The following is a 248,686-nucleotide window of genomic DNA, read 5'->3' on the forward strand; positions in this document are numbered from 1 at the left end:
ACGTGCCGGTTAGGCGCATTGGTCAAATTCTCCCCTAGTGTACTCGAACAGGCGCCTGAGTGTGGCAACTGGGGGATAAACTTTAGGAGTTTAATAGCTCTTTTCAAAATGGAGGTACAGACAGTCACCCTGGCACCTGTGTGTTTACTTACACCTTGTCAGATTATCTCAAAAAACATTCATTAAAATGCAAGTCCAAGGCTGCCCACTGAATCTTCTCTAAAGTGTGAAGACCCTTTAGCTTCTGAAAAAACTGGAGACAGGAAGCAGCAAGAACTCTGTCAAAAACCACTGAGTCATCTCCGATTGACCCTCGGAAGGGCTAACTGAGTTAATTAAAACAGCTTGGATTAAAAATCTCAATAAAGTGTTGCATTGTGAGTTCGTGTCGATTACAATTTTTGGTTTCCGAACAAGAGACGTAAAGATCACCCATGTTCTGCTGCATGTTTCCCAAGTCCCCCAAAGGTCATTTCAGTGGTATTATTGCTAGACTATTAATCCAGAAACTCAGCTAATGTTCTGGGGACCCGGGTTTGATCCTACCACGGCAGAAGGTGCAATTTGAATTCAGTAAAAAAAAAAGTGGAATTAAGAATCTTCCGATGGCTATGAAACCGTTATCAATTGTTGGAAAAACCCATCTGGTTCACTGATGTCCTTTAGGGAAGGAAATCTGCTGTCTTTACCTGGTCTGGCCTACATGTGACTCCAGGGCCACAACAATGTGGTTGACTCTCAACTGCCCTTGGGCACTAGGGAAGGGCAATAAATGCTTGCCAGCCAGCGATGAATATGTCCCACAAATTAATTTTTTTAAAAACACTGTTTTACTCTTTCAGCTGCTATGGCTTCTGGAGCAGCAACACCTCAATTGCAAAATGCTTATGTTGAAATCCCTCCAAGCCTCTTTCTCTCTCTCTTTAACCTCCTCCACGCTACAACTCTCATGCTTTCCTCGGATTCTGTTGTTACACAAGCCCCGATCAGCAGCCCGGCATTCAACTCCCCAAGAATCAGGAGCTGCAATTTTCTCCCTAAACCACTTCCACATTAAAACCAGCTGCCGACTCGGCTCTTCGATTGCCCTGGTGAGTGTACCAGGGAACTCATGTTTTTGTTTAGTTTAGAAAGATGCACTGTTCCCTTTACTCACAGGAGACAGGTCCCTGCATACTTAACCAATCACACAGCAAAAGTTGCTGCTCCCTTTGAAATTTGCTATTCTCGCACCAGTCCTGATGAGTGCAGAACAAGAAGCTTCGACAACATGTCTTTTTTTCCAGCATTACTCAAATTCTGTATTACCAAGTGACTATAGAGTATGATGTGTTGTTATGTGCTAAAAGCAAAGATCTCAGTATTATTCCTGGAGTTGTGTATATCGCAATACTATCATACAATGAAAACTACCCAGTATGTATGTGAGCAGATGTGATACGGATATGTAAGGTCCTCACAGGTCACTGGGATTGGACAGATTGTGACAGTGCCTGCCCTGGGTGGTGGCAACTTAATACCGTGAAAACAAACTGCTGTGCATGTTGAATAGAAAAGCTACAAGACCATGTGGGACATACACCCTGGACAAGCCCCTACCCCACGTCTCCATAACCAGGCTGGGAAGGGCCGGTGATCAAACACTAAGCTTGTCTGAACCTGGCAGCTTTCGAGATTCCGGTTACGAGGTGTCACATATACAATGCAGCCAGGGCATGTACGGGTCCTCACCTGTCCAAAGGCAGCACGTGCCTGCTCAAATCCCTCCACCTGCAGTCTCTTCTTGAGGAGGTCGAGGGGGTAGGTCAGTGTTTTACTGATGACTCCTGCAGAGCTGCCGCACACCAGATTCTCTATATTACCTGGAAAGAGAACAGATTAAGAATGTGGTTTGCTGGAAACATTCTCACGCCTTCGATCTGAGCACAAACTCCAAGCCAACATTACCAGTGCAGTAATACAGTGCCATTTTTCAGGTCTGATGCTCAGGTCATCGCAGTCATAGACTCAGAATTATATAACGCTGAGAAGGCCCTTCGGCTCATCGAGTCTACATCAACAATCACTACACTAAAGTTGCACTAATCCCAGTTTCCTGCACTTGTCCCGTATCCTTGAATTTTATGATATTTCAAGTGCTCATCCAAATACTTTTTAAAGGGTTGTAAGGTTTCCAGCCTCCACTACCTTCCCAGGCAGTGCATTCCAGATTCCCACCACCCTCAGTGATTTTTTTTCTCAAATCCCCTACTCCTCACCCTAAATCTATGTCCCCTCAACTGAGGGGAACAGCTGCTGCCTATTCACCCTGTCCATACACCTCAATCATGTTCTTCCTCAGCCTTCTCTGCACTAAAGAAAACAATCCAAGTCTCTCCTTATAGCTCAAATGCACGGTAGCACAGTGGTTAGCACTGCTGTTTCACAGCTCCAGGGACCTGGGTTCGAATCCCGGCTCGTTGTCTGTGTGGAGTTTGCACATTCTCCCTGTGTCTGTGTGGGTTTCCTCCGGGTGCTCCAGTTTCCTTCCACAGTCCAAAGATGTGCGGGTTGGGTTGATTGGCCATTCTAAATTGCCCCTTAGTGTTCCGGGATGCATAGGTAGAGGGGTTAGTGGGTAAATATGTAGAGATATGTGGATAGGGCCTGGGTGGGATTGTGGTTGGTGCAGACTTGATGGGCTGAATGGCCTCTTTTTGCACTGTAGGATTCTCTGATTCTATAACCCAGGCAACACCCTGGTGAACCTCCTCTGTACCCCCTCTAGTGCAATCACATCCTTACTACAGTGAGGTGACCAGAACTGCACACAGTACTCCAGCTGTGGCCTAACCAACACTCTGTACAAGTCCAACATTACCTCCATGCTCTTGTACTCTATATCACAATTGATAAAAGTATCCCAAGGTGGACGTAAAAAGATCCCACGGCACTGTGTGAAGTATTGAAGTGATATCCCCGGGTCCCTAACCAACATCTAAAACAGATGATCTGCTTATTGCTATTTGTGACAGTTTACTGTGTACAAATTGGCTGGTGCATTTCCTGCAGTACAATAGTGACATTTTGAAAGTACAAAGTGCTTTGGTCCTGCAAGGCACTATATAAATGTAGATTCTCAATTTTACAGTCACCAATCTTTATCTTTTTTATTCATTCGTGGGACATGGACGTTGCAGGCTGGCCAACATTATTGTCCATCCCTAGTTCCCCTTGACACGGAGTAGCTTGCTAGGCCATTTCAGAGGGCAGTTGAGTCAACCACATTGCTATGTGTCTGGAGTCACACATGTAGGCCAGACCAGGTAAGGACTGCAGATTTCCTTCCCTAAAGGAACCAGATGGATTTTACGACAACCAACAATGGTTTCATGATCATCGGTAGATTCTTAATTCCAGATATTTTTTATTGAATTCAAATTCCACCGTCTGTTGTGGCGGGATTCAAACCCAGGTTCCCAGAACTCTGGATTAATAGTCTAGCGATAATACCACAAGGCCATCACTTCCCCATCATCTCTCCTCTAGAACACAGTGACACGTCAGAAACACTGCCCCTCCAAGCTGGGCAAGGGTGGAGATGCTGGAACAGGATGAGAATTTCTCCATGGGAAACTCCTAACCTCAGTCTGTCCACACAAATACCACGTGGCTGCTGATAAGGAGCTCAAGAGGAAAAGTGGAACAACAACAGCTCTGCCACAGGCAACCTGGCTACGATATGGGGCAATATATAAAAATAAAAGCTCTGACATGTTACCACTCAAAGAGACTGCTGCGTGGAGAAAATACTAGATCAGCAACATAGCCCAGTGGAATGTGAAACGCAGGAGCAATTCACCCTGTTGCCAGTGGATAGGGAGATACTTTGAAAGGAGCTAAGTGCCGGGGACAGGTTTGAGCATGGAACAGGAACAATAAGAGAAGCAGTTACTTGGCAATGCAACACCTGGTTCACCAGCTAAGCAACCAGCATGTTTACACAGCAATCTCATCTTTGATTAACTATTCAATACATTTAGCCTCTTGACTGTTTTACAACGTCCCTGCCTGCCAAAATCTCACCGAGAAAATTTGCAGATGGAGGCCATTCGATCTATTGTGCCTGTACTAGCTTTTCAGCTGGAGTGTTTGAGTTTGCTTGTGGTAAAATATTCTAGAGACCAGATTCTGTTGTCTGGAACAATAAACAGCTTTTAATTACCCGCTCTCTGTTCCTCCACTGATAATCCTCAATCTGTGTCCCACCGTTGCAGATTCTCCAGCCAGAGGCAACCAGCTTTCATTGTTTACTCTGCAAAATCTTTTACAATTTTAAAACACTCTAAAGAAGAGCCCAATTTTTGAGCCTCTCTTCCTTACAAGGCTATCAGGGGGACCCAGCCCTACGTTCGTAGCTCCAACGTCTCATCTACATGAGGGTGCAGGAGCAGCACACATTGTCATAAATGTTGGGGTAGTGTGGGAAGGTGGAAATGAGGATCAGCTGTGATCTTGCTGAATAACAAAGCCGGCACACAGAATCGCGAGGCCTACCCCAGTGTGGATGGAGAAAGAACGGCTACAACAATGGCAATAGTGGCTTTAAAATGGCTGTTCTGGCTGAGAGCCAAGCATGCTGGGAATTTTGGTCAACTTATAGATTAAAACCAGGTGCAGGTCGTAAATAGGTTCTGATCTGGGAGCTGTGATCTGAAGCTTCCCTTGTTGGTCCAATCAGGGAAGTTGTTAGCATGAACTGAGACAGCATGGCTCCAATCTTTATGGTTGCTATGTATGGGACATGCAAAATGAACAAAGCGTCACGGTGTCGTTCAAAAGTCATTTCACTGGATGTTTGAGCCATGTGATCGATTTCTGGTTACACAGTTGGCTGGATGACAGAGAATCTTCCGGAAGCAAGTGGAGAATTGTGGATAAAGACAGGAGTCCTTTGTTTGGCAGCGATAACTCGGAAGAGACCAACCATCGCAACAAAGGGCGGCACGGTAGCGCAGTGGTTAGCACTGCTGCTTCACAGCTCCAGGGTCCTGGGTTCGATTCCCGGCTCGGGTCACTGTCTGTGTGGAGTTTACACGTTCTCCTCGTGTCTGCGTGGGTTTCCTCCGGGTGCTCCGGTTTCCTCCCACAGTCCAAAGATGTGCGGGTTAGGTTGATTGGCCAGGTTAAAAATTGCCCCTTAGAATCCTAAAATGCGTAGGTTAGAGGGATTAGCGGGTAAATATGTGGGGGTAGGGCCTGGGTGGGATTGTGGTCGGTGCAGACTCGATGGGCCGAATGGCCTCCTTCTGCATTGTAGGGTTTCTATGGTTTCTATGAAAGCTCGTACCCTGTAGAATGCTTCAGAGAAGAAAATTGATTCTACAGCGAGGATATTTGTTGGTTTTCCTAAACTCAGTAGTATCTATTTTCAGTAAATAGTTAAAATTGATGTTCAGTTAAAGTACAATTGAAGAGTTAAAGTTCAGTAAAGAGTTGATGAGTTGCAACTGTTTATGTTTGAGTTGGCACTAAAAGTGTTAAATAAAGAAATAATTGAAATACTGTCCTTGTTTGTCTCATTAAACTGGAATGCCTGGAAGGTGTTTAAATTAAAGCTGTGTAACACCAGCTCCTAATTATTATGCTTTTTACAATGAGGAACATCCTCAGCGGCTGCAGTGGGGTGACTGAATGTTGAGAGCTGATGTTGCAGAGGAATGAAGGGGACCAGGCCACAGTGCGTGGCAGGAGTATCCGGATACAAGGATTTGGAAGGTGTTCAGGATTGGGGAGACAGTGAAATAGCAGTGATGGGTGAGTGGGACAGGGTTTGGGAAAGGGGGCAGGAGGAGTGGAATGGACAGTGAGTGGGGAGCTGGAGTGAGTGAGTTCTGGAGGATAGAGGTCCCGAGGTAATGAGCACAGAGGAAGGTTCAGAGGCAGGGTACTGTTTAGTGCAGGCAGTCAGTTTTTTAAAAATTCATTCATGGGATGTGGCCGTTATTGACTGGGCCAGCATTTACTGCCCATCCCTCACTGCCCTCCATTTTAGAGCATTGAAGAGTCAATGTGTCTGGATAGTCAGAAGCTTTTTTGGATAGACAGAAGCTTTTTTCCAGGGTGGAAGAGTCAATTACTAGGGGGCATAGTTTTAAGGTGTGAGGGGCAAGGTTTAAAGGAGATGTACAAGGCAAGTATTTTAAAAAAACACAGGTGGTGGGTGCGTGGAACTCGCTGCCAAGGGAGACAGTGGAAGCAGATAAGATAGTGACTTTTAAGAGGCGTCTCGACAAATACATGAATAGGATGGGCATGGAGGGATATGGTCTCCGGAAGATATGGGGATTTTAGTTCAGTCGGGCAGCATGGTCGGTGCAGACTTGGAGGGACAAGGGGTCTGTTCCTGTGCTGTAATTTTCTTTGTTCAACAACATTGCTGTGGCTCTGGAGTCACATGTGGGCCAGACCAGGTAAGGAGGGCAGATTTCCTTCCCTAAAAGACATTAGTGAACCATGCTCTTGCTGATTCCGAGATGGAAGTTCTGAAGTTTAACTCGAGGTCAAAAAGGACACTGACAATGCAGCTCATTGTGTCTAACAAAGCAGGGTGGGGTGGATGGAGGAAAGACTGAGCTAAGGGAACAGGACAGGATGTTTGGCAGGAGCTGATCAGGCTGGCTTCAAACTCAGCAATATCAAGTTGCACAAAGTTCTGGCCCCATTATCACAACGTGCCCCCCCACCCTCCAACTACAACCCCCCTTGCCAAGTGCCCAGGGCCAAGGCCTTGCTATGAAATCACAACACCCCACTCCATAGAAGCTCTCTTGTCTCGCTGGGCTAATGCTGCCTTCAATACACTCACTCTTCCTGGTCTGTCCTGGTGTCACAGCCCATTCAGCGATACTGTGAAAGACGTTGTAGAAGGCAAACTGGAACCCAGCGTAGGGAAAGACAGCTAAGATAGAGGGAGTGAGGCCCCGATAGAATGACAGGGGTCCTTCCTTTCTGTACATGGTGACCACTGCGTGCCAGAGACTCTTATAAACCTGCAAAAACAATGATATATTATTCTCATCACAGTCCAGGGCTGATCAGTATTCTAAAGCAGCGCGCACACCATTTTAACAGCGAGAAAAAGTTTCATTCCCCTCCCCCCCCACAGCCATCCCTCACACTCAGTCAGATATGATCAGCCTCTCACCCAACAGGGGAGGGGCTTTACTTATCTCCCAAATCTGTTTACCCACACACACTTGCTGCATTACAGAGGAATATAGGACTGTAAACGCAATAGAAAACATAAACAGAGGTAACTACTGGACAAGGCAACATAGGTGACCCGAGAAACAGTGACTTCAGAACAGATGTCAGGACGCTTCCTTCAGATCCAATGATCAATACACAGATTGAAAGCAGGAACTGGAGGGTGATCAGGGGCAGCGACACTGGTCAGGCCCCATTTCACCAGCCCCAGGTCATAGAGGCGGACATCCTGCACAGACAGCAATGAATGACCTTCCTCATCGAAACACCTGAAATTCTAAGCCCTGGAACCCAAACAAGTCCCCAGCATCCCAGAAACAAAGAGTGCAGAAAATAAAGATTCCTTTAACATTAGTTCTGTGTAAATATTTAAACACCAATTCGGCCGTCATTAACTATTGCTCATTTTAGATGATATGAAGTTAAATACAGTGGATGTCATAGAGCATTGGTTCCCAAAGGGTGCGGCGCGCCACACTGGTGCAGCGAGAGAGGATGGCAAGTGTGGCGGGAAGATTCAAGGACAATCAAAGAAACATTTAAACATGGTTTAAACAAGGATTGTTTTATACTTTCTGGATGTCCCATGATCATACTATAAAGTAGTTGTGTTCTATGTTATGAATCAAGCACTGCTAGGAGTTGTTTTTTTTTGTTTTTGAATGTCTTATTAATAAAAAATTCGGTGTGGCGCGAGCAAATTTTTATTCCAAAAGTGCGGCCCAGTGAAAAAAGTTTGGGAACCACTGTTCTAGAGGTTTACAGCATGGAAACAGGCCCTTCGGCCCAACTTGTCCATGCCGCCCTTTTTTTTTTAAAACCCCGAAGCCAATTGCCCACATTTGGCCCATATCCCTCTGTACCCATCTTACCCATGTAACTGTCTAAATGCTTTTTAAAAGACAAAATTGTACCCGCCTCTACTACTACCTCTGGCAGCTTGTTCCAGACACTCACCACCCTCTGTGAAAAAATTGCCCCTCTGAACACTTTTGTATCTCTCCCCTCTCACCTTAAACCTATGCCCTCTAGTTCCAGACTCCCCTACCTTTGGGAAAAGATATTGACTATCTAGCTGATCTGTGCCCCTCATTATTTTATAGACCTCTATAAGGTCACCCCTCAGCCTCCTACGCTCCAGAGAAAAAAGTCCCAGTCTATCCAGCCTCTCCTTATACCTCAATCCATCAAGTCCCAGTAGCATCCTAGTAAATACTTTCTGTACTCTTTCTAGTTTAATAATATCCTTTCTATAATAGGGTGACCAGAATTGCACACAGTATTCCATTATGGCCTTACCAATGACTTGTACAACTTCAACAAGACATTCCAACTCCTGTATTCAATGTTCTGACCGATGAAACCAAGCATGCCGAATGCCTTCTTCACCACTCTGTCCACCTGTGACTCCACTTTCAAGGAGCTATGAACATGTACCCCTAGATCTCTTTGTTCTGTAACTCTCCCCAACGCCCTACCATGAACTGAGTAAATCCTGCTCTAGTTCAATCTACCAAAATCCATCACCTCGCATTTGTCTAAATTAAACTCCATCTGCCATTCGTCAGCCCACTGGCCCAATGGATCAAGATCCCGTTGCAATTGGAGATAACTTTCTTCACTGTCCACTATGCCACCAATCGCTCTGTCATCTGCAAACTTACTAACCATGCCCCCTATATTCTCATCCAAATCATTAATAAAAATGACAAATAACAGTGGACCCAGCACTGATCCCTGAGGCACACCGCTGATCACAGGATACAAAATTGGCTTCTTGACAGAAGCCAGAGGGTGGTTGTAGAGAGCAGTTTGAAAAACAACTCTCTACAACCACCCTCTGGCTTCTGTCAAGAAGCCAATTTTGTATCCAGTTAGATACCTCACCCTGGATCCCGTGAGATTTAACTTTATGCAACAACCTACCATGCGGTACCTTGTCAAAGGCCTTGCTAAAGTCCATGTAGACAACATCAACTGCACTGCCCTCATCTACCTTCTTGGTTACCCCTTCAAAAAACTCAATCAAATTTGTGAGACATGATTTTCCACTCACAAAGCCATGCTGACTGTCCCTAATCAGTCCTTGCATCTCTAAATGCCTGTAGATCCTGTCTCTCAAAATACCTTCCAACAATTTACCCACCACAGATGTGAGGCTCACTGGCCTGTAGTTCCCAGGCTTTTCCCTGCAGCCCTTTTTAAACAAAGGCACAACATTTGCCACTCTCCAGTCTTCAGGCACCTCACCCGTGACAATCGATGATTCAAATATCTCGGCTAGGGGACCCGCAATTACCTCCCTAGCTTCCCACAATGTCCTAAGATACACTTCATCAGGTCCCAGGGATTTATCTACCTTGATGCGCTTTAAGACTTCCAGTACCTCCTTCTCTGTAATATGCACACTCCTCAGGACATCACTGTTTATTTCCCCAAGTTCCCTAACATCCATGCTTTTCTCAACAGTAAATACTGATGAGAAGTATTCATTTAGGATCTCGCCCATCTCTTGTGGATCCGCACATAGATGACCTTGTTGATCCTTAAGAGACCCTACTCTCTCCCTAGTTACTTTTTTGCCCTTTATGTATTTGTAGAAGCTCTTTGGATTCTCCTTTGCCTTATCTGCCAAAACAATCTTGTGTTCCCTTTTTACCCTCCTGATTTCTCTCTTAACTCTTTTCCTACATCCCCTATACTCTTCAAGGGATTCACTTGATCCCAGCTGCCTGTGCATGTCATGTGCCTCTTTCTTCTTCTTGACCAGGGCCTCAATATCCCGAGTCACTCAGGGTTCCCTACTTCTGCCAGCCTTGCCCTTCACTATAAGAGGAATGTGTTTACCCTGAACCCTGGTTAACACACTTTTGAAAGCGTGCCACTTACCAGACGTCCCTTTGCCTTCCCACAGACTCCCCCAATTAACTTTTGAAAGTTCCTGCCTGATGCCATCAAAATTGGCCTTGCCCCAATTTAGAATTTTAACTTTTGGGCCAGACCTATCATTCTCCATAGCTATCTTAAAACCAATAGAATTATGGTCACTGGTCCCAAAGTGATCCCTCACTAACTCCTCTGTCACCTGCCCTTCCTTATTTCCCAAGAGGAGGTCACGTTTTGCCCCCTCTCTAGTCGGGCCATCCACATACTGAATGAGAAATTCCTCCTGAATACACTCAACAAATTTCTCTCCATCCAACCCTCTAATACTATGGCTGTCCCAGTCAATGTTGGGAAAGTTAAAATCTCCAACTATCACCGCCCTATTTTTCTTGGAGCTATCTGTAATCTCCTTACACATTTGCTCCTCAATTTCCCGCTGACTATTTGGGGGCCTATAGTACAACCACCCCTATCAAAGTGATTTCCTCCTTCTTATTTCTCAGTTCTACTCATATAGACTCAGTGGCCGAACCCTCGGATATATCCCCTCTCAGAACGGCCGTAATGCTTTCCCTAATCAAAAGTGCAACTCCCCCTCCTCTCTTACTTCCTGTTTTATCTTTCCTATAGCATCTGTACCCTGGAACATTGAGCTGCCAGTCCTGTCCCTCCCTTAGCCATGTTTCAGTAATTGCTATAATATCCCAGTCCCATGTACCCATCCATGCCCTGAGTTCATCTGCCTTGCCCGTCAGGCCTCTTGCATCGAAATAAATACAGTTTAAATGTCTGAAGAGACTTGGGGATTCAGGTGCATAGATCTTTAAAATGCCACGAACAGGTACAGAAAACAAACAAGAATGCTAATGGAATGCTGGCCTTTATATCGAGAGAACTGGAGTATAAAGGTAAAAAAAATCTGGTTAGACCCCACTTGGAGGTACTCAGCAGATCTGGGCACCACACCTTAGGAAGGATATATTGGCCTTGGAAGGAGTGCAGTGGAGGTTTACAAGAATGATACCTGGACATCAGTGATTTAATTACGAGGAGAGATTATACAAACTAGATTTGCTTTCTCTAGAATTTAGATGGTTGAATACAAGAACATAAGGAGGGGTGATTGATCAAAATCTTCAAAACACTAACAGAAAAAGACAGGGTAGATAAAAATAAACTACCTCCACTGCTTGGAAATTCTAGATGTGGAGATGCCGGCGTTGGACTGGGGTAAACACAGTAAGAAGTTTAACAACATCAAGTTAAAGTCCAACAGGTTTATTTGGTAGCAAAAGCCACACAAGCTGCCAAGTAAACCTGTTGGACTTTAACCTGGTGCTGTTAAACTTCTTACGGGAAATTCTAGAACAAGGGAGCATAGTCTAGAAATTAGGGCTAGACCGTTCAGGAGAGATGTTAGGAAGCACTTCTACACAAAGGGTGGGAGAGGTTTGGAACCCTCTTCCACAAATAGAATATAAATGTTTGTTAAGCAAAGGTATTAACAGATATGGGCCAAAAGGAGGTATCTGGAGTTAGGCCACAGATTAACCATATCATTGAATAGCAGAACATGCTTGAAGGGCTGAATGGCCTGCTCCAATCTCCCCACCCCCACATTATTCATCCCTCCTCCTGCTAGTGTTCCCCATCCATCATTTCCAAGATACAAGTGCCTTTAACCCCTACCCTCCACCACCACAATTATCCCTACCCCATCACATTTCTGTTCCCCCAAGCCCTATCTCCTCACCTTGGGCTCTCCCTGTGCCACGAATCTGGTGCGGAGTGTGTCGACTGGCTGCACAGTAACCGTTGCCGAACATGCTGCCAGGCCCCCGCACACGAAGTGCGTTGTGGGATTTCTCGAGTCATACAGCATGGCATTGTGGACAAACTTTGTTAGAAATTCAAAACTCATAAACTGGAAGATGAAGAAAAAAATAGCCATGTGACAACAAAGACGCAATCACACCAGAAAGGACATGCATTTAAATCTAGTGCCTTGCAGCCAAAGAATTGAATGTGAATTTGAACTGTTGGAATGTAATGCAGGAAGCAAGACAGCCAATTTGCACACAGCAAACTCCAAAAACAGCAACAGGAAAATGACCGGATAATCTGCTTTGTGATGTTGAATGAGGGATAAACATTGGCCAGGACAGCAGAGCAAGAGTCAAACCCAAAATCTTCTTGAAATAGCGCTGAGGGATCTTCAACATGTCCTGGTTAGGGCACTTGGTTTAACATTTCTTCTGAAAAGCACTGCAACTTCTTAGTACAAAGTGTTAATCTGGAGTATGCTTTCAGGGCCTGGAATGAGGTTGCAACCTGTGACCTCCTGATGGGGAGTTGAGAGTGCGATCACTTAACACCAGAAAATGTTCTATTTAAAAATCGAGTGACTGAAAGCTGCCATGATGGGATTTGAACTTCCATCTGTGGATGACTGATTCAGTAATATAACTATTGCACTGCAAGGGCCCCATTCCATTCTCAAACACTTATCTTAAACTCAGGAAGCAGAAAAATTCACACGCAAACTAAGTGTGAAAATAACACAAAGTAAAGAAAGTGATACTTTGCCACGTTAAGTTGCTCTTAATGGTTCTGGGAGTGAGATGAAAATCTGCGTCGCACCTGGACTGCTCCATAGGAGATGGAGAGCAGCTGAGCTGGGATATGGCCTTTCCAGAATGCCTGTAGACCCTCCTCTTGGAATATTGTCTTGGTCGCTTGCGCAATGCCATGATACTTAGCTGCTGGCTCCGATAGTGACAACCGCTCAATCTGAAGCTGGGAAAACAAAAATCAGAGCAGTAGGTATGAAAACAGCCCTGAAATTAGCAGCCGCAGTTACATAAAGAGGATGGTGAGGTAGGGGGAAGGGATGCAGGCTGGGTTCCAAACAGAAATGGAGCCATCACCCTGTAATCCCTGGCAGATACCAACCTCTCCAAATGGCAAACTCATTCCCAGGAAATCAGTGGACCAAAACCAAAACTATTGGTCCAGGAGTTATTCCAGACTGCTGGATATTTAACTGCACCTCTGTATAATAGCCCACTACTCCACACTCAACCTACCGTGCACTTAGCCAAATTGCCCTGTGTCGGTCTCGACGCTCCAGACAGGACCACTCCCCGCCTCTTCACATCACAGATGCTCCCCACCCGCGTCCCTGCGCATCCACCGGGCATTTACCGGGACCTCTTCTCGTTCTTTACCTGGAAGCGGATTTTGATGACATCCAGCGGGTTGATGAGGACTCTGGTCAGGAATCCCGACATGGATCCGGCTGCCGCCGCCTCCCCGGGACTCGGAGCCCGGCAGCCCTCCCGGGCCCGCGGGTCAAAGCCAACCATGACACCGATGCCGGTCCAAGGAACACACTGACCTTCCGCTGTTTCCGCTTCCGGGCGCCCACTGCACTGCACTGGACTGGACTGGACAGGACCGGCCCCGGCCCCGCCCCCGGACGTGACGATATTTACATGACAGCGGAACAGTCCAATAACAAGAGCGCTCCAGCCTCGATTGAAGGTTCCTTTATCCAATCAGACCCCAGGTTTCCAACGATCACCCAATCAGAAGTGCGATGGGGCGGGAGGATGTGTCGGCACCGCGCGGAATGAAGCGGTGAATGTTTCCATAATGTCTGAGGCTTTGTGGAGATAGAATCCCTTAAAATATTCAGCTAATAATTATTCTTTCAAATTATACAGAGTTATTACTTTGTTTCCGTTTATGCCAGCGCTGCCTGGCGCCCTTTCTCACAGTGCACCCACCCATCCCGAGTACAGGCGGTGCTGCTGCACACATGCATCCCGGGCACAGGGGGCGCTGCTGCACCCACCCTTCCCGGGCACAGGGGGCGCAGCAGCACCCACCCCTCCCAGGCACAGGGGGCGCTGCTGCACCCACCCTTCCTGGGCACAGGGAGCGCTGCTGCACCCACTCCTCCCGGGCACAGGGGGCGCTGCTGCACACACCCCTCCCGGGCACAGGGGGCGCTGCTGCATCCACCCTTCCCGGGCACAGGGGGCGCTTCTGCACCCACTCCTCCCAGACACAGGGGGCGCTGCTGCACCCACTCCTCGCAGGCACGGGGGGTGCTGCTGCACCCACCCCTCCCGGGCACAGGGGGAGCTGCTGCACCCACTCCTCCCGGGCACAGAGGGCGCTGCTGCACCCAACCTTCCCGGGCACAGGGAGCGTGCTGCACCCACTCCTCCCAGACACAAGGGGCGCTGCTGCACCCACCCCTCCCGGGCACAGGGGACGGTGCTGCACCCATCCCTCCCGTCACAGGGGATGGTGCTGCACCCACCCCTCCCGGGTACAGGAGACGCTGCTGCACCCACCCCTCCCGGGCACAGGGAACGGTGCTGCACCCACCCCTCCCGGGCACAGGGGACGCTGCTGCACCCACCCCTCCCGGGCACAGGGAACGGTGCTGCACCCACCCCTCCCGGGCACAGGGGACGCTGCTGCACCCACCCCTCCCGGGCACAGGGGACGGTGCTGCACCCACCCCTCCCGGGCACAGGAGACGCTGCTGCACCCACCCCTCCCGGGTACAGGGGGCGCTGTTGCACCCACCGCTCCCAGGCACAGGGGACGCTGCTGCACCCACTCCTCCCAGGCACCAGGGGCGTTGCTGCACCCACCCCTCCCGGGCACAGGGGGTGCTGCTGCACCCACCCCTTCCGGGCACAGGGGGTGCTGCTGCACCCACTCCTCCCGGGCACAGGGGACGCTGCTGCACCCATCCCTCCCGGGCACAGGGGACGGTGCTGCACCCACCCCTCCTGGGTACAGGGGGCGCTGCTGCACCCACCCCTCCCGGGCACAGAGGATGGTGCTGCACCCACCCCTCCCGGGAACGGGGGGCGCTGCTGCACCCATCCCTCCTGGGCACAGGGGACGCTGCTGCACCCACCCCTCCCGGGTACAGGGCGCACTGCTGCACCCACCCCTCCCGGGCACAGGGAACGCTGTTGCACCCACCCCTCCCGGGCACAGGAGACGCTGCTGCACCCACCCCTCCCGGGTACAGGGGGCGCTGTTGCACCCACCCCTCCCAGGCACAGGGGACGCTGCTGCACCCACTCCTCCCAGGCACCAGGGGCGCTGCTGCACCCCCACTCCGCCCAGACACAAGGGGTGCTGCTGCACCCACCCCTCCCGGGCACAGGGGACGGTGCTGCACCCACCCCTCCCGGGTACAGGGGGCGCTGCTGCACCCACCCCTCCTGGGTACAGGGGGCACTGCTGCACCCACCCCTCCCGGGCACAGGGGGCGCTGCTGCACCCACCCCTCCCGGGTACAGGGGGCGTTGCTGCACCCACCCCTCCCGGGCACAGGTGGTGCTGCTGCACCCACTCCTCCCGGGCACAGGGGATGCTGCTGCACCCATCCCTCCCGGGCACAGGGGGCGCTGCTGCACCCCCACTCCTCCCAGACACAAGGGGCGCTGCTGCACCCACCCCTCCCGGGCACAGGGGCGCTGCTGCACCCACCCTTCCCGGGCACAGGGAGCGCTGCTGCACCCACTCCTCCCGGGCACAGGGGGCGCTGCTGCACACACCCCTCCCGGGCACAGGGGGCGCTGCTGCATCCACCCTTCCCGGGCACAGGGGGCGCTGCTGCACCCACTCCTCCCAGACACAGGGGGCGCTGCTGCACCCACTCCTCCCAGGCACCGGGGGTGCTGCTGCACCCACCCCTCCCGGGCACAGGGGGAGCTGCTGCACCCACTCCTCCCGGGCACAGAGGGCGCTGCTGCACCCAACCTTCCCGGGCACAGGGAGCGTGCTGCACCCACTCCTCCCAGACACAAGGGGCGCTGCTGCACCCACCCCTCCCGGGCACAGGGGACGGTGCTGCACCCATCCCTCCCGTCACAGGGGATGGTGCTGCACCCACCCCTCCCGGGTACAGGAGACGCTGCTGCACCCACCCCTCCCGGGCACAGGGAACGGTGCTGCACCCACCCCTCCCGGGTACAGGAGACGCTGCTGCACCCACCCCTCCCGGGCACAGGGAACGGTGCTGCACCCACCCCTCCCGGGCACAGGGGACGCTGCTGAACCCACCCCTCCCGGGCACAGGGGACGGTGCTGCACCCACCCCTCCCGGGCACAGGGGACGCTGCTGCACCCACCCCTCCCGGGTACAGGGGGCGCTGTTGCACCCACCCCTCCCAGGCACAGGGGACGCTGCTGCACCCACCCCTCCCGGGTACAGGGGGCGCTGTTGCACCCACCGCTCCCAGGCACAGGGGACGCTGCTGCACCCACTCCTCCCAGGCACCAGGGGCGTTGCTGCACCCACCCCTCCCGGGCACAGGGGGTGCTGCTGCACCCACCCCTTCCGGGCACAGGGGGTGCTGCTGCACCCACTCCTCCCGGGCACAGGGGACGCTGCTGCACCCATCCCTCCCGGGCACAGGGGACGGTGCTGCACCCACCCCTCCTGGGTACAGGGGGCGCTGCTGCACCCACCCCTCCCGGGCACAGAGGATGCTGCTGCACCCACCCCTCCCGGGTACAGGGGGCGCTGCTGCACCCACCCCTCCCGGGCACAGGGGACGCTGCTGCACCCACCCCTCCCGGGTACAGGGGGCGTTGCTGCACCCACCCCTCCCGGGCACAGGTGGTGCTGCTGCACCCACTCCTCCCGGGCACAGGGGACGCTGCTGCACCCATCCCTCCCGGGCACAGGGGGCGCTGCTGCACCCCCACTCCTCCCAGACACAAGGGGCGCTGTTGCACCCACCCCTCCCGGGCACAGGGGACGGTGCTGCACCCACCCCTCCCGGGTACGGGGGGCGCTGCTGCACCCATCCCTCCTGGGCACAGGGGACGCTGCTGCACCCACCCCTCCCGGGTACAGGGGGCACTGCTGCACCCACCCCTCCCGGGCACAGGGGATGCTGCTGCACCCATCCCTCCCGGGCACAGGGGGCGCTGCTGCACCCCCACTCCTCCCAGACACAAGGGGTGCTGCTGCACCCACCCCTCCCGGGCACAGGGGACGGTGCTGCACCCACCCCTCCCGGGTACAGGGGGCGCTGCTGCACCCATCCCTCCTGGGCACAGCGGACGCTGCTGCACCCACCCCTCCCGGGTACAGGGGGCACTGCTGCACCCACCCCTCCCGGGCACAGGGGGCGCTGCTGCACCTATCCCTCCCTGGCGTCGGGGGCATTGCTGCACCCACCCCTCCTGGGCACAGGGGGCACTGCTGCACCCACTCCTCCCAGGCACAGGGGACGCTGCTGCACCCATCCCTCCCAGGCACAGGGGGCGCTGCTGCACCCTCCACTCCTCCCGGGCACAGGGGGCGCTGCTGCACCCACCCCTCCCGGGCACAGGGGGCGCTGCTGCACCCACCCCTCCCGGGCACAGGGGGCGCTGCTGCACCCATTCCTCCCGGGCACAGGGGACCATGGTGCATCGACTTTGGGGCTAGGATTGGCTCCAGAATCACCCGAATGTCAGAATGCAGAAAGAGGCCATTCAGCCCATTATTTCTGCACTGCTTCTCCAAATTCTCCCGTCTTCTCCCTGAAATGTTCTTCCTTTTCAGATGACAGTCTAATTCCTTTTCAATTGCTTCCATTGACTCTGTCTCCACCATCTCTAAGAAAGTGCCTTCCAAACACTAATTTCAAAAAAAGTTTCTCCTTGTAGTATTTGTGCTTCTTTTACCAATCACGATTTATGATTTACTAATCATGTATCGACATACAGTGGAAAGTATTGTTTCTTGCGCGCTATACAGACAAAGCATACCATTCATAGAGAAGGAAAGTAGAGAGTGCAGAATGTAGTGCTACAGTCTTGATAGTGTGTAAAGAAAGATCAACTTAATGCAAGGTAGGTCCATTCAAAAGTCTGATGGCAGCAGGGAAGAAGCTGTTTCTGAGCCAGTTGGTATGTGTCCTCAGACCTTTGTATCTTTTGCCCGACGGAAGAAGGTGGAAGAGAGAATGTCCGGGGTGCATGGGGTCCTTGATTGTGCTGGCTGCTTTTCCGAGGCAGTGGGAAGTGTAGACAGTGTCAACGCATGTGAGGCTGGTTTGCGTGATGGATTGGGCATTGTCCAGGTCCCTTTGTCGTTTCTTGCGGTCTTGGACAGAGCAGCAGCCATACCAAGCTGTGATACAACCTTTCTATGGTGCATCTGTGAGAGTTGTCGCGGACATGATAAATTTCCTTCATCTCCTGAGAAAGTAGAGGCATTGGTGGGCTTTCTTAACTATAACGTCCGCAGGGAGGGACCAGGACAGGTTGTTGGTGATCTGGACACCTAAAAACTTGAAGCTCTGGACCATTTCTACTTCGTCCCCATTGATGTAGACAGGGGCATGTTCTCCATTATGCTTCCTGAAGTTGATGACTATCTCCTTTGTTTTAGAACCATAGAACCATAGAAAATTACAGCTCAGAAACAGGCCTTTTGGCCCTTCTTGTCTGTGCCGAACCATTTTATGCCTAGTCCCACTGACCTGCACTTGGACCATATCCCTCCACACCCCTCTCATCCATGAACCCGTCCAAGTTTTTCTTAAATGTTAAAAGTGACCCCGCATTTACCACTTTATCCGGCAGCTCATTCCACACTCCCCCCACTCTCTGTGTGAAGAAGCCCCCCCTAATATTCCCTTTAAACTTTTCTCCTTTCACCCTTAACCCATGCCCTCTGGTTTTTTTCTCCGCTAGCCTGTTTTGTTGACATTGAGAGATTATTGTCGTCGCACCCGTTCACCAGATCCTCTATCTCTTTCCTGTATTCTGTCTCATCAAGGCTAGTCAGGGCACAAATCAATTCCAGCCTCCTAGACTACCTGGATCCACTACAGTTTGCCTATCACCGCAACAAGTCCACTGCAGACGCTGGCCCTGGCCCTGCACTCAACCCTGGAACACCTAGATAACAAGGACACCTATGTCAAACTCCTATTTATTGAATACAGCTCAGCCTTCAACACCATTATTCCCACAAAACCCATCTCCAAACTCTGTGGCCTGGGCCTCGGCACCTCCCTCTGCGACTGGATCCTGAACTTCCTAACCCACGAACCACAATCAGTAAGGATAGGCAACAACACTTCCTCCACGATCATCCTCAACCACGGTACTCCACAAGGCTGTGTTCTCAGCCCCCTACTATACTTATACATCTATGACTGTGTGGCCAAATTCCTCTCCAATTCGATTTTCAAGACGACACGACTGTCGTGGGTCGGATCTCAAACAATGACAAGACAGAGTACAGGAATGGGATAGAGAATTTGGTGAACTGGTGCGGCAACAATAATCTCTCCCTCAATGTCAACAAAATGAAGGAGATTGTCATCGACTTCAGGAAGCGTAAAGGAGAACATGCCCCTGTCTACATCAACAGATATGAAGTAGAAATCGTCGAGAGCTTCAAGTTTTTAGGTGTCCAGATCACCAACAACCCGTCCTGGTCCCCCATGCCGACACTATAGTTAAGAAAGCCCACCAACTGAGAAAGCCTCTACTTTCTCAGAAGACTAAGGAAATTTGGCATGTCAGTTATGACTCTCACCAACCTTTACAGATGCACCATAGAAAGCATTCTTTCTGGTTGTATCACAGCTTGGTATGGCTCCTGCTCTGCCCAAGATCGCAAGGAACTACGAAAGGTCGTGAATGTAGCCCAATCCATCACGCAAACCAGCCTCTCATCCATTGACTCTGTCTACACTTCCCGCTGCCTCGGCAAAGCAGCCAACATAATTAAGGACCCCACGCACCCTGGATGTTCTCTCTTCCACCTTCTTCCGTCGGAAAAAAGATACAAAAGTCGGAGGTCACGTACCAACTGACTCAAGGACAGCTTCTTCCCTGCTGCTGTCAGACTTTTGAATGGACTTACCTTGCATTAAGTTGATCTTTCTCTACACCCTAGCTATCACTGTAACATTACATTCTGCACTCTCTTATTTCCTTCTCTATGAACAGTATGCTTTGTCTGCATAGCGCGCAAGAAACAATACTTTTCACTGTATGTTAATACATGTGACAATAATAAATCAAATCAAAACAAAGCATTGTTTGAAATCCAACCCACTGTCTGTGTGGAGTTTGCACATTCTCCCCGTGTCTGCATGGGTTTCCTCCGGGTGCTCCAGTTTCCTCCCAGTCTGAAAGGCGTGCTGATTAGGTGCATTGACCCGAACAGGCACCGAAGTGTGGCAACTAGGAGAATTTCACAGTAACTTCATCGTAGTGTTAATGTAAGCCTTACTTGTAACTAATAAATAAACATTAAAACTTTACTTTTTAATGGTGGTGTCATCGGCAAACTTGAAAATCGAGTTAGGGGGGAATTTGGCCACACAGTCATAGGTGTATAAGGAGTATAGTAAGGGGCTGAGGACAGAGCCTTGTGGGGCACCGGTGTTGAGGATGATCGTGGAGGAGGATTTGGAGGAAGGAACTGAAGGCACTGTTGCTAAGTTTGCAGATGATACAAAGATATGTAGAGGTACAGGTCGTATTGAGAAAGCAGGGGGGCTGCAGAAGGAGTTGGACAGATTACTAGAGTGGGCAAAGAAGTGGCAGATGGAATACAATGTGGACAAGTGTGAGGTTATGCACTTTGGAAGGAGGAATGGAGGCATAGACTATTTTCTAAATGGGAAAATGCTTCGGAATCAGAAACACAAAGGGACTTGGGAGTCATTGTCCAAGATTCTCTTAAGGTTAACATGCAGGTTCAATTGGCAGTTAAGAAGGCAAATGCAATGTTAGCATTCATGTCAAGAGGGCTAGAATACAAGAGCAGGGATGTACTTCTGAGGCTGTATAAGGCTCTGGTCAGATCCCATTTGGAGTATTGTGAGCAGTTTTGGGCCCTGTATCTAAGGAAGGATGTGCTGGCCTTGGAAAGGGTCCAGAGGAGGTTCACAAGAATGATCCCTGGAATGAAGAACTTGTCGTATGAGGAACGGTTGAGGACTCTGGGTCTGTACTTGTTGGGGTTTAGAAGGATGAGGGGGGATCTTATTGAAACTTACAGGATATTGCGAGGCTTGGATAGAGTGGATGTGGAGAGGATGTTTCCACTAGTAGGAAAACTGGAACCAGAGGGCACAACCTCAGGCTATAGGGACGATATTTTAAAACAGAGATGAGGAGGAATTTCTTCAGCCAGAGAGTGGTGAATTTGGGGTACTTTTGAAGAAGGGGAAGGGTTAATGTTTTTTTTGTACTCAATGTATTTTGTACCTAAAAGGTTGAACTTTGTACCTGGAATGTATCACAAACATAACCCTTCCTTATGGCTAGTCTCCCCTTTGTTTATATTGCACCTGGTAGTAGTATAAGCCATTTGTTCATGGTTCCCTTGCTTGTTTATATCATTCTGATAAAACAGACAGTTAAATGTAAATGTTGGGTGGTAAGTCTTACGTTTCCCGTAGGCTTGTCTATGATTTAAACAAAGGAAGCAGCTACCAAATGGTAGAGTGTGAGAATGGCCGTTTGAAGGAGGACTCCCACTGGGACAGCTGCAATCGCACACAGTCACTTCAAAGGAAAAGCCGTGGGAAGAGCAGGGGGACCAGAGGTTGCATCTTGACTACAACTACCAGGAGAATTGTGCTTTATGACCCAAGGATACCAGATAGTCTCTAACCATAAACCAGAGTGTATCAAAAGCTGTTAAAGGAACTATAATTTATGATCAAGGACTGTTAACTGGACTTTGCTTCATGACTTGTATTGGGAACCCTGATGTATAAATGTCCACGCTTCTTGTGTTCAGAGAGAACTTTGGCTTCCGCTTTCAAGGGGTCAAGTTCTCCCACAGGCTTGTGAGAATAAAGCCTACTCTATTTTGACTCATACCAGCCTCAAGAGGTATTTTTACCGACTTCATTTGGTGCCGAAACCCGGGAGACACTCCGGGATCTGTTTGCGGGGACTCTGTTTGCGGGCTCAGGTTGAATGGCCACAACCTGGGTACTGGAATAGAGTTCTGAATCTAATAGGGTGAGTCAAACTACAGTGGGCTGATCATATGTGATGAGAGAGTGTGAGAGTGAAAGACGTCTGAACTAAACATATACGGACAAGGAGGCATTTGTCTTTAATACTCAAGTGAGTGTAAAGACTGGAGAAAAAGGTGCCTGAGGTGTAATGTTCAGACGTGAGTGAGAAAGAAACTGTCTGAGTGATCACCGGAGTAGAAGTAAGCTTAATAGTGTAAGCTTAATAGTGTAAGCTTAATAGTGTAAGCGGTGGTACGGAGGGATTTGATCACCCCTGACAGGTAACACCGGACTCCGATAAGAGCAGCCTAGGAGTGGGAGAGCGAGAAGGGAGAATAGAAGGGTCCAGGTGGTGAGTATAAAACTTATCTGTATTATGGCGGGATCACAAGCACAAAGACAGTGGGGACCTCCGGAATCCCTGATAAATGAGTGTATGACTAAGAGGAACAAATTAATTAAACAGATGAGAAAAGGGGGGTGGAACGTATCCTGCCCTCTGGGCCAACAGCATAAGTGGTTGGATAAAGAAAAGAGAAACATGACAAAGAAAATAGGAGTATTGTTAATATATCAGTTAGCTGGACTAATTGAGCAAGTAGTCGCCTCTACTAAGAAGTGGAGTGAGGATAAAGAAAGGATTAGGGAGTTAGAATGCAGAATAAGGGAACTGGAGAAACAAAACCAAGTAGTAGAAGAAAAGCTATGGAGAGGGGAAACCATTCCTCTACCTCCTTATGAGTCCACACAACAGGGACTAACCGCTCTTCCAGAGGAATGGGAAGCCCTAGAACACAACTTAGTGCGAGTAACCCAAGGGGGAACAGATGCACAGCCAAAAGTAAATTATAAACCCTTCACCCCAGGTGAGAGGCAGCAGATAATGGCTTCCCTGGGTAAATTACAACCTAGAAGCGCAAACACTAAATTCTGGGAAGAATTAGACACAATCTGGGTGGGACACCTATTACACCTGAGAGACGGACACCAGCTGGTCAGGGCAGCCTGTCCAGCGGTTCAGTGGAGGCAGGTAGCAGGTGGACCCGCCGCTCCTCAAGCACAGGACTATAGTGGGGGACGGTGGACACATGCAGTCGCCCTAACATCAGAAATAGATGCCCAACAGACACCCTTCGCCCAGTTTAAGGTAGAAATTCTGAGAGTATTAGGGAATGCTCCCACTAACTGGAGCAGAATGACCACAATGAAACAGCTAAAAGGGGAAGGAGCTTCTGAATGTGGAGGATGGCTGTTCCAGGTACATCAGGAGTGCTCTGGACAAGGAAACCCAGGTCAAGGAGATCGAGCGTTCATCCAGGCTTTTAAGGATGAATTCTTTAGTGTTCACCAAAAAATCCTTAAAATGGGAATTCTCAGTACCCTGAACTATGATGAGTTGGTAGAATGGGCTAATGGCATTCCTGGAGGTGGATAGGAGAGATCTTAGTTTTTGTATTTCAGTGTGTTCGTGTGATCTGGTTTCTAGTCGAATGTAGGTGGTTGTTGTATTAAATTGAGAGCAGGAATTGTTGAAGCCTTTGTTTGTTCTTGTGGAGTGTTTATTGCGGGTAATAAATGACCTTAGTTTAGCCTCAGGAGAGCTGGGGAGGTGTTAAGACTGTTAAAGATTAAAGTGATAAGATTTCTTGAATTTACTTCTGTTTTGAGTTTTAATTACAGTTTGGAAGAAAGAAGAATAAAAGTGATTGTCTTAATCCAAGTTCTGTATTCTTTTAAATGTTTTACTTACATCTCAGTTTAAGATGTTAAGTTTGAATGAGTGGTGGAAGCTTCCATGTGTGTCTGTGTGTGTTTAACAGAGTTGTTTGTTTTGATGTGATTTTACAACAGTGGGTTTGATACAGAGTTTAGATAAAATTAGAAGGTAAATTGAAATTTCAAAATCGAAGTACATAATTTGAAGTTGGAAATAGCCAATTTGAATTTTGATTAAACCTGTGTTTGAATTTTGTTAAGAAAGGATTTAAACCTTGGAGGGAACCATGTGCTCGCTTCTTTATCTTAAAATGAAGATTATGAGAGAGTTTGTTGAGAAATTGGGAGAAGAAATTAAGTAATTTTATGGAAAAGTAGATAAGCAAGAACAAAAGAATGAGGTAAATGTACTGTCTATGAGTCAGTTTAAAATATTTTAAGTTAAGTGAAATGAATTGTAATTCTGCTTATTTCAAGTTCCAGCAGGAGATTAATCAATTAAATCTTAGTTGCTAATTCAAATTGCCCTTACAAATGTCTGATAGTTTAATGTTCTGTAACTGATTAAAATTATGTACTGCCGTTGGAATTTTATGTGCTATCTATTGTTCAAAGTTTGCCAAATATTGAGCACTGTCAAGCTTAAAATCTAGCCAGTTAAAATCAAACCAAAATGTTACTGATTAATTAACTAGTATGTATTGTACCTACTTTGGTTTTGATTTGGCGCCGGTTGTTTTCCTCGAGTGCGGGGGGGTTTTGATCTGGAGCTCAGTTTAAAATTGGAAACGGATTGGATTAAAGGGGTTTGGATATCACAGGTGTGTAAAGTGTGATACAACTGCCGCTTGATTATTTTTATTATACAGTATAGCACTGCTATATCGACCCGGAAATAAAATAAAATCCTGAAAAGCCTTTACCAATTTTGTATAATATAGTTATATATTATATGTTGTGTATTGATAAACATAATTCTGTAGGAGCTTCCTGTTTTCCTCGCCATACAAATGATTAAACTAGAGATAATGTCGGGGTACATTATATAAAGATTGGAGCTGTATGGGTGTGATTTAATGGGGAATGCGATGTTTTTTGATGAGATTATATACAAATGAATGGATGTCCAACTGCAGCCAAAAACCAGTGTAAAGTGTTATTTAATTCACACTACGCTTTCTATGGAAGGGGGGTGTGCAGTTAAATGTATAATGTACTAGCTAAAGCCATACAGATATCGGGAAATTGTGGACAGAGATATTGCCCACTATACTGATGAGATTAAGAATTACCACAAACCGGACAACCGGATTAACCCCTTATGAATTAATGACAGAATGGGCGATGATGTAGATTCACTAAAAGATGAATTCAGGAGATATGTTTTGGAACTAAGCACCCAACTAAAAGGGATGTGCAAATTGGTAAAAGACAATCCGGAACAAAGAGACACAGAGAGAGAGAGAGCTTGCAATGCTCCCTGACGGGCGGGAAGTTGCGTCCTAGTAAAAGCACTACTTGACAAACCTGGGTTTGCCCCTAAATGGAAGGGCCCCTATAAGGTTAAAATTGTGTAGTGTGCTTAATTCACAGATATGTGACCCCCAAGCAAGCTGAACGGGTTTGCGGGCAGTGGCGCGCGGGCGGTATAGCCTTTGGACCATTGTATAACGGTCGCGCAGGTTATTAGTTAAGTGATAGAATGATTTTCTTGCTGCTTCTCACGACCCTTGCCCTGCTAGTTACGGAGGGGAAGTATAGATGGAATTGTGTAGACTTGAGGATAGAGCATCGCAAGCATGTAACGATGGCTCTGTCTATTGTAACCTTCTGACACATGGAATAAGTCCCTGGGAGGTTACCCGTAGGGACCGCTGCTTGGGATTCCTTAACCATGCCATGTTGCCAACTCTGTTTAAGGGCGAGGTGATTGGGGTCTCCCATGCATGTAACGTGGTGTAACTGGAAATTTTGGTGTTTAGCTGAGGGACCGGGATGGATCTGTACCCGGCGACAGCAGAGGGCTCGGGAGGATATGTACATCAACACGAGATTTGGTCGATCCAAGCAATCATTGTACCAATCCTCTAACATCCGACCCTATCACATGAACACTTTCATGTATATGTCTCACTTGTATGTATTGCAGTCAAAATTTTGAGCAAGTGCTGGGTCTGCTTACATATTCCCATGCACGAAGGAAAGGGGGGGGAAGTTCTTTATTCCCTATCCCTTTGTCAACTCCGGGAATGGTAGAGGGGATTTTGAATCAGAATGGAACCCACGATGGGACAAGGAAAGTGACATTTAAAAAACCCCATCAGGCATGTTGTGAAAACCCAACAAGGGGGATCTATCTGCTTGGTAAGAAACGGAACCATACCTGTGGGCCTCAGCTACTGTACCCAGCAGATTAATGTCACCAGTGGTGCCTGGGCTTTTGTGCAACAGATTACAATCCATTGCCCCACTGCTGATGTCCTGGTCAGCCTCTCCTCTACTTATATGAGCAGCATGACTGCATATAATGGTACCTGTTGTGTGTGTGGAAACAATGCCTACCCATGGCTTCCTTGGGTTTGGGTAGGATCGTGTTATTTAGTATATGTGGTACCCTATATTCACCATTAGTGAGACAGAATGGTTCTTCATGATAGCTTTCCCACTTTAAGGGACAGCAAAAGCAGCTCAGGAACTTATACATAAGGCCTCGAATTGCAAATGAAACTAGAGACGTGTTCGAGGAGGTGAGCACAGCCATCTCTGAAGTATCAGCCGAGGTTGTAGCTATCCGGACTGTTGCTTTGCAGAGCTGATTGACACTTGATTATGTGTTGGCTTTCCAGGGAGGAACGTGCGCTAGAATCGAATCTGAATGCTGCACGTATATCCCAGATGTTTCGGAAAATATAACTCGTTTGGCAGATCATATCAAACGAGTGCCGATGACAATACAAGGTAAAGGGAACCAATATCATAATTATAACCCTCCGGGATGGCTGGGGCAATGGTTCAGGTCGTGGGGATCATACCTGAAGCACGGGTTAATTGTATTAATTGTCATTGTTATTGCTTGTTGTATTTATATGACATTATTGAACGAACAGCCCGAATTATGCCGAGTGCAAGTGTACAGGCAGAAGGGGCAGACTTCCTGATGAAGGAGGTAGGCCCATATATATTGGTAACATTTGGCTCTGAATTGGTCATGGGGCCATGTTTGCACTTGGCCTCTGACTAAAAGGGGGGATTGAAGAAGGGAAAGGGTTAAGTTTTTTTTGTACTCAATGTATTTTGTACCTAAAAGGTTGAACTTTGTACCTGGAATGTATCACAAACATAACCCTTCCTTATGGCTAGTCTCCCCTTTGTTATTGCACCTGGTAGTAGTGTAAGCCATTTGTTCATGGCTCCCTTGCTTGTTTATATCATTCTGATAAAACAGACAGTTAAATGTAAATGTTGGGTGGTAAGTCTTACGTTTCCCGTAGGCTTGTGTATGATTTAAACAAAGGAAGCAGCTACCAAATGGTAGAGTGTGAGAATGGCCGTTTGAAGGAGGACTCCCACTGGGACAGCTGCAATCGCACACAGTCACTTCAAAGGAAAAGCCGTGGGAAGAGCAGGGGGACCAGAGGTTGCATCTTGACTACAACTACCAGGAGAATTGTGCTTTATGACCCAAGGATACCAGATAGTCTCTAACCATAAACCAGAGTGTATCAGAAGCTGTTCAAGGAACTATAATTTATGATCAAGGACTGTTAACTGGACTTTGCTTTATGGCTTGTATTGGGAACCCTGATGTATAAAGGTCCACGCTTCTTGTGTTCAGAGAGAACTTTGGCTTCCGCTTTCAAGGGGTCAAGTTCTCCCACAGGCTTGTGAGAATAAAGCCTACTCTATTTTGACTCATACCAGCCTCAAGAGGTATTTTTACCGACTTCATTCTTTTCTGCAGAAAGCTGTGGAGTCCAGGTCACTGAGTGTCTTTCAGACAGAGATAGATAGGTTCTTGATTAAAAAGGGGATCAGGGTTATGGGGAAAGGCAGCAGAATGGGGATGAGAAAAAAATCAGCCATGATTGAATGGTGGAGCAGACTTGATGGGCCGAGGTGGCCTAATTCTGCTCCTATGTCTCATGGTCTTATGGAGGAGGTGTTGTTGCCTATGTGGTCTGTGGGTTAGGATCCTGTCGCAGAGGGAGGAGCTGAGGCCCAGGCCACGGAATTCTTAGGAATAATGGTGTTAAAGGCTGAGCTTTAGTCTATGATTAGAAGTCTGACATAGGTGTCTTTGTTATCTGGGTGTTCCAGGGTTGAGTGCAGGGCCAGTGAGATGGCGTCTGCTGTGGACCTGTTGCAGCGGCAGGCGAACTGTAGTGGATCCAGGCAGTCCGGGAGGCAGGAATTGATTCGTGCCATGACTAACCTTTCAAAGCACTTCATAATGATGGATATCATTAGGCACGCTGCTTGGCTTTTCTTTGGTACAGGGATGATGGTCATCTTCTTGAAGCAGGTAGGGACCTTAGATTGGTGTAAAGAAAGGTTGAAGATATCTGCGAATACTCCCACCAGCTGATCCGCGCAGGATCTGAGTGCTCTTCCAGGTACCCCATCCGGGCCAGTTGCTTTCCATGGATTGACTTTTGAGAAGGATGCTCTGACATCAGCAATGGTGACCTTGGATATAGATTCATCTGAGGCCTCCGGGATGGAGGGCATGCTCTTGCTGACCTCTTGCTCAAATTGGAAATAGAATGCGTCGAGTTCATCAGGGAGGGGTGCGTTGGAGCTGGCGATTTTCCATGCCTTCATCTTGTAGCCTGTTATGTCTTGCAGACCTTGCCATAGTCGGCGGGGGTCGGTGTGGCTAGCCTGGGACTCTAGCTTGGTTTGATACTGTCTTATGGCATCTTTGATGGATCTCCTTAGATTGTACCTTGCTTTCTTGTATAGGTCAGTGTTGCCTGACTTGAACGCCTCAGACCTGGACTTCAGCAAGCAGTGGATATCTCTGTTCATCCATGGTTTCTGGTTGGGAAACATGTGGATTTGCTTCTTTGGCGCACAGTCTTCCACACACTTATGAATGGAGTCAGTTACTGTAGTGGCGTCCTTGTTCAGGCTGGTCGCAAAGTTTTTAAATACTGACCAGTCCACTGACTCCAAGCAGCTCTGTAGGAGATCATCGGATTCCTCAGACCAACATTGCACGACTTTCTTTGATGGATTCTCCTGCTTCAGTTTTTGCTTGTAAGCCGGGAGCAGGAGCACAGCCTCGTGGTCTGATTTACCAAAGTGTGGGCGGGCGATAGAACGGTAGGCATGTTTGATATTTGTGTAGCAGTTGTGTAGGATGTTTGGGCCTCTGGTGGAACAGAAGATGTGTTGGTGGTATCTTGGTAGAACGCACTTGATCTTGGCCTGGTTAAAGTCCCCAGCCACGATGAACAAGGCCTCGGGATGTTTTGTCTCGAGGCTATTTGTAGTGGTGTACATTTCGTCCAGTGTGATCTTCACATCCATGTGGGGTTGGATGTAAACTGCCATCAGGATAACGGAAGTGAACTCTCATGGAAGGTAGTAGGGGCGGCATTTTAGCGTCAGGTATTCTAGGTACAGGGAGCAGATACTCGCCAGTGTTGCTGTGTCTAGGCACCACGAGGTGTTGATTAGAAGGCAGACCCTACCTCCCCTAGCCTTGCCTGAGGCTGCTGTGTGATCCATTCTTGAAAACATGCAATGTGTTGGCCTCAACTGCTTTCTGTGGTAGTCATTCCACAGGCTGACCACTGTCTGGGTGAAGAAATTTCTCATCTCAGTCCCAAAATGATCACCCAGTGTCCTTAGACTGTGACCCGTGGTTCTGGATACCTCCACCATCGAGAGCATCCTTCCTGCATCTATCCTGTCTAGTCCTGTTAGAATTGTATAGGCCTTTATGGAGATACCCCTCATTCTTGTAAACTCCAGTGAATATAATCCTAACCGATTCAATCTCTCCTCATACGTCAGTCCTGCCATCCCAGGAACAAATCTCCCTTCAGTAATATTTTCTTCAAGGAAAACACACCCACCTTTTCGAATATATCTTCGTAACTGAGGTTTCCCATCCCTGGGACCATTCTTTGTGAATCTTTCTCCACTCTTTCCAATGACTTCACATTCTTCCCATAGTGCAGTGCCCAGAATGGGACACAATACTCCAACTGAGGCTGAACTATAAATTCAACATAACATCCTTGCTCTTGTACCTATTTTTAATTCTTTCATGGGACATGGGTGCTGCTGGCTACTCCAGCATTTATTCCCCTTCCCTAATTGCTCTTGAGAAGGTGGTGGTGAGCTGCCTTCTTGAACCACTGCAGTCCATGTGGCTTAGGTACAGCCACAATACTGTCAGGGAGAGAGTTCCAGAATGGGGCGGCACAGTGGTTAGCACTGCTGCCTCACAGCTCCAGGTATCTGGGTTCAATTCCCGGCTTGGGTCACTATCTGTGTGGAGTTTGCACATTCTCCCTGTGTCTGTGCAGGTTTCCTCCGGGTGCTCCAGTTTCATTGGTGGTGCTAAATTGCCCCTTAGAGTCCTGGGATGTGTAGCTTAGAAGGGTTAATATGTGGGGTTATGGGGAAAAGGCCTCGGTGGGATTGTTGTCAGTGTGGAGTCGACGTTGCTCTGTAAGGTTTCTGTGATTCTATGATTGCTAAGATTTTGACCCAATCACAGTGAAGGAACAGCGATTTATTTCCAAGTCAGGGTGGTGAGTTGTTTGGAGTGAACTTGAAGGTGGCAATGTTCTCAGGTATCTGCTGCCCTTGTCTTTCCAGAAGGTAGAGGTGGCTGAATTGGATGGTCCTGTGCAACAAAGCTTAGGTAGGTTAATGCAGAGCACTCTTGCCACTGTGGTGGAACGTGCGTCAATCAAGTGAGGCTGCTTTGTCCTAAATGGTGTTGAGCTGCTTGAATGTTGTTAGAGCTGCACTCACCCAGGCAAATGGAGAGTATTCCAGTACATTCCTGACTTGTGCCTTGTCGACTGTGTACAGGCTTTGGGGAGTCAGGTGGTGAGTTACTTGCCACAGAATTCCCAGCCTCTGACCTCTTCTTATAGCCACAGTATTTATATGTCTGTTCCAGTTCAGTTTCTGGCAATTATCCAGAATGTTGATCGTGGGAGAGAGGGCAATGGTAATTGTGATGATATGTGCCTGTATGCTTTATAATGTAAAGGTGCTCAGCAGAGAAAGGGTTAGTGTGGGATTGGGGAATGGCACCACCCAATGTGCTGAATGTAGTCACATGGTCAGAGATCAGTCTAGCCTGTATGATGGAAGCAAGACCAGACTTGGAACTGTAAATAGTTACAGTTTACCAATAAGCATACAGATCTCAAGATCTCTTCAATCGGCTAGTACCATAGCAGCATCAAGAACCCACATTATGACAGTAATGCCATTCACCGTTAAGGGGCAATGATTAGATTCTGTCTTGTTTCATCAGTCAGAACATTGAATACAGGAGTTGGGACGTCTTGTTGAAGTTGTACAAGACATTGGTAAGGCCACACTTTGAATACTGTGTGCAGTTCTGGTCACTATTATAGAAAGGATATTATTAAACTAGAAAGAGTACAGAAAAGATTTACTTGGATGCTACCGGGACTTGATGGTTTGAGTTATAAGGAGAGGCTGGATAGACTGGGACTTTTTTCTCTGGAGCATAGGAGGCTGAGGGGTGATCTTATAGAGAGGTGGTCCTAAATAATGAGGGGCACAAATCAGCTAGATAGTCAATATCTTTTCCCAAAGGTAGGGGAGTCTAAAACTAGAGGGCATAGGTTTAAGGTGAGAGGGGAGAGATACAAAAGTGTCCGGAGGGGCAATTTCTTCACACAGAGGGTGGTGAGTGTCTGGAACAAGCTGCCAGAGGTTGTAGTAGAGGCGGGTACAATTTTATCTTTTAAAAAGCATTTAGATAGTTACATGGGTAAGATGGGTACAGAGGGATATGGGCCAAATGCGGGCAATTGGGATTAGCATGGGTTTAAAAAAAAAGGGCGGCATGGACAAGTTGGGCCGAAGGGCCTGTTTCTATGCTGTAAACTTCTATGACTCTATGATCATTGCCCTGCACTTGTGTGGCACGAATGTTACTTCTCACTTGCCAGCCCAAGCCTGGATATTGTCCAGATCTTGCTGCATTTGGACATGGACTGCTTCAGTGTGTGAGGACTCACGTAATAATTTTAATTTTCCACATATAGATTGGGACTCGCATACTGTTAAAGGTTTAGACGGGGTAGAGTTTGTAAAATGTGTTCAGGAGAATTTTCTACATCAGTATATAGAGGTGCCAACTAGAGAGGATGCGATATTGGATCTCCTATTGGGAAATGAGTTAGGGCAGGTGATGGATGTGAGTGTGAGGGAACACTTTGGATCCAGTGATCATAATGCCATTAGTTTCAACCTGATCGTGGATAAGGATAGATCTGGTCCTCGGGTTGAAGTTCTGAACTGGAAAAAGGCCAAATTTGATTAAATGAGAAGGGATCTGGGAAGTGTGGATTGGCACAGGCTGTTCTCTGGTAAGGATGTAAATGGAAAGTGGGAGGCCTTCAAAGGAGAAATTTTGAGAGTGCAGAGTTTGTATGTTCCTGTCAGGATTAAAGGCAAAGTAAATAGGAATAAGGAACCTTGGTTCTCGAGGGAGATTGTAACACTGATTAAGAGGAAGAGAGAGTTGTATGAAATGTACAGGCAGCAAGGAACACATCAGATGCTCGAGGAGTATAAAAAGTGCAAGAAGCTACTTAAGAGGGAAATCAGGAGGGCTAAAAGAAGACATGAGGTTGCTTTGGCAGACAGAGTGAAGGAAAATCCAAAGAGCTTCTATAGGTATGTTAGGAGCAAAAGGATAGTGAGGGATAAAATTGGTCCTCTTGAAGACCAGAGTGGTAGACTGTGTATGGAACCAAAAGAGATGGGGGAGATACTAAATGGTTTTTTTGCATCCGTATTTACTGAGGAAACGGGCATGGAGTCTACGGAAATAGGGCAAACTGGTAGGGAGGCCAAGGAACCTTTACAGATTAAAGGGGAGGAGGTGCTCGCTATCTTGAGGCAAATCAGAGTGGATAAATCCCCAGGACCGGACAGGGTATTCCCACGGACCTTGAGGGAAGCTAGTGTTGAACTTGCAGGGGCCCTGGCAGACATATTTAAAATGTCAGTATTCACGGGGGAGGTGCCGGATGATTGGAGGGTGGCTCATGTTGTTCCGTTGTTTAAAAAAGGTTCCAAAAGAAATCCGGGAAATTATCGGCCAGTAAGTTTGACGTCGGTGGTGGGCAAGTTATTGGAAGGTGTGATAACGGATAGGATCTACAAATATTTGGATAGACAGGGACTTATTAGGGAGAGTCAACATGGCTTTGTGCGTGGTAGGTCATGTTTGACCAATCTATTAGAGTTTTTCGAGGAGGTTACCAGGAAAGTGGATGAAGGGAAGGCGGTGGATGTTGTCTACCTGGATTTCAGCAAGGCCTTTGACAAGGTCCCTCATGGGAGGTTAGTTAGGAAGGTTCAGTCGCTAGGTATACATGGGGAGGTAGTAAATTGGATAAGACACTGGCTCAATGGAAGAAGCCAGAGAGTGGTTGTGGAGGATTGCTTCTCTGAGTGGAGGCCTGTGACTAGTGGTGTGCCGCAGGGATCGGTGTTGGGTCCATTGTTGTTTGTCATCTATATCAATGATCTGGATGATAATGTGGTAAATTGGATCAGCAAGTTTGCTGATGATACAAAGATTGGAGGTGTAGTGGACAGTGAGGAAGGTTTTCAAAGCTTGCAGAGGGATTTGGACCAACTAGAAAAATGGGCTGAAAAATGGCAAATGGAATTTAACGCAGACAAGTGTGAGATATTGCACTTTGGAAGGACAAACCAAAGAAGAACGTACAGGGTAAATGGTAGGACTCTGAAGAGTGCAGTTGAACAGAGGGATCTGGGAATACAGGTACAGAATTCCCTAAAAGTGACATCACAGGTGGATAGGGTCGTAAAGAGTGCCTTTGGTACATTGGCCTTTATAAATCGGAGTATCGAGTATAAAAGTTGGAGTGTTATGGTAAGGTTATATAAGGCATTGGTGAGGCCAAATTTGGAGTATTGTGTACAGTTTTGGTCACCTAGTTACAGGAAGGATGTAAATAAGATTGAAAGAGTGCAGAGAAGGTTCACAAGGATGTTGCCGGGACTTGAGAAGCTGAGTTACAGAGAGAGATTGAATAGGTTGGGACTTTATTCCCTGGAGCGTAGAAGATTGAGGGGAGATTTGATAGAGGTGTATAAGATTTTGATGGGTATAGATAGAGTGAATGCAAGCAGGCTTTTTCCGCTGAGGCTAGGGGAGAAAAAAAACCAGAGGGCATGGGTTAAGGGTGAAAGGAGAAAAGTTTAAAGGGAATATTAGGGGGGGCTTCTTCACGCAGAGAGTGGTGGGAGTGTGGAATGAGCTGCCGGATAAAGTGGTAAATGCGGGGTCACTTTTAACATTTAAGAAAAACTTGGACGGGTTCATGGATGAGAGGGGTGTGGAGAGATATGGTCCAAGTGCAGGTCAGTGGGACTAGGCATAAAATGGTTCGGCACAGACAAGAAGGGCCAAAAGGCCTGTTTCTGAGCTGTAATTTTCTATGGTTCTATGGTTCTATGGTATGGTGCTGAGCATCGAAAATCTCCACATCTGACCTTATAGTGAAGGGGAGGTCATTGATGAAGCAGCTGAAAATGGTTGGGCCTAGGACACAGCTCTGAGGAACGCCTGCAGTGATATCCAGAAGCTGAGATGACTGACCTCCAACTACCACAACCATCTTCCTTTGTCCCAGGTATGACCCCAACCAGCAGAGAGTGTTCCCTGATTCCCATTGACTCCAGTTTTGCAAGGGCTCCTTGACACCACAGTCAAATGTTGCTTTGATGTCAAGGGCAGTTGTTCTTAAGTTCAGCTCTTTTGTCTATGTTTGGATCAAGGTTGTAATGAGGTTAGGAGTTGAGTGGCCACAGTGGTTAGCACTGCTGCCTCTCAGTGCCAGGACCCCAGGTTTGATTTTGGCCTTGGGTCACTGTCTGTGTGGAGTTTGCACGTTCTCCCGTGTCTGCGAGAGTTTCCTCCCAGAATCCAAAGATGTGCAGGTTAGGTGAATTGGCTATGCTAAATATGTGGGGTTACAGGGATAGGGTGGAATGCTCTTTTGGAGAAAAGAAATTCTGGATGTCCCTGGAGCAGGTGTGCTGCTGTCTGAAAACAACACTCAGAGAAAATTGCAATGAAAAATAAAATGGAGGTGGAGGAGGAATGGGGGGGGGGGGGGGGGGGGGGGCGGGGGGAGGGGGGGTGAGGTGACCAGAGCTTAGAGTTTGAAATTGTCAAAGGATGAGATGCTGTCCTCAAGTTTACACCAAGCTTCATCAGAACAGGGCATCAGAGATATCAACGTGACAACAAGCTGGAGAATGAGCATAACAGGCCACACGAAGCTCAATGGAAGCATTCCACAAATTGGCCACACTGTGAGCAGACAAAATGGAAAGGAGGACACAAACCGCTGCTTCACCTTGAGAGTGTTCAGGGTCTTGGATGGTGAAGAGAGTGGATGCTACACCTGTTTTTGTATCGAAAGGTGTTGAGGGTTCCTGGAGACTCGGGTATTGTTGTATTTCTATGTTTGCTTAATATAAACCTACCATTCTTGCACAGTCCTGTTAAACTAAACTCTTCAGTTTATTTTAAGATTTAGGACAGGATTGCTCAGCAGACAAATCTATTATAAAGATTCAACAGTTATTGTTAACAGAAAATAAAGCTGCAACACTTCTGGTCGCCTCATTACAGGAAGGATGTGGAAAAGATTGAAAGGGTGCAGAGGCAATTTACAAGGATGTTGCCTGGATTGAGTGGCATGCCTTATGAGGATAGGCTGAGGGAGCTCGGTCTTTTCTCCTTGGAGAGACGTAGGATGAGAGGAGACCTAATAGAGGTATATAAGATGTTGAGAGGCATAGATCGGGTGGACTCTGAGGCTTTTTCCCAGGGTGGAAATGGCTGCTACAAGGACACAGGTTTAAGGTGCTGGGGGGTAGGTACAGGGGAAATGTTCGGGGGAAGTTTTTCACACAAAGGGTGGTGGGCGAGTGGAATCGGTTGCCGTCAGTGGTGGTGGAGGCAAACTCAATAGGGTCTTTTAAGAGACTCCTGGATGAGTACATGGGACTTAATAGGATGGAGGGTTATAGGTCGGCCTAAAAGGCAGGGATATGTTCGGCACAACTTGTGGGGCCGAAGGACCAGTTTTGTGCTGTAGTTTTTCTATGTTTCTAACTCATTCATGCCATACTGCTAGCTAAACTGAAAGCTACTCTGAACAATGTCAGCTGGTTACATCCTGGCTACTTCCTCAGTAGGCAAGAGTGTTCTCTTCCTGTTGGGGAACACTTCAGCGGTCATGGGCATTTGGCCTCTGATCTTCGGGTAAGCGTTCTCCAAGGCGGCCTTCACCACACACAACACAGAATCGCCGAGCAGAAACTGATAGTCAAGTTCCGCACACATGAGGACGGCCTCAACTGGGATCTTGGGTTCATGTCACACTATCTGTAACCCCCACGACTTGCCTGGGCTTGCAAAATCTCACTAACTGTCCTGTCTGGAGCAATACACATCTCTTTAACCTGTGCTCAACGCTCTCTCCACTCACATTGTCTGTACCTTTAAGACTTGATTACCTGTAAAGACTCGCATTCCAACCATTATTTTGTAAATTGAGTTTGTGTCTTTATATGCCCTGTTTGTGAACAGAACTCCCACTTCCCTGATGAAGGAGCAGCGCTCTGAAAGCTAGTGGCTTGTGCTACCAAATAAACGTGTTGGACTTTAACCTGGTGTTGAGAGACTTCTTACTGTGCTTGCTCAGTAGCATATTCTCTTTAAACACTGTACCATGTGGGGCTGTCATTGTGTATATTTCAGGCTGAGATAGACAGATTTTAGATCAGTAAGGGAATCAAGGGTTACGGGGAAAGGGCAGGAAAGTGGACATGAGGAATGTCGGATCAGCCATGATCCTATTGAATGGCAGAGCAGACTCGAGGGGCTGAATGGCCTACTCCTGTTCCTATTTATGATCCAAGAAGGGGAATGGCTCCTCGAGAATGCTGGAAGGTATGAGGAGCAGAAGATGTGTTTGGTGGTGGCATCACACTAGAGGTGGTGTAAACAGAAAAAAATAATTAATAGAGAGTCATCATTGTAGTGGGTAATCATCAGCCAAAAGGAGAAGACATTTCAGAAATGCTGGTGTGGAGGGTTGGATCATTGAAAAGAAGCGATGGAGTCAGAGGGAGTGGGAGAATGGAATGGAATGATCTTACAGGGTGTTGGGTACGAGAAAGTACAATCGAGGTTGCTGTGGGAGTGGTTGGTTTGTAATAACAGCCTAGAGACAGAAATGAAGGAAGGGAAGAAAAGACAGATCATGTGAAACTGAGAAGGGTGAAACTTGGAAGCAAAGTTGATGAATTAAGAGTAGGACAAGGCACAGAGTGTGATCAATGTACCTGAAAAAGAGATGAGGGAAGGGACCCCGAGGAAGACTGGATCAAGAAATGTTCCATATACCCTATCATAAAAAGGCAAACCAAGTCTTAGCACAGCTTTAATTTGGAGGAAGTCAGGAGAATTAAAGAACATTTTCAATGCGAAAACAGGTTCAGCCAGGCAGGAGAGTGCTGGTTAATGGAAACTCATTGGGCCTCTGATTAAGGAAGATGTGGAGAGCATGCAAATTATACTGGTTGGCTGGTGCAGAGAGATGGGAGAGAGTGGATAAGGGGAGAAAAAAGGGAGTTAGGAGAGGAAAACAACAGTTCAGTGGGATAGGAACAGGCTGAAATGACAGGTCTAGCAGGTCAGGTGACACTGGGTAAGATGCTCTTTTGTAGAGTTGGTGCAGACTTGATAGGCTGAGTGGCCTCCTCCTGCACTGTAGGGATTATATGATCTGTTCTCAATTATCAGCAAAGTGATGGAAGATGCTATTCATAGTGCTATCAAGCAGCACTAACTCAGCAATAACCTTTTCAATTCAGGTTCCACCAGGGCCATTCAATTCCTGACCTCATTACAACTTGGTTAAACCACAAAGGAGCCGAGTTCCAAAGGCAAAATTGACTGCCTCCGACAACAAGGAGCTCCAGTGAAAGTGAAGTCCAACGGGGGTTGGGAAAGAACTGTACTGGTTGAAGTTATACTTAGCACAGAGAAAGATGTTCATGATTGTTGGAGGTCGATCATCTCAACCCCAATATATTGCTGGAGTTACTCTGGGAATGTCCTAATTCCAATTACCTTCAGTTGCTTCATCAATGATTTTCTCTTCAAGTTAAGTTTGCAAGTGGGGATGGGTTAGATAATAACTCTTTGTATATCATTGTCTCACAATGAGAAATTTGATAGAGGTATTTGAAATAATGAGGGTTGTGGACAGAGCAGACAGGGAGAATCTGTCCCCATTGGTGGAAGGGTTGAGAACCAGAGGAAGGTATTTGACAAAAGCAGCAATGGTGACAGGAGAAACTTTGCCATGCAAATTGCTAGGATTTGGAATGCAGTGCCTCAGTGTGTCAGAGGCAGGTTAAATTGAAGGGGGGGAGGGGGGGGAATTGGATCATCTGAACAGGAGGAATGTGCAGGGTTACAGAGGCGGAGTGACTCGGTGAACATTGCTCCTTCAGAGAACAAGCACAGACACTATGCTACCTTCTGTGCTATAACCGATTCTACTTTCTGACACTAAACGTTGAATATAATGGAAAGAAAAGTTAGCTTTCACAGTTAAACTAAATTAGAGGGATAAACAGTCAATTGGTTAAATTAACCAAACTAAGGTTTACAAAAAAAGTCAACATTTGTACACCAGAAAGGTTAAGAATAGGTTTAAATGTGTAGGCTAAAAATGTCAGTATCCTTTCTCAGCAACACCACATCAAAAACAGTTGAAACCCACTGCCTTTTATCTGTACTACTTCCTCTTCACAACTAGTTCAATTTCTGATGTTGAGGTTTTCAGCTGAATATTGAACACAGAGAGGATGGTAATGGCACAGAATGCAGGGGGATGGAGAACAGTGAATGCACATTGCTGTTTCAACCCAAAAATATCTCAAATGCATTTCCACTCATCACCCTATTGAAAATTGTTCTAACTGCTTGATGAAAATCTGGCAAGTTGTAAATAACTCTCGAGGCCAGAGATCCCCTCACTGAAGGCACGTCTGTGTCCAGCACAAATGGTCATCCTCGACGTTCAAAGTCTCTCTAAACCCTCACCTAGCTTTTCATTCTGCCATGTCTGGATCTTGTTCTCTTGTTCAAAGTTGGTAGCAGTCAGAAGACTTCCTTGCCCACCTGAGATTAAGTCAGTATCTTTAAATTTTTCTGTGGCACATCCACACTAAGCTCCCTTTCCTGAATGTGCCAACTGTTAAAGGGACTGGAACCAAAAGAGAAAATGCTGGAAAATCTCAGGAGGTCTGGCAGCATCTGTAAGGATAGAAAAGAGCTGACATCGAGTCCAGATGACCCTTTGTCAAAGCTAAAAGGCAGAGAAAGTGAGAGATATTTATACTGCAGGGGGAGGGAATGAAAGATGAGTCATAGCAACAGAAACCAGGGGAAAAGGCTCCTAATTGCAGTCCATAGAGTGAATAAAGAGTGTGAATGGCCAAATGGCAGAGAAGCTGTAAACTGTGACAGATGAAGATGTTGGCGGGGAGGCAGTGGAGGAGAATGGACAGAGGTAGTAAGTAGAAAAGGGGAGAGAAAAGGGAAGGGAAGGGAGGTAAAGTAGGGGGAAAGAGTGGGGGGGGGGGGGAGGAAGAAAAGTGAAGACAATAAAGAAATGAAAGGTAGAGAACAGTAAAAACTTAAATAAAATAGAATGAAAACAAAGGGGACCGAGGTGGGGTAGCGGTGGGTTGAATCCGCTTTCAGAGCGCTGCTCCTTCATCAGGTGAGTGGAGAGTTGGGTCCACAAACACGGCATATATAGACAAAGACACAATTGCAAGATAATGGTTGGAATGTGAGTCTTTTCAGGTAATCAAGTCTTTACAGGTACAGACAGTGCGATTGGGGAGAGGGATAATCGCAGGTAAAGAGATGTGAATTGTCTCAAGCCAGGACAGTTAGTAGGACTTTGCAAGCTTAGGCCAAATGGTGGGGATTACAGACAGTGTAACATGAACCCAAGATTCCGGTTGAGGCCGTCCTAATGCGTGCGGAACTTGGCTATCAGTTTCTGCTCAACGATTCTGCAATGTTGTATGTCTTGAAGGCTGCCTTGGAGAACGCTTACCCAAAAATTGGAGGCTGAATGCCCTTGACTGCTGAAGTGTTCCCCGACTGGAAGGGAACACTCCTGCCTGGTGATTGTCGCGAGGTGCCCATTCATCCATTGTCGTAGCATCTGCATGGTCTCGCTGATGTACTATACCTTGGGACATCCTTTCCTGTAGGGTATGAGGTAGACAATGTTGGCTGAGTCGCATGAGTATGTACCGTAGACCTGGTGGATGGTGTTCACACGTGAGATGATGGCATCTGTGTTGATGATCTGGCACATCTTGCAGAGGTTGCTGTGGCAGGGTTGTGTGGTGTCGTGATCACTGTTCTCCTGAAGGCTGGGTAGTTTGCTGCGTACAATGGCCTGTTTGAGGTTGCGCAGTTGTTTGAAGGCAAGTAGTGGGGGTGTGGGGATGGCCTTGGCGAGATGTTGGTCTTCATTAATGACATATTGAAGGCTCCGGAGAAGATGTCGTAGCTTCTCCGCTCCGAGGAAGTACTGGATGACAAAGGGTACTCTGTCTGCTGTTTGTCTTCTAAGGTGGTCTGTGCGGTTTTTCACTGTGGCACATCAGAACTGTCGATCGATGAGTTGAGCGCCATATCCTGTTCTTACGAGGGCTTCTTTCAGCGTCTGTAGGTGTCTGTTGCGTTGGCCTTGTGTATCTTCGGGAGGCAGTAGAGATATCCAACGCAGGGAGTGTGTGGGATGAGAGCACGGATCCGTCTGTTGACTTGGCGGGTGTGTTCTTTGGTCAGATCTGCAGGTAACTGTCAGTAGTGTCCCTGGTTGTTCAGTTGTTGGTACACTTCTTTGCAGTAATCCATTCTGTTCAGTATGACGGTGGCCCTTCCTTTGCCGGTTTGATGACTGTTGAGGTTGGTCTTGAGTGCATGGATGGCGTTGCGTTGTGCTTGGGTGATCTTCGGGGCTTGCAAAATCTTACTAACTGTCCTGGCTTGAGACAATTCACATCACTTTAACCTGTGATTATCCCTCTCTCCACATTGTTTGTACCTGTAAAGACTCGCATTCCAACCATTATCTTGCAATTGTGCCTTTACCTGTATATGCCGTGTTTGTGAAACTTACCCCTCCACTCACCTGAAGAAGAAGCAGCGCTCTGAAAGCTAATGATTCCAAATAAACCTGGTGTTGAGACTTCCTACTGTGCCCACCCCAGTCCAACGCCGGCATCTCCTCATCATTAATGCTAACATCCACAATATATATTGCAGGGAAGTTTAGATTCAGCAGTGGGTAAATAGGCTTACTTTGTTTACTTATTGACAGTAATCAAACAAAACATTTAACAACACCTCCAGCATACCTCTGCAAGTTTACCAGGGAATTCAAGCATCCGCTAGTTGAGCACAAAATTTAGCAGACTAATCGGACAGTCGCAAATTTAGAGGTCTCACCTCAGACACCTATTTTATATAAAAGCAAATTACTGCCAGTTCTGGAATCTGAAACAAAAACAGAATGCTGGGCAGGTCTGACAGCGTCAGTGGAGAGAGAATAAAGATAATGTATTGAGTCTGGATGACCCTTCAAAGACTCGAAACATTGGCTCTGTTTTCTCTCCATATTTGCTGTCAGATTTCCAGCATTTTCTGTTTTTGCACCTATTTTGTATTCCTTTTGCAAGCATATTACAGAATTCCTTTTCTATGTCCCTCTACAATATCTTATTTTAGTTTCGAGTACAATTACCCCAACTTTGTTGTACGTTCCTTTGTTTGGATTGTCGATCAAATCATTAAAATCATTGTTCATTAAAGACTCTTTGCTTGCCCACATTCCTTACAGAAATATGGGGCCCGATTCTCCCAAAAAAATCCTAAGTGCTAAATTGGCGGGAAAAATGGTGTAAATCATGGTTGCTTTTTCAGTGGTAGTTAAGACTCAATCTCTGTGACTGTGCACTGCAGACGACACAATCGTGAATATCATTTAAAAAAGCTCAGGGGGCAGGGCCTATTCACACCAGAGTCTGGTGGCCCCGATCTGTCAGCCTCCCATTTGCTGGCCAGCGCCTGGGACCCCTGCACTGCTGCCCCTCGTGGCCCACACAAGCATTCCTGGGCTAGCCCCCCCTCCTAATCCCAGAGCACCACAATCTCTAGCGCCCCCCCCCATCCCGGAACACCACAATCTCTAGCCTCCCCCACCCCTAGCAGTGAAAACACCCCCCACTTGCCTCCCCAGCAGACCACCTGCCCCCCTCCCCAATCACTGGCCTCCCTCCAGTTATATGAGGCTCAAAGCTAACATTGTGTCCCTATCCTGAGGCGCAAAGAAACAAAATAAACCAATTTACACATTGCTGAATCTCTTACCAAAAGTTCCCTAGCTTTCTTTAGCAGGCACAATTCTAATACCGTCTAGCTGGACTGGAACGTTGCTCAAACTCATTGATCCAAAAATCAGACAAACCTGTCTCAATCATATCAACATTCAGATAGGAATTCATTAACAGGCCAACATATTACAATACTGAGTCCAACAGTTTAATGACCATTTTCCTTTCTGAAGACAGTGTAGAAAGACGGAGGCACAAATTTTATTTTATTTGTTCTTGGGTGTCAAAACCAGCATTTATTGCCTATCCCTCAATGCCGTTGCATTGCCGTCTCCGAATGCTGCAGTGGATATGGTGTCAGTACTCCCACCATGCTGTTGGGGAGTTCCAGGATTTTGACAGCGACATTGAAGGATTGGTGATAAAATTCAAAGTCAGAAAGGCATGTGATTGGAAGAAAAATTGAAGGTGGTAGTGTTCCCAAGTGTCTGCTGTCTTTGTCCTTCTTGATATAGTTTTGAAAGATGATGAAGAAGCTTTAGCAAGTTGCTGTGGTGCATCTGTAGATGGTGCACACTGCTTGCCACTGCATACTAGTAATGGCCGAAGTGAATCTTTGTGGTCGAAGGTGGTGATGAAGAGGGGAGTAAAAATACCAACAAAAGAGTCACATCACTTCATGAAGAATACACGGCATTTTATTATTCACAGTTAATGTCTACCTACCAAATGCATTGAGAATCAAGGGATAAGTACACAGGCCTTTCCATTTTAACATTGATTTTTAATATATACATGAAATGTCTGCAAGGCTTATGATATACACCAATTCAAAAAAGTAAACAATCAAATGGTCCAGGTGCCAAACGCTCTTCCACACAGTTCAATAGATTAGGTGACAGTGTGCAGAGGAAAGCTCAAACTCGCTCATCTCATCATTTCTAAGCATTTTCTCTGTGTAAGGCAGAACTTAAACAAAAGAAAACTGGACTCCAAGAACCAAAACACCATTTCTGAACAAACTGCAGTGCAGTCAAACCTCCTGGCAGCCAGTACTGCCTGAACCCTGACACCAAAGGATGGCTGGCTCCCCAGCCAGTGATCAGATGTCTGACTAGTTGGTAGGGCAGCTCCAAGCATTCACCCTCCTTCCCATACACAGTTCTCCAGTGCGGCAATCAGTCAACCGTCTGTATCTGCTGCTCTGTAACCCGAACTTTTCCCACTCCACAAACTGTGACCGGCAGTAAGAGTATCTTACCAAATGTTGCGAGAATCTATCACTATATAACACTGGGATACAGTATTGGTGGGCACACCGGGGAATACAGCCAATTTGCTGGTGCTTGAAGGATTTGAAGGGAAGAGTTTAGATCACACAAAGTGCTTTATGCAATATTGAAGTATATTGACTGATGAGCAATTTCCCTTCTCCCTGGATATTTGTAGCAGACTCCACTAACCAAGACCAGATTGTTGAATGTTGCGTTGGACAAAGTTCAGGCAGCTAAAAAATTAAATATTCACATGCACAGAACTCTGTTTAACATCAGTGTTTGTATTTCCACCATTGGTTAGAATGCTTGGTAAAACCCATTTCAAGTTACAGGCTGGGGAACAGAACTCTTGCTATTATAGACACACAGTGCCGGCATTAATCACTCTCAGATAGCCATATCAGATGCAGCATTGGATTGTGAGGACGTTTTATGGATAATTTTCTGTATCAAGTCACATTGCCCAAAGTCTGTTGCGACTTTGCATCCTTTCAGGATCAGTTTCAGGACAATCTGAACCCAATTCCCCAAAGTGAAAAGACAGAATAATAGACCCACTCCATGGATTTAATGCACAGCTGTTATTAGTCAGGTCCAAGCGTATCACAACACTGGCGCTCAGACTGAATCACCCAGGACTCGACCAGTGGTTTCAGTCCCACTCACCACTACTGGGACTCGACCTATAAACAATGCCAACTGTTGTGTGTGCTTCCACACATTATGTTTGAGAAGCGGTATCATGTCCACTCCCAATTCCCTGCTGAATGGTACAGCAATCGCCACCTCCCTTCAAGAACAAACAATATGCTGACCACATGAAGGTGCACGTGCAAGAGACCAGGCTGGTGCTCAGCCAGGTGTCTTCTTGCCCATGCATGCTGTTTCTAGCTGGGCACATCAGCAAAACTGAACAGAAATTGAACTGCAATAAACAGACAATCTGCAATTCATTACATACCAATGTCAATGAACGACATTGTTTACAGGGGTGGCAAGCAACATATACAACAGTTAACCACACAGGAACCCACGTTATATTGTACCAGGACATGGATGGGAAGTTGGCTTTCGTTACCACCAATCTTGCTTTGAGGTCAGTATCAATGAGCATCCAGCCCTCACTGTCTTTGGTGAATTCTGTTAGCCTCTTGGCACTGTGAATTGTTAACCATCTGCAGAAGGTTCTGAGGAATCTGTCTCCATCATTAGCTTCTTGATCTGAAGACTTCAGATATCAATCATCACCCTGTGTCAGCGTGGAGATGCATTTACCATTAATAATCCTATCTGGATGGGCTGAAGAGCCATAGCCGTACCCTGTAGGTACTAACTTCCACCTGTTTCTTATTCACAGTGGATATTGACAGCAGTGGTGCCAGGCTTGTACTGAGACACAACTCTGGCCAATGCTTTTTCTCTGGGCTGGAACATTCTGGTACTGATCTATCCTACAATCCTGACCTTTCTATCCACATTTCTTGCACATGTTCATGTTGAAAGCTTGACACCAGTTCCTGTGATCCATTGCCAACACAGGCATTTGGCTGAAACATGTTAAACGACTGAATTGCCCATTTCTCCTGGCCATCACCCCACCACGGCAAGATACTCCTCTGCTGCCAGGCATTCACCCAGTTGGCAATTGCGAGGCTGCCAGAATCAGATGCTGGATGGTTGCTGGCATCCTGAATCTATGGTCACTGGTGTGGTGAAGCTTGGACACCACACTACCTGGACGGAGGAAGTGAATTGTGCAGACAGTCAAGAACATCCAAGGCCCCAGAACAGCACAATTGCAAATCACGATGCTTTTGGCAAAGTGTAACTGGGTTGGGGTCACCAATGCAAGCAGTGGTAAAAGACATCGTATCCATGGAACTACAGCAACTGACCAGGCCTGAACAGCAACAACTTGTCACTGTGGTTCAGTTCCAACTATAACCTGCATGATCCATCAGAGAGGCATGGGCCCACTTTCACTTAAAGCAAATAAGCCAAAGAAATTGATTAATTATTAGAGTGCTCAGCTGTGATAGAAACCAGCAACATAGGCTGGGGAGTTTAGGAAAAGCAGTGGATTGCCTTAAACATGTTTCACTAATTAGAATATCTCAGTTACGTCATCAGATAATGTTCAGTTCAAAATAAAAATCAAACTCCCATAGTCCAGGATGTGCAGGGTGAAACAGCGCACGTAACAGCATCTCACTGCTGCTTCATATCAATACATATCTGGCTGGACTGAGTAAAAAAAAACTGCTAGAACGTGACTGATAATGGAGAAAAGAGTACTGGTCACCGGGCCTCAGCGTCGCAAACATGTCCACAGCGAGGACACACAACAGGAATTCCGTGAGAGGCTGAGGAGTCATCCCCATTGCTGCCTTCAGAATGCACTTACACAGCCCTGTTCCAGTGCTACCAAGGATCTGACTCACCAGCACATCCCTGACACAACAGAGTTAATCCACAAGAGCGGTTCTGTCACTCAATCAGAGCCCTAATTTGCAATAGGAAACAAAGAGGACAGAGGGCCGCCTGGCGGCAAACGAGCACAGAATACAAAAACCAGCTCTGGATTCTCCTTGTCCAATCTGACATTCAAATCCTATCACCCAGCATGGGATAGATGTCCAGTGGTTCCTCAGTGTGAATGCCCATCTCTGAACTAACCACAGCTCACATCTAGCGAGGTGAATTGGAGATAAGTTACCAGCCAGGGTCTGCATTGGTATCGAACAAAAACAAACAGAAAATTAAAAGGCACTATGAAGAGAAAATTCAGAAAGTGCTCAGCCACACACCTTTTAGACCATAAGAAGCCCAACCTTCAGTATAAGCTCCTAGAACATGCTGTTGATAAAAGCCCTCAAGTTATTCTGTAAAATTACAAGTCATCTTGACAATTTATACATGATTCCGATAGCTGCTAGCTGCTAAAGGAAACTTTAGGTTTATTTCCAAGGACAAGCTAAATTAACATAATTTATACAAAAACAAGAGAGGAGAAAAATAAAGCAGGAATTCTGAGTCCGAAACACACAAGGCCGAGAATGATTTTTTTTCCTTTTAAAAAGACCCAAGGCAAGGACTGTTACTAATCTCTAGTCTGTGTTACATCTCTGATAAGATTATCCAATATTTGCATAGAAAAAAAATCATTTAAATTCTACAACAGGATAAAAGGAATGGAATTATAACCCATGCACAGACTGACAGGGGGAGAAGAAGAAGAGGGGTTGGGTTGGGAGAAGCAGCTGCAGAAACCGAGTGGTAAAACCACTCATTTTCTGTTCCCCTTCCCATAGAATTGGTTTTGGCGCTCTAGTTTGAAGTTCCATACAGACTGCGGAGTTCACGGAGGAGCCGCGACTGCTTTCAGGTGTTAACACTGCTGTCCATCAGATGTTCCTGTTGACTGGGGTGACGTAATTGCGAGGAAACATGCCCGACTGCCCGTGGCAACTGCCCTTCCACCAGTTGGGGTCTGAGTTGTCGAGAACCTGGATGAAGTCACCGCGACGGAATCCGAGTTCACCTTCCTCCTGGGGGTCAAAGTCGAAGAGTGCCTGCACGTACGTGGGTTGCTGTTAGAAACAGAGACACAGTTAACCAGACGGGCAGGATGTGTTTCAGCCCAGACAGCTATCTCAGGTATGTTGAGAAGGAAAGGTTGTGCCTGAGAGTTACTCTTGCACCCAACTCTGTGATTTGAGATCCCCACTTCTCTTGTGGGCCACTGGGACCCACAGTGAAGGAAGTCAAAGGGGCCAAACTTCTGTCAAGCCAAGAGCCTGGCGGATACCAGGCTCTACCACTCTCTAGCACACAATACACTATACCTCCAAACCCTTCCAGAACAACCACTCCTGTTGAAGCCAGCAGCTTTCAGTTGGTAGTTACTGGGGAGAGAAAAGCAGCTCCAAATCCTTGGAGTCACTTGAGAAAGGAATTCTTTTTCACAATGCATTATTGTGTTCAAAATAATGAGAGATGTTAGCAATGAATACTTCCAGGGTAGGCACAGCATGGATTAGATGCAGAGTAAAGCTCCTTCTACAAATTCCATTCAACAATTCTGGGGCCGGTACAACACTGATTGGCTATAAAGTTCCCTCCATACTACCCAATCAAACACTCCACATTGACAATGTTAGGTCAAACACTTGCAGCGCAGGAAGAGCTCCCTGTATAAACTGTTCCATCAAATGCTCTCAGGTACAGCAAGGAGTTCCCTGGTGCTTTAGAAGTACTCAGAAGCACGCTCCCTACTGGGCCAATGTAACATTTTGCATTTCTCACCAGTTATCCCTTGTGCACTGATGGCTGGAACTGAACTGGGAGTGCCAAAACCAATTACATGTAGTACTCAAAGTCCGGACTGGATCTAAAGCCAGGTACCAGAGGTGAAAATTGTCTTAATGGAGAAAGGGACACAGACAAAGTGGTTTAGGGAGGAAATTCCTGAGCTTTGGGCCCAGTCAGCTGAATGCTTGGCTGCCAATGGTGAAAGATTAAAATAGGGGATTGTCCAAGAGGTCAGAACCGGGGGAGATCGCGGGGGATTTGAGATCTGGAGGAGCTGATAGTTAGGGATGGATTTGAACACAAGAATGAAATGTTAAAATAATTGCATTACATTTCCTCATCCTCCTCTCTAAGTCAGACATATCCTAAATCTCACTTCAAAATCCTTGTTTCAACTATCCCAGGAACAGAAGCTAGCGTACAAGTGTTCAGGATTTCACTTCACCCTCCATTCAGGATTTCACTTCACCCTCCATTCAGTACACTCTGAGGGTATGATAATCTCCACTTTGGTACAAATTCCTCACATTTTACTCCTTTCCCTCTGAAAGGTAAAACGCTACAATTTTCTTGGGTGGATTGGCCATGTACCTTAGAAATATTTTTGTTACAACTGTGAGGACAGCAGGAAAGCTCATTAGATGGGCAAGTGATGCTTTGTGGTTGCAAATGTCGCTCAGAGCCCACTATTGCTGTGGTTATTGTTTGTAGGCCGTAATTGTGAGCCATCACGAGGGTTCTTATGACTGAGCCGCATGCCTGACCTCAAAGTCTGATGTACTCCTCCTCCATCTTAGCTTCTTAATTCCCAGCTTCATAATGCTCAGCCTTTGGGACAGTCTGACCCGAGGAGCCAAAAGTCCACACTAGGCAATTGAAGACACAGTTGACCATCTCACCAGCTTAACCAAAGAGCCCATTCCATTGTCAATATTGACAAACTGCTGAAGCTAGGGGCAGGACTGGGGGGGGGGGGGGGGGGGGGAACGACAGAATTAAATTGATGAAGCTGAAAGGCAGTGCAGTTGTCTTCTCACCTGTGGAACCTGTTCAATATCACGCAGGAAGATCTGTTGGTTTCGTGACACAGATGTGGATCTGTGATAGTCCACCAGTTCATTCAGAGAGTTAAACTTTACTACCCACAGGAAGTACTTCCCTGCTCCATCACGCAGTACTTTAAAATGCTGCACATCATTCCCAAACCTGCAACAAACATAGAAAAGGCATTTAACACAGTAATTTCACAATTCAAACCACATTCAGATCTTTAGTCCTTTTCTGCTCCTCTCTCAAAGGTACAGCTGCATCCAGGTGGACTGGCCACCCTTCAGCACCAGGCCAAGTGGCAAAGCTTCACACAGGAGATGGCAGCTGCAAGGCTATTTAACCATGGGGAGCATCACAACTGTCCTCACCTGGTCTGTAGGCACTCCACTCCCTAGAAGTTGCTGGGTTTGATCAGCCCTTAGCCAAGGAGCACTGAGCCCAATGTAGCTCCTTTCACTGCTGTTCCAGCTTGTGTTTCATTGTTCAATCCCCTTAGTATTGGGGCTTTTATCTCAGATAAATTCTGCACTTAAACATTTTCATGTAGGCCATACAGCTGCCAGTACTGTTCTCACAGTTAGGGGGCAGCAGTGAGCTGCAGTTAGAAACTACAGGCCTAATATTCAAACCTACATGCCCAGATTTGTCTGCAGAAATAAGAGGTTAAAATTCCTCCAATTTGTGTAGTCAGCTTGCAGATTTGAGACTGCAATGCTCCTGATTCTGCAGGTTGTCGAAGGGGAGTCACAATGAAGCAGGCTGTAAGAGGAGCTCCATTTTAGCCGCAGAATACTATGAATGATTCAAACGCTCAAATTTGGGGGGAGGGGGAGTTTGGTTCGGAAGAGACACCTTCAGCTTTTTAAAATGAAATGAAAGACAAAACACCAGGACAACTGTATTTATAGAACATAGAAAGCCACAGCACAAACAGGCCCTTCGGCCCACAGGTTGCGCCGATCACATCCCCACCTCTAGGCCTATCTATAGCCCTCAATCCCATTAAATCCCATGTACTCATCCAGAAGTCTCTTAAAAGACCCCAACGAGTTTGCCTCCACCACCACCGACGTCAGCCGATTCCACTCACCCACCACCCTCTGAGTGAAAAACTTACCCCTGACATCTCCTCTGTACCTACCCCCCAGCACCTTAAACCTGTGTCCTCTCGTAGCAACCATTTCAGCCCTTGGAAATAGCCTCTGAGAGTCTACCCTATCCAGACCTCTCAACATCTTGTAAACCTCTATCAGGTCACCTCTCATCCTTCGTCTCTCCAGGGAGAAGAGACCAAGCTCCCTCAACCTATCCTCATAAGGCATGCCCCCCAATCCAGGCAACATCCTTGTAAATCTCCTCTGCACCCTTTCAATGGCTTCAACATCTTTCCTGTAATGAGGTGACCAGAACTGCGCGCAGTACTCCAAGTGGGGTCTAACCAGGGTCCTATAAAGCTGCAGCATTATCTCCCGACTCCTAAACTCAATCCCTCGATTAATGAAGGCCAGTATGCCGTACGCCTTCTTGACCGCATCCTCCACCTGCGAGGCCGATTTAAGAGTCCTATGGACCCGGACCCCAAGGTCCTTCTGATCCTCTACACTGCTAAGAATGGTACCCTTCATATTATATTGCTGCTTCATCCCATTGGATCTGCCAAAATGGATCACCACACACTTATCCGGGTTGAAGTCCATCTGCCACTTCTCCGCCCAGTCTTGCATTCTATCTATGTCTCGCTGCAACTTCTGACATCCCTCCAAACTATCCACAACACCACCTACCTTGGTGTCGTCAGCAAACTTACCAACCCATCCCTCCACTTCCTCATCCAGGTCATTTATGAAAATGACAAACAGCAAGGGTCCCAGAACAGATCCCTGGGGCACTCCACTGGTCACTGACCGCCATGCAGAGAAAGACCCCTCCACAGCCACTCTCTGCCTTCTGCAGGCAAGCCAGTTCTGGATCCACAAGGCAACAGCCCCTTGGATCCCATGCCCTCTCACTTTCTCAAGAAGTCTTGCATGGGGGACTTTATCGAACGCCTTGCTGAAGTCCATATAGACCACATCCACCGCTCTTCCTTCGTCAATGTGTTTGGTCACATTTTCAAAGAACTCAACCAGGCTCGTAAGGCACGATCTGCCCTTGACAAAGCCGTGCTGACTACTTTTGATCATACTAAACTTCTCTAGATGATCATAAATCCTGTCTCTCAGGATCCTCTCCATCAACTTACCAACCACTGAGGTTAGACTCACCGGTCGGTAATTTCCCGGGCTGTCCCTGTTCCCTTTCTTGAATATAGGGACCACATCTGCAATCCTCCGGAACCTCTCCCGTCTCCATCGACGATGCAAAGATCATCGCCAAAGGCTCCGCAATCTCCTCCCTCGCCTCCCACAGTAACCTGGGGTACATCCCATCCGGTCCCGGCGACTTACCAACCTTGATGCCATTCAATAGTTCCAACACATCCTCTTTCTTTATGTCCACATGCTCGATCCTTTCTGTCCACCGCAAACCAGCAGTACAACCACCCAGATCCCTTTCCACCGTGAATACCGAGGTAAAGTATTCATTAAGCAGCTCCGCCATTTCTAACGGTTCCGCACAAACTTTTCCCCCTTCACCTTTTAAGGGTCCTATGCCTTCACATCTCATCCTTTTACTCTTGACATATTTGTAGAAAGCCTTTTTTGCCCCACTTCCGTACACATGAAAAAAAGCTTTGGCCCCAGAAAGCTGGCTCTCTGCACACAGAATCTTGCAGACAGGCTGAGGCCGTCTCATCCATCATGTACCGCTTGCTAATTGACTCCAAAACCATGTCCCTGCGAAAGGCCGAGTGTCCCAGGACTTGATTTGATTTGTCACGTGTATTGGGATACAGTGAAAAGTATTGTTTCTTGCGCGTTATACAGACAAAGCATACCGTACGTAGAGAAGGAAACGAGAGAGTGCAGAATGTAGTGTTACAGTCATAGCTAGGCTGTAGAGAAAGATCAACTTAATGTGAGTTAAGTCCATTCAAAAGTCTGATGGCAACAGGGAAGAAGCTGTTCTCGAGTCGGTTGGCACATGTCCTCAGACTTTTGTAACTTTTTCCCCGATGGTAGAAGGTGGAAGAGGAAATGCCCAGAGTGTGTGGAGTCCTTAATTATGGTGGCTGCTTTGCCGAGGCAGTGGGAAGTGTAGACAGAATCAATGGACGGGAGGCTGGTTTGTGAGATGGATTGGGCTTTGTTTGGCTTGGGCTGCTTCCCAATGCGCGTAAGGAACTGTTACCCACCCTGAGAGTGAAAACCCACAGGGTATATTTAGGAGCTGTAATTAGGAGACTTCACTTCTTTCAAGTGTTGTCACAGAATTGTCCCATACCCAGCTAAACCTAACTGCTTCTGCCAAGCAAATCCAAATTCTCTCTTTAATCAGATAGCTGCATGTGATGAGAGAGCAGAATCCCATTATACCAAATCCAGTCCCACTGAAAATGCTCCAATCCATTTTCACATTTTTATTCAATAAGCACTCAGAATGAGAGCAGCTGCCCCTTTGCACAGCTATGAATTAATGCATAAAAGCCAAGAGGCTGTTTCCCCGGTTGGAGAGTCCAGAACTTGGTTGCATAGTCTAAGGATAAGGGACCTGCCATTTAGGGCTGAGATGGAGAGAGATGTCTTCCCTCAGAATTGTGAATCTCGAACAAAGAGAGTTATCGATGCTCAATCAGTAAATTCAAGATCGAGATCAGGTGACTGGGTTGGATATGGCAGGTAGTTGGCATGGAGATAGATGATCAGATAAAGTGGTATTGAGACACGAAGCAGACACAGGGGCTAAGTGTTTAAGTTGTTAGGAGACATTGTGCAGATGAGTGTGCCTGCGGTGCGGTGTGGGAAGGAGGGGGAAATCTCTTCCTGGACCCTTGCTACCTGCTGGTACTCACTTGACTGAGAGTGAGAAGTCTCCAGGTGCACTTTCACTTTCCCGGATCAGGAAGGCTCCATCGTGCCTCTGCTTGCTGAGTAGCTCCTCTGCTTTTGCTCTGGAGATTTTCCCAAAGAACCATCTGGAAAAAGGAAACAGTGACAAGTTATTTGGTGCCCAGTCCAGTGGTAAATGCCACGCTGGGAGGTGCAGGTACTCGCATGCCTCTCACCAAAATTATCGCAATTAAGTATATTTATACTGCAATCTTAATATAGCAAAACACACCAGGTGCTTCAGAGGCACAACTGAGAGAAAATAATTGGCTAAGAATGGAGACATTGAGATAGGTGGCCAGCAGCTTGAGGTTTTAAAGAACAATTTAAATAGGAAGAGAGGGAAGTAGAGGGATTCAGAGATTCAAATGGAGTACTTAATGTCCAGACAGGTGAAGGCACTGGAAATCCAAGAGGATTACATCTACAGGACACACTACAGCACTCGCCAAGCATCCTTTGACAGCACCTTCCAAATCCACAATCATTACCACCTAGAAGGAAAAGGACAGCAAACACATGGATGTACCATCAAGTTCCCATCACACTCTGCATAATCGCAAAACGTTGGTTTGCAGGTGCAGCAGGTAATTAAGGCGGCAAATGGAATTTTGTCCTTCATTGCTAGAGGGATGGAGTTTAAAAACAGGGAGGATATGATGCAGCTGTATAAAGTGCTGGTGAGGCCACACCGAGTACTGTGTACAGTTTTGGTCTCCTTACTTGAGAAAGGACATATTGGCAGTGGAAGGGTTGCAGAGGAGTTTCACTAGGTTGATTCCAGAGTTGAGAGGGTTGGCTTATGAGGAGAGACTGAGTAGACTGGGACTATACTCATTGGAATTTAGAAGAATGAGGGGAGATCTTATAGAAACATAAAATTATGAAGGGAATAGATAAGATAGAAGCAGGGAGGTTGTTTCCACTGGCGGGTGAAACTAGAACTAGGGGACATAGCCTCAAAATAAGGGGGAGCAGATTTAGGACAGAGTTGAGGAGGAACTTCTTCACCCAAAAGGTTGTGAATCTGTGGAATTCCCTGCCCAGTGAAGCAGTTGAGGCTACCTCACTGAATGTTTTTAAGGCAAAGGTAAGAGGAGGCGATGGCCTCGTGGTCTTATCGCTCGACTATTAATGCAGAAACCCAGATAATGTTCTGGGGACCTGGGTTCGAAACCCACCATGGCAGGTGGTGGAATTTGAATTCAAATAAAAAATACCTGGAACTAAGAGTCTACTGATGACCATGAAACCATTGTCGATTGTCGGAAAAACCCATCTGGTTCACTAATGTCCTTTAGGGAAGAAAATCTGCTGTCCTTACCTGGTCTGGCTACATGTGACTCCAGAGCCACAGCAATGTGGTTGACTCTTAACTGCCCTCTGAAATGGCCCAGCAAGCCACTCAGTTGTAACAATCGCTACAAAGTCTCAACAAAGAAATGAAACAGGACGGACCACTTGGCATTGACCTAGGCACCGGAGAAGACAACGGCAAAACAAACAGCCCTGCCCACCCTGCAAAGTCCCCCTGACTAACATCTGGGGGATAGTGCCAAAATTGGGAGAGCTGTCTCTCAGACTAGTCAAGCAACAGCCTGACATAGTCATTCTCACGGAATCATATCTTACACATAACACTCCAGACACCACCATTACCATCCCTGGATATGTCTTGTCCCACCAGCAGGACAGACCCAGCAGAGGTGGTGGCACAGTGTATACAGTTGGGAGGGAGTTGCCCTAGGAGTCCTTAACATTGACTCCGGACTCCATGAAGTCTCATGGCTTCGGGTTAAACATGGGCAAGGAAACCTCTTACTGGTTACCACGTACCGTCCTCCTTCGGCTGATGAATCAGTATTCCTCCATGTTGAACAACACGGAGGAAGCACTGAGGGTGGCAAGGGCGCAAAATGTACTCTGGGTGGGAGATTTCAATGTCCACCACCAAGAGTGGCTCGGCAGCAGCACTACTGATCAAGCTGGTCGGATCCTAAAGGATATATCTGCTAGACTGGGTCTATAGCAGATGAAGGAACCAACAAGAGGAAAAAATATACTTGACCTCATTCTTACCATTCTGCTGGCTGCAGATGCATCTGTCCATGACAGTATCGCTAAGAGTGACCACCGCACAGTCCTTGTGGAAACAAAGTCCCGCTTTCACATTGAGAATAACCTCCATCGTGTTGTGTGGCACTATAACCGTGCTAAATGGGACAGACTTCGAACCGATCTAGCAACACAAGACTGGGCATCCATGAGGCGCTGTGGTCCATCAACAGCAGCGGAATTGTACTCCAGCACAATCTGCAACCTCATGGCCTGGCATATCCCCCACTCAATCATTACCATCAAGCCAGGGGATCAACCCCGGTTCAATGGAGACTGCAGGAGAGCATGCGAGGAGTAGCACCAGGCATAGCTAAAAATGAGATGCCAACCTGGTGAAGCTACCAAACAGGACTACTTGCATGCCAAACGGCAAAGAAATCAAGCGATAGACAGAGCTAAACGATCCCACAACCGACAGATCAGATCCAAGTTCTGCAGTCCTTCCACATCCAGTCGAGAATGGTGGTGGACAATTAAACTACTCACTGGAGGAGGAGGCTCCACAAATATCCCCATCCTAAATGATAGAGGAGCCCAGCACATCAGTGCAAAAGATAAGACTGAAGTATTCACAGCAATCTTCAGCCAGAAGTGCCAAGTGGATGATCCATCTCAGCCTCCTCCAGTGGTCCCCAGCATCTCAGACGCCAGTCTCCCGCCAATTCGATTCACTGCACGTGACATCAAGAAACGGGTGGAGGCACTGGATTTTGCATAGGCAATGGGCTCCGATAACTTTCCGGCAATAGTACTGAAGACTTGTGCCCCAGAACTTGCCACTTCCCCTAGTCAAGCTCTTTCAGTACAGTTACAACAGTGGCATCTACCCAACAACGTGGAAAATTGCCCAGGTGTGTCCTGTACACAAAATGCAGGACAAATCCAACCCGATCAATTACCGCCCAATCTGTCGACTCTCGATCATCAGTAAATTGATGGAAGGGGTCATCAACAGTGCTATCAAGCAGCACCTGCTCAGCAATAACCTGCTCAGTGACGCCCAGTTTGGGTTTCGCCAGGGTCACTCAGCTCCTGACCTCATTACAGCCTTGGTTCAAACATAGACAAAAGAGCTGAATTCCAGAGGTGAGGTGAGAGTGACAGCCCTTGACTTCAAGGATGTATTCGACTGAGTGTGGCATCAAGCAGCCCGAGCGAAACTGGAATCAATGGGTGTCAGGGACAAACTCTCTGCTCGTTGGAGTCATACCTGGCACATAGGAAGATGGTTGTGGTTGCGGAGGGTCAGTCATCTCAACTCCAGGACATCTCTGCAGGAGTTCCTCAGGGTAGTGTCCTAGACCCAACAATCTTCAGCTGCTTCATCAATGACCTTCCCTCCATCATAAGGTCAGAAGGGGGGACGGGGTCGCTGATAATTGCACAACGTTAAGTATCATTCACGACTCCTCAGATACTGAAGCAGTCCATGTTCAAATGCAACAAGATCTGGACAATATCCAGGCTTGGGCAGACAAGTGGCAAGTAACATTCGCGCCACACAAATGCCAGGCAATGACCATCACCAATAAGAGACACACTAATCACCGCTATTTGACATTCAATGGTGTAACCATCACTGAATCCCCCACTGTCAACATCCTTGGGGTTACCATTGACCAGAAACTCAACTGGACTCACCACATAAACACAGTGGCTACAAGAGCAGGTCAGAGGCTAGGAATACTGCAGCGAGTAACTCACCTTCTGACTCCCCAAAGCCTATCCACCATCTACAAGGCACAAGTCAGGAGTGTGATGGAATACTCCCCACTTGCCTGGATGGGTGCAGCTCCAACAACACTCAAGAAGCTCAACACCATCCAGGACAAAGCAGCCCGCTTGATTGGCACATCTACAAACTTTCAATCCCTCCACCACCGACACTCTAGTAACAGCAGTGTGTGCTATCTACAAGATGCACTGCAGCAATTCACCAAAGATCCTTAGACAGCGCCTTCCAAACCCACGACCACTTCCATCTAGAAGGGCAAAGGCAGCAGATAAATGGGAACACCGCCACCTGCAAGTTCCCCTCCAAGCCACTCACCATCCTGACTTGGAAATATATCGCCGTTCCTTCGCAGTCGCTGGGTCAAAATCCTGGAATTCCCTCCCTAACGGCTTTGTGGATCAACCCACAGAACGTGGACTGCAGCGATTCAAGAAAGCAACTCACCACCACCTTCTCAAGGGCAACTAGGGATAGGCAATAAATGCTGGCCAGCCAGCGACACTCATGTCCCACGAATAAATAAAAAAAAGTTCTAAGTAGTTCACCACTGTCTTCTCAGGGTGATTAGGGATGGGTAACAAAATGCTGACCCAGCAGGGACTGGATTAGAATAGCTAAGTCAAGAGGTAACAAAGGCATTGGATGAGAGTTACAGCAGCAGATGAGCTGAGGCCGTAAAGAAATGTTACTGGACTCAGTCCATCCTACTTTCAGTGCTGACAACCACCTGCTAACTAGACTCCTCAATCCTTCCAGAAACATGTTCGATTATCTCTGGTAGCTGAGTCTGCTTCACTGTTTTAGCTGTTCATTTTCTTCTAAACTCTCACCCTTTGGTTGAAAGAGTTCAATTGAACATTCTTATTTTTAATGTGTGTCCCTGGAATTTGAACCCTTTGTCACAGGGACCATTGTGCCAGGGCTGGTTACGCCAATTCTGCTCAATTTGGAGATCACTTGGTTTTATCTTCTTCACAGTACATCAACACTAACTATTAGAACACTAACGGTTTCGAAGAATGATGGGGGATCTGATAGAAACATACAAGATTGTGAAGGGAATAGATAAGATAGGAGCAGGGAAGTTGTTTCCACTGGCGGGGGAAACTAAAACTAGGGGGCATGGCCTCAAAATGAGGAGCAAATTTAGAACTGAGTTGAGGAGGAACTTCTTCACCCAAATGGTTGTGAATTTGTGGAATTCCCTGCCCAGTGAAGCAGTTGAGGCTACCTCGTTGAATGTTTTTAAGGCAAAGAGAGATTGTTGAACAGTAAAGAAATTAAGGGTTATGATGAGGGGGCAGGTAAGTGGAGCTGAGTCCATGAAAAGATCAGCCATGATCTTATTGAATGGCGGAGCAGGCTCAAGGGGCCAGATGGCCAACTCCAGCTCTTAGTTCTTATGTAACTATACTCAGCCTGCATATAGAGTACAGGAACTGCTGTGTAACTAGCCAACTGGTGCCAAAACATCTTGAAGGGGTAAATGCGTGGGGTTACGGGACCAGGGCCCAAGTGGGATTGTGGTCAGTACAGACTCGATGGGCCAAATGGCCTCTTTCTGTACTGTAGGAATTCTATGAACATCTGACCTCACTATAAAGAGTGGTTGCCTGTCAGTGAGTTTAAGGCAGTACATAAAAAACTAAGGAATAGTTAGACCATTCAGGCCGAGCCCACTCTGCCATCCAATGAGATTGTGGCTGATTTTCCACTTCAACACCATTTTCCTGCACTATCCTTGTATCCCTTAATATTTTTAATATGTAGAAAACTTTCAATCTCAACGACTGAGCTTCTGCAACCCTCTGGGACCGAGAATTCCAAAGATTCACCACCCTCTTCAGTGAAGAAATTCCTCCTCATCTCTGTCCTAAATGACCTGTCCCTTATTCTGAGACTGGGTCCCTTGGCTCTTGACACCCCAGCCAGGGGAAACATCCTTCCTGCATCTACCCTGTGGAGCCCTGTAAGAATTTTATGTTTGAATGAGATCACTTCTCATTCTTCTAAACTCCAGATAATAAAGGCCGAGTCTATTTAATTGTTCCTCATAGGATATCCCTCCATCTCACTGTGCAGTCAATATCTCCCCTACAGGAAGGGAAACCAGAGAGTAAGATCATCCTCAATGCCAACAGTAACTGCTCCAGGGTTAGTCACAGCTCACCTACTTACTCTGGGAGGCCAGCCAGAAGGAAAGTCTTGTCACTGAACTAATCAGTGCAGTATAATTAACATATATTCTTTGTCCACGGAGCATTACGGGTAACACAACTGTGCCACCGAATGATTAACTCCTCAACTGTGAAGCAACTGACATCAAAACAAAGCTAGACTCCTCAATCTTTATGGATGTCCAATAAGAACAGGAACTGCACCAGCTATAACTGAGAGGATCCTCCTGCCTATGACAGCACTGCGGCTAAAAATAAGCACTTTACAACTTGTGAAGAATCCTCTTGTGATGAGTGAAACAAGCTATATTTACTGAGCTGATGAGTTTAATTAGCCGTCACTCTAATTTTCCCCATAGCAAGTTACTGGGAATGAACAAGTGGTGTACACAGCATTCCTAATGTTCTTTTATTGAGAATCATGATTTAAACAAGTGCACACCACTGAAGGAAGATGTTGCATTGATATAGCACCTTTCACCACCACAGGCCATCTCAAATCACTTTACACACTATTAAATAAATTTAAAGTTCAGTCATGGTTGCAATGTTGATGATTTGGCAGCCAATTTATCTACAGCAGGACTGCAATGTGATAAATAGCATTTTCATAGAATCCCTACAGTGCAGAAGGAGACCATTTGGCCCATTCAGCCTGCACCAACAACAATCCCACCCAGGCTCTATCCCCGTAACCCTACATATTTACCCTGCTATTCCCCTGACACTAAGGGGCAAATTAGGATAGCTAGTCAAGCTAACCTAGACATCTTTGGACTGTGGGAGGAAACCGGAACAGCCGGAGGAAACCCACGCAGGCATGGGGAGAACGTGCAAACTCCACACAGTCACCCAAGGCCGGAATTGAACTCAGGTCCCTGGCGCTGTGAAGCAGCAGTGCTAACCACTGTGTCACCGTTTTAGTTTTAAATAATGTTGTTTGAGCAATAAGATACTGGGGAACCCCTGCTCTTTCGATTCCGTGTGCCCAGAGCACTGATAGGAACAGGAGAATAGGGCAGCACGGTAGCACAGTGGTTAGCACTGCTGCTTCACAGCTCCAGGGACCTGGGTTCGATTCCCGGCTTGGGTCACTGTCTGTGTGGAGTTTGCACATTCTCCTCGTGTCTGCGTGGGTTTCCTCCGGGTGCTCCGGTTTCCTCCCACAGTCCAAAGATGTGTGAGTTAGGTTGATTGGCCATGCTAAAATTGCCCCTTAGTGTCCTGGGATGCGTAGATTAGAGGGATTAGCGGGTGAAATGTGTAGGGATATGGGGGTAGGGCCTGGGTGGGATTGTGGTCGGTGCAGACTCGATGGGCCGAATGGCCTCTTTCTGTACTGTAGGGGTTCTATGGTTCCATGAGGAGACATCAATGGGATCTCTTGACTCTGAGAACCAAGTCTACAGTTGATCCAGCTCCAGAATGCACAAGTGATTAATCTCGGCACCCCCTCAGACAGTTTGGATCCTCGATTTAACCCACATTCACATATCTCTGCAAACTCGTGCATAAAAATACGCCGTGCTCATATCTCTGTAACCTTCACTCCTTTAAAACAGCACAAATTAACCCCAAATCAAGTGAATCATTTTCACATGTGAAAAGATTTAACTGCAAAGGAAATACTCTGCTAGGTAGATGAAAGTCGTTTTTCATGACACCTGCAGATCCCTTTTTTTGGGTTTCTAAGTTGCAGGTTCCGATTTCCTCTCGAGTTACTGTACAGATTGGCAGCTGTCAAGCACTGAGGTACAAATCTGTCACAGACACCAGAACAAAGATGATTAGAGGTTTAGATAGGGTGGATAGTGATAGCCTTTTTCCTCTGATGGAGAAATCCAGCACGAGGGGGCATGGCTTTAAATTGAGGGGGGGTAGTTATAGAACCGATGTCAGGGGTAGGTTCTTTACCCAGAGGGTGGTGAGGGATTGGAATGCCCTGCCAGCATCAGTAGTAAATGCGCCTAGTTTGGGGGCGTTTAAGAGATCCGTAGATAGGTTCATGGACGAAAAGAAATTGGTTTAGGTTGGAGGGTCACAGTTTTTTTTTTAACTGGTCGGTGCAACATCGTGGGCCGAAGGGCCTGTTCTGCGCTGTAATGTTCTATGTTCTATGTTCTAAAGAACAAAGAAAATTACAGCACTGGAACAGGCCCTCCAAGCCTGCACCAACCATGCTGCCTGACTGAACTAAAACCCCCTTCCCTTCTAGGGACCATATCCCTCCATTCCCATCCTATTCATGTATTTGTTCAGATGCCCCTTAAAACTCACTATCGTATCTGCTTCCACTCCCTCCCCCGGCAGCGTGTTCCAAACACCCCCACCCTCTGTGTAAAAAAACTTGCTTTGTATATCTCCTTTAAACCTTGCCCCTCGCACCTTAAACCTGTGCCCCCTAGTAATCGACTCTTCCACCCTGGGAAAAAACTTCTGACTATCCACTCTGTCCATGCCTCTCATAATCTTGTAGACTTCCATCAGGTCACCCCTCAAGCTCTGTCGTTCCAGTGAGAACAAACCAAGTTTCTCCAACCTCTCCGCATAGCTAATACCAGGCAACATCCTGGTAAACATTTTCTGTACCCTCTTCAAGTTACTCGACCACTACTGCCAACACTGATTGCAGATTGTGGGCACTGTAGCGTGTGACTGCACACACTTAGTCTAATGCTGTCAGTATTTTGCCGTAGATCATTATCCAGTAGTTTTAATTAGGCAATATAAGCAACTTCCTGATGGAGCGAGTGGAGTAGAATGAGGAAGCAGGGAGATGGCTAATTTCCAGAACAAGAGCCAGTCTGAACTGAGCTGTGGCCTTGGCACGAACGCTGCATGGTCCTGGGCTTGAGAAGGAGTGTGCACAAGCTATGTGCCTCTTGATTGCTACTCAGTGGTCAATTATATCCAGGCATTGGCTGGTTAATTTAACCAGGTTACTGAGCACCTTCTAATTGGATTTGGGGGTCAGGCACATTAATCAATGCATTTACAAAGGGCAGAGGATGGAATCAGGCATACCGAGCCACTCCCACAGTGGAATAATCTACCATTCTCACTATCAGAGGGCTGTGGAACTGTATCAGTGAATAATCTTCATTAGAATCAGGGAGTCAGTAAGAACAATAGAGGGCAGGGCAGGGGGAGAAGTATAATAAAATGAACAATATCTTTCTTTTTAATGCAACCAAAGCTCATTCCATGCACCTGTTACTGAGTGCTCCATGCAGGAATTCAGCTACTGGGACAGTAAAATATTACCTGAAACTTGGGCAACAGAGATCCATGCGATGGAAAAGGTTGGATTTTAAAAAAAATAAACGGTTTAGATGCAAATGTGGCTGAAAAGATGGTGTGAGGGGGTAGGTTTCAGATTCTGGGGCATTGGGACCGGTTCTGGGTTAGAAGATTAGAAGACAGTGGGTGCAGAGTTGGCCTGATAGATTATGAACGATGATGATAGGATAAATGATAGATTGTTTCTGCTGGTCAACAGTAACCTGTTATATTACAACAGGGAATCTACTTTAAAAGTACTTCATTGGCTGGAAAGAGCTTTGATTTCGAGTGGGTGCGTGCAGAAAAGATTTACGAGCATGGTTTGAGAGATGAGGAACTTCAATGACATGAATAAATTGGAGAAGCTGGGGTTGTTCTCCTTAGAGAAAGTTGAGGGGAGATTTGATAGAGGCATTCAAAAATCATAAATGGTCCAGACACAAATCTTTCCCCTTGGCAGAAGGGTCACAAACCAGAGGAATCCAATTTAAGGTGATTGGCAAATGAGCCAATGGCAATAAGAAGAAAAATGTTTTTCAGAGAGAGTTCGGATCTGGAATATACCATCTGAGCCTGGTGGAGGCAGATTCAATAGTTCAATGAGGGATAATCACCTCAAGAAAAAAATTGCAGGGCAATGGGAAAAGGTGGGGAAAGAGGGAGAAGATGAATTGCAGAGAGCTTGACAGACACAATGGGCTGAAAGGCCTCCTTCTGTGCTGTAACCATTCGATGATTCGACAATTCTTTCTTCATGAGAGAACAAAACTTGAGACTGAAGGAGGAGCTAGACCATAGAGCAGGAAGGGAGAATGTGGGATTGTCCACATCCTTGATGGGACAGAGACAATAAGTTGTCTTAAGTGGAAATAGACATTTATTTGAGTGTAATAGTAAGCAGTTTAGGACAGTGGAGAGAGGAAGATTGGGAACATAAGAACAAATCTCCAATTCGATTTTCAAGTTTGCTGACGACACCACCGTAGTGGGTCGGATCTCAAACAATGACGAGACAAAGTACAGGAATGAGATAGAGAATCTGGTGAACTGGTGCGACAACAATAATCTCTCTCTCAATGTCAACAAAACGAAGGAGATTGTCATTGACTTCACGAAGCGTAAAGGAGAACATGCCCCTGTCTACATCAATGGGGATGAAGGAGAAAGGGTCGAGAGCTTCAGGTTTTTAGGTGTCCAGATCACCAACAACCTGTCCTGGTTCCCTCCATGCCAGCACTATTGTTAAGAAAACCCACCAACTATAGGAAGGATGTGGAAGCGCTGGAAGGAGTGCAGAGGAGATTTACCAGGATGCTGCCTGGTTTGGAGGGTAGGTCATATGAGGAAAGGTTGAGGGAGCTAGGGCTATTCTCTCTGGAGCGGAGGAGGCTGAGGGGAGACTTAATAGAGGTGTATAAAATGATGAAGGGGATAGATAGAGTGAACGTTCAAAGACTATTTCCTCGGGTGGATGGAGCTATTACAAGGGGGCATAACTATAGGGTTCGTGGTGGGAGATACAGGACGGATATCAGAGGTAGGTTCTTTACGCAGAGAGTGGTTGGGGTGTGGAATGGACTGCCTGCAGTGATAGTGGAGTCAGACACTTTAGAAACATTTAAGCGGTTATTGGACAGGCACATGGAGCACACCAGGATGATAGGGAGTGGGATAGCTTGATCTTGGTTTCAGATAAAGCTCGGCACAACATCGTGGGCCGAAGGGCCTGTTCTGTGCTGTACTGTTCTATGTTCTATGTTCTAACGCCTCTACTTTCTCAGAAGGAAATTTGGCATGTCAGTTACAACTCTCACCAACTTTTACAGATGCACCATAGGTTCTTTCTGGTTATATCACAGCTTGGTATGGCCCTTGCTCGGCCCAAGACCACAAGGAACTACAAAAGGTCGTGAATGTAGCCTAATCCATCACGCAAACCAGCCTCCCATCCATTGACTCTGTCTATACTTCCCGATGCCTCGACAAAGCAGCCAGCATAATTAAAGATCCCACACACCCTTGACATTCTCTCTTCCACCTTCTTCCGTCGGGACAAAGATACAAAAGTCTGATGTCACCATACCGACCGACTCAAGAACAGCTTCTTCCCTGCTGCTGTCAGACTTTTGAATGGACCTACCTTGCATTAAGTTGATCTTTCTCTACACTCTAGCTATGACTGTAACACTACATTCTGCATTCTCTCGTTTCCTTCTCTATGAACGGTATGCTTTGTCTGTATAGCGCACAAGAAACAATATTTTTCACTGTATGCTAACATGTGACAATAATAAATCAAATCAAGCAAACTGAAGCAGAGGGTAAAGTTTCCAGCCCATTGAGCCTTCTCCAAAATTCAATAAGACCATGTTTGATCTTCTGCCTCATCTCCACTTTCTTGCCTGCTCCCCACAGAGATTGATGCCCCAAGATCAAAAATCTTTCCACAGGCTAATTCTTCAACAACTTGTCTTCTTATAGCACCTTTAACTCTGTAAACATCCCAAAGCACTTCACAGAAGTATTGCAGATCAAATATGACATTGAGTGACATTAAATGTTAGGTCAGATGGTCATAAGCTTGCGCACAGGAATAGGTTTTAAACAGTATCTTAAAGGAGGAGAGGCAGAATGGGTATAGCAAAAGAATTCCAGAGCTCAGGTTGGAACTGGTAACTGACGGCAGCCACCAATTGTGGAGTTAAAACTCAAATTCAAAGGGTAATTAGATGAATGCAGATATCTCAGGGGGTTGGTGGGACTGGAGAAGGTTACAAAGATAGGGAGGGAGAGCTTATGAAGGGATTTGAAAACAACAGTGAGCATTTTAAAATGATGATGATGGGTCAGTGAACAGGGTGATCAGGGAGTGGGGTTTACAAGATGTGAGCAGCAGAGATTTGGACAATGTTTACAGTGGCAGGCTGGCCAGGGATAATCAAGTCTACAAGTAATAAATGTATGAGGAGTTGAGCAGCGGAGCGGGGGACAATTTTACAGAGGTGGAAACAGGCAGTTTTAGTGATGGTGCAAATATGTGGTCACCGAGAGATAAGGTTGCAGAGAGTTAGATTTAGTCTCAGACAGTTGCCAGGGAGAAGAATGGAGTTGGTAGCTGGGGATGGAGATCGGAGCAAGGGCCAAAGACCATGGTTTCTGTGTCTCCAATATTGAATTGGAAAAACATTCTGCTCACCCAGTATAGGATGTCAGATAAGCAGTCTGATAATTTTGCAGCAGTGGTGAGGTAGAGCTGGGTTAGGGTAAATATGATAAATAATGCTATACCTTTGGGTGATGCCAAGATAGATCTCAGGGTAATTAGGGGTTCAAAGTGGCTTTTGGTTTTAAAAAATTGTTTTTGCAAAACTGCTGAGACCAATGAAGGCATTGTGTGAGCGTGAGTGCACCCGGACGTCTGTATGTTTCTGTGCATGTGCTGCGGGATGGGAATTCTCTGGAACAAGTCATTTCATTTCCCTGTTTGATGTATTTTTAAACATCAAGTGCAACCACACTACAACCTCTAACTTAATGCACGTCAGCATCCAGCTCCCTTGGAAACACACAACTTCTCCATACCTTCTACTTACAATCAGGTTCCATCGAGGTATTCAAAAGGGAATTCGATTGCTTTCTGAAAAGAATGAATGTGCAAGGTTACGGGGACAAGGCAAGGCAGTGGGGCAGGTTAAAATGCTCTTTCAAAAGGCCAGTGCAGAAAGAGGTGGGTGAATGGCCTCCATCAGCACTGTAGACATTCTATGATTCAATTAACAGCATCTACTGCACCAGTATGGCGTTTCCAATGTCACGCAGCATCGATTCTCACATCCTAGAGGGGAGGGGATGGGGGGCACCGAAGGGGAGGGAGAGGGACGGGCGGGGGAGGAAGGTGCGCCGAGAGGGGAGAACCTCGAGGGGAGCGGGGGATGGAGGAGCGCCGGGGGTGGGCAGCAGACTGGAGAGGGTGTGTGGGGGCGGCAGACTGGAGAGGGTGTGTGGGGGGCGGCAGACTGGAGAGGGTGTGTGGGGGGCAGACTGGAGAAGGGGTGGGGAAGGGCAGACTGGAGAAGGGGTGGGGGGGGCAGACAGGAGAAGGGGTGGGTATACAGAGGAGAGAGTAGAGAGAATAAGGGGAAAGGAAAGGGGTGAGAGAAGCGAGGTCTTTATAGTATTCATCTTGGCTAAGTACCAACTCAGATCAAAGATGGGTGGTGTTTGTGGACTCAGTGTCCCCGAGACCTTGCAGTTCAAGGCTTCCAATACAGTCACAGCTGAGATCTTAGCCTCTGGCACATGGAACATCCTCGGCATTGAGCTATGCCTCACCCCTTAATGGTACTGACGTGTTTCACGTTGCACACTATGCCCATTGAAATGTTCGCATGCTCGAGCAAAGATCATGTCATAGAATGAAGGTGGAATCTGATGAATGTGAACACAAAGCAGTACAGGATATGACAGGAGTGAAGCTTGGGCTTGGCTCCACTGATGCTGCTGTGCCAGATAGGAAGGAATCATCCACTTCCTATGTTTTCCAGTCATTTTCAGAGTCACACACAGCAGAATGTGACGGCACTGCCCAATAACTACTGCTATTTTACTGCATGTTGCACCTTTATTTGTTGCACCTTTATTTGTTGCACCTTTACTTGTCATAAACCGTCCCAAGGTCCTAACACAGGAAATTTATAAAACCAGCTCAGACACTGAGCCACATTTTAGAGCAGATGAACTTAATGTTATCCAAAGAGGTAGATTTTAATGAGCATCTTAAAGAAAGTGAAGTAGAAAGTCAGAGAGTTGTAGGGAGAGAATTCTAAAGCATTGGCACTGCCCCTCCAATACCTGAGCAATTAGAACTGGGATGCGAGAGACCAGAATTAAATAGAACCATAGAACATTACAGCACAGAAACAGGCCTTTTGGCCCTTCTTGCCTGTGCCGAACCATTTTTGTGCCTCGTCCCACTGACCTGCACCATATCCCTCCACACCCCTCTCATCCATATACCTGTCCAAGTTTTTCTTAAATGTTAAAAGTGAGCATTCACCACCTCATCTGGCAGCTCATTCCAAACTCCCACCACTCTGTGTGAAGCCCCCCCTAATATTACCTTTAAACTTTTCCCCCCCTCACCCTTAACCCATGTCCTCTAGTTATTTTCTCCCCTAGCCTCAGTGGAAAACGCCTGCTTGCATTCACTCTATCTATACCCATCATAATTTTATACACCTCTATCAAATCTCCCCTCATTCTTCTACGCTCCAGGGAATAAAGTCCTAACCTATTCAACCTTTCTCTGTAACTCAGTTTCTCAAGTTCCGGCAACATCCTTGTAAACCTTCTCTGCACTCTTTCAACCTTATTAATATCCTTCCTGTAATTAGTGACCAAAACTGCACACAATACTCTAAATTCGGCCTCACCAATGTCTTATACAACCTCGATGTGGAGATGCCGGCGTTGGACTGGGGTAAACACAGTAAGAAGTTTAACAACACCAGGTTAAAGTCCAACAGGTTTATTTGGTAGCAAAAGCCACACAAGCTTTCGGAGCTCTTAGCCCCTTCTTCAGGTGAGTGGGAATTCTGTTCACAAACAGAGCTTATAAAGACACAGACTCAATTTACATGAATAATGGTTGGAATGCGAATACTTACAACGAATCAAGTCTTTAAGAAACAAAACAATGTGAGTGGAGAGAGCATCAAGACAGGCTAAAAAGATGTGTATTGTCTCCAGACAAGACAGCCAGTGAAACTCTGCAGGTCCACGCAACTGTGGGAGTTACAAATAGTGTGACATGAACCCAATATCCCGGTTGAGGCCGTCCTCGTGTATGCGGAACTTGGCTATCAGTTTCTGCTCAGCGACTCTGCGCTGTCGTGTGTCGCGAAGGCCGCCTTGGAGAACGCTTACTCGAATATCAGAGGCCGAATGCCCGTGACCACTGAAGTGCTCCCCAACAGGAAGAGAACAGTCCTGCCTGGTGATTGTCGAGCGGTGTTCATTCATCCGTTGTCGCAGCGTCTGCATAGTTTCCCCAATGTACCATGCCTCGGGACATCCTTTCTTGCAGCGTATCAGGTAGACAACGTTGGCCGAATTGCAAGAGTATGTACCGTGTACCTGGTGGATGGTGTTCTCACGTGAGATGATGGCATCTGTGTCGATGATCCGGCACGTCTTGCAGAGGTTGCTGTGGCAGGGTTGTGTGGTGTCATGGTCACTGTTCTCCTAAAGGCTGGGTAGTTTGCTGCGGACAATGGTCTGTTTGAGGTTGTGCGGTTGTTTGAAGGCAAGAAGTGGGGGTGTGGGGATGGCCTTGGCGAGATGTTCGTCTTCATCAATGACATGTTGAAGGCTCCGGAGGAGATGCCGCAGCTTCTCTGCTCCGGGGAAGTACTGGACAACGAAGGGTACTCTGTCCACTGTGTCCCGTGTTTGTCTTCTGAGGAGGTCGGTGCGGTTTTTCGCTGTGGCACGTTGCGCCAAGGCCACCCCCACACCCCCACTTCTTGCCTTCAAACAACCGCACAACCTCAAACAGACCATTGTCCGCAGCAAACTACCCAGCCTTCAGGAGAACAGTGACCATGACACCACACAACCCTGCCACAGCAACCTCTGCCAGACGTGCCGGATCATCGACACAGATGCCATCATCTCACGTGAGAACACCATCCACCAGGTACACGGTACATACTCTTGCAATTCGGCCAACGTTGTCTACCTGATACGCTGCAAGAAAGGATGTTCCGAGGCATGGTACATTGGGGAAACTATGCAGACGCTGCGACAACGGATGAATGAACACCGCTCGACAATCACCAGGCAAGACTGTTCTCTTCCTGTTGGGGAGCACTTCAGCGGTCACGGGCATTCGGCCTCTGATATTCGAGTAAGTGTTCTCCAAGGCGGCCTTCGCGACACACGACAGCGCAGAGTCGCTGAGCAGAAACTGATAGCCAAGTTCCGCACACACGAGGACGGCCTCAACCGGGATATTGGGTTCATGTCACACTATTTGTAACTCCCACAGTTGCGTGGACCTGCAGAGTTTCACTGGCTGTCTTGTCTGGAGACAATACACATCTTTTTAGCCTGTCTTGATGCTCTCTCCACTCACATTGTTTTGTTTCTTAAAGACTTGATTAGTTGTAAGTATTCGCATTCCAACCATTATTCATGTAAATTGAGTCTGTATCTTTATAAGCTCTGTTTGTGAACAGAATTCCCACTCACCTGAAGAAGGGGCTAAGAGCTCCGAAAGCTTGTGTGGCTTTTGCTACCAAATAAACCTGTTGGACTTTAACCTGGTGTTGTTAAACTTCTCACTGTGTTATACAACCTCACCATAACATTCCAACTCCTTTACTCAATACTTTGATTTATAAAGGCCAAAGTACCAAAAGCACTCTTTACGACCCTATCTACCTGTGACGCCACTTTTAGGGAATTATATATCTGTATTCCCAGATCCCTCTGTTCTACTGCACTCTTCAGTGTCCTACCATTTACCTTGTATGTTCTACCTTGGTTTGTCCTTCCAAAGTGCAATACCTCACACTTGTCTGCATTAAACTCCATCTGCCATTTTTCAGCCCATTTTTCTAGCTGGTCCAAATCCCCCTGCAAGCTTTGAAAACCTTCCTCACTGTCCACTACACCTCCAATCTTTGTATCATCAGCAAACTTGCTGATCCAATTTACCACATTATCATCCAGATCATTGATATAGATGACAAACAACAATGGACCCAGCACTGATCCCTGTGGCACACCACTAGTCACAGGCCTCCACTCAGAGAAGCAATCCTCCACAACCACTCTCTGGCTTCTTCCATTGAGCCAATTTACTACCTCTCCATGTATACCTAGTAACTGAACCTTCCTAACTAACCTCCCATGCGGGACCTTGTCAAAGGCCTTACTGAAGTCCATGTAGACAACATCCACTGCCTTCCCTTCATCCACTTTCCTGGTAACCTCCTTGAAAAACTCTAATAGATTGGTTAAACATGACCTACCACGCACAAAGCCATGTTGATTCTCCCTGATAAGTCCCTGTCTATCCAAATATTTGTAGATCCTATCTCTTAATAGTCCTTCCTATAATTTACCTACTACTGACGTCAAACTTACCGGCCTATAATTTCCCGCATCACTTTTTGAGCCCTTTTTAAACAACGGAACAACATGAGCTATCTTCCAATCATCCGGCACCTCACCCGTGGATACCGACATTTTAAATATATCTGCCAGGGCCCCTGCAATTTCAACACTAGTCTCCTTCAAGGTCCATGGGAATACCCTGTCCGGTCCTGGGGATTTATCCACTCTGATTTGCCTCAAGACAGCAAGCACCTCCTCCCCTTTAATCTGTATAGGTTCCATGACCTCCCTCCTTGTTTGCCTTATTTCCATAGACTCCATGCCAGTTTCCTTTGTAAATACGGATGCAAAAAACCCATTTAATATCTCCCCCATTTCTTTTGGTTCCATACATAGCTGACCACTCTGATCTTCAAGGGGACCAATTTTATCCCTTGCTATCCTTTTGCTCTTAATATACCTGTAGAAGCTCTTAGGATTATCCTTCACCTTGTCTGCCAAAGCAACCTCATGTCTTCTTTTAGCCCTCCTGATTTCTTTCTTAAGTAGTTTCTTGCACTTTTTATACTTCTCAAGCATCTTATTTGCTCCCTGTTGCCTATACATGTCATACATCTCTCTCTTCTTCTTTATCAGAGTTCCAATATCCCTCGAGAACCAAGGTTCCTTATTATTCACTTTGCCTTTAATCCTGACAGGAACATACAAACTCTGCACTCTCAAAATTTCTCCTTTGAAGGCCTCCCACTTACCATTCACATCCTTGCCAGAGAACAGCCTGTCCCAATCCACGCTTTTTAGATCCTTTCTCATTTCTTCAAATTTAGCCTTTTTCCAGTTTAGAACCTCAACGCAAGGACCAGATCTATCTTTATCCATGATCAAGTTGAAACTAATGGCGTTATGATCACTGGAACCAAAGTGTTCCCCTACACACACTTCCGTCACTTGTCCTAACTCGTTTCCTAATAGGAGATCTAATATTGCATCCTCTCTAGTTGGTACCTCTATATATTGATTTAGAAAATTTTCCTGAACACATTTTACAAACTCTAACCCATCTAGACCTTTAACAGTATGGGAGTCCCAATCTATATGTGGAAAATTAAAATCCCCGATCACAACTTTGTGTTTCCTGCAGTTGTCTGCTATCTCTCTGCAGATTTGCTCCTCCAATTCTCGCTGACTATTGGGTGGTCTATAATACAATGGTTGTTGAAGGTGAAGGCATTCTGGTCCAGGATGAAGCGGATGAGTTGTAAAATTGCATCTGGAAACTGACAGTTGTTGGCGTTGAGTACTAAGGCCGTTGCAGCAATGCCATCCTCGTGGGGGATGCTGGTGTAGAGTGCCGAGACATCCATTGTGACTAGGAGTGCTCCTGCTTCACCTCACGATGCTCCACTTCTCCAGCTTCCACCCTAAACACGTTAAAGAAGCCAACCCCTACGGACAAGCCTTCCGTATACACAGGATCTGCTCGGATGCGGTGGATCGCAACAGACACCTCCAGACGTTGAAAAATGCCCTCATAAGAACAGGATATGGCGCTTGGCTCATCCATCGACGGTTCCGACGCGCCACAGCGAAAAACCGCACCGACCTCCTCAGAAGACAAACATGGGACACGGTGGACAGAATACCCTTCGTCGCCCAGTACTTCCCCGGAGCGGAGAAGCTACGGCATCTCCTCCAGAGCCTTCAACATGTCATTGATGAAGACGAACATCTCGCCAAGGCCATCCCCACACCCCCACTTCTTGCCTTCAAACAACCGCACAACCTCAAACAGACCATTGTCCACAGCAAACTACCCAGCCTTCAGGGGAACAGTGACCACGACACCACACAACCCTGCCACAGCAACCTCTGCAAGATGTGCCGGATCATCGACACGGATGCCATCATCTCACGTGAGCACACCATCTAACAGGTACACGATACCTACTCTTGCAACTCGGCCAACGTTGTCTACCTGATATGCTGCATGAAAGGATGTCCCGAGGCATGGTACATTGGGGAAACCATGCAGACGCTCCGACAACGGATGAATGAACACCGCTCGACAATCACCAGGCAGGACTGTTCTCTTCCTGTGGGGGAACACTTCAGTGGTCACGGGCATTCAGCCTCTGATCTTCAGGTAAGCGTTCTCCAAGGCGCCTTCATGACACACGACAGCGCAGAGTCGCTGAGCAGAAACTGATAGCCAAGTTTCACACACATGAGGACGGCCTCAACCGGGATCTTGGGTTCATGTCACACTATTGGTAACCCCCACAGCTTGCCTCCTGGACTTGCAGAATCTCATTGGCTGTCCTGTCTGGAGACAATATACATTTCTTTAACCTGTGCCTAATGCTCCCTCCACTCTCACTGTCTGTATCTTTAAGACTTGATTCGCATTCTAATCAGTATTCTACATAGAACAGTAGAACATAGAATAGTACAGCACAGAACAGGCCCTTCGGCCCACAATGTTGTGCCGAGCTTTATCTGAAACCAAGATCAAGCTATCCCACTCCCTATCATCCTGATGTGCTCCATTCTGTAACTTTATTTTGTGTCTCTGTGTGCCTTGTTTGTGAGCAGATTTCCACTCCATCTGACGAAGGAGCAGGGCTCCGAAAGCTAATGGCATTTGCTACCAAATAAACCTGCTGGACTTTAACTTGTTGTTAAAAGTCTTACTGTCATTACACATCACCAAATCCAGAATAACCTGTTCCCTAGTAGGCTGTCACAAGCTGCTTCAAAAAACCATCTCTTAGACATTCCACAAATTCCTTTACTTGGGATCCACTACCTACCTGATTTTCCCAGTCCACCTGCATATTGAAGTCCCCCATGATTCTTGTAATATTGGATGGTGCAGCTTATTGCATACCAATAATCTCTGGACAGATCCAACATGGATTTAATGTTCAAATTCCCTGCTTGTCAAATCCTTGACCTTTACGTAATATTGCTACATCAAATTTGCTATATAAATGCACAGAATGTTGCAAGACCTGTTGGAGTAGCAATATTGGAGAAAATGGATCCGGAGTCATTCTAGGAGACATTAGTGTTCTGACCAAAAGCTTGGTTAAAGAGGAGGGTAGGTTTAAAGGAGTATCTCAAAGGAGAGAGAGATTAAGAGGGAATTTGTGAGCTTTGGGTCTGGATGGCTGAGGCAGAGGTGTTTGAGGATGCATCATAGATAAGAATAGTTGGAGTGCCAAGATCTCAGAGGGTTGCCGGGTTACAGGAGCTTGAGGAAGGGTTTAAGAGTGGGGAAAATGCAATCTGATAAATTTAATGCTTCTACTGTTCATCTCTCTGGCCCCCTGTAGATTAAGAATTCTCACAACACCAGATTAAAGTCCAACAGGTTTATTTGTAGCAAACACCACTAGCTTTCGGAACTGGCTGTTCCTTCGTCAGGTGGGTGTGAGTTCTGAACTCCCACCCACGAATTGTGAGAATTCTTACTGTGTTTACCCCAGTCCAACGCCGGCATCTCCACATCATGCCCACTGCAGATAGCCAGCTTTCTTCATGTGGAATGAATGAGGGATCAATACACACCAACATGGCCTGGTCGGAGCTCAAACCCACTACCTCGGATAGTAGCACTGGTCTGACTGGCAATACTTTCACTCAGCACTATCTTCTCCTCATACCTTCACAAAGGAGACAAATACAAGAACAAAAAGACAAACCAACAACAGTGACACAAATGAAATGATGTAAAAATATTATAGGGAGGAAAACAGGATGAAATCAAACAATCTGCTCAAATCCATCACAAGGAGTGATAAATTGCCCAGTTCAAGTCATACAGGAAGCAAAGACTGAGCAACACCTTAGTCAGGGCCAGGCAGCATGGATTCCAAGTGCCCAGTCTCCCTTGACCAAACTTCAAAGAATTCTGTCCAGAAATGAGGAGAAAGAAATTGCAAACATGGTTTTCAGAATGCATTCAAGCATGATGGGAAGGATAATGTTTGAACAGAAATGCAAATCAAGATTACAGAGCAGAGAATGGGGCTACAGTGAAGCTTCACAGGCTGGAAAGATGTGGTAAGCTGTGTTCCATTGAGGTCTGTATTAGGGCGATGTGAAAAGCCATATTACCTCATTTTAAAATTATTCCATTATCACCAGGTGTTCATTTTTACAAAGGTGTTTTTGGGATGTGAATATCACTGGCAAGGCCAGTCAGTGCAGTCCATGGGGTAGATACACCCACACAATGCTTCCTGCAGCAGATTAATCATTCCAGAGTGCAGTTAAAAAATCAACCAAATTGTTGTGGATCTGGAGTCACACTTAGGCCAGGACGGGCAAAGGTGGCAGATTTCCTCCACTGAAGGAGTCCTTCCACCACAGTAAATATCCATTGAATGCTGCTCTGGTTGAAGCTATTAGCAGTCAGTTAATGCAGCCTGTATTTTCATTCAGTGTCACCAGGTTCCATTTCATATTGTTTCCCTCTGGTCTCACGTAGAGCCATGTGAGCAAATGTTTGTCATTTTGGAACGGCCTCTTCTAATCCCCTAACTTGTGGCCTCACTCTACTCCAAAACACTCTCTTTTCAGCGCTTCCCTCTCCTGAGGTGCTGTCTCTATTGTGTAAGTGCGAGATACACTGATGAACGCCAGACTGCGCAGACCCATCTACTGATGCAGGAACTGCAACCAAGGCAACAAATCCTCCATCCGCACACTGACCAGAGCAAAGAATCTCATTGGACACAGCCTTAATATCACATACCACTCTCTGTCTCCCAGGCACGAAAAGACACAAGCACTCCAGGAAGCACGAGAAACGTGTAGGCCTGCAGGAGAGTGTGAAACAACACGGCCCCAAGGCCCCCCTCCCGAGCTTACTGCTTCCTAACGTCCAATCTCTGGAAAACAAGCTAGACGAACTGAAAGCCAGACTCACTTTTCAAATGGAACTGAGAGACTGCTGTGCACTCTGTTTCACGGAGACATGGTTCACTCTTGCTTCACTGAAGTGTGCCCTATAACTGGAGGGTTTCTCAATCCACCAAATTGACCATACAGCGGCCTCAGGCAAGGCGAGTGCAGGTAGGGTCTGCCTTCTAATCAATACCTCTTGGTATCTAGACATAGCTACACTGGTGTGAGTTTCTGCTTCTCATACCCAAAATACCGGACTATAAAATGCCGCCTCTCCTACCTTCCATGAGAGTTCATCTCTGGTATCCTTATCGCAGCTTACATCCAACCCCATGTGAACGTGAAGACTGCACTGGAGAAATGTACACCATTACAAGTAACCTTGAGACAAAACATCCTGAGGCCTTGTTCATCATGGCTGGGGACTTCAAGAGCATTCAACCAAGATGCCAACAACACGTCTCCTGTTCCACCAGAGGCTCAAACATCCTAGACCACTGCTACACAAATATCAGTAAGAGTTTTAACAACACCAGGTTAAAGTCCAACAGGTTTATTTGGGAGCAAACACCATTAGCTTTCGGAGCGCTGCTCCTTCGTCAGATGGAGTGGAAATGTGCTCTCAAACAGGGCACAGAGACACAGAAATCAAGTGTGCCCTGTTTGAGAGCACATTTCCACTCCATCTGACGAAGGAGCAGCGCTCCGAAAGCTAATGGTGTTTGCTACCAAATAAACCTGTTGGACTTTAACCTGGTGTTAAAACTCTTACTGGGTTCACCCCAGTCCAACGCCGGCATCTCCACATCAACACAAATATCAAACATGCCTACCGCTCTATCGCCTGCCCACACTTTGACAAATCAGACCACAAAACTATGCTCCTGCTCCCAGCTTGCAAGCAAAAACTGAAGCGGGAGAATCCATCAGAGAGTTGTGCAATGTTGGTCTGAGGAATCGGATAATCTCCTATGAGACTGCTTAGAGTCAGTATTTACAAACTCTGTTACCAGCCTGAATGAGTATGCCACTACAGTAACTGATTTCATTAGTAAGTGTGTAAAAGACTGTGTGCCAAAGAAGCAAATCTGTGTGTTCCCTAACCGGAAACCATGGGTGAACAGGGATATCCACTGCTTGCTGAAGTCCAGAACTGAGGCGTTCAAGTCAGGCGACCCTGACCTATACAATAAATCTAGATATGATCTACAGAGATCCATCAGAGATGCCAAAAGACAGTACCGGACCAAGCTGTAGAGTCCCAGGCTAGCCACAAGGACTCCCACCAACTATGGCAAGGTCTGCCAGACATATTAATGATTTGGATGAGAATATAGGGGGCATGGTTAGTAAGTTTGCAGATGACACCAAGATTGGTGGCATAGTGGACAGTGAAGAAAGTTATTTCCAATTGCAACGGGATCTTGATGAATTGGGCCAGTGGGCTGACGAATGGGAGATTGAGTTTAATTTAGACAAATGCGAGGTGATGCATTTTGGTAGATTGAACCAGGGCAGGACTTACTCACTTAATGGTAGGGCATTGGGGAGAGTTACAGAACAAAGAGATCTAGGGGTACATGTTCATAGCTCCTTGAAAGTGGAGACACAGGTGGACAGAGTGGTGAAGGCGACATTCGGCATGCTTGGTTTCATCGGTCAGAACATTGAATTCAGGAGTTGGGACGTCTTGTTGAAGTTGTACAAGACATTCGTCAGGCCACACTTGGAATACTGTGTGCAATTCTGGTCCCCCGATTATAGAAAGGATATTATTAAACTAGAAAGAGTGCAAAAACGATTTACTAGGTTGCTACCGGGACTTGATGGATTGAGTTATAAGGAGAAGCTGAATAGACTGGGACTTTTTTTCTCTGGAGCTTAGGAGGCTGAGGGGTGATCTTATAGAGGTCTATAAAATAATGAGGGGCATAGACAAGGTAGATAAGTCAATATCTTTTCCCAAAGGTAGGGCAGTCTAAAACTAGAGGGCATAGGTTTAAGGTGAGAGGGGAGAGATACAAAAGTGTCCAGAGGGGCAATTTTTTCACACAGTGGGTGGTGAGTGTCTGGAACAAGCTGCCAGAGGTTGTAGTAGAGGCAGGTACAATTTTATCTTTTAAAAAGCATTTAGATAGTTACATGGGTAAGATGGGTATAGAGGGATATGGGCCAAATGTGGGCAATTGGGATTAGCTTAGGGGTTTAAAAAAAAAAGGGCAGCATGGACAAGTTGGGCCGAAGGGCCTGTCTCCATGCTGTAAACCTCTATGACTGGCAAAAGATGAAAGCATATAAAATCGCTGGCATCAATGCACCCCTCCCTGATGAGTTCAATGCATTCTATACCCGTTTTGAGCAAGAGGTCAGCGAGAGCACGTCCTCTACTCTGGAAGCCTCGGACGAACCTGCATACGAGCCTTCTCAAAAGTCTACCCACGGAAAGCAGCTGGCCCGGATAGGGTACCCGGACGAACACTCAGATCCTGCGCGGACCAGCTGGCCAGGGTATTCGCAGACGCCTCTATCCTCTCTTTACACCAATCCAAGGTCCCTATTTGCTTCAAGAAGATGACCATCATCCCTGTACCAAAGAAAAGCCAGGCAGAGTGCCTTAATGACTATCATCCGGTAGCTCTGAAATCCATCATTATGAAGTGATTCGAAAGATAAGTCATGGCCCGGATCAATTCCAGCCTCCCAGATTACCTGGATCCATTGCAGTTCACCTACCGCCACAACAGGTCCACAGCAGAAGCCATCTCACTGGCCCTACACCCAACTCTGGAACACCTAGATAACAAAGACACCTATATCAGGCTCCTATTCATTGACTACAGCTCAGTCTTCAACACCATTATTCCTACAAAACCCATCTCAAAACTCCATGGCCTGGGGCTCGGCTCCAACTTCTGTGACTGGATCCTGAACTTCCTAACCCACAGACCACAATCAGTAAGGATAGGCAACAACAGCTCCTCCACGATCATCCTCAACACTGGTGCCCCACAAGTCTGTGTCCTCAGCTCCTTACTATACTCCTTATCTACGACTGTGCGGCTAAATTCCCCTCCAAGTTGATTTTCAAGTTTGCTGACCCACCATAGTGGGTCGGATCTCAAACAACGATGAGACAGTGTACAGGAAACAGAGAATCTGGTGAACTGGTGTGATGACAATAATCTCTCTCTCAATGTCAATAAAACGAAGGAGGTAGTCATCGACTTCAGAAGCATAGTGGAGGGCATGTCCCTGTCTACATCAATGAGGATGAAGTGTAAATGGTCAAATGCTTCAAGTTTCTAGACATCTAGATCGCCAACAACCTGTCCTGGTCCTCCCATGTCGGCACTATAGTTAAGAAAGCCCACCAGCACGTCTACTTTCTCAGGAGACAAAGGAAATTTGGCACATCACCAACTTTTACAGATGCACCATAGAAAGTATTCTCTCTAGTGTATCACTGCTTGGTATGGCTCCTGCTCTGTCCAAGATCACAAGAAACTACAACTCCCGAACGAAGCCCAGTCCATCATGCAAACCAACCTCCCATCCATTGACTCTGTCTACACTTCCCACTGCCTCAAAAGCAGCCAGCATCATTAAGGATCCCAAGCACCCTGGACATTCTCTCTTTCGCCTTCGTCTGTCGGGGAAAAAGATACAAAAGTCTGAGGACATGTACCAACCGACTCAAGAACAGCTTCTTCCCTGCTGTCATCAGACTTTTGAATGGACCTACCTCGCATTAAGTTGATCTTTCTCTACACCCTAGCTACGACTCTAACACTACATTCTGCACTCCTCCTCTATGAATGGTATGCTTTGTCTGTATAGCGCGAGAAACAATACTTTTCACTGTATACTAATACATGCGACAACAATAAATCAAATCAAACGTGCCGAGCTGGGACAGTTATAATCCATGTTATTTTAAAAATGACTGTCAAAACTGTTTCTTGTGCGTCTTGCTTCTCATCCACAGTGAGGGTTCTGGAGGGAAATGTGGCGAACATCAAAAAAACTCTATAATATATCTAACTGGACACTTCTACACCATCAGGACCCTCACTTTAACAATTCCAGAGCTCCAGCTAAGGATCGGATCTGGATCTCGAGTGGGAACTCCAGGGGGGGGGGGGGGGGGGGGGGGGGGACACCAATGTAGGAATTCAGCAATGTAAAACATTTCAACTTAGTGTAGAATGCTTTAATGTACTTTTTCTGATCAAGGTCCTCCATAGAAACTTCACTTGTAAGAAACTTTCATGGGATGTGGGTGTCGCTGGCTGGGCCAGCAGTTGTTGCTCATTCTGAATTGTCCTCAAGAAGATGGTGGTGAGCTGTCCTCTTGAACAGCTGCAGTCCATGTGGTGTAGGTACACCCACAGTGCTGTTAGGAAAGGAGTTCTAGAATTTTACCCAACAACAATGAAAGAACGGCAATGCAGTTTGAAGTCAGGATGGTGAGTGACTTGGAGGGGAACTTGCAGGAGGTCGTGTTCCCAGGTATCTGCTGCCCTTGTCCTTGATCTAGGTAGTAGAGGTTGCGGGTTTGCAAGGTACTGCCAAAGGAGTCTTCATTAGTTGCTGCATTACATCTTGTAAATGGTACACACAGCCGCCACATCGTGTTGGTGGTGGAGGGCGTTGGTTTTAATGGGAAATATGTTTTGCTTACAGTTATTTCACAAAGTCACAATTTTCAGGAACATAACTACAACTTGAAGTGAGGACTTACTGCACAGCCACTTACAGGAAACACTATTATCCTATCTAGTGTGAGCAGAGATTCAAGACATTGGGCCATCAAAGCATGGCTCTACAATTTAGATCCTAACCCGCAGCCCCACCTATTCACACTCACTGGATAAGATCAATAGCATCCTTAGTGATTGCCTGGTCTTGCGGCTGGCCGAGCGAAGATGATGTATTTCCAAAGACAGGACCTTTCATTTATATATCTTTCACTTTTTCAGGGCATCCCAAAGTGCTTTACAATCAATGAGATATTCTTCCCATATCTAGAAGAACTTTACACAGGTAAATTACAAGGACCCATTGAGGTTACAAGCATAGTACTGGAATCTACACCAAAACCCAGTAATGAAAGTTCAACTTTTGTAATAAAATTCAATATCACAAAGAATTCTGCAACACTGGGCCACCTTTGTATCACCTCACTGCTGCTGAAATCCTCACCCATGTTTCTGGAAGTTCCAAACTTGACGATACATTCCAATTTCTTCCCGTTCAGCTCTCTATCCTCTAAACTCTGTAAACTTCAGCTCACCTCAAACTCTGCAGCTTGGATCCTAACTCATATCAACATCCATTTGTCCAAACCTACATTGCCTCCCGATCCAGCAGCGCATTGATTTTAGAATTCTTATCCTCTTGTTCAAATACCTCCACGGATTCATCATTTCTTATCTCGTGCCTCTGACAGACCTGCAATCCTCCAGAAATTATCCAGTTCTGGCCTTTCAGTACTCCCCACTCCCGTTATCCCACCATTACTGGTCGTGCCATTAGATATCTCGGCCTAAGCTCTGGAATTCCCTCACTCAATCTTTCAGCCTCTTTAACCCTCTCTTCACCTTTTAAGATGTTCCTTAAAATCGACCCATCACCAAACTTTTGATCACCTTTAGCTTTCTGATCACCTGCCCTAATGTTGTCCCCTTTCGGTGTCAATGCTGTTGTAATTCTGGTCTGTGAAGATGTGGGCACAGCCTCGTTTCTTTTTTTTTTAAAAAAGGTGCCAATGCAAAAATGTTTATTTCTGAAAAAAAGTCAAGTTGCTTGGTTCAGAAACTCCAGCCCCGGCGCCCCATCGGACTCCAGCCCCGGCGCCCCATCGGACTCCAGCCCCGGCGCCCCATCGGACTCCAGCCCCGACACCCGGCGCCTCATCAGACTGCCAAGAAGATGATGATCACTCTGCAGTTTCGTTTCCAGCAGGTATCAGTGGGTAGCAAGTCTCCCCAAAGGCAGAATTATTCACCATTCAGGTCAAATTATTCAAGCCAGGTCCAGACATGCGAGCAATGCACAACAGAGACCCTTGAATCACAGGAGGGGAAAGGGAATCTGCCCTGGATTGCATTTGAACTTCCTTCATGAAGGCACTCACTTGTATTTCTGCAGAAAAGAGGGATTAGCGGGTAAATTAGCGGGTAAAAAAAAAGGGATTAGCAGGTAGGGCCTGGGTGGGATTGTGGTCGGTGCAGACTCGATGGGCCGAATGGCCTCCTTCTGCACTGTAGGGTTTCTATGAAAACTAAGAGGACAATGGTAGGGTGTTAAATGAATATTTCACATCTGTCTTCACTCAAGAGAATGAGTTATGGAACTCGGGGAGAGAGACTGTGAGGCTTCAGAGAAAAATCATAGGGAGTGACAAGTATTGGAGATATTGGCAGGCTTAAAAGTGGACAAATCTCCAGGTCTGGATGAATTGTGTCCCAGGCTGTTGTGGGAGGCAAGGGAGAAAATTGCAGGGGCTCGGATCCAAATTTTTAATTCCTCCCTGGTCACTGGGGAGGTGCCAGAGGACTGGAGAACAGCTAATGTGGTTCCGCTATTTAAGAAAGGTTGGAGAGACAAGTCAGGGAACTACAGAACAGTGAGTCTCATGTCTGTTTTTGGGAAATTACTGGAGAAGATTCTGAAGGAGAGAATCCATCTCCATTTGGAGAGGCAAGGTTTGATCAGGGATAATCAGCATGATTTTCATGATGTGGAGTTGCCAGCGTTGGACTGGGGTAAACACAGTAAGTAGTCTCACAACACCAGGTTAAAGTCCAACAGGTTTATTTGGTAGCACTGGTAGGACCAAATAAACCTGTTGGACGTTAACCTGCTGTTGTGAGACTACATACTGTCCCAGCATGGTTCTGTCAGAGGGAGGTCATGCCGAACAGATTTGATTGAATTTTTTGAGCATGTAACCAAGTGTGTGAATGAGGGTAGTGCAGTTGATGTAGTTTACATGGATTTTAGCAAAGCCTTTGACAAAGTCCCACATGGGAGACTTATTAAGAAGGCTAATGCACATGGGATATAGGGTGATCTGACAAGGTGGATTCATAATTGGCTTAGCAGTAGGAGACAGAGGGTGGTGACAGACGGCTACTTTAGTGACTGGAGGCCAGTGACCAGTAGCAGACCACAGGGATCTGTGCTGGGCCCCCTATTGTTCATCATTTATATCAATGACGTAGATGACGATGTGTGGGGTAGGATCAGTAAGTTTGCCGATGACACAAAGATTGGTCAGGTGGTTAACAGAGGTGGAGTGTCTTGGGCTACAGGAAGATACAGACGAGATGGTCAAATGGGCAGATAAGTGGCAGATGGAATTTAACCCTGAAAAGTGTGAGGTGATGCACTTTGGAAGGAGTAATTTGACGAGGAAGTATATTATGAAAAGTCTGACACTGGGAAGTTCTGAAGAACAAAGGGACCTTGGCGTATTTGTCCATAGATCTCTGAAGGGGGAAGGCAGGTTAATAGGGTGGTCAAAAAGGTATATGGCACACTCTCCTTTATCAATCAGGGTATAGATTACAAAAACAGAGGGGTCATGAAGGAGTTGTATAGAACTTTGATGAGGCCATAGCTGGAGTACTGTGTGCAGTTCTGGTTGCCACGTAATAGGAAGGACGTGAACGCACTGGAGGGGGTGCAGAGGAGATTTACCAGGATGCCTGGGATGGAACATTTAAGTTAAGAAGAGGTTGGAAAGGCTTGGGTTGTTTTCATTAGAATAGAGAAGACTGAGGGGTGACCTGATTGAGGTGCACAAGATTATGAGCGACATGGGCAGAGTGGATAAGGAGCAGCTGTTCTGCTGAGTTGAAGGGTCAGTTATGAGGGGACACAAGTTAAAAGCGAGGGGTGGGAGGTTTAGGGGGATTTGAGGAAAAACCTTTTTACCCTGAGGTTGGTGACAGTCTGGAATGCGCTGCCTGGGAGGGTAGTGGAGGCAGGATCCCTCACATCCTTTAAAAAGTACCTGGATGAGTAATTGGCATGCCATAACATTCAAGGCTATGTGCCAAGTGCTGGCAAGCGGGATTAGGTGGGCAGGTCAGGGCATTTCGTGTGTCAGTGCAGACTCAATGGGCCTCTTCTGCACTGTAGTATTCTGTGATTCTGTAATAGCCTTGCCCAAGTGATCAGTACTGATGTTAAATTCATGAACCTGAACAGTATCATAGCCCAGGCTGATACTGTCCTCACGCCCCTGATTACACAGCTATACTTTCAAGCAGGAATCAAGTTTAACAATCAAGGACAGTGACCCTGGCTGCGTTCCCACCCCTGTCCAAAATCAACTTCACGACTGAGACTAGTTAACTCAACATATCAGTTTTGCCCACCAACTTTATCCACCAAGCTAATGGCACCAATTAGATTTGATTTTTCTTGTATGTAAGTTTGTCTATAGCATCGAGTTATGTTATCTGCCAAATGGGCCTGAATGCATTGATTTTAGTGGCACTAAACAGCAGATTGAACAGCAATCAGTAATCGCAGCTCAAGTACAATTCAGATCTGTACCTCATCTGATCCAAAAACTGATAAGAACAAAGAATACAGCATAGGAACAGGCCCTTCAGCCCATCAAGTCAGTGCCGACAATATGTGACAGAAGCTATAGTAGAGACTGCATTGCTGCATGCTGCTCTGTTTGTGACCGATTCATGTTTGATGCTGAGGTGATGTTGGATCACTTCCACCATTCTGATGCAACTGAGGAAACTCCTCTTGCGTCACTGGGCTGTGATCCAACAGGCAATCTGACACAGCCGGTCAGTCAGGGCCCCTAATTGCTTCGCTCTATTAGGAAAGAACCTTAAGGAAAGAAGTCTTGTCTTTGGGACCCGTTGCTATTTACAAGGAGGATATTTTCTTGCCTCTACGTGGTCCATGTCCCTCTATTCCCTGCCTATTCATGTATCTATCCAGATGCCTCTTTAACGTTGTTATAGAATCTGCTTCCACCACCTCTTCCGGCAGCGCGTTCCAGGCATTTACCACCGTGTGAAAAACTTATCCCTTGCATCTTTTCCCCCTCTCACTTTCAACCTATGCCCCCGAGTAATTGACCTTTCGACTCTGGGAAAATTGATATGAACTTCCTGATTGATATTCAGTTTCACTCACTGATTAAAAACACCCAAAACACACAAATATCACCCATCCTCCTTGTAAATAGCAAAGGGTCCCAAAGACAAGACTTCTTTCCTTAAGGTTCTTTCCTAATAGAGCGAAGCAATTAGGGGCCCTGACTGACCGGCTGTGTCAGATTGCCCGTTGGATCACAGCCCAGTGACGCAAGAGGAGTTTCCTCAGTTGCATCAGAATGGTGGAAGTGATCCAACATCACCTCAGCATCAAACATGAATCTGTCACAAAGAGCAGCATGCAGCAATGCAGCCTCTACTACAGCCTGTCAGAGCAGCATGCAGCAATGCAGTCTCTACTACAGCTTCTTGTCAGAGCAGCATGCAGCAATGCATTATCTACTATAGCCTGTCACAAAGAGCAGCATGCAGCAATAGTGTCTCCTACAGCTTCTGTCAAAGAGCAGCATGCAGCAATGCAGTCTCTACTACAGCTTCTGTCAGAGCAGCATGCAGTAATGCAGTCTCTACTACAGCCTGTCAGAGCAGCATGCAGCAATGCAGTCTCTACTACAGCCTCTGTCAGAGCAGCATGCAGTAATGCAGTCTCTACTACAGCCTCTGTCAGAGCAGCATGCAGTAATGCAGTCTCTACTACAGCCTCTGTCAGAGCAGCATGCAGCAATGCAGTCTCTACTACAGCCTCTGTCAGAGCAGCATGCAGTAATGCAGTCTCTACTACAGCCTCTGTCAGAGCAGCATGCAGCAATGCAGTCTCTACTACAGCCTCTGTCAGAGCAGCATGCAGTAATGCAGTCTCTACTACAGCCTCTGTCAGAGCAGCATGCAGCAATGCAGTCTCTACTACAGCCTCTGTCAGAGCAGCATGCAGCAATGCAGTCTCTACTACAGCCTCTGTCAGAGCAGCATGCAGCAATGCAGTCTCTACTACAGCCTCTGTCAGAGCAGCATGCAGCAATGCAGTCTCTACTACAGCCTCTGTCAGAGCAGCATGCAGTAATGCAGTCTCTACTACAGCCTCTGTCAGAGCAGCATGCAGCAATGCAGTCTCTACTACAGCCTCTGTCAGAGCAGCATGCAGTAATGCAGTCTCTACTACAGCCTCTGTCAGAGCAGCATGCAGCAATGCAGTCTCTACTATATATTGCACTCCAGGTGCAGACTGTGACCCACCTGCTGAGACAGACATTCTAATACCTCAGTCCAATAATAACATGCTTTTCTCTTTGCCTGCTCTCCAAATGAGGCAATGGTTACTCAAAATCAAAAGGAAAAATCCAGCACTCATGCACTTTCATCCCATCTTCTCACAATTCCATTGCTCCGCTATATTAAAAATTAGTCACCAAGAGTCAGCCCAAATACGACAAAATTATGTAGTTGCTTTATTATATTAACATGTTGCACCTTAACTTTTGATTTCATGTTTGGTAAAACATTTAACTGAGCCACATAAATCATAGGTACAAAAGGAGAGTTGGTGAAGACTGATTGGGTAAATAAGCTAAAATGGTCAAGCCTTATGATAGGCTGAGGGAGCTCGGTCTTTTCTCCTTGGAGAGATGTAGGATGAGAGGAGACCTAATAGAGGTATATAAGATGTTGAGAGGCATAGATCGGGTGGTCTCTCAGAGGCTTTTTCCCAGGGTGGAAATGGCTGCTACGAGAGGACACAGGTTTAAGGTGCTGGGGGGTAGATACAGGGGAAATGTTAGGGGGAAGTTTTTCACAGAGGGTTGTGGGCGAGTGGAATCGGCTGCTGTCAGTGGTGGTGGAGGCAAACTCAACAGGGACTTTTAAGAGACTCCTGGATGAGTACATGGGACTTAATAGGATGGAAGGTTATAGGTAGGCCTAGAAGGTAGGGATATGTTCGGCACAACTTGTGGGGCCGAAGGGCCTGTTTTGTGCTGTAGTTTTTCTATGTTTCTAAATCTCAGAGCGGTTGCAGGACATTCGGAAGGGGGAAGGTGAACAGTCAATGGTCGTCGTACACATTGGTACAAATGACATAAGAGATATGGTCAGGTCCTAAAAGCAGAATATAGGAAGCAAGCTGAAAAGTCAGACCTCAAAGGCATTGATCTCCGGATTACTACCAGTGCCACATGCTAGTCATTAGAAACAGTAGGATATTTCGGATGAGTATGTGGCTGAAGCCATGTGATGCAAGGGGGAATGTTTCAGATTCCTAGGGCATTTGGACCAGTTCTGGAGGAGGTGGGACCTGTAGAAGCTGCATGGGTTACACCTGGGCAGGACCGGGACTCGTACTTGCAGGGGGATGGGGACCTATGTAAGGATTCAGAGCAGGGGAAATCAAGAACAAGAGGCAGAGACAGCAAGGAGAGTAAGAAAAGTGATACAGAAAAATCAAGGGCCAGAGTCAGATAAGGACACAGTAAAAAAAATAGCCAGAAAGGGACAAAAAAATGTTAAAAAAGCCATCTTAAAGTTTTGTACCAGAATGCTTGGAGCATTCGAAACAAAATGGACGAATTAATTGCTCAGATAGATGTAAAGATGTAAAATATAATTGACATTACGGAGCTGTGGCTCCAAGATGAGGGGGGATCTTATGGAGACTTATAAGATAATGCGGGGGCTGGATAGGGTGGAGGCGGAGAGATTCTTTCCACTTAGTAAGGAAGTTAAAACTAGAGGACACAGCCTCAAAATAAAGGGGGGTCGGTTTAAGACAGAGTTGAGGAGGAACTTCTTCTCCCAGAGGGTGGTGAATCTCTGGAATTCTCTGCCCACTGAGGTGGTGGAGGCTACCTCGCTGAGTATGTTTAAAGCGCGGATGGATGGATTCCTGATCGGTAAGGGAATTAAGGGTTATGGGGATCAGGCGGGTAAGTGGTACTGATCCACGTCAGATCAGCCATGATCTTATTGAATGGCGGGGCAGGCTCGAGGGGCTAGATGGCCTACTCCTGCTCCTATTTCTTATGTTCTTATGTTCTTAAGATGACCAGGGATGGGAATTAAACATTAAGGGCTATTCAGTATTTAGAAAGGACAGTCAGAAAGGAAAAGGTGGTGGAGTTGCATTATTGATTAAAGAAGATATTGATACGATATTGAGGAATTAAATTAGCACAATGTGGAATCTGTATAGGTTAAGTTAAGAAACACGGAGGGAAACAAAACATTGGTGGGGGTGGTATACAGACCAAACTGTAGTGGTAATGTTGGAAATAGAATTAGACAGGAAATCAGTTAAAGGAACATCTGCGATAATGGAGGACTTTAATCTGCATATAGATTGGGAGGGGCAAATTAGTCACAGTATAATAGAGGAGGAATTTCTGAAGTGTATACGGGATGGTATTCTGGATCAAAACATTGAGGAACCAACAAGGGAACAGGCCATCTTGGACAGGGTATTGTGCAATGAGAAAGGCAATCTAGTTGAGAGTGAACCCTTGGGGATAAGTGACCATAATATGATAGAGTTCTTTGTCAAGGTGGATAGTGATGTAGTTGATTCAGAGACCAAGGTCCTGGTGGGAGGGTGAGCTGTGAGGACGCAGAAATGCTTGAGTGTGATTTGGACAGACTGACTGAGTGGACATATGTACGGCAGGTGCAGTATAATGTGGATAAATGTGAGATTACCCACTTCGGTAGCAATAATCGGAAAGTAGATTATTTGAATGGATGTAAATTGAGAGGTAGATTCTCAGCGAGACCTTGGTGTGTGTCCTCATGCATCAGTTGCTGAAAGCGCGCAGGTACAGCAAGCAATAAAGAGGGCCAATGGTATGTTGGCCTTCACAACAACAGGACTTGAGTATAGGAATAGAGATGTTTTACTGTAATTGCAGAGGGAATTGGTGAGGCCATACCTGGAGTATTGTGTACAGTTTTAGTGTCCTTATTTGAGGAAGGATGTTATTACTATTGAGGGAGTACAGCGAAGGTTTACCAGGTTGATTCCTGGGATGGCAGGTCTGTCATATCAGGAGAGACCAAATCGATTAGGAGCGCATTCACTGGAGTTTGGGAGAGGGGATCTCAAAGAAACTTAGAAAATTCTAACAGGTTGGGCGGCACGGTAGCACAGTGGTTAGCACTGCAGCTTCACAGCTCCAGGGTCCCGGGTTCGATTCCCGGCTCGGGTCACTGTCTGTGTGGAGTTTGCACATTCTCCTCGTGTCTGCGTGGGTTTCCTCCGGGTGCTCCGGTTTCCTCCCACAGTCCAAAGATGTGTGGGTTAGGTTGATTGGCCAGGTTAAAAATTGCCCCTTAGAATCCTAAAATGCGTAGGTTAGGGGGATTAGCAGGTAAAATATGTGGGGGTAGGGCCTGGGTGGGATTGTGGTCGGTGCAGACTCGATGGGCCGAATGGCCTCCTTCTGCACTGTAGGGTTTCTATGATTCTATGAGGTTAGACAGGGTAGATTCAGAAAGAATGTTCCCAATGGTGGTAGAGTCCAGAACTAGGGGTCAGTTTGAGGATAAGGAATAAACATTTTAGGCCCTCCATCCACCAACAAATCCTCCATCCAACACCGACCTGAGCGAAGAACCTTATTGGACACAAACATACCCTTAATACCGCAAACTACTTTCACCATCTCCCAGGCTCGGGGCAGCAGACACTCCAGGAAGCGTGGAAAACGTGCAGGCCTGCAGGTAAGAGTGAAACGCGGTCCCAAGGACCCCCCACTCATGTCCAATCTCTGGAAAACAAGCTAGACGAATTTAGAGCCAAACTCACTTTCCAAAGAGAACTGAGGGACGGCTGTGTACTCTGTTTTATGGAGACGTGGCTCACTCCTGCTTCACCGGACAGTGCCCTAAAACCAGAGGGCTTCTCAATCCATCAAATGGACCTTACAGCGGCCTCAGTCCCTAGGGGAGGTAGGGTCTGCTTCCTATTCAACACCTCGTCATGCCTAGACGTAGCAACACTGGCAACTTTCTGCTCCCCAGACCTAGAATACCTGATGCTAAAATGCCACCCCTACTACCTTCCGCAGGAGTTCACTTCCATTATCCTGATGGCAGTTTACATCCCACCCTGTGCGGATGTGAAGATCACGCTGAACGAAATATACACAACTATGAATAGCCTTGAGACGAAACATCCCGAGGCCTTGTTCATCGTGGCTGGGGACTTCGATCAGGCCAAGTTCAAGAGCGTACTACCAAGTTACCATCAACACGTCTCCTGTTTCACCAGAGGCCCAAACATCCTAGACCACTGCTACACAAGTATCAAACATGCCTACCGCTCTATCGCCCGCCCACACTTTGGCAAATCAGACCACAAGGCTGTGCTCCGGCTCCTGGTTTACAAGCAAAAACTGAAACGGGAGAATCCATCAAAGAAAGTCGTGCAATGTCGGTCTGAGGAATCGGATGATCTCCTACAGAGCTGCTTGGAGTCAGTGGACTGGTCAGTTTTAAAAACTTTGCAACCAGCCTGAACGAGTCACTACTATAGTAACTGACTTCATTCATAAGTGTGTAGAAGACTGTGTGCCAAAGAAGCAAATCAGTGTGTTCCCCAACTGGAAACCATGGATGAACAGGAATATCCACTGCTTGCTGAAGTCCAGGTCTGAGGCGTTCAAGTCAAGAAAGCCAGATACGATCTAAGGAGATCCATCAAAGATGCCAAAAGACAATACCGGACCAAGCCAGAGTCCCAAGCTAGCCACACCGACCCCCGCCGACTATGGCAAGGTCTGCAAGACATAACAGGCTACAAGATGAAGGCATGGAAAATCGCCAGCTCCAACGCACCCCTTCCTGAGCTCAATGCATTCTACGCCCGTTTTGAGCAAGAGGTCAGCGAGGGCATGCCTTCCACCCTGGATGAACCTGTATCTGGGGTCACTATTGCAGATATCAGAGCAGCTTTCTCAACGATCAACCCACGGAAATCGACTGGCCTGGATGGGGTACCTGGACATGCACTCAGATCCTGCGCAGATCAGCCGACGGGGGTATCCGCAGACATTTTCAACCTCTCTTTACAACAATCGGAGGTCCCTATCTGGTTCAAGATGATCATCCCGGTACCCAAGAAAAACCAAGCAGTATGCGTTAATGACTATCGGTCGGTGGCTCTGACATCCATCATTAAGAAGTGCTGCGAAAGGCTAGTCATGGCATGAATCAATTCCAGCCTCGTGGACTACCTGGATCCACTACAGTTTGCCTACCTCCGCAACAGGTCCACAGCAGACGCCATCTCCCTGGCCCTGCACTCAATCCTGGAACACCTAGATAACAAAGACACCCATGTCAGACTCCTATTTATTGACTCCAAAACTCATCTCCAAACTCCAAAGTCGGTGGTGTGGTAGACAGTGAGGAAGGGTGTCGTAGTCTGCAGGAAGACTTAGACAGGTTGCAAAGTTGGGCCGAGAGGTGGCGGATGGAGTTTAATGCGGAGAAGTGTGAGGTAATTCACTTTGGTAGGAATAACAGTTGTGTTGAGTATAGGGCTAACGGGAGGACTTTGAATAGTGTGGAGGAGCAGAGGGATCTAGGTGTATGTGTGCATAGATCCCTGAAAGTTGGGAATCAAGTAGATAAGGTTGTTAAGAAGGCATATGGTGTCTTGGCGTTTATTGGTAGGGGGATTGAATTTAGGAGTCGTAGCGTTATGTTGCAACTGTACACAACTCTGGTGCGGCCGCACTTGGAGTACTGTGTGCAGTTCTGGTCCCCACATTACAGGAAGGATGTGGAGGCTTTGGAGAGGGTGCAGAGGAGGTTTACCAGGATGTTGCCTGGTATGGAGGGGAGATCCTATGAGGAGAGGCTGAGGGATTTGGGATTGTTTTCGCTGGAAAGGCGGCGGCTAAGAGGGGATCTTATTGAAACATATAAGATGATTAGAGGTTTAGATAGGGTGGATAGTGATAGCCTTTTTCCTCTGATGGAGAAATCCAGCACGAGGGGGCATGGCTTTAAATTGAGGGGGGGTAGTTATAGAACCGATGTCAGGGGTAGGTTCTTTACCCAGAGGGTGGTGAGGGATTGGAATGCCCTGCCAGCATCAGTAGTAAATGCGCCTAGTTTGGGGGCGTTTAAGAGATCCGTAGATAGGTTCATGGACGAAAAGAAATTGGTTTAGGTTGGAGGGTCACAGTTTTTTTTTTTTAACTGGTCGGTGCAACATCGTGGGCCGAAGGGCCTGTTCTGCGCTGTAATGTTCTATGTTCTATGTTCTATGGACTGGATCCTGAACTTCCTAAATCACAGACCACAACCAGTAAGAACATGCAAAAACATCTCCTCCACGATCATCCTCAACACCGGTACCCTACAAGGCTGTGTTCTTAACCCCCTACTAGACTCCTTATACACCTATGACTGTGTGGCCAAATTCCATTCCAATTCGATTTTCAAGTTTGCTGACAACACTACCGTAATGGGCTGGATCTCAAACAATGACAAGACAGAGTACGGGAATGAGATAGAGAATCTGGTGAACTGGTGCAGCAACAATAATCTCTCCCTCAAATGTCAACAAAACTAAGGAGATTGTCATTGACTTCAGGAAGCGTAAATGAGGACATGCCCCTGTCTACATCAACGGGGACGAAGTAGAAAGGGTCGAGCGCTTCAAGTTTTTAGGTGTCCAGATCACCAGTAACCTGTCCTGGTCCCCCCCATGCCGACGCTATAGTTAAGAAAGCCCACCAACACCTCTACTTTCTCAGAAGACTAAGGAAATTTGGCATGTCAGCTACAACTCTCACCAACTTTTACGGATGCACCATGGAAAGCATTCTTTCTGGTTGTATCATAGCTTGGTATGGCTCCTGCTCTGCCCAAGACCATAAGGAACTACAAAAGGTTGTGAATGTAGCCCAATCCATCACGCAAACCAGCCTCCTATCCATTGACTCTGTCTATACTTCCCGCTGCCTCGGCAAAGCAGCCAGCATAATTAAGGACCCCATGCGTCCCGGATATTCTCTCTTCCACTTTCTTCCCTTGGGAAAAAGATACAGAAGTCTGAGGTCACGTACCAACCGACTCAAGTACAGCTTCTTCCCTGCTGCTGTCGGACTTTTGAATGGACCTATCTTGCATTAAGTTGATCTTTCTTTACATCCTAACCAAGACTGTAACACTACATTCTCTCGTTTCCTTCTCTATGAACGGTACGCTTTGTCTGTAGAGCACGGAAGAAACAATACTTTTCACTGTATGTTACTACATGTGACAATAATAAATCAAATCAAGGTCTGAGGTGAGGGGAAATTTCTTCACCCACAGAGTGGTGAATCTGTGGAATTCACTACCAGAGAAAGTTGATGAGGCCAAAGCATTGTGATTTCAAGAAGAAATTAGATATAGCTCTTGGGGCTAAAGGGACCAAGGGATATGGGGGAAGGCAGGATCAGGATATTGAATATGATCAGAACGAATGGCTGGGCAGGCTCAAAGGGCTGAATGGCCCACTCGTCCTCTAGTTTCTTTGTATGGCAGTAAATAAATAGCATGTAACATTTACACAAAGGGTTCAAAATGTTCAACAAAAATAAATTTCATTGAACAAAACTCAGCAAAAGATTTATCCTTAGTTCACTCTGGAAGTTAGCATTGGGTTGAAAGAGGTTTATAATGTTGCAAAGAATAGTAGCAAGCCTGAGGATCGGGGGTTTTAGAAATAAGCGAAGAATGACCAAAATGATGGTAAAAAGGGGGAAAAATTTGAATGAGTGTAAACTAGCCAGAATTATAAAGAGCTTTCACAAGCATTTAAAAAATAGCCAAAATAAACATTGGTTCCTTGGGGGGCAGAGATCAGAGAAGTCACAGGGAATGAGAAAATGGCAGAGATATTGAACAATAGAGGGTACAAATTACAAACCAGAAAGAGGGTAACCAAGGGTTAATATCAGTGAGGAGCTAAAAACACGAGAAACTAATAATTGACAAATCCCCAGGACCTCATGGCTGATATGGGGCCTAAAAGGGATAATAAAGGTAGTGAGTGCACAATTTTCCTAAGTTCCCTAGAAAATGAAACAATATTGTGTAAGAAATGTCAGTGATCCAGGAAATCTGCGGCCAAACACTGATTAGTGTGTCTTGGACCAACATGGTTTCAGGTTGCACACGAAATTCAAACGTCTAAGACAGTTGGTGAACTCAACTCTTGCGTGTCAAGTCAGGTCATAATATCCCTGCCACATCAAAACCAGCTGGATGAGTCCAACTGGACTATTATCGCTCTCAGTGGCAGGATCATATCATCAACTCAGAGGTGCTGAGAGATGGATGAAATGAGTAGGTGGTCATTTGGGCCTTCAACCTCTCTGTACTCTTCAATATCATGAATGATCTAGAATCATCAATCCCTACAGTGCAGGAGGCCATTCGGCCCATCAAATCTGCACCAACTTTCTGAAAGAGCATCTTTCTCCGGCCCAACCCCTGGTCTATCGTGTATCACTGCGCATTTCACGTGGCCAATCCATCTAACCTCTTTACTCTTTCTTGGGTAAGGAGATCAAAGCTGCATACAGTAGCCCAGGTGTGATCTTACTGAAGTCTTATTCTATTCTAATTGCAGTAAGATGTCTTTACTCTTATATCTTTTATAATAAATTCCAACATGTCATAAGTCTGTTTGTGCACTGTCATGCCCATTGGAGACTGACGATGTAGAAACCCTGCATGTTGTAGATTTATCTTTTTCATCTTTAGATTCAACAATTCTAATTCATCTGACAACTTTTCAAACTCATTCAAATCTTCTTTTAACCCAAAAAATAGGTTCCAAGTAAGCCGCATCAAATAATTTCCCACCATTTTGTTTCAGTTAACCAATTTCATCATCTTATTCGTCCCTGCCAAACCACCCCCCCAAATCCATGCCATCCTTGTGATGCCAAATGTGCAAAAATAATCTTTTTTCAACATTACTCAGATTTAAATTTAATACACTTAGCTTCCCCAGCCATGTTGCTGATATAAATTGTTTATTTTTTATTTATTTATATCCTGTTTTCTGACTGAACCAATGCTTCATCCATGAAATCAAATTGCCCCATCCCATGAGCTTGATTTTGTGTAAAATCTCGTGTGTGGAACCTTCCCAAATGCGGTTTGAAAAGCCAAATACATTATAATACAAATAACGATAGGCTTGCTGTGGGTTTCTGTGAACTCAAAAACGTCAAGTGTTCATGGGGAGACAGAAGAAAGGTTTGAAGAGTGTACTGAGGAGCAAACTGAATTGGTGCAGCACTGAACCAAGGCCAAGGATGTCAGATGGCTTTGATATTTGAACTCTGGAATGAAGCATCAAAACACCAGGAAGAGTTAATGCAGAAACAACCAAATAACAAAAACACTGCCAAAAGCCCTACCCATCACTGACTGGATACCACGCCAAGAAAAGGTCCGTAGAGACTCTGTTGCAATTTTCTTGATTGAAGCACTAATGACCATTTGGGGACAGGCTAAAACATTTCCAGGATAAGTGAAGGAAACCACAATGTGCAGCATAAATGTAGATTTAAAAAGCCAGCAGAGTTAAGAGCACAAAACAGATCAACCAGGAGAAAACAGAGTGCAGACTGTACAGCAAATGGTGCCCTTTCTACAGTAAGAGTTTTAACAGCACCAGGTTAAAGTCCAACAGGTTTATTTGGTAGCAAATGCCATTAGCTTTCGGAGCGCTGCTCCTTCGTCAGATGGAGTGGAAATTTCCACTCCATCTGACGAAGGAGCAGCGCTCCGAAAGCTAATGGCATTTGCTACCAAATAAACCTGTTGGACTTTAACCTGGTGTTGTTAAAACTCTTACTGCGTTTACCCCAGTCCAACGCTGGCATCTCCACATCATGAGTGCCCTTTCTACAGGCCAGCATTTACAAACTTTCTCTGAAACCTCCCACTGCCCCAAATCATGGAATGTGCTGGCCAGAGTTGTCAATTCCATTTTGCCCAACCACACACAAGCCCAGATTTGAATCAAATCAACATTGCATCTGCCGGCTTGAGAATAAATTTGGGTCAACACGTGCATGTTTTCAAAATTGCGAAATCCAGCAACAAATCCAGTCAAGTGAAAACATCTCATTTTCACTTGCTTTTTTATTCCTTTTGCTAGTTTCAACCACATCTCACCAGAGATTCTTGTTGAATGCAATTTAAATGGTTCTCCCCCTCTTCACCACCCCTGCCTCCTCAAACTGGCATACCCCCACACCACCAAGCCTGTACCCACACCCTTTGCTTAAAAGCATATTGAACCTTTCATGAGACTGAAATGCCCCAAGGGTCCTTCCCAGCCATCTGTTTTATTACTTTACGGGATGAGAGCATTGCTGGTTAGGACAGTATTTGGTCCACTCTCCTAATTGGCTTTAAGGTGGTGGAGAACTTTGTTTTTGAACTGTTGCAGTCCATCTAGTGCAAGCTTGGCTAACCTTCTCACTCAGTAGGGGGGTTGTTTATCATAGCACTCATTCCACAAGTTAAGAAAAGCAATTAATAAAAATTACCAAGTGAGAGAACGAAGTGTTGGTGTGTGTGGCTCATTCACAGTCGCAGGGTGCTCATTCAGTCACTGTGAATAGGTAAATGTATATAGGTTGGTGTGGGGTGTTGAATGCATGAGAATGCAGAGAATGGAAATAAGGTCCGCAACCACTGCCAGGCATCTGCATGCACTCTTCCTCACTGTCACACACACTCACATGCACTCACTCGCACCTTTGCTTTCACTCAGCAATTTTTCTTTATTTTCTCAATACCTCAAGTTTTATTTTAAATTCAATTTATTGTTGTGCTAAATGTTATCTTTCTGAAATTTGTTCGTTTCCTTGAGTGAGAAAAAAAGGCAAAAGTGTAGGCTTTAATTATAAACTAATATAATTAACACATTGGTGATGGTAGGGCAGCTGATGGTACATTTGACAATTCAACACTCCCTCAGTGCTCCATTAAATATCAGCTTAGACTATATAAAACAGAAAATGCTGCAAACATTCAGGAGGTCTGGCAGCATCTAAGGAAAGAAACAGAATTACCATTTCAGTTTGCGATCTTACAAGCAGTGCAGAGAAGGTTCACTAGGCTGATTCCTGAGTTAAGGTGCTTGTTACAAGAAGCTGAGCAGGTTGGATTTACATTCACTGAAGTTTAGAAGAATGAGAGGTGGGTGATCTCATTGAAATAAGATTCTGAGGGGGCTTAACAGGGTAGATGTTGAGCGGGTGTTTCCTCTCGTTAGGCATCTTGAATTAGGGGCACTATTTAAAAATAAGTGGCCTACATTTTAAAACAGAGATGAGGAGAAATTTATTCTCAGAGGATAGTTGGTGTGTGTTATTCTCTTCCCTAGAAAGCTTTGGAGGCTGGGTCATTCAATATATTCAAGGCCAAATTAGACAGATTTTTGATTAACAAGGGAGTTGAGGGTTTGGGGAGAAGGGGGGTTCAGGCAGGCAAGTGGCGTTAAGGCCACAAGCAGATCAGTCAAGGTCTTATTAAATGGCTGAGCATGCTCAAGAGGCCAAACGGCCTATTCCTCCTCTTAATTCTTCTGTTATGGTGGTGCAGATGAGCAATTTTAGTGATGGAGAGAATATGAGAATTGTGCTCAGAGTCAAATAGGATATCAAGATTGCACGTGGCCTGGTTCAGCCCAAGATACTGGCCAGAGAGGGGTATACCAATGGATAGGGAATAGGGCTGTGACAGCGACTGAACACATTGATTTTCATCTTCCAAAATTAATCTCAACATTCGAGCCCATCGTCAGCGACTCAACACTCCCATCCAAAGTCCAAGTCTTGTCGCCAAATTCACAGAATCACAATTGTTATAGCGCAGGAGGCGCCCATTTGGCCCATCATGTCTGCACCGGTTCTCCAAACGAGCATCATAACTGAGCACCATTCCCCTTCTTTTTCCCCACATTATTTCTATTCAAATAATCATCTAATGTCCTCTTGAATGCCTCTACCACAATCCAGACAGAACATTCCAGACCTGAACCACTCGCTGTGTGAAAAAGCTTTTCTCACATCACATTTGCTTCCTTTGCAAATGACTTTAAATCTGTGCCCTCTCGTTCTTGATCTTTTTATGAGCAGGAACAGTTTCTCCCTATTTACTCTGTCCAGCCCTCTCATGATTTTGAACATCTCTATCAAATTTCCTCTTAGCCTTATTCTCTAAAGAGAACAGTCCCCAACCTCTCCAATCTGTCCTCAAACTGAAGTTTCTCATCCCTGGATCGATTCTTGTAAACCTCTTCTGCACTTTCTTCAATGTGTTCACATCCTTCCTATAGTGTGGCACTCAGAACTGTATACAATATTCCAGCTGAGGTCTGACTAATGTCTTTAAGTTCAGCATAACCTCCTTGCTCATGTCCTCTGTGTCCCTATTAATAAAGCCTAGAATACAATGTTTTATTAACTGCTCTTTCCACCTGTCCTGCCACTTTCAACGATCAACGTGTATATAGACCCAGTTCCCTCTGCTCCTGCACCCCTTTAAGAATTTCACCCCTTTGTTTATATTGCCTCTCCATGTTCTTCCTTCCAAACTGCATCACCTCACACATCTCTATATTGAACTTCATCTGCCACCTATCTGCTCACTCCAAGAACTTGTCGAAGTCCTTTTGAAGTTCTACACCAAAATCTAGATCATTAATATACATCAGGAAACGCAAGGGTCCCAATACCAACCCCTGGGGAACACTACTACAAACCTTCCTCCAGCCCAAAAACTATCCATTGACTGTTGCTCTCTGTTTCTTATTATTCAGCCAATTTTGTACCCATGCTGCTACTGTTATTCAATAAATTTTCTCAAGTCTGTTTAAGTAGCATTGTATCAAATGTCTTCTGAAAGTCCATGTACACCATATCAGCAGCATTGTCCTAACTAATCCTTTGTTACCTCCTTAAAAAACTCCAGCAAATTAGTTAAACACAATTTCCCCTTTAGAAAGCCATGTTGGCACTTGGTAATCAACCCACACTTTTCTGTGAGACGACTATTTTTATCCCTAATAATTACTTCTAGAAGCTTGTCCATCACTGATATTAAACTGACTTGCCTGTGATTCCTGGGGCTATCTTTACACCCTTTTTTGAACAAACACAGAACATTTGCAATTCTCCAGTCCTCTGGCACCTGCCTTGAGTCTAGAAAAGACTGGAAGATTATGGCTAGCGCCCCTGCAATTTCCTTCAACCTCAGCCGTGCCCTCTGCCTCCATGTGTAAATCCCGTTTTTGTTCCCTAATCAGCCCTACTCCTTTTACCACCCTTTTCTCATAATCCCACTTTGCTTCTCGAATGTGATTTTTCACATCCCCTCTAAACCTTTGAATTCCCCCATCAAATCTCATTCCCCCATCAAATCCCATTCCCCAAGATCTGACTCCACAATCCTTGGTAACCAAGTTTACCCACCCATCCCGTGGCTATCCAGGCCCTGGAATCAAATGGTTACAGCACAGATGGTGGCCATTTGGCCAATCGTGTCTGTGCTGGCTTCCTCAAGGAAAGATTCACTAGCCGCCCTGTAACTCTTCCTTCACTAATACAAATCCAATTTCCTCAATTGAAGCTACCACCACCACAGGCTCAGGCAGTGCATTCCAGTTTTTAACCACTTGCTGCATAGAAAAGATTTGCATCATGCTGTCATTGCTTCATTTGCCAATTACCTTAAATTTGTCCTTGGCTTACTGCAAAGTCCAGAGAAGCTCAACGCAAACTGGAGGAACAGCATCTCATCTTCCGGCTGGGCACGTTACAACCTTCCTGTCTCAACATCGAATTCAACAACTTCAGATAATTAGTTCTACCCCACCTCGACCCCTTTGTTTTCATTTTATTTAATTTTAGCTGCTCTCTACCTTTTATTTCTTTATTGTCTTTCTTCATTTTTCTTCCCCCCCCCATCTTTCCTCCTATTTTATCCCCCTTTCCTTACCTTTTCTCCCCTTTTCTCAATTTTACCTCTCTCCCACCCCTCCCCCCACATCTTTATCTGTCACAGTTTACCCTCTGATTGCAGCTTCTCTGCCGTTTGGCCATTCACACCTTCTATTCTCTCTAATGGACTGCCATTGGCAGCCTTTCCCCTTGTTTTTGTGACTCATCTTTCATTCCCTTACCCTGTATAAGTATCTCCCACTTTCGATGCCTTTTAGCTTTGACGTTTCGAGTCCAGGGTCACCTGGACTTGAAACGTCAGCTCTTTTCTCTCCTTACAGATGCTGCCAGAACTGCTGAGATTTTCCAGCCTTTCCTCTTTTGACCTTAAATCTGTGCTCTCTGATTCACTACTTTTCCACCAAGGGGAACAGTTTCTCTTTAGTTGTTCTATCCAGACCCTTCATGATTTTGAATACCTCTATCCAATCTCATCTCCATCTTCTCCTCCAAAAAAATAGCCCCAACTTCTCCAATCAAAGTAAGTGAAGTTTCTCATTCCTGCAATCATTTTCATCAATCTTTTCTGCACCCTCATCAATGCCTTCATATCCTTCCTAAAGTGTGGTGCCCAGAAGTGGGTGCAATACTTCAGCTGAGGGTGGACCAGTATTTTGCATAGGCTTAATGTAACTTGCTTGCTATTTTACTCTATGCCCTTCTTAACGAAATCCAGAATGCCATACTATTTATTAAACATGCTCTCAACCTGCCCTGACGCCTTCGATGATTTATGCAGATATACACTCAGATCCCTCTGCTCGTGCAACCTCTTTCAAATTGTTACCTTTATTTTGTATTGCCTCTCTGCATTCTTCCTACTAAAATAAATCACATTACACGTTTTTCCATTGATGGCTCTCTTTAGTATTCCCAATTGTATCAAAACTCTCTTCGTCTGATGTTGTAACTGCTCGAACAAAACAGATCTCCACTATATTCGAACTCTCAGCACTCAACGTGCACTGCTTCTATTATCCTACCTTGAGTACATGAATTTTCACCAAAACGTATCATTTTGGCATTTTTTGATATTCCTGCTTCTGTAATTTTTCCCTGGGCAAACTAATTGCTATATTTTCCGACATTACACCAGCAAATACATTTCCAAAGGACTTCACCGTCTGTGAAGTACATTTGCACGTTTTTTCATTATGAGGAGTGCTATATAAAATCTATCCTTTCTTTGAAATGGGTAGTAGCAAGTCCAGTAACTATTTGAGTATTGCAGTTAGTGGCTCAATGCCTTGCTGTTGGGAGATGGTGGTATTAGTACAAGATTGAGCCAGTATTAAGACAATGTTAATGCTGATGTGAGGCTCAGGAGTTGGTGTACTGAGCAGGGAGGGGCAACAGCACTCACAATCTTTGTACAATCCATGTCCACAGATAGAACTGTACAACTCTTGAGACAACAAACACCAAAGTATGCCTCAAAATCCAATCAGGATAACAGTTTGTTTTTATCCCCATCACTCCATCCTATACTTAACCAGCAAAAGGGCTAGAACAACATAACTGCAAAAGAGCCTGTCATTGCTAGCTACAAATCTGATGAAGAAACAGTCTACCAATCAAAAACAACAGTACTGAAAAAAAATCACTAAACCGCAACCAACAGTGAAGAAATTATCCTCTTGTGCTGTGGCATTTGGTGATTGTTGTGTAACATTAAAGCATTGTGAAAAATAACCGACTCCAAATTCAAACTGGTCAATTCACACACTCCACTGACTGTTAGAAAAGAGTATTTTCAGTCCATTTCCATCTTACTGGCTACTCTACAAACCAAACTCTTCTCTGGTCAGTGGTTGAAGCCTTGAGAATCTCCCTGAAGTTAACAAACTTCATGAACTGTGGTTTTGAATAACAGACTACTTATACTCTGTGGACATCAAGATATCAACAGTTCATTCTGTGAGCTATACACACCAGGATTGTCCTTAATACCAAGCTAACTCGTGTAAGAAAGGGCACTGGAATGATGTAAAGATTGCCTGGGATCTGCTCCTAGTGACTACCAAGAAAACTAAAAATAAACAAATCCATGGTAATCACTATCGATGTTAAGACAACGGGTGAGACACTAAAGGGCATCCCACAGCCATGGAACCATACTGCAGTAAACCCATGCCTACAGCATGGGAGAAATCAGACAAGGAAAATAAATTCTTGTATGCCCAGGTTCAAACCACTCGCACATTGACATTTTCCACAGCCTCGCTAGAAGGAACTGGAAATCAACTAAAGTTGTTTAAATCCTCGGATGCAAACTAAATGGGGATCACTGTTTGCAATTCCAATTTACCTTTTAATGTTTTTACTCCATATTCGCCTCAGGGTTCTGCTTGGTCCCAATCTCCAAGCTTCCCCTGACCACCCACCAACCTCGTTTTGATTTGAAATGTTCAACTCATGTCTCTGCTCTCATCTCTCCATGTCCAAACCCTGAAATTAGACTTGCATTCAATCACAGATCAAGGTGTAATAACCGGAAATGAACAGGTATTTTGTGTCGGTCTTCACAGTGGAAGACACAAATAACATGCCAACAATTGATGACAAGGTGGTTATGGCAGGTGAGGACCTAGAAACTATCACTAAAGAGGTAGTGTTGGGCAAGCTAATGGGGTTAAAGATAGACAAGTCTCCTGACCCTGTGGAATGCATCCAAGAGTATTAAAAGAGATGGCAGGGGAAATAGCAAATGCACGAGTGATAATTTACCAAAATTCGCTGAACTCTGGGGCAGTTTCAGCAGATTGGATAACAGCAAATGTGACGCCACTGTTTAAAAAAGGAGGTAGACAAAGGGCGAGTAATTATAGGCCAGTTAGCTTAACTTCTGTAGTAGGGAAAATGCTTGAATCTATCAAGGAAGAAATAGCGAGACATCTGGATATAAATTGTCCCATTGGGAAGATGCAGCATGGGTTCATGAAGGGCAGATCATGCTTGACCAATTTGGTGGAATTCTTTGAGGACATTACGTGCGCAGTGGACAATGGGGAGCCTGTGGATGTGGTGCATCTGGATTTCCAGAAGGCATTTGACAAGGTGCCGCACCAAAGACTACTACATAAGATAAAGGTGCACGGTGTTATGGGTAATGTATTAGCATGGATAGAGGATTGGTTAACTAACAGAAAGCAAAGAGTGGGGGTAAATGGGTGTTTTTCTGATTGACGATCAGTGACTAGTGATGTGCCTCAGGGATCAGAGTTGGGATCACAATTGTTTACAATTTACATAGATGATTTGGAGTTGGGGACCAAGTATAGTGTGTCAAAATTCATAGATGGCACTAGGATGAGTGGTAGAGCAAAGTGTGCAGAGGACACAATGTCTGCAAAGGGATATAGGTGGTTTGAGTGGACAAGGGTCTGGCAGATGGAGCACAATGTTGGTAAATGTGAGGTCATCCATTTTGGTAGGAATAACAGCAAAATGGACTATTTAAATGGTAACAAATTGCAGCATGCTGCTGTGCAAGAGGGATCTGTGTGTCCTTGTGCATGAATCGCAAAAGGTTGGTTTGCAGGTGCAGCAGGTAATTAAGAAGGCAAATGGAATTTTGTCCTCCATTGCTAGAGGGATGGAGTTTAAAAATAGGGAGGCTATGGTGCAGCTGTATAAGGTACTGGTGAGGCCACACCTGGAGTACTTTGTACAATTTTGGTCTCCTTACTTGAGAAAGAATATGCTGGCACTGGAAGGAGTGCAGAGGAGATTCACTCGGTTGATTCCAGAGTTGAGAGGGTTGGCTTATGAGGAGTGACTGAGTAGACTGGGACTATACTCATTGGAATTCAGAAGAATGAGGGGAGATCTTATAAAAACATAAAAGATTATGAAGGGAATAGATAAGATAGAAGCAGGGAGGTTGTTTCCACTGGCAGGTGAAACTAGGACCAGGGGGCATAGCTTCAAAATAAGGGGGGAGCAGATTGAGTACCGACTTGAGGATAAACTTCTTCACCCAAAGGGTTACAATTGTGTGGAATTCCCTGCCCAGTGAAGCAGTTGAGGGTACCTCATTGAATGTTTGTAAAGGCAAAGATAGATAGATTTTTGAACAGTAAAGGAATTAAGGGTTATGGTGAGTGGGTGGATAAGTGAAGCTGAGTCCATGAAAAGATCAGTAATGATCTCATTGAATGGTGGAGCAGGCTCGAGGGGCCATATGGCCCACTCCTGCTCCTAGTTCTTATGTTCTTATTAAGATTACTGATTAAATATCAGTGACACTGCGATCTTTTCAACTTCTCCACTGACCCTGAATATTTCTCCTCTGCAGTCCATCTCTACTGCACTGCTACCTCTGCTTTATTCATTATTTTTTAATGACTTCTCCTTTGCACTTTGCCCGTTTAGTACCTCAGGACTCCATCCTTGGTCTTCTGCATCATTTAGATTTTGCCTTCAGTACATGTTATATTAGCTCTACATCACCACCATCAACCCATTGTTCCCAACATCACCAACGACAATTTGACTTTAAGAGACGAATGAGCTAAATCTTCAAACTTGGAGCAATCTCTTGGCTCAATAAACGCACATGACCCACCGGCCCATCATCTCAGTTATTGCCAGCCTGAATGTGTGGAACCTAAGTTTGGTGTTCAGCCACATATACTGCTTCCACCGCAACATCTTTTCATTCCCCTAAAATCACCCTCACCTGCTCATGTATCAAAACCCAAAACCATACTTTCAGCAACTCAGGCCAGTGATTCTGCAATACTCTCCTTGTTAGCTTCACTGTATCCATCAGCTGTAAACTGTAATGATACACTGGATCAGCTTGTACTGGTAACATTCAGCTCCACATCAGCATCTCCTCCATTGATATACAAGATGATTGGTGTGATAGTGAAGTGGTTATATTATTGGTTTAGTCATCGCTGGGTCGGTGCAATAATCAGGAAAATGAGAGCTCATGTCCCGCCTGGCAATCTGAGAACGAGTGTGCTGCTTGCTGCAATGAGTACGCTTTGGAGTCAGCCAAAAACAGGGACTTGGGTAAAATAAGGTGAAGCTGACAGACCGAGAGCGGAGCTCAGTCCAGGCAGGAGAGGAATGAAGCACAGCAGAGCTTCAGAAGCAAGGAAACTGCTTTGGTGAGTAGTGGGCAAGATTGAGCAATTGTTATTAGATTATAGCTTGGGTCATTGTCTGTGCGGAGTCTGCATGTTCCCTCCCCACCCCGTGTCTGCATGAGTTTCCTCCGGGTGCTCTGGTTTCCTCCCACAGTCCAAAAGACGTGCTGGTTAGGTGCATTGGCCATGCTAAATTCTCCCTCAGTGTTACCTGAACAGGCGCCGGAGTGTGGCGACTAGGGGATTTTCAGTCACTTCATTGCAGTGTTAACGCAAGTCTACTTGTGACACTAATAAACAAACTTTAAATTGCAAGTCATTGTTTAAACAAGGGTAAGGACTTATTTAATTTATTTTACTTATTAAAAAAATTCTCAAGTTTTAAATTTAAAGGGTTTAGTCCTGGCAGGACAGCTCAAAGCCACGGTTTACACCTCCTGCTCTATCTGGGAAGCTGGGCACATTTCCACATTGCCCGGGACTAGCATGTGTGCAAGTATGCTCAGCTGCAGTTCCTGGGAGCTCGGGTTTTGGAGCTGGAGACATCGTGGAGCATCCACTGTGAATAGCACGTTTAAAGAGGTGGTCACACTGCGGCTGAAAGGACTTTTAAAAAAAAAATTCATTCATGGGACACGTGGTTCGCTGGCTGGCCAGCCAGCATTTATTGCCCATCCCTAGTTGTCGAGGGCAATTGAAAGTCAACCACATTGCTGTGGCTCTGGAGTCACATGTAGGTCAGACCAGGTCAGGATGGCAGATTTCCTTCCCCAAGGGACATTCGTGGACCAGATGGGTTTTTCCAACAATTGACAATGGTTTCATGGTCATGAGGAAGGAAGAGAATGGGTGACCACCAGGCAGTCTAAGTGAAATAGGCATGTAGGTCAGGAGTCCACTGGGATCTCGCCCACAAATGGGTATTCCATTTTGGAGGCTGATGAGGGTGCTGGTTCCTCCAAGGAGTGCTGACAGAGCCAAGTTTCTGGCACCACAAACAGCTGTGTGTACAGGAGAGGACAGGAAGAGAAGAGCAGCAATAGTAATGGGGATTCTATAGCCAGGGGAACAGATAGGCGCTACTGGGGCTATCAACGTGACTCCGGGATGCCTCCCTGGTGCCAGGGTCAGGAATGTCAGTGAACGGCTGCAGGGCATCCGGAAAGGGGAGGGTGATAAGGCAGAGGTCACGGTGCATGTTGGTAACAATGGCATGGATAGAAAGAAGGATGAGGTCTTGCATCGAGAATTCAGGGAGCTAGGCAGTAGACTAAAAAGCAGAACCTCTTGGATTGTAATCTCTGACACGTGTGAGTGAACACAGAAATAGGAGAATAGTGCCGATGACTGCGTGGCTTACGAGATGGTGCAGGAGGGAAGGTATTAGATTCCTGGATCACTGGGACCATTTTGTGGGAAGGTAGCACCTGTACAAGTGGGACGGTCTACATTTGAACCAGAGCGGGACTAATGTCCTTGCAGGCAGGTCTGCTCGTGATGTTGGTCGGCGTTTACACTAAATAGGGACACAGCATAATACAGTAAAACAATCAAGTCAGATGGAGCACAGTTGTATCAAGTTTCAAGGGAGTGGTTTCCACTTTAATGCCAGGAGTATTACAGGTAAAATAAATGAGTTAAGGGCGATGATTGACACATGGAAGCGTGATATTGCAGCCATCATAACATCGTGGTTGTTTAGAGGGGGACGGGGCAGGATTGGCAGCTCAACATTCCGGGATATAAAATCTTCAGGAGGGACAGGGGAGGGGGTAAAAGAGGAAGAGGTATTGCATTATTAGTTAAGGAGTCAGTTACTGGAGTAAGGAGAGATGATATCTTAGAGGTGGCATCAAGTGAATCTTTGTAGGGAGAATTTAGGAATAAAAAGGGGGAAGTCACATTGCTACTTGTTGACTATAGACCCCCAGATAGGAGTAAATATGTGCACAATTCGCAGAGGGTGTAAAAATAATAATAGGGTAATTACATTAGGGGATTTGAACTTTCCCAACATTAACTGGGATAGACAGATATTGGAGATGTTGGCAGGCTTAAATGTGGACAAATCTCCAGATCCGGATTAATTGCTGCTGTGGGAGGCAAGGGAGGAGATTGCAAGGGCTCTGACCCAAATTTTTAATTCCTCTCTAGCCATAGAGGAGATGCCAGTGGACTGGAGAATAGCTAATGTGGTTCCGCTATTTAAGAAGGGTTGTAGAGATAAGCCAGACACGGTAGCACAGTGGTTAGCACTGCTGCCTCAAAGCGCCATGGCCCCAGGTTGGATTCCTGGTTTGGGTCACAGTGCAGACTCTGCACTGACATTCTCCCCATGTCTGCGTGGGTTTCCTCCCACAGTCTGAAAGACGTGCAGGCTAGGTGCATTGGACATGCTAAATTCTCCCTCAGTATAACCGAACAGGCGCCGGAGTGTGGCGACTAGGGGATTTTCACAGTAAACTTCACTGCAATGTAAATGCGACACTACTTGTGACATTAATGAATAAACCTAAGCTCTTAAAAAAAAAGGAACTACAGACCAGTGAGTCTCATGTCAGTGGTAGGGAAACTATTGGGAGAAAATTCTGAAGGAGAGCATCAATCTCCGCTTGCAGAGGCAAAGGCTGATCAGGGATAGTCAATATGGCTTTGTCAGAGGGAGGTTATGCCCAACAAATTTGATTCAATTTTCTGAGGTGGTGACCAGGTGTGTAGAGGAGGGTAGTGTAGTTTGCGACAGTTTATATGGATTTCAGCAAAGCCTTTGACAAAATGCCACGTGGGAGGCTTATAAAGACGACAAATGCACATGGGATACAAGGTAATTTGATAAAGTGGATTCCAAATTGGCTCAGTTGTAGGAGACGGAGGGTGCTGACAGAAGGCTGCTTTAGTGAATGGAAGCCAGTGTCCAGTGGCATACCACAGGGATCCATGCTGGGTATCGTATTGTTCATCATTTATATAAACAACATAGATAAGAGAGAGAGAGGCGGATTAGTAAATTTGTAGATGACACAAAGATTGGCTAGGTGGTTAACAGTGAGGTTGAGTGTCTTGGGCTACAGGAAGAAATAGACGGGATGGTCAAATGGGCAGATAAAATTTAACTCTGAAAAGTGAGAGCTGATACACTTTGGAAGGTGTAATTTGACAAGGAAGTATTCAATGGATGGCATGACACTAGGAAGTTCTGTAGAGCAAAGAGACCTTGGCATGTTTGTCCATAGTTTTCAGAATACAGAAAGACATGTTAGTAGGGTGGTGAAAAGGCATATGGGACATTTGCCTTTATCAATTGAGCCATAGATTACAAAAGCAGGGAGGTTAGGAGTTGTCTAGAACTTTGGTGAGGCCACAGCTGGAGTAGTGTGTGCAGTTCTGGGTCACCACGTTATATGAAGGATGTGATCGCACTGGAGGGAGTGCAGAGGAAATTCACCAGGATGTTGCCTGGGATGGAACATTTAAGTTGAGAGGTTGGGTAGGCTTGGGTTGTTTTTGTTAGAGAAGACTGAGGGGCGACCTGATCGAGGTGTATAAGATTATGAGGGACATGGGCAGAGTGGATAAGGAGCAGCTGTTCCCCTTAGTTGAAAGGTGAGTCACGAGGGGACATAGGTTCAAGGTGAGGGGCAGGAGGTTTAGGGGAGGAAAAACCCTTTTACACAGAGGGCGAGGACGGTTGAAATGTGCTTCCTGTGATGGTGGTCGAGGCGGGTTGACTCACTTCCTTTATAAAGTACTTGGATGAGCACTTGGCACATCATAACATTATAGGCTATGGGCCAAGTGCTGGTAAATGGGATTAGGTGGAGGTCTTGTGTTTCTCACATATTGGGGACACAAGATGAAGGTGAGGGGCTGGATGTTTAAGAGAGGGTACGAGGAAAAAACCTTTCTACCCAGAAGAGGGGTGGCATGGGGGCACAGTGGCTAGTTCAATTTCCAGGGACCCGGGTTCAATTCTGGTCTTGGGTGACTGTGTAGCGTTTGCATCTTCTCCCCGTGTCTTCAAGGATTTCCTCTGGTTGCTCTGATTTCCTCCCACACTCCAAAGATGGGCGGGTTAGGTTGATTGGCCATGCTAAATTGCCCCTTAGTCAGGGGGACTAACGGTGTAAATAAGTGGGGTCAGAGGGATAGGGCCTGGGTGGGATTGTTGTTGGTGCAGACTCAATGGACCAAATGGCCTCCTGCTGCAGTGTAGGAATTCTATAATGGTGATGGTCTGGAATGCGCTGCCTGGGAGGGTGGTGGAGGCGAGTTGCCTCACATCCTTTAAAAACTATCTGGATGAGCACTCAGCACGTTGTAACATTCAAGGCTATGGGCCAAGTGCTGGTAAATGAGGTTAGTAGGTAGGTCAGGTGTTTCTCATGTATCAGTGCAGATCCGATGGGCTGAAGGTCCTCTTCTGCACCGAGAGATTTTGAGAAGCCAATGAATGAAACTTTGTGTCACGAGCCATAGTTTCTGCTTGTGACACGCCACATAAACCAGCACCCACCTTGTTTGAAACTTGTGCTCACAATGCCAAAGGGCATCACTGCCACAAACATATTACAAATCATTCCCTCCATATAGAATTCCAGCTTAATGCAAGCTGAGTGATGCTCTTCTGTAGCGAATCTCTTACAGAATAAGAAAGAGTTTCATAGCTGACATTGTGGATTGTGAACTCCTGTGGGTCAGAATGTGCACTGTCGCTAATCAAGCTATTATAATGCTTGATAAAGTCGGCACCAGCTCGTTGCCTCCCAGCCAGTGTTGACGTCAGCTACACCATCATATCTGCCCCCATGCATTGATTTAAAAAGCAAAATATTTGCTGTCCTTGGTGGTTGTTCTAGCCACATCCAAAATGTACATAAAGAAAGTTAATGTAATACAATGCAGAATGTCTGTTCTTCGGAGCCGATAATGACTGGGCTGCATTGACCTATTGAACTGATAGCAACTGAAACATAGTTAATGTAACAGCTGCAGGTTTTCTACAGATATTAAACTGAAAGTTGCATGCCAAGACACAAAGGTCTTCAATCTTCTGCTGAAAATGTAAAAAGCATGCAGTGCTTTACTAACTGTGCGGCAGAGTGCATGGTATAAATAGGGCTTCCATAAACAGTAACATCACAGGTTTACACAGAACTGTCCTGTGCAAACACCACTTGTGTACAAAGTACAAACAGGCCTTCCTGTGTAAACACCAGTGCACACAGCACAGAGCGACCCAGGACAGATACCATCGCACTGTATACAGAAAAAAACTGGCTGCCCTTCTCCTTCCAGGATACAGTTCCACACGTTGTTAATCTAAGAGTCAGTCTCCATGGTGCCTCACGATCAAGCTTGATGCTGTCCAACTTGTGTAAACAGGGCTCTATTTAAATGAGCCGACTCATTTTGCTTTGCCTAAATGATCCAAAGACCGCAATGAATTTCAATGAATGAAAGACTGAGTTACAATGGAGTTTTGTCATCGCACTGGCCTGCTGCTATGGTGATAACCAGGAACTGCAACCATATTTACTGAATACTGAGCAGATGCAAAAACGAATGACCTATGCCTTGTCACAGCTCCAGATTTCCATCACTCCACTCTGCTGTAATATCATATTGGACAGAGTTTGGACAGCACTCAGTGGACAATAAATCACAGCACAACAGCCCCAGTTTGATACTGATGTGCCAGTTTGTGTGGGTGACTGGTGGAAGAAATGACATACCCAGTACAGAGGCTCAGTGAGGGAAAATAGTGTTTTCCTGTGGTTGGGCTGAAGCACATTATTTGAATAGTGTCGAGGCATCTATTCCATACATTGAAAGATGTGGGAGTGCTTCAAGTGGAGTCTCCTCCATTCCAATATCTTCACAGGCACAAATAAAAGCTCAGGAATCTGACCATTTGGGATGACAAACTGAAGCATCCAGCGCCCGGTGCCACAAATAGAGAGAAGAAATGGCCTTCCTATAGAATCAAAGAGGTATACAGCACAGAAAAAGGCCCTTCGACCCACTGCATCTGCGCCAAAGTCAAACCACCAAACTATTCTAATCCCATTTTCTAGCACTTGGCCCATAGCCTTGTCTGCCTTGACATTGCAAGTGCACATCTAAATACTTCAGTGTTAAGAGGGTCTCTGCCTCCATCATCCTTTCAGGCAGTGTTCCAGATTCCCACCATCTTTTGGGTGATAAAGTTTTTCCTCACATCCCCTCTAAACCTCCTGCCCCTTGCCTTCAATCTATCAGTACTGGGGGCCCAGTTTGTCCACTGCTCATGATCTAGATTTGAGAGAATATACTGAAGCTAGCAGAAGAGATTGAACGAAGAGGGGCAGTGGACTATGAAGAGGTGGGCACAAACATTTAGATACATTAGACCAATAGGCAAAACAATAACAGATGGAGTTTGTCACAACAATGCATGGGTTGTATACTTTGGATATAAGCAAGGCAGAGGAAAATAGAGTGCAAGTGGGGGAAATACAGAATAGGTGGAAATGCACAGAGATTGTGCCCAGTTTTGGGAGCCAGGTACTGAACTAAGATTGGATGGGATTGTGGTCGGTGCAGACTTGATGGGCCCAATGGCCTCTTTCTGCACTGTAGGGTTTCTATGATATGAGAGACTGGATGAACTTGGGTTATATCCCTTAGAGATGAGGAGGGTATGCAATCATCTGATCAGAACTTTAAAATAGTGAATGGAATGGATGGGTGGAAGTGACACTTTGATCGGAATGTTACCCAATAAAAATCACTGACCAGCCATACATGAGGCGATAGTGACACCACAGCACTAATTTTAGTTAAAAAAACATCTTGCATATTCATATAATAGATCATTACACTTTGCAGAACAAGAGAGAATCCAACCACTTCCCCTTGACATTCACTGATATTATCATCACCGAATCCCCCACTATCAACACCCTGGAGGTTGCCAATGACCAAAAACTAACCTGAACCAGCCATATAAATACTATGGCTACAAGAGCAGTTCAGAGTTTAGAAGAATAAGGGGTGACTTGATTGAAACACAAGATCCTCAAGACGCTTCACACCATCCAGGGCAAAGCAGCCCCGCTTGATTGCTACTCCTTCCACATATATTCATTCCCTCATTCATATATTCATTCCCTCATTCATATATTCATTCCTTCATTCATTCCCATACAGGGCAGCATGGTGGCACAGTGGTTAGCACTGCTGCCTCACAGCACCAGGGACCCGGGTCACTGTCTGTGCGGAGTCTGCATGTTCTCCGTGTCTGCGTGGGTTTCCTCTGGATGCTCCGGTTTCCTCCCACAATCCGAAAGACATGCTGGTTAGGTGCATTGGCCCGAACAGGCGCCGGAGTGTTACGACTCGGGGGAATTTTACTGTAACTTCATTGCAGTGTTAATGTAGGCCTTACTTGTGACTAATAAATAAACTACTTTTTTTCTCCACCACCAAACAGTGACAGCTGTGTACACCATCTATAAGATGCACTGCAACAACTCACCAAGGCTCCTTTGACAGCACCTGCCTAATCTGTGGCCTCGACCACCTAAGAGAACAAGGGCAGCAGATGCATAGGACCACCACCACCTGCAAGTTGCCCCCTAAGCCCCACACCATTGTGACCAAGAACAATATCAATGTTCCCCTGCTGCCGCCGGGTCAAAATCCTACAAACCTCAGCTAATAGCACTGTGGATGTACCTGCACCTGATGGACTGCAGTGGTTCAAGAAGGTAGCTCACTACCATTTCTCAAGGGTAATTAGGGGTGAGCAATAAAATGCTGATTTATTCAGTGTGCCCATATCTCATGCAAAACAAATAGTCCGCACAAAAATATACTTAAATATCTACAACCATTCTGTACTCAATGGAGTAAAACAGTCTCAACAATCAAAAACACATACTTTGTGTGTTTGTCAGTAAACTGGAAAGATGCAAAACAGAGTTAAAGTTCACATGCATATACCATGCAAATGAGTAATGAGATTATAGGCCCAGTGAGGAAGTCTATTGTTCGTATTTTAGTAATGAATCAGAAATGCAGGCCTAGATCAGCTAAGATATTAGACAGCACAGGTTGGACAATTCAGAAGGGACAGGATCTTACAATTAGAAGCATACCAGACTAAAAGCAAATGCCAGGAAATAAAGTCTTTACTAAGATTCTGAGCCCCTGAAACATCAGGCCACAGATGAAAAATCAACTGAAGGGAGATGAACTGCTCATTTGAGAAGCAAGTGTACTCAGGAATATGGAGAGTGGACAAGGGATTAGGATCACAAATTATTCTGAGGTGATATGACAAAGGTTTATTGAGTTAAATGGTCAACTCCTGCTCATTTTGAAAAACACAGATTTATGCCAACTCTTCCCCCATGGTTAGTTTCTAATCATGCCTGGGATTCTTTGCTTTATTCTAATCAAGTCCACACTCATTACCAACTGCTTCCGTGGCAGAAGGATCAGTAACTATAGGATATAGATTTAAGGTGATCAGTAAAAGAACTAGAGACAACATGAGAAAACAACCTTCGTTTGCAATATCTGGACCATTGGGGTCTCTTCCGGGGCAGGTGGGACCTGTACAAGGAGGACGGGTTGCATCTAAACTGGAAGGGCATAAATATTCTGGCCAGGAGGTTTGCTAGTGTCGCACGGGAGGATTTAAACTAGTTTGGCAAAGGAGTGGGAACCAAAGCAAAGGTGAATTAACTGAAGGGGAACCAGAGAGTAGGGCCAGTAAGACTCGGAGAAAGAGCAGGCAGGGTGTGGTTGTTAATCAGAGTGTCTAGTGGACTGAAATGCATTTGTTTCAATGCGAGAAGCGTAACAGGTAAGGCAGCTGAACTTAGAGCTTGGAACTATGATATTGTTATTACAGAGACTTGGTTAAGGGAAGGACAGGATTGGCAGCTTAACATTCCAGATAGAACAGGAGGAAAGAGAGGAGGGGGAGTTGCACTTTTGATTAAGAAAAACATCATGGCAGTACTAAGAGGGGATATATCCGAGAATTTGCCCATTGAGTCTACATGGGTTGAACTGAGAAATGAGGGGGAAATCACTTTGATAGGGTTGTACTATAGGCTCCCAAATAGTCAGCGGGAAATTGGGGAGCAAATATGCAAGGAGATTACAGATAGCTCCAAGAAAAATAGGGTGGTAATAGTAGGGGAATTAACTTTCCCAACATTGACTGGGATGGCCATAGTATTAGAGGCTTGGATGGAGAGAAATTTATTGTGTATTAAGGAGAAATTTCTCATTATGTGGATGGCCCGATTAGGGGGTGGGCAAAACTTGAACTCCTCTTGGGAAATAAGGAAGGGCAGGTGACAGAGGTGTTAGTGAGGGATCGCTTTGGGACCAGTGACCATAATTCTATTGGTTTTCAGATAGCTATGGAGAATGAAAGGTCAAGCCCAAAAGTTAAAATTCTAAGTTGGGGCAAGGCCAATTTTGATGATATCAGACAGGAACTTTCAACAGTTAATTGGGGGAGTCTGTGGGAAGGCAAAGGGACGTCTGGTAAGTGGGAGGCTTTCAAAAGTGTGTTAACCAGGGTTCAGGGTAAACACATTCCTCTTATAGTGAAGGGCAAGGCTGGCAGAAGAGGGCACCCTGGATGACTCTGGATATTAAGGGCCTGGCCAAGAAGGAGGAGGCACAGTAAGAAGTTTAACAACACCAGGTTAAAGTCCAACAGGTTTATTTGGTAGCAAAAGCCACACAAGCTTTCGAGGCTCTGAGCCCCTTCTTCAGGTGAGGCACATGACATGCATAGGCAGCTGGGATCAAGTGGATCCCTTGAAGAGTATAGAGGGTGTCGGAATAGAGTTGAGAGAAATCAGGAGGGTAAAAAGGGAACACAAGATTGTTTTGGCAGATAAGGCAAAGGAGAATCCAAAGAGCTTCTACAAATACATAAATGGCAAAAGAGTAACTAGGGAGAGAGTCGGGCCTCTTAAGGATCAACAAGGTCATCTATGTGCGGATCCACAAGAGATGGGTGAGATCCTAAATGAATATTTCTCAACAATATTCACTGTTGAGAAAAGCATGGATGTTAGGGAACTTGGGGAAATAAATAGTGATGTCTTGAGGAGTGTACTTAGAGGAGGTGGTGCTGGAAATCTTAAAGTGCATCAAGGTAGATAAATCCCTGGGACCTGAAGAAGTGTATTCCAGGACACGGTGGGAGGCTAAGGAGGAAATTGCGAGTCCCCTAGCAGAGATATAGATATTTGAATCATCAATAGTCACAGGTGAGGTGCTTGAAGATTGGAGGGTGGCCTTTGTTTAAGAAGGGCTGTAGGGAAAAGCCTGGGGACTACAGGCCGATGAGCCTCACATCTATAGGGGTAATTTGTTACAAGGTATTTTGAGAGACAGGATCTACAGGTATTTAGTGATGCAAGGACTGATTAGGGACATCAGCACGGCTTTGTGAGTGGAAAATCATGTCTCACAAATTTGATTGAGTTTTTTTGAAGGGGTAACCAAGAAGGTAGATGAGGGCAGTGCAGTTGATGTTGTCTACATGGACTTTAGCAAGGCCTTTGACAAGGTACCGCATGGTAGGTTGTTGCACAAGGTTAAATCTCAAGGGAACCAGGGTGAGGTAGCCAAATGGATACAAAATTGGCTTGATGACAGAAGACAGAGGGTGGTTGTGGAGGGTTGTTTTTCAAACTGGAGGCCTGTGACCAGTGGTGTGCCTCGGGGATCAGTGCTGGGTCCATTGTTATTTGTCATTTATATTAATAATTTGGATGAGAATTTAGGAGGCATGGTTAGTAAGTTTGCAGATGACACCAAGATTGGTGGCATAGTGGACAGTGAAGGTTATCTCCAATTGCAACGGGATCTTGATCAATTGGGCCAGTGGGCTGGTGAATGGCAGATGGAGTTTAATTTAGGTAAATGCGAGGTGATGCATTTTGGTAGATCGAACCAGGGCAGGACTTACTCAGCTAATGGTAGGGCGTTGGGGAGAGTTATAGAACAAGGTTCTACAACACAGGTTCATAACTCCTTGAAAGTGGAGTCACAGGTGGACAGAGTGGTGAAGAAGGCATTTGGCATGCTTGGTTTCATCGGTCAGAACATTGAATACAGGAGTTGGGACGTCTTGTTGAAGTTGTACAAGACATTGATATGGCCGCACTTGGAATACTGTGTACAGTTCTGGTCACCGTATTATAGAAAGGATATTATTAAACTAGAAAGAGTGCAGAAAAGATTTACTAGGATGCTACCAGGACTTGATGGTTGAGTTATAAGGAGAGGCTGGATAGACTGGGACTTTTTCCCCTGGAGCATAGGAGGCTTAGTGGGGATCTTAGAGGTCTATAAAATAATGAGGGGCATAGATCAGCTAGATAGACAATATCTTTTCCCAAAGGTAGGGGAGACTAAAACTAGAGGGCATAGGTTTAAGGTGAGAAGGGAGAGATACAGAAGGGTCCAGAGGGGCAATTTTTTCACACAGAGGGTCTGAGTGTCTGGAACAAGTTGCCAGAGGTAGTAGTAGAGGCGGGTACAATTGTGTCTTTTAAAAAGCATTTAGATAGTTACATGGGGACGATGGGCATAGAGGGATATGGGCCAAAAGCGGGCAATTGGGATTAGCTTTGGGGTTTTAAAAAAGGGCAGCATGGACAAGTTGGGCTGAAGGGTCTGTTTCCATGGCTATAAACCTCTATGACTCTATGACTAGGATACAGATGTTTCAGGCGGGCTAGAGGGGGATGTAAAAGGGGTGGCGGAGTTGCACTACTGGTTAAGAATATCACAGCTGTACTGCGGGAGGACACCTCGGAGGACTCATATAGCGAGGCAATATGGGTGGAGCTCAGGAACAGGAAGGATGTAGTCACAATGTGGGGGTTTACTATAGGTCGCCCAACTGCCAGCGGGAGATAGAGGAACAGATATGTAGGCAGATTTTGGCAAGGTGTAAAAGTAACAAGGTTGTTGTGGTGGGGGATTTTAACTTCCCCTATATCGACCGGGGCCCACTTTATGCTAGGGGCGTGGATGGGGCAGAGTTTGTAAGGAGCATCCAGGAGGGTTTCTTGAAACAGTATGTAGATAGTCCAACGAAGGAAGTGGCCGTTCTGGACCTGGTATTGGGGAATGAGCCCTGCCAGGTGGTTGACGTTTCAGTAGGGGAGCAGTTCTGGAACAGTGACCACAATTCAGTAAGCTTTAAGGGACTGATGGATAAAGCTAAGTGTAGTCCTCAAGTTAAGGTGCTAAATTGGGGGAAGGCTAATTACAACAATATTAGGGAGGAACTGAAGTAGATTGGGGGAGGCTTTCAATTGCAAGTTGATAGGGATTCAGGACTGGCACATTCCTGTAAGGATGAAAGATAATATGGCAAGTTTTGGGAACCTTGGATAACGAGAGATATTGTGAGACTAGTCAGAGAGAAAAAGGAAGCATTTGTCAAGGCTAGGAAGCTGGGAACACACGAAGCAAGTGTACAATACAAGGAAAGTAGAAAGAAACTTAAACAAGGAGTAAGGAGGGCTAAAAGGGGTCACAAAAAAGCATCGGCCAACAGGATTAAGGAAAATCCTAATGCTTTTTATACATATATGAAGAGCAAGAGGATAGCCATGGAGAGGGTTGGCCCACTCAAGGACAGGGGAGCGAATCGGTTTGTGGAGCCAGAGGAAATGGGCCAGGTATTAAATGAGTGAGTACTTTGCGTCAGTATTCACCAAAGAGAAGGACTTGGTAGATGATGAGTCTGGGGAAGGGTGTGTAGATAGTTTGAATCATGTTGAGATCAAAATGGCAGTAGTTTTGGGATTCGAGAAACATTAAGGTAGACAAGTCCCCAGGGCTTGATGGGATATACCCAGAATACAGAGAGGCCAGGGAGGAAATTGCTGGGGTCCTGAGAAGTTTTTGTATCCTCACTGGCTACAGGGGAGGTCCCAGAGGATTGGAAAATAGCCAATGTTGGTCCTTTAAGAAGGGTAGCAAGAATAATCCAGGTAATTACAGGCCCATGAGCCTTATGTCAGTGGTAGGGAAATTATTGGAGAGGATTCTTCGAGACAGGATTTACTCCCACTTGGAAATAAGTGGACGTATTAGCGAGAGGCAACATGGTTTTGTGAAGGGGAGGTTGTGTTTCACTAACTTGATAGAGGGTAGGGTAGTGGATGTTGTCTGCACGGGCTTCAGTAAGGCCTTTGACAAGGTCCTTCATGGCAGATTGGTGCCGAAGGTGAAGTTGCATGGGATCAGAGATGAGCTGGCAAGGTGAATACAGAACTGGCTCGGTCACAGAAGACAGAGGGTAGCAGTGGAAGGGTGTGTTTCTGAATGTAGGGCTGTGACAAATGGTGTTCCTCAGGGATCAGTGCTGGGACCTTTGCTGTATAAATGATTTGGAGGAAAATGTAACTGGTTTGATTAGTAAGTTTGCAGATGACACAAAGGTTAGTGGATGTGGGGATAGCGATGAGGACCATCAGAGGATACAGCAGGATATAGATCGGTTGGAGACTTGGGCGGAGAGATGGCAGATGAAGTTTAATCCGGACAAATGAGAGGTAATGCATTTTGGAAGGTCTAATACAGATAGGAAATATACTATAAATGGTAAAACCCTTAAGAGTATTGATAAGCAAAGGGTGTACAGGTACACAGGTCACTGAAAGTGGCAGTGCAGGTGGAGAAGGTAGTCACGAAAGCATACGGCATGCTAGCCTTCATCAGCCGGGGCACTGAGTTTAAAAATTGGCAAGTCACGTTGCAGCTTTATAGAACCTTAGTTAGGCCGCACTTGGAATATCGTGTTCAATTCTGGTCGCCACACTACCAGACAGATGTGGAGGTTTTGGAGAGGGTACAGAAAAGATTTTACCAGGATGTTGCCTGGCATGGAGGGCATTAGCTATGAGGAGAGGTTGGAGAAACTTGGTTTGTTCTCACTGGAACGACGTACATTGAGGGGAGACCTGATAGAAGTCTACAAGATTTATGAGGGGGCATGGACAGAGTGGATAGCTTTTTCCCCAGGATGGAAGAGTCAATTACTAGGGGACACAGGTTTAAGGTACGAGGGGCAAGGTTTAGAGAAGATGTACAAGGCAATTTTTTTTTTAAAACACAGAGGGTGGTGGGTGCCTGGAACTTGTTGCCGGGGGAGGTAGTGGAAACAGGTACGATGGTGGAAAAAGGTACGATAGTGACTTTTAAGGGGGAGTCTTGACAAATACATGTGAATGGAGGGATATGGTCCCCGGAAGGGTAGGGGGTTTTAGTTCAGTCGGGCAGCATGGCGGTGCAGGGTTGGAGGGCTGAAGGGCCTGTTCCTGCCCTGTAATTTTCTTTGTTCTTTGAACAGATCGACATGAATGCCTAAACATATCAAGGCTTAATATGAGAATGATATTCAAGTCCAGCATTACACAAGCAGGGTCAGACCACCAAAAATTTGAGACAACACAAACAGTTCAAAGTATGGTTAAGATATAGGCAGACATATTTTCACAGAGCATACAGTTGGGCTTGCTGATGCACATACATGAGAAGTCAGCCTGTACATTACTTCTATTGAAACAGCATTGACGAGAGAACTGAACTTTTCCTCCACAGAAATTAAGTGAAGGCATTTGCAGCAAGAAAGTTTGTTGCCAACAAGTGCCATCACAAGGTTACAGACAACCCACTGCCACCCACCCCATTAAGAGTTGGGGAAGGCTGGCCAAACGCTCTCACTTACGGGTGTGGTTTCATTTCAATGTAGTTCTTGGGGATGAAGCCATCTTTTCCATTCAGCTCAGCTTTGTACCAGTTCTGATCACATTCCTCGTTTAAAACCTGTGGAGATTACATACACAGGCCGGTTACACTGGGCAATGAGCAGATGCACCCTTCAATGTGCTCATCTTCATTTAAAATAAAGCTTCAGAAACACAGATTAAAAATGAAGTCAGGATTAAGAAGAAAAATCAGACAGGAACTTTTTATTTCACCGAAAAGGTTATAAATAAATCAAAATGGAGAGTACGAGGAGTTGGGATGTGGTCTGGATATGTTCCTGAAGAGCAAATTGAGGGATAGACCATGAAGGTAAGGCTGACCTGAGTTTTCCAATGCTAAAAGCTTTTGCACTCTCCCGTATTCCCAGTTATTCTCTCCGAGCCCAGGGTGGGGGCAGCCTGCTCCCAGGTCACACTGCTCTGAACTGTGACAAAGTGTGTCAAAAGTGAGGACTCCTTATCATTGCTCCCTTCCGGTCATGCTGGCCTCAATAATCATTGCTTCAAATGTGATGGACAAACAGTATTGCTCAGAAATACAATTGGAACTTAATAAACTGTATAAAAGCACAGGTATTTCTACTCGAGGGTGGGTAGTAATGAGCTATGTCGGGTTCACGGTCCAGGCAATATATTTATATCGTGAATAGCTTTCCTCCTTCAGTGGTGTAGACTGTCGAGTACCTGCATCTGAACTGTCACGGGTTCAGAAGTGATGGAGAAACAGTATTGCTCAGAAATGGAAGCTTCATTTGTTACAGCCTTTAGAATAAGCACCTATTGTAGTGTTGCCACAGCTAATGAAGTCACAGAGTCGTAGAGGTTTACAGCATGGAAACAGGCCCTTCTGCCCAGCTTGTCCATGCCGCCCTTTTTTTTAAAGCTAGTCCCAATTGCCTGCATTTGGCCCATATCCCTCTATACCCATCTTACCCATGTAACTGTCTAAACGCTTTTTAAAAGTACTTTTTAAAAAATGTGTTGGTTGATCCCAGTAAGAGTTTTAACAACACCAGGTTAAAGTCCAACAGGTTTATTTGGTGGCAAATACCATTAGCTTTCGGAGCGCTGTTCCTTCGTCAGATGGAGTGGAAATCTGCTCTCAAACCAAATAAACCTGTTGGACTTTAACCCCTGGTGTTGTTAAACCTCTTACAATGTTTACCCCAGTCCAACGCCGGCATCTCCACATCTTGGTTGATCCCATACAGGGATGTCAGCAAATATGGTAATCAATTTGCACACCCTAAAATTTCACAACCAGCGAGATAAAGAACAAATTATTCTGCTTAGGTGATTTTTTTAGGAGAATGCAGGAACGCCCCTGCATCTTTTGTTTCCCCACAATGGGTTTCAGTTTAACATCTCACCTAAGAGATGCACTGATGCAGTTCTGCACTGGAGTGTCAACCTAACTCACTTGCTTTAGTCCTAAAGTAAGGCTCAAGACTTAAGTTACAATTGCATTGCAACAATATGGTTTCACATCTATTTTAACATAACAGCAGCTGGAGTGGGTCCTTCAAGCCTGATCCATAATTTTCAATAATACAGGCAGGCAATTCAGGATATCAGCACCATAAAAAAAATCAACAAAATATTATCGCAGGAGTGAAGGACATATTTATCTATTTCTTCTTACCCTGGAGACACTGAATTCTGCTTGGCAACTGCTCCAGCCTGGTAAGGCCCAATGGGAGGACTGAGGCAGCGAGCACTGACCCACTAAGGCATCAACTCCACTTTATATCTGCACCCAGCATCCAGTGCCACAAGTTTCACTGCATTGCCATCAAGCACATGAACCCTGTTGATTTCCATCCCTCCCAGCCAGAAAACAGCAATATATGATTCAACGAAGTGAATTTGATCATTGTCTTCTTAGCCCAGCCAGGAGGAAATTTTTCTATCAGTGATGGACATAATTTGAGTGTTTTAATAAGAAAACCCCTTTTTTTTTTTTACAAACAAAATGAAGATTTGGATAGATTGTCACCCTGCCAGATATTGGCCAAACTCAGTCCAACTAAGAGATGAATATCACCACCATGGGGTGCTACCAAAGGGATTTCGGGAGTACGCAGAAACCACTGGGGAACACCTATTCCTAACGTTCCACTGCAATTTTTAAAGGTCAAATTACCATGAATAGGCCACCTTCCGTGCTGCAATCATTCTATAATCGATTATGACAAAATTCTCAATTTATGAAAATACACCATCTGTTCAGTAACTGCACTGTTCACTCAAAGCCAAGGCACTGTAACTCAGCACTTCCTAAAATAAGACTTTTTTCTGTCATTGATCTGTGAAGTAGTCACTGCAACTGTTCACCTCACTTTGGATTTAGCTCCAACTTCTGGTGGCAAAGCCACGTGACTCTGCTATAGTTGTCTATTATTTAACAAGTACATAAGTCGGCAATGCAGTTGGAAAATTACCAGTAAACAGAGTAAAAGGACCTCTGATCCAGTGGGTTAATCATCCTTTCACCTTAAATCCATGTCATGGGGAGCAAGTTCCCAATCTCTCATGCATTACTCGGGTAGCACCTCCCCAAGCTGTATTAAACATTTGCTCACTAGTTTATATAATCTCATCACTCTCTCACAGCCCCATCTAATCATTACAATTCAGTGGCAGGAGGAAATAAAACACCTCACCCAGAGTGGGAAGTTTAAAGAATCAGAATAAATCATCAGTTTCATATGGGCAGCAGGGTTTTGGTAAGTGACCATAGAAGCCTGTGCTTACGTATCTGCTTCATCAGTGGCTGCAAAATTATCTTCCTTACTCCTTCAACATACATCTTGTTCCAAATGAGGTCAGAAAGAACCGTCTCCCACACACAAACCATTTTGAAACTTAACTCCTGGAACTTGTTAACTCAGCAAACTTAAACCCTCCATTTCACATGCTCCTGCATTGCCACCTTTGTGATTGCTATCATGCAGTTCAGTTGCAAATCTCTATTTATAATGATTTTGATGAAAGTCACATCAGAAACATTTACCCATTCTGATGCTGAACATTTTGCATTGTTCTGAGGAACAGTCGTCGATGAGAAACAGTCTCTCACCAAAGGTGATGCCTGACCTGCTGAGTATTTCCAGAGTTAGGTTTTATTTTAGATTTTCAATATCTGCAGTATTATGCTTTTGCATTACCGCATTGTTCCTGGTTACCAGTGTTTGACATTCCCTTTTTATCCGTTATTACAGGTACAAGGGGCAGAAGCTCAGTCTGAGAAAAACTAGAAATGAGCTTTGGAGACTGGTGGAGCCATTTTTGTGCTGAGGGAATATTCACTTCTACCTGAGCAGGGAGATAGGGCATCAGTTTAACCCAGAGATAGAGGCAAACCTGACAATACTGTACCCACCAGTACTGTACCCCAGTGTTATACAGAGACAGACCTGTACCCACCAGTACTGTACCCCAGTGTTAAACAGTGACAGACCTGTACCCCAGTGTTATACAGTGACAGACCTGTACCCCAGTGTTATACAGTGACAGACCTGTACCCCAGTGTTATACAGTGACAGACCTGTACATCAGTGTAATTCACTGATGGACCTGTCCTAACAAGTGGTGCAGACTGGCATTAACACTCAGAAGAGTGGGCGGCACGATAGCACAGTGGTTAGCACTGCTGCTTCACAGCTCCAGGGACCTGGGTTCGATTCCCAGCTTGGGTCACTGTGTGTGTGGAGTTTCCACATTCTCCTCGTGTCTGCGTGGGTTTCCTCCGGGTGCTCCGGTTTCCTCCCACAGTCCAAAGGTGTGCGGGTTAGGTTGATTGGCCATGCTAAAAATTGCCCTTAGTGTCCCGAGATGCGTAGGTTAGAGGGATTAGTGGGTAAATATGTAGGGATATGAGAGTAGGGCCTGGGTGGGATTGTGGTCGGTGCAGACTCAATGGGCCGAATGGCCTCTTTCTGTACTGTAGGGTTTCTATGATGATGAAAAACAAATTTGAAAGGATATCAAGAAATGTATTTCTTACAGTTAAAGTGATCATAAGTACCTTTCAGAGATGCAGTGCCATCTTACTGACAGCTCTGCTGATGACTTAGAATTATTATGGGCTAATTGCACTTCAATTGCCATTCATTCCACTTAATTGTTACTTCCCCAAATTCAGCATTTCTGATAGTTGGAGCAGCTCTTGCTCAGGGCAGAAAACCTTTAAGCAAACAACTGCGAATGGGAATCCACATTCTCAGTGCACAGCATGCAGCTGTACAATACCATTTAACAACCTGATAATAAAACACCCATGACTGATGCTCATAAATCCAGAAATGTCCTACATGTACTGATTGTGACCTGTCAGAGTTTGCCTGATTTAACCCGATTTATAGTTATCAGTAAAGCCACACATGAGAATAATCATCATGGCTTCCATGGCCAGCAAACAGTGCACTTTGGGCTACTTCCTAAAATTAAACATTCTCAGCTCAAACGAGCTCTTACCAATCAATACTGTCCTGCATTATGAAAATCTCAATAGTTTGCAACGGGTCTTTAATAGCGAAAATATCTCAAAGTGCTTCACAGGAGCATATTTAGACAATGGCACCAAGCCAAACGAGGAGGCATTACACCACCGATGGCAGAGTGAGGGAATTGCAAGATGGACAAGAGGTCAGAGGTGGAGAAACATTGATTTTGCAATGTTGTTGGAGACTCCAAAGATAAGATTGGGTGAGGCCACGGAAGGATCTGAATACAAGGGTGGGCATTTTAAAAGCAAGCTGATCAGGGGCTGGGGTCAGGAACCAAAGGGGTGAATGGAACTTGGGGCAAGTCAGGATGTGGACAAAGCTTTGGATGATCTCAAGTTTTTTGAGGTGGAAGGAGAACAGTCAGGAGTGTATTGGAAAACAAACATGTGAAATAGGAGAAGTAAGCCACTCAGCCCCTTAGCCCATTCTGCCATCAATAAGACTATCGCTGATCTGATTGTGTTTCAAATTCCACATTTCCGTCTGACGCAATAACCTTTGATTCTTTTCAAAACAAAAATTTATCTTCACCTTAGAAAATATTCATTGGCCTCGCCCTCCAATAGATTCTGAGGCGGAGTTCCAAAGTTTCACAACCTTCGGAGAAAAAAATTATTTTCATCTCTGTCCTAAAAAGCCAACTACTAATTCTAAAACTACAATTGTTCTGGAACTCAGAAGGGGAAACATCCTTTCCACATTCACCATTTCAATCAAGTCGCTCTTCACTCTTCAAAACTCCAATGGAAATAAGCCCAGTCTGTCCAACCTTCCCTCATAAGACAACCAGCTCATTGAAGGTTCCAATCAAGTAAACCTCCTCTGAACTGCCTCCAATGCATTTACATTTGTCCTTAAATAAGGAGAAAAACTAAATATTGAAGATGTGGTCACACCAATGCCAAGTATAACTGAATCATAAAATCCTGACTTTTACGTTCAATTCAATGAAGGATAACATTCCATTAGCCACTTTAATTACATGTTATACCTGCATACTAACCTTTTATGACGTATGAGAATACATGGATCCCTCTGCACCTCGGAATTCTGCAGCCGTTCTCTGTTTAAGTAATAATCTGCTTTTTTATTCTTCCAGCCAAAGTGAACAACTTCACATGTTCCCACATTATACTCCATCTGCCAGATCTGTGCCTACTCACTCAACCTATCTATTACTGTCTGCAACTTATGTCCCCTTCACAACATTCTGTCCCACCTATCCTTGTGCTGTCTGCAAATTTAGCTGCCATGCCTGCGCTCCACTCATCTAAGTCATTGAAGTACAATGAAAAAGGCTGAAGCTCCAGCACAACCCTGCAGGACTCCACTCCTCACACCCCGCCAGACAAAGACCCATTTATACATAGTGTTTTCGGCCAGCCAGCCAATCTTCACTCCAGACTAATATATTACCCTCTACACCATGAGCTCTTATTTTTCACAATAACCTTTGATGTGACAGCTTATCAAATGCCTTCCAAGTACAGTACGTCTACAGGTTCCCCTTTATCCACATTGCATGTTTCTCCTTCAAAGAACTCCAATAAATTGGTTAAACATGATTTCCCTTTCACAAGACTATGCTGACTCTTCCGGATTACCTTGAGTTTTTCTAAGTGCACAGTTATAACCTCCTTATCACCTTCACCAGTTTGCTGTTTTCAGCCTCTGTACTTTGAATAAAGGGATCACATCTGCTACTTTGCAGTCAGAATCTAGAGCTAAAACGCATGGATGAGGGTCAGCATCGGAATTCAGGCAGGGCTGATGCTGGCTGATATCATGGAGGATGAAGCAGATGACCTAAGTAATGAAGATGACTTAGGAAGTTCAGCTGAGGGTCAAAGAGGACACCAAATCTGCAAAAAATCTAATTAATTGGAACACAATGACTTGGAAAAGCAATGGAATCTGTGGTGAGTGGTTGTGATGATGGTTCCTAATCTTCTAATATCTAATGAAAGTGAAGGAGGAAAAATATACAGATGGGTACACATAAGATGGTTGCCTGGCACAGAGTCACCTGGGAAAGAGACATTAAACGGACACTGACTTTCAGTACAGACAGCCACCTGAGATTAAAACATAAAGGACAGACAGCTATCCAAAGTTAAACATGCAGGAATCAAATCCTATAGGAAGCCAGCCAGGACTTAAAGATAAGGACAATAGGGATAGATAATGAGATCAACTACAGGTGGGATCGGGAATACATAACTGCAGGAAAACCAATTACTGTAAATTACTATATGAATAGGCCGAAACTAAAAACCATTGATAGCCACTGACATAGGAAATGTATCCATTCCTAAGACAATGCGATGTTAACATGTTCATGTCTGTATTTGTCTATAATGATGTGTTAACGATCGATCACCTACTTGATTACAACGATGTGATAATGGCTAGATGTCCGGTCCATCTATTGTGTAAAGGGTATAAAGATGGACTGCTCCTATTGTCTCATTGAGAGAAGGTTTGCTGCTTGTTAGTGCCTTTTCTCCACGAAGCTTCGTTAAAATAAAACTGTATTCTTGAAACCTTCAAGCCTGACCTAGTGGGACTTTTCCCACAACAAAAGGAAATGTCAGCTCACCTAGGACTGGATCAGCAGTCACACACAAGCTGAGGGAGGTTTGAGAGAGAGGTGGTGGAGAGGTAGAACTGGGTGTGAGCTTGATGTATTTTGAGATGATAAAGCTATGGGTCAGCAATACCAGCTCAGTATCTACTGGACAAACTGTAGTGAAAGGATTTCCATGCATTCCTGGCACTTGCATTCCATTTGTCCACAAATAGCAATACCAACACCTATAGCTGGAGGTTTGTGGTCACTATTTTCCAATCCTTTGCCTTAAATGTCAACCTGATGTCACAGCTTCAGCTCTTGTTCAAGTATGTGGCTTGTTTTCCCTAAAACCTCTTCAATGAGAATCCCACTCAGTTAACAAGGTATCTTGGCCAATCCATCACCCATTAAGCATCTGTACTCAGGACCAAATAATGCACTCCCACTTATGCCTAATCTTCCAAAGAACGTAACTAGGGGCAGGAGTAGGCAATTCAGCCCCTCAAGTCTGCTCTGCCATTTAATACGATCATGGCTGATCTCATCGCAGCCTAATCGCTGCTTTCCTGCCCGTTCCCCATAACCTACTACTAATTACAAATATATCTACCTCCTCCTCAAAAAAGCTGCTGCGGTTTACTGGTAAACACTTCAGAGTGGTCACACTGCTGTGTTTATTAGCAAACATTGGTGATTATAGAGACACCAGCATCGGTCACTCCTGAACTATTCAGATGGTATTTGACACAGCTTACACTATTGTTAAATCTATGAGGGAGGAATAATATTCATCCAACGAGGAGATGGAGACAGTTTGGGGCCGGAAAAAGTAATGTTGGAACTGTATAAAGTTTACCATTTATAAGTTGCCACAATTTAAGTTCTGCTCTCAACCAATGCAAATGAGTGTCAAAGTATTTTGAAATCCTCTAATACACTCGTCCTAAACGCACAGGAGAAATGTAAAGTGAGGAAAGAGTAAACCAGTCAATCAACAATGGTTGGAAAGATTGGACTACTATGCAAAACCTGAAATGTTCCCATAATCTTGGCAAAATTCTGCTAAATAATTTAATGTATAACGCACAAATTAACTTACAAAAATGGCAGGGTCTGCACAAGTGCTTTTCACATTAATCAATTAACTAGAGTGTAAACAGCCCAGTTCCAGTCAAATGCAAAAATCTAAAAAAATGTCTTTACAATCAAAGTCATTTGCCAGAATCCGATGTCCTGATATAAACACAATGCTAAGAATGTGTGGATTCTGCCTGCCCTCCCCTGACCTGCAGCAGGTTAGTCAAATTCAAAGGCTTTTCTTCTCTTGCTCTGCTACTCTGATCATACGCTGCCCCTGACCGTGTTGTCCCTGAAAGAGAAGCAGCAATGCAACATTCCTTCAACTGCAACCTCTTCCTTTACTATTTCCTGCAAATTTTCCCAGATATTTAAAATATTAAATCCAGCTGAAAGTCAGAGGGAACAGTTACTACCTCTAGATAAAAACTGGAGAACATTCATGGGGACCATAAAACTCAGTCTTCTACACACACACACACACTCTAGAGGACTAACCCAGAGTGGGCCACATCATACTCTTAGTGGATTAGAAATTACTCTCCTCCAGTCACATTTTGACAGTTTCCTTCAATTAAAACGCCTTTTATTTAGGAGTTAGAGAAATTACAGCATGAAACCCAACTAGTCCGTGTTGACAGTTATCCTTTCCAGGAGCAGGAATCCGAATCACATACTTCCACCCTCTTCCTATATCCTTTCACCTTCAACCACCTACCCAGCATGTTTTAAATGAGAATGTAGTTGCTGCTTCAATTAGCAAATCTGCTAGTGTATCCCTCAACCTTCTGCAAAGCACCCTTGCTGTCTTCCCCTAACACCTCATTTTATATCTGTGACCTCTCGCTCCAGACCATTCGATCACCAATGCACCAGGGAGGACAAAAATTAAAATAAGGATGCACTATTGGTTTTTCATGAACTTGAATATAAAAAGCCTGTGTTAAAAAGTCCAGTTTACAAACTGACACCTCTAACTTTTGTGTACAGTTGGGTATACTGCGCTGGCTCAGCTATAGTCCGTGCTGCAGCACCAGACAAAACATTTTTTATTTAGCAAATGCAAATCTCACAGTTTCCTCATGTGCTGAGTTTAAGGTGATTAATTCACACTTAGTCTGTACTGCAGACGCTCCTCAATAATGCATAGCATTTTTCAATGTCTACACAAATGCAAAAACACATGAGGCTGCAGCAGTGGAGGCTGGCTTAAGAGAGGCCCTGGCCTGACCTGACTCTATTGACTGTGGTAGCTCAGAGCCTGCCATTCAACAGATAAGGTCTGTCACAAAGCAACTTGTTAGTGACTTCCCGTGTTTCCCATTCTTTGATCTAAAGGATCAACGTCCTGTTCAGGAAAGTTCCACCATATGCGGCACTGAGTTGGAAGGCAGGCAGGTGTGTTGAACAGGTTGTCGTGGAGTGGTAAGTGAGGTGCAGTATGGATGGTTTGAATCAGATGTGTGGTGGTAACAAGGTACCACACTGAAATGCTGCTAATAATACAAGATTCAGATTAATACTCAGCAAATGCCAGCTTTTCTTGTAGTGAGTCTGTATGAAGAACATCCTGGAGCTCACTTCAACAATGTTTATAAGCTTTGGCTTTCAGTGGAAGAGGCAATGATTTACTGCTTCATATTGCATTGAGAAGTAAATCTACATTACATGCTGGGGAGGACTTAATTCCATAATCTATTTATCCAAAGATGAAACTGAGCTAAAGTCAGACCATTCAGCCTAATCCCAGGCCGGACTTCACTGTCAGCTGGGTTTCAAGAGTCCTAAGTGAACCAATTCAGCAGAGTCCATCTGTCTGAGTAAACTGACAGCACAAAACCATATCCATACAACCACAAAACTAGAGCCACTGTTCTCATCTCTTCCCCTCCCTCCCAGAACCAGGATAAGGTCCCCTTGTCCTCACTTTTCACTCCACCAACCTCCATTTTCAAAGGATCATTCTCTGCCATTTCTGCCAGCATGATGCCACCAAACACATCTTCCCCTCACTCCATCAGCATTCCGCATGGACCGTTCCCTCTGGGATACTCTGGTCCACTCCTCCATCACACCCAACACCTCACCTCTGCGCACGGCACCTTCCCATGCAATCCCATAGAACACGTGCCTCTTCATCACTGCCTTGCTCACCATCCAAGGGCTTAACACTTCAGGTGAAGCAGCGCTCCTTTAATTTGGTCCACTGGATTTGCTGCTCCCAATACGGTTTATTCTACATCAGAGATACCAAACGCAGACTGGGTGGCCGCTTTGCAGAACACCTTCACTCCGTGACCTTCCTGTCGCTTGACATTTCAACACACCATCTTGCTCTCATGTCTGTCCTTGGCCTTTTGCAATATTCCAGTGAAGCTCAACACAGACTGGAGGAACAGCACCTCATCTTCCGATTGGGCACTTTACAGCCTTCCGGACTTAACATTAAATTCAGCATGTTCAGATCATGAACTCTCTCCTCCACCTTCATCCCTTTTCCATCATTTAAAAAATTATTTATATATTTTTAAATTTATTTTCAATTCTTCCATTGATTCATTTTTCAATTTCCCCCTTTTATCTCGCTTTCCATCTATTTTCCCTTACATGTCTCAGGTTATCCTTTGTCATTCTGCTTACCTTTGTTCTGCCATTAACTCATTCTGATCTCTTAATGGCTGTTATCAGCATCCTTCTTAGCCATGAGCACCTCCATCTGCACTCTCACTGGCCCTCTATCCAGCCCCTTCTGCTACAATGAACCCTGAAGGTCATCCAGACTCGAAATGTTAGTTCTATTCTCTCTCCACCAATGCGGTTAGACAAGCCGAGATTTTCCAGCATTTTCTTTTTGTTGCAGCACTAAACCATTTCTAGTTCAGCTGGTACCAAAATAGAAATCTGAATCAGAGTGGCCACATCTACTATTGAGCAAAGCGCTGGATGCCTGGATGTGTTTCACTCCCCAACAGTAGCACTGCTGAACAAAACACAATGAAAAATGAAACAGTACTTTGAAGACCAAGCTAATCAGAACTCCACTAAGGATAAAAATGACTTAATTGGAAAGACTGAGGTGGTATTCTTCGATTCCTGCCAGAAATTCTCCACACTTGATACTACTTCTCTCTCTCAGCTTGAACAAAGCTGTTTGCAACCTCAGAATCCTGCCTTGGGTCCATATCCTCTCTATTAATAAGGCAGTAACATACCTTGCCTTAGTCAATCTCTCTGTCACTGCCCCATTTAATTTATTACCTTTATTCCATTGCTTTCCCTCTTCTCCCAAAGGTGCTTACTCCTGCTGTGGTCCAGTTCCAGAGATGCCAACAAGCCTCAATGAAATAGCCTTTCTGCTCAAGTGATACTTAATGTGTGTTGGGAGGTTAGTCAACCATCGAAGGCATCATAATTGGACAAAATCATTTTCTCAATCGATGTCCCTCAATGGGTGCTCTACACAGCAGGGACTAGACAGCTATTGGGGGAAAGAGTACAGCCCAAGTTTCCTGCCCTACCCCAAGATATCAACTGCAATCCATCCCAACTGCTAATCCAACTGACATCCACTTAGAGAACTGACCCTGGTGCTCTCTGATTTGGATTGGATTGGGTCGTTATCCAATGAATTAGCAGGAAACCAACTAAGATTTAATTTGCAACAAAACACAATAATTACTAAGTTGGGAGATTCTATTTGAAATGCTTAGCACATTTTCCTCCAAGCTCTTGATTGACAATTCATGCATTCCTGATAAAGATGCATCACATCACAGATCCATCTAATTCGATGGTTACGATCATGCAAGGTATTGCAATCTTTAGTGAAATATAATGGACTGTAACACTGCTTTACACCAGAAAAAGGTAAAAAGTACAGACTGCACAGGGCAGGAAATGGAAAATGAGGTTCCTCTGGGAATTTATCCATACACTCCACTCTTCCTTTTCCTTATTTCCCCATAGCCAGCCCTCCCCTAACAATAATAAATCAAATGAAAGTAGTATTAGTATACAGTGAAAAGTATTGTTTCTTGCACACTATACAGACAAAGCATACCGTTCATAGAGAAGGAAGGGAGAGGGTGCAGAATGTAGTGTTACAGTCATGGCTAGGGTGTAGAGAAAGATCAACTGAGTGCAAGGTAGGTCCATTCAAAAGTCTGATGGCAGCAGGGAAGAAGCTGTTCTCGAGTCGGTTGGTACGTGACCTCAGACTTTTGTATCTTCTTCCCGACAGAAGATGGAAGAGAGTTTGTCTAGAGTGCGTGGGGTCCTTGGTTATGCTGGCTGCTTTTCCAAGGCAGCAGGAAGTGTAGACAAAATCAATGGATGTAGGCTGGTTTGCATAATGGACTGGGCTTCGTTCACAACCCTTTGTAGTTTCTTGCAGTCTTGGGCAGAGCAGGAGCCATACCAAGCTGTTATACAACCAGAAAGAATGCTTTCTATGGTGCATCTGTAAAAGTTGGAGTCGTAGCGGACATGCCAAATTTCCTTAGTCGTCTGAGAAAGTAGAGATGTTGGTGGGCATGGTGGGACCAGGACAGGTTGTTGGTGATCTGGACACCTAAAAAACTTGAAATTGTCATCCATTCATTGTCTACTTCATCCCCATTGATGTCGATAAAAGCACATTCTCCACTACACAGAATCTTCACTGCCTCAGGGATGGGGAAGGTGACAGCAGCAATAGGTAGTGTTCAGTAAGAGATGGATCTTTTGAATTAGTCCACATAAACCAATTCCAAAGATGACTCCATTTGAAAATCTGCCCAAACACAGCACCCAAAGCTGCACTCAGTCTAAACATTTCCAGCAGATTGTCTCAGTGTACACTACAGGACAAAGGTTGAAAATTTCCAGTTACCTCCAACAGGTTTATTTGGAATTACAAGCTTTCGGAGCGTTGCTCCTTCATCAGGTGAGTGGAGGTAGGTGGTAGGAACCTCCACCTGATGAAGGAGCAGTGCTCCAAAAGTTAATGATTCCAAATAAAGCTGTTGGACTTAACCTGGTGTTGAGAGACTTCTTACCCTGCCCACCCCAGTCCAACGCCGACATCGCCACATTATTTCCTACAGCAGACATCCTTATAGCATTGTGTGAACAGGCTCACACTGATCTGTTAGGAATAGAAGTGTGTGTTAGACTCACTTAATACAGGATCTGTCCAGCTGGCCACAGAGTTTAAGCTCAACTGTCTGTGCTTAATTTGAACCAATATCCCACAGCTGAGTCAGTGTGCTAACACTACCACCAACCCTCATATAATCATACACGTGCTGCCAGAGTCACACTGCACATTTCCCACACTGGATCTTGGTGGTCAGCAACAGACCTCTTGCCTCAGGGAAAAAGGGCTTGGGGCTGTGGTGATATAAACAGGGCCTAGTTTTAAGGCTGATAAAATTGGATATCCTAAATTAAAGAATTGGGCACATTGAAATCAAACACAGTCAAACCTCAGGCAGGCCAATTGTACAATACACAAATGTGTCTGGGCCTGACCCATCAACCACCCATCAACGGTCGTTACACTCTACTTGAGACTTAGCAGGAGATCATGGCACCTCATTGAAATGCATCAGTCTATTGTTAGAAGCCCAGATCGGGCCAGACTTTCTGTCACCAAGAGACCCTGTAGAAACTTTACCTGATAACAAGTTCAACAACATGGAGATGGACACCTGGGGGCGGACCCTGGTGTCCTGTCAGGCAGACATCAAGAAACCCACTGGGTATCGGAACCCCCTCCTGGGACCTCATTGGCCGGAAGCCAGAGAAGTTTCTGGAAAGGCAAGCAGGCTGGGGATAAAGGGACACACTCAGAGGCACACTGGAGCGAAGACTCGAGGAGGGAGGCAGTTGTGACCATTCGGAAGACTGACCAGAGAAGGAAGGAAGAAGCGGCCATCGAGACTCACCTTCGTGACGACAGACCAGAGGGACTCAGAGAATTGGGCCTGCAGTTTAACCAAACCATCTTTACGGGTAGTATACTTGAATCTGGGGTATCCTCTTGTTTTATGTGGGTAATTTAAGGGTTAATAGTGTTATTTAATAAACTTGTTGAACCTTTACTTGTGTTTGTCCTTTGTCCACCTTGCAAATAAGGGCACCGGGGTAAAACCTTGGAGTAAGTAAACTGGTTGAAAGTATGGGCGGCACGGTAGCACAGTGGTTAGCACTGCTGCTTCACAGCTCCAGGGTCCTGGGTTCGATTCCCGGCTCAGGTCACTGTCTGTGTGGAGTTTGCACATTCTCCTCGTGTCTGCGTGGGTTTCCTCCGGGTGCTCCGGTTTCCTCCCACAGTCCAAAGATGTGCGGGTTAGGTTGATTGGCCAGGTTAAAAATTGCCCCTGAGATTCGTAGGTTAGCGGGTAAATATGTGGGGGTAGGGCCTGGGTGGGATTGTGGTCGGTGCAGACTCGATGGGCCGAATGGCCTCCTTCTGCACTGTAGGGTTTCTATGTTTCTATCTGAGAATTAACAGGTACAACAGGGCCATAATCTGAGCTAACACTCCAGTGTCAAGGATTTGCCTACGAGCAACAGTAACAAGAATTTTAAAAGGATTGAAAGGCAGAAATCTGCCTAGCAACAGTAAGAGCCAACATTTCCAGCGGCATGCATTCCAAAGACATGAGAGCCTCTAAAAATGATCAGGTATGAGCAGCTTTAGTAGAGAGATTACTTAGATGACTGCTATAGAAATGTTATGTTACCCAAACAGAAACAGTTTACTGATTTAGGGCTATAAAAATGCTAAGCTCCACAAAAGGAAAGAATTCAAGATGTATAGGCAGCAGACTCTCAAGTTTGAAATAACAAAAGGGGAAACAGTATAACTGCGCATGCCCAATATCTCTTACTTCTGAGAGATGCTATAATGCTGCATCTAAGCCTCAGAGCCAAGACAGTGCAGGAAACTGTCGTAAACAAGTTTAGATTTCTTCACTGCATCAGGAAAAGATGTTTCGCAGACTTGATCATCAGCCCTGTATTGTGTGGTAACTATAGGCTGGATTTGACTCACTGATTTATTCAATTTAGCTGTTGTTTGGGAAAGGGAAGTCTTAGTGAGATCAGAGATCGAAGGTGTATTTTGGAACAAGGGGTAATTTCTACATAAACTGTGTTATTCATGTACGCAAGTGTTTGAGAGTATTGTAGTCCTTTTATAAAAGCAAATTACTGTGGATGCTGGAATCTGAAACCAAAAGAGAAAATGCTGGAAATTCTCAGCAGGTCTGGCAGCATCTATACGGAGAGAAAAGGGCTGACGTTTCGAGTCCAGATGACCCTCTGTCAAAGCTTTTGACTAAACATCAGCTCTTTCCTCTCCTTACAGATGCAGACCTGCTGAGATTTTCCAGCATTTTCTCTTTTGATTGTAATCCTTTTATGGTGTATTTTTCTTTTAAGTTAATAAATATCCTTTAATAATTATTTATGACGACTGGGTTGGTTCCCAACTTGGATTTTACGTGACTTCTTTCAATATTCCAAAAATATTACCCACCATCGGTGTTTCAAGTTGGGATATCCTCACGGGTAACATCAGCGCTGTTCTCGTAACACCAGTGCAATTCTTTGGATGAGGTACAAAACTGATGCCCTGTCTCTTCACCGTTTAGGTGAAGGAAAAAGATCTCAAGGCACCATTGGAAGGCTTGCACGTAATTATGTTGCAGCTAACATTTCTCACACAATTAACACACCAGAACACGTTAATTGGTCATTCAGTCACTGTTTGTGACGATCTTGCTGTGTGTAAATGGATCTTAGAATCCCGACAGTGCAGAAGGAGGCTGTTTGGCCCATCGAGCTTGCACCAACAATTCCACCCAGGCTCTATCCTCGTAACCTTGCTAGTCCCCCTAACACTAAGGTGCAATTTAGCATGGCCAATCCACTTCATTTGCACATCTTTGGACTGTGGTAGGAAGCCGGAGCACCCGGAGGAAACCCATGCAGACATGGGGAGAATGTGCAAACTCTACACCAACAGTGACCCAAGGCCAGAATTGAACCCGGGTCCCTGGTGCTGAGGCAGCAGTGCCAACCACTGTACCACCATGCTGCCCATCTTGGTGGTTCACTTGTGCTTTCGTCAAAATGACTTGCGCCCATGTCAGGTTGGCATGCCAATGCATTCCCATTGGCAACCATTTGCCCAAAACTATAAATCTAAAGTAATTTAATGATCTGACACACTTGAAATGTCTTGAGGACTTGAAAGGTGCATTTTAAATCTAAGTATAAAAAGTGTTCAGATTAGCAGCCTTGCTTGCTTTATTTTATTTCTCCTTGAAAGAAATGAAAAAGGGACATGCTCTCTAGTATGCCCCTAACCTATCTAAACAGAACATTCCTCACCCTTGTAACCTTAAATAAATTAAAAAGGAAAACGGCAACAGGAAATGGAATATCAAATGAGGCTGATCTAAAAATAAATCGGCGGGGGGGGGTGCAGAAGGAGGAGAGCACGCTATACTTCAAGAGGTTAGGGTTAAGTCAAGAACTTCTTGTTCTTAAGCCAAGTCAGTCTTACTCAACACACGATAAAATCACCAGGGATGCTGCAGAGGAAACACTGCATGAAACATCCTTCCTCAAATGGACGAGTCTATGTTCAACTGTCAAACAATGGAGCAAACCTCATATGCATCACAGCTCAAACCTCCCAGCCGCAACACACTGTGATGGAGGAGAGAAAACATGACTACAAGGGGTAAAAAAAAGGAACTTTTAATGTTCTCCCTCTGGTCTCATTTTGCAAAAAGACATGGGATGATTCTGACAGAATTGTTTTGTCGGAAGTGCATCGAAGTTCCAGAACGCCACTCAGCTTGTCACAGATAAAACTTGAGGGTAGAGGAGGAGTTTGCATCCTGTCTCAGTGAGACAATTTCAAATAATGAATAAGAGCCCCGACTGATACAAAATGTCAAAGCGTGGCACTCTTCTGCCTCAAGTCACAAGTATGAGGCCGATTCCAGGACTTGATTGTGCACTTCAGGGGGATTTAGTTCCCACAACACCTTCACGGCAATTAAGGTCAATGATGACATCTTGGAAAACGTGGACCAAGATGCCAGCTCAAACTTCAGCCAACTGAGGCAGAGTATTTAAGAACCAGGATCTCAAATCCGAGACGAAGATCATGGTTTACCAGTCAGCAGTGATCCCCATATTCCTGTGTACTTCGGAGACTTGGACTTAGCAGCCAAGTCAGAATGTATTGACTCAGAGTGGAAGCAAGTCATCCTGGATTCCAAGGCACTGTGTAAGAATGATGGGGGTGCTGCAATGTTAAAGCGGACCAATCTTTCAGATCAAGGTTTAAACGCAGCTCCCTTCTGAATGTTAATTACGGTTAGAATTTATGGATCTTGCTGTGGCACAAACTGATTGCCAGCTTGCCCATGTAGCTAAACTTCAACAATGTGAAGCGCGCAAGGGACGTGATGAGAGAACAAACTTGCATTTACATAGCTACTTTCACAACCAAGGATATCCCAAGCACTTCAAAGCCAATTAAGTACAATTAGGTACATGAACTCTAGAAATTTGTAAAACACGACAGCCAATTTGCAAACTGTAAGGTCCTATAAACAGTAATGAAAAATGGCCAGAAAATCTGTTTGAGTGGTGTTATGTGAGGGATTAATATTGGCCCATGTGAGGAGGCAAAGCTACAGCAATGGAGTTCAAAATGCAAAAGTGTGAGTTCATTCACTAGATCGAGAAAGACAAATGAGAGAAGCTGGGAGCTGTAACAGAGGAAAGGCATTTGAGTGCCCATGTCCACATATCACTAAAGGCTAATTCACAGGTCCAAGAAATAACATAAAAAGCTATTGGAATAACGGTCTTTATCTCAAGGAGGCTGGAATACAAAAGGGGAACTGCACAGAGCCTTGGCCAGATCCCATCTCAACTACTGGACTTGGTTCTGGAACCTACAGCTCAGATGACATTGAAAGCAATTGATGATAAAATACTTGCTCACTGACCAGGAAAATAACACATTCAAAACCACAAGGTCCATGGGGATCAAGTTGGGGAGTGGGACTGTTTGGATTGCTGTTCTGAGTGCTGTAAGTAGTCTCACAACACCAGGTTATTTGGTAGTATGAGCTTTGAGCGTTGCCCTTTCATCAGGTGAGTGAAGAGTTCTGTTCACAAACAGGACACATATAGACACAAACTCAATTACAAGATATTGGTTGGAATGCGGGTCTTAACAGGTAATCAAGTCTTTACAGGTGCAGACAATGTGAGTGGAGAGAGGGTTAAGCACAGGTTAAAGAGGTGTGAATGGTCTCCAGCCAGGACAGTTAGTGAGATTTTGCATAGCCAGGCAAGTCGTGGGGGTTACAGATAGTGTGACAACCCAAAATCCCGGTTGAGGCCGTCCTCATATGTGCAGAACTTGGCTATCAGTTTCTGCTCAGCGATTCTGCATTGTCGTGTGTGGTGACGGCCGCCTTGGAGAACGCTTACCCGAAGATCACAGACTGAATGCCCTTGACTACTGAAGTGTTCCCCGACAGGAAGGGAACACTCCTGCCTGGTGATCGTTGAGCGGTGTCCATTCATCCGTTGTCGTAGCGTCTGCATGGTCTCCCCAATCTACCATGCCTCAGGACATCCTTTCCTGCAGCATATCAGGTAGACAATGTTGGCTGAGTCACAAGAGTATGCACCGTGTACCTGGTGGATGGTGTTCTCACGTGAGATGATGGCATCCGTGTCGATGATCCGGCACATCTTGCAGAGGTTGCTGTGGTAGGGTTGTGTGGTGTCGTGGTCACTGTTCTGCTGAAGGCTGGATAGTTTTCTGCGTACAATGGTCTGTTTGAGGTTGCATGGTTGTTTGAAGGCAATAGTGGAGGTATGGGGGTGGCCTTGCTGAGATGTTTGTCTTCATCGAGGACATGTTGAAGGCTCCGGAGAAGATATCATAGCTTCTCCACTTTGGAGAAGTACTGGACGACGAAGGGTATTCTGCCCGCCATGTCCCGTGTTTGTCTTCTGAGGCGGTCTGTGCGGTTTTTCATTATGGCGCGTCGGAACTGTTGATCAATGGGTTGAGCGCCATATCCTGTTCATACGAGGGCATATTCAGCATCTGTAGGTGTCTGTTGCGATCCTCATCTGAGCAGATCCAGTGTATACAGAGGGCTTGTCCGTAGGGGATGGCTTCTTTAATGTGTTTAGGGTGGAAGCTGGAGAAGTGGAGTATCGTGAGGTTATCCGTGGGCTTGCGGTATAGTGAAGTGCTGAGGTGACTGTCCTTGATGGAGATGCGTGCGTACAAGAATGCAACCGATTCTGGAGAGTAGTCCATGGTGAGTCTGATGGTGGGATGGAACTTGTTGATGTCATCATATAGTTGTTTCAGTGATTGTACTGTATGAACAGGATATGGCGCTCAACCCATTGATCAACAGTTCCGACGTGCCATAATGAAAAACCGCACAGACCGCCTCAGAAGACAAACACGGGACATGACGGGCAGAATACCCTTCGTCGTCCAGTACTGTATAGTACTGATTGACTGTATAGTTGTTTCAGTGATTGTTCGCCATGAGTCCAAAGGAAGAAAATGTCATCACTGTATCTGGTGTAGAGCGTCGGTTGAAGGTCCTGTGCGGTGAAGAAGTCTTGTTCGAACCTGTGCATGAAGCTATGCTAGCATAGAACTGATGGGCAGAATGGCCTCCTGGTGTGCCATTAATGACTAAAACTACATCTATGAATGTGACATTTGACCAATTTACCACACAAGTTGCAATGATACAGCATCTTTAACAGAGACATAGAAACCCTACAGTACAGAAAGAGGCCATTCAGCCTATCGAGTCTGCACCGACCACAAACCCACCCAGACCCTACCCCCATATCCCTACATATTTACCCACTAATCCCTCTAACCTACGCATCTCAGGACACTAAGGGCAAATTTTAGCATGGCCAATCAACCTAACCCGCACATCTTTGGACTTAACGTACCAAAACACTTCAGAAATACGGAGCAATGAGCCAAAGCATAGGAGCATTCAACCTTCCATGTTAAGAGGGAAGGGAAGTGAAAGATGCACTGGATGATGCAGCATAAAATCAAGACAGCAGAGTTTTAGCATGGGGTTAACTGGAAAGAATCGAGTCTGAACATGCAACTAATAAAGGAGTGCTCAGCAGGAGATAGAAACTAGAAGCAGGAGTAGGCCATTCAGCCCTTCAAGCCTGCTCTGCCATTAATTTTGATCATGGCTGATTCCCTTTAGCTCCAAGAGCTATATCTAATTTCTTCTTAAAATCAGACAATGTTTTGGCCTCAACTGCATTGTGGTAGTGAATTTCACACATTCACCACCCTCTGGGTGAAGAAATTTCTCCTCACCTAAAAGATTTACCCCTTATCCTCAAACTATGAGTCCTGGTTCTGGCCTCCCCCACCATTGGGAACATTCTTTCTGAATCTACTCTAACTCTTTTAGAATTATCTAAGTTTCTACGAGATCCCCTCTCACTCTCCTAAACTCCAGTGAATATAATCCTAACTGACTTAGTCTTTCCTTGCATGATGGAGCATCCATCTCAGGAATCAGCCTGGTAAACCTTCGCTGTACTCCTGCTATAGCAACGACATCCTCCCTCAGATAAGGATACCAAAACCGCACACAATACTGGGGCGTTGGTAAAGGGCCTCACCAACGCCCTTTACAAATGCAGCAAAACATCACTATCCCTATACTCAAATCCTCTCGCTATGAAGGCCAACATACCATTTGCCTTCTTTACTGCCTGCTGAACCTGCACGCTTACTTTCAGCGAATGACGCACGAGGACTCCAAGGTCTCGTTGAGTATCCACCTCTCTCAATTTACACCCATTTAAGTAATAATCTGTCTTCCTATTATTGCTACCAAAGTGGATAACCTCACATTTATCCACATTATACTGCATCTACCATGCAGATGCCCACACGCTCAGTCTGTCCAAATCACGTTGAAGCATCTCTGCATCCTTGTCACAGCTCACCCTCCCACCAACTTTGTATCATCTGCACATTTGGAGATAATACATTCAAGTTCCTTGTTCCAAATCATCAATATATAATGTGAACAGTTGGGGTCCTATCACAGATCCCTGCAGAACCCACTACTCACTGACTGTCAATCAGAAAAAGACCCATTTATGCCAACTCATTGCTTCCTATCTGCTAACCAGCTTTCTATCCATCTCGAGATATTACTTGCAATCGCATGTGCTATGTGAGACCGTGTCAAAGGCCTTCTGGAAGTCGAACTAAACTGGTTCTCCTCGGTCAACTCTACTAGTTATTCCAATGAATTTGTCAAGCAGGATTTGTCAACCTCCCTTTCGTAAATCCATGCTGACTTTGTCTGATTACACCACTGCCTTCCAAATGCCGAGTTATGAAATCCTTGATAATAGACTCCAGCAACTTCCCCAGTATCGACGTTAGGCTCACTCGTCTATAGTTCCCTGTTTTCTCTCTACCTCCCTTTTTGAATAGTGGGCTTACATTATCTACCCTCCAATCTGTAGGAACTATTCCAAAGTCCAAAGAATTCTGAAAAATAACCAGCAATGGACTGAGGTAGGGGTGAGGTTGAGGCAGACAATCTTTGTAATGAGTTCTAAAGCTGAAAATTTACTTTGGGGTACTAACACAAATCCACCTAATTCAGAACTTGAGCTTCGTTAACATTCCAGTCTGAAGTGAACCTGGCCTATTTGACAGAAGGCAAGTGGTGTGATAGATTTCCTTCTGAATTTCAAAAAAATTTCATACAAATGGACAGCACAGTGGTCAGCACTGCGGTCTCACAGCGCTGTAACCCAGGTTCAATTCTGGCCTTGGGTTACTGTCTCTGTGGGTTTCCTCCGGGTGCTCCAGTTTCCTCCCATAGTCCAACGGTTAGGTTGATTGGCCATGGTAACTGGCCCCTTGTAACTTGTCGGAGATTAGCAGGATAAATATGTGGGGTTGCAGGGATAGTGCGTGGGTGGGAGTGTCGCCGGTACAGGCTCGAGGGGCTGCATGGCCTCTTTCTGCATTGTAGGGATTGTATGATTACATCATTATTTTGAGATTCTCCACACCTATTGGCTCAGAGTTTTGTTTCTTAAATGCCTAAACAGAGACTAGGAAGATCCCAGATTCAGACTCTGACTAATGCAGAGTTACAGACCTCAGTTTCACACTCATAGTTAAACAGGGGGAATCTTAATGAAGGTTACCTATCCAGTCACTAGTGATGTCTGAAGTGCATAAGAGAACAGAAATGGGTTTGATGATGAGTTGCCCCATCAAACAGATCACTAAGATTCAATGTGAAATCTGAATTATAGTCACTTAGGTGAGTTTTCCAAGTGGAACTGTGTCCCAACAATGACTCAACGTCTTCAGGGAAAGGACAGAGTGAGATGGGCAATGATTTGGAAAACAATTGTGGGAGAAGGCAGGGGAAGGTTAAAAAGAGTAATCTTTGTGCTGTCAAATATTATATTATTTCAGATTATACCACCCTTCATCCTGTGACTGACTGCCAGGGCTGAAGCAGCAGAATACAAAAACGCTCCAAAGGCCTTTCATCACCTGTGCTGGACCAAAGAACAACCTAAACAGACTGTGAGCATGAACAATGAGGGGCTATATCAGTCATGAATATCATAGGGATGGTACAATGGCACAGTGGTTAGCCTCACAGCGCCAGGGACCCAGGTTCAATTCCGGCCTCAGGTCATTGTCTGTGTGGAGTTTGCACGCTCTCCCCGTGTCTGCATGGGTTTCCTCCGGATGTTCCTGTTTCCTCCCACAGTCCAAAGATGAGCGGGTTAGGTTATTGACTAAATTGCCCCTTAAGTGTCAGGGGGACTAGCAGAGTAAATATGTGGGGTTACAGGAATAGGGCCTGGGTGGGATTGTGGTCGGTGCAAACTCAATGAGCCTAATGGCCTCCTTCTGCACTGTAGGGGTCTATGATGCTATATGCTGAGACTTCAATGCATGGCACCACTTTGAACGGATTTTAAACTAAAACAAAAACAATTTCTGAAAACAACCAGAAATCATGCATAATGTAAAATTCCCCAAGTAACATACCATATCAATTTGGAAATACATCAGCATACGATCATGTTTTTGGGTCAGATTTATGAAACTCCCAATCCAACAGCACTGTGGGATAACCTGCACCACACTGACTGCAGTTGTTCAAGAAGGTAGCTCATCACAACCTTCATTTGCAATGAGGGGTGGGCAATAAATGCTGGTCTTGCCAATGACATCCACATCCCTCGAATGAATTTAAGATGCTGTTGTGGGTCACAGAGTCAAAGAGGTTTACAGCATGGAAACAGGCCCTTTGGCCCAGCTTGTCCATGCTATCCAGTTTTTAACCATTAAGCTAGTCCCAATTGCCCGCATTTGGCCCATATCCCTCTATACCCATCTTAACCATGTAACTGTTTAAACGCCTTTTAAAACACAAAATTGTACCTGCTCTACTACTGCCTCTGGCAACTTGTTCCAGACGCTCACCACCTTCTGTGTGAAAAAATTGCCCCTCTGGACCCTTTTGTATCTCTCCCCTCTCACCTTAAACCTATGCCCTATAGTTTTAGACTCCCCTACCTTTGGAAAATATATTGACTATCTAGCCGACCTGTGCCCCTCATTATTTTATAGACCTCTATAAGGTTACCCCTCAGCCTCCTACGCTCCAGGGAAAAAAGTCCTCTCCTTATAACTCAAACCATCAAGTCCCAGTAGCATCCTAGTAAATCTTTTCTGCACTCTTTCTAGTTTAATAATATCCTTCCTATAATAGGGTGACCAGAACTGTACATAGTATTCCAAATGTGGCCTTACCAATGTTTTGTACAACTTCAACAAGATGTCCCAACTTCTGTATTCCATGTTCTGACCAATGAAACCAAGCACGCCGAATGCCTTCTTCGCCACCCTGTCCAGTTGTGACTCCACTTTCAAGGAGCTATGAGCCTGTACCCAGAGACCTCTTTGTTCTATAACTCTCCCTAATGCCCTACCATTAAATGAATAAGTCCTGCCCTGGTTCGATCTACCAAAATGCATTACCTCACACCTATCTACCATTCGTCAGCCCACTGGCCCAATTGATCAAGATCTTCTTGCAATCCCAGATAATGTTCTTCATTGTCCACAATGCCACCAATCTTGGTGTCATCAGCAAACTTACTAACCATGCCTCCTAAATTCCCATCCAAATCATTAATTTAAAATGACAAATAACAGTGGACCCAGCACCGATCCGAGGCACAACGCTGGCCTCCAGTTTGAAAAGCAATCCTCTACAACATCCTCTGTCTTCTGTCATCAAGCCAATTTTGTATCCAATTGGCTATCTCACCCTGGATCCTGAGAGAATTAACTTTATGCAACAACCTATCATGCAGTAGCCAACAATGCGTAATAAGAACAAAGAAAATTAAAGCACAGGAACAGGCCCTTCGGCCCTCCAAATCTGCACCGACCATGCTGCCCGACTTAACTAAAACCCCCTACCCTTCCGGGGACCATATCCCTCCATTCCCATCCTATTCATGTATTTGTCAAGACACCCCTTAAAAGTCACTACCGTATCTGCTTTCACTACCTCCCCCGGCAAAGAGTTCCACCCTCTGTGTAAAAAAACTGCCTCATACATCTTCTTTAAACCTTGCACCTCGCACCTTAAACCTATGCCCCCTAGTAATTGACTATTCCACCTGGGAAAGAAGCTTCTATCCACTCTGTCCATGCTTCTCATAATCTTGTAGACTTCTATCAGGTCGCCCCTCAACCTCCGTCATTCCAGTGAGAACAAACCAAGTTTCTCCAACCTCTCCTCTTAGCTAATGCCCTCCATACCAGGCAACATCCTGGTAAATCTTTTCTGTACCCTCTCCAAAGCCTCCACATCCTCTGGTAGTGTGGCGACCAGAATCGAACACTATATTCCCAGTGCGGCCTAACTAAGGTTCTATAAAGCTGCAAGTAGTGCTGTGGGAGCATCTGTCCTATTCAACACCCATCATGGATGGATGGCCAACCGATGCCTTCACCATGCACGACCCCTGGTCAACACGCTGGGGTGAGCCATCAAATTGACGATCTGGCTGATTCACAACCCACATATTCACTGCTAAGAACTAGCACTGTGGGCCTGGAGTGTGACAGGAATATTACTGTCGCACCTGCCACATATCAGCATGTGATTGGTGCCGACACCTCTCACTCAATGATGATTAATTTAACATGAAGTGTGCTAAACAGTGCCTCGTATTGTCAGGTAGTTAAGCAAATTAAATTAACACCCTGTTCTCAGAGAATCCAATAAATGCAGCAATTTTACCAACTGTAACATTCTTTTAGCACTGTCAACAAATGACTTATTCTGAGAAAATATGCACCAATAAATACACATTTAATGCAGCTGTAATTAACTGCAGAGCATCTGGCAGCAACAAGCTGAGGTTCAGTTTGTCCATCAGATGCTTCAGTGAAGTATTCCCTCCAGCAATAAAGACAAACGTGCTAAATTGCAGGGTCAACATCTGGCAAGATTACAGAGTGTCTCACTGAAGGACAGAGGGTGGGGTAGGGATTTGCATGTGCGTGGAGGATGAGGGTGTCAGGAAGACAAAAGGGTGGAGTAGAGGCGTGTGCCTGTGAAGGACAAGTGTGTTAGGTAGGGCGGAGAGGGGTTTATATTTTACAAGATGTGATCCATCCAAGGCAGCAGTTCAAACGAAAGGTATTTGGACTCTACTCAGAATTCAACTCCCATCCTTTCCTAATATCGACTGCTCTGCCAATGGACAGCAGAGAAGTTTAACTGGCTGCGGGTGCGAACACTATGAATCAGACAGCTTTAAGTCAACAACACAGGATGTCACATCAGCTGAGCTGTTCATTCCAGAGCACGTCTCCTGCACACACATCCACTTCCTGTACAATAACTGGCTACAGCACTTTCTGGATTAATTTAACTCTCCCGTCAGTTGTGAATTCATGCAGAAGTAAAATAACACTGCTGCTGTAAAAAGCAGCAGACTGTGGACTCAGATGACACAATGAATCAGAATACCCTCTCCACCCAGGGGGCAGAAGGTCCCTCTCACTCCCCAGAAGGGTCTGGGGGTGGATGTTTGGGGGGAGGGGTGGTATACCATAAAGTGCTCTGTAGATGCGGACTATAGTTTGATAGCTATTCAGCATTTTGATGGCTGATAAGATTTGAAAAAATATTAGCAAGACTAAAGAGAACCCAAAGCTGTTTTATAAAGAACAAAAGAATAGTTAAGGAAAAGTAGGACCTATCCGAGGTGAAGGAAGGAACTTGAGTGAAGAGTTTTAAATTACTTGTCATCTCTGTAACCACAAAGGAAAGGGATGATACAGATATACTAATCTAAGAGGAGCAGTGTGAGATATTGGATAAAGTGAACATAATGAGTAAGTGTTAAAGGAGTTGGAATCCTTGAAAGTGGAAGAGTCGCCAGGGCCGGATGGATTATTCACTCAGATGTTGAGGAGCTCAGGGGGGAAATAGCAGATGCTGAGAATTATTTTCCAGTCTTCTCTAAACACAGGTGAGGTGCTGGAGGAATGCAAATATGGTTCTGTTGTTTAAAAAGGCTACGAAGGCCAGCCAATTGTAGGCCAGTTAGTCTTACCTTGGTGGTGGACAAATTATTAAAATCAATCCTGAGATCAGATAAACTGTCACTTAAAGATGTGGACGAGTCAGGGAAAGTCAGCATGGCTTTGTTTAAGGGAAGGTCATGCCTTATAAATTTGACTGAATTCTTTTGGAGGAAGTGACAAAAAGGGTTAGAACATAAGAACTAGGAGTAGGCCATCTGGCCCCTCGAGCCTGCTCCGCCATTCAATAAGATCATAGCTGATCTTTTCGTGGACTCCGCTCCACTTACCCGCCTGCTCACCATAACCCTTAATTCCTTTACTGTTCAAAAATTTATCTATCCTTGCCTTAAAAACATTCAATGAGGTAGCCTCAACTGCTTCACTGGGCAGGGGATTCCACAGATTCACAACCCTTTGTGTGAAGAAATTCCTCCTCAACTCAGTCCTAAATCTGCTTCCCCTTATTCTGAGGCCATGCCCCCTAGTTTTAGTTTCACCCGCCAGTGGAAACAACTTCCCTACTTATATCTTATCTATTTCCTTCATAATCTTATATGGTTCTATAAAATCTCCGCTCATTCTTCTGAATTCCAATGAATATAGCCCCAGTCTACTCAGTCTCTCCTCATAAGCCAACCCTCTCAACTTCGGAATAAACCTAGTGAATCTCCTTTGCACCCCCTCCAGTGCCAGTATATCCTTTCTCAAGCAAGGAGACCAAAACTGTACACAATACACCAGGTGTGACCTCACCAGCACCTTATACAGCTGCAACATAACCTCGCTGTTTTTAAACTCCATCCCTCTAGCAATAAAGGACAAAATTCCATTGGCCTTCTTAATTACCTGCTGCACCTGCAAACCAACTCCTTGTGATTCTTGCACAAGGACACCCAGGTCCCTCTGCACAGCAGCATGCTGCAATTTCTTACCATTTAAACAATAGTGCATTTTGCTGTTATTCCTACCAAAATGGATGACCTCACATTTACCAACATTGTACTCCACCTGCCAGACCCTCGCCCACTCACTTAGATTATCTATATCCCTTTGCAGACTTTCAGCGTCCTCTGCACACTTTGCTCTGCCAATCATCTTAGTATCATCTGTGAATTGTGACACACTACACTTGGTCCCCAAATCCAAATCATCTATGTAAAGCAAAAACAATTGCAGTCCCAACTCTGATCCCTGAGGCACACCACTAGTCACTGATCGCCAACCAGAAAAACACCCATTTACCCCCACTCTTTGTTTTCTGTTAGTTAACCAATCCTCTATCCATGCTAATACATTACCCATAACACCGTGCACCTTTGCCTTATGCAGCAGTCTTTGGTGCGGCACCTTGTCAAATGCCTTCTGGATGTCCAAATACACCACATCCACAGGTTCCCCATTATCCACTGCGCATGGAATGTTCTCAAAGAATTCCACCAAATTAGTCAAACATGACCTGCCCTTCATGAACCCATGTTGCGTCTTACCAATGGGACAATTTATATCTAGATGTCTCACTATTTCTTCCTTGATGATAGACTCAAGCATTTTCCCTACTACAGACGTTAAGTCAACCGGCCTATAGTTTCCTGCCTTTGTCTACTTCCTTTTTTAAACAGTGGCGTCACATTTGCTGTTTTCCAATCTGCAGGAACCACCCCAGAGTCCAGCGAATTTTGGTAAATTACTACTAGTGCATTTGCTATTTCCCTTGCCATCTCTTTTAGTATCCTGGGATGCATTCCATCAGGGCCAGGAGACTTGTCTACCGTTAGCCCCATTAGAACAAAGAACAAAGAAAATTACAGCACAGGAACAGGCACTTCGCCCCTCCAAGCCTGCACCGACCATGCTGCCCGACTTAACTGAAACCCACTACCCTTCTGGGGACCATATCCCTCTATTCCCATCCTATTCAGGTACTGGTCAAGACACCTCTTAAAAGTCACTACCGTATCCGCTTCCACTACCTCCCCCGGCAATGAGCTCCAGGCACCCACCACCCTCTGTGTAAGAAATCTGCCTCGTACATCTCCTTTAAACCTTGCCCCTCGCACCTTAAACCTATGCCCCCTAGTAATTGACTCTTCCACCCTGGGGAAAAAGCTTCTGACTATCCACTCTGTCCATGCCTCTCATAATCTTGTAGACTTCTATCAGGTCTCCATACCAGGCAACACCCTGGTAAATCTTTTCTGTACCCTCTCCAAAGCCTCCACATCCTTCTGGTAGTGTGGCGACCAGAATTGAACACTATATTCCAAGTGCAACCTCACTAAGGTTCTATAAAGCTGCAACATGACTTGCCAATTTTTAAACTCAATACCCCAACCGATGAAGGCAAGCATGCCGTATGCCTTCTTGACTACCTTCTCCACCTGCATTGCCACTTTCAGTGACCTGTGTACCTGTACACCCAGATCCCTTTGCCTATCAATACTCCTAAGGGTTCTGCCATTTACTGTATATTTCCTATCTGTATTAGACCTTCCAAAATGCATTACCTCACATTTGTCCGGATTAAACTCCATCTGCCATCTCTCCGCCCAAGTCTCCAACTGATCTATATCCTGCTGTATTGTATCCTCTGATGGTTCTCATCGCTTTCCACAAATCCACCACCGTTTTTGTCGTCCGCAAACTTACTAATCAATTCAGTTACATTTTCCTCCAAATCATTTATATATATTACAAACAGCAAAGGTCCCACCACTGATCCCCGAGGAACACCACTCGTCACAGCCCTACATTCAGGAACGCACTCTTCCACTGCTCCCCTCTGTCTTCTTTGACCGAGCCAGTTTTGTATCGACCTTGCCAGCTCACCTCTGATCCCATGCGACTTCACTTTCTGCACCAGTCTGCCATGAGGGACCTTGTCAAAGGCCTTACTGAAGTCCATGTAGACAACATCCACTGCCCTACCTCAATCATCTTCGTCACTTCCTCGAAAAACCCGATCAAGTTCATGAGACATGACCTTCCCTTCACAAAACCATGTCGCCTCTCACTAATACGTCCACTTATTTCCAAGTGGGAATAAATCCTGTCTCGAAGAATCCTCTCCAATAATTTCCATACCACTGATGTAAGGCTCACCAGCCTGTAATTACCTGGATTATTCTTGCTACCCTTCTTAAATAAAGTTAGCTTGCCCAACACTACCTCTTTCGTGATAATGATAGTTTCTAGGTCCTCACCTGCCATAGCCTTCCTGTCATCAATTTTTGGCACGTTATTTGTGTCTTCCACTGTGAAGACCGACACAAAATACCTGTTCAATGCCTCAGAAACTGGAAATTTCTCATTTCCAGTTATTACATACCCCTTCTCATCCTCTAAAGGACCAATGTTTACTTTAGCCACTCTTTTTCAGTTTATATATTTGTAGAAACTTTTGCTATCTGTTTTTATATTCTAAGCTAGTTTACTCTCAAGATCCATCTTACTTTTCTTTATAGCTTTTTTCATGGCTTTCTGTTGATCTTTAAAGATTTCCCAATCCTCTAGTTTCCCATTAATCTTTTCCACTTTGTATGCATTTTTTTTCAATTTGATACCCTCCTTTATTTCCTGAGATATCCATGGCTGATTATCCGGTGACACCGGTGGTAATCCTGAGATCACTACCTTTGAGGTCCGATTTCTTAACTTGCTTCCTAGCTCCCTGTATTCTGCTTTTAGGACCTCATCCCTTTTTTTACTTATGTCGTTTGTACCAACGTGTACTACGGCCACTGGCTGTTCACCCTCCTCCCACAGAATGTCCTGCAGCCGCTCCGAGACATCCTTGACTCTAGCACCAGGGAGGCAACATACCATCCTGGAGTCTCGTTTGCGGCCACGCCATGTGGTTGATGAGGGTAGTGCAGTGAATGTTGTGTACATGAATTTTAGCAAGGCGTTTGACCAGGTCCCACATAGCAGACTGGTCAAAAAAGTAAAAGCCCATGGGATAAAGGGTAATGTGGCGAATTGGATCCAAAGCTGGCTGAGTAACAGGGAACAAAGGCTAATGATCAATGGCTGCTCTTGCAAATAGAAAGTTATTTTAAGTGGTACTCCACAGGGCTCGGTGATGGGTCCGTTACTGTTTGTGTTATATATTAACGATTTGGACTTGAACATAGGGGGCACAATTTTTGACACAGCAATTGGCAGTGTAATGGATAGTTTAGAGCATAGCTGTGAGCCCCAACATGATATTGATAGGTTGGTGGCATGGGCAGGAAAGTGGCAGATGGAATTTAACTCAGACAAGTGTAAGGTAATGCATTTAGCAAGGTCAAACAGTAAAAGGGAATACACAATAAATGGGAATATACTGAGGGGTAGATGAAGTGAGAGATCATTGAATCCCTACAGTGCAGATCTTGGCATGCAAGTGCACAGGTCCCTAAAGATAGCAGTACAGGTAATAAGGTTGTAAAGAAGACAAATGGAATGCTCTCCTTCATTGGCAGAGGTGTAAAATACAAAAGTAGGAATATAATGATGAAACTGTATAAAACACTGCTCTGAAGTATTGTGTGCAGTTCTGGTCACCACATTACAGGAAGGACGTAATTGCTCTGGAGAGAGTGCAGTGAAGATTTACTAGAATGTTGCTAGGGCTGGAGAATTGTAGCTTCGAGGAGAGATTGGAGAAGTAAAGTTTATTTATTAGTGTCACGAGTTGGCTTACATTAACGCTGCAAAAGTTACTGTGGAAAATCCCCCAGTTGCCACACTCCAGTGCCTGCTTGGGTACACTGAGGGAGAACTTAACCTGGCTAATGCACCCAACCAGCACGTCTTTTGGACTGTGGGAGGAAACGAGCACCCGGAGGAAACCCACGCAGACACAAGGAGAACGTGCAAACTCCACACAGATGGTGACCCAAGCCAGGAATCGACCCCGGATCCCTGGCGCTGAGAGGCAGCGGTGCTAAACACTGTGCTGCCCCAGTAGGGGTTTGTTTTCCTGGAAACAGAGAAGGCTGAGGGGTGGCATGTTGGAGGTACACAAAATTGAGAGGGGGTTAGGAGAGAGAAGACAGGAGGAATCTGTCTTTGGGTCAGCATGGACAAGATGGGCTGAATAGCCCCCTTCTATGCTGTATCATTTATATGGTCTGTATATAATCACAATTCATGAGTTATGGTCATAAAGCATATACTACATTAGTGTGATTCATGGGTAGCATTCTCTTTGCTGAAACCAAAGTTCATGAATTCAAATCCCACTCCAGGCCTTGAGAACAAAATCTCAGCCAACTCTCTAGTGTATACTGTGGAGGCTGCCTTATGGGTAGATGTTAAACTGAAGCCCCCGCTGCCTCTCAGGTGGCTTGAGTAGATCTAATGACACTATGTTAAAGATGTGGAGATGCCAGCGTTGGACTGGGGTAAACACAGTAAGTCGTCTAACAACACCAGGTTAAAGACCAACAGGTTTATTTGGTAGCAAAAGCCACTAGCTTTCGGAACAGGCTGTTCCTTAGTCAGGTGGGTGGGAGTTCTGATCACAAACAGGGCACAAAGACACAAACTCAATTTACATGAATAATAATTGGAATGTGAGTTTTTACAGCTAATCAAGTCTTAAAGGTACAGACAATGTGAGTGGAGGGAGCATTAAGCACAGGTTAAAGAGATGTGTATTGTCTCCAGACAGGACAGCTAGTGAGATTTTGCACATCCAGGCAGGTTGTGGGGGTTACAGATAGTGTGACATGAACCCAATATCCCGGTTGAGGCCGTCCGCATGTGTGCAGAACCTGGCTATCAGTCTCTGCTCAGCGACTCTGCGCTGTGTGTCATGAAGGCCGCCTTGGAGAACGCTTACCTGGAGAGTATTTGCTACCAAATAAACCTGTTGGACTTTAACCTGGTGTTGTTAGACTTCTTACTATGTTAAAGAGCAGGGCAGTTATTCCCAGCCAAGATTTATTCCTCAAGCAACATTATTAAACTAGGTTATCTGGTCTCATATTGCGGTTTGTTTTTGGGATCTTACAGTGCACAAACTGCCCATAATTCACCAAAGACTGCATTTTCAATAAGTAATTTCTTGACTGCAAAGCACATTGGGATGCTGAGGTTCTGGAATGTCCTTGTCTTCCTCATGCTGTGACTGAGCTCAATCCTCCTGTCACAACCTTACTGTAACACATCCTTGTCAAGCTGACTTTAACAGCACCTGCCTCATATCAAACTTCACAACAAGAATGATAACTGTGGCAATATCATAGCCACTCCATCGCCTCCAACAGGCCTACAAAGCTGTACGCCATTCTCAGGTGGCCATACATCAATGATCCTTTCTTGTTACTGCATCAAGATCTTGAAATTCTCTAACATTACCACAGTCTGCAGTGGTTAAAGGAGAAGGCACCAACCAACAAATTAGGTCTTGTCAATATCACCCACATTCAATGAACTTTTGCACTATGTTTTCACACACTGGTACAAACATGAAATGTCAATCTTACATGACATTTAATCTATACTTGCTCCCACTAAGAGGCCTGCTTGACTAGGATGGATCTGTGCCCCGCCACGGCACCTCTATGGACCCGTGCCCACCAGTACCATACGCAGTACTAAGCAGCAACAAGCCTGTACTATTAGCATTATCCTCAAAGTGCTCTCTTCGAACTGAGAATGTTCTTCACAATTCCAAGTGTGCACAACACAAATGCCCCTCACGCTCACCATTAGTTCAGAATCCTGCAACTAACACTCCATGATTTGCATTTAATCTGGTGAGCAGCTCATTTTTATTTGCTTGACATGTAGGTGGCAACTGGATTATTTGGTGGTGTGTGTACAGGAAAACGCACCAATACTTGAATGCCACTGATTCAGACAACTGCTGACAGATGGGAATTATCACAAAGCTCCCTTCATGGTACACCAGTCAGGTTATTAAATTCCAAGAAAATCCGTTTTTCTACACAAGTAGCTACTCCGCATTCGGAAGTTGTGTTTTTGAATCCCTTTTTTACTTAGTTGCACATGACTAGTGAGAATAAAGTGAACCAGCTTTATTCATGTCCCTTTGGTAGTTTCCCCCTTCCCACAAGCGTATCACCCAATGGACAGAGCCTCAGACAGTGCAGTGCTCCCCTCTATGCTGCACTGCAGTGTCGGTGTAGATTATTGTGCTCAAGTCTAGAGTGGGACTTGAAGCCACAACCTTCCGACTCAGAGGCGAGAGTGCTAACCACAGAACCAAGCTTGAAACCCTCATCTGTTGCTCTGGTGTTCCTTGCTCACTTGTATTTTGGCCTGTACAGTTATCAAACGAGAAGAGATCTTACCCATTACAAGTTAGTTACATTGTCAGGTACACAGGTTAGATAAACATTGTCCTCGTACCCAATTGCCCCAGCCTCTAAAGCTTTGATATGGTGCTGGGAATGCAAAACGTAGGCATTATACCTGCTCTTTTCTAATTTAACCGTGTGCCAGAGATTATTGTTGGGGCCACTGGAGAAAGTGGAAAAAGCAAATAGTTTGCCCTGCCTCTCTGGCAGCAGCTCAACATCCGGGAGAAGTTGCTTCTCAAGTGCTGCTCATGTTTATAGTGGAAGTACCATACTCCTACTGATGGCATGTCAAAACTACTGTTAAAAACAATGAGCCACTAGTCTGGTCAATATTTAGTTATAATCTGTTTCAAATGTAACCTCGCCTTAAAATGTAAAACACCACCACAGCTTTTCAGTCAATCTACCACTTGCCCAACCCTGGTAGTAAACTTCAGATACTACCACTGGGCAGCAGAGACTCAATTGATCCTCCTGTTCTAGGTCTACTTAATGCTAAGACCAAACAAATTGCTTTACTTTCTTACTTACCTGCACATTTCAGCAACTTTGCTGGGCCACAAGTTAGACACTGTTGATTCCAGGATAGATTGCACGTGGTCAGTTCCTCCATGAGACAACATGGCTTCGGTCTTGACTGAAGACAATGCGGTCAGACAACAGATTCAGGTTCAGTGAGGTTTGTGGCCACAAGTGTTATTTGGTGTACATAAAGCCAGCACCCTCTTTCTGAAAATCTCTTTAAAAATACTCATTTGCCACTAGTGTGGGTGAGAGTCAAACATCTAACCACACAGTCAAACCATAATCAAAAGGGTAACCTTACATTAGGTCACCCAACCTAACTTGAATTCTACTTACTGTCTGTTCCAACGGAATCCATAGAAAACAGGGCAATTTTAATTTGGCCTGCTGCGATTTTGTTTTCTTATTTGATCATGAGATGGGAGTGGCAGTGGCAACACCAACACATTTGTCCATGAAGAACCACCTTCGTCAATCACGAAATGTGACGTCAAGGGCCAAAGATCTGGAATTCATTCCCTAAACCTCTCCTTCCTTTAAAATTCATTAAAAACCTCCTGCTTTGAACAAGTTTTTGGTCATCTGTCCAAATGTCATCTTGTGGAGCTAGATGAAGAGCTTTTAGATGTGTTGCTACATTAAAGACACTAGATAAATACAAGTAGTTGTTGCAATACAACCAGAGCAAACATAGCTGGATTGGCTCAGTCTAACATATAACTGAATGTGGAGATGCCGGCGTTGGGCACAGTACAAAGTCTCATAACACTAGGTTAAAGTCCAACAGGTTTATTTGGAATCACGAGCTTTTGGACCGCTGCTCCTTCCTCAGATGAGTGATTCCAAATAAACCTATTGGACTTTAACCTGGTGTTGTGAGACTTCTTACTATACAACTGAATGGTCATTTAAACTTTGGAATGGTGTGGCCCACAGAGGTTTTTGAATCAGTTACTGATCTGCTCAGTCTATTATCTGGACTGTTTTGTATGGGAAAGATGCCTCAAAACCTTGTGACTGCTTTGACAGGCTATTAATAAGACTTTACTCATGGGTATATTTGGTTCATGACTCAGGAGTGCATCTCTTTTTAAAAGATATGCACTATTTGAGGCCATCAGTATCTTCATGACAAGTAAATTCAATTTGTCTCTCAACGGATCCCTCTGTTCTAATGTGAAGTTACTTTTTGAATAAACTTTTTATTCCTGTGTTATCCTTGTTAAATTTACCTTTCACTAGTTATCACTTTAACCTGCCCTGCAAGTTCTAATGCCCCCCACCCTTCCCGCTCTGCCCCCAGAGTCCTCTCCCTTATAGTTCCCCTTTTAATATTGCTGTAATCTTCCAGTATCCCTAGACTTGGATGGTTTGGAATGGATCAGAAAACCACAATGGATTGGAAAACGGGAAATATAAACTGGAGGAAGATGGAAAGCACAAAACTATAGGCCAGTTAGCATTACATCTGTCAGGAAAATGTTAGAATTAATTATGAGAAAAAGAGAAACATAGAAACATAGAAAACTACAGCACAAAACAGGCCCTTCGGCCCCACAAGTTGTGCCGAACATATCCCTACCTTTTAGGCCGACCTATAACCCTCCATCCTATTAAGTCCCATGTACTCATCCAGGAGTCTCTTAAAAGACCCTATTAGGTTGGCTCCACCACCACTGACGGCAGCCGATTCCTTTCACCAATACCGTGTGTGTGAAAAACTTCCCCCTCACATTTCCCCTGTACCTACCCCCCAGCACCTTAAACCTGTGTCCTCTCGTAGCAGACATTTCCACCCTGGGAAAAAGCCTCAGAGTCCACCTGATCTATGCCTCTCAACATCTTATACACCTCTATTAGGTCTCCTCTCATCCTACGTCTCTCCAAGGAGAAAAGACCGAGCTCCCTCAGCATTTCCTCATAAGGCATGCCACTCAATCCAGGCAACATCCTTGTAAATCGCCTCTGCACCCTTTCAATCTTTTCCACATCCTTCCTGTAATGAGGCGACCAGAACTGAGCACAGTACTCCAAGTGGGGTCTGACGAGGGTCTTATATAGCTGCATTATCATCTCCGGACTCCTAAACTCAATCCCTCAATTGATAAACGCCAGCACACCATACGCCTTCTTAACCACCTCCTCCACATGTGGGGCCGATTTTAGAGTCCTATGGACCCGGACCCCAAGGTCTTTCTGATCCTCGACAGTACTAAGAGTCTTTCCCTTTATATTGTACTCCTTCTACCCATTTGACCTGCCAAAATGGACCACTATACATTTATCTGGGTTGAAGTCCATCTGCCACTTCTCCGCCCAGTCTTGCATCCTATCTATGTCCCTCTGTAACTTCTGACATCCCTCCAGACTATCCACAACCCCACCAACCTTCATGTCGTTGGCAAACTTACCAACCCATCCCTCCACTTCCTCATCCAGGTCATTTATGAAAATGACAAACAGCAAGGGCCCAGAATTAATTGTAGTTTTCTATGTTTCTTTTTCTCTCACAATTAATTCTAGGGTCCCTGGGGCACACCACTGGTGACCGACCTCCATTTAGAAAGTAGCAGAACATTGAGAATCATACTACAGTCAGGCATAGTTATGAAAGGCAAGCAGTGTTTGACAAATTTATGAAAATCATTTAAGGAGACACACTGCAGAATGCTGTGGTACAGAGGGATTTGGGTGTCCATAGAATGTCACAGATTTTGGGGGAGCTTAACGGGATAGATGCTGAAAGAAAGTTTTGCCTTGTGAATTAATCTAGACCTAAGGCATGGTGACAAATTATGATATGGGGGATGATTTTTTTTCAGAAGCTCATTAATCTTTGGAATTCTCTACCCCAGAGTGCAGTGATGGGGTTGGTTATTTGAATATGTTCAAAACCAAAGTTAGACAGATTTTTGATCGACAAGAGCACCAAGGGTTATGGGGGGCAGGCAGGAAACGGATATAGGGCCATAGTCAGATCAGACCTACTTCCATTCCTTATGTTCATATTTACTTTCTTTATTTCCATTTAAAGAGCCTATTCAGGTCTCAGCTTGGCTCAATTAGCTTCACCTTCAAGTCAGAATGCGAATTCAATCTCCCTTTCAGAACCCAAGTAATCCCAGCTGGTAATGTTCTAGTGCAGTGCTGAGGGAGCACCGCATTGTCAATTTGCTTTCTTCTGATGAGACACAAGGATAATACACCGCCTGCCTTGCCTTCTCAGGTGACCAATCAAGCTCACATGGAATGGTCTGAAGAGCAAGGAGTTTTCCTAGTGTTTTGGTCATCCTCAATCAAGATCACAAGAAACATGAATCAGATTTTGCAAAGAAAATGACCACCACATTTAGCAAGTTACAGCCCAAAACAATTCATTCTACGTTAAGCTCTTCAAATAATAAGGCATTAAATAAAGGAAGGTCTATTCATCTTCCTTTTATCCAGAGAAGCAATGATTCACCATGTGAAAAGCAGAATACTGCAGACACTGAAAATATAAACAGTTCTTTTGAAAGTCATCGATCTGAAATGTTAGCTTTCTCTCCCCAGTTGCTGCCTGACACGAGTATATCCAGCATCTTCTGCTTTTATATAAGCAATGATTCACCTTGAGATTAAACAAACTCAGTGTACAGTCGTGTACAAACCTGGGACTTCACAACTGGCTCAGCTACTTGTCAGCACAGTAGTTCCATATTTCAATGCTGATTCATGCAGATGCAACCAGATAAGCACAGATGAGCAGTCCAGTCATCTGCAAGGTCTGATGCAACCCCAAGTGCAGCACACAGTCCTTACCCAATACCGTAGTGACTTTGAGAAGTCCACATTGGAACAAAAGTCAGATTTACCCAAGCTTCACAAAGCTAATCTCCATCTACGTTTGAACTACACTGAAGAGCAAAGGATCATTCTATGTATCTTTTCCTTTATTCATTTATGGGATGTGGGTGTCGCTGGCTAGACAAGCATTTATTGACAACCCTAAGGCGAGACACCTTGAACCACTGCAGTTTATATGGTGTCGGTACAACAGTGACCCACACTTCAAAAATATTTGTTTTTAAAGCCTTTGAGATGTCTGATGGTTGTGAAATGCACTATATAAATGCAAGGTTTTGTTTTAAAGGAATCCTAGTGTAAAAGCAACTTGGGTCGCTAAGGGAAAAAACACTCCATGCTTAGCACAAAGGAAGGTGGTTGTGGTTTTTATACACCAATCACATCAGGCAGAGGACACTATTCACCTGGGAGTTCTCCAAAGTACCGCCCTCAGCCTAACGTTACTATCCTCCCCTCCATCAGAAAGAAGTGATGTTCACTTGTGGTTATACAGTATTCATGACCTTTTTTGATTCTTCAGATCCTGAAGCAGTCTATGCAGCAAGACAACATTCAGACTTGAACTGATAAGTGGCAAGTAATAGCCACATAAATGCCAGACAAACACCAGCTCTAATGAGAGAGAGTCTAACCAACTCGCCTTCAGAGCCAATGACATTACCATTCCTGAACCCCCACCTTTAACATCCTGAGGTTTGCTTTGACTAGAAAGTTAACTGGACCAGCCATTGAAATACTGTGGCTGCAAGAGTAGGTCAGAGGCTTGGAATCCTGCGGTGAGTAACTCACCTCCTGACTCCCCAAAGCCATCTACAAGGCCCAAGTCAGGAGTGTGATGGAATACTCTTCATTTGCCTGGATGAGTGCAGCTATAAATAATAAGAAGCTCAACACCAGCCAGAACAAAGCAGCCTCCTTGATCAGCATCCCATTCACCACCTTAATCAGTAACTTCATCAACTGGTAACAGTGTGTGACAGATACTAGGTGCACTGTGACCACACCTGCCAAACCAGTGACCTCTATTTCCATTTGTAGGGATTGGTCAGCTAAAATGGCTAGAATGTAAAGTGGACTAACACCAATAGCATGGGTTTAATCTGCATATCCACTCTGGTAGTTCATGGAGCCTGCCTCCTTGCCTTGTCTCACTTGAAGCAGAGTGGTGCTCAAGTTGTACAACCAACTGTCTCTTGCTCAAATGGACAGTGATACATAAGTCCCTCATAGGCTATGGTTTACCTTTGACCTCTACCACCTAGAAAGACAAGAGCAGCAGATGCATGGGAACACCACCAGCTGCAATGTTCCCTCTGAGCCACAGCCAATCCTGACTGGAATAGTACCACTGTTCCTTCACTGGTGCTGAATCAAAACCCTGGAACTCCCTCCCTAATAGCACTGTAGGTATACCTACGTACTGTGCAGATCCAGAAGGCAGCCCACCACCAATTCAAGGGCAATTAGGGATGGACAACAAATACTGGCCTTGCAGCAACATTTGCATCTATGATGGGATAAAAAAATTGGGTGCACATCAGGTGTCACTGTCCATAAATAATGTGACAAATATGATACTTAACAGTTGAATGTGGCTGTAGTGTTTAAGGTGTTGCCACCCACCGCCCCCCGCCCCATCGTAAAGTAGGTGGTCACACCCACATACCACTTCCTGTTATACAGCCCAAACACGACAAGCAATTTTCCCCATACTTCATGTTTGCTGAGAGGTTTGCATGATCGTAATGGTTGCCTGTTCTCCCAACGTGGAACACAGATAATTGTTGAGAACCACTTTGGACTTCAGAGTTTTTGACTTTTGCTTGCTGTTAAGGTGCAAAAACTATCAGGGCAACGTAACTAGCATTTGGTTTGAGCAAACAGAGTGAGAGTCTGTGTGTGTTGTATGTCTCACACAAAAACAGAAAATGCTGCAAAACCTCAACAGGTCTGACAGCACCTATGGAGAGAGACTAGAGCTAATGTTTTGAGTCAAATCTAAAGGGCCATCCAGGCTCGAAACGTTGGCTCTATTCTCTCTCCACAGATGCTGTCAGACCTGCCGAGATTTTCCAGCATTTTCTGTTTTTGTTTCAGACTCCAGGATCCGAAGTATTTTACTTTTATCTTGTATATTGTATGCCTATGGTTTCTGATCACTGCTCTAATGATACAGATAAGGCAGCAGGCAACTCGCACAAACTACGTTCGCCCTGCTGAAAACCAGATTGAAGATGTGCAAGTAGTGCCGGTACTACCAGTAGGCAGACACTGCCTCCACCGCAATTCAAGCCACGGAGTCCATAGAATGCCTACAGTGTAGAAGAGGCCATTCGGCCCATCGAGTCTGCACCGACTCTCCGAAAGAGCATCTCATCCAGGCCCTCCCTCCACCCTATCCCTGTAACCATGCACATTCACCATGGCTAATCCACCTAAACTGCACATCTTTGGAGTCGCAGTTATTCACCAGGGTTCCTATGACAGTGTGCATTACAGGACACAGCCTGCTTTCAAGGAGACCGGCACGGCCTAAGCTTATTTGCTGCTGCTTGATCTCTGAACTGTGCTAATATCAAGGAGCCTCCTTTTTTGCAAAGTTCCCAACAGACCTTTTCCAACTTCACAAGAATTCACACTTAAATTTCTACAGAGTATGACTACCTTTTGTGCCAATTTTCCTGCTGCCTTCCACTGCAGTGTCAACCCCTCCATATTCCTGCCCTTTCTGATATCACCGGCTCAATGATGTTATGGTTGCAGCGCAACTGTGGAAGGGAGTTCACACGAATCACAAACAGGCAGTGCTATGGAGCATTATATTTAATTTAGTATCTGGAGGTACAAACCACTAAAGTTGAGCAAAGTAAAAAAACGTACAATGCAAATTGAGAATAATTAGGCAACTGGTTTTGCAAGCCTGCAAGCGCAGCAGGAAAAGACAGGAGATGACTGAGGACAACCAGGTTTTAAAAAGATACTGTTGTGAATTTGTGCCCTCAATCTTCCAGAACAGCTGAGCTCTTGCATCAACTGCATTGGCATGATTGTCAAATTAATCATCAAAAGTTTTGTTCCAGGAGGGTTAGCATAAACAATGGTGAGAAACACTCCTAAAGACAGGTAGGGAGAGAGTGCGTAATCACCATGCAATTTCAGTTCCCTCCCAGATCAGCATGTTAGGTGGAGATATTTCACTTTGGCTTGGAGTGATTCTGGGTTAACTTGCATTAGGATGATGTTACCAAGTACATTCAACACACAAAGCATTAAATTCATAAGTTTCCTGAAATGCATATTAGAATTTAGACAAAGTATCTACCCACAACAGTGCCTCATATGTATGTCATAAAATGGTTAATACCCACCAATAAACATTTGTGCAGAATAATTTGCAAGTTTCAATCTACTGAGTGCACTGCGTGAGGGGTAGCTAACAGGGCCGCCAGGAAAGGTGTAGATTTAACTCACTCATTCCCAGGCAGGATGAACTGGGGGAGGATCAGAAGAGCTAAATCTATTGATTTTTGGCCAGCTGAGAAACAGTGGTGCTGGAAATCAGTAAAGCAATAACGACACAAATACTCTACAGCTGACTAGTTTGAGAACCGAATTGAGTCCACTAACAGGGACAGAGAGATCGACATGCTTGTTATTTCCTATGCAATAAGCTCAAACTCAGTAACTTATACTTGGCCTTGTCCCACTAGTGTTCTGAAAATTGGAAGTCGAGGAAAATACCAGGTTGTAATATCTGGTTTGCACCAAAGTACGATCTTTTCACCCTCCCAGGAAACACTATTGTTTAACTGTGGCAAGGATGAACAAAATAGAAAGGGTCCTGGGCATCTACCCATCAGCGACTCTGAACTAGTGAGAATATCCAATGTGGAACCTTAAATTCCAACAGAAAGCTTCGATATGTAATAGTGGGACACAGAATATTGGTAAAATAGAAATACATCATGCTATAGTAAAGGAAGCAAGTCAGAGAGAGTTCAGCTATATTGAGTGCCAAGGGAGTAAAGGTTGGATAGTCTTTACTTTGATGCTAGGCGTATGAAAAAGGATTTGCTGATTAGGGAGAATCCAAAGATATTTTATAAGTACATTAAGAGTAGGGTCCATTAGAGACCAAGGGGACAATGTGTATGAAGCCTCAGGACATTGGACGACTTCTCATCGGTCTTCATACAGGAAAAGGAGGAATGTAGGTACAGAATTCAGGAAAAGGGACCGTGAGGAACTTGTACCGTTTGACAAAGGAAATGAGGTGATATTGGAGGCACTGGCGGGCTTAAAAATGGACAAACTCCCAGACCAGGAGGAATTGCATCCCAGGCTGCTACAGGTGGTGAGGAAATTGCAGAGACTCTGACAAAGTTTTACTTCCTCTCTGGCCACAGGGGAAAGTGCCAGAGAGCTGGAGGATGGCTAATGTGGTTCCACTTTTCAAGAAGGGTGGTAGAGATGAACCAGGGAATTACAGGCCAGTGAGTCTCGTGTCAGTGGTAGGGAAACTATTGGGAGAAAATTCTGAAGCAGGGAATTAATCTCCATTTGGAAAGGCATGGTTTAATTAGGGAAAATCAGCATGGCTTTGTCAGGAGGTCATGCCTCACAAATTTGATAGAATTTTTCAAAAATGTAATCGTGTGTGTGGATGAGGGAAGTGCAATTGATGTAGTCTATATGGATTTTAGCAAAGCCTTTGACAAGGTCCCACATGGGAGACTGATTGAGAAGGTGAAAGCACATGGAATTCAGGGAAACTTGGCAAGATGGGTCCGAAACTGCTTTAATAATAGCATGCAAAGGATGGTGGTAGAAGGCTGTTTTAGTGACTGGAGGTCAGTATTCAGTGGTGTACCATATGGTTCAGTGAAGGGACCCTTACTATTTGTTATATACATAAATGATACAGATGAGAATGTGGGGGGGAATGATAAGCAAGTTTGCAGATGATACCAAGATTGGTAGGGTGGTTAATAGTGAAGGAGGTCGTAGGTTACAGGAAGAGATTGATGGGCTGGTCAGATGGGCAGAGCAGTATCAGATGGTATTTAACCCCAAGTGCAAGGTGACACACTTACTTTCGAAGTAGTAACAAGACAAGGGAATATTTAATGAATGGCAGGACAATGGGAAGTTCAGAGGAACAGATGGATCTTGAGGTGCTTATTCATGGACCCCTGAAGGCAAAAGAGCAGGTGAATGGGATAGTTAAGAAGGCATCTGGGACACTTGCTTTTATCAGTCATGGCATAGAGTATAAGAGCAAGGAGGTAATGTTGGTGTTATACAGAATGTTGATTAGGCCACAGCTGGAGTACTATGTGCAGTTCTGGTCACCTCACAATAGGAAGGGATGGCACTTTGGGGGGGGGGGGGGGGGGGGGGGTGCAGACTTGATGGACCAAAGGGCCTTTTCTGCATTGTATGACTCTGAGAGGCCTTTATCCTCAGAGCAGGGAATTTAAATAATCTGCTTCTGTAAACACTTCAAGTTCCACAAACAACTGGTCCACAAACAAACAGTGGTTAGCACTGCTGCTTCACAGCTCCAGGGTCCCGGGTTCGATTCCCGGCTCGGGTCACTGTCTGTGTGGAGTTTGCACATTCTCCTCGTGTCTGCGTGGGTTTCCTCCGGGTGCTCCGGTTTCCTCCCACAGTCCAAAGATGTGCGGGTTAGGTTGATTGGCCAGGTTAAAAATTGCCCCTTAGAGTCCTGGGATGCGTAGGTTAGAGGGATTAGCGGGTAAATATGTGGGGATAGGGCCTGGGTGGAATTGTGGTCGGTGCAGACTCGATGGGCCGAATGGCCTCCTTCTGCACTGTAGGGTTTCTATGATTTCTATGAACTAAACCCATGACTTGCACGATCATACATTTCCTTAATACTTATTATATTGTGCAAAAGGACATAATTTTAATTTCTCCCACTGAGCCAGTTACTTTTTCCTCTTTCAAAAAAAAATATTGCAAAAGGAGGAGTTAGATCCAACCCCAAGACCTCTTTATATTACCAACCGATTTGGAGCTAGTATGACAGTAATATGCAGTGGATACTAACTATGTGGCTCAGACCTAAGGAGCCTTGGGAGCTCTGGCACTGCCCTCCAGCAAGATAACTCCTGTTCTGGTTTCTCAACCTTTTGGCTAAGATCAAGCATCAAGTCAAGCCCAAGATTGGGCAGCTTGGATCTTGTCAGCTTGGATCTTGTTTGTCACTCTTGTGAGGACCATTAATTAGATTCAATTTGAATTTGTTTTTTGGAACAAGCAAGGAGATGTATTCAAGTCTGCCGCGTCCATGCTGCACGTTGACTTTGTAACTTCAATTTTTTTTTAAAAAGACTGGCAGCTGCAGACTGTGGCCTGTGGCAAAATTGTGCTGTGCAAACTACAAGTGCAGTAGCTTGAGATGCAAGTGAAGTTTCATTTCCTCAGCTCTGCAGCTGGCAAAAGCTGTTTCATCGCCATTTGTTGTATTTCAAAAACCACACTAAAGGAAGTGATTGCACTGGAGAGGGTGCAGAGGAGATTCACCAGGATGTCTGCCTGGGCTGGAGCGTTTCAGCTAAGAGGAGAGGCTGGTTAGACTGGGATTGCTCTCCTTGGAGCGGAGAAGGCTGAGGGGGTCCTGATTGAGGTGTACAAAATTATGAGGGACATGGATAGAAAGGAACTTTTCCTCTTGGAAGAGGGGTCAATAACCAGCTAACCAACGACCATAGATTAAAGGTATGGGGCGGGAGATTTTGAGGGGGTTTGAGGAAAACCTTTTCACCCAGGGGGTGGTGGGAATCTGGAACTCACTGTCCGTAAGGGTGGGAGAGGTGAGAACCTTCACTCTATTTAAGTAATATTTAGATGAGCACTTGAAATGTCACAGCATACAAGGCTAAAAGCCAAGTGCTGGAAAATGGGATTAAAATAGATTGGTGCTTAATAACCAGCAAAGACATGATGGGCTGAGGGGCCTCCTTTTGTGCTGTAAAATTCTATGACTCGATTAGGAGGAACATGGCACTACAGCCAAATGAAGCTGAGCTAGCAGTGCTGATTGTGCAACAGACAGTTGAACAAAGCTTTCTGTGTTACTTGGTTTATACTATGTGTGGCTTTGCAGCAGAAATTGTGCAACAAAAATATTTCAATGACGTAGTTTTCTGTGATACTTGGCCGTTGCCAAGTGCGGTTTTGTAGCAGAAACTAAGACAGCTTTGCTCTAATCATGAGATTGTTTTTATTGCTGATGTTTGACATTGCTGCTTTCCAGGAAGTGACGCTGGAGATTTTGCAGTGAATTGGAACAACAAAACAATATCTTGGAAAGAATATGCATCTAACCAAAAAAATGCAAAACAAAAAAGTTACAAAGTTACAAATTAAAGCAAAAATTATTTTATAGGCAATGTATCGACTGATTGTAGAGACAGAACTTAAGTCATAGCCAATCAACCCAACCTTCAGAGTCAAGAAACCCACTGAATCCATCAGCTGGCCAACATCGCCCACATGACATACTGTCAAGTTACACAAGGACCTGGGGTACAAAAGATGCAAATCATGCCAGCAGCACAGGTTCAATTCTTGTACTGGCTGAGGTTATTTATGAATCAGCCTTCTCAACCTTGCCCCTTGCCTGAGGTGTGGTGATCCTCAGGTTAAATCACCACCAGTCAGCTCTCTTCCTCAAAGGAGAGAAACAGCCTATGGTCATCTGGGACCATGGCGACTTTATCTTTACCTATACTCAAACCACTGGACCTCAATCAAATAGGAATGCAAGGGACTGGAGAGACCAACAGTAGTGGCAAACTAGTTCAGTTGACAAGACATTTACTCCACAGTAGAAGATTGTGGGTTCAGGTCCTACTACTTGACTTGGGTACTTGATCTAAGATGACACTCAATGCGGTACTGAGGCAGAGCTATACTGTCGAGAGGAGCCATGCTTCAGCTGAAACATTAGTCAAACTCCCTTGTTTTGTACAAAAGATACAGGAAATCTGAAATAAAAAAGAAAATGCTGGAAATATTCAGATCAGGCAGCATCTGTAGTAAGAAACAGTTAACACTTCAGGTCAATGAATGTCACTGTGTTGATCTCTCACCCAGTACCCTCAATTATATATGTCACGCCAGGACCACCATATGCCTGAAACAACTAAACTTAAACTATTTTTTCAATAAGAATGCCCCTTCACCACTCCTCAAGCTCTCTAGCATAAATAATTCCAGTCACTGTAGCATGAACGTTTACAGCTGAGGCCCTGGTCCAGAGTATCAGTTCATGATACACGTCAGTGCCAACATATCACTGACCTGAACTCTGCACAATACTCCGGTCAAAGTCAAACCTGGGTTTTATACAAGATCACTCCCTGCAACTTGTGTGTCATTACATTGACTGCATACTCTGATTTCATTTGAATTCATTACTGTTGCCACATATTACAGTAAAGGTATCAGTTATTACAAATACCTCGATATCCCATTTCTGAGGCTTGTGCTACATTTGTAAAAAAAAACATTTATCGCATTCTCACGATCTAATTTTCCTGTCTGATCATATATTAACTTGACTTTCTCAGAAGACTAAGGAAATTTGGCATGTCAGCTACGACTCTCACCAACTTTTACAGATGCACCACAGAAAGCATTCTTTCTAGTTGTATCACAGCTTGGTATGGCTTCTGCTCTGCCCAAGACTGCAAGGAACTACAAACGGTCGGTCGTGAACATAGCCTAATCCATCAGTACAGAGATTGTATAATGTCAAATGAAGACTTTAGGACTAACCGATTACTATCAGCTCCAACGTCCCACTACTGTCTGCAACTTGTATTTCTAGCAACTTAACCATCTACAAGAGTTGATAGTGAAATTCTTTCCCTGGAAATCAGGATTTGCTGCTGCAATCATGCATTTGAAGCATATGTCCATTGCACGTGCAAATTTACAGTTCTGAAACTGAGATAGGAATAACCAGCCTCCCATCCATTGACTCTGTCTACACTTCCCGCTGCCTCAGCAAAGCAGCCAGCATAATTAAGGACACCACGCACCCCGGACATTCTCTCTTCCACCTTCTTCTGTTGGGAAAAAGATACAAAAGTCTGAGGCCACGTACCAACCAACTCAAGAACAGCTTCTTCCCTGCTGCCATCAGAATTTCGAATGGACTTACCTTGCATTAAGTTGATCTTTCTCTACACAAAGAACAGTACAGCACAGGAAACAGGCCCTTCGGCCCTCCAAGCCTGTGCCGCTCCTTGGTCCAACTAGACCAATCGTTTGTATCCCTCCATTCCCAGGCTGCTCATGTGACTATCCAGGTAAGTCTTAAACGATGTCAGCGTGCCTGCCTCCACCACCCTACTTGGCAGCGCATTCCAGGCCCCCACCACCCTCTGTGTAAAAAACGTCCCTCTGATGTCTGAGTTATACTTCACCCCTCTCAGCTTGAGCCCGTGACCCCTTGTGATCGTCACCTCCGACCTGGGAAAAAGTTTCCCACTATTCACCCTATCTATACCCTTCATAATCTTGTATACCTCTATTAGATCTCCCCTCATTCTCCGTCTTTCCAAGGAGAACAACCCCAGTCTACCCAATCTCTCCTCATAGCTAAGACCCTCCATACCAGGCAACATCCTGGTAAACCTTCTCTGCACTCTCTCCAATGCCTCCACGTCCTTCTGGTAGTGCGGCGACCAGAACTGGACGCAGTACTCCAAATGCGGCCTAACCAGCGTTCTATACAGCTGCATCATCAGACTCCAGCTTTTATACTCTATACCCCGTCCTATAAAGGCAAGCATACCATATGCCTTCTTCACCACCTTCTCCACCTGTGTTGCCACCTTCAAGGATTTGTGGACTTGCACACCTAGGTCCCTCTGTGTTTCTATACTCCTGATGACTCTGCCATTTATTGCATAACTCCTCCCTACATTATTTCTTCCAAAATGCATCACTTCGCATTTATCCGGATTAAATTCCATCTGCCACCTCTCCGCCCAATTTTCCAGCCTATCTATATCCTGCTGTATTGCCCGACAATGCTCTTCGCTATCCGCAATTCCAGCCATCTTTGTGTCATCCGCAAACTTGCTGATTACACCAGTTACACCTTCTTCCAAATCATTTATATATATCACAAATAGCAGAGGTCCCAGTACAGAGCCCTGCGGAACACCACTGGTCACAGACCTCCAGCCGGAAAAAGACCCTTCGACCACTACCCTCTGTCTCCTATGGCCAAGCCAGTTCTCCACCCATCTAGCCACTTCTCCTTGTATCCCATGAGCCTTAACCTTCTTAACCAACCTGCCATGTGGGACTTTGTCAAATGCCTTACTGAAATCCATATAGACGACATCCACGGCCCTTCCTTCATCAACCGTTTTTGTCACTTCCTCAAAAAACTCCACCAAATTTGTAAGGCACGACCTCCCTCTTACAAAACCATGCTGTCTGTCACTAATGAGATTGTTCCGTTCTAAATGCACATACATCCTGTCTCTAAGAATCCTCTCCAACAACTTCCCTACCACGGACGTCAAGCTCACCGGCCTATAATTTCCTGGGTTATCCCTGCTACCCTTCTTAAACAACGGGACCACATTCGCTATCCTCCAATCCTCAGGGACCTCACCCGTGTCCAAAGAAGCGACAAAGATTTCCGTCAGAGGCCCAGCAATTTCCTCTCTCGTCTCCCTGAGCAGTCGAGGATAGATGCCATCAGGCCCTGGGGCTTTGTCAGTTTTAATGTTCCCTAAAAAACCTAACACTTCCTCTCTCGTAATGGAGATTTTCTCTAACGGGTCAACACCTCCCTCCGAGACACTCCCGGTTAACACGCCCCTCTCCTTCGTGAATACCGATGCAAAGTATTCATTTAGGATCTCCCCTATTCCCTTGGGTTCTAAGCATAATTCCCCTCCTTTGTCCCTGAGAGGTCCGATTTTCTCTCTGACAACTCTTTTGTTCCTAACGTATGAATAGAATGCCTTAGGATTCTCCTTAATCCTGCCTGCCAAGAACATCTCGTGCCCTCTTTTTGCCCTTCTAACTCCCCGTTTGAGATCTTTCCTACTCTCTCTGTATTCCTCCAGAGCTCCATCTGTTTTCAGTTGCCTGGACTTAACGTACGCCTCCCTTTTCATTTTAATCAGATCCTCAATTTCCCTGGTTATCCACGGCTCTCGAATCCTACCTTTCCTATCTTTCCTTTTTACAGGCACATGCCTATCCTGCAGCCTTATCAATAGTTCCTTAAAAGACTCCCACATGCCAGACGCGGACTTACCCTCGAACATCCTCTCCCAATCAACATCCACCAATTCCTGCCTGATCCGGCTATAGTCAGCCTTCCCCCAATTTAGCACCCTGCCCGTAGGACAGCACTCATCCTTGTCCATTACTATCCTAAAGTTAACAGAGTTGTGGTCACTATTTGCCACATGTTCCCCTACCGAAACTTTGACGACCTGACCGGGCTCATTTCCCAGAACTAGGTCCAGTATAGCCCCCTCTCTAGTCGGGCTATCTACATACTGTTCCAAAGAACCTTCCAGTACGCATTTTACAAATTCCTCCCCGTCCGGTCCCCCAGCTCTAAGCACTTTCCAGTCTGTGCCAGGGAAATTAAAGTCCCCCACTACAACAACCCTATGTTTTCTGCACCTATCCAGAATCTCCTGACATATCCTTTCCTCCACTTCCCGTGGGCTGTTGGGTGGTCTGTAGTACACCCCCAGCATAGTGACTGCACCCTTCCTGTTTCTGAGTTCCACCCACAGCGACTCAGTACATGACCCCTCTAAGTTGTCTACCCTCTGCACCGCGGTAATATGCTCCTAACTAATATCGCTACTCCCCCACCTTTTTTAGCCCCTCCTCTGTCTCGCCTAAAACACTTATACCCCGGAATATTCAGCTGCCAGTCCTGTCCTTCTTTTAACCCTAGCTATGATTGTAACACTACATTTTGCACTCTCTCATTTCCTTCTCTATGAATGGTATGCTTTGTCTGTATAGTGCAGAAACAATACTTTTCACTGTATACTAATATATGCAACAATAATAAATCAAATCAAAAATCGAATTAAGGCATCTGCCACTTGTCAAGCCAGCTTCCTAGTTTATCTCTATCAAGTTTACTCACTCCAAGCTTGTTGTACCATTTTTTTCCCCTCAGACATGGTGCACAGGCCTATTTGCATTCAATAGGGATATAGAGAACAGGTGAGGTTGAGAATTTAAATGTCAACCACGTGTTGCAGTGACTGAAGTTACATACATTATTCAAATTATTCCTATCTCAGTTTCAGAACAGTGCCACAAATAGAAAATCAGCAACTGTGAATTTGCACATAGCAATGGACATATGCTTCAAATGCATGAGTGCAGCAGCAAATCCTGATTTCCAGGGAAAGAATTTCACTATCAACTTTTGTAGTAGATGATTAAGTTGCTAGAAATACAAGTTGCAGACAGTAGCGGGACGTTGGACCTGATAGTAATCGGTTAGTCCTAAAGTCTTCATTTGACATTATACAATCTCTGTACTGGCAGTTCATGAACTCAATTTTTGTAGATTTTCTCTCTTAATCCCAAAGTTCACAAATCTTCCACAAAACCAAATATCACTGTCTCCTTCATGCCCATTAATTATAAATAATATTTATCGGAGCACATACACTTTATGCCCAATTTGAAGCTTGTTCTTTTAGTTCAAGTGTTCCCTTGATAACACATTTAAATGTCCCGACAATGCAAGTGGAACAATGCTTTCTTGACTTTGATCCTGAGGCAGTGCCATAGCATAAGATCTAGGAGCAGGAGTAGACCAATCAGCCCATCGAGCCTGCTTTGCCATTCAATACGATCATGGTTGATTTTGGGCTTCAACACCCATTTCCTTGCCCGGACCCCATATCCCTTAATTCCCTGAGACACTAAAAACCTGTCCATCCCAGCCTTAAATGTATTCAACGATGGAGCATCCACAACCCTCTGTGGTTGAGATTTCCAAGTGTTCACAACCCTTTCAGTGAAGTAATTTCTCATCAGTCCTAAGTGTTCAGTCCCTTAACTTCAGACTGCCCCCCCATGTTTTAGATTCCCTCTACCAGTGGAAACAACCTACCCTATGAAGCCCCCGAGGAATTTTATGTTTCAATGAGATCGCCCCTCATTCATCCAAACTCGAGAATAAAAACTCAATTTACTCAGCCTATCATATGACAAGCCCCTCAAACAGGAACCAATTTTGTGAACAGGCTCTGAACTGCCTCCACTGCAAGTAGATTCTTTAAATAGGCACATCAGAACTGTACATGGTGTTCCAGAAATGGTCTCACCAAAGCCCTGTGCAACTATTATTGTCCAATCCACTTGTAATAGAGGTGAACATGCCACTTACCTTCCTAATTGTTTGCTATATTTGCATGCTACCTTTCTGTATTCCTTGAGAGCACACCCAAGTATATGTTGATACCAAAGACACGTTTCACACCTGTAAAAGAATTCTGCCTGTCTATTCTTACCAGTGAATAACTTTACACTTACATATTAAACGCCATTTTATTACCCACTCACTTAACCCGTCTATATCTCTTTGCAACCTCTCTGCATTCTTCACACAGCTTCCCTTTCCACCCACCTTCGTATCAGCAAACTTAGATACTTGATCTTTTCACTCAAGTTGCTATATAGATTATAAATAGCTGTGGTCCCAGCACAGATGCTTGTGGCATTCCATAGCCTTTCAACTTAAAAAATGCCCCATTTAATCCCATTCTCTGCTTTCCATCCATGCTAATATATTGCCAGCAATTCCATGAGCCCTCTTCTTGTCTATTAACCTTTCACATGGCCTTTTGGAAATTCAGGCAAACTGCATCTACAGGTTCCTCTTTTGTCTGCCCAAAAAAACTGAACACATTTATCAAACAAGATTTCCCTTCTGTAAACCATGTTGACTTGTTCTAATCATCTTATACTTTCCAAGTCCATTAAGACTTCCTCAATTATAGATTGAGATCATCTTACGGCTGATATCAGTGCCCCATGAATTACAACTTCTTCTCACACACTTTGAGCTGCTTGTTTAACTCTCTAATCTGTCTGACAATATGTCAAGTGACACCTGACTCAGTAACAATCCAGAGATCATTACCTTTGATGTTCTGCATTTTAATTCAGACCCTAACTACTCAATCTTAGAACATCATTCCTGGTTTTACCTATGCCGTTGGTTCCCATGTGGACAACGGCAGCTGTCTCCTCCTCCTTCCACTCCATGTTCCTCTCTAGCCATGAGGAGATTTTCTGAAGCCAGGCACTGGGCAGACAATGCTACTTTAGGAGCTCCTGGTCATGATTGCAGTGAAGAGTATCTACCTTCCTGACTACACTATCTCCTATCACTACCACATTCCTCTTCGCTCCCCACCGCTTGAATGATATACGGCACCATGATGCCACTCATTCACCCTGCAGTCCTTCTCATCCACACAGGAAGCAAGCACCTCATAGCTGTTGGACAGTCAGGGGCTGAGACTCCTCCATCACTCCATGCTGTTGCCCCATACATGCCTAGCTCTGAACACTGACCAACTCACAAGGATGTAACTGGCTCCTGGAACAAAGCGCCCAGGTAACCTGCCAGGACAGTTTGCAAGAATACCAATTGTAAAGGAAATAATAATTTATACTGTATGAGGAGTGTGTGTTGATTGGTTGGCAAGTGGACTCTGATTGGTAGAGATGTTGCCATGAGAATGCACCAAGGAACAGTTAACTGTCAAGATTTTGTTCAAATTCAAATCAGGCAGGTCAAGTCTGGTTCGTCACGGCATTGCAACAGGGAATGAACCAGGGATTGGTTCTTCCCCAAGCTTTTGTTGAGTTGAAAAAGGTGCAAAACATGGACATGCTCCTTCTGTTTGCAAAGGACAGGGCACTGTATGAATATAGTTTCTAGTGTGCATAAGTGAGTCACGCTGCGAGCTCAACTGATAATCTTGGTTTTCCTGTATTTCTTAGCAAAATCAGGATTGTTTAGCAAGTGTTGTCCTATCTAATGTTGGACACTATGTTTTGAGTTTTACAAGCATGGGCTGCTGGGGTACGGTCTGCACTTTGAAACAATCTGCCAGTCATTGAGATGTATGCCTTTTGCAGATAGAAAGAGCATGTCTAATGTCTAGTTTGAATTTGAATAAAAGCTGGGCAGTTAACCGTTCCTTGGTGCATTCCCCCATGGCAACAGTTCTATCAAGAGTTCACTTGCCAACCAATCAGCAGTTTCTTCTCATGTAGTATACAATGCTGTTCCCTTTACTATTAGTATGCTTGTGAACTGTCCTGACGAGTGCAAGGCAAAAGTTTCAACAGCACGCTTTCTTTTTAATAGTAATACCCAAGTTCTGCATTACCAAAGTTTATGCCACATCAAATCAGCCACGATGCAACTGGATAGCAGAACAGGGTCAAGGGATTAAAATGGCCTACTCTTGGTCCTATTTTTTTTATTCATTCATGGAACATTAGCATCACTGGCTGGCCAGCATTTATTGCCCATCCCTAGTTGCCTGAGGGCAGTTGAGTATCAACCACATTGTTATGATATGGAGTCACACGTAGGCAAGACCAGGAAAGTACGGCAGATTTCCTTCCCTAAAGGACATCAGTGAATCAGATGGGTTTTTCCGACAATCGACAATGGTTTTGTGGTCATCAGAAGACTCTTAATTCCAGATTTTTTTTAAATGGAATTCAAATTCCACCATCTGCCATGGCGGGATTCTAACCTGGGTCCCCAGAACATTAGCTGATATAGTCTAGCAATAATACCACTAGGCCATCGCCTCCCCCAATTTACTTTGTTCTTGTGGAGGCTATAGTAAAACTTATTCATAGCACTCCTCCAACATACCAGGACATTCAGTCTAACAAGGCAGTTTATAATATCACAGCTCACCCACAAACAACCTCCAATGCTGGATTTTTGTATGGCTGCCAAGCAAAGTATTCCCGAGCAAGTTTTTACTATCCATTGGGCTGTTCACTAAACATTTACAATAGCAGAGCACAAAGCAATTCAAACAGATGAACATTTTGGTCTTGGTATATGCGGAGAGAAAGCTAATCTATAGCAGCGTTCATTCTCTACCTGGAATTTAGCCAGTGTTTCATTAACACTAGCAGGGAAACATTCCTGCAGGCCAAGAATGTGTATGGTACTTCCAAGGATGCTGAGCAAGGAGATTCTGTGCTTATTTAATCATATTCTTCATGCTAATGTGCTGGGATCGAGCCACTTGCCCTGGTCTTGTTTCAATCATATTAAACGGTAACTGAATCAGCAAGACAGTTACCCTGCCCCCATTCCCAAACCAAGCACAGGAATAAAAATGATTGGCTAAATTGAACTTTGAATTCTGTGTGCTCTCCAAAAATCCTTTTTATATAATTATCATTGCAGTGGGACAATGCAGTTATCTATTGCGTCAGAGACAGGACTCCTTCAGGGAAAGCACATGCATTAGGGTCTCAAACCCACAGATGCTGCCAGAGCTGCTGATTATTGTTGCATTTAACAAACGTTGCGTAAAAAAATACTTGAGATAAACAGGAATTTGGTAACAAATTTGGTACAAATATATATAAAAGGGCAAAAGAGTGACTAGGAAGAGAGTAGGACCTCTTAAGGATCAACAAGGTCATCTATGTGTGGATCCATAAGAGATGGGTGAGATCGTAAATGAATATTTCACATCTGTATTCACGATTGAGAAAAGCATGAATGTTAGGGAACTTGGGGAAATAAATAGTGATGTCTTGAGGAGTGCACATATAACAGAGGTGGTGGTGCTGAAAGTCTTAAAGTGCATCAAGGTAATAAATCCCCAGGAACTGATGAAATGTATCCCAGGACACTGTGGGAGGCTAGGGAGGAAATTGCGGGTCTGCTAGCAGAGGTATTTGAAACATCGATAGTCATAGGTGAGGTGCCTGAAGATTGGAGGGTGGCAAATGTTGCGCCTTTGCTTAAGAAGGGCTGCAGGGAAAAACCTGGTAACTACAGGCCAGTGAACCTAACATCTATTGTTCGAAGTATTCTGAGAGACAGGATGTAAAGGCATTTAGAGAGGCAAGGACTGATTAGGGACAGTCAGCATGGCTTTGAGAGTGGAAAATCATGCCTCACAAATTTGATTGAGTTTTTTGAAGGGATAACCAAGAAGGCAGATGAGGGCAGTGCAGTTGTTGCTGTCTACATAGACTTTAGCAAGGCCTTTGACAAGGTACCACATGGTAGGTTGTTGCATAAGGTTAAATCTCTCAGGATCCAGGGTGAGGTAGTCAAACGGATACAAAATTGGCTTGATGACAGAAGACAGAGGGTGGTTGTAGAGGGTTGTTTTTTCAAACTGGAGGCCTGTGACCAGTGGTGTGTCTCAGGGATCAGTGCTGGGTCCACTGTTATTTGTCATTTATATTAATGATTTGGATGAGAATTTAGTAGGCATGGTTAGTAAGTTTGCAGATGACACCAAGATTGGTAGCACAGTGGACAGTGAAGAAGGTTATCTCGGATTGCAACAGGATCTTGATCAATTGGGCCAGTGAGGTGACGAATGGCAGATGGAGTTCAATTTAGATAAATGCGAGGTGATGCATTTTGGTCGATCGAACCAGGGCAGGGTTTATTCAGCTAATGATAGGGCGTTGGGGAGAATTATAGAAGAGATCTAGGGGTATAGGGTCATAGCTCCTTGAAAGTGGAGTCACAGATGGACAGAGTGGTGAAGAAAGCATTCAGCATGCTTGGTTTCATTGGTCGGAACATGGAATACAGGAGTTGGGACGTCTTGTTGAAGTTGTACAAGACATTGCTAAGGCCACACTTGGAATATTGTGCAGAGTTCTGGTCACCCTATTATAGAAAGGATATTAAACTAGAAAGAGTGCAGAAGAGATGTACTAGGATGCTACCGAGACTTGATGGTTTGGGAGTTATGAGAGGCTGGATAGACTGGAACTTTTTCCTCTGGCGCGTAGGAGGCTGAGGGGTGATCTTATAGAGGTCTATAAAATAATGAGGGGTATAGATCAGCTAGATAGTCAATATCTTTTCCCAAAGGTAGGGGAGTCTAAAACTAGAAGGCATAGATTTAAGGTGAGAGGGGAAAGATATAAAAGGGTCCAGAGGACAATTTTTTCACAGAGGGTGGTGAGTGTCTGGAACAAGCTGCCAGAGGTAGTATTAGAGGTGGGTACCATTCTGCCTTTTAAAAAGCGTTTAGACAGTTACACAGGTAAGATGGGTATAGAGGGATATGGGCCAAACACAGGCAACTGGGACTAGCCTACGGGTTAAAAAAAGAGGTGGCATGGACAAGTTGGGCCGAAGGGCCTGTTTCCATGCTGTAAACCTCTACGACTATAACAAACACCCATGGAATATCAGCACTGAGCTGATAGAATCCGCATTGATGCAACGGGTCAGCTGATAACACACCCACTTGAAAGAGCAGGGTGCGACTTTCACTTAATGAGCTGAGCACTAAGCTAACTGTTCAGTGCAGTGCCGAGGGAGGCCTGGAATATCAGCATCGCTGCCATTTGGACTAGACACAAAACCAAGACTACAACCTTTTTGATCAAGCAGATATTTTTTAAAAAGTAGAGAATTCTTTAATTGTCTGTCCTGACCAACAATTTTACTTCAAATGACCACACACCAATAAAAGGTTGTTACACTTGTTTATATATACAGGTATATACACAACAGTAACTACACTTTGAGAAAAGCACTCTGGGATTTCTAAGGATAAGATGCTATAAAAATGCCAATTTTCTTTATGCTTGCCACTATTACTTGACTTGTAAAGAAAGCAGCCCAAGGACTGTCGAGGAGAATACACTCTGCTCAGCAAAGTCAAAATTCCTGACCAATTGATAGCTATGGTTCCCTGGACAGAAAGCACTTCATCTTCTAGATTTCAGCTGTCAGTTCCAGTAGCTGGCTTTCTCATGCCACCATCAAGATAAATTTCCAGGATTTTTCCTAAACCAGCTGCCTAGAAAACCCCTTTTCAGATTACATAAAGCGAGCTCACTCCTTAAGTGCTGAGAATCTCTCCTGGGGCGAGGTAAAGTACTGTTCCAGCTTTAGTGCTGTCAATGTGGAAACACTTTAATATTCTCTGTCATGGGCTCAATGCCTGGACATTGCAGTGCAAACACTGTACAAAACGTCACAGCTAGGCCACAAATAGAGAACAAGAAGTTCCACAATGCAGCAATCTACAGGCCAAATGGCCATACTTTCTGCAACACTGTGGCCTAGAAGTGCAGTTTGTCCATCCTCCCAAGGCCTGAACTGTGGAAATACAAACAGCTGACAACTGAACTGATGGACCCAGACTGACAGGCTTGTTATAAGAAACAAGCACAAACCAGCCACCAGCCTTCAGTTCATGTAGCCAGCCAAATAAAGTATCAATAAAATTAAATGTGGTAGTTAAATTTAATTAGCAGACAACCTAGATGAGTAAACAGATACACTGCCCAAGTCCATGGAAAAGGCAGCTTGTTAAAGTGCCACATTTCAAGGTCTGCCAACTTTCTGCTGTCTGGTTTAGCACACAAGCAGGAAGACTCATTACTCAAAAGGGTTGCACTTGTCCTTCCATTACAGCAGCTACCTGACAAACATATTTCACTAGCTATAAAAAGTGATGGGCAACATTTTGATCAGGGTTACATAAATGCAGGAAATGCTGGATAAACTCAGCAGGTCTGGCAGCATCTGTGGAGAGACCCCACAACTCTTTTTCTGGTACATCGAGTATATCAGTGCCATTTAATGCTTTCCATTGGATTTGAATTGATTTGTCATGTGTTAGCATACAGTGAAAAGTATTGTTTCTTGCACGTTATACAAAGCATACCGCTCATAGAGAAGGAAACGAGAGAGTGCAGAATGTAGTGTTACAGTCATAGTTAGGATGTAGAGAAAGATCAACTTAATGCAGGGTAGGTCCATTCAAAAGTCTGATTACACTGGGAAGAAGCTGTTCTTGTGTCGGTTGGTACACGACCGTAGACTTTTGTATCTTTTTCCCAATGGAAGAAGGTGGAAGAGAGAATGTCCAGGGTGCGTGGGGTCCTTAATTATGCTTTGCCAAGGCAGCGGGGAGTGTAGACAGAGTCAATGGATGGGAGGTTGGTTTGCGTGATGGATTGGGCTACATTCATGACCTTTTGTAGTTTGTTGCGATCTTGGGCAGAGCAGGAGCCATTCCAAGCTGTGATACAACCAGAAAGAATGCTTTCTATGGTGCATCTGTAAAGGTTGGTGAGAGTTGTAGCTGACATGCCAAGTTTCCTTAGTCTTCAGAGAAAGTAGAGGCATTGGAGGGCTTTCTTAACTATAGTGTTGGCATGGGGGGACCAGGGCAGGTTGTTGGTGATCTGGACACCCAAAAACTTGAAGCTCTCCAATAACCAGAGAACAGTTACAGCACAGGTGGCGGCCATTCGGTCCATCTTGTGCATGCCAACCCAAGTATATTTCTAATCCCACCTTCCTGCACCCTAAAGAGTTTAGGGTCTCTGCCTCTACCACCAACTTAGGCAGTGAATTCCAGACATCCACTACCCTCTGCGTATAAAAGTTATTCCTCATGCTCCCTCTAAGCTGAAGATTAAAATGGACTTTAAACATGAACTGTTTCTCTCTCCACAGATGCTGCCAGATCTGAGTCTTTCCAGCATTTTCTGTTTTTATTTCAGATTTTAAGCATACACAATATAATGCTTTAATTTTATTGTAATACAAATGCAACTTATTTTTCTTTACAGTGATCATCGCCAGATCAACAATATCTAGCGAGTCATTCATTCATCTTCATTACCAGAATTAGCCTTTACATTCACAGCAATAACATCCACTACTACTGGCCCACTTTTCAAGTTCCGTCAAATCCAATGCTGTCAGACTGTTTGACATTCAGTATTGAATGAGCCTTCAACTAAAACTGAACGTAAAAACTGCCAATCATTTTGGTCTGGCTCTCTGCTGGAAACTCGGATTCCATTTCTCTCCCTGGTTTGGGTCTCGGGCTGAACCAGAGTGTTTGCAAACTCAGCATCATATTCAACCCTTGTCCATTCATGAAGACTACCTACTTTCACAGCTGGAATACTGTCCCGATCTCAGCCTATGTGGTGCTGAAGCCTTCATTCAAGCCCTGCTCACTTCCAGAATCGATTACTCCAGTGCACTCCAAGTCAGCCCCTCACCCATCAAACTTTTTAAACTTCAGCAAGAAAGAAATCCTCTTCCCAAACAGCATGCTCTCACAACATTCCTGTCCTTGAGGTATAGAGTTTTACAGCACAGAAAGAGGCCCTTTGGCCCATCATGTCCGCACCCACCATCAAACACCTATCTATTCTAACCCCATTTTCCAGTACTTAGCCCACAGCCTTGTTTGCTATGGCATTTCACATGCTCATCTAAATACTTACTAAATGTTGTGAGGGTTCCTGTCTCTACTGCCCTTTCAGACAGTGAATTCCAGATTCGCACCAAAAAGTTTCCCCTCACATCTCCTATAAATTGCCTGCCCCTTACCTTAAATCTATGGCCCCTGGTTATTGACCCCCCTCCTAAGGGGAAACGTTCCTTCCTATCTACACCCCTCAATTTTATACACCCCAATCAGGTCCCCCGCAGCCTTCTCTGCTCTAAGGAAAACAACACCAGCCTCTCTAGATAGCTGCAATGCTCCAGCCCAGGCAACATCCTGGTGTATCTCCTTTGCATCCTTTCTGGTGCAATCACTTCTTTTCTGTAGAGTGTGGCCGGATCTGCACACAGTACTGCAGCATAACTTCCCTGCTCTTATATTCATTGCCTCAGTTAATAAAGGCAAGCAACCTATATACCTTCTTAACCACCTTATCTACCTGTCCTGCTGCCTTCAGAGATCTTTGGACATGTTCACCAAGGTCCTGCTGATCCTCTGTACTTCCTCGGGTCTGACCATTGATAGTATATTCCCTTGCCTGTTACTGTTAGTCCTCCCAAAATGCATTACCTCACACTTTTCAGGGTTAAATTTCACTGTTCTGCCCATCTGACCAGCCCGTCTATATCGTCCTGCAATCAAAGGCTTTCCTCCTCGCTATTTACGACACCACCAATTTTCCTGTCATCTGCAAACTTACTTATCACACCTCATACATTCACATCTAGATAATTAATGTATGCTACAAACAGCAAGGGACCCAACACCGATCCCTATGGAACACCACTGGACACAGGCTGCCAGGCACAAAACAACCTTCAACCATCAGCCTTCTGCCACTAAGCCAATTTTGGATCCGATTTGCCCAGGATCCCATGGGCTCTTACCATGTGGGACCTTGCATATTAATATCCCCAGTGCTTTAAATTTAAATTGCACCTCGCATTTGCTCCTTCAGAGGACAAGCAGAGATGGAGTCGGGAGATAATGATGACCGGGTGGGATGTACCCCAGGTTACTGTGGGAGGAGAGGGAAGAGATTGCAGAGCATCTGGCGATGATCGTTGCGTCGTCGATGGAGACGGGAGAGGTTCCGGAGGATTGCAGATGTGGTTCCTATATTCAAAAAAAGGAAATAGGGATAGCCCAGGAAATTACCGACCGGTGAGTCTAACCTCAGTGGTTGGTAAGTTGATGGAGAAGATCCTGAGGGACAGGATTTATGAACATTTAGAGAAGTTTAGTATGCTCAAAAGTAGTCAGCACGGCTTTGTCAAAGGCAAATCGTGCCTTACGAGCCTGGTGGAGTTCTTTGAAAATGTGACTAAACACATTGATGAAGGAAAAGCGGTAGATGTGGTTTACATGGACTTCAGCAAGGTGTTCGATAAGGTCCCCCATGCAGGACTTCTCGAGAAAGTGAGAGGGCATGGGATCCAAGGGGCTGTTGCCTTGTGGATCCAGAACTGGCTTGCCTGCAGAAGGCAGAGAGTGGTTGTAGATGGGTCTTTTTCTGAATGGAGGTCGGTCACCAGTAGAGTGCCCCAGGGATCTGTTCTGGGACCCTTGCCGTTTGTCATTTTCATAAATGACCTGGATGAGGAAGTGGAGGGATGGGTTGGTAAGTTTGCCGACGACACGAAGGTTGGTGGGGTTGTGGATAGTTTGGAGGGATGTCAGAAGCTGCAGCGTGACATAGATAGGATGCAAGACTGGCAGATGGACTTCAACCCTTATATATGTGTAGTGGTCCATTTTGGCAGGTCAAATGGGATGAAGGAGTATAATATCAAGGGTAAGACTCTTAGCAGTGTAGAGGATCAGAAGGACCTTGGGGTCCGGGTCCATAGGACTCTTAAATCGGCCTCGCAGGTAGAGGAGGTGGTTAAGAAAGCGTATGGTGTGCTGGCCTTCATCAATCGATGGATGAGTTTAGGAGTCAGGAGATAATGATGCAACTTTATAAGACCCTCGTCAGACCCCACTTGGAGTACTGTACTCAGTTCTGGTCGCCTCATTACAGGAGGGATGTGGAAATTATGGAAAGGGTGCAGAGAAGGTTTACAAGGATGTTGCCTGGATTGGTTGGCATGCCTTATGAGGATAGGTTGAGGGAGCTCGGTCTTTTCTCCTTGGAGAGACGCAGGATGAGAGGTGTCCTGATAGAGGTGTACAAGATGTTGAGAGGTATAGATCAGGTGGATTCTCGGAGCCTTTTTCCCAGGGCTGAAATGGCTGCTACAAGGGGACACAGGTTTAAGGTGCTGGGCTGAAAAATGGCAAATGGAGTTTAACCCTGATAAATGTAAGGTGATTCATTTTGGTAGGACTAATTTAAATGTGGATTACAGGGTCAAAGATAGGGTACTGAAGACTGTGGAGGAACAGAGAGATCTTGGGGTCCATATCCACAGATCTCTAAAGGTTGCCACTCAAGTGGATAGAGCTGTGAAGAAGGCCTATGGTGTGTTGGCTTTTATTAACAGGGGGTTGGAGTTTAAGAGCCGTGGGGTTATGCTGCAACTGTACAGGACCTTGGTGAGACCACATTTGGAATATTGTGTGCAGTCCTGATCACCTCACTATAAGGATGTGGAAGCATTGGAGAGAGTGCAGAGGAGATTTACCAGGATGCTGCCTGGTTTGGAGGGTAGGTCTTATGAGGAAAGGTTGAGGGAGCTAGGGCTGTTCTCTCTGGAGCGGAGGAGGCTGAGGGGAGACTTAATAGAGGTTTATAAGATGATGAAGGGGATAGATAGAGTGAACGTTCAAAGACTATTTCCTCGGGTGGATGGAGCTATTACAAGGGGGCATAACTATAGGGTTCATGGTGGGAGATATAGGAAGGATATCAGAGGTAGGTTCTTTACGCAAAGAGTGGTTGGGGTGTGGAATGGACTGCCTGCAGTGATAGTGGAGTCAGACACTTTAGGAACATTTAAGCGGTTATTGGATAGGCACATGGAGCACACCAGGATGATAGGGAGTGGGATAGCTTGATCTTGGTTTCAGATAAAGCTCGACACAACATCGTGGGCCGAAGGGCCTGTTCTGTGCTGTACTGTTCTATGTTCTATGCTGGGGAGTAGGTACAGAGGAGATGTCAGGGGTAAGTTTTTCACTCAGAGGGTGGTGGGTGAGTGGAATCGGCTGCTGTCAGTGGTGGTGGAGACTTCTGGATGAGTACATAGAACTTAATAGGATTGAGGGTTATAGGTAAGCCTATATATAAGCCAAGGTAGGTAGGGACATGACCGGCACAACTTGTGGGCTGAAGGGCCTGTTTGTGCTGTATTTGTTCTATGTTCTATGATAGGGCCAAATTGCCGCCTTCTGTGTTGTAAGCATTCTAAGATTCTATGTTGTTAATTTTTGGCCCTTCTCATCATGATAACTTCCTCCAGACCTACAGTCACCCTTGCCATCGCTCTGAATTCAACATTCCTGTAGCTCTAACCTCTTTTGCATTCCACCACTGGAAGCCAAACCTTTAGCTGCTTCGGACCCTACACTTGACTTGAATAGTCTCTCTAAAACCCTGCACTCTCACCCTTTAAAACCCACCTCCAACACTGTGGTTTCCAGACTCGATTTGGCTTTAGGGTCCATTTTTCTCCTTGCGCCTCTGAAGCACTGAAATGTGTTTTTCGATATTAAAAGACACTAGAAAAAGACTTGTCACTGATGACTACTGCCTCCAACTCAGCAGTGTGACATTTCTTGCTCTGTCCATACTTCCAGCTGAAAACAGCTGCTCTTCAGCAATCCACAATTTATCAATCATGTTTGAAACATTTCAGTTACAACACTTTACAAAATGCACAGCCCTGATCCAAACTTCTCCTGCAGCAATCTTTCCCAATTATATAGCTGCTGACTACAAGCGTAAGAGCCAAACAGTGAATATGTAGAGCACAGCATCCAGCTGGCTTGGAATTTCTCAATTTCGATCAACAGCTTAAAAAATTATTTCCATGGTATTTAAAATTTTATTACAATATGCACCTTCCCTCCGGTCTTCCTCTGTTATAACCTACAGATTTTTCAAATCTAACTTAACCAGAACTTGCACAGACGTGATGGGCCAAAGAGCATTTTCTGTGCTGCAGATCTCTATGACAACTATTGTATTGATCTCCAAGATAAAAGCAAACTCCTGTGGAATCTGGAAACAAACAAAAACAGAAAATGCTGAGAAACCTCAGCACGCCTGACAGCATCTGTGGAGAGAGAATAGAGCTGACGTTTCAAGTGAGTCATCCAGACTCAAAACATTGGCTTTGTTCTCCCTCCAAGATGCTACCAGACCTGCTTAGATCTTCCAGCATTTTTTGTTTTTGTTTTATTGCATTGATCTCGCTTTGCCTCTTTCCAAAACATCCTCCACAATTAACCCAAGGGCCACAATTAAACCCTGCAGCCCCCACTGTGCAAAAGGTACATCAACAACTTGCATTTATACGGCACCCTTCATATAGTAAAACATTTCATAAGATCATAAAATAAAGGAGAAGTAGGCTATTCTGCCCATCGAGACTGCTTCACCATTCAATAAGATCACTATGATTCCAGTGTGGCCTTAATTCCACTTTCCTGCCTGTCCCCTATAACCCTTAATTCCCATGCCCATCAAAAATCTGTCAAACTCAGCCTTAAACATATTCAATAATCCAACCTCCACTGCTAGCTGTGGGAGAGAATTCCAAAGGCTAATGACTTTTTGCGCATAAATTCCTCTTCTCTGTCTTAAACTGGAGACACCTTCATTTAAACTGCACCCCCTAGATATAAATTCCCAAATGCGTAAAAAGCCCTCCCATCAGCTACACTGATGAGTCAGAATCTTAGGTTTCAATAGGATAAAACACAGAAACATTAACAAAATTTGTCACTGAACTACTCAAGGAGATATTAGAGTAGTTAATGGAAATCCTGCTTGAAGAGGTAATTTTAGAAGTGAAGTAGAGGGAGAAATAGTGAGGGGAAGAGGTTCAGGAAGGAAATTCCAAAGCTAAGGGCCTAGGCAGCTGAAGACATGGCTGTTGGTGGTGAAGTGACTAAAATAGGGGGTGCTCAAGCAGCCAGAATCTGAGGTGCATGGTGATCTTGGCAAATTAAAGGTTTGGAGGAAAAACTAGGTTTAAATCTGTGGATTGTGCCACACAAGGTGCTGCATCAAATCCATATCTAATGATAGTCGAAGACCAACCAGTCATCATACACAATATCACTGAGTGACGTATCTTAAAATTCAGCAGCAAGAGTTTTCTAGAGTCACACTAAGTCAGAAATTCACTCGCATAGCAACCTGATGGGGTTTAAGGACTGACTGTGTGACAAATGACTGAAAAAGTCAGCTTACATGCACTCACCACCTGTAAAAAGATGCCAGTAAAATGATTTTTGGCATGTCATGGTTGGCACCTAAAGAACATTTTTCCTGTTTAAAAATAGCAAAAATGCTAGAGTTCAAACTTGGCCGCCGGCTTGTCAAGTTCTAGGATTACTTCTTTTTCCACACAGCTGCTGTAGTAGAAATCCATGGCTAACCATCCTGATGCCAAATATGAAATTAAGAATGAGCAGTATTTATAGCTGCAGTTTCTATGTACTTCTGACCATTGACAATGGACTCAACAATATCTGTTAGCATTTCACTCAATACCACCATTTTCTAGAAAAATGAAGCAAGCAGTAAGGCTCAAAAGTAGTTATAGAACATAGAACATAGAACATTACAGCGCATTAGTTTTGGGCAGTATCCATCACATTCTGGAAATATGGGAGGAACAAGCTGCAGGACTTGTAAAAAAAGGATGGATGCAGACTTGGACAGATGTTTGGGGAAGTCCTACAATTTATTCCTGGAGTTACTGAAAAGCTAGTGACAGCAAAGCAGTTTGGAATCTGGACCAACATTGCTACAAACTTTACCCCAGTCAAGTGAGGCTGCAATTCTATGGAGCCATCAGAATCTACACAGCACAAAAGAGAGCCCTACAGTTAAGCTGGCTTCCCACTAGAACATTTGAGAATAAATTCCATTATTCTCCACTCTCTCCACAGACGTGCAATTTTGTCTAAGGATTAGCAGACAAAAAATTTAGAAGGTAAGTCTTAAGGTTATATCACAAATATATAATGCAAGACAAAGCAGTCTCAACACTTCACCCACTCCATCCTTCACTGGTGCACCGTAGCAATTTGCCAACACTTCCTTGACAGCATCTCTCAAGCTTCAATCTCTACACTCTAGAACAAGCTCAGCAGGCACATGGTAATGCAAAATCCCCTGCAAGTTATACTCTATCTTGACTTGGGCGCATATTATCATTTCTTCACCACCACTGGATCGAAATCTCAGCACATCCTACTTAACAGGAGAACTTTCACTACATAGACTGCAAAAGCTCAAGGTGGCAGCTCACCAGCACCTTCTCAAGGACACGGGATGGGCAATAAATTATGACTTTGCCAGAGACTTATACGTCCAAGAGTGCTATTGAACAAATCAATTTCTTGTTAATGTCCAAATACATCACCAGCACTGCTGCACTTTGTCCATGGTAGCTTGTAATGTTTGAACTGAGTTTTTGATTCAGTTCATTTACTGGCTGATTGAAGTGTTGTTGGATACAACCCAGTTACTGCTCCTGGAAAAAGCAAGTGTACAGATTTCTGAGGAACCACCAAAGACCCACTCAGTATCCATCCTGAGCCGTTATCACCCCTAAACTTAACGACATTTCCACCAGCACTTAAAGCCTCCCCCATATATCGGAGTGATGCTCCACTGAACATAACTTGCTTTTTTCAATTTATAACCCAGCTTGACTTGAACTTCAAACAAAACATTAGAACTAGAAATGATCGAAACTGCAGTTCTGATCTTACACCCGATCGATCAGCTCAAATCCATCAGTGAGCTTTGTTGAAAGATTAAGAGTAGTAAAATAGTTAACAAATCTATGTTTCTTTTCGCAGAGAGCCAGAACATTTCAGAATACCTAATCAGCTCAAAAATACAGGTTCAAGTTCACAGACAGTTTAAACCATTCTCCCTCCAATAAGATGGTGAAACAAATATTCCAGATCTAACAATGGAATATTTAAGAGTTAGCATCAGTTTTCTCACATCACTTATTCATTTTCTTTGTCAAAATCCACAATGCTAAGCAATGTCCAACTTTCAGTCTAATTTGATGGCTTATTCACACAGGTGTATTCTTTCACTGGTTCAAAGCTTACGGCAGGCTGTACATCCCAGTACAGTCCTGAGGGAATTTGGCACTGTTTGCCTGGGTCACTAACTGAGGCTCTGTCTGTCCTCGCAGGTGGATGTCAAAGATCCCACAAAACTATTCAAGGTGCGGTTGGGTTCTCCCCATTTATCCCTTCACCAATATCGGTCAGCGTAAACCTAGCTTTTCTCCAATCATCTACTGCATTTCCCTACAGCAGCAATTACGCTTAAACAAGTGTTTAACTGGCTGTAGAGTACTTTGGGACCTTATTAGATTCTGAAAAACATCATATATACCAAGTCAAGCAATGCCTGGATTTTAAAATTTTCACCAGTGTTTTCAAATCCCTCCATGGCCTCCTCACCCCTTCCTACCTCTACAATCTCCTCCAGTTCTACAGCCTTCCCAAATGTCTGCACTCCTCTAATTATGGCCAAGCTTTCAAATTTTAACCACCACACAATGATGCCACATCCTCAGCTGTCGAGGCTGTAAGCTCTAGAATTTCCTCTCTGCCTCTATCTATGGAGGGATACAAACGATTGGTCTAGTAGGACCAAGGAGCGGCACAGGCTTGGAGGGCCGAAGGGCCTGTTTCCTGTGCTGTACTGTTCTTTGTTCTCACTTTACTTCTTTGTAAGGCTCCTTAAAAGCGAACTAAACTTTGTTATCTAACCCAATACCTCTTTACATGGCTGGTTGCTATATTTTGTTTTGTAATGATCCTGTGAAGCAACTTGGGATGATTTATTGCATCAAAGATGCTATATAAATATACATTGTTGTTTATAAAGATATGCTTTTACTTTGTACGAGTACTGCACAGGAATAGTCCAGGATCTGTACAAGGATGGAAAAATGAAGGGAAAGAAGAGAGAGGATTGGGCGAGCATTAAAGGGGCCTTCCTCAATTTTTACAATTCTGGGAATTAGGTCTCATTGTAGTTCAATGTGGTGTGATAACATTTACATGGAAAGCTGATTCATTGTGGCATTCAATAGATCACTGCCCAGAAATAGCAAGGGAAACCTTACATTATTTTAAAATACCGAATAAAGCAACTGGACAAAAGACTGCCAAAATCAGAAATAGAAAATACTCAAACCACACAGCTCAGCCAGCACCCGTAAGATCATAGCAGAAGCAGACCATTCAGCCCATTGAGTCTAATCCACCATTCAATGAAATCTTGACTGATCTGATATAATCCTCAACTCCACTTTCCCACCTTATCCCCATAACCGTTGATTTCCTTACTGATTACTAGGCTAAGGCTACTGGGGAGAATTTAAACTAGATAGGTTGGGGGGAGGGGAGCTAGAAGAGTTGACTAGGATCAAGGAACTAATTGATGGGGGGGAGGATGCAGGGGTAAGGGGAATTACAAAATTAATGGTAGAGGAGAGGGTGCAAGTGAATGAAGGCGGTAATTTAGATAAGGGAGTAGAGGGAGAGGGTGTTCGCGACTCATCAAAGCGGGTCCAGATAAAAGCTGGAATAAGGACACTTTGCCTGAATGCACGAAGCATTCGGAACAAGGTAAATGAGTTGATGGTGCAAATCAGCACAAGTGGGTACGATCTAGTGGCCATTACAGAAACGTGGCTGAAAGGTGACCAGGACTGGGAGATGAATATCCAGGGGTATCAGGCATTTAGGAAGAATAGACAGGAAGGAAAAGGTGGTGGGGTCGCGCTATTAATAAGAGATAATATCAGGGTAGTACTGAGGGATGACATAGGCTCTGAGGAACAAAACGTGGAATCATTATGGGTAGAGATGAGGAATAGTAGAGGGAGAAAGACACTAGTAGGTGTGGTATATAGGCCCCCAAATAATAATGTTGAGGTAGGGAGGGCTATAAACAAGCAGATAAGGGATGCGTGTAAAAATGGAACGGCAATAATCATGGGGGACTTCAACATGCACATTGACTGGCAGACTCAAGTCGGTAAGGGTGGAATGGAGGAAGAGTTCTTAGAATGCTGTCGGGATAGTTTCCTTGAACAGCATGTTACGGAACCGACGAGGGAACGAGCTATTTTGGATCTGGTATTGTGTAACGAGGTAGGTAGAATTAAGGAACTTATTGTGAAGGACCCTCTTGGGTCTAGTGACCACAATATGGTCGAATTTCTGATTCAGATGGAAGAGGAGAAAGTTTGGTCCCAAACCAGTGTCCTCTGTTTGAACAGAGGGAAATACGATAGGATGAGGGATGAATTGGCTACGGTCGACTGGGAGAGCAGGCTGGCAGGTAGGATAGCTGAGGAACAGTGGAGGATTTTTAAGGAGATCCTTTTCAGTTCTCAGCAAAAATATATTCCAGCAAAAAACAAGGATTGTAAGAAAAGGGAGAACCAGCCGTGGATAACGAAGGAAATAAAGGAGAGTATTAAAATAAAAACAGCTGCGTACAGAGTGGCCAAAAATAGTGGAGAAACAAGTGATTGGGAAAAATTTAAGAAACAACAAAGAGAGACTAAGAAAGCGATAAAGAAAGGAAGGATAGACTATGAAGCTAGGCTAGCAACTAATATAAAAAATGATAGTAAAAGTTTTTATAAATATATAAAAAGGAATAGAGTGGCTAGAGTGAATGTTGGACCCTTGGAGGACGAGAGGGGGGAGTTAATAGTGGGAAACGAGGATATGGCTGAGTCTTTAAATAAGTTTTTTGTGTCGGTCTTCACGGTGGAGGACACAAGTAGTTTGCCAAATATTAACGATAGAGGGTTGGCAGCAGGAGAAATACTTAATACAATTAATGTTACCAGAGAGGCAGTGCTGGGTAGACTAATGGGACTGAAGGTGGACAAGTCCCCGGGTCCGGATGGAATGCATCCCAGGGTATTGAAAGAAATGTCAGAGGTAATAGTGGATGCGTTAGTGATTATTTATCAAAACTCGTTGCATTCTGGGGTAGTGCCGGTTGATTGGAGAACGGCTAATGTTACGCCGCTGTTTCAAAAAGGAAGGAGACAAAAGGCGGGGAACTATAGGCCGGTCAGCTTAACGTCTGTAGTAGGGAAAATGCTGGAATCCATTATTAAAGAGGAGATAGCAGGGCATCTGGATAGAAATGGTTCGATCAATCAGACGCAGCATGGATTCATGAGGGGAAAGTCGTGCTTGACGAACATGTTGGATTTTTATGAAGATGTGACTAGGGCGGTTGATGGAGGAGAACCGGTGGATGCGGTGTTTTTGGATTTCCAAAAGGCGTTTGATAAGGTGCCCCATAAAAGGCTGCTGAAGAAGATTAGGGCACACGGAGTTGGGGGTAGTGTGTTAAAGTGGATTGGGGACTGGCTATCCGACAGGAAGCAAAGAGTCGGAATAAATGGGTGTTTTTCCGGTTGGAGGAAGGTAACTAGTGGCGTGCCGCAGGGATCGGTACTCGGGCCGCAACTATTTACCATTTATATAGATGATCTGGAGGAGGGGACGGAGTGTAGGGTAACGAAGTTTGCAGACGACACAAAGATAAGTGGAAAAGTGAATCGTGTGGAGGACGGAGAAGATCTGCAGAGAGATTTGGACAGGCTGAGTGAGTGGGCGAGGATATGGCAAATGGAGTATAACGTTGATAAATGCGAGGTTATACACTTTGGAGGAAATAATAACAAATGGGATTACTATCTCAATGGAAACAAATTAAAACATGCTACCATGCAAAGGGACCTGAGGGTCCTTGTGCATGAGACGCAAAAGCCCAGTCTGCAGGTACAACAGGTGATCAAGAAGGCAAATGGGATGTTGGCCTATATTGCGAGGGGGATAGAATATAAAAGCAGGGATGTCTTGATGCACCTGTACAGGGCATTGGTGAGGCCGCAGCTGGAATACTGTGTGCAGTATTGGTCCCCTTATATGAGGAAGGATATATTGGCATTGGAGGGAGTGCAGAGAAGGTTCACCAGGTTGATACCGGAGATGAGGGGTTTGGATTATGAGGAGAGGCTGAGGAGATTGGGTTTGTACTCGTTGGAGTTTAGAAGGATGAGGGGGGATCTTATGGAGACTTATAAGATAATGCGGGGGCTGGATAGGGTGGAGGCGGAGAGATTCTTTCCACTTAGTAAGGAAGTTAAAACTAGAGGACACAGCCTCAAAACAAAGGGGGGTCGGTTTAAGACAGAGTTGAGGAGGAACTTCTTCTCCCAGAGGGTGGTGAATCTCTGGAATTCTCTGCCCACTGAGGTGGTGGAGGCTACCTCGCTGAATATGTTTAAAGCGCGGATGGATGGATTCCTGATCGGTAAGGGAATTAAGGGTTATGGGGATCAGGTGGGTAAGTGGTACTGATCCACGTCAGATCAGCCATGATCTTATTGAATGGCGGGGCAGGCTCGAGGGGCTAGATGGCCTACTCCTGCTCCTAGTTCTTATGTTCTTATGATTAAAAATGTATCACCTTGAACATACTAAATGACCCAGCCTCTGCGGTAAAGAATTCCACTGATTCACTACCCTCAAAGAAGAAATTCCTCCTAATCTGTCTTAAATAGGCAAACAACACCAGGTTAAAGTCCAACAGGTTTATTTGGTAGCAAATACCATAAGCTTTCGGAGCACAGCTCCTTCGTCAGATGGAGTGGATATCTGTTCTCAAACAGTGCAAACAGATACAGAAATCAAATTACAGAATACGGATTAGAATGCAAATCTCTACAGCCAGCCAGGTCTTAAATGTACGGACAATGTGGGTGGAGGGAGCTTTCAACACAGGTTAAAGAGATGTGTATTGTCTCCAGACAGAACAGTCAGTGAAATTCTGCAAGTCCAGGAGGCAAGCTGTGGGGGTTACTGATAATGTGACATAAATCCAACATCCCGGTTTAGGCCGTCCTCATGTGTGCGGAACTTGGCTATCAGTTTCTGCTCAGCGACTCTGCGCTGTCGTGTGTCGTGAAGGCCACCTTGGAGAACGCTTACTTGAAGATCCAAGGCTGAATGCCCGCGACTGCTGAAGTGCTCCCCAACAGGAAGAGAACAGTCTTGCCTGGTGATTGTCGAGCGGTGTTCATTCATCCGTTGTCGTAGCATCTGCATGGTTTCCCCAATGTACCATGCCTCGGGACATCCTTTCTTGCAGCGTATCAGGTAGACAACGTTGGCCGAGTTGCAAGAGTAGGTACCGTGTACCTGGTAGATGGTGTTCTCACGTGAGATGATGGCATCTGTGTCGATGATCCGGCACGTCTTGCAGAGGTTGCTGTGACAGGGTTGTGTGGTGTCGTGGTCAGTGTTCTCCTGAAGGCTGGGTAGTTTGCTGCGGACAATGGTCTGTTTGAGGTTGCATGGTTGTTTGAAGGCAAGAAGTGGGGGTGTGGGGATGGCCTTGGCAAGATGTTCGTCTTCATCAATGACATGTTGAAGGCTCCGGAGGAGATGCCGTAGCTTCTCCGCTCTGGGGAAGTACTGGACGACGAAGGGTACTCTGTCCACCGTGTCCCGTGTTTGTCTTCTGAGGAGGTCGGTGCGGTTTTTCGCTGTGGCGCGTCGGAACTGTTCTCTTCCTGTGGGGGAGCACTTCAGCAGTCACGGGCATTCAGCCTTGGATCTTCAGGTAAGCGTTCTCCAAGGCGGCCTTCACGACACACGACAATGCAGAGTCACTGAGCAGAAACTGATAGCCAAGTTCCACACACGAGGACGGCCTAAAGCGGGATGTTGGATTTATGTCACATTATCAGTAACCCCCACAGCTTGCCTCCTGGACTTGCAGAATTTCACTCGCTGTTCTGTCTGGAGACAATACGCATCTCTTTAACCTGTGTTGAATGCTCCCTCCACCCACATTGTCTGTACATTTAAGACCTGGCTGGCTGTAGAGATTTGCATTCTAATCAGTATTCTGTAATTTGATTTCTGTGTCTGTTTGCACTGTTTGAGAACAGATATCCACTCCATCTGACGAAGGAGCAGCAAGCTCCGAAAGCTTATGGTATTTGCTACCAAATAAACCTGTTGGACTTTAACCTGAGAGACTTCTTACTGTGCTTACCCCAGTCCAACGCCGGCATCTCCACATCTTAAATAGGCAAGCCTTTACTCTGCGATTATGCCTTCTGGTCCTAGACTCACCCCCAAGGGGAAACAACCTCTCAACATCTACTCTGTCAAGCCCCCTGAAAGTCCTATACGCCTCAATAAGTTCACCTCTCATTCTTCTAAACTCCAATGAATATCAGCCCAACCTACTGCACTCTCCTCATAAGAAAATCCCATTTCCAGGGTCAACTTTGTGAAGCCACCAGGCTGAAGTTTTTTTGTCCCAGAGTTCTGGCAATTGCAGTTTGTGTGCTTTCGAGCCATAGGAAAATGCTTTCTTCCCAGAAACATGGTAACAGTTCAAAAATTTGTATTCGTGGCAGAGGATCCTCTCACCAGATTACCTGCAGTTAATTTGTTTGCTAATAAATTATTCACTGGTTTCTCAGTGAAAGTTTGATCTTTACCAACAGAAAGTTAAATAACTGTGCTGATTTCCAAAAAAAATAAAGTCGGTGAAATTCAACTCAACATGAAAGCATGACTGACCACCCACGTCACTAATCTTCGCCTACCCCACCAGCCCTTAACAACCATTACCAACCGTGGAGCAGAACGGACAGAAACTCAGATCATACACATATGATTAATAATGTGGATTTCTACTGTACATAGTTTGAGCTTTTGACACTTGGAAGGGTTGGTGGGTGGAGGAAGTAGAGAAAGCTTAGGCAGAGGACTGGCAAAGACAAAGGTTTAGAGGACATTTTGCAACGAGACAGGTGCCAAGGTGGAGAGTGTTAGGGGTAAGAGCTAACAGGCAGAGGCTTAACGGCTGGAAGTGCTGAGCAGGGAAGAAACAGTGACCCAAAATTGGAAGAATAAATACATTCTTTACATCTAGGTTCAGACTGTAGACACCAACAGTGACTGTGGTGAAATTGTCATTTCGTATCCTATCCTTTTGCTCTTTCCTCTTTCACCACTGCTTCACCCCAGCCACTTTTCCCCATCTCTGAACTTAAAACTTGTCACAGCTCTAACTTTTCCCCAGTTCTGGTAAGGATTATTGACCTTCAGTGTTAACTCTGTTTCTATCTCGACTGATACTGTCTGACCAGTGTTTCCAGTACCGTGTTTTTACAATCTGCCCTACCATGGACTCTGCCCCCTTATTTAAATGAGATGCACTGAAATATATTTCCACTACCTCTGCTCTCTGCCTCTTTTCAACACCTTAATTTCCATGCATCTTTACATGTCGTCTATATGGACTTTAGTAAAGCGTTTGACAAAGTCCCTCATGGTAGGTTGGTGCAAAAGGTTGGATCTCATGGGATAAAGGGGGAGGTGGCTAGATGGGTGGAGAACTGGCTTGGTCACAGAAGACAGAGGGTTGTAGTGGAAGGGTCTTTTTCCGGCTGGATGCCTGTGACTAGTGGTGTTCACAGTAAGAAGTCTCACAACACCAGGTTAAAGTCCAACAGGTTTATTTGGTAGCAAATACCATAAGCTTTCGGAGCTTGCTGCTCCTTCGTCAGATGGAGTGGTCTCTGTTCTCCAACAGTGCACAGACACAGAAATCAAGTTACAGAATACTAATTAGAATGCAAATCTCTACAGCCAGCCAGGTCTTAAAAGGTACAGATAATGTGGTTGGAGGGAACATTAAACACAGGTTAAAGAGATGTGTATTGTCTCCAGACAGAACAGCTGGTGAGATTATGCAAGACCAGGGGCAAGCTGTGGGTGTTACTGATAATGTGGCATAAATCCAACATCCCGGTTTAGGCCGTCCTCATGTGTGCGGAACTTGGCTATCAGTTTCTGCTCAGCGACTCTGCGCTGTCATGTGTCGTGAAGGATTCTTACTCTGCTTACCCCAGTCCAACGCTGGCATCTCCACATCATGACTAGTGGTGTTCCGCAGGGCTCTGTATTGGGACCTCTGCTGTTTGTGATTTATATAAACGATCTGGAAGAAGGTGCAACTGGGGTGATCAGTAAGTTTGCGGATGATACGAAAATGGCTGGACTTGCAGATAGTGAGGAACATTGTCAGAGGCTACAGAAGGATATAGATAGGCTGGAAATTTGGGCAAAGAAATGGCAGATGGAGTTCAATCCAGATAAATGCGAAGTGATGCATTTTGGTAGAACTAACGTAGGGGGGGAGCTATACGATAAATGGCAGAACCATAAAGGGTGTAGATACACAGAAGGACCTGGGTGTGCAAGTCCACAGATCCTTGAAGGTGACGTCACAGGTGGAGAAGAAGGCATATGGCATGCTTGCCTTTATAGGACGGGGCATAGAGTATAAAAGTTGGGGTCTGATGTTGCGGTTGTATAGAACGTTGGTTCGCCAGTTCTGGTCGCCACACTACCAGAAGGACGTGGAGGCTTTAGAGAGTGCAGAGGAGGTTTACCAGGATGTTGCCTGGTATGGAAGGGCTTAGTTATGAGGAGAGATTGGGTAAACTGGGGTTGCTCTCACTGGAAAGACGGAGGATGAGGGGTGACCTAATGGAGGTGTATAAAATTATGAAAGGCATAGATAGGGTGAACGGAGGGATACAAAAGAATGGTCTAGTTTGGACCAGGGAGCGGCGCGGGCTTGGAGGGCCAAAGGGCCTGTTCCTGTGCTGTATTGTTCTTTGTTTTGTTCTTTGTTCTGAGCAATAAACCCCATAATATGAGTGGAGAGGATACCACTTGGTATCTTCTGAGATGTTCAGTATGTGGAGCTCCCAGTGCACTAGGAGCTCCACATACTGAACATCTCAGAAGATACCAAGCTAAAAACTTGCGTATATTAAGCAGAACAAGTTTGAAAACAGTGTGGCAACCAGGAAGGAGGACACAGGCCACTTGGCAGCCAATGCTATGTCAGAATGCATGCACTGTTGAGATTCACATCAGTTGATTCACCTTCAATCTATTAATACATGGCCGCCTTTATTAAGGGGCTGAGAATCATTTTTGCTTGACTAATGGAGGGGAATACCAGACAAAAGAACAAGACTGCATTGTAGGGATTCTACGGTTCTATGAGATCTCATCTCAGATCACCTGACAGTACTGAGGAGCAACATGACCACATTCAGAAATGATAGAAGCCTTAGACCACGGCAAAAACGTAGATGTCTTAAAATAAAAACATGTTCAGTCCATTCCCTCCACCACCACCGACCGCCCCCTCCCCCCCACCCTCCAGCTGTTAATGAAATGCGTGTATTGGAAGTTTCTTATAAGGCCAGAAGTCTCAGAATTTCCAGTCCGTGCTGAGTTAACTCAACCCAGCCATGATTTAAGAGGAATGGGTGATCAAAATGCAATGCTCTAGTCTGAATGTACCTGGAGTATTCTATCCAGAGAAACCAGGCAGAAACTCAGGTGCTGAAGGAGATTCATACGGTTGTGCCCCTTAGTGTCAGAGGTCTGAGACAGGAGGAAGATTAGAGCATATTGGCTTGAGAAAATTGATCTTCTCTCAGAGAAGAAACAGAGAGGAGAAAGTAATGGAAATTAGTTTAAACTGAGGGTTAGACAAGGGATCACAGGAACCACTACATTTAGGACCGATCTCAGATAGTTGTTCATACCAATAACCAGGTGGTGTGAACTCTCCACTTCATAGAATCCCTACCATGCAGAAAGCGGCCATTTGGCCCATTGAGTTTGCACCAAATCTCCCAAAAGCATCTCACCCAGGCCCTCTCCTCCACCCTATCGCTTAGAGAAATGGAAATGAAAACGCTGGAACCATTTAAGAGAAAATCACTTGATGGTTATGCTGAATGAATGAGTTAAAATGGAGCAAAGAGACATCCTTGGCAAACATTATCTGTGATGACAGTGAAAATGTTACACTTGGGCCTTGGTGGTGATTCTGGGCAAGTCTGCTGGTGTCCATTGTTAGCTACACATAACATGTGCAGAAGTCAGCACTTGGCTCAGGTGTGATTTTCTCCCCCTTCTTCCACCCTCAGTGAAAATTGCTTACTGACCCTCACACACAAACTCCAACCCACACTGGTGTCTAGCTGTGGCCACTAGATGAGATAACAGGGATTTGTGCAAGTGCTGGGGTATTAAAAAAATCTAAAAGAGGCCATTGTTCCAGATGAAAACACACCTGAAATGGCTCCAAACTGACAGCATCTGCCTGTCAAAACCTCTGTTGGACCTTGAGCTCTCCGATAGATCAACTGAGCAAATGGATACTTAATGAAAATAGTCACCTCAGGCCAAATCAGCAGAATGGACGACCATTACAAATTTACGAAAATACCATTAAAAGCTAGAAAGACTTGCATTTAGTATTCTCCATGGCCTTGTGCCTTTCCGGTGTATTTTACAGCCAACACACTATAATACATGAAACATAAAACCAAGGTCCCAGAAACAGCAACACAATGGCAGCCAGATAATTTATTATAGTGATATTGGAGGGATAAATATCAGCCAGAAAATCAAGGGAACTCCCCTGCAAGCTGAAGTAGAGCCACGGTATCCTTTATCACCACAAATGACACAGGGAGCCTCAGTTAATGCCTCATTTAAAAGACAGCACTCCCTCAGTCCTGTACTGGAGTATCAGTTGAGAATATAAACTATTAACTCAGGGAGCTAACTCCTGAATCAAGTCAAACACATTAAGTGTAAATTTCAAGTCTGCTACCAGGATTTAGGGTTGTAATAGCAGAATTATCTCAACTCCAATTACATACTTGGATAATGCTGGAGGAAGCTGGTCAAGAACCTGCACTGGGCTTAGATTGGCCAATCAGTTCTTAAAGTCTGCGTGCTAAAGCCAGAACAGAATCAGTAAAGTTTTAATTGCAATTTTTGAGCATAAAGGCGTTTGAAACACTAAATTTGGCACACATTACTGGTTTAATATAACCTAAAGATTTTAGCAATACCATCATTCAGGTTATAGATTGAATAAAGGTTGAAAATAAAGGTTGGGAGGATACAGAACTGGATTTTTACACAAGTCAAACACTAATTGGATTATTGCCCCCTCCCGTTGCTGGAGCAGGATCCTATCGTTGGGCAGTAATGATATAATGTAAGATTATAACATTACTATGGACTGTAATTCAAAGCAAGATTGTTCCAGGTTATGATCATTAAGAATTGGTCTGGGAGGTTTCATTAATCTTTGATTCCCAAACATCAGAAAAAGCAATGTAAAAATTATCTTAAGTAACTCAACAGTGTTATGGCTGGCACAATTAAAGGCTGGTTATTTGAACAACTTTTTTGACTTAAAATGAATCGATCGGGAAGTGATAACAGCCATGATCGAAATGAGAGTCAAAGACAAGGAATCAGAAAAATCTGACACTGCAGAGCAGGACCCAGGGGAGCATTGCACTGTTGGGGGTGGTTTCTTTTGGGTGAAATTTTGAATCTATATTCTCAGGTGGAAGGAAAATATTCCATGTCACGATTTGAAGAGGAGTGAAATTCTCCCCAGTGTCCTGGCCTAATATTTATCCCTTAGCCATCAGCAAGAACAACATCTGGTATTTATTTCAATGTTGTTTGTGCGATTTTGCTGTCTGCAAACTGGCAAGCATATTTATCAAAAATATGTCTTCTATTGTAAAGTGCTTTGAAACATCCTGAGCTGATGAAAGTTTTAATATGATTGTAAATCCATTTCATTTCTGGCAATGGCACATACGGTAAGGGTGTAAGGAGCCATTTTCAGCAATAAGCCTGTAGGAACAGCCCTTCCCCTCCCCCATCTGAGAGCACTTCCAGGAAGTAACTCTAGCTCTGCACTGTGTCTCCTGAACAAACAAAACAAACGCAGCTCAGTGAAAGTTATTTTCAGAAACTGAACTGAATTGAGATTCATTGACAGTACTTGGCGCTGTAACTGCCTCTGGCACTGAAGATCCTAAAGAGTTTTACAGTAACCCAGCACAGCACTGGGTTTACAACTGCAGTGATAGCCAACTACAAACTCTGCAGAAGCCACTGTGCAGGGAATCATCCCATCGATGGAGTTGGCCAAAAACTCCACAGCAAAGAAACAATTTTTTTTTGCTGGAACCGTGACTGAAAACAAGCTGGAAGTACTCAGCAGCTCAGTCGGCAGTCATGAGAAAAACAGGCAGGTTGCTGTTTCAGGTGCAGAAGCCTTTTTTCTCAAAAGCACTTCTCTCCACTGACTGACCAGCTTACAGCATTTTCTGGTTTGTGAAAGCAAATGGGAATTCAAAGCTCACAAAACATAGAATCAGACTGTTTTAAATCTGACAAAGTAAGAGCTTCTAGCAGGGCTTGCCCATCACTATACTCCAGCAAAATCAGATCAAGTCTCCATGTCTAGTCAACCCCACCATCCCTCATTCCCATACGCAACTCTTTGCAATATAAATATTTTAACAAAATACAAATCAAACTTGGAGAACAAATACCATAGCTGTTAAAAATATTTTTTACAAACCTAATTTGCTGATTGGAAATTTGTTTAGCATACAGGCAGTACTGACAGTGCAATGCTCATGCTAACAGGTTAAATGGTAATTGAGAATATCGGGTAGATTGGTAGGGAGTCCACAGTACTTCAGGTACATTGTGGCAACCGATCCCTTGGTGAGGTTCCCAAATTTGTTAACAACCAAGTTATGCCCCAGGTGAGAAGGGATGTTAGTCACAAGATTAATCTGAAAAAGATCCCTTCCTTTGCAGATAACATTGAGACTTGGAAAAGGTATGTTTTAAAAGAAGCCAATTTAACCAGGCCTCCTTGAGATAAAGAGTTTATTAACTACTAAATGCAAGAATGTGACAAAACACATGCACAAACATTCATACAGATTGGAAATGAGAATTAAGTTCAAAGTAAAATAAAGTATGTGTAACAGTCCTTGGATCATGGAGTAGATGACTGAGCGTTGCGGCCGCTGCAATTTGATTCCAGTAGCACTGACTTCAGCAGACACATACTCGGTTTCAAGATTCCAGTGTTCTGCAGTTTGGCCTAGAAACTTCCCCGTTGCCGTTGCAGCCTTGGCTTACTCCAACAGAGAGAAAGTTTGGAATATACCTGCAAAAAGCTTTTGCAGGGTGCTGCTGGCTGGAGTTTCTGTACCATTCTCTGATGCCCCAGCACAGCTGTACATGCATGCACACCCCGGGCAGCTTTTTAGCTGGTTATCATCCTATTTTTTGTGTATTCCTGCAAGGCAAAATCCACAAATCTGCCTGTGACACTATGCACAGGATGTTTCTTTTTGAGATGACATTTATCTCCCATTATCTCTACCAGTGATGGCAATTAGTTTTTGCATGCTTGTGAAGTGTCCTGGAGTAGAAACAGGGTGTGGTTCTAAAGATCGCGATCTAGCAGCCATGTTATCCGTGAGCACAAATCCTGTAATAGCCGCTAAATCTGGTGAGCGGGCAACCCCCCCCCCCTCCTTCCTGGTGTCTGCGCAATGGGTCTGAGAATCACACCATGTGAAATAAGAGCATTATCTGTTCAACAGCATCACGTCCCAAACATAACTAACACCAAAGTAAATGTTTCATTAACAAAGGTTAGATTTTTTAAATCGCGCATTATGTTTAACACATGTTCATGAAGGATTTGACTTTCCACAACCCACTCATCAAAAAGGAGCATCAGCAGAAGTTGTGTGAAGTTGTATAAAAGAAATGTGTCAATCCGGAGTCTAAATGTCACATTGCAGCAACATCCTACCCAGCCTAGTATATGCATAGAGGCAGATCACAAACAATGCCATCAGTTCATCTTAAATGTAATCTATGTTGAAATGTTTTCCGCAAAAATTGATAATGTTTTCTAGTCCCACAGACAACAGTTTCACATGCCTTAACATAGGAAACCATCCCGAGGCACATCACAGAAGCATCAGACCACATTTCCTAATCCTGGAAAGCATACTAAAGCTATCATTTAGGCAAGAAAAGGGTGGGCTTTGCCTATGAGTCTCAATGTCTGTGACCTGGGGCAGCTAATATAGATGGGGTTTCAGAGGCTGCCAGCATTGGCCGAACTTGACTCAGCACATCACACCTTCAGAACAGGGATTGACAACTAAACTGGAGATCAGAAGAGAATTCCAGCACAAAATGTGACTAAATTGCATTGACCAGACATGAAGGCAAAAATCCCTGTCAGTGCGTGGCTAGGATAAAAGACACAGTTAGTCAGATCGTATTGCTAGTTGGCCCTGCCTCTCTTCCCACTGCCTCAAGAGAAACTTAAAAAAGAGACATGAAGTTAATTCACTGTACAAGTCACACACAGACCAGGTTGTGTGTCACAGGGCTTTCTCCATCGGATATATCAATCTACTCCTGAACTGACAGCCAGTCAGTCAACTGGCTCACTGTACAGAGGAGAAACAACCTCGAATGCAGAGATCCTATGCAGTCCTAACAAGTTTCCTATCTCACTCAGTGCAATTAGAGACGAAGAGGGAAAATGCCTTCCTCCAACAGCGACACAGTGGTACAGTGATTAGCACAGTTGCCTCAGCGCCAGGAACCTGAGTTTGATTCCAGCCTTGTGTGATTGTGTGAAGTCTGCACATTCTCCCAATGTCTATGTGGGTTTCCTCCGGGTGCTCTGGTTTCCTCCCACACTCCAAAGATTTGTAGGTTAGGTAGATTGGCCGTGGTAAATGTGCAGGATGACGGAGATAGGGAGGGGTGTGGGACTAGGTAGGATGCTCTTTGGGAGGGTTACTGCAGTTGCTGGAAATCTAAAAAACAGAAAATACTGGAAAAACTCCGGTCTGGCAGCATCGGTGGAAAAAGAATCAGAGTTAACGGTTCAAGTCCAATTTAACTTTTTAATGCTTTTCAATCCTTCTTGAATTAGGATTAAGTAGGATTTAGCTAAAATTGACACCAAAATGTGAGTATTAGTCTTGAAAATATTAAACTGTAAAAGTCAACCTAATGCAACAGACCAACGGCTGACTGCAGCTTTACTGTATTGAGATCCACTACACACCCCTCACTCACACTGCAGTTCATTCAATGAGTCAACATAATGTTAAACACAATGCCAAGAATGTAATGGACCACAGACACCCGATTACATCAGTGCACCAGCAGCTGAGCTCACTACACAATTGAATTATACTCACTGCAGTGCAAACCAGGAGTGGCAGCCAACAGGCTTACTAACTCATCGGCAGAAAAGGGCTTATACAGAATAACGAAACCCAACACAATCTGACAAAGATGCAGAAGAGAATTCCAGCAGCAAACAGACAATAATTGTCTTTTTTGATCAATGCCAGCAATGAAACTGGCCAGGAGGATGACATTTTGTAGCCTAGTATGCTACTGAGCAGCTGGGGGATCAGACTAAGCAGATGTCCATCAGGTGAGACATTAACTGAGGCGAAGTCTGCTTCTTCAGATGGATGCATGAAATCCCAAGAATCTAGTTGAATGACAAGAAGTTATTCCAGGGTCCTGGCCAATATTCTACCTTCAACAGTCAACAACTTGCATTTATACAGCACCATTGCTGTGGAAAATATCCTTATTACAGGAGCACAAAGAGTAAAAACTGACACCAAGCCAAAGGAGATTAGCACGGGTGACAAAAAGCTGGCTTAATGAGGTAGCTTTTAGAGTCTTACAAGACAGCGTGCATGGGATGAAGAGGGTTTATAGAGGGAATTCCAGAGCTGAGGGTCCAGATTTCTTTAGGCACGACCAACAATAATGGAACATACAACGCGAGTTACATTCCTCTGAACTCTGGCCTTTGATGTAAAATTTTGAGGTCTGGTGTAGGTTCACAGAAGTAGGAGTGAAAACAGAGGATGAGATTTATAAAATTAAGTCACTGGGAGACCAGGAGCCAATACTGTGACAAAACAGGTTACCAGTCTTCACTTCAAACTGTCCCAATTAAAGAATTCCACTTGGCAGTGTTAAGCAAGTCAATAAATGATACATTTATTTACAGTACAAATGCAATCTAGTTTCTCAATCTGCAATCACCACGAAATAACTATTCAAAAACTTTTTATAACTACGATACTTCTTGTACTTATTTAGAAGCGGTTAAGGAGCAATTTCACAGAAATCAGACAAAGCAGAAGTCACAATGTTTAAATAACTCCAGGCTCACAGCAATGTGGTTGACTCTTAAATGTCCTCTGAAATGACCTAGCAAACCAGTCAGCTGTATCAAACCGCTACAATGTCTAAAAGGAATGAAATCGGGAGGACCACCTGAAGTTTATTTATTAGTCACAAGTAGGCTTACATTAACACTGCAATGAAGTTACTGTGAAAATCTCCTAGTTGCCACACTCCGGCACCTGTTCAAGTACACTGAAGGAGAATTTAGCCTGGCCAATCCACCTAACATCTTTGGACTGTGGGAGGAAACCAGAGCACCCGGAGGAAACCCATGCAATCATGGGGAGAAAGTGCAAACTCCACACAGACAGTGACCCAAACCGGGAATCGAACCCAGTCCCTGGGGCTGAGACAGCAGTGCTAACAATTGTGCCACCGTGCTGCCCACGTCGCATAGACTTGGGCACCAGAAACTAAAATGGTACACCCACCCCTGTTGACCCTGAAAATTCCTCCTTACTGATATCGGGGGGGGGTTTGTGACAAATTGGCAGATCTATGGACAACTCAAACAACAGTCAGATAGTAATACTAATGGAATCATACCTTCCAGACAATGCCCAAGACAATACCGCCCCCGGGTGTGTCCTGTCCCACTTGACCTCATCCTCACCAATCTATCTGCTGAAGATGCATCTGTCCATGACAGTATCGGTAGGAGTGACCACTGCACAGTCCTGGTGGATTATGCAGTGCGGATACCCTCCCTTGTGTTGTATGGTAATATAATGGTGCTAAATGGGCTAGATTTTGAACAGATCTAGCAACTCAAAGCTGGACATCATGAGGTGTGTGGGTCATCAGCAGGAAAATAGTATTCAACTAGAATCTGCAACCTCATGCCAAGAGCAAAACCAGGCATGCCTAAAAATGAGGTTCAACCTGGTGAAGCTGAAACACAGGACTCGTTCTATTTGTCAGAGTTACGTGATCCCACAACCGACGGATCAGATCTGAAATCTGCAGTCCTGCCACATCCAGTCGTGAATGGTGGTAAATAATTAAACTCTCTGGAGGAGGTGGTTCCACAAATATCACCATCCTCAGTGATGGAGGAGCACAGCACATCAGTGCAAAAGATAAAGCTGAAACGTTCGCATCCAGTCAGGAATCCTGAGAGGATGTGTTAACTAACACTGTTAACATCCTGGGAGTTACCACTGACCAGAAACTGAACAGAACTGAACCAGCCATATAAACAATGTGGTTACAAGAACAGGTCACAGGTTGGGAATTCTGCAGAGAATAACTGACCTACTGCCTCCCCAAAACCTGTCCACCATCTAAAAAGGTACAAGTCAGGAGTGTGATGGAATACTCTCCACTTATTTGAATGCAGCTCCAACAACATGAGGTGCTCTACACCATTCAGGACAAAGCAACCCGTTTGATTGGAGTCCATCCACCACCAACATAGTGGCAGCAGTATGCACTATCTACAAGATGCAGCGCAATAATTCACCATAGCACCTTTCCACAGCACCTTCCAAACTCTCACCTCTATTGCCCAGAAGGACAAGGACAGTAAGCTGTATTGGAACACTATCACTAGCTCCCCTTCAAGTATCCCCTTAGAACTATATCAACATTCCTTTGCTGCCGCTGGGTCAAAATCCTGGAACTCCTTTCCAAACAGCACTGTGGATATTCCAAGAATTCATGGACTGCAGCGCTTCAAGAAGGCAGCACATCACCTCCTCAAGGACAACGAGGGATAGACAATAAATGCTGGCCTAGCCAGCAACACCAACATCCTATCAGCCAATAAAGTTCAAAAAGTGCTCAGTGATGTATATTACTGAACCCATCACATATTTCTTTGCTTTTGGTTGCTATCTTAGACCGGTAGCTTGAGACAATTGACCAAAACCAGCAATATTCACATTGATTTAAGCTGGGTAAGCAGAACACAACTGCAGAATGATGTAACACATAAAATAGTGTGACTAAATTTTAAAAATTAACCACCAAGTCCAAAGTTAGACAAAAATATTCCGTCTTTGTCAAAGCCAAGTTTTTTCTTATGTGTCAGTCGTATGCTTTGATTAACCACACAGTACACTCCTGATAATGGAATTTCCCATAATGAATGGATTTGCATCACCCATTTACATTGTGGGGAAATGCAAGCAACACACTGCACTCACCCAGAGCTCAATGCTTTTCCCATCTCTTCCCAATCCAATTTCTTTCCCCTCATCCTCCTGAAGACAACGTTCGAATTCCTCTCCTGGGTACAGCAAACTGTTGAGAACTTTGCCCAAGGGAATATTCTTCCTCAGAGAGCCAGGACAGTAACTGGTGGTAGGTTCTGGGGGGCGGAGGAGGGGTGGGGGGGGGGGGGGGGGGTCCTCGCCTAGCTCAGGAATACCAAGGTTAATAAAAGGGGTCCTTACTGTAAAGTGCTGGAAAATTTCAGCACGTCCAGCAATATCTGTGTACCTCCATGCCAACACTATAGTTAAGAAAGCTCACCAACACCCACCTCTACTTTCTCAGGAGGTTAGAGAAATTCAGCATGCCCACTATGACTCTCACCAACTTTTACAGATGCACCATAGAAAGCATTATTTCTGGATCTATCATAGCTTGGTATGGCTTCTGTTCTGACCAAGACCACAAGAAACTACAAAGGGTTGCGAACATAGCCCAGTCCATCATACAAACCAGCCTCCCATCCAAAGAACAAAGAAAATTACAGCACAGGAACAGCTCCTTCGGCCCTCCAAGCCTGCACCGACCATGCTGCCCAAGTAAACTAAAACCCACTACCCTTCTGGGGGCCATATCCCTCTATTCCCATCCTATTCAGGTGCTTGTCAAGAAGCCCCTTAAAAGTCACTACCGTATCCGCTTCCACTACCTCCCCGGCAACGTGTTCCAGGCACCCACTACTCTCTGTGTAATAAATCTGTCTCGTACATCTCGTTTAAACCTTGCCCCTCATACCTTCAACCTACGCCCCCTAGTAATTGACTCCTCCACCCTGGGAAAAAGCTTCTGACTATCCACTCTGTCCATGCCTCTCATAATCTTGTAGACTTCTATCAGGTCTCCCCTCAACCTCCGTCGCTCCAGTGAGAACAAACCTAGTTTCTCCAAGCTCTCCTCATAGCTAATGCTAAGCAACATCCTGGTAAATCTTTTCTGTACCCTCTCCAAAGCCTCCACATCCTTCTGGTAGTGTGGCGACCAGAATTGAACACTGTATTCCAAGTGCGGCCTAACTAAGGTTCTATAAAGCTGCAACATGACTTGCCAATTTTTAAACCCAATGCCCCGGCCGATGAAGGCAAGCATGCCGTATGCCTTCTTGACTACCTTCTCTACCTGCATTGCCACTTTCAGTGACCTGTGTACCTGTACACCCAGATCCCTTTGCCTATACTCCTAAAGGTTCTGCCATTTACTGTATATTTCCTATCTGTATTAGACCTTCCAAAATGCATTACCTCACATTTGTCCTGCTTAAACTCCATCTGCCATCTCTCCGCCCAAGTCTCCAACTGATCTATATCCTGCTGTATCCTCTGATGGTCCTCATCGCTATTTGCAAATCCACCAACGTTTTTGTCGTCTGCAAACTTAATCAATCCATTTACATTTTCCTCCAAATCATTTATATACATTACAAACAGCAAAGGTCCCAGCACTGATCCCTGAGGAACACCACTTGTCACAGCCCTCCATTCAGAAACGCACCCTTCCACTGCTACCCTCTGTCTTCTTTGACCGAGCCAGTTTTGTATCCACCTTGCTAGCTCACCTCAAATCCCATGCGACTTCACCTTCTGCACCAGTTTGCCGTGCGGGACCTTGTCAAAGGCCTTACTGAAGTCCACGTAGACAACATCCACTGCCCTACCCTCAATCATGTTTGTCACTTCCTCGAAAAACTCAATCAAGTTCGTGAGACACGACCTCCCCTTCACAAAACCATGTTGCCTCTCACTAATATGTCCACTTATTTCCAAGTGGGAATAAGTCCTGTCTCGAAGAATCCTCTCCAATAATTTCCCTACCACTGACCTAAGGCTCACTGCCTGTAATTACCTGGATTATTCTTGCTACCCTTCTTAAACAAAGGAACAACATTGGCTATTCTCCAATCCTCTGGGACCTCCCCTGTAGCCAGTGAGGATACAAAGATTTCTCTCAAGGCCCCAGCAATTTCCTCCCCTGCTTCTCCCAGTATTCTGGGGTATATCCCAGCAGGCCCTGGGGACTTGTCTACCTTAATGTTTCTCAAGAACCCCAATACCTCCTCCTTTTTGATCTCAACATGACTCAAACTATCTACACATGCTTTCCCAGTCTCATCATCCACCAAGTCCTTCTCTTTGGTGAATACTGACGCAAAGTACTCATTTAATACCTCACCCATTTCCTCTGGCTCCACACACAGATTCCCTCCCTTGTCCTCTCCCAGGCTCCCCCTCTTGCTCTTCATATATGTATAAAAAGCCTTGGGACTTTCCTTAATCCTGCTGGCCAATGCTTTTTCATGACCCCTTTTAGTCCTTCTTACTCCTTGCTTAAGTTTCTTTCTACTTTCCTTGTATTCCACACTTGCTTCATGTGTTCCCAGCCTCCTAGCTTTGACAAAGGCTTCCTTTTTCTCTTTGACTAGGCTCACAATATATCTCGTTATCCAAGGTTCCCAAATCTTGCCATATTATCTTTCATCCTTACAGGAATGGGCCGGTCCTGAATCCCTATCAACTTGCACTTGAATGCCTCCCACATGCCAGATTTTGATTTGCCCTCAAATATCTGCCCCCAATCTACATTCTTCAGTTCCTGCCTAATATTGTTATAATTAGCCTTCCCCTCAATCCATTGACTCTGTCTACACTTCGGAAAAGCAGCCAGCATAACCAAGGACCCCACACACCCTGGACATACTCTCTTCCACCTTCTTCCGGGAAAAAGATACAAAAGTCTGAAAACACATACCAACTCAAGAACAGCTTCTTCCCTGCTGACAGACTTTTGAATGGACCTACCTTGTATTAAGTTGATCTTTCTCCACACCCTATGACTGTAACACTACATTCTCCACTCTCTCCTTTCCTTCTCCCCATGTACTCTATGAACAGCATGCTTTGTCTGTATAGCTCGCAAGAAACAATACTTTTCACTGTATACCAATACACTTTGATTTGAGAGAGAAGAAACACAGCTAACATTTCAGTACACATCAAGTCAAATTCCACTGAATAAACATGGAATTGGTATTCACGCTCTGCCTTAGCTCACTATGTACACTGAATAGCACCAGATCATCAAGCTATACATCACAAAAGGACAGGCATTTTGTATTGAGATATTCCACCTGAATGAGCCCACACAAATTCAGCTGCACTAGATACAAGCTCTAAAACTAGAGGGCAAACAGTTGATGCAGAAAACAAAATAGGTCCTTGCTGTGAAACTGATTGGAATCTCCAGTTTCTGTTTTTAAATGTATGTCACTCCAAACACTGCAAAAACACCAATACATCTGGGACAAAGATAGAAGGCTGTTATAGCTAGGTTTTACAGTAAGACAAAAGTTTATTTATTACTCACAGGTAGGCTTACATTAATACTGCAATGATGTTACTGTGAAAATCCCCTAGTCGCCACACTCTGGCGCCTGTTCGGGTACACTGAGGGAGAATTTAGCATGGCCAATCCACCTAACTAGCATGTCTTTCAGACTGTGGAAGGAAACCGGATCGCCCGATGGAAACCCACACAGAGACGGGGAGAACGTGCAAACTCCACACAGACAGCAACCAAGCCAGGAATCGAATCCGGGTCCCTGGCGCTGTGAGGCAACAGTGCTAACCACTGTGCCGCCCCTAGTGCCAAGCACCATTCACATGCTGTCACAAAGGTGGATGTTGTAGACATCAGACTGACTGCCCCAACCCACCTCTCATCATAGCCATAGATAATTCCAGGAAACTTTTCACATTGTTGGTCATTAGGACAGAAAGGAATCCCCTACCCCTGGCCCCAGAATCTATGGAATGAAAGCCCCAGCACTTGTTTAGAGCCCGTTTGTGGATATTTCATGATGTATCATGCGAACATGGTGCAGAGTCATCTGTGGCTCAGTGGTAGCACTCTCACTTTGGAGTCAGAAGGCTGAGCGTTCCCATGCAAGCATAAATAATTTTACTCTTCAAGTATATGAGTGCTGCACTGTCACATGTACCTTTTTCCAAATGAGACCATAATCCCAAAATCCTGTCAGCCCTCTTAGGTGGAAGTAAAGGTCATAAGACTATTCGAAGAACCGGAGGGAAGTTTTCCCCAGAGTCTGAGGCAATATTCATCCTACAGCTAAGATAGAAACATAGAAAATAGGAGCAGGAGAAAGCTATTCAGCCTTTCAAACTTGCTCCATCATTCATTATCATGGCTGATCATCCAACTCAATAGTCTGACCCTGCATTATATATGTGATCCCCTTCTCCCAAGAGCTATATCGAACTCCTTCCTGAAACCAATATTTTAGCTCAACTGCTTTCTGCGCTAGCAAATTCCACAGGCTCATCACTGAGTGAAGAAATTTCTCCTCATCTTAGTCCTAAAAGGTTTATCCCATATCCTTATGCTGGTTCTTGACACCCCACCATCAGGAACATTCCCATGTTCTCATGCTGGTTCTTGACACCCCACCATCAGGAACATCCTTCTTGCATCTACCTGTCTAGTCCAGTTAGAATTTAATAAACTTCTATGAAATTCCCCTCATTCTTCTAAACTCCAGGAAATATAGTCCTAACCAACTCAATCTCTCCTCATTCGTCACTCCTGCCCTCCCAAAAATCAATAAATTCATAGTGCTGTTTCTGGAATCCTGCTGTGCACAAATTAGCCATCACGTTCCCTACCATACTGCATTTCAAAAACACTTCATTGGCTGCAAAGTACTTTGGATACTCTGTGAAAGGTGCTATAAATGCAAGTCTCTCTTTTATTTGAAAATCATTACCATAGACAGAGCTATTTTTAACTACACGACACTTTTCTTCTCACAAGATAACACAAGTTGGAGAGCGAACAGACAAGTTGGAATCAGACAGATTTAACTGGACACACATTAGTGTCCATGGGCAATTTCTAACAGGACAGTTGATACAAGTCATGGCACTATGCTTCAAAAAGTGATTCATGAAGTGCTTGGAGACATTCGCCCTGGTGTTCACACCCGAAGTAAGAAGTTTAACAACACCAGGTTAAAGTCCAACAGGTTTATTTGGTAGCAAAAGCCACACAAGCTTTCGGAGCTCTAAGCCCCTTCTTCAGGTGAGTGGGAATTCTGTTCACAAACAGAGCTTATAAAGACACAGACTCAATTTACATGAATAATGGTTGGAATGCGAATACTTACAACTAATCAAGTCTTTAAGAAACAAAACAATGTGAGTGGAGAGAGCATCAAGACAGGCTAAAAAGATGTGTATTGTCTCCAGACAAGACAGCCAGTGAAACTCTGCAGGTCCACGCAACTGGGGAGTTACAAATAGTGTGACATGAACCCAATATCCCGGTTGAGGCCGTCCTCGTGTGTGCGGAACTTGGCTATCAGTTTCTGCTCAGCGACTCTGCGCTGTCGTGTGTCGCGAAGGCCGCCTTGGAGAACGCTTACCCGAATATCAGAGGCCGAATGCCCGTGACCGCTGAAGTGCTCCCCAACAGGAAGAGAACAGTCTTGCCTGGTGATTGTCGAGCGGTGTTCATTCATCCGTTGTCGCAGCGTCTGCATAGTTTCCCCAATGTACCATGCCTCGGGACATCCTTTCTTGCAGCGTATCAGGTAGACAACGTTGGCCGAATTGCAAGAGTATGTACCGTGTACCTGGTGGATGGTGTTCTCACGTGAGATGATGGCATCTGTGTCGATGATCCGGCACGTCTTGCAGAGGTTGCTGTGACAGGGTTGTGTGGTGTCATGGTCACTGTTCTCCTGAAGGCTGGGTAGTTTGCTGCGGACAATGGTCTGTTTGAGGTTGTGCGGTTGTTTGAAGGCAAGAAGTGGGGGTGTGGGGATGGCCTTGGCGAGATGTTCGTCTTCATCAATGACATGTTGAAGGCTCCGGAGGAGATGCTGTAGCTTCTCCGCTCCGGGGAAGTACTGGACAACGAAGGGTACTCTGTCCACTGTGTCCCGTGTTTGTCTTCTGAGGAGGTCGGTGCGGTTTTTCGCTGTGGCGCGTTGGAACTGTTGATCAATGAGTTGAGCGCCATATCCTGTCCTTATGAGGGCATCTTTCAGCGTCTGGAGGTGTCTGTTGCGATCCTCCTCATCCGAGCAGATCCTGTGTATACGGAGGGCTTGTCCGTAGGGGATGGCTTCTTTAACGTGTTTAGGGTGGAAGCTGGAGAAGTGGAGCATCGTGAGGTTATCCGTGGGCTTGCGGTACAGTGAGGTGCTGAGGTGACCGTCCTTAATGGAGATGCGTGTGTCCAAGAATGCAACCGATTCCGGAGAGTAGTCTATGGTGAGCCTGATGGTGGGATGGAACTTGTTGATGTCATCATAGAGTTGTTTCAGTGATTGTTCACCATGAGTCCAAAGGAAGAAAATGTCATCGATGTACCTAGATACATCGATTACATTTTCTTCCTTTGGACTCATGGTGAACAATCACTGAAACAACTCTATGATGACATCAACAAGTTCCATCCCACCATCAGGCTCACCATAGACTACTCTCCGGAATCGGTTGCATTCTTGGACACACGCATCTCCATTAAGGACGGTCACCTCAGCACCTCACTGTACCGCAAGCCCACTGATAACCTCACGATACTCCACTTCTCCAGCTTCCACCCTAAACACCTTAAAGAAGCCATCTCCTACGGACAAGCCCTCCGTATACACAGGATCTGCTCGGATGAGGAGGATCGCAACAGACACCTCCAGACGCTGAAAGATGCCCTCATAAGAACAGGATATGGCGCTCAACTCATTGATCAACAGTTCCAACGCGCCACAGCGAAAAACCGCACCGACCTCCTCAGAAGACAAACACGGGACACAGTGGACAGAGTACCCTTCGTTGTCCAGTACTTCCCCGGAGCGGAGAAGCTACAGCATCTCCTCCGGAGCCTTCAACATGTCATTGATGAAGACGAACATCTTGCCAAGGCCATCCCCACACCCCCACTTCTTGCCTTCAAACAACCGCACAACCTCAAACAGACCAGTGTCCGCAGCAAACTACCCAGCCTTCAGGAGAACAGTGACCATGACACCACACAACCCTGCCACAGCAACCTCTGCAAGACGTGCCGGATCATCGACACAGATGCCATCATCTCACGTGAGAACACCATCCACCAGGTACACGGTACATACTCTTGCAATTCGGCCAACGTTGTCTACCTGATACGCTGCAAGAAAGGATGTCCCGAGGCATGGTACATTGGGGAAACTATGCAGACGCTGCGACAACGGATGAATGAACACCGCTCGACAATCACCAGGCAAGACTGTTCTCTACCTGTTGGGGAGCACTTCAGCGGTCACGGGCATTCGGCCTCTGATATTCGGGTAAGCGTTCTCCAAGGCGGCCTTCGCAACACACGACAGCGCAGAGTCGCTGAGCAGAAACTGATAGCCAAGTTCCGCACACACGAGGACGGCCTCAACCGGGATATTGGGTTCATGTCACACTATTTGTAACTCCCACAGTTGCGTGGACCTGCAGAGTTTCACTGGCTGTCTTGTCTGGAGACAATACACATCTTTTTAGCCTGTCTTGATGCTCTCTCCACTCACATTGTTTTGTTTCTTAAAGACTTGATTAGTTGTAAGTATTCGCATTCCAACCATTATTCATGTAAATTGAGTCTGTGTCTTTATAAGCTCTGTTTGTGAACAGAATTCCCACTCACCTGAAGAAGGGGCTTAGAGCTCCGAAAGCTTGTGTGGCTTTTGCTACCAAATAAACCTGTTGGACTTTAACCTGGTGTTGTTAAACTTCTTACTGTGTTTACCCCAGTCCAACGCCGGCATCTCCACATCACGTTCACACCCGAGACATAGAAGGGAGACTTGGCAAAGCTCGCTAGAAAACCAGGAACCAAAAATTCACAACACTCATTTACAAACTAATTTGCATGTCACCAGCAGGACAAACTGCACTTTCAAAATATAAGGTCAAATGCGTCAAGGTTATTTTTAAACACAAGAATAAGTAAATCTTTAACTGAGACAAGCTTCTCGGTTATACAGAAAGTCAGGCTGCAAAATCGGAGTTGAAATACACCTGTGATCATTTCTGGGCACCACCCTGTAGAAAGTTATTGGTCTTGGAGAGTACAGTGCAGGTTTACCAGAATAGTACCTGAATCACAAGGCTTAAATTGCAAGGAGGGATTACACTAACTAGGATTGTATTCTGTGGAATTCAGAAAGTTAAGGGGTGATTTAATCAAAGTCTTCAAGTATCGAGACGAACCAATCATTTTGGTTGAGAAACACTCTCGTCTGGATGTTGAGGAGGCAAAATTCAAAAATTAGACCCATGCTACCCGGGAGTGAAATTATAAACACTTGCTCACGCAAAGGATGGTAGTTTGGAACTGTCCTCCAATGACAACTGATGCTAGATCAATTGTTCATTTTAAAACGGAGACTGATAGTTTTTTTTAAAACTATCCAATAGCATTGAGGGATAAAGGACAAGAATGGATATTTGGAGTTAATCAGCCATAATTTCACTAAATGTGGATCAGGTTTGGTGAGTGAACGGTGAGGAGAATGCAAAGGTACTTCAGATTTAGACAGATTTAGGCTGAGTGAGTGGGTATATTTATGGCAGGTGCATTATAATGTGGATAAATGTGAAGTTATCCATGTCGTTAGCAAAAATAGGAAAGCAGATTATTAGTTGAATGGGTGCAAATTGAGAGAAGTGGATACTCTGTCGCTGAAAGTAAGCGCGCAGGTACAACAGGCAGTAAAGGTGGCGAATGGTACGTCAGCCTTCATAGTGAGAGCATTCGAGTAAAGGAATAAGATGCTTTGCTGCAATTGTACAGGACGTTGGTGAGGCCACACCTGGAGTATTGTGTGCAGTTTTGATGTCCTTATCTGAAGAAGGGTGTCCTTGCACTGAGGGAGTGCAGCAAAGATTTACCAGGCTAATTCCTGGGATAGCATATCTGTCATATGAGGAGAAACTAAGTAGATTAGGATTATATTCATTGGAGTTTAGAAGAGTGAGAGGAGATCTCATAGTTCACAATGCTTCCACATTCTGTACATCCACAAATTTTGAAATTATCTTATGCATGCCTTTGGGAAGAGCAAGGGTTCCAACACCTGCTCCAGGGAAACTCCACTACAAACTTTCCTCCAATCTGAAAAACATTTATTTAAACATTACTCTGTTTCCTGCCAATTTTGCATTCATATTGCTGCTGTCCATTTTATTCCATGAGCTATAACTTTGCTAAGGAGTCTGTTTTGCAATGTGTCAAATGCCTTCAAGACCACATCAACAGCACTGCACTCATCGAATCTGCTACCTCTTCAAAACCTTTTCAAAATTTCTAGCAAGTTAAACATAATTTGCCCTTAACAAATCCATGCTGGCTTTTCTTAATTATTACATTTTCCCAAATGACTTAATTTTGTACCAAATTATTACTTGTAGAAGGTTCCCCATCACCAAAGTTAAACCGATTGGTCTGTAGTTGCTGGGCATTTTACATCCTTTCTTGAACAAGGGCATCAGAGTCAAAGGTAGACTGGAAACTTATGGCTAGTGCTTCCACAATTTACACACTCACTTCCCTCAGTATCTTGAATGCATCTCATCCAGGCCTGGTGCTTTAGCCACTAAGTGCAGACAGCCCATCGAATATCACTTCACCAATTTTAGATCCTCCAGGTATCTGAATTGCTTCCTCTGTCACCATGATCTGGCAGCATATTCTTTCTTGGTAAAGACAGGTGCAAAGTATTTCTTGAATGCCTCAGCTATGACCCCCCGCCTCCATGTCCAAATCCACTTTTTGGTGCCTTAGCTGTTCTCCTCTTTTTACCACCCTTTTATTTATGTGCCTATAGAAAACTTTGGTGTTTCCTTTTATGTCAGCTGCCAGTCTTTTTTCTCTGCTTTTTCACCTCCCCTCTGAAGCTTCTATATTCAGTCTCGGTTTCTTCTCATCTTCCTCTTTTATCATTCAGCAGGCTCCGAATTTGTCTACCTTTCCACTTTGTGGAATGTACCTTGACTGTGCCCAGATCGTCTCCCCTATAGAGATAACCTGTTGTTCAGTTGGTGTTCTTTCTGCCCAGCTTTAGTTCCATTCTCACCTGAATCAATAGAGTGAATAAATGTTCACAGCACAAGTCTGCAACCTGTTCTACAGGTCGACTATTCTCTGGTAGAAGAAAGGCTATCTAAAATCCAACATAACTCTGTTATATAATTTGTCAGTGTGATACGTTGATCCTCCCTAATCCATCCAGTTGGAATTATTGGTCGATGTAAACAATTGGATCTGGACTGATCTGGAGCTAAACTCTATTTACCCATGTTTAAATTACATCACTTGATCCCATTATGGGAGAGTCATAGGTCAGAATCCTTAAGTTCTGCCTGAACAAAGCAAATGATTGTTCTTACCATGCGTCTCCATGGCTGAACCACAGACCATCAATTGTGTTGTTGAATGCATTGCTCAAGGAGGTAATGATAGAACCAGAGAGTATGCGGAAATAGTCAATGAGCATGAACTATGAAGCACACCTCCACAAACTAAATTTACACATAGGCGTAGGAAAATTAGTGCCTTCCACAACATCATGTCCCAAGAGGTTTTACAGCCATTGAAACACTTTTGAATTGTAGCTACTGTTGTAATGTAGGAAATGTGGCAGCAAATGTGCACATGGCTTCCCAGATAACATTTCAGTGACGTTGGCCAGGACAGTGGGAAGAACTTTGGTTTGTCTTCAAAATATTGTCATGGACTCCTTTAGGTCTATCTGGAATTAGATGGCATCTCAACAATGCAGCACTGCTCCAGTGGTGCACTGGAAAACCAGCAAAGACTATGTTCCTCAGATTCCTAAGTGAAACTTCAATTTACCGAGTCACAGCTGACAAAAGTACAAATCTAGAAGAAGAGTGGAGTGAAAGGTGCCCCAATTATTTTTGAGTTAATAGGTTAAAAGTTCATTAAAAAGGTTTTGAATTATTTAGCAAATTTGAAGTTTTTTGCTGAAACCTCTCTCTTATCCTTCCCTCATCCATTCAAGGGCTGACAATTAATGCAAAGAATCATTCTCTCCACTGTATTTGATGAGCCCTGCAATGTCAAGACTCAGAAAATGAACGTGGCAAAGTATGGTTCCACATCAAGTTACCTCTTAATTTTCCATTTTTTTTTTCATGAATTATTTTGCAAAGTGCTTTGAATAATCATCCATTCAACCTAGAGTCCCCACAATCCACTCCATTTAAACGTGCACATCCGTCACCTACAGTTCATAGAACATAGAACATAGAACAGTACAGCACAGAACAGGCCCTTCGGCCCACGATGTTGTGCCGAGCTTTATCTGAAACCAAGATCAAGCTATCCCACTCCCTATCATCCTGGTGTGCTCCATGTGCCTATCCAATAACCGCTTAAATGTTTATAAAGTTTCTGACTCCACTATCACTGCAGGCAGTCCATTCCACACCCCAACCACTCTCTGCGTAAAGAACCTACCTCTGATATCCGTCCTGTATCTCCCACCACGAACCCTATAGTTATGCCCCCTTGTAATAGCTCCATCCATCCGAGGAAATAGTCTTTGAACGTTCACTCTATCTATCCCCTTCATCATTTTATACACCTCTATTAAGTCTCCCCTCAGCCTCCTCCGCTCCAGAGAGAACAGCCCTAGCTCCCTCAACCTTTCCTCATATGACCTACCCTCCAAACCAGGCAGCATCCTGGTAAATCTCCTCTGCACTCTTTCCAACGCTTCCACATCCTTCTTATAGTGAGGTGACCAGAACTGCACACAATATTCCAAATGTGGTCTCACCAAGGTCCTGTACAGTTGCAGCATAACCCCACGGCTCTTAAACTCCAACCCCCTGTTAATAAAAGCTAACACACTATAGGCCTTCTTCACAGCTCTATCCACTTGACTGGCAACCTTTAGAGATCTGTGGATATGGACCCCAAGATCTCTCTGTTCCTCCACAGTCTTCAGAACCCTACCTTTGACCCTGTAATCCACATTTAAATTTGTCCTACCAAAATGAATCACCTCACATTTATCAGGGTTAAACTCCATTTGCCATTTTTCAGCCCAGCTTTGCATCCTATCTATGTCTCTTTGCAGCCTACAACAGCCCTCCACCTCATCCACTACTCCACCAATCTTGGTGTCATCAGCAAATTTACTGATCCACCCTTCAGCCCCCTCCCCTAAGTCATTAATAAAAATCACAAAGAGCAGAGGACCAAGCACTGATCCCTGCGGCACACCGCTAGCAACCTGCCTCCAATCCGAAAATTTTCCATCCACCACCACCCTCTGTCTTCGGTCAGACAGCCAGTTACCTATCCAATCGGCCAACTTTCCCTCTATCCCACACCTCCTCACTTTCATCATAAGCCGACCATGGGGGACCTTATCAAACGCCTTACTAAAATCCATGTATATGACATCAACTGCCCTACCTTCATCAACACACTTAGTTACCTCCTCAAAAAATTCTATCAAATTTGTGAGGCACGACTTGCCCTTCACGAATCCGTGCTGACTATCTCGGATTAATCCGCATCTTTCTAAATGGTCGTAAATCCCATCCCTAAGGACCCTTTCCATCAATTTACCAACCACCGAAGTAAGACTAACCGGTCTATAATTACCAGGGTCATTTCTATTCCCTTTCTTAAACAGAGGAACAACATTCGCCATTCTCCAGTCCTCTGGCACCATCCCCGTGGACAGCGAGGACCCAAAGATCAAAGCCAAAGGCTCTGCAATCTCATCCCTTGCCTCCCACAGAATCCTAGGATACATTTCATCAGGCCCAGGGGACTTATCGACCTTCAGTTTATTCAAAACTGCCAAGACATCCTCCCTCCGAACATCTATTTCCTCCAGCCTATTAGCCTGTAACACCTTCTCTTCCTCAAAAACATGGCCCCTCTCCTTGGTGAACACTGAAGAAAAGTATTCATTCATCACCTCGCCTATCTCTACTGACTCCATACACAAGTTCCCACTACTGTCCTTGACCGGCCCTAACCTCACCCTGGTCATTCTTTTATTCCTCACATAAGAGTAAAAAGCCTTGGGGTTTTCCTTGATCCGACCCGCCAAGGACTTCTCATGTCCCCTCCTAGCTCTCCTCAGCCCCTTTTTCAGCTCATTCCTTGCTAACTTGTAACCCTCAATCGAGCCATCTGAACCTTGTTTCCTCATCCCTACATAAGCTTCCCTCTTCCTTTTCACAAGACATTCCACCTCTTTTGTGAACCATGGTTCCCTCACTCGGCCATTTCCTCCCTGCCTGACAGGAACATACCTATCAAGGACATCCAGTATTTGTTCCTTGAAAAAGTTCCACTTTTCATTAGTTCCTTTCTCTGACAGTTTCTGTTCCCAACTTATGCCCCCTAATTCTTGCCTAATCGCATCATAATTACCCCTCCCCCAATTGTAAACCTTGCCCTGCCGTACGGCCCTATCCCTCTCCATTGCAATAACAAAAGACACCGAATTGTGGTCACTATCTCCAAATTGCTCTCCCACAACCAAATCTAACACTTGGCCCGGTTCATTTCCCAGTACCAAATCCAATGTGGCCTCACCTCTAGTCGGCCCATCCACATATTGTGTCAGGAAACCCTCCCGCACACACTGCACAAAAACTGCCCCATCCAAACTATTTGACCTACAAAGGTTCCAATCAATATTTGGAAAGTTAAAGTCCCCCGTGACAACTACCCTGTGACCCCCACACATATCCATAATCTGCTTAGCAATTTCTTCCTCCACATCTCTATTACTATTTGGGGGCCTATAGTAAACTCCTAGCAACGTGACCGCTCCTTTCCTATTTCTAACTTCAGCCCATATTACCTCAGTGTGCAGATCCCCCACGAAGTGCCTTTCCGCAGCCGTTAAACTATCCTTGATTAACAATGCCACTCCTCCACCTCTTTTACCAGCTTCCCTACACTTACTGAAACATCTATACCCCGGAATGTCCAACAACCATTCCTGTCCTTGTTCTACCCACGTCTCCGTAATGGCCACAACATCGTAGTCCCAAGTACCAATCCACGCCCCAAGTTCATCTACCTTGTTCCGGATGCTCCTTGCATTGAAGTAGACACACTTCAACCCACCTTCCTGTCTACCAGTACCCACCCTTGACCCTGATACCTTCCCCAATACCTCACCACCCTCACTGACTTCTGGACTACAACTCCCTTTCCCACTCCCCTGACAAATTAGTTTAAACCCCCCTGAAGAGCCGTAACAAATTTCCCTCCGAGGATATTGGTGCCCCTCTGGTTCAGGTGCACCCCGTCCTGTTTGTACAGGTCCCACCTTCCCCAGAACGTGTTCCAATTATCCACGTATCTGAAACCCTCCCTCCTACACCATCCCTGCAACCACATATTTAACTGCACTCTCTCCCTGTTCCTCAACTCGCTATCACGTGGTACCGGCAACGTACCAGAGATGACCACATGTTTCGTCTTGGCTCTCAGCTTCCAGCCCAGCTCCAGAAATTCCTGCTTTAAATCCCCGTCCCTTCTCTTACCTATGTCATTGGTACCAATGTGCACCACGACTTGTGACTGTTTCCCCTCCCCCTTCAGAATCTGGAAAACACGGTCTGAGACATCACGGTCCTTGGCATCCGGTAGGCAACATACCATCCGTGAGTCTCTTTTGCTGCCACAGAACCTCCTATCTATCCCTGTAACTAACGAGTCCCCAATAACTATCGCCCTCCCGCTCTCCCCCTTTCCCTCCCGAGCCACAGAGACGGACAGGTGAATTCCAGGCCACTTCTTACCTGCCCCGACGTGTTAACGCACATTCATTTCAAACCTTGAAAGTATTTTCAAGTGCCAAACTGCTTTCTGAGGCAAGGGAGGTCCTCAGAACTTTTCTAACATCTGAACTCGCCCCGAGCCTCACCCACCCTAGGATGGGAAACAACAAATACTGCACAAACGTGTGACATTACTGGCTAACTTATGCACTGGTAGGAGAATGGGTGACTACATCAGCAAATATTTTCAAATGCAGAGCATAGCTCCCTCCATGATCAAATATGCCTAAAATGCTCCAGCAGTGCCACTTTAGAAAACTTTATAATAGACGTTTGTGGCTGGATTAGTGTGTGTAATTTCCACCAGGTGCTCACTTTACATTGCGCAGATGTCTTGGCATTCTAACTCTTTTTCTCAAAGAACTGTACAAGGGTTCTGACAGCATTCAATTTGGCTGCTCACAGCTGTTTTGTGCATTGTTGCCGATCCAGAAGAGGCAGAGAAGCTGATAACGGGAACATATATTGGAACTTTTCAAGCTTGAAAGAGGCCACAATTAGCATGCGTCAGGGGTCTGTGGACCACTGCCTGAAATAGTTAAATGCATTGCAAGAAGTTGATGACCTGTTTCATAAGGAGGGGTTTGTCATGTCATATAATAATGACTATTATTCTGCATAGTGCTGAAATCAACATGTACATTGCAAAAGCTGGAGCTGTTTTCTCGAAGCTGAGTAACAGGGTGTGGAACAACAGCAAGCTGACACAGAATACCAAACCGAGTCTGCTAAGCTGTGGGCACTCCTCAGCAGCAGTGAGACCTGGACAGCACGCGCGAGGATAGAGAAAAGGCTGAACAGTCTCTACCTTCGCTACCAGACATAGCTTTGGCATATCTTGGCAAGACAAAGTCACCAACTGAGAGGTCCTGAAGCATTCCAATTTCATCACTCATTACTGAGCCACAATGTGATAGAATTCCATATTAAGTTTGAATGTGATATTAATGCATTTTGAAACTATGATCTTGAATCTGAACAAAGGAAACTATGAAGGTATGGGTGGCAAGTTGGCTGAGAGTCTAGCCCCATTACATATCAGCATGGATTGAGAATTGGTTCATAGATAGAAAGCACCGTAGGAATAAACGGGTAATTCACAGGATGGCAGGCTGTGAGGTACTAGTGAGGTACCCCATTGATCAGTGCTAGGGGCCCACAAATGATTTGAACTTGGGAACCAATTGTAATATTACTAAATTTGCAGGAGACAAAACTGGGTGGGGATCCAAGTTGTGGAATGAACTGGAGTGAATGGGTTAGACCATGGCAGATAGAACATATGAATAAGTATCAAGTTATCCACTTTGGGAGAAAAAAAAGTGTTTCTTAAATTGTGAAAAGTTGCTAAGTGTTGATGACCTGGATGCCGTTGTTCACTCATTAGTAAAAGCTCATTTGCAGGTGTAATAAGTAAAAAAGGCAAATTGCAAGTTGGCCTTTATCGCAAGAGGATTTGAGTACAGGAGTAAAGATGTCTTGCTGCAACTGTATAAACTTGGTGAGACTGCACCTGGTGTATTTTGTACAGTTTAGGTCTCCTTACCAAAGGAAGGATATATTTGCCATGGAGGATCACCAGACCAATACCTGGGATGGTGGGATTGTTTTATGAGGATAGATTGAGAACCTGTATTCTCCAGAATTTCAAAGAATGGGGGGTGATCTCATTCAAACATATAAAATTCTTACAGGGCATGACAGTGTGAATGTAGATAGGATGTTTCCCTTGGCTGGTGAGTTTAGAACCAGGGGATATCATCTCAAAACAACAGGTAGGCCATTCAAGATTGAGATGAGAAGGATTTCTTCAATCTGTGAATCTTTGGACTTCTCTACTCCAGCAGGCTACAGAAGCTCAACCATCGAGCAGGCTCAAGACAGGATCAATGGATGTGGAGACAGCATAGGTGGATGATCAGCCATAATCTGTTTGAACAGCAGAGCAGGCCCAATAGGCTGAATCACCTCCCGTTCCTAACACATGATGTGGAGATGCCGGCGTTGGACTGGGGTAAACACAGTAAGAGGTTTAACAACACCAGGTTAAAGTCCAACAGGTTTATTTGGTAGCAAATGGTTTTTGCTACCAAATAAACCTGTTGGACTTTAACCTGGTGTTGTTAAAACTCTTACTAACAGACACTGCCAAAGGGAACTAATCTGCTGCAGGATGGATCTATTTCCTTCAGAACAATCCAGGTTCACAACGATGCAGTGTTTGATCGGGTAACTTTGAGCTTTATCCTCAAAGATCCACTAAATTCAGATTTACAGGCACCTTTTTTAAAAACAATAAAAATCTCAAACAGATTGCTAATTTTTAAAATAAGTTTCAGGAACCCCCATATCCAAATTTCATCTGCGTATTAAAATATTGGCGTTTTCTATACACATTCCAAATAACACTGTCTGGAGTGATTTTTGAAAGAAATTTGTCTGTGTAAATCAGATACAAGACATTTGGTTAGAATAATTCTGGAGGAAGAAGTCTGCAGACAAGGCAATCAGCAGCGAGATATTTGCTCAGAACATCAGATTGCATATAATTAGCCAATGCAAAGCACCACTCAAAAAATATGACTGATGGCAGTAAGTTCAGAAAGACATTAGGATAGCTGATGGCATATTCATCTTTCAGGTTAATTTCCCATGGTCTAAGGAAATGGTATTTCACAACATGGTCGCACATGTTCCAACAATTGTCCTCTTGCTCCTTAAGGATTTCTCTAATGCCGTGTCTAGATGTTGCCAGCTTAAAACTGCTCTCTCAGAAATAAATACCCCACACTTATGAATTTTATTTTGCCCAATTAGGGTCTGTTCCTCCATTAGTTTCACTCCTCTCAAGCTACTCATCCGTCTTCCATATTGGTTTCTCTCTTTGCACACGCCCTGAGGCTGCAATGATACTGAAACAAAGGCAGCAGCTCGCAGTGGAAAAAGCACGCCTGTGGTTTAACTTTGCTATGCCTTCTTTGAGAGAAGAAAGGAGGTGATCTTACTAAAACTTACAAAATTCTTATAGGGTGCTACAGCCTAGATGTAGATAAGATGTTTCCCTGGCTCATGAGTCTAGACAGCAAGAGGTTTAACAACACCAGGTTAAAGTCCAGCAGGTTTATTTGGTAGCAAAAGCCACAAGCTTTCAGAGCCTTAAGCTCCTTCTTCAGGTGAGTGGAAATTCTGTTCACAAACAGGGCATATAAAGACACAAACTCAATTTACAGAATAATGGTTGGAATGCGAATACTTACAGCTAATCAAGTCTTTAAGAAACAAAACAACATGAGTGGAGAGAGCATTAAGACAGATTAAAGAGATGTGTATTGTCTCCAGACAGGACAGCCAGTGGGACTCTGCAGGTCCAGGCAAGCTGTGGGGATTACAGATAGTGTGACATGAACCCAAGATCCCAGTTGAGGCCGTCCTCGTGTGTGCGGAACTTGGCTATCAGTTTCTCAGCGACTCTGTGCCGTCGTGTATCGTGAAGACCGCCTTGGAGAACGCTTACCCGAATATTAGAGGCCGAATGCCCGTGACCGCTGAAGTGCTCCCCATCCGGATGAATGAACACCACTCGACAATCACCAGGCAAGACTGTTCTCTTCCTGTTGGGGAGCACTTCAGCGGTCACGGGCATTCGGCCTCTGATATTCGGGTAAGCGTTCTCCAAGGCGGCCTTCACGACACACGACGGCGCAGAGTCGCTGAGCAGAAACTGATAGCCAAGTTCCGCACACATGAGGACGGCCTCAACCGGGATATTGGGTTCATGTCACACTATCTGTAATCCCCACAGCTTGCCTGGACCTGCAGAGTCTCACTGGCTGTCCTGTCTGGAGACAATACACATCTCTTTAACCTGCCTTAATTGCTCTCTCCACTCACATTGTTTGTACCTTTAAAACTTGATTAGCTGTAAGTATTCGATTCCAACCATTATTCTGTAAATTGAGTTTGTGTCTTTATATGCCCTGTTTGTGAACAGAATTCCCACTCACCTGAAGGAGCTTAAGGCTCCAAAAGCTTGTGGCTTTTGCTACCAAATAAACCTGTTGGACTTTAACCTGTTGTTAAACTTCTTACTGTGTTTACCCCAGTCCAACGCCGGCATCTCCACATCATGAGTCTCGAACCAGAGAGAACAGTCTCAGAATAAAGGACAGGCTATTTTGGACTGAGATGAGGAGGAATTTCTTCACTCAGAGGGTGGTGAATCTGTGGAATTATCCACCCGAGTGCTGTGAAAGCTCAATCATTGAGCTCATTGAAATTTCTGGATACTAATGACATCAAGAGATACAGCGATAGTGCAGGAAAGTGGCACTGAGGCAAATGATCGGCCACAATCTAGGAGAGCAGGTTCGATAGGCTGAATGGCCTATTCCTGCACCCATGTGTCTAACGGGGAAGTTGAACAAGCCACAGAAAAGCAGAAGGGATAAGGAAACTGCAGCTTATGACTCACGCATTATCTCAGGAGAAGTTCATAGAAGCAGACAGGAAATAGATAAGCATATTTCAGTAGTGTATCCACTGCACGGGATTGAGATGAGGCGTTAGTTCCCTCTATGGTGGGGGAGATTAAATATCTCTCCCCACTGCCATGCGGTGATAGTTCCACCGTGACTAGGCACTTTAAAGGTTAAATATACCAGTCTTTAGTTGCATCTTACCTTGGACATCTTGAAGTATTTTCAGGAAATGAATTTAATGCAATACTTGTGCAGGGAGCATGATAGCTATCTTGTGCCAGCAACATTCACAATGAGATTAAATGAGTAGCTGTGTTTTTGATGTTGGCTGAAGAATAAATGCTTGCACAAAAACTGAAGAAAGCCTCTCTTTTCTGTTTTGTGCCATGGGATCTTTTACATCTACATAAACTGGCAGACAGGAGCTCAATTTAACATCTCATCCGAAAGACAGTGCATCTCTCTCTCAGAGATACACTGAAGTGTCAATCAAGATCGTATGCTCAAGTCTTGGTGTTGGATGTGAACCATGAATCTTCTAACTCCAGTTGGAGTGCTTCTACGTGCATGGCTGACACCTGCACTGCCCAATGTTTGGCCATGGTAAGAAATCAGTGTGGTAAGTTACATTTTTCAAGATTTATTACTGTGACGTTGCCTTACATTACAACAGGGAGAATTATCCAGGAAGTCAACAGGCATGACACTGGAAGGTTGGAAGAATGCATAGGATGAGTAATTTATTAACAATGAATGACTAAGATGTGGTGAATGTACTCAAAATTCCTAAATTTGCAGGCAAAATCAAATAAAGAATTTAAATCTCAACCAAAAGGTAGCCGATGTGCTGCCTGAAGACGTAGCAATCAAGTCCATAAGTCCCAGGAAATCACCGCCATTTATGCTTACACTCCTTGCTCGCTAGTTTGTCCTGTCTGACTGTTCAAAGGAATGCTTTTAACATCACTGTCCCATTGGTGGAAATGTTTTAAAATCAGAACAGAGATCTCAGAGCAGTGACAATGGCGACTTGAACCATGACACCATGAGGCCATAAAGACAAAGGCTGGCACTGCCCAAATACAAGTAAATGAAGCAAACAAATTAAGTTTAAAATAATCAACATGGGAATAAGAAACCAAAAAGAATGGGCACAAAATGGAACAATGTTAGTGTGCCAATCAGGAAAGAAATCTGGGGTTAATACATTAATATGTCAAAACACTGAAGCACAAAGGGGAAAATTTATACATTTATACAGCACTACACAACCTCAATCCAAATCAAAAGTACTTTATTTTATTTATCACATGTATTGGGATATAGTGAAAGTATTGTTTCCTGTGCTATAGAGCCAAAACATACTGCTTATAGTGTACGTAGGGGAGAAAGGAGAGGGTGCAGAATATAGTGTTACAGTTACAGATAGGGTGAAGAGAAGGATCAACTTAACACATTCAAAAGTCGGATGGCAGCAGGGAAGAAGCTGTTCTTGAGTCGGTTGGTACATGACCTCAGACTTTTGTATCTTTTTCCCGACGGAAGAAGGTGGAAGAGAGAATGTCCAGGGTGCATGGGGTCCTTGATTATGCTGGTTGCTTTTCCGAGGTAGCGGGAAATGTAGACAGAGTCAATGGATGGGAGGCTGGTTTGTGTGATGGACTGGGCTACGGTCCTAAAACCATTGAAGTACTTCAGAAGAGGAGTCATTGTTGTAATGTAGGAAGTGAAATTTTCACACAGCAAACTCCCACAAACAGCAACGTAACCATTCCCTGTTTTAGTGATGCTGGTTGAGGGATACACATTGGTCAGGACACCAGAGAGAACTCCCCTGCTCTCGATCAAAATAGTGTCATTGGTATTTTGAATGTCAGGCCGAGAAAGTAGATGGGATCTTGGTTTAACATCTCATCAGAAGCAATGTGTAACTGGGGCTGCATCACAAGTGACATAGGGACATATGTAAAGAGGAGAATAGCTGCTAAGATGGCAGACCCCACCTAGAGTACCAGGCCAGTTTCTGGCCACCTCTGCCACAGCTCATGAAGCGACTAAGCTAAGTGTAGAGTTCGGAGAATCAATGATGGGCTGGGTATCAAGAATTTAAACCTGGAAAAAGGTTAAACACTTTAGAAACTTATCCACTTTGGCAGAGGAGACTTCAAGGTGATCCGATGAAAGGAATTGATAAAACTGATCCACGTAAATTACTCAAAGTCAGGAAATCAGTGAGAATGGAAATCATTTACTCGAAGTGAAATCAAGTTGCAGAATATTACCAGGAAACAATATTGGCACGCACAGCATAAATGGTTCAAGGAAAAACTAGGTAGGTTTTTGAACGAGGAAGTGATATAAAATCATAATAGGAGGAGTATGCCGAGAAGGAAGTTCTCGGCATACTCCTGGTACTCTAGGTGGGGTCTGCCATCTTAGCAGCTATTCTCCTCTTTACATATGTCCCTATGTCACTTGTGATGCAGCCCCAGTTACACATTGCTTCTGATGAGATTTAAACCAAGATCCCATCTACTTTCTCAGCCTGACATTCAAAATACCAATGACAGAGAGGGGCTTTGGGGGGAGTGGAGGGGGAGCCACCATAGTGGAGCCATGAAAACTAGGGATGGACATGGAGCTGAAAGCAGAGGAATGCAGCAATCTGTGTTTTACGGTTGGGGGGGGGGTGACAGAGGCAGGGAGAGATTTGAAGAGGAGGATAAAAGTGCAAGGTGATGGTGGTTATCCTAGAGCCCAGCAGAAACATTAAATTCCAGCCATGATTGAGAACAGTATGGCAACAAAATCAATACCAACAAACTGAACAAAATCCACTGGGGGACACAGCACTGTGGATGCACTGCTAATACAGTGCATGGAATTGACTCAAGCTCCCAAAATCAATCAGGTCATTCATCTTTTACATTAGCAACACTTAGCCACAACCCTGTACAGAACTACTGAACAGATTTTTTTCTGCTGGGGGGGGGTGGAAACTGGCAGTGACCAATGCACCGGCCCCCCCCCATTTTTCTGGAGGCTACTCTTTGAACGAGAGGTTCAAACAGGAAGGGGGAACCTTAAGAGCAAGCATCCAGCAGCAGAAAAAGCAATAAAGGTGGCAGGAGACAGAAAGACCAGCAGATTAAGACAAAGCAGAAATGATTCCCGAGTTAATTTATGGTCTTAAAAACGGTTTCCCGAGCTAGCCATTTTCATAGATCATAATCTATTACAATTTAGTATAAAATACCCGAATGGAAAACACCCACACCAGAAAATTCAATTGCTAGACTGTCACAAATCACCAGCCCTTTACAACCCTACCTCCAAAACAAACACACACAAACAGCTCACTGAAATCTGATGGCTCTGCTCTGTATACACAAACAAGAAATGGAACAGGCCAATCATTAGACAAGGGACAAAATATTAGTATAACAGGCTAGCAATACCATCATACCAAGAGAACTAGTTCACTCCCACTGTTAAGAGGCAGTCAGCAATTTGAAGACTTACAGCTGTCCTGAAATATAAAAAGAACCACTTGCCAGACCTGAAGGGTCTTCCAGCCTCAAAATGTTGGCTCTATTCTTTCTCCACAGATGCTGTCAGACCTCTGAGATTTTCCAGCATTTTCTGTTTTTGTTGACTTGTCACTACAACCAGCTTGAGCAGAAATCCACTATGAAAATCAACTCTTTAGTTTTGAAAGGTGTGCGACCAAAGCACCAACTTATCTTTTTGCCAGATATTCTAACTGCTTCCAGCATTTGCAGCAATTTGTTTTTTCCCCTGATTCAAAGACCGATTTAAAATTGGAAACTTAAGCCCACAATCTAAACTGCAGCACCGAGGAAGTGCTGCATTGTCAGAAGCAATGATATTTAGTTGAGACATTAAAGCAGCCTGAACTAATGTGAACATTAAAGAGCTTGTGGCAATGTTCAAAGAGCAATGGAGTCATCTCCTGTCTCCTGGCCAACATTTGTTGTTCATCCACCCTGTGTGTATGGGAGCTTGCTGTGCATAAATACTCTGCTATTTCCTATATTACAACAAAGAATACACTTTAAAAATGTATAGTTAGCAGGAGTGTGTTTAGGATGCCCTGAGGTTATGAAAGGCCCTATTCAAACGCACGCTCTTTACTTCATTAATGGCAATATCCGTACCTACTCACACCAAAAGGCAAATCATTACATCAAGACTTCTATATATAAAAAACGTTGACAGCTGTATCAGTTCATGGAAAACACTGAACATAAAGATAGCTGACAGCAAGCTTCAGAGAGATGACACTAAATGCATCACAGCGTTCCATTTTTACCCATATTCTCAAATGTATTCGCTTCCTTAGATCTCAATAGTCTCTCAACACCAGGTTAAAGTCTTGGTTTATTTGGTAGCACGAGCTTTCGGAGTGCTGCTCCTTCATCAGGTGAGTGAAGAGTTCAGTTCACAAACAGGGCATATATGGACACATACTCAATTACAAGATAATGGTTGGAATGCGAGTCTTAACAGGTAATGAAATCTTTACAGATGGAGACAATGTGAACGTAGACAGGGTTAAATACAGGTTAAAGAGGTGTGTATCGTCTCCAGCCAGGACAGTTAGTGAGATTTTGCAATGTGAGTGGAGAGAGGGTTAAGCACAGGTTAAAGAGGTGTGAATTGTCTCCAGCCAGGACAGTGAGATTTTGCAAAGCCAGGCAAGTCGTGGGGGTTACAGATAGTGTGACATGAACCCAAGATCCCGGTTGAGGTCGTCCTCATGTGTGCAGAATTTGGCTATCAGTTTCTACTCAGCAATTCTGCGCTGTGTAGGCCACCTTGGAGACCACTTATCCGAATTCAGAGGCTGAATGCCCTTGCCTGCTGAAGTGTTCCCCGACAGGAAGGGAAAACTCCTGCCTGGTGATTGTTGAGCGGTGTCCATTCATCCGTTGTTGTAGCGTCTGCACGGTCTCCCCAATGTACCATGCCTTGGGACATCCTTTCCTGCAGCGTATCAGGTGGACAATGTTGGCCAAATCACAAGAGTATGTACCGTGTACCTGGTGGATGGTGTTCTCACGAGAGAAGATGGCACCCATGTCGATAATCCAGCACATCTTGCAGATATTGCTGGGTTGTGTGGTGTCGTGGTCACTGTTCTCCTGAAGGCTGGGTAGTTTGCTGGGTACAATGGTCTGTTTGAAGGCAAGTAGTGGGGGTGTGGGGATGGCCTTGGTGAGATGTTAGTCTTCATCTATGACATGTTGAAGGCTCCAGAGAAGATGTCATAGCTTCTCCGCTCCAGGGAAGTACTGGACGACGAAGGGTACTCTGTCCGCCATGTCCCGTGTTTGTCTTCTGAGGAGGTTGGTGCAGTTTTTCACTGTGGCACGTCAGAACTGTCAATTGATGAGTTGAGCGCCATATCCTGTTCTTACGAGGACATCTTTCAGCATCTGTTGTGATCTTCCCCATCTGAGCAGATCCTGTGTATATGGAGGGCTTGTCCATAGGGGATGGCTTCTTTAACATGTTTAGGGTGGAAACTGGAGAAGTGGAGCATCGTGAGGTTATGCATGGGATTGCAGTACAGTGAAGTGCTGAGGTGACTGTCCTGGATGGAGATGCGTGTGCCCAAGAATGCAACCGATTCCAGAGAGTAGTCCATGGTGAGTCTGATGGTGGGATGGAACTTGTTGATGTCATCATGTAGTTGTTTCAGTGATTGTTCGCCATGATTCCAAAGGAAGAAAATGTCATCGATGTACCTCGTGTATAGCATCGGTTATACTGTGCAGTGAAGAAGTCTTGTTCGAACCTGTGCATGAAGGTGTTGGCATATTGGAGGTGCGAGTTTGGTCTCCATGGCTGTTCCATGTGTCTGGATGAAGAACTGGTTGTTGAAGGTGAAGACATTGTGGTCCAAGATGAAGCGACTGAGTTGTAGAATAATGTCTGGAGTTGTCGGCATTGAGTACTGAAGCAGTTGCAGCAATGCCGTTGTTGTGGGGGATGCTGGTGTAGAGTGCCGAGACATCCATTATAATGAGGAGTGTTCCTGGTTCAACTGCTCGATGGGTGTTGAGTTTCTGTAAGATGTCCGTAGTGTCGCAACAAAAGCTGGGGGTTCTTTGTACAATGGGTTTCAGGATGCCCTCGACGTAGCCAGAGAGGTTCTCACACAGGTCCCATTGCTTGATACGATGGGACGGCCAGGTGTGGGACGGCCAGGTGTGTCAGCCTTGTGTACCTTCAGGAGGCAGTAGAGATCTCCAACACTAGAAGTAGGTGGGATGAGAGCACGGAGGGTGCTCTGAAGGTCCGGATCAACGGTCTTGATCAGTCTGTTGAGTTGACAGGTGTGTTCTTTGGTCGAATCTGCGAGTAACCGTCTGTAGTTACACTATAATTACACTGTAGTTACACTGTCTTCACCTTCAACAACCAGTTCTTCATCCAGACACATGGAACAGCGATGGAGATCAAATTCGCACCTCAATATGCCAACATCTTCATGCGCAGGTTCGAACGAGACTTCTTCACTGCACAGGAACTTCAACCGATGCTATACACTAGATACATCGAAGACATTTTCTTCCTTTGGACTCATGGTGAACAATCACTGAAACAACTACATGATGACATCAACAAGTTCCATCCCACCAGACTCACCATGGACTACTCTCTGGAATCGGTTGGACACACGTATCTCCATCAAGGATAGTCACCTCAGCACTTCACTGTACCGCAAGCCCACGGATAACCTCACGATGCTCCACTTCTCCAGCTTCCACCCTAAACACGTTAAAGAAGCCATCCCCTACGTACAAGCCCTCCATATACACAGGATCTGCTCAGATGAGGAAGATCGCAACAGACACCTACAGATGCTGAAAGACGCCCTCGTAAGAACAGGATATGGCGCTCAACTCATCGATTAACAGTTCCGACATGCCAGCGAAAAACCGCACAGATCTCCTCAGAAGACAAACACGGGACACGGCGGACAGAGTACCCTTCGTCGTCCTGTACTTCCCCGGAGCGGAGAAGCTACGACATCTTCTCCAGAGCCTTCAACATGTCATCGATGAAGACGAACATCTAGCCAAGGCCATCCCCACACCTCCACTTGTCTTCAAACAACCGCAGAATCTCAAACAGACCACTGTACGCAGCAAACTACCCAGCCTTCAAGAGAACAGTGACCATGACACCACATAACCCTGCCACAGCAACCTCTGCAAGATGTGCCGGATCATCAACACGGATGCCATCATCTCACGTGAGAACATCATACTCTTATGACTCGGCCAACATTGTCTACCTGATACGCTGCAGGAAAGGATGTCCCGAGGTACATTACATTGGCGAGACCATGCAGACGCTACGACAATGGACGAATGGACACCGCTCAACAATCACCAGGCAGGAATTTTCCCTTCCTGTCGGGGAACACTTCATGATGTGGAGATGCCGGCGTTGGACTGGGGTAAACACAGTAAGAAGTTTAACAACACCAGGTTAAAGTCCAACAGGTTTATTTGGTAGCAAAAGCCACACAAGCTTTCGAGGCTCTGAGCCCCTTCTTCAGGTGAGTGGGAATTCTGTTCACAAACAGAACTTATAAGACACAGACTCAATTTACATGAATAATGGTTTTGTTTCTTAAAGACTGGATTAGTTGTAAGTATTCGCATTCCAACCATTATTCATGTAAATTGAGTCTGTGTCTTATAAGTTCTGTTTGTGAACAGAATTCCCACTCACCTGAAGAAGGGGCTCAGAGCCTCGAAAGCTTGTGTGGCTTTTGCTACCAAATAAACCTGTTGGACTTTAACCTGGTGTTGTTAAACTTCTTACTGGGGAACACTTCAGCAGTCAAGGGCATTCAGCCTCTGATTTCGGGTAAGCGTTCTCCAAGGCGGCCTTCACGACAACACAGAATCACTGAGCAGAAACTGATAGCCAAATTCTGCACACATGAGGACGACCTCAACCGGGATCTTGGGTTCATGTCACACTGTCTGTAACCCCCACGACTTGCCTGGCTTTGCAAAATCTCACTGTCCTGGCTGGAGACAATTCACACCTCTTTAACCTGTGCTTAACCCTCTCTCCACTCACATTGTCTGCATCTGTAAAGACTTCATTACCTGTTAAGACTCGCATTCCAACCATTATCTTGTAATTGAGTATGTGTCCATATATGCCCTGTTTGTGAACTGAACTCTTCACTCACCTGATGAAGGAGCAGCACTCCGAAAGCTTGTGCTACCAAATAAACCTGTTGGACTTTAACCTGGTGTTGTTAAAACTCTTACCGTGTTTACCCCAGTCCAACACCGGCATCTCCACATCAGATGTATTCAACCAGTCAGTAGAGGAAAGGGGCAAGAAAAGAATTAAGGAGCAGAGAAAAAGCAATCAAGGCTTCAACTTCCAGTTCCACTTCTGCTGGAAAGTGTATGCAGATGAGACACTGGGCCAGAGTCAACTATGATTTCTGTTAAAGTTGAATAGTCCTCTGGCAGTGTTACAAAGGCTCAGCTGGGAAAGCACTGTCTCCAGAAACAGGCAAAACCTTCAGGAGGTGAATGGAACCCGTGGTAGTGTTTGAAGAATGCAGAACCCACACACTGGCAAAATCTGGTTGGCCATCTGACTGCTGTTTGCGGGATCCTACCACAGACAAAAGGAAGGCCGCATTTCCCAGGATGGCAAATACCAATGCACTGAAATACAATTCATTTCAGTGAAGTACAAGATATTTCTGGAATGTAAACCATGCTAGAATTCCTCTTCCTCCAAACAGATCATTAACACTCCATCTAAACCTCATGTGGAAGTGACCGAATCACTACTAATTCCAATCTGCTCAGTGCAGAGCGGCTGTTCAAAAGGTGCAAGGCACTCGAGAACTGAACTCCCAGCAAGCAAGGTTTGCTGAACTGAACTCAGACTGAGACCACCCCAACTCAACATAACTCACCCAAATTGTAAATGACTTCAAATACAAAATATCTATATCATAATCAAATTATAATTGGAGAAAACATACCCGAGAAAATCAGCAAGTTATTCTTGTCACACTGGCAAGGCCTCATTATTACCTGCCCCTAGTTACCAGGAGAAAATAGTGGTGGACTGCTTCCAGAATGATTGTTTGGACAACAGAATCACCACTTGCCACAGAGAACACCAAGAGTTAACCAAGGATTCAGGGATTGGAACAGCCAGACTGGGTCAAAGCGGAACGTTTCCCTCCATGAAAAACACTAGCAAACTTGGTGGGATTCAAAATCAATCCACCCCCCACAAATTATCGCTTTCATAAGTTGCCAAACTGAAATGTGACTGCAGAACCTCGACAACAGAAATGTAATTTGTATACTGCCCTCAATATTGTAAAATAGGAACACAGGAAATAGGAGCTGGACTCAGCTATTCAGCCCATCGAGGCTAGTCCAGAATACCACAAGATCTTGGCTGATCTTCCACCTCAATGCCATGACTTGGACGAGGAAAGTGAATGTACTACTGCCAAGTTTGTGGATGAAACAAAAATAGGTGCAAAGGTAAGTGGCGAGGGTGACAGAGATTGAGTGGGCAAAAAACTTGACAAATGCAATATAGAAACATAGAATCCCTACAGTGCAAAAAGAGGCCATTTGGCTCATTGTGTCTCCAAAAGAGCATTCCACTCAGGCCCTCCCCTCCACACTATCCCCATGCATTTAGCATGGCCAATCCGCCTAACCTGCACATCTTTGGACTGTGGGAGAAATCTGGAGCACCCAGAGGAAACACGCACAGACACAGGGAGAACAGGCAAATTCCACAGTCACTCAAGGCCAGAATCGAACCCAGGTCCCTGGCCCTGTGATGCAACAGTGCTAACCACTGTGCCACCATTATAATGTAGGAAAATGCGAAGATATGCACTTTGTTGGAAGCATAAAGAAGCTGAATATTATTTAAATGGAGAAAGGCTGCAGAAAACTGCAGCACAGAGAGATTTGGGGGTCCTTCTACATAAATCACAAAAAGCTAGCACGCAAGTTCAGCAAGTAATAGGAAAGACAATGTTGGGCTTTATTGCAAAGGGAATGAAGGATAGAAATAGGAAAGTCTTGCTAAAACTGTACAAGGCACTATTTTTGGTCTTCTTATTTCAGGATAGATATACCGGCATTGGAGGCAGTCCAGAAAAGGTTCACTAGGTTGATCCGAGGTATGGAGGGATTTTCTTATGAGGAGAGGTTAAGCCTGTACTCATTGGAGTTTCAAAGAATGAGAGGCGACCCTATTCAAACATAATGGATTCTCAGGGGGCTTGATAGGGTAGATGTTGAGAAGTTTAAATGCAGAGTAAGGGGTCACCCATTTAAGATAGATAAAGAGGAATTTCTGCTCTGAGTGTAGTGAACCTGTGGAATTCTTTCCCGCAGAGGGCTGTAGAAGCTAGTTAAGTATGTTCAAGGCTGAGATTTTTAATTACTAAGGGATTCAAGGGTTATGGGGGCAAGGCAGGAAAGTGGAGTTGAGGATTACCATACCAGTCTTGATCTCACTGAATGGCAGGGCAGACTCAATGGGCCGAATGCCCTACTTCAGCTTCTAGGTCTCATAGTCTTCCCGCATTATTCCATGATATCTTCAGTATTTTGAAATCAAACAATCTCCATCTTGGGACCCCCACCCCAAGGTGCATTAAAAAATGAAACTGAGCCAAATAAAAAGGAGTTCCCTGGTGTAGGAAGAGATAGAGATATTTAAGGGAGGAATTCAGATCTCTCAGCCTAGAGTGCGGATGGCACAACTTTCAATGGTGGATTAAAATCAGGGATATCTGACCAGCCATAACTGGAACACAAATATTCGCAAGGCTTGCGTAACCGGAGATTGATGTGGAGATTGCCAGAACCACTGCAGAAGTGTATCCAATTGGAAACATACTTTGGGATTAATTGTAGTCTAAAATCTCTCAGCTGCACACTCCGTCAGCCAGAATCAGGTCCACAACCCGAAGCCCGCAAGAAATAGAAGGTAATTTGGCCCTTGGAGCCTGCTCTACCATTTGATAAATTCACAGCTGATCAGATTATGGCCTCGACTCCACTTTCCTGCCTGCCTCCTAAAACCCTCAACTCCCTACTCTATTAAAAAAATCTAACTTAGCCTTGAATTAATTCAACGACCAATTCCATTGTTCTCTGGAAAGAGAATTCCACAGGCTAACAAATCCCAGAGAAAAACATTTCTCCATTCCTCAGTCTTAGTTTGGTGACACCGAATTTTGAAATTGTGCCCCTACAAGGGGAAACGTCGCCTCAGCATCCAACCTGACAAGCCCCCTCAGGATCTTATATGTTTTAATAAGATCACCTCTCATTCTTCCAAACCCCAATTGGTATAGCCCGGACCTGTCCAACCTTCCCTCTTAAGATAACAGCATTCATTAGGGGAGATGGTGGAGGAATGGTAATGTTGCTGGACGAGTAATCCATGCAAATGTTCTGGGGAAATGGGTTTAAATTGCACCATAGCAGCTGGTGGAATTTGAAATCAGTTAACAAATCTGCTCTCAGTAATAGATGTGGAGATGCCGGCGTTGGACTGGGGTAAACACAGTAAGAAGTTTAACAACACCAGGTTAAAGTCCAACAGGTTTATTTGGTAGCAAAAGCCACACAAGTACTTCCCCGGAGCGGAGAAGCTACGGCATCTCCTCCGGAGCCTTCAACATGTCATTGATGAAGACGAACATCTCGCCAAGGCCATCCCCACACCCCCACTTCTTGCCTTCAAACAATCGCACAACCTCAAACAGACCATTGTCCGCAGCAAACTACCCAGCCTTCAGGAGAACAGTGACCAAGACACCACACAACCCTGCCACAGCAACCTCTGCAAGACGTGCCGGATCATCGACACAGATGCCATCATCTCACGTGAGAACACCATCCACCAGGTACACGGTACATACTCTTGCAACTCGGCCAACGTTGTCTACCTGATACGCTGCAAGAAAGGATGTCCCAAGGCATGGTACATTGGGGAAACTATGCAGACGCTGCGACAACGGATGAATGAACACCGCTCGACAATCACCAGGCAAGACTGTTCTCTTCCTGTTGGGGAGCACTTCAGCGGTCACAGGCATTCGGCCTCTGATATTCGGGTAAGCGTTCTCCAAGGCAGCCTTCGCGACACACGACAGCGCAGAGTCGCTGAGCAGAAACTGATAGCCAAGTTCCGCACACACAAGGACGGCCTCAACCGGGATATTGGGTTCATGTCACACTATTTGTAACTCCCACAGTTGCGTGGACCTGCAGAGTTTCACTGGCTGTCTTGTCTGGAGACAATACACATCTTTTTAGCCTGTCTTGATGCTCTCTCCACTCCCATTGTTTTGTTTCTTAAAGACTGGATTAGTTGTAAGTATTCGCATTCCAACCATTATTCATGTAAATTGAGTCTGTGTCTTTATAAGCTCTGTTTGTGAACAGAATTCCCACTCACCTGAAGAAGGGGCTTAGAGCTTCGAAAGCTTGTGTGGCTTTTGCTACCAAATAAACCTGTTGGACTTTAACCTGGTGTTGTTAAACTTCTTACTCAGTAATAGAATCATAGAAACCCTACAGTACGGAAAGAGGCCATTCGGCCCATCAAGTCTGCACCAATCACAATCTCACCCAGGCCCTACCCCCATATCCCTACATATTTACCCACTAATCCCTCTAACCTATGCATTTCAGGACACGAAGGGCAATTTTTAGCATGGCCAATCAACCTAACCCGCACATCTTTGGACTGTGGGAGGAAACCGGAGCACCCGGAGGAAACCCACGCAGGCACGAGGAGAATGTGCAAACTCCACACAGTGACCCAAGCCGGGAATCGAACCCAAGCCCCTGGAGCTGTGAAGCAGCAGTGCTAACCACTGTGCTACCGTGCCGCCTCAGTGATAATGACCAGGAAACTATCACTGATTGTCGCAAAAACCCATCTCATTTTGAGTGCAGCAATAAACACTTATCACCCTGAGACTGCAGCAATCTGACACCTTATACATTAACAATCTTAATGAACAAGTCGAGAAAGCTTTTGTATATCCAAAATGTCAACTGACTCATGTTTCTTAAGGGATCCTGAATGTCTCTATCATTTCCTGCATTTGCGGTGTGGACTTTAACATCTACAAGAGTTTGCTTTTAATAATCTCCCAGCAAAGTCAAAATAAAGCTGACATTTGGTGGTCATTTGGACAGGTTTACAAGAAGAATGATTGGGCTCCCCCCAACTAGGGGTATTTGGCAAAATAAACAGATGAAATGCATCAGTAACCATGATTACAAAGGAACAGAAAATTGAAATTGTCATAACGCTCACATATTGCACCCACTTAACACTAGGGTACAGTACCAATGCATACAGGTGTTCCACTGTATAACACTGGGGTAGAGTACTGGTGGGTACAGGTCTGTCACTGCATAACACTGTACAGTACTGGTGTGGTTGGATCTCTCACTGTATAACCGTGGGGTAGAGTACTGGTGGGTACAGGCCTGTCACTGTATAACATTGGGGTAGAGTACTGGTGGGTACAGGCCTGTCACTGTATAACATTGGGGTAGAGTACTGGTGGGTACAGGCCTGTCACTGTATAACACCGGGGTACAGTACAAGTGGGGATGGGTATGTTTGGAAGTATTGCTGCCGCTGGGTAAAACTGAATTCACTGCAACCAGATGATGATGTGTAAGTGTTGACCAACATAACAATTGTTCATAGAATCGTAAATCACAGCACCAAAGGAGGCCAATTAACTCACCAATTTCACAGCCCACCCTGGCCCTTGCTCTCTCCTTATATTTGTGATTTGTAAATGGGAAATTGGAGGGGAAATGTAATGGTCATACTGTCTGAAGGCCGCACGTATGACTCCGAATCTCGGCAGCAAGGTGGGATTTTCCAAAGCTGCTGGCGGGGAAGACCCACGTATCAGGAATCATTGACCCTTGTGCACTTATCTTTTGGAATTCCAGGAGACAGAGCCTGGGGACTGCCTCTTTCCACTCGTTTAGGTAGAAGTGCTCTCTGGGCCTCGCTGCCCAGGCATGAGCCTACTTCGAGAGTGTCGGCTTCTGGGAGGACATCCCTCTCAGCTCCCTTTTCTCTCGCCCACTAGGTGGGCACACTTGGGAACAGGGATTCCCAATCTGTCTGGCTCTGCCCAGAGCAAGGAGTTGAGCAGCAAGGCAGTTTGAAGGTCATCCATTTTCCTTATGCTGCTTCTGCAACTGTATTAGAAACATGCGCAGTTCAGCAGTTTCCAGCACACACCAAGCTTGATGCACATGGCTGCAACCTAGCCACTAGTGGAAGAGAATTTGAGCTGGCTTACCTGTGCCAGGGCAGGTCTTGTGTAGTGTAAAATTAGCCATCATGATTTGGTGTTTGGCATGGGGTTTTGTATCTTCTGTTGACTGGAATCTGTACTGTGATTGCGTCTTGCAACAAGGCATTGAACCATGAAAGGGGTGACGCAAATGATTAAGATAACAAGGGCATAATTGCAAGAGCTGAAATAAACATGAACACACAGGCAATCTGTCAGTGTCAGCCTTTGTTTTGAGGAGACTTGAGTTTTGATGGAGATTCTCCCTCAAACTGCTTTCTTTCCACTCCACCAGTGCATTCCCAGTATTTTGTTCCAAATAATACTGGATTTATTACAGGCTCTTGTTTTGTTAGAGACTGTTTCACTGCATTGAGTCTGAAAGTGGATGTGACAAACAGTAGCTCCCTGCGGATGGTATTAGCTGTGGTACACTTCCTTCATTAAGCAATGAAAGCAAACTAAACAGCTTTTTGGCAGTAAACAGAACTGGGTGAGGGAAAATGGAGACGAATATGGAATTCTCAATAAACCTGCCATTTATGTGCCAGCCACTGCAGCAGGATGCAATGGCAGAGGCTTACTGAGTGGACTGTTGTAGCTGGAAGTCAGTTCATTGAGTTGCTCGTTTTGAAATACTGTGCAACTTCCTTTTACCAGTTTCCCGTAAGTTCCTTTTGGCATGGTGACACAGTGGTTAGCACTGCTGCCTTTCAGTGCCAGGGACCCAGGTTCAATTCCGGCTTCGAGTGACTATCTGTGTGGTGTTTGCACATTCTCCGTGTCTGAGTGGGTTTCCTTCCACAGTCCAAAGATGCACAGGTTAGGTTGATTGGCCATGCTAAATTGCCTATGTCAGGGGTATTAGCAGGGTAAATATGTGGGATTAAGGGGATAGAGCCTGGGTGGGATTGTGGTCGGTGCAGACTTGATGGGCCGATTAGCCTCCTTCTGCACTGTAGGGTTTCTATGATTCGAAGAGAAGGAGGGTCGCTCTGTCAAAGGAAGGGTTCTGCTTTGAAGAAGATTCAAATTTCATAAACTTTTGATGCCCAGGTTCCAGCTGGAATGGATTTGGGTTGTGAAGTCCTGGCTGTGTCGGGTCTCCATTCCAAAAGAAATCCTTTATCTAAGAGCTTTTCTAAGATGGGATTGAAATTATAGGGGTAATGGGGCCATTTTTGCTCGAATTCTGGTGCTGGCGATGATAAACCTCTGTTGAGTTGATTTGGGTAGGGATGAAATAGATTCTCTTCTGTCCCCTGCCCCCACCCAACCCTCGGGAACAGGAGAGATTGTTCCATCATTCAATTGTACTGCACCCCAGTGTTATACGGTGATAGACCCAGACCCACCAGTACGATACCTAGTGTTATAGTGACAGATTCATACCGACCAGCACTGTACTCCAGCCCCTCTCTCTCCCCCCCCCAACTAGCCCCCAACTCTCTCCCCCTCAGCCTCCCCACCACTTCTCTCTCCCCAGCCTCCCCCCTCCACTTCTCTCCCCAGCCTCCCCCCCTCCACTTCTCTCTCCAGCCACCCCCCCCCCGACTTCTCTCTCTCCAGCCTCCCCCCCCCGACTTCTCTCTCCCCAGCCTCCCCCCTCCACTTCTCTCTCCAGCCTCCCCCCCCCCCCCCGACTTCTCTCTCCCCAGCCTCCCCCCTCCACTTCTCTCTCCCCAGCCTCCCCCCCCCCGACTTCTCTCTCCCCAGCCTCCCCCCCCCCCCGAATTCTCTCTCCCCAGCCTCCCCCCTCCACTTCTCTCTCCCCAGCCTCCCCCCTCCGACTTCTCTCTCCCCAGCCTCCCCCCCCACTTCTCTCTCCCCAGCCTCCCACCCCCCCACTTCTCTCTCCCCAGCCTCCCACCCCCCCACTTCTCTCTCCCCAGCCTCCCACCCCCCCACTTCTCTCTCCCCAGCCTCCCCCCCCCACCACTTCTCTCTCCCCAGCCTCCCCCCCACTTCTCTCTCCCCAGCCTCCCCCCCCACTTCTCTCTCCCCAGCCTCCCCCCCCACTTCTCTCTCCCCAGCCTCCCCCCCCCCCGACTTCTCTCTCCCCAGCCTCCCCCCCGACTTCTCTCTCTCCAGCCTCCCCCCCCACTCCTCTCTCCCCAGCCTCCCCCCCCCGACTTCTCTCTCTCCAGCCTCCCCCCCCCCACTTCTCTCTCCCCAGCCTCCCCCCCCACTTCTCTCTCCCCAGCTTCCCCCCCCCCACTTCTCTCTCCCCAGCTTCCCCCCCCACTTCTCTCTCCCCAGCCTCCCCCCCACTTCTCTCTCCCCAGCCTCCCCCCCCACTTCTCTCTCCCCAGCTTCCCCCCCCCCACTTCTCTCTCCCCAGCTTCCCCCCCCACTTCTCTCTCCCCAGCCTCCCCCCCACTTCTCTCTCCCCAGCCTCCCCCCCACTTCTCTCTCCCCAGCTTCCCCCCCCCCACTTCTCTCTCCCCAGCCTCCCCCCGACTTCTCTCTCCCCAGCCCAGTTGCCCGCTGTCTCCAGTGGCTCTCAGTTGCCCTCCCGCCGCCGCAGCCTCGGGGCCTTACTTTCAGGATATCCTCCCGCTTAAAACTCAGCTCATCGTCGGCCGTGGCCTTGAAGTCGTACTTGGCGATGGCCTCCATGGTTCGGGTGTGTGTGGCTGTGTGCGCGGCTCGGGCTCTCGGTGCCTCCACCGGCCTCTCACTCGCCAGCGTGTAGCTCGCTGCTCGGCCCGGGACCACTGCGCCTGCGCACTGCCGCTGGGTGCAACCGCCCAGGACGCCTGCGCACCCGAGGGCCAACCAGCGGCCAGGACAGGAACGAGGCCAGGGGTCGGAAATGACATCACCTAGATCCCAGAGCGAGGCTGGGCCGGAAATGACGTCAACCCGATCCGGAACATTGTCGGAGACCGGAAATGGCGTCAATCAGGGCAGAAGGCGGTTGTGATGCCGGAAGTTGCTCTGAGGCGGGCGAGCCAATGACCCCTATTGTCACTATCAGTGTCTGTGTTGGGAGGAGGGGTCACTATCAGTGTCTGTGTTGGGGGGTAGGGGTCACTATCAGTGTCTGTGTTGGGAGGAGGGGTCACTATCAGTGTCTGTGTTGGGAGGAGGGGTCACTATCAGTGTCTGTGTTGGGAGGAGGGGTCACTATCAGTGTCTGTGTTGGGGGGTAGGGGTCACTATCAGTGTCTGTGTTGGGGGGGAGGGGTCACTATCAGTGTCTGTGTTGGGAGGAGGGGTCACTATCAGTGTCTGTGTTGGGAGGAGGGGTCACTATCAGTGTCTGTGTTGGGGGGTAGGGGTCACTATCAGTGTCTGTGTTGGGGGGGAGGGGTCACTATCAGTGTCTGTGTTGGGAGGAGGGGTCACTATCAGTGTCTGTGTTGGGAGGAGGGGTCACTATCAGTGTCTGTGTTGGGGGGAGGGGTCACTATCAGTGTCTGTGTTGGGAGGTAGGGGTCACTATCAGTGTCTGTGTTGGGGGGAGGGGTCACTATCAGTGTCTGTGTTGGGGGGGAGGGGTCACTATCAGTGTCTGTGTTGGGAGGAGGGGTCACTATCAGTGTCTGTGTTGGGGGGTAGGGGTCACTATCAGTGTCTGTGTTGGGGGGGAGGGGTCACTATCAGTGTCTGTGTTGGGAGGAGGGGTCACTATCAGTGTCTGTGTTGGGAGGAGGGGTCACTATCAGTGTCTGTGTTGGGGGGAGGGGTCACTATCAGTGTCTGTGTTGGGAGGTAGGGGTCACTATCAGTGTCTGTGCTGGGGGGAGGGGTCACTATCAGTGTCTGTGTTGGGGGGTAGGGGTCACTACCAGTGTCTGTGTTGGGGGAGAGGGATCACTATCAGTGTCTGTGTTGGGGGGGAGGGGTCACTATCAGTGTCTGTGTTGGGGGGGCGGGGTCACTATCAGTGTCTGTGTTGGGGGGTAGGGGTCACTACCAGTGTCTGTGTTGGGGGAGAGGGATCACTATCAGTGTCTGTGTTGGGGGGGAGGGGTCACTATCAGTGTCTGTGTTGGGGGGGCGCGGTCACTATCAGTGTCTGTGTTGGGGGAGAGGGATCACTATCAGTGTCTGTGTTGGGGGGTAGGGGTCACTATCAGTGTCTGTGTTGGGGGGGAGGGGTCACTATCAGTGTCTGTGTTGGGGGGGAGGGGTCACTATCAGTGACTGTGTTGGGGGGGCGGGGTCACTATCAGTGTCTGTGTTGGGGGGGCGGGGTCACTATCAGTGTCTGTGTTGGGGGGGAGGGGTCACTATCAGTGTCTGTGTTGGGAGGAGGGGTCACTATCAGTGTCTGTGTTGGGGGGGCGGGGTCACTATCAATGTCTGTGTTGGGGGGGCGGGGTCACTATCAGTGTCTGTGTTGGGGGGGAGGGGTCACTATCAGTGTCTGTGTTGGGGGGGCGGGGTCACTATCAGTGTCTGTGTTGGGGGGAGGGGTCACTATCAGTGTCTGTGTTGGGGGGGCGGGGTCACTATCAGTGTCTGTGTTGGGGGGCGGGGTCACTATCAGTGTCTGTGTTGGGGGGGAGGGGTCACTATCAGTGTCTGTGTTGGGGGGCGGGGTCACTATCAGTGTCTGTGTTGGGGGGGAGGGGTCACTATCAGTGTCTGTGTTGGGAGGAGGGGTCACTATCAGTGTCTGTGTTGGGGGGGGAGGGGTCACTATCAGTGTCTGTGTTGGGGGGGCGGGGTCACTATCAGTGTCTGTGTTGGGGGGGCGGGGTCACTATCAGTGTCTGTGTTGGGGGGGAGGGGTCACTATCAGTGTCTGTGTTGGGGGGGAGGGGTCACTATCAGTGTCTGTGTTGGGGGGAGGGGTCACTATCAGTGTCTGTGTTGGGAGGAGGGGTCACTATCAGTGTCTGTGTTGGGGGGGAGGGGTCACTATCAGTGTCTGTGTTGGGAGGAGGGGTCACTATCAGTGTCTGTGTTGGGAGGAGGGGTCACTATCAGTGTCTGTGTTGGGAGGAGGGATCACTATCAGTGTCTGTGTTGGGGGGAGGGGTCACTATCAGTGTCTGTGTTGGGGGGAGGGGTCACTATCAGTGTCTGTGTTGGGGGGGCGGGGTCACTATCAGTGTCTGTGTTGGGGGGGCGGGGTCACTATCAGTGTCTGTGTTGGGGGGGCGGGGTCACTATCAGTGTCTGTGTTGGGGGGGAGGGGTCACTATCAGTGTCTGTGTTGGGGGGGCGGGGTCACTATCAGTGTCTGTGTTGGGGGGGAGGGGTCACTATCAGTGTCTGTGTTGGGGGGGCGGGGTCACTATCAGTGTCTGTGTTGGGGGGGCGGGGTCACTATCAGTGTCTGTGTTGGGGGGTAGGGGTCACTATCAGTGTCTGTGTTGGGGGGGAGGGGTCACTATCAGTGTCTGTGTTGGGGGGGCGGGGTCACTATCAGTGTCTGTGTTGGGGGGTAGGGGTCACTATCAGTGTCTGTGTTGGGGGGTAGGGGTCACTATCAGTGTCTGTGTTGGGGGGGAGGGTCACTATCAGTGTCTGTGTTGGGGGGGAGGGGTCACTATCAGTGTCTGTGTTGGGGGGAGGGGTCACTATCAGTGTCTGTGTTGGGGGCGGGGTCACTATCAGTGTCTGTGTTGGGGGGGAGGGGTCACTATCAGTGTCTGTGTTGGGGGCGGGGTCACTATCAGTGTCTGTGTTGGGGGGGCGGGGTCACTATCAGTGTCTGTGTTGGGGGGGAGGGGTCACTATCAGTGTCTGTGTTGGGGGGGCGGGGTCACTATCAGTGTCTGTGTTGGGGGGGCGGGGTCACTATCAGTGTCTGTGTTGGGGGGGAGGGGTCACTATCAGTGTCTGTGTTGGGAGGAGGGGTCACTATCAGTGTCTGTGTTGGGGGGGCGGGGTCACTATCAGTGTCTGTGTTGGGGGGGCGGGGTCACTATCAGTGTCTGTGTTGGGGGGGAGGGGTCACTATCAGTGTCTGTGTTGGGGGGAGGGGTCACTATCAGTGTCTGTGTTGGGAGGAGGGGTCACTATCAGTGTCTGTGTTGGGGGGTAGGGGTCACTATCAGTGTCTGTGTTGGGGGGAGGGGTCACTATCAGTGTCTGTGTTGGGGGGAGGGGTCACTATCAGTGTCTGTGTTGGGGGGAGGGGTCACTATCAGTGTCTGTGTTGGGGGGGCGGGGTCACTATCAGTGTCTGTGTTGGGGGGAGGGGTCACTATCAGTGTCTGTGTTGGGAGGAGGGGTCACTATCAGTGTCTGTGTTGGGGGAGAGGGGTCACTATCAGTGTCTGTGTTGGGGGGGCGGGGTCACTATCAGTGTCTGTGTTGGGAGGAGGGGTCACTATCAGTGTCTGTGTTGGGGGGGCGGGGTCACTATCAGTGTCTGTGTTGGGGGGGCGGGGTCACTATCAGTGTCTGTGTTGGGGGGCGGGGTCACTATCAGTGTCTGTGTTGGGGGGAGGGGTCACTATCAGTGTCTGTGTTGGGGGGGCGGGGTCACTATCAGTGTCTGTGTTGGGGGGCGGGGTCACTATCAGTGTCTGTGTTGGGAGGAGGGGTCACTATCAGTGTCTGTGTTGGGAGGAGGGGTCACTATCAGTGTCTGTCTTGGGAGGAGGGGTCACTATCAGTGTCTGTGTTGGGGGGGCGGGGTCACTATCAGTGTCTGTGTTGGGAGGAGGGGTCACTATCAGTGTCTGTGTTGGGAGGAGGGGTCACTATCAGTGTCTGTGTTGGGAGGAGGGGTCACTATCAGTGTCTGTGTTGGGGGGTAGGGGTCACTATCAGTGTCTGTGTTGGGGGGGAGGGGTCACTATCAGTGTCTGTGTTGGGGGGCGGGGTCACTATCAGTGTCTGTGTTGGGGGGCGGGGTCACTATCACTGTCTGTGTTGGGGGGGCGGGGTCACTATCAGTGTCTGTGTTGGGGGAGAGGGGTCACTATCAGTGTCTGTGTTGGGGGGGCGGGGTCACTATCAGTGTCTGTGTTGGGAGGAGGGGTCACTATCAGTGTCTGTGTTGGGAGGAGGGGTCACTATCAGTGTCTGTGTTGGGAGGAGGGGTCACTATCAGTGTCTGTGTTGGGGGGGCGGGGTCACTATCAGTGTCTGTGTTGGGAGGAGGGGTCACTATCAGTGTCTGTGTTGGGGGGAGGGGTCACTATCAGTGTCTGTGTTGGGGGGAGGGGTCACTATCAGTGTCTGTGTTGGGGGGGCGGGGTCACTATCAGTGTCTGTGTTGGGAGGAGGGGTCACTATCAGTGTCTGTGTTGGGAGGAGGGGTCACTATCAGTGTCTGTGTTGGGGGGGCGGGGTCACTATCAGTGTCTGTGTTGGGAGGAGGGGTCACTATCAGTGTCTGTGTTGGGGGGGCGGGGTCACTATCAGTGTCTGTGTTGGGAGGAGGGGTCACTATCAGTGTCTGTGTTGGGGGGGCGGGGTCACTATCAGTGTCTGTGTTGGGGGGGAGGGGTCACTATCAGTGTCTGTGTTGGGAGGAGGGGTCACTATCAGTGTCTGTGTTGGGGGGTAGGGGTCACTATCAGTGTCTGTGTTGGGAGGAGGGGTCACTATCAGTGTCTGTGTTGGGGGGTAGGGGTCACTATCAGTGTCTGTGTTGGGGGGTAGGGGTCACTATCAGTGTCTGTGTTGGGGGGTAGGGGTCACTATCAGTGTCTGTGTTGGGGGGGAGGGGTCACTATCAGTGTCTGTGTTGGGGGGGCGGGGTCACTATCAGTGTCTGTGTTGGGGGGGCGGGGTCACTATCAGTGTCTGTGTTGGGGGGAGGGGTCACTATCAGTGTCTGTGTTGGGGGGGCGGGGTCACTATCAGTGTCTGTGTTGGGAGGAGGGGTCACTATCAGTGTCTGTGTTGGGGGAGAGGGGTCACTATCAGTGTCTGTGTTGGGGGGGCGGGGTCACTATCAGTGTCTGTGTTGGGGGGGAGGGGTCACTATCAGTGTCTGTGTTGGGAGGAGGGGTCACTATCAGTGTCTGTGTTGGGAGGAGGGGTCACTATCAGTGTCTGTGTTGGGGGGGAGGGGTCACTATCAGTGTCTGTGTTGGGGGAGGGGTCACTATCAGTGTCTGTGTTGGGGGGAGGGGTCACTATCAGTGTCTGTGTTGGGGGGGCGGGGTCACTATCAGTGTCTGTGTTGGGGGGGCGGGGTCACTATCAGTGTCTGTGTTGGGGGGGAGGGTCACTATCAGTGTCTGTTGGGAGGAGGGGTCACTATCAGTGTCTGTGTTGGGGGGGCGGGGTCACTATCAGTGTCTGTGTTGGGGGAGGGGTCACTATCAGTGTCTGTGTTGGGGGGAGGGGTCACTATCAGTGTCTGTGTTGGGGGGGAGGGGTCACTATCAGTGTCTGTGTTGGGGGGGCGGGGTCACTATCAGTGTCTGTGTTGGGAGGAGGGGTCACTATCAGTGTCTGTGTTGGGGGGGAGGGGTCACTATCAGTGTCTGTGTTGGGAGGAGGGGTCACTATCAGTGTCTGTGTTGGGGGGGCGGGGTCACTATCAGTGTCTGTGTTGGGGGGGCGGGGTCACTATCAGTGTCTGTGTTGGGGGGGCGGGGTCACTATCAGTGTCTGTGTTGGGGGAGAGGGGTCACTATCAGTGTCTGTGTTGGGGGGAGGGGTCACTATCAGTGTCTGTGTTGGGGGGTAGGGGTCACTATCAGTGTCTGTGTTGGGGGGAGGGGTCACTATCAGTGTCTGTGTTGGGGGGGCGGGGTCACTATCAGTGTCTGTGTTGGGGGGCGGGGTCACTATCAGTGTCTGTGTTGGGGGGGAGGGGTCACTATCAGTGTCTGTGTTGGGGGGGAGGGGTCACTATCAGTGTCTGTGTTGGGGGTGCGGGGTCACTATCAGTGTCTGTGTTGGGGGGGAGGGGTCACTATCAGTGTCTGTGTTGGGGGGAGGGGTCACTATCAGTGTCTGTGTTGGGGGGTAGGGGTCACTATCAGTGTCTGTGTTGGGGGGGCGGGGTCACTATCAGTGTCTGTGTTGGGGGGGAGGGGTCACTATCAGTGTCTGTGTTGGGGGAGGGGTCACTATCAGTGTCTGTGTTGGGGGGGAGGGGTCACTATCAGTGTCTGTGTTGGGGGGAGGGGTCACTATCAGTGTCTGTGTTGGGGGGTAGGGGTCACTACCAGTGTCTGTGTTGGGGGAGAGGGATCACTATCAGTGTCTGTGTTGGGGGGAGGGGTCACTATCAGTGTCTGTGTTGGGGGAGAGGGATCACTATCAGTGTCTGTGTTGGGGGGTAGGGGTCACTATCAGTGTCTGTGTTGGGGGGGAGGGGTCACTATCAGTGTCTGTGTTGGGGGGGAGGGGTCACTATCAGTGACTGTGTTGGGGGGGCGGGGTCACTATCAGTGTCTGTGTTGGGGGGGCGGGGTCACTATCAGTGTCTGTGTTGGGGGGGAGGGGTCACTATCAGTGTCTGTGTTGGGAGGAGGGGTCACTATCAGTGTCTGTGTTGGGGGGGCGGGGTCACTATCAGTGTCTGTGTTGGGGGGGCGGGGTCACTATCAGTGTCTGTGTTGGGGGGGAGGGGTCACTATCAGTGTCTGTGTTGGGGGGGCGGGGTCACTATCAGTGTCTGTGTTGGGGGGGAGGGGTCACTATCAGTGTCTGTGTTGGGGGGGAG

General features: G+C 45.6%; 2 protein-coding genes across 2 annotated transcripts in view; both read right to left on the minus strand.

The window, feature by feature from the left end:
* The window catches only part of slc25a19 (solute carrier family 25 member 19), a 15,618-nt gene extending 2,062 nt beyond the window's left edge, over positions 1–13,556 (minus strand). The window contains exons 1-5 of the mRNA XM_078225261.1: positions 13,362–13,556; positions 12,775–12,930; positions 11,888–12,058; positions 6,848–7,031; positions 1,732–1,862 (exon numbers count right to left, since the gene is read on the minus strand). Of these exons, the coding sequence (XP_078081387.1) occupies positions 1,732–1,862; positions 6,848–7,031; positions 11,888–12,058; positions 12,775–12,930; positions 13,362–13,499 (780 nt within the window). The 5' untranslated portion in view covers positions 13,500–13,556. The remainder of the gene's footprint in view (positions 1–1,731; positions 1,863–6,847; positions 7,032–11,887; positions 12,059–12,774; positions 12,931–13,361) is intronic.
* Positions 13,557–43,281: 29,725 nt separating this feature from the next.
* LOC144501477 (growth factor receptor-bound protein 2) lies at positions 43,282–241,872 on the minus strand. Its single transcript, XM_078225262.1, has 5 exons — positions 241,630–241,872; positions 119,543–119,640; positions 53,190–53,312; positions 49,225–49,393; positions 43,282–47,466 (listed from the first exon to the last, which is right to left on the minus strand). Exons 1-5 carry the CDS (start codon positions 241,705–241,707, stop codon positions 47,281–47,283), a joined length of 654 nt encoding a protein of 217 aa, XP_078081388.1. The 5' UTR covers positions 241,708–241,872; the 3' UTR covers positions 43,282–47,280.
* Between the last annotated feature and the right edge of the window lie 6,814 nt (positions 241,873–248,686).

Source organism: Mustelus asterias, chromosome 12 (genome assembly GCF_964213995.1).
Source record: "Mustelus asterias chromosome 12, sMusAst1.hap1.1, whole genome shotgun sequence".
In the NCBI taxonomy this organism is placed as follows: Eukaryota; Metazoa; Chordata; class Chondrichthyes; order Carcharhiniformes; family Triakidae; genus Mustelus; species Mustelus asterias.

What these genes read in the sequence shown, in the direction of transcription:
- LOC144501477 (XM_078225262.1), bottom strand. Translation starts at nt 241,707, where the DNA reads ATGGAGGCCATCGCCAAGTACGACTTCAAGGCCACGGCCGACGATGAG. An exon ending in AGCGGGAGGATATCCTGAAA is followed by an intron (nt 119,641 to 241,629) that starts GTAAGGCCCCGA and finishes TAATCTCCACAG; the next exon opens with GTTTTAAACGAGGAATGTGA. An exon ending in GACTTCTCACTCTCAGTCAA is followed by an intron (nt 49,394 to 53,189) that starts GTGAGTACCAGC and finishes TGTTTGTTGCAG; the next exon opens with GTTTGGGAATGATGTGCAGC.